The sequence below is a fragment of the Manis javanica genome, chromosome 17 (assembly GCF_040802235.1).
Source record: "Manis javanica isolate MJ-LG chromosome 17, MJ_LKY, whole genome shotgun sequence".
Taxonomy (NCBI): domain Eukaryota; kingdom Metazoa; phylum Chordata; class Mammalia; order Pholidota; family Manidae; genus Manis; species Manis javanica.
The window spans coordinates 15517135-15760530 of NC_133172.1; the positions used below are offsets into that span (position 1 = coordinate 15517135).

Sequence of the window (243396 nt, forward strand, 5' to 3'; positions counted from 1 at the left end):
ATGTCTCTCACCAAAGATAGACATCATGAGACCACAAGTCAATTCTACCTCCCCTGCCCTTTGCACCATCCTTGAAATCCTTAAAAGACAGAATCCTAAACTTTTTTTTTTGTAGATAATTATTTTTTATTGAGGGGTAGTTGACACACAGTATTACATTAGTTTCAGGTGATTCAACATTTATATACATGATAATTCTAGCTACCAGCTGTCACCATACAAAATTGTTACAATATTTTGACTATATTCCTTATGCTATACATTACATCCCGGTTATTATTTATTTTACAATTGGAAGTCTGTACCTTTTTTTTTTTTGAGAGGGCATCTCTCATTTATTGATCAAATGGTTGTTAACAACAATAAAATTCTGTATAGGGGAGTCAATGCTCAATGAACAATCATTAATCCACCCCAAGCCTAATTTTCGTCAGTCTCCAATCTTCTGAAGCATAACGAACAAGTTCTTACATGGAGAACAAATTCTTACATAGTGAATAAGTTACATGGTGAACAGTACAAGGGCAGTCATCACAGAAACTTTCGGTTTTGATCACACATTATGAACTATAAACAATCAGTTCAAATATGAATATTCGTTTGATTTTTATACTTGATTTATATGTGGATACCACATTTCTCTCTTTATTATTTTTAATAAAATGCTGCAGTGGTAGGTAGATGCAAGATACAGGTAGAAAACATAGTTTAGTGTTGTAAGAGAGCAAATGTAGATGATCAGGTGTGTGCCTGTAGACTATGTGTTAATCCAAGCTAGACACGGGCAATAAAACATCCACGGATGCAGAAGATTTCTCTCAGAACACGGGGGGTGAGGTTCTAAGCCTCACCTCTGTTGATCCCCAGTTTCTCACCTGATGGCCCCCCTGCGACTATGCCTGTCTTAGGTTGTTCCTCCCTTGAGGTATCTTACCCGTCTCTGGCTAACCAGTCATCTTCCGGGGCCATACAGAAAAATGTAAAGTTGGTAAGTAAGAGAGAAGCCATATTTTTTTAAAAGGTTAGCTTTTTACTTCTTTGCATATTTATGCCCTGTGGCTTCTATGCCCAGCATTTGTCTTGAGGTATCTTTACCACTTGGAGGAATTATGATACTCGGTAAATTCGGTATGAGGCACGAATTCTATTTTAAGTGTTGTAATTAGGAAGGAAAGAATCCTAAACTCCTGAGTGTGCCCACTAAACTCCTGAGACTGCCCACACTCCCTTTTCTTCAAGTGTGTACTTTATGCCTTAAAGCCTTCTCACTGCTCAATGGTGTTTTGTGTCTGCACTCTCCCAGTGGTGTCTTTGTTACTTTTGCTATTTCATTCACTTTTCTAGACTTAAGCACAAGTCTTCATTCTGTCTCAGTTCTACTACAGACAAGTAAGGAGGGGCTACTGAGATCTTTCAATTGGGCTTGGAAGTTCCCATCACCTGGATGAACCAGACAGGACTGCAGCTGTTAGTAGCCTGCCTGAAAATTTCCTTTCTTTGCTTTGGGAAGTTGTCAGAACATGATCTCACTCCATCCAGTGCTCTGTGGCTCCCCCATATCCTCGGGTAGTGGGGGCTCAGTTCCCACACTGTGCAGATTCAAGTGGACACTAGATACCAGATGACCCTGGCTTAAGGAGTTGCCAAGGATATGCCCTATGCCCAGCAGTTCAATGAAGTTTCTTTTCCTCCCTCTGTTCTTCCTTGCTCTCTGCCACCTGCAGCCTGCTGACATTCCCGGCTACTCTCACTTGAATGAATTATTTTCTTACCTACACTAGTCCAACCTGTTCATGAATTCTTTCTTCATGAAAAGCCAAGAACCCTCTCCTGGGTTGAGGTCTCACCAAGCATGCAGGGACATCTCCCTGGATTGGACTGCCTGTCAACATATTGATGTTTGTACTTTGATAAGTATGACAAGAAATTCTTGGAGTAATGACTAAAAGAACCTACAAATTAGTAAAGGGAATAGCTGGAATAATAAAAACAAGCCAATCCAATAAAAAGGAAAGAGAGAAAAAGGAAAAATGCAACACGGAGTAAGAAATAAAATGGCATATCTAAATCGATGAGAAGCTACACAAATACAAAGAGAGTAAATGTTACAGTTAAGAGAGACAAACGTTCTGGAGCATTTAAGTCTCGGACACAGGATCCTTCCACTGCTTGTTCTGTCACTTCCACCTGGTGCAGACCTCGGGTCTGGACGTCTGCACTGAGGTCCTACACAGGACCTTAACCCTGTCTTGAGGAGCTTCACTAAAGGAGGCTCCTCTGGCCAGAAGGCGGCTGATTCCGGAACAGCACTCCAGCCGCGAAGGCCACTGGGAAACGTAGTCCAGCGCTGGAAGTCGGCCGGAGCTGGGCCGCCGAGTCACTCTTTGTGCGAAGACTGATGCTGCTTCTTCCGCTGAAAAGAAGACTCACAAGAGCCCTTTCTGGGAATTGTGATCATCAGGAAAGGACATCTAGTGATGATGAACTATCGTCAGCTGACACGATTGACTTCCAAAAAAGTCAAGGTGACATTTTACAGGACCTTAAGAAAATTTTTGAAGATGTGCAGGATAATTTTTGTAATATCCAGAATATTTTGTTGAAATTTCAACAATGGTGAGAAAAGTTTCCTGAGTTTTATTATGAAGCTTTTATTAGTTTATGCATACCGAAGCTTTTAAATCCTGTAATAAGAGTTCAGCTGATTGATTGGCATCAACTCTTAAGTTTGACTCCATATAAAACAGATGCCGTGGTTCACATCTGTAGAAGAATTTATGGACAGCAGTATGGAAGACTCAGACATAGTTCTGATAAGAAAATCTTGTCTGCTATCATCAACAAAACAATTATTCCTCGACTTACAGACTTCGTAGAATGCATTTGGGATCCCTTGTCAACCTCACAGACAAGAAGTTTAATGCTGGAACATTCCACTTGTGAAAATGAAATTAGTAAAGGCAAATAGGATTTACTTTCATCCATTGTTTTAAGAATGAAGAAGGCAATAGGAGATGGTATTTTTATTCCTCTATATCCAAAGAGCGCTGTGGACAACAAAACATCACCACATTCAAAGTTCCAAGAAAGACAGTTCTGGTCAGATCTAAAGCTCTTTGGCAACATTCTTCTTTGGAATGAACTCCTCCCAGATGACACCTTGCAAGAGCTAGGACTAGTGAAGCTGCTAAATCGTTACCTTATTATAGCTCTTAATGCCGCACCAGGACCAGATGTTGTCAAAAGTGCAGCCAGGTGAAGTAAAGACTTAAGTGTAAAAAGTGAAACTGAAATACTGTACTGAGAAGATAAATGACTATCTGATGGTGAGGGAGTCCTTTCTGAACTTAAAAGCAAAAGAAGAAATGATGAGAAAAGATAACAGCCTATTTACCAGAAAAGTGATTCAAAAATTCCGCCGTGAGAACATCTATGCCCCAGCTAGAAAACTTCATCCATTTTTTATTGCAATATGCACACAGGTTATCTAGAAGTGAATTCAGGAATGAAGTCAAAGAAATTATTATATGGTGAAAATAAAAGCTTTGAAACAAGCAGAATCCTTCATAGAAGAACACCACCTAGACCATCTTAAGTCAGTAGTTAAAGAAGTTTGAGTAAACTTTATAGGAAAATACTAAAATGAGAATTTAATACAGTCACACTCAGCTCCTTTGCTTGGGGATGGGGAGAAGCAGGTACCTCTCCTTTATTCCCAGTAATGGAGAGAAGGATTTGCCAAAAAATAAACTCTGTCCTTCCATTCCCTCTGTGAGGTTTTACCATCTCATGTCATGAGAGGCTGCCCCTCCTGATTCTGTGGTGGTTGTAGGAATTAAGCACACAGGGGCAGTAAGAGTTTAACATATTTCCCTTTGATTCTTTTGACCTTTTCCATTTGTGTGAACTTGAAGAAACAGCCTATAGCTGTTTTCACTTTGGTGAGTCTTCTGTCCAGAACCATAAAGGTCTCTTTTAGTTAAAAAAAAAAAGAATAGACAGTTAACTCTGAAAAAATAGATTAATGAGGTAGTACTGGCCCTAATTAAAAAATATACTGATGCATAAACTGACCAATGGAACAGAGTGAACTGGGTATGTAATCTGGAAATAGATGCAAAAACATAAGATTTGGTATTCCTTCAATGTGACATCTCAAGTAGACTAGTAATTGCATTGATTATATGGTAACTGAGTGTCCATTCTTGAAATAAAGAAAGAGAGGTAGGGGCAGGGGAGAAAAGAATGAAGGTAGTTGTATCCATATTCATCTTAGGATAAATTTCAAATAGTGCAATGATATGGATGGAAGGGAATATTTTTACTGTGAATATCTGGTTGTTCCGATACCATTTGTTGACCTGACTATACTTTCTCCAATGGACTTCCTTGTACCTTTGTAAAACTTCAATTGATCATGTGTGTATGGGCCTATTTCTGGACTCTGTATTTTGTTCCATTAATCTGTTTGATTATCTGTCGTGAGGGCAATTCCACAATCTATATTGCCATCACATACACTTCAAAGTCAGGAAATATGTCCTCCAACTTTGTTCATTTTCAAAGTTGTTTTGAGTATTCTAAGTCTTTTGCATTTCCATATAAATTTTAGAGTCAACTCAGCAATTTCTATAAGAAGGCTGCTGGGATTTTGATTGGGGTTGTGTTGATTATAGACCAGTTGGGGCAGAAATGACATCTTAGGAACATTGTGTCTTCTAACCCATGAATATGATGTCTATTGATGTACATATATTTATTTAGATGTTCTTTAATTTCAACAGTGTTCAGTAGCTTTCAGTGTACAGGTCTTACATATTTTGGGTCAGATTTGTTCACTTAATTATCTCATATTTGGTGCTATTTTTAAAAACTTATCTTTTTTAGTTTTAATATCCAATTGTTGCTAGTTTAAGGAGTACAGCTGATTTGGTAAGAAATAAAATTGACTTTGCTAAACTCTCATTAACTTTTTTGTGTAACTGATAGGATTTCCTCATTTGTGAAGAGTCTAATTATTTTTAATTCTGGTTACTTTTTTCTTTTAATCTTGCCTTACTGTATTGCTTAGTACCTACAATACAATACTGAATAGAAGTAGTGAGAGTAGACATCCTTGCCTTGTTCTCCTGTTAGTGAAAAAGCATACAATCATCATTTGAAATGATGTTAGCTGTAGGTTTTTTGTAGATGTCCTTGATCTGATTGAGAAAGTTTCATTGTATTCTTCATCTCATTGTTTAGAGTTTATATGAGAAATATGTTAGATTATTTTCAAGTGCTTTTTATGCATCTCTTGACATAGTCATTTGGTTTTAACTAATATATTGATTTGATTTTTCTATGAACAGGAACAATTTTAAAGATGAATTTTGAAGTATAAACCAACATTGAATTTCTGGGATAAAACACCACTTCATCGTGGTTTATTAAATATTTACACATAGTTGGATTTGATTTGCTAAAATTTTGTTTAGAATTTTAAAAACTATGGTCATAAGGGAAATTAGTCTTTTCTTGTAATGTCTTTGTCTGATTTTGAAATCATGATAATGGTGACTCAGAACGACTTGTGAAGTAGTCCCATTCTGGAGGAGTTTGTTTTAGAATTAGTATTATTTCTTCTTTAAATGTTTAGTAAGGGTTTGGAGATAAGACTATACGCATGAAACACCAACATGTAAGAGAATTAAACTGGATTACTGTCCAACTACATATACAAAAGTAAACTCGAAATGGATGAAAGACCTGTATGTAAGTTATGAAACCATAAAACTCTTAGAAGACAACATAGGCTAAAATCTCCTTAATATAAACATGAGCAACTTCTTCCTGAACATGTCTCCTCGGACAAAGGAAACAACAGCAGAAATGAATACGTGGGACTACATCAAACTAAAAAGCTTCTGTACGGCAAAGGACACCATCAACAGAACAAAAAGGCATCCTACAGTATGGGAGAATATATTTGTAAACGACATATCTAACAAGGGGTTAACATCCAAAATATATTAAGAACTCAAATGCCTCAACACCCAAAAAGCAAATAACCTGATTGAAAAATGGGCAGAGGATATAAAGAGACAATTCTCCAAAGAAGAAATTCAGATGGCTAACAGACACATGAAAAGATGCTCCACATCACTAATCATCAGGGAAATGCTAATTAAAACCACAATAAGATATAACCTCACACCAGTAAGGATGGCCAGCATTGAAAAGACTAAGAACAACAAGTGCTGGCAAGGATGCAGAGAAAGGGGAACCCTCCTATACTGCTGGTGGGAATGTAAACTAGTCCAACCATTGTGGAAAGCAATATGGAGGTTCCTCAAAGACTAAAAATAAAATACCATTTGACCTGGGAATCCCACTCCTTGGAATTTACCCAAAGAATACAACTTCTCAGATTCAAAAAGATATAGGCACCCCTATGTTTATCACAGCACTATTTACAATAGGCAAGATATGGAAGCAACCTAAGTGTCCATCAGTAGCTGAATGGATCAAAAAGATGTGGTATATATACACACTGGAATACTATTCAGCCATAAGAAAGAAACAAGTCCTACCATTTGCAATAACAAGGATGGAGTTGGAGGATATTATGCTCAGTGAAATAAGCCAGGTGGAGAAAGACAAATGCCAAATGATTTCCCTCATTTGTGGAATATAACAATGAAGCAAAACTGAAGGAACAAAATAGCAGCAGACTCAGAGACTCCAAGAAGGAACTAGTGGTTACCAAAGGGGAGGGGTGTGGGAGGATGGGTGGGAGTGGAGGGAGAAGGGGACTGAGGGGTATTGTGTTTAGTACACATGGTGTGGGGGATCGCAGGGAAAACAGTGTAGCACAGAGAAGGCAAATAGTGAATCTGTGCCATCTTACTACAGTAATGGACAGTGCCTACATTGGGGTATGGGAGGGGACTTGATAATATGGGTAAATGGAGTAACCACATTGTTTCTTCATGTGAAACCTTCATAAGAGTACATCAATAATACCTTAATAAAAAACTAAAAAAACCCAAAAAACCCCAAAACTGTTAAATGTAAAAAAAAAAAAAAATCTGACATAACAGAAACATATAGATTAGCTAAAAACTACAAAATGGCATTTCATATAAGAAATTGTTTCCCATATCTTGAGCCATAAATCAAGCCTGAATAAGTTTCAAATGATTGAAATTATACAAAAATATGTTCTCTTACATATGACTACAAGTCCATGGCTAACGTCTCCATATGTTTGGAAACACACTTTTAAATAACACTTTTGAATGCATATTGGTTTAAAAAAATCACAATGGAAATAGACTTTTTAAAATAGTAGGAAATGTTCGGTTCTGATAACTTGTGGAAGGCAGTTGAATTGTCTAGTAGGAAATGTTTTAAGGATGCTGAGATCAATAAGGAAAGCATCCATCTTAGGATGATAGAAAAAGAACTTAAAACATGGAAGAGGATATCATCCATAAAACTTGAATAGGAAGCAGAGTTTTATGTAATAATGATTGACAGATATTGGGGTAACTGACTATTCAGAAGTAATTAAATTTTACAAATTCTTGAAAAATGTGATTCCCATGAAGGGGTCTCAGTATAGAAAGTGATCATGGCATATTGATTGAAAGACTAATACTATATTTAATATATTTCTATAGAATAGGTAATATGCAGTGTTGCTTATTTTCAGATTTTGTAAACATGTAGAGGAGTAAGTGTCAAAAGTGAGTCTCTATCATATATTTGTCCTTAAACCCCAGTTCCTCTTCCTGGCAGCTACTAGTTTTAGCAGCATCTATTTTGCTCATTCTGTGTCAGTACACAGATTCCTCACTCATGTTCTGGCTGCAAAGTATCATCTTGGAGGCATAAACCACAGTTAATAATCCCTTATTGTAGCATTTACATGTTTTATCTTTTTAAAAAATGACTATCCTTGTATGTATTACATAGTGTTTATATACAAATATATGTTAAAAGATGTATTTCTGAAGTGGAATTGCTGAGTCAGTGTGTTGCCAAGCAGCTGTGTCTGGGGAAGTCCCCCCTGCACACTAGGTGAAACCTCAACCTGGATGGGGGATCAAGATGACTTGATCAAGATAACTCTGATCAAAAAAGAATTGAAAAACAGGTAGGACAAGGGTAAGGAAGGAATTCATTAAAGTGAGAGTAGTAGTGAATGGCAGCAGCTGTGCAGGCAGTAGAGCGCAAGGAAGAACAGAGGGAGGAAAGGAAAGTTCATTGAACTGCTCGGCATAGGGCAAATCCTTGCCAACTCCTGAAGCCAGGGTCACCTTGAGTTCAGTGTCCACTTGAATCTGCATGGTGTAGGAACTAAGCCCCTCCCACCACAGAGCACTGGATGGAGTGAGATTATGTTCTGACAACTTCCCAAGCAAAGAAAAAAGATTTTCAGGTAGGCTACTAAAAATCATTATCATACAGCTACAGCCTTGTCCGACTCACCCAGGCAATGGGAATTTGCAAGCCCAATTCAGAGATCTCATAGCCCCTCCCTGTCTGGAGTAGAGCGGAGAGAGACTAGTGTTTAAATCTAGAAAACTGAATGAAATAGCGGAGTAACAAAGACACCACTGGAAGAACGCAGAGACAAAATGCAGTAAGTTGAGCAGCAAGATTTTATTTAAGGCAAAATACACAGTCAAAGAAAGGTGTGTGAGGGCAGCCTCCGAGAGGAGGCACATTTAAAGACTAGAGTTCTGCATTCTCTGCCTCTCTAGGGTGCCAATAGTTGTGACTTTCCTTTGTGAAGCAGGAAAATGGCATTTCACCCTCTTTTGCACCTGTGTGAGGTAACAATGATCTCTCTGAGTTTGTGTACAAGGCAGGCAGAAGAGTCCTTGATCATTAGCCTTAGTTGATGGTGCTGGGGATCAGAGGTGCCAGCAGAAAGTAGTCACTCAATTGAAGGAAACAATGTATATGGTCTGGAAGGTGAGACAATACTCCCTGGTCGCAGCCAGGTGCTCTAACTTAAAGCTGTCTCTCCTGGCTTTGGAATGATACTGCAGAAGAATAAAAGCGATTCTGTGCAGTCTCCAGCCTGGCCAAGAAGATAATTTATTCTGCAATTGGAACAAGGATTTCTTCCAATGAAACTGAAAGATCCAAATTGGAAATACAAGAGGCTTCCTGAAGCAAGGGCAACTCCAGCCTTTCTGATGCAGAAGCCATATGGCCAGAGACACTGCCCACCCGCTTGGTGGTTGTAGTTAAAACCACAGATTTCAAAGACTGTCTTTTGGAGGGTGCTATGGACTGAACTGTATCCCCCCCCCAATTCATATATTGAATTTCTAACCTCAGTATGACAATATTTGGACATTAGGGCTTGAGGAGGTAATTCCGGTTAAATACGATCATAAGCATGGGGTCCTAATCCAATAAAATCTGTAGCCTTATAGAAGAGGAAGAGAGCAAAATTGCTCGTTCTCTCCATGCACATGCACCAAGTAAAGGGCAGTCAGGCAGGGAGCGAGCCCTCATAAGAGCCTACCCATGCTGGCACCTTGATCTTGGACTTTCCAGGCTCTAAAACTATGAAAAAATTAATTTCTGTTGTTTAAGCCGCCCAGTCTGTGGTGTTTTGTTATGGCAGCCCAGGCTAAGACAGGGGACTTTGACTTGAGAGGACTACGGGGAGCTACTCTTTTCATTGGCTCTATGGGCCACTTAAGTGCTGATCTGAATCACTCGAATTCTTCATCTGGGAATAATGGGAATAATAATTGAGCCTATCTTAAGCATTATTGTGTGGATTAAACAAGCTTATAGTTAAAGTGCCTAGAACAGAAATAGTACACTCAAACACTTAATAAAATTTGCCTGCCATCATCATCATCATCATATCAGCACTGTGTACTGGCTTCCATGTCATTTACTTCACAGAGACCCTGGAATTTGTGGACTATTTCCCTCTGGCTTATAAAATTGTTATCATTCTTAATAGCCTTATCAATTACAGTGATAATATTAACGTAAATGCAAATAATCACAATGTCAGTGTAGTAGCCACATTCCAAGATTTCTCTTAATGAATCTCTCGCCTCATGGTATTCAGCCTTCTGTGTAGTCCTCTACCACAGTGAATAGGGCTGACCAATGTAACCAGTCCAGCCACCATATTGTGAATACTCAAGAAGCTTTAAGGTGGGTTGCATATGGTGAAGAATTAAGGCCTTCTGCCAATAGAAATGTGATCTAGCTTAGATCCCAGATCCACAAGCCCCATCGGCCTTCAGATAACTGCAAGTCTGGGTAACATCTTGACTGCCACCTCATGAGAGTTCCTGAGCCAGAACCACATAGCCAAGGTGTTCCTAGATTGCTGGACCTCAGAAACTTGAGAATAAATTATGTTTATGGTTGTTTTAAACTATTAAGTTTTGGGTAATTTGTTACACCACAATAAATAACTAGTGTAGTCAGCAATGCATTAGAAATGTGTCATTTTGCAGAGTGTAAGGCACCATGGATTCTCAGAATTGACATTAATTATACTCATGACTTTAATATAATTCAAATGATTCCATTAATACAGTGCTTATGTTGTCCTGTTTCACAGATGGGTACAGCGAACAGCAGGTTTTGTTTTAATAGCAATGTCTGTTATTATAATAAAATTTAAAGTAGTACTATAATAATATGACTAAAGGAGTAATCCAATTACACTGATTTCATGGGGGGAAAAAAATCATCCCTAGAGGTAGGGTAATGCAAACAGCAACCTGAAGACAGCAGAAAGCAGAAGGGATGCAAGATTTAGCATCAAAGTTGGTATGTTATTCATGGCATCATAATAATTAGAGGCATACAGTAAATGTTTTCATATTAGTTATATTATTTATACTTCAAATCAATAAGAGATTCAACAAAATTGTGGAATGAAGTAAAATGTTTTATAAGTATGGTATGGTGTATGGCATAAGTGGGGTGACGTGAGGTGGGATATGATATAATATCGTTCGTAGTCACAGCAGACCAGTAGCCCAGTTGAGGGTGGAGGGCTCAGCTCATCCTGTCATTAGGGCAAGTGACCATAAAAGGCATGGCCTTAACCTGACTTTAGTCAGTGACAACACCTGCCACACTGTGTCACATCCATTGTCCAGCAGGATATCTGGGGATGGGAATCCTTAGCCCTGTCACCTTCCTCTTGTTCCCTGGATTTCATCCACCAGGGGCTCCTCTGGTGGAGGGGGTAGGGCAGAAAGCATATTGTGGGATAGAGGATTCAAAGTGCTGCGGTTGATGTTGCCAGGATGGCCCCCTGACTGCAGGTCCCTTACTAGTGTCCCTCCCCGATCTACATGACCTGTCTGCTATGATTGGGGGAGGCTGAGTAAAGAGACAGCACTGACCCTGTGGATGTTCAGGGAGGATGGGGGTCAAATGCACTGGGGAGGGGAAGGATGGAGTGGCTGGGTGAGGAAGGGTTAGAGTTTGGGCATACTGGGCTCTGGGAAGGGGCATTAAATCGCAAATTAGAGTAACTGTAACCAACCCACATTCCATCCCCAAGTTCCTCCCCACACATATAGCTAACTGTATGGGGCATTTGGTCAACCTCCATGCTACTGCATGCATTCATTCACCCATTTAATAATAAGCTTGTTCTGTCTACTTTGTGCTGGTGCCATGCTAGGGACCTTGGACACAGCAAGAACAAGACAAGTCCAAGCATTATAAGGCTGATGGTGCAGTGGGGAGGAACAAATGATAAACCAAAACCAGAAATACTTAATATTAGGTCAGATGCTGGTACTTGCAACAGAAAGCTGGTACAAAGTGGGAAGTGACCCCAAGAAGTATATTACTTCAGATACAGTGGTGTGTAGGGGAGGGTTCTCCAAAGAGGGAGAGGACAGCAAGCTGCATGGGAACTGGGAATGCAGAGTACACAGCTGAGAAAAGGCCCGAGTGGAGCAAGCTTCCTTGATGTTAATTTAAGAACAGCCAGAATTGGGCTGTTGACAAATAATAAAAATGTTGACCTGCTACAACTGCAGGCTCTCCAGACTCTGCCCCCTTTTATTTTACTTATGATGTTGCACAAAAAAATTACATGCAAACATGTAAAAAATACAGATAACTGAAATGTTATGTGAATGTCTGATATATAAAATACAAAAATTTCATAACCTAATAATCATACAATATATAAAATAGACATTTATTACAATAAGGAATATATAATAAATGGTATTACATTACAGTGTATCATTGTCATAAATATACATTATATATAATGATATGGACATAAAATTATTACTAATATACAGGTCTAATTTATACTTATAGATCTAATAAATAATCTTTTATCAAATATAAATTATCACATGGCATAAAACTTTTGAGTCATCCATGTTGTAGCCGTCAATAAATTATTCCTTTTTATGGTGTCAAAATTAGCCTTTTAATGGCTAAGTAGTATCCTATATACTATAATCTATTTATTCACCCAATAATGGACATTTGTTTTCTTTACAACATTTTGGCAATTATGAATGCAATTTCTGCGAACATTCAAGTCCATGCATAATTTTTCATTTCTGTAAGGTAAATACCTAGCAATGAGATTGCTCAGTTGTCGGGCACTTACATGGGCAACTTTATAAGAACTTGCCAAACTTTTTCCAGAGTAGATATACCATTTTACCTTCCATTAGCAATGCATGCATGAGTTTCCATTGCTCTGCATCCTTGATAACTTTTGGTACTATGTCTAATTTTTTTAGTCACTCTAACAGATGTGTGATGGTATCTCATCATAGTTTAAATTGGCATTTTCCTGATTACTAATAATGTTGAGCATCTTTTCACTAGCTTATTTTCCATTGGTATCTTATGCAACCATATGGGTGAATCTCAAATTCATCACATCAAATGAAGAGTCAGATTCCAAAGCAGATAAATAACATACTTATCTATAGATAAGCACCCATTTATATGATATTGTGGAAAAGGCAAAACAAGAGAGACAAGAAACAGATCAGATTAGTGACTGCAAGGGGCTGGGAGTGAAACTGCCTAGAAAGGGACAGGAGGGAATTTGGGGGAGCAAAGAACTGTTCTCTGTCAAATACATAATTGTATGCATTTGTCAAAACTCTCAGAACTGTGTACACTAAAAAGAATGAATATTACCTGAAGTAAACATTACCTCAACAAATCTAAAAATATACCAGTACTATAATAATAATCACAAAGTCAACGTAATTTTCAATAAAACGTTTCCATCTGTGAGTTTTGGGCACAGCCACACAGAGGTTGGTCAGATGCTTGTGTCAACTTAAGACTAGTAATATTATTAACAGGACGCCCAAATTGGTCCTCACGAGCCCTGCTCCCTTGTTAAACCCTGACCCATATTACATCACTTCATCCTCCATAATTCCATTTTACAGGTGAGGTGACTGAGACCCACAGGGGAGGTTGCTGGGCTGACCCAGAGTCCCCCAGCAGGTCAGTGCTGGCAGCAGGATTTGAATGCATTGTTTTCAGGATTCTAGTTGCTTCATGGGAAGCTCAGCTTATGATCTCTGGGCACCCAGATACTCCCCAGCCCACTCCAGGCCAGTAATTCACAGAGGGGTCTATTAAGCTAGGACCTCATCTTCATCCCTTTCCATCCTCTAGGGCTCCTGTCCATGAAAACAGTGTAGATATGGCAAAACAACACTGGGGAACTTGTAGTAGCCACACTGAGGGATCTCATGAAGCAATGTGGGCAATGGGGAATCAGCAATGTGTTAATAGGGACTAATAGGGCAACAGCCGATACTACCAGGACTTAATGGAGGGGTCACTGATACTGCTACTAATAGGTATCAACAGACTGTTCTGGTTATTCATGGGGATTCTACAGAAAGGATAGTGGATTCTCCAAAATACAGGTGGGGTAGAGTTTATGGTCCGACATCAGTCACTGCCTTTATCTGGGGAAGGAATGCAAGTTAATGGCGCTCAGCAGTATTCAGAGAAGATGTTAAGGAGATCACCACATGCTGGTTAAAGACATTGCTAGGTGGGATAATGGGGATAATCAGTCACCATCAGTGTGATGGGAAAGCAATGGAGGGTGTTCACAAGCCATCCTGCTAGAAGTGTAATGAAAGTATCAGGACATAATATTACCCTGGATTAGGTGGGGTATACAATTCCCTTGTCTGAGGACTATAATAAGTGGTCATGAGTCACTACTTAGGTGAAGGTAGAAATAAATGGGGAGTATAGAGCTCACCAGACTCTCACAAATCAGGTGAAAATAACAGACATTATGCTGGAGGTAATTGTGGAAGAGATAATGAGATCTACAGACACTATTTCCTGGAATTAATGAGGTGACGAACATAGTAATTTAGTAGGTCTCAGGGGAATACTGGAGGGTTGTGCTGGGATAGGTTAAGAAGGGAGTAATGAGGAAATGTCCACTCTCCTGAGGTCAGCAAACATTGTCCTAAGATGGGGGAATAATGGTAGGTCACAAGATATTGAGTGAAGCGCCAGATACAGTGCTGTATGAGGTAAAGAGGGCTAACAAGTGGGCCACCAGACACTCTTCTAAGATAGGGAAGGTTGTCTGATGGATCATCACTGTGAAGGGATGAGATGAAAGGAAGCTAATAATGGGTCAGATACTGATTTAAGGTATGGCAATGGGGACTTGGGTGAGGTTAAAAAGGAATCCCTAGCCCTGCACCCCCAGCCAGGTTCTGCCCCCACCCTCCACCACCAAGCTGCTGTTCATAAAGGTGAGAGCATCTCTGCACAACCATCTACTTCCTCTCCCAGTGTTGCCAATGACTGCCTCATTGGCTGTCCAGCAGCTGAGTGTTCAATCAGACCCTGTGCCCGAACTTATGAGGCCACTGCTGCACAGTGTTGGGTTGGACACCTAGCTTCCGAGGAAAGTCTGCCCCTTTCTGCTCTTGCCCCTTTATACTATTAGCTTTGAGCACATCTTTAGGGATGAGTGGGTCTGTAGGTCAGGTATGGGGGTGAGCAAGGATCTGTTGTGTAACTGGTGTGGGGCAAGGCTGTGCATGCCGGGGCAGAGTGAGCAAGCTCTTCTACAATCACTCTGGAACTGACTGGGGTATTTCAGAATCATGGTAGGAAATTCTGGAACACAAGCATCTATGTGGGATTTCCTGTGTCTCAGTTTTCCCTTCTTTAAGGGGGCTGGCATCAGTCTAAAAGGTTTACATTTCAGTTTTAGGGCCAGGAAAGAGGCACAACCCAGGTAAAAACTAGACATGAAAAAACCTATCGTATTTTAGCCAAGTTAGTTCTCCCCTATGGAGCATCTTATGCTGCAATATAAAGAATCAAAGGGAAGTTATGGGATGAGTAAAGTCAACACTGCACAGTGTGCATTTATGAAATGCCTACTGTATGTCAGGCACAGTTCTAGGCTCACAGTGGTGAACAAAACAGGAGAAGACAACTTTTTAGTGTGGAAGCCATAAACAAGTAAAATATACAAGACATCATGGCAATAAGTGCTAGGGAGAGGGAGAAAGGAGGAAGAGTGAGGGGGCTGCAATTTTAAACCGGGCAGCGTAGCACAGGGAAGGACTTTGTGAAGGAGCCATTGTAAGACATGAAGAAGCTAACCACACAGATATAATGAGGAACTGTGCTCACTGAAGAGGGCACTGCAAATGCAAAGGACCTGAGGCAGGACCTGAACTCAGGTTTTAGGCACTTGGGGAAAAAGATGCTTGTAGAGTATATGACATGAAGGTGGACACAGATCTAACATGAATGTGTGCTGAGATTTATTATAATATGTTACTGATTTGTTATTATTTTAAAAGTAAAGTCATTAAGTAAGGCAAGTGAGCTGGAAGAACTGGGATAGCAAAAGGAAGACTGGAGTGAAGTGCTGACCAAGGTGACCTGAAAATTCTTACCACGAAGCTTTTCTGAGGGGAAGTGGGAATTCACAAAACACTATGCTGGGGCCTCTTTGAAGGTCAGTAAATACTACGCAGGACAAAATGGCAGTCAGCAGACATGCTGTTGAGCTCCAACAGGCAGTCATAATGCAATTATGGGTCTCATACATAAAGAATTTTTCTTACTGTGGGTCTCTCTCTTGACAGAAATACTTAATGGGGGTCTGGATAGGCACAACCATGTTAATTCAACAGAAGAACAAAAAAAGGCCCAAAACTCTGTTAGTATGTTCTGCAACAAGCATCTCACAGAACTTAGACTTTGTTACTATCACATATACCTATTATGTTGTCCTACCATTTAACTTTGTTGGCACTTTACCTATTCCACAGTAAACAGGATTACCATTAGCACGACTGAACATAGTATTTTCTACGCAGGATTTGGTGTTACACTTTCCATTTTATTTTTCATGAGGCATTCTAATGTATCAAATTGGCAAAGTTCCTTCTCAGTAAGGATGACCCAAGGCTTAATGAGACTGGTGACAATATGGGAAGGGCCCCCCTTGTTCAGGGCCCTCTCAGAGGTCCTCTTCTGTAATGAGTGACATTTTGATGGAGCATTTCTACTCATGAATATTTTTCTGCCACGTGAATTCACTAATGTACAATCAGACTAGATCTCACTAAAATTTTCTTATACTATTTCTCTCAAGTGTGTATACTCTGATGAACATTGAGCACTGATTTCTGCACAAAGCCTTTCCCACAGACTACACACTTATAGGGTTTGTCTCCAGTGTGCGTTGTCTGGTGTTTATTCAGATTTGATCTGTCAGTAAAGGCCTTCCCACACTCAGCACACACATAAGGCTTCTCTCCTGTATGAATTCGCTGATGTACTTGCAGCTGTGATTTCTTAGTGAAAGATTTTCCACAGTGACTGCATTCATAAGGTTTCTCTCCAGTATGAATTCTATGATGTATAGTCAACTTTGACTTCTGTCTGAAGGTCTTCCCACATTCAGAACAGATATAGGGCTTTTCTCCAGTATGAGTTTTCTTGTGTTTACTGAGATTTGACGTGCCACTAAATGCTTTCCCACATACAGCACACACATACGGCTTTTCTCCTGTGTGGACTGGTTGATGCACCATGAGCTGAGATTTAGAAGTGAAGGATTTCCCACAGTCACAGCATTCATAAGGTTTCTCTCCAGTATGAATTCTCTGATGAGTAATGAAGGTTGACTTCCGAATGAAGGCTCTTCCACACTCAGTGCATACATAGGGTTTTTCTCCTGTATGAATTTTCTGATGCACAATTAGTATTGATTTCTGGTTGAAAGCTTTTCCACATTCATGGCATTCATACTGTCTCTCTCCAGTGTGAATTTTCTGGTGTGTATTGAGGTGTGACTTCTGGGTGAAGGCTTTTCCACAGGTACTGCATTCATAAGGCTTCTCTCCAGTATGAATTCTCTGATGTGTAATCAAGTCTGACCTTTGTGTGAAGGCCTTCCCACATTTAGGACACACATAAGATTTCTCTCCTGTATGAGTTTTCTGATGTGTAATGAGATTTGACCTGTTGGTGAATGCCTTCCCACATTTAGCACACATATAGGGTTTCTCTCCTGTGTGAATTCGCTTATGCACATGGAGTTGTGACTTGGAAGTAAAGGATTTCCCACAGTGACCACATTTGTAAGGTTTCTCTCTTGTATGAATTATTTGATGTGCAATGAAATGTGCCTTCTGGATGAAGGCTAGCCCACATTTCATGCATATATATGATTTTTCTCCTGTATGAATTCTCTGATGCACTGTGAGTGCTGACTTCTGAGAGAAGGCTTTTCCACAATCACTGCATTCATAAGGTTTTTCTCCAGTGTGAATTCTCTGATGTATAATCAACTCTGACCTGTAGGTAAAGGCCTTACCACATTCAGTGCATATGGAAGATTTCTCTCTAATTTGAACCTTCTTATGGGTAGTGAGATTGGAATTATTGTTGAAGGCCTTCCCATATTCAGTATATATAAAAGGTTTCATTCTTGTGTGAATCCTTTGATGTACCTGGAGTTGTGACTTGTAAATGAAGGACTTCCCACAGTTACTGCATTCATATGGTTTTTCTCTAGTATGAATTCTTCGGTGTGTAATCAAGTGTGTCTTCTGAATGAATGCCTGTCCACATTCAATACATATATAGGATCTCTCACCTGTATGAATTTTCTGATGCATCTTCAGGGTGGACTTTTGGGTGAATGCTTTGCCACAATCACTGCATTCATGGTGTCTCTCTCCAGTATGAATTTTCTGATGTTTACTAAGATCTGAGTTATAAGAGAAGCCTTTCCCACATTCATTGCATTCATAGGGTTTTTCTCCAGTATGAATTATCTGATGCCTTAAGAGAGAAGATACTTGGAAAAAGGCTTTTCCACATTCACTGCAGTTGTAGGGCTTCTCTCTAGTATGGGTTCTCTGATGTGTAATGAATTCTGGCTTCTTTACAAATGCCTTCCCACAGTCAACACACACATACAGTTCTTCTCCTGTATGAACTCCAAGATGGACCTTGAGTTGTGACTGCTGGGTGAAGATCTTTACAAACTCAGCACATTCATAAGATTTCTCCCCAGTATGAATTTTCTGATGTTGAGAAGGTATTTGTTTATAGCTCAGGATTTTTACATGATTATGGTCCCATAATTTCTCTGGAGTATACTCTTGTTCAGTATAGGAAGAAATTTTATCATATTCAGTAATATTATTAATGTTCTTTGATGCATTGTTTTTATTATGACTATGTAAATCTAAATTATGCTTCAATGCATTTCCAAAAGAGTCACATTGATGGGGTCTTTTTCGGGAAGGAATGTTTTGGCTCACATGAATTATTTTTCTAATGTCTTTGTATTCATAATCCCTCTTTGTAGTCAGTATTTTCTTAATGAAAGCAACATCTCTTAAAGATTTGTTTTCTCTCTGCTGATAGCTGTCTATTTGGTCATCAGTCTGCCACAATTCTTCTAGAATAAAATACAACAAAATGTCAGTTGTAGCGTCACCTCTCAACATAGAAAGCAGTGTTTTCAGAAATTCTCTGCCGTGAGCTTTGAAACCCAAACTCTCCTCAAAGAATGAGCTAGAGAGGAGAGTCATATGGCTCATTTAGTAAGCACACATAGAAAAGGGAGAGGGTGGCTCATGTGATGAGGAGTCTAGTGATAGTGGTAATGGGAAACAATTCAGCAGTTAGAAGAAATAAACTTTATGTACACATTGCAACAATGGATAGAAGTGGAAAAAGTAAGGCAAAGACCAACATACATAGCAGAGTAACATTTATATAGACTAATTATACATACCCAAGGTCACTTTAAATTTTAAAGGAATATGCATAAAGAAATATGTTTCCATTATATAAAAAAATTGCCTATGGGAAGTAAGATGGGTCTGGGAAAATGAAAGGGAAGAGAATAAATTGAAAAATAAAATATACAAGTCCCTTTATGCACAGGGAATCCATTCTAAGACCCCCAGTGAGTGCTTTAATCCACAGGTAGTACTGAATCTGGTATTGCTTTTTCTTTTCTTAACAAGTCAAAAACTTTCACCTTTCCACTTAAAGAAAGCACTTTATAGCTTCTCCTTGGCATATCTGAATTGTCAGACATCACTACTCTTGTATTTTGGGGGCATTACTAAGTAAAATAAGGGTTATTTGAACTATAATCCATGACAGTTGATTTGATAACTGAGATGGCTACTAAGTGACTAAACAGGCAGATAGTGTATACAGCATGGATACATGGGACAAAGGGATGATTCACATCCTGAAAGGGATGGTGTGGGATGGCGCAAAATTTAAACCTTAAAAATTGTTTATTTTTGGAATTTTCTATTTAGTACTTTTTGGACTTCAGCTGAACATGGGTAACTGAAACTGCAGAAAGTGAAACTGTGAACAAGGGAAGACTAATTCCCTTAATAGAGAATCCTTACCCAGATGGATGATGATAGTGTATCCTGAAAGAAGACAATGATTAAACTCAAACATCATCATGCAAAATACAGAAATAAAGCAATTACAAAAATCAGCCAATCAGGCAGAGGGACCCCAATCAGTGTGAAGTCACTCAAGCAATATTGGAGGAAAATGTTAGAAAGGTACTCCTAAAAGTTAGGTGACAGTGACCCCTTAGGTCATCAGTTGGATGAAAGGCATAGGGAATGGGGAAGTGACAAATCTTGTATCAGTGCCTATAGGGAATACAGGAAGATAGGTTGGCTGGAGATAAAGTTCTGTAGTATCTCACAGTGAGAAAGAAAAAAATGAAAAGACTAGCATTAGTGGGAATGTATGACATATAGTAACTGTGGAAAAAAAGCAGATCCATGAACGCCTAAATGCATAAAGAATGAATCTCAGACAATGGGGAAGGTAGAAAGAAAAAGAAATGTTAGAAAAGAGCATAACCAAGAAAGAAAGAAAATCTTTAATGAAGCAGACTGGCACAAGATCCAGACTCTACGAATCTAAGGGAGAAGAGAGTGAAGAAATGACAGAAATAAGCAGAAGGTATTTAGTGGAGACACCAATGTCAAGATCTTCATCAAGCAATAAAAAAACCCTGAAAGCCTGCCTGAAGAATCATCTTAATAGCATTTCAAAGATGTTACTCTTTCTCAAGACAGCTGGGATTTACTCCCCTGTCTCCTTCGGGGTCACACTCACTCACCTGGACAGCTCTGATGTGGGCTCTCACCATGCGATGCCCATGGCTCCTTTCCCTGCTCCAACATGAAAACCTCTGGCTCAGGAACTTGATACCCTGTTCATGAGAAATGATAAAGGATGGGGTCCAGATAATTGTGTTTCAGAGCCCAATCAATAAAGTCTTGCTCAATGCAGCTTTATTCTTCAGGAAAGTAACCATACATTTCTGGGAGCAGAGTAATACAGAATGCCCAAAAGGGATAAAGAATCCTAGGCAATTCAAAGACAAAACCCATCACATATTTCAGATGTCTCAAAGCAACTGAGAATGAAAATACCGCCAGTGGGAACCCAGGTGACTGTGCTTACCTACTGAGAGCAGGTGGCTGTAAGTCTCCAGCATCACATCCCGGTACAGGTTTCTCTGAGCAAAGTCTAACTGCTGCCACTCCTCTTTGCTGAAATCAACAGCCACATCCCTGAAGGACACAGATCCCTGTAACGGCACATTCCTGTTCAATGTGAATAGTTAGCTTTGGGGGATGGAGACACTATACTTAAAAATATGCAATGTGGAGTTTTTTTGTTGTTAATTTACCTCTTTTTAAAAACTTGACTCCCTATTTCCCTAATATTTTTTGTGAAAATTTTCAAACATACAGAAAATTAAAAGAATTATATAGTGAAAAGATGTATATCCATGACTTAGGATTTACCATTAACATTTTACTCTACTTGTTTTTCACCCATTTACCCATCCTTTTACCAATCCAGCAATCCATCTTACTTTCTGGGCATTTTAAATTATAGATGCCAGTATACTTCCTCCTAAATATTTCAAAATACAAGTTAACTAGAGTATAATATTTGTTTACGTTAAGGTAAAATTTACACACAATGAAACGTACAAATCCTCAATGTATCACTTGAAGTTTTGACAAATGCATATACCTATATAATTCAGGAACTTTAAAAAAATGATTATTTCATATAAGGTACATATTAAATATCTAATTTTATGTAATATTTTGTGGAAGAAAAAAATCCAACAAATAATTTCTGCTATCTCTATAGAGCTGTAGTCAATTACTCATTTTTCAAAACTGGAGATTGAAATTGGCAATCTTTTAGCCTTCTAGCAACTAGATGAACCACCAGCAATTCAGTTTTTGAGCAATTTAGGACTAGCCATATGCTAGTCCTGGGAACACAGAAATGATTTATTTTTCTATTCTAGCAACTTAAAAGACTTAAAAAACTTCTAGCAACTTAAGACTTCCAGCAACTTACAATAAGCAAGACCTAACCTTTAAAAGAAGAGAAAAGTAAGATCCAAGTTCACTAAGGTGTCAAACATAAATCTCTGTGGAACACACTGAAGGTCCAAACAAGGAAACAATATACTTTTCATGGGAGAGTAAGCTTATATTGAGGAATGTAAGTTGGAAGATGAGTTAATATAGAATGAGGGGTGAGGGGGGTAATTTCCTAGAAAAGAGAAAAAATAAAGGTGTGGAGACAGAAAAATACATGATGAGTTTGAGAAGCAGCAAATAGCTCTATATAAATGGAGAAGAGTCTACACAACATGTCAGGAAGATGGTTATGACAACAACAGTTTGTATCACATAACAAGTATGGATTTTTTACTTTAAAGGTAATTAAGGTAATCAGATTTGTTAATTTTTTTTCCCTGAGAGATCTGTACTGCAGGATAACCAAATAAATGATGAGAAAAATCTCCTTATAGAATAATTCTGGCTAATAAGTGAAGAGGTTAGGGCAGAATTAAAATATCATTTTGTAACTTCTATTGAAATAATGGATTTAGAAAATGATCATTAATGGCTGTTCACTGTCTCAGGTTTAAAGCTGAAGATATGTTTAAAATGGATGGATCAGCTAAACATTTACATCCACCAATCAATTTTAATGTCACAAAAAGGGATAACCAGTGTGTGCTTCCTGACATAACAGAGTAAGTAATTTTATTATACCACCCATTAAGCGTTCTTAGCCACAAAAAGAAAAAGCTGACTGAATCTCATTAAGCCTCCAGGTCTAACAAACTCTTACATAATATGTTCCAGTACAGACATGTACTGAACAATATTAAGACTGAAACATTAGCTAAATCCAGAAGGCAGCAAATGACTTGTTTCTTCAAAGAATAAATTAAAATAGAAAAATGTTTTTTGTTTTTTTTTACAGACTCATTATTAAAAGAGACTTAAGAGCCATACTAACCAAATGCTAACTGTGAACCTTGTTTGGCTCTTGATTAAAACATACCAACATCAAAAAGATATTTATGGCATATTTGAAGAAATTCAAACAATAACTGGGTATTAGATGGTATCTAGGAATTACTATTATTATGTTTTAGATGTGACACTGGCTTACTGAGTATGTGAAACAAAAAGGAAAAATGAATTCTCATCTTTTAGAGATACATATCAAAGTATTTACAGATAAGATATAGGATTTACTTTAAAACAATCCAGGAGCTGGCAGGGAGGGCAGTTTTAGATGAAATAACAGTGGCAAAATGTTGATGACTACTAAAGCTGGTGACAGGTACAATAGATACAAGGACTCCTTAAACTATTCTAATCTTTACTTTGTATACATTTACATTTTTTTTCATAAAATGTTTTTTAAAAAACATAAACCTCTATATTAAAAAAAAATCTAATCTGGGAATGCATAATTGAAGGATTAGCTCTTTCTACCTGGAATCACAAACACTTAAAAAAAAAGGATTATAGGGACTTCATACCCCAGACTTACCAATTTATAGAAATAGTAGACAGAAAATTATCAGTTGATACAGAAGAAGAAACAAAAGTATCTAATTAATATTTATAGAACACTCCAACCAATAATAGCAGATACACATTCTTTTCAAGCACCCATTGAACGATGACCAAGACAAACCATATCCTAAGCTGTAAAACAAACCTCAACAAATTTAAAAGAATTGAAATAATATACAGTATGTTCTCTGACCATAATGGAACCAAACTAAAAATCAGTAACAGAAAGAAAACAGAAAATCTCTAAAGGAATTATACTAGAAAATAATAAAAAGAAGCTGTCTGGAAAGTCACAAAATATTTGGAAATTAAACAGTTCTAAATAACATGTAAGTCAGACAAATTCTCAAAAGAAATTTAGAAAATATGTGGAAACTTAAAGTGAAAATATATCAAAATCTGGGGGATACAGATAAAGCAATACTGAGAGGGAAATTTATAGCACTAAATGCTTACATTAGGAAAGGGAAAACAAATGATCCACGTAAAAAATGGGCAGAGGATATGAACATTTTACCAGAGATACAGAGATAGGCAACAGGCACATGAAAAGATGCTCCACATCACTAGTCATGAGGAAAATGCAAATCAAACCAGTGAGATATCACCTCACACCCATTAAAATGGCTAAAGCAAAAGACAAGAAATAACAAATGTTGGTGAAGATCTAGAGAAAAGGGAACACTTGTGCAATGTTGGTGAGAATGCAAATTGGTACAACAACTATGGAAGAGTATGGAGGCTCCTCAAAAAATTAAAAATATAACTACCACATGATCTAGCAATTCCACTTCTGGGTATCTAGCCAAAGGAAATGAAAGCACTAACTCTTAAAGATATTTACATCCCCATGTTCACTGAAGCATTAGCCAGGACATAAAAGCAACTTGTGTGCACTGATGGATGAATGATAAAAAAATGTGTATGTGTGTGTGTGTGTGTAAAATGGAATATTATTCAGAAAGAAATATTGCTACTTGTGACAGCATAGATGGACCTTGAGGGCCTTAAGCTAAGTGAAAGAAGTCATATAGAGAAGGACAAATACCATATGACCTCACTTATATGTGGAATCTAAAAAAAAACAAGTCATAGATACAGAGAACAGATAGGTGGTTGCCAAGGGCAGGGGCGGATGGTTGGCAAAAATGGGTGAAGGTAATCAGAATGTATAAACTTAAGTTACATTTTATAATTTATAATGTATTTTATAATTTACTTATAATTTATTTTAAATAAGTCATGGGGATATAATAACAACATAGTGACTACAGTTACTAATACTGTATAGGATATTTGAAAGTTGCTAAGAGAATGAATCCTGAAAGTTTTCATCACAAGAAAAAATAATTTGTAACTGTGTGGTGACGGATGTTAACTTAGACTTATAATGGTAATCTTTTCACAACATATGCAAGTATTGAATCATGTTGTACACCTGAAACTAATGTAATGTTATATGTCAATTATATCAATTGTTCTCTAGTCAATAATTTAAATTCTGATCTCAGGAAACTAGAAAGAAGAGTACAATAAACCCAAAGGAAGCAGAAGGAAGAAAATAATAAGGAGAAGATATCAATGAAACTGAAAACAAAATTAAAGAAAACTAGAGAAAAGTCAATAAAACAGAATCCAATTATTTGAAAAAAAATCAACAAAATTGATAAACTTTACTGACTGATTATTCAACCAGACTGACAAAGATAAAATGAAGATATAAATCACCAAGGTCAGGAATGAAATAGAAGATATCATTACATATCCAACTGCCATTAAAAGGAAAATGAAGGAATACAAAAACTCTATGCTAATAGATCAACAACTTGTAAGAAATGGAAGTGACCTCAAAAACCAGATAACTACCACAATGCAACTCTTATGAAGTAGATAAGCTGATAACCCAATTACTATTAAATTAAAAACTTAAAAGCTGCTGGAAAAGCTCCAGGCTCGGATAGTTTTAACTAAAGAATTTTACTAAATATTTTAAAAGATAGGCTCATTTTTACACAATCTCATCCACAAAACAGAAGAGCAGGGAACACTTCCCAACTACTTTTATGAGGCCAGTATCACTCTGATAACCAAATCTAGACAGACAGTACAAAACAGAAAACTACATACTAAGATGTCTCATGAACTTAGATACAAATACTCTCAACAAAATATTAGCGAAATGGATCTGGCAATGAATAAAAATCATGTACTACCACAAACTGAAACTTATAGAACTCTCTGTATTGTATTTTGTAATGCCCTTTGAATCTTTATTTATTTCAAAATAAATAAAAGTTCAAAGAAGTATACTGAATTAAGACAATTCTCAAAACAGATTTTGGAATGGGAAAGACTGGAAAATCAGTCATGAGACCCACTTCACAGTTCATGTGAGAAAACATGAATTTCTTACTTACCTCAAGTAAGGCTTTAGCAAGGCTATAAAAGGGATTGATGTTAATTATTAAGAAGGTGAAACTGATATCAAGTGTGAAGATGAGAAAAGGAGACTCAAATAATTGTTACTGGTTTTGCATAACCGCGGATTCTGGTGCCACAGAGGGATTTAAAGACTAGAGGTAGGAAGCTGGAGAGAAAGATAAGAAATAAAGATTTAAATCTTGTACATACTGAGATTTAGATGAGACATATATAAGGATGTACCCTAGGCAGCTGGATAGAGAGCTAGTATAAAGATGAAAATTCAGGAGTTGTAGGTCACTGAATTCTGGACGGAATGAGCACGCAGCAAGGACAAGGATTAAGTATTAAAAATATTTGTAGTTTTTACTGTCTAAAATATGATGCTTGAAAGCTGTTATTTATTTGTGTAAAAACAGATAAAGCTTTACTTCGTGATGTGCCGATTATTTATATCATATAAGTAGCTTGGATGCCTTACCAAATGAGCTTTTTATAATTAGTTTTTCCAGGAAAAGATCTCCTCACAGAGATAATGATAAAAATCTCCTGATGTACAAAGATATTATAAGCAAAAAGGATGAAAGAAAATGATGAAAAGGAACATGCTAAAAATAAACTATCACACAATAAAGAAAACACATTCACCCTACGGTGATGGACAGTGACTGTAATGGGGTATGTGGTGGGGACTTGATAATGGGGGGAGTCTAGTAACCACAGTGTTGCTCATGTGACTGCATATTAATGATACCAAAAAACAAGCCATGAACCCTAAAAATAAAGAAAACACATTCACCATGAACTCAAGGAATTCACTATGGTAATTAAATAGGGGTTTAAGAATCCATGGAAGAAATAATGGAAAACATAGGCTAAGGAAATGCTTATTTAAATTTTTGAAAAATAGAACTCAGTAAACAAGTATAAAGGAAAGAAAAAGCACACAGAAATGAAGGTCTCTCTGAAAGCAATGAAAATACTCTGTGAAAACAAAAAAAGTGGTAAAGAGCAGATTTGAACAAGCGAGTAACATAAAATGGAAATAAGGACTTTTAAAGGAAAACAGAAATAAAATAAAAATGGAGTTCAATAGAAACATCCAACAAATAAAAGAATCATTATTATGGCTTGCATAAAACTCATCATTATTCACAGTACAAATTTAATAGATGTTGTCTAAGAGATTAAAGATATAGTTCAAGAATTTAATGAAGGTGACACTAAAACAATCACACATACAAAAAATAATCTAAACCTTCCACATTACCAGAAGGGACACAGAAAAAACATCATGTATAGTCAAAGATATATAAAACGTATAATATCAGAACAATAACATAAAATGCATCTTTCCACTGCTCTACAGAAGAAGTGCACAAGGACTTCAAAGGATGACAGTAAGAGAATGAGCAAAGGCTCCTCTGGAAATGCCAACAGAATGGAAACAATAGTCTCCATTTTAATATGAGACAGCTGAATTCTACGGGAAAATATTAAACTTGACAAACACACAATCCAGAATGAATTTCAGACGTCATTATCATCACTGCAGCAAATTACATACTATCAAAATTTATAAACACTAACTACAGGTAAATATAGATAGAAATAAATATATTCATGGAGGGAGACTTTAAACAGTACCTCTCAGCTCCAAGAGATAAAGTGTTAAAAATACACCACACTGTAAAAATCTCAAAACTATGTAAGATATCTTATTGGTAAGATGGTTAAGTTTTATATCCTAGAAACATTCTTTTCAAGTGCCTATGTAACATTCAGAAATATTAAACATAAAATTTGCACATACATACAATATTCCAAAAGGCAGAATTAAATCAATGCAAATAAATCTTTCCAAAGTGCAATCCTAATTTTTTAAAAGTAGAATTTTAAAAATAAAAATCTTAACAGCAAGTGAAAATGTGGTACAGGATTTGGTGGGAAATGAAATATGTTCATAGAAATTAATCCATTTAATCTAGATTTTTAACTTTATGTGCATAAATTATTTTTCTGTATTATTTTTAAGTACTGTTTTGCTGTATATTAGATTGTAGTATTTTTATTATTTCTGTTAAAGATATTTTACTATTTTAATTTCTTTGACTTTGGCATGGACTGATGAATGAGAAAATAGTATCTGCTTCACATGTGTTCCCATGATAAAGTCTATTTGGCTATTGTTTTCACCTATTCTTGAATTCATTTAGTTAATATATTTGACTTCTGAACCTGTGTTCACAATTTCTAGTTCTTTTACTGTTCATAACTGGTTTGGGCATCAAGGTTAACATAGAAAACAAAACAAAACACCAAAGAGAAGATTGGGAATAATTTTAGATATCACCTTTATGTAAATCTATGGTGTAAAGATCAACTGTAAAACCACATGAATTTTCCACTATTTTTTTTTTTTTTTTTTTTTTTTAGGAGAGCAAGGGTGAGGCTTTTATTTAGAGATAAAGTTAGAGACAGAGCTCCTGATGCTTGCCAGGAGGGGACAAGAGAGTCTGGTCATACACTGTCAAGGGTTTTTTTAGGCAGCTGAGGATTTTTGGGAATGTGATAAGGGCTAGGAGTGTGAACCTGGTAAGTGTTCTTATAATGTTCATCCTTGATGAGACATTAAGTCTCTTTTCTAATCAGTCTTCCAGATAATTCTGCAAAATTAACTTAAGAAATTTACTGCAGATTCTTCTCAGAATATTAGCTTCTTGGTCTGGGAACATATCAAGACTGCCTGCCCTGCCATCAAGATGGGCTGAGTTATTGTCTGTTTGCTAAGGAGTATATTAAGAGCCATACTTCTTAACTTCCTGGGTTTTTTTTTTTTTTTTTTTTTTTTTTTTTTTTTGAGAGGGCATCTCTCATATTTATTGATCAAATGGTTGTTAACAACAATAAAATTCAGTATAGGGGGGTCAATGCTCAATGTACAATCATTAATCCATCTCAAGCCTAATTCTCGTCAGTCTCCAATCTTCTGAAGCATAACGAACAAGTTCTTACATGGTGAACGAATTCTTACAGAGTGAATAAATTCTTACATGGTGAACAGTACAAGGGCATTCATCACAGAAACTTTCGGTTTTGATCATGCAATATGACCTATAAACCATCAGGTCAAATATGAATATTCATTTGATTTTTGTACTTGATTTATATGTTGATCCCACATTTCTCCTATTATTATTATTATTTTTATTTTTAATAAAATGCTGAAGTGGTAGGTAGATGCAAGATAAAGGTAGAAAACATAGTTTAGTGCTGTAAGAAGGCAAATGTAGATGATCAGATGATCAGGTGTGTGCCTATGGACTAAGTATTAATCCAGGCTAGACAAGGGCAGCAAGACATCCACGGATGCAGAAGATTTCTCTCAAAGCAGGGGGGGTGAGGTTCTGAGCCTCACCTCTGTTGATCCCCAAATTCTCACCTGATGGCCCCCCTGCGACTGTGCCTGTCTTAGGTTGTTCCTCCCTTGAGGAATCTTACCCGTCTCTGGCTAACCAGTCATCTTCCGGGGCCATACAGGGAAATGTAAAGTTGGTAAGTGAGAGAGAAGCCATATTGTTTGCAAAGGTTAGCTTTTTACTTCTTTGCAGATTTATGCCCTGTGGCTTCTATGCCCAGCACTTGTCTCGAGGTATCTTTACCACCTGGAGGAATTATGATACTCGGTAAATTCGATATGAGGCACGAATTCTATTTAAGGTTTGTAATTAGGAAGGAAGAAGAAAAGCTATAGATGTAGCATATGAAGGAAACTTGGGAGGATTGATTATTTCTTTGACATATCTTCTTGTATAGTACCTTAAGTATGTATAGGTTTTAAACTACTAACTAATTTGCACACACATATTAACATAATAGGAATACGGTGACATAAACAAAGCAAATCTATAATTACCAGCCATCTCCAGTGAAGCCAAGAAAACCATTTAGGCACCCTAGGCATTTGTGAAAATTTATCTATGATATGATGGATATTTTCCAACTGTACTTGAACCATCAGACAAATTAAAGCAGACCATTTCTGGGATCTGTTCACATCCCATATGTTCTTTTAACCATAGATAGTCTATAGTCATGAGATTTTGGGGTGCTACAACTTGCATCCCTCCCAACTCCTGGTTGAGTTCCAACAGTACAGATCCAGTCAAATTCGTTGTCTCACTGTATGCACATGCCAGCCTAGACATCTCCCTCCTCCTTCTTATGGCAAGTCCAGGAGACGGTGGGCTGGATGCAGCCACAACCGCAGCATCGTCCGGATCCCTGTGGAGGCTTTTTGATGATCATCCCCCGGCACGAGTCCTCCAGAGAGTGCTGATGCCGGAAGCTCCTCCTCATATCGTATCTTAGTTCATTTTCTGGGTATCCAAGCTAGGCCTTGATCTTCTGCGTAGAAACAAACAGACCCTTTGCCCACACTTTGACATGCCCTCTATACCACTGTGCAGAACTCATTGGAGGTCAGCACACAGTAACTGCTTTTTTTTTTTTTTTTTTAATTAAGAGAAAGGAATATTATCAGAAAAGAGTACCTCCATAGCTGATCATCTGACACCCTTTAAGTGATCAACATTAAGGATATTTAAAGCATGCGTTGATCATTGATTTACCAATAGTTTTATCCTGTTAAGGAGTAATCCCCCTTTTCTTTCTTTCTTTCTTTTTTTTTTTAAATTTTTAATCTACACTTACCTGAAGAATACTATGTTTACTATGCTCTCCCCTATATCAGGTCCCCCCTAACAACCACATTACGGTTACTGTCCATCAGCTTAGCAAAATGTGGTAGAGTCACTACTTGTCCTCTCTGTGTTGTGCAGCCCACCCTCCCCTTTCTCCCTCCCCCCCATGCATGCTAATCTTAATACCCCCCTTCTTCTTCCCCCCCCTTATCCCTCCCTGCCCACCCATCCTCCCCAGTTCCTTTCCCTTTGGTACCTGTTAGTCCATTTTTGGGTTCTGTAATTCTGCTGCTGTTTTGTTCCTTCAGTTTTTCCTTTGTTCCTATACTCCTCAGATGAGTGAAATCATTTGGTATTTCTCTTTCTCCGCTTGGCTTATTTCACTGAGCATAATACTCTCCAGCTCCATCCATGTTGCTGCAAATGGTTGGATTTTTCCACTTCTTATGGCTGAGTAGTATTCCATTGTGTATATGTACCACATCTTCTTTATCCATTCATCTACAGATGGACATTTAGGTTGCTTCCAATTCTTGGCTATTGTAAATAGTGCTGCGATAAACATAGGAGTGCATCTGTCTTTCTCAAACTTGATTGCAGCGTTCTTAGGGTAAATTCCTAGGAGTGGAATTCCTGGGTCAAATGGTAGGTCTGTTTTGAGCATTTTGATGCACCTCCATACTGCTTTCCACAATGGTTGAACTAATTTACATTCCCACCAGCAGTGTAGGAGGGTTCCCCTTTCTCCACAGCCTCGCCAACATTTGTTGTTGTTTGTCTTTTGGATGGCAGCTATCCTTACTGGTGTGAGGTGATACCTCATTGTAGTTTTAATTTGCATTTCTCTGATAATTAGCGATGTGGAGCATCTTTTCATGTGTCTCTTGGCCATCTGTATTTCTTTTTTGGAGAACTGTCTGTTCAGTTCCTCTGCCCATTTTTTAATTGGGTTATTTGTTTTTTGTTTGTTGAGGCGTGTGAGCTCTTTATATATTCTGGACGTCAAGCCTTTATCAGATCTGTCATTTTCAAATATATTCTCCCATACTGTAGGGTTCCTTTTTGTTCTATTGATGGTGTCTTTCGCTGTACAGAAGCTTTTCAGCTTAATGTAGTCCCACTTGCTCATTTTTGCTGTTGTTTTCCTTGCCCGGGGAGATATGTTCAAGAAGAGATCACTCATGTTTATGTCTAAGAGGTTTTTGCCTATGTTTTTTTCCAAGAGTTTAATGGTTTCGTGACTTACATTCAGGTCTTTGATACATTTTGAGTTTACCTTTGTATATGGGGTTAGACAATGGTCCAGTTTCATTCTCCTACATGTAGCTGTCCAGTTTTGCCAGCACCATCTGTTGAAGAGACTGTCATTTTGCCATTGTATGTCCATGGCTCCTTTATCAAATATTAATTGACCATATATGTTTGGGTTAATTTCTGGGGTCTCTAATCTGTTCCACTGGTCTGTGGCTCTGTTCTTGTGCCAGTACCAAATTGTCTTGATTACTATGGCTTTGTAGTAGAGCTTGAAGTTGGGGAGTGAGATCCCCCCTACTTTATTCTTCTTTTTCAGGATTGCTTTGGCTATTCGGGGTCTTTGGTGTTTCCATATGAATTTTTGAATTATTTGTTCCAATTCATTGAAGAATGTTGCTGGTAATTTGAGAGGGATTGCATCAAATTTGTATATTGCTTTCGGCAGGATGGCCATTTTGACGATATTAATTCTTCCTAGCCATGAGCATGGGATGAGTTTCCATTTATTAGTGTCCCCTTTAATTTCTCTTAAGAGTGACTTGTAGTTTTCAGAGTATAAGTCTTTCACTTCCTTGGTTAGGTTTATTCCTAGGTATTTTATTCTTTTTGATGCAATGGTGAATGGAATTGTTTTCCTGATTTCTCTTTCTATTGATTCGTTGTTAGTGTATAGGAAAGCTACAGATTTCTGTGTGTTGATTTTGTATCCTGCAACTTTGCTGTATTCCGATATCAGTTCTAGTAGTTTTGGAGTGGAGTCTTTAGGGTTTTTTATGTACAGTATCATATCATCTGCAAATAGTGACAGTTTAACTTCTTCTTTACCAATCTGGATTCCTTGTATTTCTTTGTTTTGTCTGATTGCCGTGGCTAGGACCTCCAGTACTATGTTAAATAACAGTGGGGAGAGTGGGCATCCCTGTCTGGTTCCCGATCTCAGTGGAAATGCTTTCAGCTTCTCGCTGTTCAGTATAATGCTGGCTGTGGGTTTATCATATATGGCCTTTATTATGTTGAGGTACTTGCCCTCTATTCCCATTTTGCTGAGAGTTTTTATCATGAATGGATGTTGAATTTTGTCAAATGCTTTTTCAGCATCTATGGAGATGATCATGTGGTTTTTGTCTTTCTTTTTGTTGATGTGGTGGATGATGTTGATGGATTTTCGAATGTTGTACCATCCTTGCATCCCTGGGATGAACCCCACTTGGTCATGGTGTATGATCCTTTTGATATACTGTTGAATTCTGTTTGCTAATATTTTATTGAGTATTTTTGCATCTACATTCATCAGGGATATTGGTCTGTAATTTTCTTTTTTGGTGGGGTCTTTTCCTGGTTTTGGTATTAGGGTGATGTTGGCTTCATAGAATGAGTTTGGGAGTATTCCCTCTTCTTCTATTTTGTGGAACACTTTAAGGAGAATGGGTATTATGTCTTCTCTGTGTGTCTGATAAAATTCCGAGGTAAATCCGTCCGGCCCCGGGGTTTTGTTCTTGGGTAGTTTTTTGATTACTGTTTCAATTTCTTTGCTTGTAATTGGTTTGTTTAACTTTTGTGTTTCTTCCTTGGTCAGTCTTGGGAGGTTGTATTTTTCTAGGAAGTTGTCCATTTCTTCTAGGTTTTCCAGCTTGTTGGCATATAGGTTTTCATAGTAGTCTTTAATAATTCTTTGTATTTCTGTGGAGTCTGTCGTGATTTTTCCATTCTCATTTCTGATTATGTTGATTTGTGTTGACTCTCTTTTTCTCTTAATAAGTTGGGCTAGAGGCTTATCTATTTTGTTTATTTTCTCAAAGAACCAGCTCTTGGTTTCATTGATTTTTGCTATTGTTTTATTCTTCTCAATTTTGTTTATTTCTTCTCTGATCTTTATTATGTCCCTCCTTCTGCTGACTTTAGGCCTCATTTGTTCTTCTTTTTCCAGTTTTAATAATTGTGATGTTAGACTATTCATTTGGGATTGTTCTTCCTTCTTCAAGTGTGCCTGGATTGCTATATACTTTCCTCTTAAGACTGCTTTCGCTGCATCCCACAGAAGTTGGGGCTTAGTGTTGTTGTTGTCATTTGTTTCTATATATTCCTTGATCTCTATTTTGATTTGTTCATTGATCCATTGATTATTTAGTAGCATGTTGTTAAGCCTCCATGTGTTTGTGAGCCTTTTTGTTTTCTTTGTAGAATTTATTTCTACTTTCATACCTTTGTGGTCTGAAAAATTGGTTGGTAGAATTTCAATATTGTGGAATTTACTGAGGCTCTTTTTGTGAGCTAGTATGTGGTCTATTCTGGAGAATGTTCCATGTGCACTTGAGAAGAATGTATATCCTGTTGCTTTTGGATGTAAAGTTCTATAGATGTCTATTAGGTCCATCTGTTCTAGTGTGTTGTTCAGTGCCTGTGTGTCTTTACTTATTTTCTGCCCGGTGGATCTATCCTTTGGGGTGAGTGGTGTGTTGAAGTCTCCTACAATGAATGCATTGCAGTCTATTTCCCTCTTTAGTTCTGTTAGTATTTGCTTCACATATGCTGGTGCTCCTGTATTGGGTGCATATATATTTAGAATGGTTATATCCTCTTGTTGGACTAAGCCCTTTATCATTATGTAGTGGCCTTCTTTATCTCTTGTTACTTTCTTTGTTTTGAAGTCTATTTTGTCTGATATTAGTACTGCAACCCCTGCTTTCTTCTCACTGTTGTTTGCCTGAAATATGTTTTTCCATCCCTTGACTTTTAGTCTATGCTTATCTTTGGATTTAAGGTGAGTTTCTTGTAAGCAGCATATAGATGGGTCTTGCTTTTTTATCCATTCTATTACTCTATGTCTTTTGATTGGTGCATTAAGTCCATTTACATTTAGGGTGACTATTGAAAGATATGTACTTATTGCCATTGCAGGCTTTAGATTCGTGGTTACCAAAGGTTCAAGGTTAGCTTCTTTAGTATCTTACTGCCTAACTTAGCTCGCTTATTGAGCTGTTATATACACTGTCTGGAGAGTCTTTTCTTCTCTCCCTTCTTATTCCTCCTCCTCCATTCTTCATATGTTGTGTGTTTTGTTCTGTGCTCTTTTTAGGGGTGCTCCCATCTAGAGCAGTCCCTGTAGGATGCCCTGTAGAGGTGGTTTGTGGGAAGCAAATTCCCTCAGCTTTTGCTTGTCTGGGAATTGTTTGATCCCACCATCATATTTAAATGATAGTCGTGCTGGATACAGTATCCTTGGTTCAAGGCCCTTCTGTTTCATTGCATTAAGTATATCATGCCATTCTCTTCTGGCCTGTAGGGTTTCTGTTGAGAAGTCTGATGTTAGCCTGATTGGTTTTCCTTTATAGGTGACCTTTTTCTCTCTAGCTGCCTTTAAAACTCTTTCCTTGTCCTTGATCCTTGCCATTTTAATTATTATGTGTCTTGGTGTTGTCCTCCTTGGATCCTTTCTGTTGGGGGTTCTGTATAATTCCATGGTCTGTTCGATTATTTCCTCCCCCAGTTTGGGGAAGTTTTCAGCAATTATTTCTTCAAAGACACTTTCTATCCCTTTTCCTCTTTCTTCCTCCTCTGGTATCCCTATAATACGAATGTTTTTCCTTTTGTATTGGTCACATATTTCTCTTAGTGTTGTTTCATTCCTGGAGATCCTTTTATCTCTTTCTATGTCAGCTTCTATACGTTCCTGTTCTCTGGCTTCTATTCCTTCAATGGCCTCTTGCATCTTATCCATTCTGCTTATAAATCCTTCCAGGGATTGTTTCACTTCTGTGATCTCTTTCCTGACATCTGTGATCTCCTTCCGGACTTCATCCCACTGCTCTTGCATTTTTCTCTGCATCTCATCCCACTGCTCTTGCATTTTTCTCTGCATCTCATCCCATTGCTCTTGCATTTTTCTCTGCATCTCTGTCAACATGTTCATGATTTTTATTTTGAATTCTTTTTCAGGAAGACTAGTTAGGTCTGTCTCCTTCTCAGGTGTTGTCTCTGTGATCTTTGTCTGCCTGTAGTTTTGCCTTTTCATGGTGATAGAGATAGTTTGCAGAGCTGGTACAAGTGACCGCTGGAAGAGCTTCCCTTCTTGTTGGTTTGTAGCCTTTTCCTGGGAGAATAGCGACCTCTAGTGGCTTGTGCTGGGCAGCTGCGCGCAGACAGGGCTTCTGCTTCCTGCCCAGTTGCTTTGGGGTTTATCTCCGCTGTTGCTGTGGGCTTGGCCTGGCTGGGGCTGTTCCTCCAAAATGGTGGAGCCCCGTTGGAGGGGGAGCAGCCAGGAGACTATTTATCTCCGTAAGGGGCCTCTGTGCTCCCTGCTGCCCAGGGGGTTAGAGTGCCCAGAGATCCCCAGATTCCCTGCTTCTGGTCTAAGTGACCTGTCCTGCCCCTTTAAGATTTCCAAAAAGCACTCTCCAAACCAAAACAACAGCAGCAACAATGAGAGAGGGAACAGAAAGAAAGAGAAAAAAAAAAGGAAAAAAAGGGAAAAAACAAGCGATTTTTTTTTTTTTTTTTTTTTTTTTTGTCCTCAGGTGCCGGTCCCAGGCACCCGCTCACTGGTCCTGCTGCCCTGTCTCCCTAGCACCAGGGTCCCTGTCCTTTCAAGGCTTCCAAAAAGCACCCACCCACCGGTCCCGCAGGGAAGGAACGCTCAATATTCTTTGTCCTCAGGCACTGGTCCCACGCACCCGCTCACCAGTCCCGCCGCCCTGCCTCCCTAGCACCGGGGTCCCTGTCCCTTCAAGGCTTCCAAAAAGCACTCGGCAAAAAGAGAGAAAAAAAAGGGGAAAAACGCGCGATTTCTTCCGTCCTCAGGTGCTGGTCTCAGGCACCCACCCACCGGTCCCACAGGGAAAAATGCGGGATATTCTTTGTCCTCAGGTGCCTGTCCCAGGCACCCGCTCACCAGTCCCGCCGCCCTGCCTCCCTAGCACCGGGGTCCCTGTCCCTTTTAGGCTTCCAAAAAGCACTCGCAGAAAAGAGAAAAAAAAAAAGGGGAAAAACGCGCGATTTCCTCTGTTCTCAAGTGCCGGTCTCAGGCACCCGCCCACCGGTCCCGCAGGGAAAAACGGGGGATATTCTTTGTCCTCAGGCACCGGTCCCAGCCACCTGCTCACCAGTCCCGCCACCGTGCCTCCCTAGCACTGGGGTCCCCGTCCCTTCAAGGCTTTCAAAAAGCGCTCGCCAAAAAGAGAAAAAAAAAAAAAGGGGAAAAACGCGCGACCTCCTCCGTCCTCAGGCACCGGTCTCAGGCACCCGCCCCCAGGTCTCGCAGGGAGAAACGCGGGATATTCTTTGTCCTCCGGCGCTGTTCCCAGGCACCTCCTCACCGGTCCCGCCACCCTGCCTCCCCAGCAACGGGGGCCCGTCCCTCTAAGGCTTCCAAAAAGCGCTCGCCAAAAAAAAAAAAAAAAAAAAAACACCGCTCCGGTTTCTCTCCACCCGCCGGGAGCCGGGGGGAGGGGCGCTCGGGTCCCGCCGGGCTGGGGCTTGTATCTTACCCCCTTCACAAGGCGCTGGGTTCTTGCAGGTGTGGATGTGGTCTGGATGTTGTCCTGTGTCCTGTGGTCTCTATTTTAGGAAGATTTTTCTTTGTTATATTTTCATAGCTCTATGTGTTTTTGGGAGGAGATTTAAACTGCTCTACTCACGCCGCCATCTTGGCTCCGCCCCCGAATTTTCCACTATTTTTGACTGCTGAAAGTGTTTTGATCATTGATGCTTTAATTTCTTCAAGGACTTTTGAATCACTTGTATTTACCAATTTTGACATTTGTGTTTTGTAAAATTTTATCCCTTTTGTTTAGGTTTTCATGTTTTTGGATGGGTTTTTATATATTTATTATTTCATAACTGTTTTCAGTTTTACTTCTTTGATACAGCAGGTAACTGTTTCATTATATACTTTACATGTATCTTTACTCCTTTTTTTGGATCATTACCACACAGAAGCCACTCCAGCTTCTGTCAAACATCTTTATCATTTATTTTTGTTCTCTATATGACTGATTTCTTATCTTCTTTTAACCCTTACTGTTATTTTATATTCACTGAATTCTTTTTCTAAGTTCTTCAGCTGAAAGTGTAACTCATACCTTAGGTTTCATTTTTTTTTCCACCCAAACTTCCAGGACTCCTTGGCAAAGGCATTTAAATTTCTATTCCTGCCCCCTGCCCATCTATAGTTTAGCTTCACCACACAAACTTTAAAATGTATGTTTGAAATTCAACTCAAAGAATGTTACAAGACGCTTTGTGACTTTCCCTTTAAAGAATATTTATATAGAAAATTTTTTAAGGTTTTCAGATATGGAGGTTTCTTTTTGCTAGCCTTTCACTCTTAAAAAATTTTAGAATTACTGTTTTAAAAATATTATTTTTAAAAAATCACGGTAAATCATTTGCAACAACATAGATGGAGATAGAGGGTATTATGCTCAGTGAAATAAGCCAAGCAGAGAAAAATACCAAATTATTTCACTCATATGTGGAGTATAATAACAAAGAAAAACTGAAGGAACAAAACAGCAGCAGAATCACAGAACCCAAGAATGGACTAACAGTTACCAAAGGGAAAGGGACTGGGGAGAATGGGAGGGAAGGAAGGGATAAGGGCAGGGAAAAAGAAAGGGGGCATTACGATTAGCATGTATAATGTGGGTGGGGCATGGGGAGGGTTGTGTAACACAGAGAAGACAAGTAGTGATTCTACATCTTACTATGCTGATGGACAGTGACTGTAATGGGGTTTGCGGGGGGGACTTGGTGAAGGGGGTCCCCTAGTAAACATAATGTTCTTCATGTAATTGTAGATTAATGATCACAAAAAAAAAGACTTAAAAATTATCTAGATGGTGCAGTTAAAAGAGAAGAACTGCAAAATAATTATGATTAATATGTTAGGGAAAATGGAAAAGATGGACAAAATGGGTAAAAATATGGAATCTTTCAGTATAGATTTACAATATATAAAAATGGATCAAGTGGACATTCCAGAAATGCAAAATATAATACCTGAAATTAAGAACTTACTGCATGAGCTTTAAGAGCAGACTAGACAAAACAGAAGACAGAATTAGTGGACTTGAAGACAGGTCAATAGAGAATATTCAAATTAAAGCATATAAAGAGGAAAAATAAAATGAAATGCAGAATAAAGAGCATAAGAGAGATATAAAGCATAGTAAAAAGATTCAATGTATATATAATTAAAGTCCCAGAAAAAAGAGAGATTGAGATAGAGGCAATATTGAAGAAATAACATCTAAGAATGTTATATGTCATATTTGATGAATGACATCAATCTATATTTTCAAGAAGCTCAAAAAACACCAAGATGGATAAATACAAAGAAAATAATACTGAGACACATGATATTCAAACTACTGAAATGGAAAGTAGAGAGAAACAGAGTTATGTGAAAAGACAGTTTAGGGATGGAGTTCTTTTGCAAAGGCAGCACGTTTAGGGCCAGTGGTGACTGCACCAGTTTCCCAATTTTGCCAGAGACCAATTTTATTGGACTGGCTCTGTGATATGTGGTTCTGGATATTTTTCCTGGAAGCTTAGTCTAGAGCTTGCTTCTCTAACCCTTCCAAAGACTTTGTGAACTTTCTGAAATCCTATAATTAATACTTTCTTTCTTAAACTAACTAGAGTGGATTTTTTTATATGCTACTAATAACTCTGACACAGATGATATTTGGGTCCTGCCATACTACAAATACTAACTTGCCTCGCTAACTGCTGGTTAAAATGAGCAGCAGTCAGAACCAGTAATGAGTCGTCAATTACTTGGTCAAAGCTAGATTTAATCCTGTAGGTACACAGAATCCTGTTAGGATCATCTTAAAGTGAGAGGCGATCACAAAAGCTTACCCATAAGTTACATGGCTGATCGGGGAAAGAACGCTTTCACTACATGAAAACCATCTCTTAATGTCCATAGTTGTTATGTACTTCTTTTGATCATGCTGGTATCATCTCAGAGGTTCTGGTAATGGGAGATACAGCAAGTTTGTTCTTACATTAACTATCCTACATTACATTCTTCCTTGATCAGCAAAGATAGCATAATTGGAAAAGCTTAGATGTCTAGTTTGCCACAGGCACTGGCAAGGGTTCAGTAGTTCCCATCAATTTTGGGCATTTGTTCATGATGTCTTATCGTGGTCAGCTGTGCCATAGACTATCAGCATAATGAGTGTTATTGTGAATCCCTTGCCTTGCTGGCCTACCTATAGTCTCTGTAGTTGGGGACATTCACAGAGAAGTTCTCTGTGGTTAACCATAGCTATGATATTGGCAGAATCAAGGGAGCTTTGAGGAAGCATAGGCATCAATACTAGAGTGATTTTTGGTCACAGAGGCAGATGGTATTTCCTCTGTACAGCTATATTATACTATCTATGGCTCTTGGCAAGTAGCTAATTGAAATTCCACAGGGCTTGGAGATTTGATGAATCTGTGTATTAGTTCCAAGTCAAATATTCTAAGTGGCCGTACTCTTAAAATGTCTTTGCTTTACAAAGCATATTTCTCTGCATTGGGTCTATTTTATAAAGTCTAAACTAGGCTCTTTTTTTAAAAATGTTCTTTTTAATGAGAGCCTTTTCTTTCAGTGGCAAGTCATAATTGCATCTCACAGATGTTTTGCAAATGAGGATACCTGGTGTGACATGTATATTTGTATTTTACAGTGACTTTATGCAGTACAACTTCAGGCAACCATAATCTCAGGGACTGAATAATTTAAGAGAGAAAGCCACTACTTGGAGTTGGAAAGCCAATCTTTTTTTAAATTCTTATTAAAAGTAAATATATATCTACTAAAAAAAAATCATGGTAAAACATACATAAAATTTACAATTTAAATGTACACTCCAGTGGCATTAACTCCACTCACAATGTACAAAAGCCTTTTACATTTTATTTCCAATTTTATGCTCTTGGTCAGAAAACAGAATCAATATTATAGCAAACATTTATATTTTTTGCCTGCTTGGACCAGTAAGTTTTTGAGAATAGTTGATAAAATGGTCAATTGTATAATGATTTCTGATTATTTTATTAATATAGTTCAAAGATATAGTGTTAGTTAAATAAATGTTGACAGTTTTTATAATTCTTGGTATATTATTACTTTTGTTTGAACCACTCTCTCCCATTCCTTTGGGTATTTTTCATCTTAAATTCCTCCTGATCTGTTCCCAAAATTGCAACCCAAGCTTTCTTTTGGTTTTTGCTTCTGAGTCAATTTTTACATTACGTTTACAATAAGGAGAAAAGCAGCCCTTGATTTTGGAGTTAGCCTGCCCCTATCAGGTCTCAGAACCAGGAGCTATCCAGGCAGGATCAGCTAGGTCACGGTATTCTCCTATTACACAAAAACAAAACACCAACTTCAAACAAGATTATTCTCTTGACAAAACCAAAACCTCTCCATAATCATGTCTGAACACTAACAAAAATTAAAATTTTAGTTCAAATCACAAACGTAACCAAAGCCCCTTTATTTAGCTAACACGAATGATGGCTGCTTTACCAATTAAAGATTTGCCTCACCCCATTCTTCCTTTCTCTTACAAACTATTAAGATACCCAATCAAAGTATTGCCCAACAGTAGCAGAAGCAGAAGTTCACTGAGATTCAGCTGAGACTGCCTTTGATTAAAAGCCTGAACTGAAAATTTCACCTCTTATATACACCAAAGAAACGACAGACACGACAAGGACGTTCACCACTTCACTGTTCATAGCATGTATTGTTTTACATAGCATTAAAAAAATAATATGCAAAAGTGTGCTCAGTATGCCACTTTTTGTAAAATGGGAAAAGAAAAAATATATATAATTGTTTTTCCTTGCATAAAGGAACTGAGCAAAGAAAACCAATAAAACTGATCACCTATATAGGGTGACCTGAGCAAGTAGTGGAGAGAGGTGGGTGATCTAGTCTTATCCTTCCCCTGAATTTCTCTCACTATATTATTTTTCCCTGTATTGCTTTTTGTATTTTTTCAATTTATGAGCTAAGTGTACATATTACCTATTCAAAAAATTAAACTATTCCTAGTACAGCATGGAGAATATAGCCAATGATTCTGTAACACCTTCCTAAGCTGACAGTAACTGCACTAGTGGGGGTGAGAATTTAATATGGGTAACCACTGAACCACTGTGTTGTATATTTAAAACCAGTGTAAGAATGTGTATCAACGATATTTCAATAAAAAAAACTGAACCATTCCTAATAAACCATTCCATGTATCTTCAGAAAGATAAGTTATATCCATGAAATAAGAGGATGCTAATAAAAAGGAATATTTAGAAAATAAAGTTTTTGAAAACTAAAACTTTGACTTAAAACTGAATTAAACTGTTCATCGTAGTAACCAGAAACTCAACAGAAGGGGTGAAAGACAAAGTTGACAAGTTTACCAGAAAGGGAAGTCGCAAAAAAATAGAAAACAGTAGAGGGAAAAAAATGGAGAACCAACATCTAAAAAACAGAAACTTCAGAAAGAATATAGAGAATGTGCAAGGAAACAGTTTGAGAATAAAAATACCTTCAAAATCCTGCACAAAAGTGATTTCTAACTAGGAATTTTATCCTCAGCCAAAAGATCAATATAGCACAAGGACAAAACAAAGGACAGTTTTCCTTGACATTCCAACCCTCGGCTGCCGTACAGTTGGCTGCTAGATGTGGCAACATTACCCATGTGTTGCTCTTTCTTGGCAGAAAGGTCAAGATTGTTTCTGGGCAGTAAGAAAGTCTGGTTGCTTCCTGTGGCCCATATGCCTCTGCCCAGAGGCTCTGCTGACGGCAGATCAGAGATTCCCACCTCCTGGGATTTCTCGTCCTCACCTCAAACGAGCTGCTGTGCTCCTCTGGAGCCGGGGCCAGAGATTTCTGGGGAAGGGTCCAGGTAGCAGGCATCGTCATGGTAGGTCTCACACTTTATTCTCTTCAGGGTATAAAGCTTGGTGGACATCTGTGAACTCAACCACAGTTGAGTTGAGGGGGAAAAAGGCAGTCTGGAGAAAGATCCTGCCCTACAGCTCCCAGAGACACCTAGAAACCTGGAAAGAAAATGTTTCCACGTGGTCATATATTCAACACTCATTACATAAACATTTCCTGGGAACACCAAGGTGTAGTACTTGTATTTGTAAAAAACACAATTTTGTATTTGTAAAAAAAATAGTATTTGTATTTTTAAAATCCCAAAGAATATTGAAATAAATTTTAGGATTATGTGCTTATAACCTCGTGATGGGGTAGGAGAGATCTTAAGACAACCCAGATGATATAAAAGTAAAAAGTATTTCTGACTAGATGGCATTCCTAATTATATGTTAAAACATGACTTAAAAATAACTACATATACATTTTCAGTATGTGACAATAGGTTATCTCTACTGTTAAACAAAAACATCTAGCAGTTAATAAGACAAAAAGCCCACAAAAAAACTAAATAAAGAATATAAAAATTCACAGAAAAGGCAATTTTAAGTGACAATTAACCAAAAAGATGCCAACTTCGCTAATAGGAAAATGGCATTACACCAATTAGATATCATTTCTCCTCAGGATCATAAAAACATATAAAAAAACAAAACCCAATGCTGGAAATCATTTGGGAAAATGAGCTCTTTTATAAATCTGTGGAAGCTTTACTTGTAATATCTTTTGAGTTATTTAGCCATATCTATTATTAAAAACATATGAGTGTGTTCCTAATAATAATTCAAATATGTAAAGCAGAAACTGACAGGGGGAAAAACAAGTTGACAAATCACCTCTACAGTGTGTTTATCTTTCTCTGTAATTAAGCAGAGAAAATAATTTGAGATATATAGATATGAACATTACAATAAATAATTAGAGAACATATTGTTTTTATGTAACTGATGTGACATTTATGAAAACTGACTGTGAACTAGCCCACAAAGCAATTTTTAATCTCAAGCATTATCCAGAGAAATTATTTGAAACACAGAATGACTGCTCGGTCAAAGAAAATAACTTAAAAAGTTTTTAAACCACTTAGATTTGAACAATAAGATGCTACACACCAAAGCTTGTGAACGTTTAGAAAGCAAGCTCCTTATAGACCCCCACCGACCCTGAAAGGTGACCCACAGGCCCGCAGTCACTGACCAGACTCCCATCACTGAGACCACAAATCCCTCGCTCACCTTAAAGATCCCGATCACTAACCCGAGACTTCACTACTGACCTCCGAAACAGCCGGCAAGGAACGCCACAGACCCGCCATCACTGAATGCAGAAACCGCCATCACTAACTTTATACACAACACCCCCATCACCGGCCCACAGAATCCTTAATCATGGCCAACCAAAATCACTCTGATACCTCTCGGGAATAAAATGTGGAGATGCTCCAGATATCAACGGCCCAAGAGCCTTCGAGGACCCTTCTACTTCCGGTCTGGCCTCTAGCAACGCCCCTACGGACGGCTGGTATTGCGCATGCTCTGAGTTACCTTGGAAGCTGCGTTCCGCCAACAGTCAACAGGGCGCTGATACGTTGTTCTGGACTTTGTGCAGTGACCGTAAGGGGCACTGTGGGCAGAGAACATGGCTTCCCCCAACAGTGCATCTGCTCGAGAGCCGCCATCTTGAAAGTGTGTTCATGCCGTACAGCAAAGAAATAAACCGTTCGTTGGGTAGGCTTGTGAGATGAGGAAGGTCTTGGCAGTGGGGTATGGCGCTCCGTGTTGTATTTAGAAAAGGTACATTGCCCGTAGAGATACAACGCTATGCAGAGAGCAATTCTCTGCTGGGAGAAACCGCTGGGGAAGAAGGGAGCAAAAACCACTAAGGCAGGACAGACAGACGTCTTGTATGCTCCTGTTGGATCCTGGGAGAAATCACTTGGGGATAAGGGTAGAAGTCAGGACGATACAATCCGCTTTTTTTAATAAATTACTCAGGGAGGGTATGGAAAGGTCAGGACGAGAGTCGGTTCCGGGGCGAAAGCGACAGTTAGAATGGACTGTCGGTTGCAAGAAGGGTGGTTCAACCGTCAGGGGTTAACCACCAAGGGAAATTGTGTGGAGGTCGGGGTGGTCCAGTACTCTCCTGGGAGATAGCACCAGGGGAAGGTGTCACCTTATGAAGGGCTGGAGTGGGGAACAGAAACTTGAACCCCCGTTAATTTCCATTAGTCTCCACCACAGCAAGTAGAACTATAGTAGGTAGCAAGAATAAAAATACAATGTTTTTCATATGGCCAACGTGTGATAAAAAGCAGCTAAGGAAAACTGTTATTTCTATTTACAAATTAAACTTTAAGTAATAACAATGTCCTTACTGTATAAATGAAACCTTAAGTCCAGTCTTTACCTCTTCCCTTAGCTTCTCCTAAACTCGGGAGCTGCCAGCACTCCTCCAACTCCTTTAGGAAGGCTGTGTCAATGGGGAGGTATAAAGACACAGTTCCTTTCACCTGGTGAACTCCTAAACATTCTTAAAAATCCAGCTTAAAAGTTGCCTCTGCAACGAAATTCTACCTGAGAGTCATAGGAGTTTCTATGACCTACGGAAAGTCTGGCTTCAGTCCCAGCAAGTGGGGAAGTTTTGAGGTGAGGAAACTAGACCTAGGCTCCGATGTGAGCATGCTGGGTATCTTCAGGCCAGTTATGTCCCCCTGTGGACCAGTTAGAGGGGTGGACTTGCTAGGAAATCTGCTTAGGTTTCTTCTCCCAAAGCTTGGTCTGAGGGAAAAATCTGTGGAAGCCCATTAATGAACACACATTTTTACCAGAGGCATAAGAATTACTGTTAATTTTGTTCATAATGTAATTGTTATAAAGAAAACTTCTTTTTCAGAGATTCATATGGAACCATTTATAGGCATATATTAGCTTTAAAAACTTCACTGAGGAGGGATAGATGGATAAAATAAGACTAACAGAATGTTGATAAATGTTGAAACAGGTGATGGGTACCTAGAGTTCACTATAATGTTCTCTCTTCTTTAGTATTTGTGTGAAAATTTCATGGTAAACATTTAACTAAAAAGGAAAGGAATTTTTAAAATCATTTACAAGAAAATATTACCACAATAAAGCAGGTGTGTTAATGGTATTAGATAATACATATTTCAAAGCAAACAATATTAACAGGTATTCTATATTTTAATAAGATGCAAACTATTTAGAATGAAGAGGAAAACAATAGTACTATAGATAAACTCTAAGGAATTATCCAAAGTGATACCCAGAACAAAATCTAAAACCTCAAATGCATGTATTAAGATACTAGGCAGAGTGAGAAAAAAATAACTAAACTTTATGTGGTACATATACACAATGGAATATTATTCAGCCATAAGAAGAAAACAAATTGTACAATTTGCAACAACATGGATGGAGGTAGAGGGTATTATGCTCAGTGAAATAAGCCAGGTGGAGAAAGACAAATACCAAATGATTTCACTCATATGTGGAGTATAAGAACAAAGAAAACTGAAGGAACAAAACAGCAGCAGAATCACAGAACCCAAGAATGGACTAACGGTTACCAAAGGGAAAGGGACTGGGGAGAATGGGAGGGAAGAGAGGGGTAAGGGCAGGGAAGAAGAAAGGGGGTATTATGATTAGCATGTAAAATGTCGGGGGGGGGAGGGCTGTGCAACACAGAGAAGACAAGTAGTGATTCTACATCTTACTATGCTGATGGACAGTGACTGTAATGGGGTTTGTTGGGGGGACTTGGTGAAGGGGGGACCCTAGTAAACATAATGTTCTTCATGTAATTGTAGATTAATGATAACAACAACAACAAAATAACTAAACTTTAATTCAATCACATTATAGTAAAGTTCTCTTAAATACTTCCAAAGAAACTGGAAAGGAGGAACTAATATGAACAGTTATTAATAAAATAAGTAGGAAAAGAACAGGTAGAGATAATAAAACCATGAGTTGGTCCTCTGTAGAGAGTGAAAAACTCAAAGAGTTTTTAAGAAGGGTAAAGAAAATAGGGAAGATACATAAAAATCATTAAAAGGAGAAGAGGACATTACAGAGATAAAAAATTAAAACTCAAAAGAGAATCTTATTATTATTTTGAGTAATCAGTTTGAAAGCTTTAATGAAATAGGAAGTTTTCTAGATGAAGAAACCTAGATGAAGAAATTGCCACAAAAGGAAAGAAAGCTAGATAGACCAAAAATCATAAAAGAAATTGAATCGGCACCAAATGTAAAAAGCAACCCTAAATGGGTTAATGATTCAAAGTCAAAAACATAACTGAAACTGTAGTAAAAAAATCAGCAAATAGCAGTAATAGAAAGACTTGTTAAATAGAACACACAAGAAATATAAAAGATTGATAAATTTGAGTACATTAAAATAAGAACTTTGTTTCATCAGATGACAAGAGAATGAAAAGACAAGTTATCAACTGGGACAGATAAATAGGACACAAGCTGCCCAGAGACTGGTAGCAGGAACAACTCCTAATCATTACATAAAGCATAACGAACCCAATTCATATATGGCAAGAGACATGAACAAGCATTTCATAGAAAAAACTCATGTAACCCAGTAACATGAATATTATATGAATCATATGAAAAGGTTTTTCAACTTCATTAGTTATTAGGGAAACATAAATCAAGATGATAAAAATTTTTATTGGGCAAAATTAAAAGCCTAACAATTCCAAGTGTTGATGAGAATGTGGAGCAAATTATACTTTGCTGGTGAGATGTTGACTGGTTGCAGTCACTTTCGAAAATAGTTTAGTAGTATATCATAATGTTGGACATTTCCATTCTCTGTGATTCAGTGAGTCCAGTCCTAAGTATACACTCTAAAGAAACTTGCATGTGTGTTCAGGGAAACAAGTACAAGGATATTTATGTCAGCGCATGGTTCAAAGGAAGAACCTGAAAACAACCCACGTGCCCATCAACAGGTTCAAATGAATGAGCACTAGTGTCATGCAACAATAAGAATATGGTTCTTGGATAAATTGTGTCCCCTCAAAATTCATACCCACCCCAAACCTCAGAATATGACCTTAATTTAGGAATAGGGCCTTTGCAAATATATTAGTTAATTTAAGATGATATCATACTGGATTAGGGTGTGCTTCAAATCCAATGTCTTTATAAAAGAAAGGACACAAAGGGACAGATTTCAAAGGATATCTTGGTGTTTCCTTATTTTTCCTGTTACTAATGATTCTCCTACTTACTGTCTTACTTATGTCTGTTTTCACATGTACAATCTTTAAGATATATATCAAGAAGTGGAATTCTATGTGACACAACCTCAGGTTTTTCTACATAAAGCCAAAATATCTTTAAAGCAGTATACACACATTTCCTCCACGAAGGAAGGAAGAATTCTAACATTCTAATGGTTGATCATCTATTTTAAATTTCTGTCCATCTACTGGTACAAAATGATACCTTATTGTGGTTTTAATCTGCATTTTATTTGTTAATAATGTGGTCAGACATCTTTCTACATGTTTACTAGCGTTCAAATTCCTTCTTCTGTAAAATCTCCATTCATAACTTTTGCCAATTTTTCTACTGAGTTATTACTGATCAGGAATTCTTATTGATTAGGAAGTTTCAAGTGGACAAGTGTGGTAGGAAGAAATCTAAGTGGTCCTAAAGAGTCCCAACTCCTGATGTACATTCCCTGTATAATCCCCTCCCCTTGACTGTGGTCAGGACTTGTGAATATTATGATATTTTTCCTCCCATAACTGGGGTCATGGTATATAACAAAGATGAAGAGATTTTGTGAACATAATTAAAGTTCCTAATCAGTTCATCTATGTTGATCAAAATAAAGATTATCCTGGATGGGGCTGACCTAATCAAGCAATCTTTTAAAAAGGATTTAAAAGGATTTGGGCAGGAAACAGTGGGTGGTATCAAGGACTAAGGGCATTGGTCCTACAACTATGAAGAACTAAATTCTGCCAACAAATAGCTTGGAAGAGGATGAATCGACACCTTAGTTCAGCTTCATAGGATCGTAAGCATAGAATACAACTTGAATGCCCAAAATTTTGACTACAGAAACTGTGAGATAATAAATGATGGTTGATTTGAGCCACTAAGTTTGAGGTAATTTGTTACATAACAATAGAAAACTACTACAAATTGGAGCTCTTGTAAAAACCTACTAAGCTAGTATAAGTAGAAATAGAACTTAATAAATGTAGCTTTGATAATTTCTGGGTAGGAAAATAATCAAGTTTGAAGGCTACACAGCTGTGGAAAAATATCCAAATTCCTCCTCTTGGTTGCTCTAATAGTGATATATTCATTCATTTATTCATTCAACAACTATTTACTGAAAATATCTTTGTGCCTGGCACTAAGGATGTAGCTAAGAGCAAAAGATAAAAATGTCTTCATAGAGTTTATAGTCTAGTAAGAAAAATAGATACATATTATACTTAAATGGTAATGCTTTGGAGAAACATAAAGCACGGGAGAGAGGTAGGAGTAAAGAGGGTGGTCTTGCAATGTCAAATAGAGTGGTCAAGAATATCCTCACAGGGGTGACATTTAGCAAATGCTTTAAGGAAGTGAGGGAATAAGCGAAGAATATCTGGGAAGTGCCTAGACAGAAAGAACAATATATACAGTCTTCTAGGAATAGCAAGGAATCCAGTGTAGTAGGAATAGAGTGAACCAGGAGAAAAATGATAGAAGATACCGTCAGGGAGGTGATGAGGGGACCAGGTTGTGGAAGGCCTTGTAGATCATTCTAAAGACAACAGCTTTTTTAAAATTAAGGTATTATTGATATACGCTCTTATGAATGTTTCACAGGAAAAACAATGTGGTTACTACATTCACCCATATTATCAAGTCCCCACCAATACCCCATTGCAGTCACTGTCCATCAGTGTAGTAAGAGGCCAGAGATTCACTATTTCCCTTCTCTGTGCTACACTGTTTTCCCCATGATCCCCCACACCATGCATACTAAACATAATACCCCTCAATCCCCTTCTCCCTCCCTCCCCACCCGCCCTCCCACACCCCTCCCCTTTGGTAACCACTAGTCCCTTCTTGGACTCTGTAAGTCTGCTGCTGTTTTGTTCCTTCAGTTTTGCTTCATTGTTATACTCCACAAATGAGTGGCACTTGTCTTTCTCCACCTGGCTTATTTCACTGAGCATAATATCCTCCGGCTCCATCCATGTTGTTGCAAATCGTAGGATTTGTTTCTTTCTTATGGCTGAAAAGTATTCCATTGCATATATGCACCACCTCTTCTTTATCCATTCATCTACTGATGGACACTTAGGTTGCTTCCATATCTTGCCTATTGTAAATAGTGCTGCGATAAACATAGGGGTGCATATGTCTTTTTGAATCTGAGAAGTTGTATTCTTAGGGTAAATTCCTAGGAGTGGGATTCCCGGGTCAAATGGTATTTCTATTTTTAGTTTTTGGAGGAACCTCCATATTGCTTTCCACAATGGTTGGCCTAGTTTACATTCCCACCAGCTGTGTAGGAGGGTTCCCATTTCTCTGCATCCTCACCAGCATTTGTTGTTCCTAGTCTTTTCTATGTTGGCCATCTTAATGGTGTGAGGTGATATCTCACTGTGGTTTTAAGTTGCATTTCCCTGATGATTAGCGATATGGAGCATCTTTTCATGTGCCTGTTGGCCATCTGAATTTCTTCTTTGGAGAAATGTCTCTTCATATCCTCTGCCCATTTTTTAATCAGGGTATTTGCTCTTTGGGTGTTGAGGCATGTGAGTTCTTTATATAATTTGGATGTTAACCCCTTGTCAGATATGTCGTTTACAAATATATTCTCCCATACTGTAGGATGCGTTTTTGTTCTGCTGATGGTGTGAGGACACCAGATTTTAATGTGAGGGAGAGGCTGGGGAGGATTTTGAGAAGAGGAGTGACATCATCTCACTCACTTTTTAAAAACAGGATCCCTTTTGCTGAATTTTGACAATTGATAATAGGAGGGCAAAAGAAAAAGCAAGAAGATCCATTGGGAAGATTCTGCAATAGCCCAGATTGCCTACCACCCCTTCTACCTCCATTGTACACAAGTACCACAGTTCGCATTGCTAACAAAGATATGGGATATAACAGGTAGGACCATGGCCTCTGATGTGTCTGACAGCTGAATAACCTCTTTGGCACTCATCAGAATCTATTTCACGTGTCTTTATTGTGCACACCCATCTTCTCTGAATCAAGGGTATGTGACCTTGAGGGGAGTTTCTGGTTACCACCTTTGGGATGTGGGTCTCACAGTGTAGTAAATCCCTTGAATATAAGGTGTGCAAAATGTGCTAGGAGGCCCGGAAGCATAACAAATCCCCACTACAGTCTTTCCCTTGGTCACTCAGCATCAGCATGTACTTTCCTTACAAACATAAAAAAATGTACAAGGAAATAAACAAAATGTTCCCTCAGCTAATGCAAATGTGACTTGTACAGGTCAAAAATGCAGTCTCCAAAAGAGTGGATCCAAGATAACATTAGTATATCTAGCTCCTCATTTAGAATTTCTAGGTGATAGTTATTCATTTTCTGGTTCTGTCACAACCCCACCTTCATGTTCTATATCTTGTGGAGTAATTGGTGAAGATATCTTTGAACAATATGCCCCTTATAAAACAATAGGAGAATAGGTGACAGGGAATAAATAATTAGCTAAGATATTATGAATTTATAACACAAAATAAAAATCTGTAATATTTTCATTAGATATATAATATTTATAATACTTATTACAAATATTTATGTAACATTTTAAATCTTATGAATCTATATAAGAAAGAAAATAGAGGTAGAGTCAATAACTTTTTAAAACTCCACCTGGAAAGTCTGTTACCTGCCCTTTGGGTAGCAGGAAACATTTCTTTGTGCAAATCAGAATTAATCATTAAACACTGAACCCCCTTTGTATCACATTCACCCAGTGATTTGAGGACACCAAAATGGCTAGGTGGCATTTTCACTTTCTAATTCAGTGGAATTACTGTTCTGTTCTTTGATGGAATAGGTCCTCCCTGAACATTGACTTCCAAACCATCAAAGCCCAGGGTGGTAATTATTTAAATAAAAGGGAACCAATATTTGGGTAGTAGATCATTATATATAATACTAGTAAGTGCTATCCCTATTTCTGTTGGGTACCAAGGCCCTAAAACCCACAATATACTGGTCCTGAAGAAACCAGGTACTGGATGTGAGGACAATACCCAGCTTCGCAATATATGGTCTTCCAGATGGTACTCTCATTCAGTTTTTAATAGGCCACCATAGAGTTCTAAAAATGATGAAGCTTGTGGGTGATCAGATACAGAACAAGACCAGCAAATCTCAGGCACATCAATCCACTGCTTTACTTTTTTCTTAAGAATGTCAGGCAATTTTAATCTGCAAGGCATAACTACCCCAATAAGGAAAACAAATCATTGTCTCTTCCATAATGGAGGATTCTAGCTATCTAGATTAGCTATGCAGATTATTTGTTGTATAAGAAAAGCTACCCTGGCTTAGTTTGTAGCAGATAAAAGTATTCATTACTTGTGATTGACCAAGAGAGAGCCATTCTGATGGGATAAGAAGAAAGCAGAAACATGACCGACGTGAAGGACCATATTACTGTGGGTGAGGAATATACCAGGTAGAAGGGGCAAGTGTAACTGAAGAAGCTTCAAGTGCAAGAACAGCAAAACAGGAGAAACCAGTAAGAACACATGCATGAAACAATAAGCACAGAAATATACAGAATACTTTAAGTTCAACCACTGACAAGAAAATAATGTCTATTGGCATGTCTTCTTTAAAAGGTAGAACATTCTAGATCTATGCTGTCCAATAGAGTAGCCCCTAGCAATTATGTGACTACTGTAACTGCGCACCTACAATGTGGTTAGTCCAAAATGAGATGTCCTGCATGTATAAAAAGCATATTAGCATTTGAAGACTTTATAGAGTATCTCATTAGTTTTATATTAATTCCATGTTGAAATAATATTTTGGATATGTTATATTAAATACACAATTAAAATTAATTGCACTTTAACTTCTTAAATAGCACTACTAAAAAAATGTAAATCACCTGTGGCTCACATTGTATTTCCACTGGAGCACTGTTTAGACACTAACAATTTGAAGAGGGTTTTCAAAAGGCAGTTAAAGTATACTCACATGCTTGTCTTCTTCCTTTAGGAGGAAGATAAACGTACTGAGTGTCTTTAAGTGTTGTTAGAAAGTTTTGATTTAATTTTGCAGGTCAGAAAAATAGGGGCAAGCACTAAAATTTATTGGGGGCAATACTGCTTCCTAGGGGTTTCTGAAAATTCATGGGATGTTTCTGTTGTAACATTGGGAATACCACTAACATTTAGTGGATAGACATGTTAAGTGCTAGGAGTCTGCTAAAACTTGGAAGAATTGTCCTATGTCCTAGATATCTTTTGAATGCCTCAGTGAATATTCATTAAAGTCAGGGATTCTCAATGGGGGTGAAACCACTCCATGGGCAGGAGTTGAATATTTTTGGACCACTGCTCTCATTAAATGGGTAGGAGCCACAGATGCTGATATCCTGCAATGCAAAATGTCCCATTTAATGAAGAATTGTGCCACACCATAATTTTTGAATATCCTGCTGGATAAATAGGTGAAAACCTACTAATAATTATCCAAGTCTCTAGGCTATTTTATATATAAACACAAAGCATTTTTTATGTGGTTTTCATACATCTCAAATTTTCCAGGTTCATAAATACCATGGAAGTGGCAACAAAGTTGCACTCCATATTCACAACTTTCTCACGAGTTTTGTCTTTTTGGAAAACTCACATCACCAGTGGCAACACTGTTGGTGGTATTTGCATCTCCCATGTATGTGTGGAAGTCTGCATTTGCAGCTGCTATGTTTATGGTAATTATATGTAAGAAGATGTTAGTTCCTTCAGGCAATAAAGTGAGCCAAATGAATTCTTTGGCTTCCCAGTGTACGTAAGAGTTATGTTTATAATATACTGTAGTCTATTAAGTGCAACAACATTATGTCTAAAAAAAACAATGTACAAACCTTAATTTAAAAATACTTTATCGCTAAAAAGTGCTAACACCTGAACTTTCAGTGTCATAATCACTGATCACAGATCACCATAAGAAACATAATAATAATGAAAAAGCTTGTAGTGAGAATTATCAAAATGCACCAGAGGGACATGAAGTGAGCAAATGCTGTTGAAAAAAATGGCACTGCCAGACTTACGTGACACTGAGTTGTCACAAACCTTCCATTTGTAAAAAGACACAATATCTGCGAAGTTCAATAAAGCAAAGCACAATAAAATGAGGTATGCTGATAGCAATTTTTTTCTTTTCTCCAGGTGTATGCTGATAGCAATTTTTAATGAAAGTAATATGACTAGAAAGGCTAGTCCCTAATATGACCAAAGCTTAGGCAATGTACTGCTCAGTGAAAGGCTGAAGCCATTTTCACTGACATCAGGAAAGAGATGAGGACATCAACATCTATCAGATGTTAAACACAGTGTTAGAATGGAAACCAATAGAATAAAGTAACTGACATAAACACTGGCAAGGAAGAGTCAAAAATTATTTCTATTTCAATCATGTATTTGCATATCTGGATAATCCACACTCTTGGAAAATATTATTTGGTATGATAAGTAAATATAAAATACAGATATAAAAATTAACACCATTTTCTTTATTAGCCATTATCAGTTAAAAATAAAATTTAAAAATATATCTAATTCCCAAAGTCATAAATCACAGGAATAAATCTGATCAAGAAAGCAACAGAATTCATATGAAATACTACAAACTTTATGAAAGGGAATATTTGAAGATCTGAAAAATGAGTGTGAAAGACTATGTTCCTGGATGGGAAGAATATAATAAATATGTCAGTTAAGGTAAACATCTGATATAATTCCAAGCAGGACATTCATATAGAAGAAATACCTGAAATTAGGTACAAAAAGAAAAAATTGTGCTGGTGTGCTTGCTTACCACATATGAAAATATTGCATATTTTGGTTACTGAAATACTTCAAATATTGAATTTAAATTGTGCAAATAAGCATTATACATTGCAGCTCTTTAGAGTTGTGTACAAAAACACAATAGACAAATCTAGAAGTTGGGGCTGGATCTTATCTTTTGAAAATTATTGTGTTTTCTTATATTTTGGATATATAGACCCTGGATATATCACCGAAGCCAGTTAGGTCCTGGGCAATCTGGGTAAATTATCTTCTATGGTAGTAATATTCTAATACAGTCCTAGGTTTGATTTCTTCATTACTATTTAGGATTTTTATACCTCTCTTTGTAAATGTAAAAATCCCTTACATTGGCCTTCAGTGTTAATTTATATACTCTGTATTAGTTTGTTAGGGCTGCCATAGCAAATACTATAGAGTGGACGGCTTAAACAATAGAATTTATTTCCTCATAGCTCTGGGTACTAGAAGTTCCAGATCAAGGTTTGGTTTCTTCTGAGGTTTCTCTCCTTGGCTTGCTGATGACCACCGTATTGCTGTGTCTTCACATAGTCTCTCTCCTTTGTGCAGGTGAATCCCTGGAGTCTCTATGTGTGGCCAAATTTCTTTTTCTTATAAGGATACCAATCAGATTGGGTTAGGACCTATACCAAGGGACTCATTTTAATTAATTACCTCTTCTACAGCCCTATCTCCAAACACAGTCACATTCTGAGGTATTGGGGATTAGGGTTTGAACATACAAATTTTTGGGGGGGGACGTAACTCAGATCCTAGCATACTCTTTGTCCCACTTAAGTATCAGAGTTTTATTGAACTTCTATACTAATTTGTAAGCATTCTATTTTTTTTCAGGCCCTGGAAGAATTTATATAGCATACGAATTACTTGAAGGACTGGCATGCTGTGTTCTTAAAAACACCTGCACTTTGGGGGAACTTTAAGGGGTTAGATCTTTAAGTATTTAAACATTTTCTCCTGTTGGTTAGGTTTTATTCAAGTCTTCTACCTGAATAAACTTAGGTTATTTCCCTAAAAAATGATTGATTTCCTGTATATCAGAGATTCTCCACTGGGGGCGATTTTGCCTCTTCCACCCACCCCAGGGGACATTTGACAATATCGAGATAATCTTGTCAGTTGTAAAGAAGGGGATGATACTGGCATATAGTGGGCAGAGGTCAGGGATGCTGCTAAACATCCTATGCTACGCAGGGCAGCCCCTCACAAAACTATCTAGCCCAAGGGTCAAATACAGTGACAACCAAGTGGGAAAACGCCACTCTAGATGTTCAGATTAATTGGTATGTAGTAGTAAGTAAGTGTATTTAAGAACTCTCCACTTATGTGTTTATATTAAAATTCCTTATTAATAATGCTTTTATGTCTTAAGTTTTTCTTTTCTTTTATTTTCTTGAACACATTCATAGTTTGACTTTCAGAAAGAATACTTCTGCATTCTGTACTGAGTCTAAACTTATTTTGACTCTATTTAATTTCTACTTTTATTCTTGTCTTCTCGTTTTAGAAATTGTTTTGCTTTCCACCTTCCTGTTTTACATAGTTTATTTTTTTATTAAATTATATGCATGTACCAAAGGACATACATTTTTTTATATGTATAAGTTTGGTTACATTACACAGCATTTGCTATATAGTACTCTTAGTATCCTTCATTACTAAAAATTTTGTACTTTTTTGCTTTTAATTTCCTCCTTAAATTAACAAGTTGATAATGGTATTTTGTTTTAGCACAGCATTTTTACTTGATTTATAATTTTATGGCCTTTCTGTCAAAAAGGTGTTCGGTTTTTTTTGATGTTCAATAAGAAGTGAGGAAAAAAAAAAAGGAACAAGTGGTTATCAATGACCTTCCCATATTTTTCATACTTACAGAATGTTTTTTAAATGCCCTAATTAAGTAAAGCCTTGATAATGGTCTCCTGCCTCTGTGAAATTCATTATAAAGTCTGTCCTTATACATTCACTAATGTAGAACAACTATAAACTTAAACTAAGTTTTCCACATTATTTACATCAATATAGTTTCATGCTAATATAAATGATGACAAATAAGAGAGTAAGTAGAAATAAACATTTATTATATATTACATTCATGTGGTCTTTCTCCTGAATGCATTCTTTGATGCAATTAAAAATTAAAGCAAAAAGCCTTCCTATATTTGCTACATTCACAAAGTTCTCATCTAGTAATTCTCTGATGGTCCATAAGAGATGACCTGGAATTGTCTACATTAATTACAGTACCAAGGATTTTCTTTCCCTTGTATGAATTTTCTCATGTCGAATAAGACATGAACCATGGATAAAGGCCTTCCCACAGTCCTTACATTCATAGGGTTTCTTACCAGTGTGAATTATCTGATGATGAATAAGTTGTGACCTCTGAATAAAAGATCTGCCACATTGTGTACACTCACAAAGTTTCTCACCAGTATTAATTTGCTGATGGTGTGTGAGTTCCCTGCTATGACTAAAGGACTGTCCACATTTCTTACATTCAACGAGAAGGGCTCTGGAATGAATTTTATGATGTCCAATAAGACGTGAGTGATAACAGAAGGCTTTATTACAATTGTAACATTGATAGGGTCTTTCTCCAGGGTGAATTCTCTGATGTTGAATAAGGATTGAGTGGTGATGGGGGGCTTTCCCCATTCATTACATTCGTAGGGCCTGTTCCTACGATGAACACTCTGATGTCCCTTAATAATTGAGCTGTTGCTAAAAGCCTTCCCACATTTCCTACATGCATAGTGTTTTTTTTTAGTATGTGTTTTCTCATGTCGAGTGACAGATGAGTGGTAACTAAAAGTTTTCCTACATTCTTTGCATTCATAGGGTTTCTCTCCAGTATGAATTCTCTGATGTCAAATAAGGTTTGAAGGCTGGTGGAAAGCTTTCCTACACTCATTACATTCATAGAGTCTTTCCCCATTATGAATCTCTGATGTCCAGTAAGTTTTGAGCAACTGCTAAAAGCCTTTCCATAATCCTTATGTTTTAATTTAGTGTAACTTCTCCCATTGTGAGTAAGTGATGAGTGGTAATTGTAGACTTTCCCACATTCACAAGGCTTTTTCTCATTATGATTTTTCTCATGTAGACTATGGGATGGGTGCATATTTTCATGGGTGACTGTCACAGGTTTAAGATATTCTTCTTGATTTCCCTGTTCCATCTGAAATGGTGATTATATTTCCAGTCGTCTTGAGTAATGGAACACTCAAAGCCATGGCTTTTAAGTCTTTCATTATCTTGCACTGCCGTGACTTTATTTTGTAATTGTCATCCTTTGGTGATAACTCCTTTGTCTCACACTGGGACTTCACAACTGAAAAATAATGAGAAAGCAAGCACATGTCACTTTTCCTAATTTCTGAAATAGGAATACGTACACAATGCCTATAAGAAATGAGTGACTTAGAATGCTCTCAGATATAACCAAGGAAGATGAGAGTGGACACAGAGGTGATTAGAGAGGCAGGTTAACTCAGTGTTTCTAAGATGTTGCTGCAGATCAGAATTACCGGGAAGCTTGTTAAAAATATAGATGGTAAAAACTCTCAACAAAATAGGTATACAGGGCAAGTACCTCAACATAATAAAGGCCATATATGACAAACTCACAGCCAACCTCTTACTTAAGAGCAAGAAGCAGAGAGCTTTTCCTCTAAGATTGGGAACAAGACAGTGATGCCCACTCTCCCCACTGTTATTCAACATAGTACTGGAGGTCCCAGCAATGGCATTAGACAAAACAAAGAAATACAAGAAATCCAGATTGGTAAAGAAGAAGTCAAACTGTCACTACTTGCAGATGACATGATGTTGTACATAGAAAACCCTAAAGACTCTACTCCAAAACTACTAGAACTGATATCACAATACAGCAAAGTTGCAGGATACAAAATTAATGAACAGAAATCTGAGGCTTTCTTATACACTAACAATGAACTAACAGAAAGAGAAACCATAAAAACAATTCCATTCACAATTGCATAGAAAAAGAATAAGTAGGAATAAACCTAACCAAGGAAGTGAAAGACCTATATCCCGAAACGTACAAGACGTTCTTAAGAGAAATCAAAGAGGACACTAACACATGGAAACACATCCCATGCTCTTGGCTAGGAAGAATTAATATCATCAAAATGGTCATCCTGCCCAAAGCAATCTACAGATTTAATGTAATCCCTATGAAATTACCAACAGCATTCTTCAACGAACTGGAACAAATAGTTCTAAAATTCATATGGAACCACCAAAGACCCTGAATAGCCAAAGCAATCCTGAGAAGGAAGAATAAAGTGGGAGGGATCTCATTCAACAACTTCAAGTTCTACTACAAAGCCACAGTAATCAAGACAGTTTGGTACTGGCACAAGAACAGACCCACAGACTAGTGGAACAGAATAGAGTCTCCAGACATTAACCCAAACATATATGGTCAATTAATATACAATAAAGGAGCCATGGACATACAATGGGGAAATGACAGTCTCTTCAACAGCTGGTGTTGGCAAAACTCGATAGCTACATGTAAGAGAATGAAACTGGATCATTGTCTAACCCCATACAGAAAAGTAAATTCGAAATGGAACGAAGACCTGAATATAAGCCAGGAAACCATAAAACTCTTAGAAAAAAACATAGGCAAAAATATCCTGGACAAAAACAGGAGCAAATTCTTCATGAACGTATCTCCCCGGGCAAGGGAAACAAAGGCAAAAATGAACAAGTGGGACTATATCAAACTGAAAAGCTTCTGTACAGCAAAGGACACCACCAATAGAACAAAAAGGCATCCTACAGTATGGGAGAATATATTCATAAATGACAGATCCGATAAAGGGTTGACATCCAAAATATATAAAGAGCTCATGCACCTCAACAAACAAAAAGCAAATAATCCAATTAAAAAATGGTCAGAGCATCTGAACAGACAGTTCTCTGAAGAAGAAATTCAGATGGCCAACAGACACATAAAAAGATGCTCCACATCGCTAGTCATCAGAGAAATGCAAATTAAAACCACAATGAGATATCACCTCACACCAGTAAGGATCGCCACCATCCAAAAGACAAACAACAACAAATGCTGGTGAGGTTGTGGAGAAAGGGGAACCCTCCTATACTGCTGGTGGGAATGTAAATTAGTTCAACCATTGTTGAAAGCAGTTTGGAGATTCCTCAAAAAACTCAAAATAGAAATACCATTTGACCCAGAAATTCCACTCTTAGGAATTTACCCTAAGAATGCAGCAGCCCAGTTTGAAAAAGACAGATGCACCCCTATGTTTTTTGCAGCACTATTCACAATAGCCAAGAAATGGGAGCAACCTAAGTGTCCATCAGTAGATGAATGGATAAAGAAGAGTGGTACATATACACAATGGAATATTATTTAGGCATAAGAAGTAAACAAATCCTACCATTTGCAACAACATGGATGGAGCTAGAGGGTATTATGCTCAGTGAAATAAGCCAGGTGGAGAAAGACAAGTATTAAATGATTTCACTCATATGTGGAGTATATGAACAAAGAAAAAACTGAAGGAGCGAAACAGCAGAAGACTCACAGAACCTGGAATGGACTAACAGTTACCAAAGGGAAAGGGACTGGGGAGGATGGGTGGGAAGGGAGGGCTAAGGTGGGGGGGGAAGAAAGAGTGCATTATGATTAGCATCTATAATGTGTGAGGGGGCACAGGGGGAGCTGTTCAACACAGAGAAGGGAAGTAGTGATTCTACAACATCTTACTATGCTGATGGACAGTAACTGTAATGGGGTATGTGGAGGGAACTTGGTGATGGGGGGAGCAACCTTCAGATAGCATGATGAAATAAAATGCAAGGTTGGTACAATGGGAAGATCAGAGAAACTGTATCGCAGAGACTAGATTTCAAGTCTCAGCCCTGCTAATTGCAAGGTTTATGTCCTTGGAAGAAGTACTTACAATCTCTAGGTCTCATTTCCATATCAGTAAAATGATGGTAATACCTAACATAGTTTAACTGCCAAAAATAAGAATAAGTTAAGATATCCAGTGAAAAAGATGGCAGTGGAGGAAGACAAGGAGAAACCTCATCTGACATGCATACCAAGGAAGCAACTAAAGCAAAACCAACTCTGAAAACGACCTGAAGACCACAGAACAGACTGTCTACAACTGGTGAAGAAGAGAAGAACACACAGAGAAGGGTAAAGTGGCAGAGCTGGGATTGAGGGGAACCCAAGTGCTTCTCCCATCCTAGCCCAAGTGGGAGGGAGAGCAACAGACTGGGGATGGCACAAGTGCTCAGGAACTCTACACACCTGGCTTTGGAGATCTGCTCTGGGAACATAAGCCCACACTGCATTGGGCTTTGGTGATTAACGGGGCTGGACACCAGAGACAGCTGGAGTATTCTGGGAGGCTGGGACTCTTGCTGTTTTTGGAAAACAAGCACACTCTGTTGGTCCCACTGAGAGCTAACACAGAGGCAGCCATTTGAAAGGTTTACCAGCAGCAGGAAAGGGGCCAGAAGGGTGAGGGTTGAACAGAGCTCTCTCCACAGGAGAAAGGGCAGATGGGTGACTGCCTCAGCCCTCCCTCAGCCCAACTGGTTGGGTGCCCACGGGAGCCAGCCCCAAATGCTCCATCCCATTTTTGGTGGTTCAGCCCAAAGGCACATTCCTGTGCACCCACCCACCTGGCAAGCTCAGCCCAGCAGTGCTCAGTCTCTGCTGCCTGGTAGGTGGAAGAAGGCTTTGCCAGCTTTACTAACTCTCTCTCAGCTCAATTAGGGAGATGCCTGCAGGAGCAAGTTTCAAAAGCTCCTTCCACCTAGCTGGTGACCCGGCACCATGCTATGCTCTCCTGCACACCCACAGCACCTACCCCATTAGTCCAGCAGGCCAGCCATCACTGCTGGGCAGGCCGAGGATGGCTTTGCCCACAACGGTTCCAGCAGAAGCACCCCTGTATGACTCCTGAGGGCCAGCTGAGGCAAGCTGCCAGCCACAGTGCCACTGCTGGCAGATGGGCAAAGGGGCAGCCCTGCCTACAATGATCTCACAAAGGGTCTCTGCTGACAGAAAGCATCCACTGCTGGCAGAGAGGCAGAAGGGCAGCCCCACCCACAGCACAGCAACCACAACTTCATCTCCACAGCAAAAAAGAACCAGGCACAGGTGACCATAGTCTTGAGCTTTTGGGTAGCACAGGACACTTTCTTCATAAAGCCATTAATCTCTAGACCAGGAGGCACAGCAGATCTATCTAAAACAAAGGAGGAAACCCAGAAACCCAGAAAAAATGAGAAGGCAGAAGAATATGTTCCAAACAAAAGAACAGGGTAAGACACAAGAAAAAGAGTTAAATGAAAAGGAGATCACCAATCTTGTTGATAAAGATTTCAATGTAACAGTCATTAATATGTTCACTGATCTGTGGAAAGTATAGATGATCTCAGGAAGGACTGCAACAAAGAGAAGATTTGAAAAAGAGCCACTCAGAGCTGAAGAATACAGTAACTGAAATGAAAAATACAATGGAGGAAATGATTGCTGCAAGTAGAGGAGACAATCAATGAGATGGAAATTAGAGAACAGGAACACAGCGAAGCTGAGAAACAGAAAAAAGAATCTCTAGAAACAAGGATGCTAAGAGAGCTGTGTGACAATTCCAAATGAAACAATATTAGCATAATAGGGGTACCAGAAGGAGAGGTGAATCAAAGGAGTAGAAAGCCTCTTTGGAGAAATAATTGCTGAAAATGTCCCCAGTCTGGGAAAGGAAACAGACACCCAGGTCCTGGAAGCATAGAGATCCCCTAAAAAAAAGGAAACCCAGGAATAACAAGACATAATAATTAAAATGACAAAGATTAAGGATAGAGGTTATGGAGAGCAGCGAGAGAGAGGCAAAAAAATTATAAGGGCCACCCCATAGGCCATCAGCATATTTCTTAGCAGGAATATTACAGGCCTAACGGGAGAGGCATGGACTATTTAATGTATTGAAACAGAACGACCTTCAACCAAGACTCCTCTACCCAGCAAGGTTATCATTCAGAATTGAAGGAGATATTAAAAGTTTCCCAGAAAAATGAAAGTTAAAAGAATTCCCCACCACCGAACCAGTGTTACAAAATATGTTAAAGGGACTTCTGTAGATGGCAATGTTAAGCCTCAATATTTTTCATCAGTGAACATAAACCCACAGTAAAACTAGCAGACCAATTTCTTACACAATTTTCCCAAGTGTACATGGAATGTTCTCCAGAGTAGATCACATATTAGGGCCACAAAATAGCTTCAATAAATTTTAAAAAATTGAAATTGTATTAAGTAACTTCTCAGATCTCAATGGTATGAAACTAGAAATAAATTACACAAAGAAAGTAGGAAGGTAAAAAAAAAAGTAGTAAAATCAACTAGACACAAAATCAGTCAAAGAATACACAAAGAATGCAGATTATGACATCTAATACATAAAGTGTGAAGGGGGACAAATAAAAAAGTACTTTTAGACTGTGTTCAAAATAGAGTGACCAAATATAGACTTTTATGTATTTAGGAAACTGTCTATGAACCTTATGGTAACCACAAGTCTATAAATCCTATACATACCCATACATAATTACCTTCAATGTAAATGGACTGAATGTACCAATTAAAAGACATAGGGTCGTAGAATAAACAAGACCCATCTATATGCTGCCTACGAGAAACTCCTTTCAGACCTAAAGACATATACAGACTGAAAGTGAAGGGATCGAAAAAGATATTTCTTGCAAATAATTGGGAGAAAAAAGCAGGAGTGGTAGTACTTATATCAGACAAAAAAGATTTCCAAACAAAGAAAGTAACTAGAGACAAGGACATTACATAATGCTAAAGGGATCAGCCTGACAAGAGGATATAACCGTTAAAAATATCTATGCACCCAACATAAGAGTACCTAAATATGTAAAACAAATACTAACAGAATTAAAGGGAGGAACAAACTGGAACTTGTTCACTTTAGGAGACTTTAACACACGATTCACATCAACAGACAGGTCAAACAGAAAATAAAAAGAAAACAGAGACAGTGAACAACACTTTAGATCATTTGGACTTAACATGTATCTAACAGTAACCGTAATGTGGTTGTTAGGGGGGACCTGATATAGGGGAGAGCATAGTAAACATAGTATTCTTCATGTAAGTGTAGATTAAAGAGTAAAAAAAAAAGAAAGAAAGAAAGAAAGAAAAGGGGGATTACTCCTTGATAGGATAAAACTATTGGTAAATCAAAGATCAACGCATGCTTTAAATATCCTTAATGTTGATCACTTAAAGGGTGTCAGATGATCAGCTATGGAGGTACTCTTTTCTGATAATACTCCTTTCTCTTAAAAAAAAAAAAAAAGCAGTTCCTGTGTGCTGACCTCCAATGAGTTCTGCACGGTGGTATAGAGGGCATGTCAAAGTGTGGGCAAAGGGTCTGTTTGCTCCTATGCAGAAGATCAAGGCCTAGCTTGGATACCCAGAAAATGAACTAAGATACGATATGAGGAGGAGCTTCCGGCATCAGCACTCTCTGGAGGACTCGTGCCGGGGGATGATCATCAAAAAGCCTCCACAGGGATCCGGGCGATGCTGCGGTCGTGGCTGCGTCCACCCCACCATTTCCTGGACTTGCCATTGGAATGAGGAGGGAGATGTCTAGGCTGGCATGTGCATACAGTGAGACAACGAATTTGACAGGATCTGTACTGTTGGAACTCAACCAGGAGTTGGGAGGGGTGCAAGGTGTAGCACTCCAAAATCTTACGACTATAGACTATCTACGGTTAAAAGAACATATGGGATGTGAACAGATCCCAGAAATGGGTTGCTTTAATTTGTCTGATTTCTCTCAGACTGTTCAAATACAGTTGGACAATATCCATCATATCATAGACAAATTTTCACAAATGCCTAGGGTGCCTAAATGGTTTTCTTGGCTTCACTGGAGATGGATGGTAATTATAGATTTGCTTTGTTTATGTCACCGTATTCCTATTATGTTAATCTGTGTGTGCAAATTAGTTAGTAGTTTAAAACCTATACATACTTAAGGTACTCTACAAGAAGATATGTCAAAGAAATAATCAATCCTCCCATGTTTTCTTCCATATGCTACCTCTATAGCTTTTCTTCTTCCTTCCTAATTACAACCCTTAAATAGAATTCGTTCCTCATATCGAATTTACCGAGTATCATAATTCCCCCAGGTGGTAAAGATACCTCGAGACAAGTGCTGGGCATAGAAGCCACAGGGCATAAATCTGCAAAGAAGTAAAAAGCTAACCTTTTCAAACAATATGGCTTCTCTCTCACTTACCAACTTTACATTTCCCTGTATGGCCCCGGAAGATCACTGGTTAGCCAGAGACGGGTAAGATTCCTCAAGGGAGGAACAACCTAAGACAGGCACAGTCGCAGGGGGGCCATCAGGTGAGAATTTGGGGATCAACAGAGGTGAGGCTCAGAACCTCACCCCCCTGCTTTGAGAGAAATCTTCTGCATCCGTGGATGTTTTGCTGCCCTTGTCTAGCCTGGATTAATACTTAGTCCATAGGCACACACCTGATCATCTGATCATCTACATTTGCCCTCTTACAGCACTAAACTATGTTTTCTACCTTTATCTTGCATCTACCTACCACTTCAGCATTTTATTAAAAATAAAAATAATAATAATAATAAAGGGAGAAATGTGGGATCAACATATAAATCAAGTATAAAAATCAAATGAATATTCATATTTGACCTGATTGTTTATAGGTCATAATGCGTGATCAAAACCGAAAGTTTCTGTGATAAATGCCCTTGTACTGTTCACCATGTAAGAATTTATTCACTATGTAAGAATTCGTTCACCATGTAAGAATTTATTCGTTATGCTTCAGAAGATTGGAGACTGACGAGAATTAGGCTTGAGATGGATTAATGATTGTACATTGAGCATTGACCCCCCTATACTGAATTTTATTGTTGTTAACAACCATTTGATCAATAAATATGAGAGATGCCCTCTCAAAAAAAAATATGAACTGTGTCATAATGCCTGAGCAAAACCAAAAGCCTCTGTGATGACTGCCCTTGTACTGTTCACCATGTAACTTATTCACTATGTAAGAATTCGTTCACCATGTAAGAACTTGTTCGTTATGCTTCAGAAGATTGGAGACTGATGAGAATTAGGCTTGGGGTGGATTAATGATTGTGCATTGAGCATTGACTCCCCTATACAGAATTTTATTGTTGTTAACAACCATTTGATCAATAAATATGAGAGATGCCCTCTCAAAAAAAAAAAAAGTACACACTTCCAATTGTAAAATAAATAAGTAACCAGGATGTAATGTATAGCATAAGAAATATAGTCAAAATATTGTAACAACTTTGTATGGTGATAGCTGGTAGCTAGAATTATCATGTATATAAATGTTGAATCACTGTGTTGTACACTTGAAACTAATGTAATACTGTGTGTCAACTACCCTCCAATAAAAATTAATTTAAAAAAACAAAAAAACAAAAAAACAAAATAAAAACATGTATCTACAGACCATTCCAACCAAAAGCAGGAGGATACACAATTTTCTCAAGTATACATGGAATGTTCTCGAGAGTAGATCACATATTAGGCCACAAAAAGAGATTCAATAAATTAAAAAAGACTGAAATTGTAAGTAACTTCTCAGATCACAATGGTATGAAACTAGAAGTAAATTACACAAAGAAAACAAAAAGCCCACAAACAACATGGAGGCTAAACAACATGCTGCTAACCAATCAATGGATCAATGAACATATCAAAACAGAAATCAAGCAATACATGGAGGCAAATGAAAACAAAAATACAACAGTCCAAAATTTGTGCAATGTCACAAAAGTGGTTCTAAGAGGAAAGTACATAGCAATACAGGCCTACCTCAAGACTGGAGAAGATGGTAACTATTGAAGCAGGGTGATAGGCACATTTATTTATTTTTTATGTTATTCTTTATGGGTTTTTTTGGAAAGAATTTTTTTTATTGAAATGTCATTGATATACAATCTTATATTGGTTTCAAGTATGCATCACAGCAGTTCACCAGTTACCCATATTATTAAATCCTCAACCCCATTAGTGCAGTTATTATCTGTCAACAGAGGAAGATGTTACAGAATCACTGACCATATTCACCACCCCCTGTACTACTATCCACATGACCAAGTTATAGTATGATTGAGAATTTTTGTGCCCCTTTATTCTCCTCACCATCTGTAACTACTCACCCCAGCCTCTCCGCAGTGGTATCCACCAGTCCCTTCTCAGGGTCTATGAGTCTACTGCTATTTTCATTTTGTTTTGTTTTGTTTTTGTATTTCACAAATAAGTGAAATCATGAGGTATCTGTCTTTCTCTGCCTGGCTTATTTCACTTAGTTGCATCCATACTGTTGCAAATGGCAGGATTTCTTTTTTTTATGGTAGAATAATATTCCATTTTATAAATGCACCACATCGTCTTTAAACATTCAGCTATTGATGGACACTTAGGTTGCTTCCATATCTTGGCTACTGTAAGTAGTGTGATAAACGTAAGTGTGCATGTTTTTAAATCAGGGATTTTGTTTTTTCAGGTAAATTCCTAGAAGTAGAATCACTGGATCATATGGTATTGCTATTTTTAGTTTTTTCAGGAAGCTCCCTCTTTCCACAGTAGCTGCACCAGCTGACATTCCCACCAACAGTGTAGGAGGGTTCCCATTTCTCCACATCCTTGCTAACACTTGTTATTTCTTGTCTTTTGGATAGTGGCCATTCTAACTGCTTTGGGGTGATATCTCACTGTGGTTTTGATTGGCATTTCCCTGATGCTCAGCAATGTGGAGCATCTTTTCATGTGCCCACTGGCCATCTGTATTTCTTCTTTGGAAAAAATGTCTGTTCAGGTCCTCTGCCCATTTTTTAATCGGATTATTTGTCTTTGGTGTTGAGGAGTATGAGTTCTTTATATATTTTGGATGTTAACCCCTTATCGGATAAATCATTTATGAGTGTATTCTCCCATACTTAGGTTGCCTTTTTGTTCTCCTGATGGTGTCCTTTGCAGAGCTTTGACTTTTAAAGCTGAGAAACTCCTGGGAAATTTGGGGTAAATTTATCACACTAGTTGGATCACACCTCTCTACTTCATCACTAAGTGTCAACTGCACAAGCATTCACTATCCAAGGCTGCGTAAATTAATGCTGTGAAACTGATGAGCTTGTATCTATTGAATCTCTTTCCATTCAAACTCAGAGATAAAAACAACACAATATTTTGACTTCTATATCAATATGCAAAAGACTTAAATATTTCGAAGAGCTGGATCTGCTCTCACCACATAGAATTAAAGAAGGAATCTCTAAGATACCAGCCGTACCTTTAAACTGGAACAATGTGGGAAAAAGCTGCAGAGGTAAACCTGAAATGTTTGAGGTATGACACAGTTCAAACTTCAGGACATATTTCTCTTTCACTCTTGTAGGAAATTTCAGGGGTCCCAGTCTTGCTTTAGCAACTCTTATCCTTGGATTGTTGCCCACAGAAACAATTAAATTGCTACTAGGAAACAAAGCTTTTTTATTTTTTTTAAATTTCTTATTAAGGTATGATTGATATACATTCTTTTTCAAAAAAATATTACTTATTTATTTATTATTATTATTTTATTTTGCTATCATTAATCTACAATTACATGAGGAACATTATGTTTACTAGACACCCCCCATCACAAAGTCCCCCTCATAAACCCCATTCCATTCTCTGTCCATCAGCATAGTGAGATGCTAAAGAGTCACTACTTGTCTTCTGTGTTGTACAGCCCTCTCCGTGGCCCCCCTCATTATACATGCTAATCATAAGACCCCTTTCTTTTTTTCACCCCCTTATCCATCCCTTCCCACCCATTCTTCCCAGTCCCTTTCCCTTTGGTAACTGTTAGTCCATTCTTGGGTTCTGTGAGTCTTCTGCTGTTTTGCTCCTTCAGTTTTTTCTTTGTTCTTATACTCCACATATGAGTGAAATCATTTGATACTTGTCTTTCTCAGCGTGGCTTATTTCACTGAGCACAATACCCTCTAGCTCCATCCATGTTGTTGCAAATGGTAGGATTTGTTTTCTTCTTATGGCTGAATAATATTCCATTGTGTATATGTACCACATCTTCTTTAACCATTCATCTAGTGATGGACACTTAGGTTGCTTCCATTTCTTGGCTATGGTAAATAGTGCTGCGATAAACATAGGGGTGCATCTGTCCTTTTCAAACTGGGCTGCTGCATTCTTAGGGTAAACTCCTAGGAGTAGAATTTCTGGGTCAAATGGTATTTCTATTTTGAGTTTTTTGAGGAACTTTCATACTGCTTTCCACAATGGTTGAACTAATTTACATTCCCACCAGCACTGCAGGAGGGTTCCCCTTTCTCCACATCCTAGCCAACATTTGTTGTTGTTTGTCTTTTGGTTGGTGGTGATCCTTACTGGCATGAGGAGGTATCTCATTGTGGTTTTAATTTGCATTTCTCTGATGACTAGCAATGTGGAGCATCTTTTCATGTGTCTGCCAGCCATCTGCACTTCTTCTTTGGAGAACTGTCTGATCAGCTCCTCTGACCATTTTTTAATTGGATTATTTGTTGAGGTGCATGAGCTCTTTATATATTTTGGATGTCAACCCTTTATCAGATCTGTCATTTATGAATATATTCTCCTATACTGTAGGATGCCTTTTTGTTCTATTGGTGGTATCCTTTGCTGTACAGAAGCTTTTAAGGTTGATATAGTCCCACTTTTTCATTTTTGCTTTTGTTCCCCTTGCCCGGGGAGATATGTTCATGAAGAAATTGCTCATGTTTTTGTCCAAGATATTTTTGCCTATGTTTTTTTCTAACAGTTTTATGGTTTCATGACTTACATTCAGGTCTTAGATCCATTTCGAATTTACTTTTCTGTATGGGGTTAGACAGTGATCCAGTTTCATTCTCTTACATGTAGCTGTCCAGTTTTGCCAACACCAGCTGTTGAAGAGGCTGTCATTTCCCCATTGTATGTCTATGGCTCCTTTATTGTATATTAATTGACCATATATGTTTGGGTTAATGTTTGGATTCTCTATTCTGTTCCACTGGTCTGTGGCTCTGTTCTTGTGCCAGTACCAAATTGTCTTGACTACTGTGGCTTTGTAGTAGAGCTTGAAGTTAGGGAGTGAGATCCCCCAGCTTTATTCTTCCTTCTTAGTATTGCTTTGGCTATTTGAAGTCTTTGGTGGTTCCATATGAATTTAAGCAACTATTTGTTTCAACACATTTCATTTTCTACCTCTTTCACCTTGATGTCATCTGAGTTGCAAGGCTTTCTGAAAATTTTGGCCTACTAAACAGTTAAGTGTTGACATCTCTCCAAAGCTTTTCTGAGGTAGGCACACTGAAGGTAAATGGCTGGGGATACTCAAACTGGTCCATACCCAATGACCAAGAGAAAGAGAAGGCTAAAAATGGAAACTGGTGTTTCAAGATCAAACCTTGCCCTTTCAAAAACTGTAATACAATTTTATTGAATTGATGAATCTGAGGAGAAGGCAAGATGGTGGTGTGAGTAGCGCAGTGGAAATCTCCTTCCAAAACCACATATATTTTTGAAAATACAACAAATACAACTATTCCTAAAAGAGAGAACAGAAGATACAGTACAACAGTCAGGCTACATTGACATCTGCGAGAACTCAGCACCTCACGAAGGGGGTAAGATACAAGCTGCGACCTGGTGGGAACTGAGCACTCCCCCCACCACAGCCCACCAGCGGGAGGAAAGGAGCCAGAGAAGGGAGGGAGTGGGAGGCCAGGACTTCTAAATACCCAGCCCTAGTCATCTGCCCCAGGAGCGCAGACACACAGTGCATGGTGTGCTGGATATTAGGGAAACGGAACAGTAAAACCTGCAAGTGCATCCGCGCAGCTGGCACCCCTGGGACAAAACAAAAGCAAGTGCTTTTTGAAAGTCTTAAAGGGACAGTGGCTTCACAGCTGGACAGAACTGTCCCGGCACACTCAGCCTAGCAGCCTGGGAATCCTGAAGAACTTCAGGCACCCTAACCCCCTGGGCAGCAGTGCAGCTCTGAAGCCCATCAGGGCAATAAACAGCCTCCAGTCCATTCCCCCACCTGTGTGGCCCCGCCACAGGAGGGGAGCAGCCTGAGAGTGGCTGCACCCACAGCAGCTGCACAGAGCCTCCTCCACAGCTCCCCGGGCCAGACTCAGAGGCCCCACCAGTGCACGGCAGCCTGGCACAGACAGAGGAAGCCGGGACAGGGTGTGAAGGGTCACTGTTATATCAGGAGAGCACACCCGGCACACCTGCCTCTCCCCGCAGGGCTCTGGGCTGCCCTGCCCACGGTGGCTCAGGAAATAAAACCAGAAACTGCTCCCCATGTGTGGGTAACCAGCACAGGCAGTGGAGAAGTGCAAGGCGACCAGCAAGCAGGAAGGGACGTTGTTCTCCCAGCTGACACATATGCCAAATGCCTACCACTACCTCTATTGCCATGAAAAGGCAGTAGAATTTGATCCAGTCCAGAATTACCCAGACAACCCCCAAGAATGAGCCTGGGCAGATATGGAACAATATTCTCATTATAGGGGTACCAGATGAAAAAGAGAGGAAAAAAAGGGATAGACAGCGTCTTTGAAGAAATAACTGCTGAAAACTTCCCCAAAGTTGGGGAGGAAATAGTCTCTCAGACCACGGAAGCCCACAGATCTCCCGACATAAGGGACCTGAAGAGGACAACACCAAGACATATAGTAAGTAAAATGGCAGAGGTCAAGGACAACGACAGAGTATTAAAGGCAGCCAGAGAGAGAAAAAAGGTCACCTACAAAGGAAAACCCATCAGGCTATCATCAGACTTCTCAACAGAAACCTTACAGGCCAGAAGAGAATGGCATGATGTATTTGATGCAATGAAACAGAAGGGCCTAGAACCAAGAATACTGTATCCAGCATGACTATCATTTAAATATGAAGGAATGATTAAACAATTCCCAGAAAAGCAAAAATTGAGGGAATTTGCCTCCCACAACCACCTCTACAGGATATTTTAAAGGGACTGCTCTAGATGAAGCACTCCTAAGGCTAAATAGATGTCACCAGAGAAAATAAAATCACAGCAAAGAAAGCAAACCAACCAAATACTAACTAAAGGCAAAAAATAAAATCAACTATGCACAAAAGCAGTCAAACGAAACACAAAAGAGTATGCTGGAGTCCAGCTCCAGCCAAGGTGTGGGTCACAAAGGAAAGGACAGCATCGGCGAGTGAGATGAATGAGAAGACGAAACACCCGATCTAGGTTGAAACATCTCCCGACATCAAGCAGCAGGGTCTTTTTATTTTTATATCTTTTTAAGGTTTACATAATGTTACACATTTTCTTTAATCATGGATGGTACAATGTTTTTTCCTTTCAGTTTTTGTATAATTCCGGATTATACAAAATTACAGATGTTATCATTTCTTTGAACAGCTTTCTCGTAACATTTAATGTTTTACTTTCTCTAACCTTTTTGGCCAGAGATTCAGGTTACAAGCTAGTTGCTAGACAGGAAAATGGCATGTGGCAGCATGTGGTTATTATGTCTGCTTTTAAGCATAATGTCTGCTTTTAAGCATAGAGTTTAAGATATGTGTCTAAGGCTACAGAAAGTTTAAACGGGTTATATAAAATTCAAGCTATATGTCTTTTGATTGTTAAATGCAATATTATATTAATTAAATCTTATCCTACATGTGGCTTTAGGCTTACATCTAAAGTCTAGGGATGGTACTCCTATTACCCATAAGTTTTGACATTCTTCATCATTCTTATGAATACAATAGGAACACCTTATTCTTTCTTAACATTCATTCCACAATTTTACATGTTTACACCTTTCCTCCTGCATCCACAGGCACCAGGCCTTGCAGTCCTCTTGAATCTTTCATACAATAATGCTAAATCTGCTCTTACTATCTTATCATTAATATAGTAATATTTTATCAATCAACTTTTATATATGGGATATTTATAAATGTATAAATGTAAATCTTCCTATTTTGCTCATAAATTCTTTCCTCAAGGGGGATACCAGAGGCATCCTCTAATATTATAAGCAACATAAGGGGGGCCCTGGGCAGTGGGGACTATTAATCTCTTTTTATTATTTTGCTGTTTCATATAAGTTTCTTGGGAGAATGGGTTTTTCCATGACCCAGGTTCCCATAACTCCTTCTCTGCCAATATTCTAAAGAAATCCTGGTTAGTCATGTTTGAATTGTTACAAAAGGGAGGACAAACTGCATCTAGTTTTAAGAGAGGCTTGGGTTGTTCTGCCTCACTTATTTATGGCAATATGCCTGGAACAGTTGGTCCCATAACACTGCTTTGTTTCCGGAATTGCTGTTTTGATCAATATTTTGGGTCATGTTATTTACTAAAAATGAATCAATCTTAGATACATAAGATTTCCCATATATGAGCCCAATCACTAACATCATAACTCCAAAAATAAGTGCGGGAATTGGCAGGGGCCAGCTATTTGGTTCCCTGGCTTTCGGGATTCCTCCTCGTGCCTGGACCTTGTCACACAGCATGAGCAGCATGGCCCGTGCCAAGAGTACAGAATAAAACACCTAACATATATAAAGAATGGAGGAGGAGGAAAAAGAAGGGAGAGAAATAAAGAATCATCACACTGTGTCTATAATAGCTTAATAAGTGAGTTAAGTTAGACGGTTAATAGTAAAGAAGCTACCCTTCAACCTTTGGTAGCCACGAATCTAAAGCCTGAAGTGGCAATAAGTACATATCTTTCAATAATTACCCTAAATGTAAATGGACTGAATGCACCAATCAAAAGACACACAGTAGTAGAACGGATAAAAAAGTAACACCCATCTATATGCTGCTTACAAGAGACTCACCTCAAACCCAAAGACACACACACACTAAAAGTCAAGGGATGGAAAAAGATATTTCATGCAAACAATAGGGTGAATTGATGATTCTCGTCATTGCCTAGCTTTGACCTTATTAATGATCATGTGCCCCTTGATGTGATGCCCTGAGAAGGACACAGCATCCCTAATGTAAATATTCCTATCCTAAATTCCATAATCTAAAGACAATCATGAGAATAATTTAGACAACCTTAATTAAGAATTACCTATCAATTTTTAAAAACCTACATTAAAGAATATTCTATGAAATAAGTGGCTTGTAATCTTCAAAAATGTCAAGGCCATGAAAGCAAAGAAAGGCTAAGAGGAACTGAACTATTTTAGAGGAAAGGAACTAAAGAGATGTGATAACAAAATTTGATCCCAGACTGGATCTTGTACAAGAAAAAAAAATAGCTAAAAAAGTATATTATTGGAGAAAATAACAAACTTTTAATATGGACTGCAGCAGACAAGATGATACTATACCAAAGCTAAATTTTCTGGTTTTGATAATTGTACTACAGTTACATAGTATAATGTCTTTGTTTTTAGGGAATACACAGTGAGATATTTAAGGGTAAATGGGGCACAATGTCTGCTACTTACTCTCAAATGACCAAAAAATTATATATATTATATATATGAATTACACACACAAACACACACAAAACACATCCATACATGGAAAGAGAGAAAGAGACTGAAGACAAAATGACAGATCAAATGTGGCAACTAGGAAACCTGGGTAAAGAGGATAGTGGAGTTATTTCTACTGTTGTAAGTTTTCTGTTATAAAATAAAAGCTTCAGGAAAATAAATGAGAAAGAAATGTTGCAAAAAGCCTGCAACTGTATAAAGAGGAAGGCAGAGGAGTGACAGGTGTTATGAGGTCTGGCAGGATGGGTTCTGGTAAATGGACAGTGTTTATGGCAACATGGAAGAATCACAAGTGTTTGGAGACAGAGGGGGTTGAGGAAAAATAATCCTATAGGGTGATCCTGATTCATGTCTCAGAGCGCACTGTTCATTTAAAAGTTTCCTGAATGATTATCTGGATACAGAGAAGCTACTGTAAGCCCAAAAGGATAAAAACAAAACAAAAATATTGGAGATATATTTTTGCTACCTTATTGATTCTACTTATGCACATTCTTTTCATTTTGACATCTCTGAAACTGGGATGCATCTCACAACCAATAGCACTTCATACTTTTAATAAGCAGTATTTTTTTCCTTTTTAGCAGTACATAAATAATTGTTATTTTATAGTCAGTGGTATCTTAGGTGCAATGAAATAAAGCAATTTATATTTTACCTACGGCTCATATTGCGGCCGTAACAAAATTATCACTCGCTTAGTGGCATAAAAAACAAAGTGTATTACCTTATAGTTCTGTAGGTCAGAAGTTCAACAAAAGTTTACTGAACACATACCAGTGTGTAGGTAGGGCTGTGTTTCTTTCCTGAAGCTCTAGGAGAACATGTTTCCTTACCTTACTAGTTTCTAAAAACCTCTTGGCTTGTGGACCCCTTTCTCCCTTTCAAAGCCCCAAAGATGTGTCTCTCTGACCCTTCTTCCATAGTCACATCTCCCTCTGACCACAGCCAGGCAAGTCCTCTGCTTTTAAGGTCTCATGATCTTAGACTGGACCTACTCCACTGAAATGGGGATTATCTCCCTGTCAGCTGATTGGCAATTTCAGTTCCCTTTTGCCATGTTATGTAACATATTCACAGGGACTAGGACATGGAAATCCTTGTGGGGGTGGGGGGAGGGCATTCTACAAATGATTTGCTTTACTGTTACTATGTAAAATATGTAATAGTGGTACTGAAGTAATAAATAGTCCCCACGTAATAGCAATGGTAATAAATGCTGCAAATGTTTTTGCCTTAAAGGAAGCATCACAGATATTCTCACCTGGATGTCATATTGATCATCCTGCAAAGGAAAATCTGGACAAGTGGTAAGGCTCAAATCTAAAGCAAGTGATGTCTTAAGCAGTAGCAAAACTGCATGTCCCCTATTCCACTTGTTAGGAAATCTTCTGCTTTATTCCTCCTGTACTTTTGGAGTTTTTCCTCCTTTTATCCACGTTCACCAATGGAATTCAAGTTCTTAGCCCTGAAACTGTACAGGCTTTTCAAAGTGTTCATAAAAGGAGTCTCAGCAAGATAAGGGGCAAGTACTCCCCCCTTCCTTACAGCTGCATACAAAAGCAGCTGGAATTTGGCATCATAAAACCAACTTGCAAATGATTTTTGCAATTGTTCACTTCTAACCAGGGAGTCTTACAAAGACATCCAACTGCAGATCCTGGATATATCCTAAGAAAGTTATTCTTTATGTATCTATAATATATAATTCTTGTTGATTATTTTATTTAGGCTTTGTTCTGGCAAGGTTTATGCTGACATCTTTGTTTTCTGAGATGTGTAAGTGCTTATAAGTTTTCTTTAAGCAAGAAGAATGCCACTAGTATTCCTTTCTTATGCTACATGCATGAGGTTTTAAAATGGCTTCCAATTTCATATTTAAGTATGCCTCATAATAAATGTATTATAAACTTCATAATACATTATGACTAAAATAGTTTGAAAGATGCACCTAAGACATCAAAAATACATTTTTTTAATAGTGTAAAACACTGTCTTCTCTATCCTTCACATTTTAAATAAAGAATAATTATTTGGTGGCTTTCCTTTGTAATCTCACTTCTGTCCTATGGAACTTCAAGATCCTTTAAGACTATGTGTCAAATGCCACAGCTCTTTATCCTCCTTTGTTTCTCATAGGCAATGTGCCACTGTGGACCTTTTTGATGATCAGGCTTTGGTTTTCTGGCCCTGTACTTTCCCAACCCTTGGCCTTCATATCTAAGTTCTACTTCACCTCCCCTTCCTCTGCATACACTGAGCCTTTACATGCAGTCCCAGACAGTCTCGTCACTCCCATATTCCACCTACCAGCTCCACACAGATAAATCCCGTGGTCAACATTGTTAAGCCCAACTTCCGTTTGATCTCTCTATTTGTACAGATTCTGCTTTTTGGAAGTTATTTGTGGTTCCCTATTAGATGGTAAATTACTTAGCAACTTATATTTTAAAACATATCTAGTATACAAAGTAGCAGAGCAGTAAATATTGATGAAGAGGAAGCTTGTGCAGGGAATATGTTTAGGACCTAGATGAGTGGGACACTCTCCAACTTTTCTAATTCTTTGGAATGCTTCCTCTGCATTTGACAAATTTTTGGCACTTTAACTTCAAAAATAAGTAGGCTGGCAAAAATGAATAAATGGTTCACATGTCTTCAAATAATCTTGAACAAGGGAGCCAAGTCTACACAGCAGGAAAGAATAATAATCTCTTCAACAACTGGTACCAGGAAAAGTAGATATCTACATGCAAAATAATGAAGTTCAATCCTTACCTTACAGCATACACAAAAATGAACTAAAAATAGATTAAAGTCCTGAACACAAGACCTGAAACTTATAGAACTCCTAGAAGAAAATATAAGGGGAAAGCTTCACAACACTGGATTTGGCAAGGATTTCTTGGATATGACACCGAAAGCACAGCCAACAGAAGAAAAATTGAAGAATGGAACAGCACCAAACTTAAAAACATCTGCACAGCAGAGGAAACAGTCAGGAGCGTGAAAATGCAATCTATGAAACGGGAGTAATATTTGCTAACCATATATTTGATAACAGGTTACTATCCAGAATATAGAAAGAACTCTTACAACTCAACAACAACAAAAACTGATTTAAACACAAACAAAGACTTGAACTGACATTTCTCCAGTAGAGAAATACAAATGGCTGACAAGCGCATGAAAAGATGCTGAACATCACTAATCATAAGGAAAATACAAAATAAGACCATAATGAGATATCAACTCACGCCCATATCATATTTTCTTAATGCATGCTACCATGAGGACATTGGGTTGATTTTTTTCTCTTGGCTATTGTGAATAATGCTGCAATGAACATGCGTGTGCAAATATCTCTTTGAAATCCTGTTTCCAATTTTGGTATATGATACCCAGAGATGGAATTACTTGATTTGATGGTAATTCTTTGATATATACCCAGAAGCAGTATTGATGGATCTTATGGTAATTCTATATTTAATATTTTTAAGAACTTCTGTATTCTTTTCCATAGTGGCTGTATCATTTTACATTCCCACCAACAGTACACAAGGGTTTCAATTTCAATTTTTAATCTTCTTCAGATAATCTGAAGAAAATTCTGAACAGTCTCACCTACGGACTCCCAGCTCAGTGAGCACGTGGTCTATTCATGCAACAGCTTCCCCCTCTCTGAATACCCCTCACTTACCTGGGCATATGCCTTTCCTTGTTTCTCTCTCAACCATCTGGGGCTCATCATCTTGTTCCAAAAAGGAGATCAAAGTTGGTTTAGGAAGTGAGTCCTGTTGACAATAACCAAAAAGAAATAGTACTTTGTTATGCCAAGAATGTCTGAAATTCAGACCCAATTATCTGGTGACGAAGGGAAAAGCTCAGAGAAATGTGTCAAGATTGACTAAAGTATGGGTAATATGAAGCTCTAGTCACAGTACAAAAGAAATGCCCATTTCCAATTCTACAAAGTTGAAAGTGCTCTGTTCATAATCAAAAGTAGAAACTCAGAAAGATATCCAGAAAACTGGTAACAGAGGACAGAGACATTTTTTTTTCTTTTCGTATCATTCATATACAACCACATGAGCAACATTGTGGTTAATGACAGAGACATTCTTAGTAACAGATTCTTTTTTTTCTTAATATCAGCTACTTTTACATATAGCTATTTAAGTTCCAAAAACGTTCCCACATGTATAAACAAAAGTTATTTATACACAGGTCTATTTTTTATACACATAAAGCAGAATCTTAGTTACTGGGAGCAAGTGTCCTTACCCAATGAGACCAATTTGTTATAGTTCTTCAACATCATATCTCTGTACAAGTCCCTCTGTTTCCAGTCCAGAAATTCCCACTCCGCCTGAGAGAAGGTTCAGCCACATCACTGAACATCACTACCTGCTGAAAGGACAAGGCCATGTAAATCTTAAGAAATTCATTATATATCTCTGCTTCACTAAACCCAAATCTGATGAGGGATGACCTCATAGTTCAAGGGAAGTGCTCCTATTAAAAGACTGAGCACACGATGATTTTCGAATGAGGATGTGTACACTGGATTAAGAAGAGAATGGTATGGAGGGAGCCCCTCAATCACTGCTGGAAGGGAGGAGCTTGGACCCAGGTTCCTGTATGGGGCTCAATTAGGAATAAAGTTTCATAATAAGGAAACCTAATATTCATGGCCTGGAAAAAAATAACTATAACCCTGTAAAAAGAGAGAAAACACCAATAACCTCAGTCATGACTTAGAATTACAAGCACTATTTGGTTCTGCTCTTTTCTTTCTTCTCTCTTCAGCTGTAGTCTCCCTTCCCTTGGAGACAGGCTGAGTTCAGAGAAGACAAAACTAGGGAAGGGAAAAAAAGGTAAGTGAGAAATCAAAGTTCCTAACAGCTCTCAGAGTTACCAGGTTAAACATGACTACCGGTACTATAAGGGAATTGGACTTAAAAGAATTCATTAAGTTACAGTATTTATATTCTGCAGTTTTCTGAATCTGTTATATTTGGTGATGAAAGTTAAAAGAAAAAAGAATTATCTTCCGTCACCTTCCTAATCCTGACCTCGTTGCCCATATCAACCACTCACATACATAAACACCAAGAAAACAGGAGGGAATGTAGAACATGACAGTCTCCTACACTAAGGACAGGTTACACCTGTTACAAGACAGACAAAGGCTTTAGGGTCCCTATCCCCTCCCACTTATGCTAAAAAACCCGAGGCTCCCACATGCACAATAGGGATTCAAGTCAGGATCTGAACAAATTGCAAACAATGCCTTTGACTGATGTATCCTTTAGCCTCTTTTTAGCTAAAACAGTTTGCTCTCCCTCTTCATTTATTCACTGAACAAACCTGGTTTGTTTTTCAGAGTTTCCTATATTCCGGATTTTTCTGACTGCATTCCCACGGTAGTGTTTAACATGTTCCTGTGTTCCCTGTAGAGGCTTTGAGGGGAGATATGAATGTAGCCTTTATAGGCCCAAAGTTAAACCTCTTCCTCCTCTGGCTAACTGCCTCTAGACGTTGCTTTATGCCTTCTAAGAGAAGATGCTGTTTGTTTGTTTGGTTTGGGTTTTGCCACGTTTTTATTATGAATTCAAAAATGAGAGAAAGGAAGTAGAAAAAGAAATCAACTTTGTAAACCAAAATACATGCAGCAGAGATACCATCATGGATAAAAGAAGCAAGAGGAGGATATTAAACCATTAGGGAAATGCAGACGAAAGCTCTCACGGGAGTCACACTGCCTCACAAGCATTAGCATGTCTACTGCCACCGAAACAAAGAACAACAAATGTTGTTGAGGATATGGAGAGACTGGATTGATGGCAGGCATAAATCCAACTATACCAATGATGACATTGAATGTGAATAGATTAAATGATGCAACTGAAAGGCTGAGATTGTCAGTGTTGAACAAAATCCCACTTTATGCTGTCTACATGATGTTGCAGGAACCGTGGGAACTACGAACAAGGAGTCGGGCCACTGAGATGTTTGGTTGGAAGCATTTATTAGTGCGAGCACTGGCTCGGCAGATTCACATCCAAAGGCTGAGCCCTGAGCACAGAAAGGCCATGCCTTTTACACATTCACTACAAGGGTAAAGGGGAGTCAGCCCGCAGGAATGCTGCAGTGGGAGCTGTTACTGTACTATAGGTTCAGCCAGAATGCTAGTTATGTTTAACCCATCTCAATAAAGGTTACTAGGAAATCATATTATAAACTAATGGGCCTACATGACTATGATCAACAAGATGTTCCATATCACTGGGTCCCAATGGGGGGTACATTGCTACATTGCTTCAAACTCAAGCATGCTGGTATTCCTCTATGTTCTCAAAGCCTTAATGAAGCATTGTCCCTTTTCTTGGCTTGTCTTCCTACTACAAAGAGACAATTTAGATTCAAAGCTACAAATAGACTGGAAGTGTTAAGAATATTAGAAGATATACATTCAAAGAAACTTTAAAAAAACTAGTCTTCTTATACTAATATCAAACAAAATAGACTTTAAAACTGAAAAAAAAGTTAACAAAGAGAAATTTTGTAATTGCAAAAGAGTCAATCTCTCAGGAGAATATAAAAATTATAAACATTTATGAACCTAGCAAAGACCTTAAAATTCATGAAGAAAACAATGACTTGGAAGGAGAAATGGAGAATTCAATAACAATGGAGGCTTCAGTACTCCACATTTAATAATAGGTAGAACAACAATGCAGAATATCAATAGGAAATAGAAGACTTGAACAACATATAAACAAATTAGACCTAATGGACACCTATACATCCATGTTCATACAACATCAGCAGAACATGCATTCTCTGCAAGTACATATGAGACATTCTCTAGCATATGATAGGCCATAAAAAGGTATCTAAATAATAAATTAGTTCAACCTTTGTGGAAAGCAGTATGGAGGTTCCTCAAAAAACTCAAAATAGAAATACCATTTGACCCAGGAATTCCACTCCTAGGAATTTACCCTAAGAATGCAGCAGCCCAGTTTGAAAAAGACATATGCACTCCTATGTTTATTGCAGCACTATTTACAATAACCAAGAAATGGAAGTAACTTTAGTATCCATCAGTAGATGAATGGATTAAGAAGATGTGGTACATATACACAATGGAATATTAGTCAGCCATAAGAAGAAAACAAATCATACCATTTGCAACAACATGGATGGAGTTAGAGGGTATTATGCTCAGTGAAATAAGCCAGGAGGAGAAAGACAAGTACCAAATGATTTCACTCATCTGTGGAGTATAAGAACAAAGCAAAAACTGAAGGAACAAAACAGCAGCAGACTCACAGAACCCAAGAATAGACTAACAGTTTCCAAAGGGAAAGGGACTGGGGAGGATGGGTGGGAAGGAAAGGATAAGGGGAATAAGGGGCATTATGATTAGCACACAAAATGTAGGGGGGAGCATGGAGAAGGCAGCATAGCAACCACAAATGTTGTTCATGTAAATGTATATTAATGATATCAAAAATAAATAAAAAGAAAAAAATACTGCAAAAAAAAGATATCTCAATAAGTTTAAAATTGATGAAATCATATAAAATGTGTTCTCCAGTCATAAAGAAATGAACCTAGAAATCAATAACATTAGTAAAACTGAAAATTCACAGATATGTAGAAATTAAACAACCTATTCTTAATCAATGGTCCAAAGAAGAAATTACAAGTGAAATTAGAAAGTATTTTGAGGTGAATGAAAATAAAAACAACATGACAAAACATATGGGTTAAAGCAAAGCAGTGCTCAGAAGGAAAGGTACAGCTGTAAATGCCTGTATTAAATAAAAACAAAGATCCCCAAACACTAAGTTAAAACCTTGTCCCACCCCCCTAGTACTAGAATAGGGTTTCCATATTGCAAAATTTCAAATTCTAGGTAACAATCCTAAGGAAATAATTATGAATGGCCACAAAACTGTATTTACAAGAATGTTTGGCAGGGAAAAGTTTAAAAAGCTCGAAACAACACAGGCTTCAATTTGGCCGTTAGTCAAACAAATTATGGTACATTAAGATAACAGAATTCAATGTAATAATTAATAATAATGATGGTGCTTATTCATAAAGAGGAAAAGGTTTCTACATTATTGAGATGGGCAGGCAAGTAACAGAAAATAAGTGTATCGTAATCTTATTCTATTAAACCATAGAGCCATGCAAATAAATATTTGGAAATATATCCTTGAAAATAACGAACACGTCTGAATGATGGAATTACAGGTAATTTAAATCTGATTCTTTATAATCTAAACTTTCTGTGTTTTTTTTGTTAAGTCTGCAACACTTCATTAGGAAAAAAAAAATCCATAACAGCTATTTTCATAGTGTGGGAAAAAAAAGTAACCAGAGATAGGGGAGGAGCACCCTAAATTTTAAGAAAATTGTGAATGGCTGTCAACACTCCTGTGACAGGAATAGGGACCATTAAGAAACTTAATGTGACTCAAACAAATAACAGTAAAAAAAGGCAATTATTTTAAAAACATTTTCATTAAAAACAAAAGAAACGCCCTAGCTCCTTGAAACAATTGCACTATCAAGATTTTTCTGGTAAATTCAGATAAAATTCAAAATTACATAAAATAGCATAAGAAAGGCATAAATGATGGTGTCTGAAACACATCGTTGCTTAATAAATACAGGTTTATCCCTCTCCTTCTTTGCTTTTTTCACCAATGTAAAAAATCTTTCTTTATAGACTCTGCAAAATATCTCACAAATAGTTCTATTAGTAAAATGGTTTTGATTATGATTTAACTATTTCTTGAGTATTTTTCATTTACCACAGCTTAACACAGATCATAAGCATTTTCTGAAAACAACATGTATCAGTTCTAAAAACTTATATTACATATATGTGTATGGCATGATTTACTTAATCACATCCCAAATGTTTTTGGATATCAGCATCTTAAAGTCAGCATTCTCTGTCTTTGATTCTAGGCCTGGTTTTTTATTTCAAAAAAATTTTTAATTATTAATATTTTAATTTTGGCAGGGGGCCATGTACTCCCTTTGGGGGTAAAAAAAAGCACATAATCAAGTAGCAGCAAAATTTCTCTTTACAATTTGAAAGGGATTGTCATCCCTTGGAAATGAAGTTTAATCACTTGAATATTCTGATCATTTTACGTGAAGCACCACCACAACCTACTTCATATGTTCACTTCTGACCTACAAACAAAAGAATAACGTAATTGTGGCCCGACACGAACACAGACTAGGCTGCTCAACCTCAAGCCAGAATTGGCTGCCGATGTAAGTGTCTGTAAGAATTTCCTGGCAAAAACTGTGCCCGAGCCCGGTCTCATTTCTACTCCTACCGTCAAGAGTCTGTCCAAGGTTTTTTTCCCCAAGGACGGAAGACTACAATCTGTCCTCATTTACAGGGGTCTCCTGGGACATAGTGTTGGAGTCACTAGGGCAGTCAAAGGCACTCCATAACCATGCACACAATGCCACGGTCACACGGTCATTCCGCAGACACACACAACACCTGCACAGTCATATGCACCACGCACTCGCACACACTGCTTCTGGGACCCACGGTCACAAAGCACAATACAAGAGGACACTCACAATCACACCCGCAGTCACGGGCTCTGCACACCTACGTACGCTGCTGCACCGTCATAATCATACATAAACCACGGGGACATCGTGACCAGATTCGCTGTCGCTGCAGGCCCTCGCAGGCACCCACTCGCAAGGACACGCTCATAACCTCTACCCCTCAGCCCGCTCCACCCCCAGACACTGGACGCTGTGGACCCCAACAGGCTCAAGCCGCCTCACCTCACGCCGCTCCTGCGTTGCTTCCACACAAGCCAGGCACAACTAAGCCTAGCAGCTTCTGGCGGCTCTTTGTGAGGAGTTGAAGCCCAGCCACCGTGGGAAAATACCGCGAGACGTCACGGAAAGGGGAGTCAGGCCGCGGGAACTTCTGGGAGACGTAGTCTGGAGCCAGCGTGCCCGGAAAGTTAGGTATTAAGTCTTGTTGGACTTTTAGCACAGGTAACTAACTCCATTTGGGGCCTGCCGTTTCTTCTTTTTAGCCACCCACTTTTGGAGGTCGGTTTTGGGGAGCATTAGCAACACACGACCAAACAAATCTGAAAAAAGACAAACATATAAACTGAGAAATAACAAGGTTAATAATTGGAAGAGAGAAATGTTTTAGATCCTAAGAGACTACTTTGTACAGTTTTTTTGCAAATAAATGTGAAAATTGATTTGAAATAGATAATTTTGAAGGAAAATGTAATTTGCCAAAGTTGATCCCATTCGAGACAGAATGTCCAAATAGACCACTATACATAGAATAGTGAAAATAGGTTTATCACACACACACACACACACACACACAAAGTTTCACAGAGATTCTATTAAACTTTAAAAGATCAAATGTCCCACTATTAAAAAGTAAGAGAAAAAATAGAACTCCCATATGTGTTTTATGTTTTAAAGTAATATCAAACCTTATTATTGCATAAAAATTTGTATAGGCATATCATACTAATAAATATTGGTGAAAAAAATTTCTAAATCAAATAGTTGCAAGATTTAAATGAGATAGTATTCTAACTTCAATGAATAGCCAAGTGTTTTTAGAAATGAAAGAATGACAAGATGTTAACAAACTTTCATATAATTTATCATATTAATAGGCCTAAAGAGGAAAGCATCTCTTTAAAACTTCAAAACCCATTTCTAAAAAATGTAAGCGTTTATGATTTATTGATACTTATTGTGTGTATATATGTATATGTACATATAAATATCTTTATAGATCTATCTGTATATATCTTTATTTATATCTACCTCAGCCCAAAACTCAGTATCTTACCTTACTTAATAATGAAACTCAGGAAACATTTGTGCTAGATTCAGAACAAAGGCAAGGATGCCTATTATCATCACACATTTTTAACATTATTTTAGAGGCATTAGCCAATGCAGTTGAAAAAGAGAAAACAATTAGAGTTATAAAACTGTCTGGTAAAAGTTGAAACAATCTCTACTGGCAGATGATATGCTAGTATACATTTAACAATCTAAGAAAACTAATGGAAAATTCTAAAAACAATAATAAAATGTAGTAGTATGGCAAGAGATAACATACAGAATTCAAGTCTTCATACATTAAAAAACAGGAAGTATGATAGATAAGAAACAATCACAACAGCACAAAAATATAAAATATCTAGAAATAAACTTAAGAAATGCACTTTTTATAGAAGATAGACTTTAAAACACTCCCACAAGAAACAAAACTTGACCTGAACAAATGAAAGGCTTAAAGTTCTTTTTAGGAAAATTCTCCCTAATATTTTTTTTAGCTTGACTTCCTATTTTGAAATAATTGAGGATTTATATACAGTTGAAAGAATAAGAGAGATCTGGTGTATTCTTTATGCAGTTTCTCTCAATGGTAACATTTGCAACACTATACGATAATATCACAAGATCTACATTGACCTTGATACAATCAAGATACAGAACATGTCCATTTCCCCAAGGATGCCTCATATTTCCCTAGTCACACTGATTTTCCTCCCAACTTCACACCCTCCTTAATCACTGGTAACTACTACTTTGTCCTTCATTTTTATATTTTGTCATTTGAAGAATGTTATAGAAAATGAAATCACACAGTGTACAATCTTTTGTGATTGGGTTTTTTCACTTGTCATAATTCTCTAGATATTTGTACAGGTTGTGTGTATCAATAGATCATTTTTTTTAAAAATGCTGAGTAGTATTCCATGGTATAGATGACAACAGTTTAACTGTTCACCATTGGAGGACATCTGGATTGTTTCCAGGTTTTGGTTATTATAAATAAAACTACTATAGAATACTATATTTGTGTACAGAGTTTTAAAAGAATTGTTATAAAATGTACATAAAATTTACCACTGCAAACATCTTTAAGTGTAGAGTTCAGTAGTATAATATACATTCACATTGCTGTGCAACAGATCTCCAGAAATTTTTTTATCTTGCAAAACTAAAACTCTATGTGGAAAACAGTTTGGCTTTTCTTTGAAAAGTTAAAACAGAATTACCATAGGACCCAGCAATGCCACTCCTAGGTACATACCTAAGAGAACCTAAAACATTTTCACATAAAAAATGTGCCTATGAACAGTGACTGTGAAGGGGTATGTGGGGGGGGGACTTGGTGAAGGGGGTAACCTAGTAAACATAGTGTTCTTTCTGTAATTGTATATTAATGATACCAAAATTTTTAAAAATGTGCCTATGAATATACTGCACCATTATTTATAATTTCCATAAATTAGAAACAACCCAGAAGTCCATCAATTGAGGAATGGCTAAAAAAAGGTGGTATATCTGTACAATGAAATATGATTTAGTAATATAAAGGAATGAAGTACTGATACAACTTGGATGAACCTTGGCAACAATATGCTAAGTAAGTAAGACAGACACAAGTGGCCTCATTTAATTCTATTTTTGTGAAATGTCTAGACTAGACAAATCCATACAAACAGGAAATCTACTTTTGGAAGCCAGTTGATGGGGGAAAGGTGGCAATGGAGAGTGAACACTGCAAGTACAGGGTTTCTCTTGAGATGATAAAAATATTCAGGAATAAGATAGCAGCAATGGTTGCACAAACCACGTGAATGTAGCAAAATCCATCAAATTGTACAGTTTAAAATGGTGCATTTCATTCTATGTGAATTATTTCTCAATAAAGAGTATTCACACTAGGCTAGTATTTGCTAAGGACAGACATATACATGATTCCAGAATTAGACTCACAGATACATGGATAATTGATTAATAAAGTTGCTTTATTAGTTTCCTATTGTTGCTGTGACAAATTACCATCCACCTAGTGGCACTAACAACATAGTTATTATCTTATAATTCTTTGGGTCAAAAGTCTGAAATGAATTTCACAGTTGTAGAATCGAGTTGACATGGTTGCATTCCTTTCTAGAGGCTGGAGAGGATGTTTCCTTCCCTATCTAGCTTGGACACACTTCCTGCATTCCTCACCTGGTGGACCCCTTTCATCTGCAAATCCAATAATGATTGGTTGAATCTCACATTATACCACTCTGACATTGACTCTTATGCTTGGCTTTCCTCTTCCGCTTTTAAGGACCCTGCTGTTACATTGGGCCCAACCATATAATCCAGGAAAATCTCCCTATTTTAAGGCCAGTTTCTTAGCAACTTTAATTCCATCTGCTAACTTGATGCCCTATGCCATATAACGTAACATATTCACAGGCTCCAGGAATTAGAATGTGGTCATATTGGGGTGCCTGTTATCTTGCTACCACAGATTTGAGAAAGGTAATAGCACTGTCAACAAATGTTGTTAGAATAATTAGATTTCGAGTAACTTTTTTTTGCATGTCTCTATCCAGTTGTTCCCGTATCATATGTTGAAAAGACTATTCTTTCTTGCATTAAGTTGCTTTGGTACCTTTGTTGAAAATCAATAGACTGTAAATATAAGGGCTTATTTATGCACTCAATGCTAGAAATCTATTTTTATGCCAATAATACTGATTACTGTAACTGCGTAAGTTTTGTAATTAGAAAACGTGAGTCCTTTAACTTTGTTTTTCATTTTCACGATTATTTGGCTTTTCTGGGTCCCTTCCAGGCCATCTGAATTTTCGCGTCAGCTTGTCAATTCCTACCAAAATCATGCTGAGACGTAGTTTTTTGGGATCAATCTTCCCTTAAACATAAACATGTATATCCTGATCTTGGCACATAGGTTCCACCTGATGTCATTATGCTTGACTTCTCGTCTCTTCATGGAAGCTCCTTCTCTAAAGGTTATCCTTCAAGATAAACTCCTGGTCTCCCTGAAAGGACTGCGGGCAAGTTCGGCGCAGGACTTCTAAGACAATCTTCCTGGCGGGTACCTCACGCTTTCCGGTCTAGACTACATTTCCCAGAAGAACTTGCGAATCCAGCGACCTTTTCTATTTCTCAGGGAACATGGCTCCCTGGAATTGGCACGGTTGGTGGAGGAAGCTTGTCTCCAGGACGTGGGGCCTCCACTCATGTGGGAGCCTCACCCAGAGACTGCATATTGATCTCGAAGATTCCTGGCAGCGATTCTGAGAGGGAAGCAAGGATGTCGGCTTGGATCAGCCTGTGCATCAGCCGGAAAACCGGAGGTCGGGGCGCCGTCTTGCCCCAGCGGATCCGGCTCCAAACTACATTTCCCAGCAGCCCCCCGGGGACCCGGGCTGCCTTTTCACTTGCCTGCGGGACGCTCGGCCTCCGGAGAAGAAGTGCAAAGTGAGGGGCCTAGGTACTGGGCTTCCGACTAGGTTGTTCCGGCTCGTCCCTGGGAGTCTGCAGGAACTGTCTGGCCGGGTCTGGAGTCTCCGCCCTGTGTGAGTTGGTCGCGCTGAGGGGTGGAGGGGACAAGAGGTGTAGGATTCCATGTGTGCGATTGTGGCATAATGTGACTGTGGCGCTGTGTGCGGGTGTCATTGTGACCGTGACCGTGTGCGGAGTTCTGAGCTCTGCTGGCAGGTGACTGTGGATATCCCCGTGTTGCTGTGACACCGCCTGACTGTGTGTGTGCAGGTGAGACTGTCCCCGTGATGGGGCTGTGAGTTTGGGTCCGTGTAATTTTGTGTGACATTGTGTCAGAATCTGTGATCATGCGGTTCTGTCTGCCGGTTGTGTGTGACGGCGGTGGCATGAATGTTACCACTAAGTGCGCTGCCTGTGACTGTGAGGATGTGTGTGTGATCGTGCAACTTCGCGTGTGCACTTGCAGGGTAGTTGTAATCGTGCCGGGGTAATAGCGTGTGTGTACCAGTGGTTACTCGTGTGAGGTCAGGTCAGATTGAGGTCTTGGGTAGCAGAAACTTCTCCCCTTCTGACACTAGGAATGCTCAGGACAGCCTTGACGCTTTTGACCACTCTCCTTGTCTCCATGGGTGGTTGATGCGGGTCCAGAACTGCTTCCAGTCTGGGCAGTTTGGGCCACAAGAAAGGCCTGCCATCTCATATTTCCTTTCTTCTTCTCAGCTCTGCTCTTCTCAGAAGGGTCCCCAGAGGAAGGAGGAGGAATGGCTGTTGGCCAAACCAAATACAAGGTGCAGCGGGGTTTCCTTTTTGCTTTGTTTCTCCTGGGATGGTCTTGTTTAATACAGTTATCAAGTGACTTGGTTCTTACAAATTTCTATTCAGGAAATGATGGGAAGACCTCCGGGTGGACACACATATCTCAGTATTCTCCCTCATTTACCTCTATGTAATATTCATATATTAATGTAGAAAAGAGCTCAGGTTCTCTATGTACTGTTTTAGTTTCCTTTTAAACACACATACATTTTTTTAAAAGTATCGTTGATATAAATCTGATGTTTGTTTCAAATGCACAACACAGTGGTTCAACAGTTACCCATATTATTAAATCTTCACCACCTCTAGTGCAGTCACTACATCTGTCAACATAGTAAGATGTTACAGAATCTTGAACTATTTTGTGGGCTGTACTACTACTGCCCAGGTGACTAGCTTATATTGTGATTGCAAATTATTGTGCCCCTTTATCCCTTTCCTCCTTCTCCTAACTGACCCCAACCCCTTCCCCTTGGTAACCACTAGTCCCTTTTCAGTCTCTGAGGCTACTGCTACTTTGTTCCTTCTGGTTTGCCTCCAAGAGGCTCACTTTATTTTTGTTTATGTATTTTTATTAAGGTGTCATTGATATACAATCTTCTGAAGGTGTCACATGAACATTGTGGTTACAACATTCACCCATATTATCCTCCCCCCCCCCCCGCCACCATTGCAGTCACTGTCCATCAGCACAGTAAGATGCTACAGTCACTACTTGTCTTCTCTGTACTATACTGCTTTGCCCTGGGCCACCTACATTATGTGTGCTAATCATAATGCTACTTAATCCCCTTCTCCCTCTCTCCCCGCTCACCTTCCCCAACCCCTTCCCTTTGGTAACCTCTAGTCCCTTCTTGGAGTCTGTGAGTTGGCTAATGTTTTGTTCCTTCAGTTTTGCTTTGTTGTTGTACTCCACATATGGGTGAAATCATTTGGTACTTGTCTTTCTCCGCCTGGCTTATTTCACTGAGCATAATACCCTCTAGCTCCATCCATGTTGTTGCGAATGGTAGGATCTGTTTTTTTCTTATGTCTGCCTGGCTTATTTCACTGAGCATAATATCCTCTAGTTCCATCCATGTTGTTGCAAATGGTACGATTTGTTTTCTTTTTATGGCTGAATAATATTCCATTGTGTATTATGTACCACATCTTCTTTATCCATTCATCTACTGATGGACACTTGAGTTGCTTCCCTAATTTGGCTCTTGTAAGTAGTGCTGTGATAAGTGCATGGGTGTATATGTCTTTTTGAATCTGGGATCTTGTTTTCTTTGGGTAAATTCCTAGGACTGGAATTCCTGGGTCAGATGGTACTTCTATTTTGAGTTTTTTGAGGAACCTCCGTATTGTTTTCCACAATGGTTGAACTATTTTACATTCCCACCAGCAGTGTAGGAGCGTTCCCTTTTCTCCACATCCTCGCCAGCATTTGTTGTTGTCTGTCTTTTGGATGTTGGCATCCTAACTGGTGGAGATGATATCTCATTGTGGTTTTAATTTGCATTTCCCTGATAATAAGCGATGTGGAGCATCTTTTCATGTGCCTGTTGGCCATCTGAATTTTTCTTTGGAGAAGTGTCTGTTCATATCTTCTGCCCACTTTTTAATCAAGTTATTTTCTTTCTGGGTGTTGAGGTGTGTGATCTCTTTTTTTTGTTTTTAAACTCCACAGATCATATGGTATTTGTCTTTCTCTGCCTGGCTTATTTCACTGAGCATAATACCCTGTAGCTCCATCCATGTTGTTGCAAATGGAATGATTTTTCTTTTTCTTTTTTTTTTTTATTATTTTGGTGTAATTAATCTACAATTACATGAAGTCGATTTCTTTTCTTTTTATGGCTGAATAATAATACATTGTGTATGTATACCACATCTTTTTTATTCATTCTTCTGTTGATGGATACTTAGATTGCTTCCATATCTTGGGTACGGCAAACAGTACAGCAATAAACATAGGGGTACATATGTCTTTTCTAATCAGGAATTTTACAACATGATTATTTTAAAGAATTTGTAAACTAGGAAGTTATAAAGAAAGAGCAAAACTAAACTCCAACCACCCCAACATAACCACTGTCAATATTTTAATTGATTTCCTTCTAAGTCTGTTATGCACAAATGGTATACATTACTTTCAAGACTGTATTCTTAAGAGCAGTTACTATTTAATTTTATGTTTTCAGTAAAAATTATTTGTAGCTATTAAAGAGTTTTTATTTCTTTTTAAAAAGAAATTTCTGAATATTACAGATATACAAAAAAGTGCTTGAAATAGTGACATACAATTTAAGAAGTAATTATAAGGGAACTTCTGTATAACAAACATTTGTGTCAACACTCCTGAAGCCCATTAGCTCTGCCCCCAGAATATACCTAATCTTTTCACCTCTTTAGGTAACCCTTATCCTGACTTTGATGACAGTTTTTGTTTTTGTTAATGTTTATCACATATCCATACATCCCTAAACAAACTGTTTTGAGTGTTGCTTTTCTTATACAATATTTTATTTCTGAGGCGTACTCATGTAAGTTGGTACATGTAGCTGTAATTTGGACATTGTTTTTTTCCAGTTTTTGGCTCTTTAGAAAGGGCTGCTCTAAACATACTTTTGTAAGTACCCTGCTACACATATGCATCCTTCCCTAGGGTATAGACATACAAATGGAATTGCTGGACCACAGGATATGTGTGTATCTTAAAAATTCCTAGATAATGCCAAGCTGATTTTCAATATGGTTATCCAAGTTAAATTCCTGCTAGCTATTTAGAACCATACAGGTCCCTTATTTTGTCTAATACTTGGTCACTTAGTATTTTTTCATGGATCTGCTGATATAAAGGTATATCATATGGTTTTAAATTGCACAAAGTACAAAAATCAAAGTACATGACTTAATGAATTTTACAAAATGAGCATACTCAACTAGAGCTCAAAACAGAAAAATTGGACATAAACAACATTCCAGAACCCCAAGTTTTTTCCCATCCATTCACTATCCACCTCTTCCAAAGTTAGCCATTATTGTGTTTTCTATTATCATAGATTAGTTTTACCTGTTCTTGAATCTTACATAAAATCACTTAATATCTGACATTTAGCTCAACATTACATTTCATGTATAATAAGAATGTACTATCTAATAATATTATGTAGTTTGAATTTGCAAGATTCATCCATGTTGCTTCACGTAGCTGTAGGTCACTATTACTCTTGCTGTTTAAAACTCCATTGTCTTATTAATGTTACAAATTTATTTTCTATCCATTATTGATTTTAGCACTTTTCTCAATACTGATAGATCAATTAATGTAAATCCAGTAAAGCTGTATTATATTTGAACAATGTGATTGACAAACTTGACTTAATAGCTACATGTAGAAGAGTGTTCCATACAACTACACTGTGTTATTTTAAGATGCATATGAGATATTTACCCAAATTTATTATATGCAGCACTATAAAAGGAATGTGTCATTGTGACAATCTCAATAAATTTCAAAGGATTGAGATAATATGGTATGTTTTCTGATCACAGTGTAATCTAGCCAGAAATAAATAGCAAAAAGATATTTACAAATATCCCAATGTTTGGGATTTAAGCAATGTATAAATTGTGAATCAAAGAAGATATTGCAATAAAAATTAAAAATATTTTAAATTTAATGATAATGAAAATATATCAAAATTGGGGTATTGCTAAAGTTGACCTGGGGAAAGCATATAGCCACAAATGTACATGCTAGTAAAAAAGAATGTAGAATGTTGAAAAATTAGTGATGTATGTATTCATTTCAAGTTAAGAAAAACATACTAAATTAAGCCCAAAGAGCAAAAATAGGAAGTAATAAGAGCTCAAATGTAAATATATGTTTGAAATATAAAGTCCGTACAATAGAAAAAATTAACAAAGCCATAATTTAAGTTTTTAGAATTAATAAAATGGATGAACCTCTAGCAAAACTCAAAAGAAAATAAAGGAGATAAGATATAAATTACCAAATCAGATATGAGGGAGGAAAAAAACAACCAAGGACTAGCTTTAAGGCTGAATTGTCAACTATTCGTGGTTGGTACCGTGGACTCAGCTCCACAATATAAGATCATTTGAACCCGAGCGTGTGATCATTATGCTGAGTCCCTTTTCACACTTCATTGGACATGTAAATTTCTGTGTTTATATAGAATTTTATTTTTGTGACTCTGTTTCTTTATTGGACTTGATGTGTGCTCTTAAGTTTTGCATGCTCTGCAGTGTTACTACAACTAGAGGTCCTGTCCTGAAGATATATTGACCTGGGCTTAGTGGTGTTTTTTTAAAAAGCGTAAATTGTCCTAATTAATACCACTATATAATTATTAGGGGTTTAATTTTGTTAGTAAAATGTTCATTTTCTAGATGCTAATGGTTTGTGTATGCAATGAGCTCTCATTTGGGACGTTCAGCTTATTTGTTTATTGTACCTTATTGGATTTTTGTGTGTCCAGTGGTGCAGACCAACTGTGGAATACCCTTTCTATCTTAGTGTGTGAGGCTACAGGTGTGGTGGGTCCTTCTTGGTTTTGGTAGTTTTTCCTTTTTCAGAGTTCCCTGAGTTTATACTTCTCAGATTGTACAAAAGGAAAGAAGTAGTTTATACCAGAAATATAAAGCATAGGAAAAGAAGAAAACATACATAAACTTACTGTCTGCATTAAAAAAAAAAAAAGGGACTTTTATTTACCCTCTTCTTTCGTGCACTTCCTGTTTTTCTCTCCCATGGTACTGTGTACTTACAGCCTTTTCCAGTATTTTAATTAACTGATTGTCATAGACTCCATCATAGTACAAGGAGAAGTGGCAGGAGGTATATTCACAGTATGTTGCATAAATTTCATTACTTGGCCAGTGAGGGCTTCTCTTAGGAGACTCTTAAAAGGAATCATTTCAGCACAGCACCTGATATTTTTGACAATAACATCACCTTTTGGCAACAGTAGAAGGTTCTAGATCTAGTCAATTTTTCTTTTCTATTCTAAGACTTGGAGTCAGCTGTTATCCAGGAGCCCTCTTTTATCTTCTCTTCTTTCTTGAGATTGAATAAAGGACTAAATATGTATGTGGTGCCTGAGAGTTTGTGTTGGGTGAAAGTGCAGCTATTGTTGGGCTAACTTTAAGTGCCGCCAGAGCTCAAAAGTCTACTTTTTAAGGTTTTGTGTTCACACTGATTTCCTTGTTTCCTGTGGTAAGGGATTTTTCAACCTTCAAAATTTTATCATACTTTGATAAGTTAGCATTTAATTGAGGAAGTAAGTAAATTTGAGACATTTCTATAATAAATGCAATTTATGGAATAATAAGTAAAATTAGCTTTTTTAAAATGAGAAAACTTAAAAGAAATTTCACACTCAGGTGGGCACCTTCTTCCTCAGGAAATGGACTGTGAGCATGACAGGTACCTACAGCTATTAAATATTAGCTTGATTACACAGTGAGTGAACACTCCAGTGGTGACTCCATAAGGCTGTTACCTTTCCTTCTGATTCTGTTTAATGTAAAAATTAGGCACAAAAGTAGGAGAGTTAGAATACAGATAGATAGATTTTTTTAAAATAAGCCATGGCAATTTGAGCAGGCTTCCTCTGAATTAAAGTAATTTGGGTGGTGCAAGTGAAAAGTTTAACTGAAAGCCTAGAGTTTTACTCAAGAGAATTAGGGTGAGCATCAGTCTCTCCAGTGTTTGGGGCCTAAGCTCTTTCTATCCTAATTTCCTCAATTCCTTCTCCAGGCCAAAAGCATGCAAAGATGCACTGGTTCCCCACTCCCATTAGCCGTTCAAAATGTTCATCACACTCTCAATTTCTTTTCCTTAATAGGAAACAGAGTTATAGCCTATTCCAGCGTGAATGGGAATGCCTTTGGAAAGTAAGGGAGTATAATGGAAATTGCAGTAGAAAAACATTCCAGAGAACTGGATTCTTAAAAGCTAACTTCACTGAGCATCATTAATCATGAGGAAAATGTAAACCAAAGCCACAGTGAGATACTACTTCATACCTACCAGGACAGCTATGATAACACAGACAGACAATAAAAAGTGTTGGTGAAGATCTGGAGAAATTGCTGGTGGGATATAAAATGGTGCAGCCACTTCAAAAAACAGTTTGGCAGTTCTTCAACTGTTAAGAGTTACCATATGATCCAACAGTTCCACTCCTAGGTATATACCAAGAGATATACATGCAAACATATATTCACACATAAACATGTATATAACCATTCAAGCAATATTATTTACAATAGCCAACACGTGGAAATAATCCACATTTTCATCAACTGATGGATAGAAAAACAGAAGACGACATATCCACACAATGGAATATTACTTGGCAATAAAAAGGAATGAGTTCTGATACATGCTACAGTATAAATGTACCTAGAAAACATGCTGAGTAAAAGAATCTAGTCACAAAAGGCGACTGTATTATTCCATTTATAAGAAATGTCTAGAATACACAAGTCCATAGAAGGCAGAGTGTAGGTTAGTGTTTGTTTAGGGAAAATGACAACTGACTGTTCATGGGGTTTCTTTTAAGGGAGATGTTCCAAAATTAGATTGTGATTTTTAGATAGAGTAGAAAACATGGAATTGTATACTTTAAGTGATTTATATGCTATGTGAGGCATATCTTAATAAAAGCTGTTCAAAAAAATGAAAGCTAACCTAAAATTAGTGGGTGAGAGACCAGGTAGAGGAGCACTGGCCGTGACTTGACAGTGAGTGAGGCTAGTGAGTGGATACATGACGGGTTTGAGACTTTAGATTCCACTTGTGTTTGTTTGGAAATTTCTGTATTAAAGATTTTTTGAATGAACTAACCTAATACCCTATTAGTGAAATATTGGAAACATTCACAGGACGAAAATCAGAAAGAAGGTACTATCACCAGTATTAATATTTTTTTGTAACCTATTAGAAAAACAGTATTCCATAGGAAACAACTAGGAAACAATTGCTTTTTTCTTCCCTATAACTTCTATCAAGCTTCTCTGTGGCCAGTTGACTTCCTCCCCAAGGATAAGTTTTTCAGTCAATGTTGGGTAACAAACAGTCCTCTGGTTTCTTTCAGTCACAAAATCAGTCTTGTTTTAGTAATTATAGTGTCCATTTCACTGTACTAATGAATACACCATAAATCTTTTTGGTATTGGCCCTTGAGCTAGAAGTTTGCAGTGAGAAAGCCTTGATGACTGTTTCTGTCTTTCCTCCTCTTGAACTTCTTCTCTATTTCACTAGATATTCTCAATTTCTCGAGGTTGGAGGCAGGGAAAAGAGAGGACTAGACAAGAGAAATCTTAATTGTATTGACGCTGGTCCTTTCTTGCCTTGGGGCATGTTCACATCGATTCTTTCTGAGGAGAGGGCAAAGGCTCTACTCTAGCTGGCTGCTTACAGACCCTACCTACACCCAGCCTTTGGGCATTAGTCCTCTGTGGGGCCCTTTTCTAGAGGGAAGTACCCCGACTGGAAATGCTCCTGGTAGGCTTGGAATAAACCCAGACCCTGGCCAGCTCCCTGTGGGGTCATATCTACTCCCAGGAGGGAATTAGGCCCCAGACTCTGTGTCTTCTAAACTCTGGGAACACCAGGAAAGTTTTCCTTAGAATTCTCATCACACTGCACGTGGAACCCCGTTGACACTGGGGTCCCCTCTTTTCCTTATGAAGTAGGAAAGCACACCAGTACTTTACAAATATAGATCTTTCTCTCAAGGACAGTCTTCTCATACACTCCAGTATCTAAAATACCTTTAGAGTAGATCTTGAGTTGAACCAAGGGCACAAAATCAGTTTCCAGCCGCTCCTTTTGCATCGCATGATTCATTAAACAGCGAAAGTTCTCACTGTGGAATGCAGGGTTTCATGGTCCCTATTGTTTTGCTCTCTTTCCCCAGGTTTGTTCTAAACTGAGAATGAGAGAGGCGTATATTAATAGCCTGTTATAGACTGAAAACTAATGCAAATAATGAGACTTCAAAAAGGTCCACAGTCAACATACCATAATCAATAGTATATATAATATATATAGCAGATATAAGCACGGGTGGATCCTGCTTCTCTGTGAGCTTTTACGCTTGGGGAGCCAGAATGCTCCCATGGGCCACTGAGCCAGGCCCCAAGTTCCACACGTTGGGCAAAGTATAATAATAATTACAAAAATAAACGAATAAATACAGGCATACCTTGGAGATATTCTGTGTTCAGTTCCAGACCACTGCAATAAAACAAATATTGCAATAAAGTGACTCAAGTGATTTTTTTTAGTTTCCCAGTGCATATACAAGTCATGTTTATACTCTACTGTAGTCTATTCAGTGTATGATAGCATTGTACCTACTAAAAAAGGTACATTCTTAATTTTAAAATAACTTTATTGTTAAAAAATGCTATCATCTGAGCTTTCAGTAAGTCTGTAAAAAATGCAATACTGCGAAGTACAAAAAAGTGAGGTGCAATAAGACACAGTATGCCTGTAATTTATATTATAACATAATTATGTATAACAGTAATATGTAATAATTACAAATTAATTGTATAAAATAATTATAGCCATAAATAACATTATAATACCTGGGAATGATCTCAAAAAGAAAAGAAAATGACACATATGAAGAAAACTTTTAAATGTTTCTAAGGACACAAACATTGGCTTGAATAAACAGAAAGGTTTTCTGTGTTCTGGGAAAGCAAGTCCCAACATCACAAAGATACCAGAATTCCTTAAGTCAATGCATTCATTTTATTCAGTCCCAAGAAAAATACCAATACAACTTTTGTAACCAATCTGTGTTAAAAAAAAATGTAAGTCAGAATATCAAGAAACGTTTTAAAAAGATGAGTTATGAGGGATTATTTAGTTCTTTATTTTTAATCTACATGGTCTAGCTTCAGAGGCAAACTCTTAAAGACTTTATTCTAAAGCAGTTTTAGGTCTACAATAAAAGCAAAGTACAGAGATTTCCCATATACACCCTGCCCCCATACATGCATAGCTCTCCCCATAATCAACATCCCCAGCCACAGTGGTACATTTGGTACAATTGAGGAACCTACATTGACACCTCAACTTTATAGTTTATAGTATTGTTCACTCTTGTGTTGTACATTGTATGAGTGTGGACAAATGTATAATGACATGTATTCATCACAGGATAATACAGAGTAGTTTCACTGCCCCATAAAATCCTTTGTGTTCCATCTAGTCATGGCTCCCCCAACCCCTGGCCACCACTGATGTTTTTACTGTCTCCATAGTTTTGCCTTCGTCAGGATATCATATATTTGATTAAGACAGTATGTAGCCTTTTCATACTGGTTTCTATTATTTAGTAATATGCATCTAAGAGTCTACCATGACTTTTCATGGCTCCATAGTTCGTTTATTTTTATCACTGAATAATATTCCGGTGTCTGGATATAGCATAGTTCTTTTTACAGTTAACGTAGTGAAGGACATCTTGGTTGCTTCCAGGTTTTGGCAATTATAAATAAAGCTGTATAAACATCTGCATACAAGTCTTTGTTTGAATGTGATTTTTCAGCTCCTTTGAGTAAATACCAAGGAGCACGATTACTGGATCATATGGTAAGAGTATGTTTAGTTTTGTTAGAAACTACCTGTCTTCCAAAGTGGCTGTACCATTTTGCATTACCACCAGCAATGAATGAGAGTTCCTGTAGTTCCTTGCCAGCATTTGGTGTTCAGATTTTGGTCATTCTAGTAGGTATGTGGTAGAGGGGACATTTATTAAGACACTGAAATGTACTTTAAATTACAGTAATTACAGAGTGTGATACTGGCCAAATAATAAACAGATAGATCACTGAATCAAACTAGAACCACAAATAGATCCAAATATGTATCACTAATGATAAAAGGTAGCATTTAAATGATAGGGAAAATATTCTCCATAGTTATCTAGTCTAAGGCTCACTGTTTTTTTTTCTCTCAACATATATAAAGTCAGGTTATAGCTTATATAGTGGCTGTGATATAATGAGTCATAAGAAATACATATTTGTTCATTCATGTAACCAAATATTTCCTGGGTATTTTTGATCTTCAGTCACAGTTTCTGAAAACATTGCAGAGTCTTAAAGGTGAAATGGGTGTCTTGTCATATTAATGAGAGACTTTTGGACCCCACCCGAGGGCAAGGGCTAGAGGTTGAATCAGCCAGTGGCCAATAATTTAGTCAATCATGGCTATGCAGTGAAGCCCTCTCATGAACCCCAGAAAAGCTCACTGCTCTCTGCCCAGGTGGATCCTGCTTCTCTGTGAGCTTCTACGCTTGGGGACCAGAATGCTCCCGTGTGCCACCGAGCCGGGCCCCAAGCTCCACAAGGATAGAAGCTCCTCTACTTGGGACCTTGCCCTACTGTAGCTCTTCAGCTGGCTGTTTACTTGTATCCTTTACAGTACCTTTGTTAAACTGGTAAAACTGTTTTCCTGAGTTCTGTGAGCCACTCCAGCAAATTAATTGAACCTAAATAGGGAGGTCGTGGGAACCTCCAGTCTGTAGCTGGTAGTGCAGAAGCACAGGGAACTGCCTGGGGCTTGCAACTGGCGTCTGGAGTGGCAGGTGGAAGGCAGTCTTGTAGGACGGCGCCCTGAACCTGGGGAATCTGGTGCTGTCTCCAGGCAGATGGCATCAGAACTGAGTTGAGTTCTCAAGACACCCCTACTGGTGTTCGAGAATTGCTTGGTGTTATCTGTGGGAAGAACCCCCTTCCCACACACGTACACAAATTGGAATCTGGTCTGGGAACCTGAGTGAAGTTATATTGCTATTACTGCTGTGTATAATATTGTTATGGGTATATATATATATATATATGTAGGAAAACACAACATAGAAATGGCATATAAAATAATGGTGCATGTTATGTCCCATGAAATATTATTCATGTATTCATGTATGCCTGGTACAGCTAGGTAGCCAGCCTTAGAGGGAAAAGTTAAATGGATTCCTAACTCATAAATTATATTAAAATAAAATCATAATCGATAATATTATATCAGAGTCTTTTACCAAATAATCTTATACCAAAATAAAATAATTGATTAAAGACTTAAGCGTAGCAAGTTAAAGCATTGAAAAAGAGAAATTTATATAAATATGCATAGGTAAAAAAGATCTTATTAAAAAGTTATAAAAATTGACAGGCTGATTGTTTTGCATGGCATAAATATATAAGCAGAGTTTTTTTTTTCCTTTATGTTACAAAACAGCTAGAGGGTAAGAATGAGGTGCACCTCTCTGTGTGGCTGGGGTTGGGTAGGGGTGAGGTTGGGGGTAGAAGATGATTGACTGTTTTGGACTTGGGAAGCGAAAAAGACTTGATTAAGGAAGTCTTTAGACCTTCTTGATCAGGATGTACTGTGTTCCTAGCCGAAGGACAGCATCTGGGTGAATGTGGCTTGGGCGTGAGGTTGCAGAGGAGGGATCCACTCAGGGCAGGTCATATCAGCGCTGTCTTGAGTTCCGAGCAACATCACTGAAGTGGGGCAAAGTCTGGCCTGAATCACTTGCTGAGGCAGGACCCTGGATTGCTTGGGTGAAGGAGAGTCAATCTGAGTCTGTTTTTCTTTGGATGTAGTAGCCAGGATACAACTCGCTGCAGCTAAAACCTGCAGTTTCTGGGGTTGAAGGAGTAGGATTTATTCCCTTCTCCCACTAGCCAGAGTTACCAGGCCCAGGGAGGTAAAGGTAGTGCACCTGGTCAGTCAGAGTTGTAAAGCCAGTGTGACTTCCAGAGCATTCCCATGCTTCCTCCTTCCTGTCTTCTCAGAACACTATCCTTTTTCAGGAAAACAGCCCCAAAGAGGACTGATCCTCTCCTGCAATACTGACAGCCATGGCCCAGGTGAGTTGATGCTTTTTCTGACCTTCCTGTCATTCAATTCTTAAAAAACAAATAAACAAAAATGTAAAAGGACGTAAGCATTTGCTCTCCTTCTCCTGATATTCCTGGTTTATCAGGGTTCCCCTTAAGGATCCTGGTCCCCATTTCCTCATTCTAATCAGATAATCCCATCCCATTCCCAAGTACCCCTCTTTTGGCCCAGCATTAATATTTTCCTTCAGTAAAGAACTGAGCCGCTCTTTGCTCAGCCCTCTCCCAGAGACTATAATGAAGAGGACATGTGCTCTCGGGCAGATCTGTAGAATGAACTTGTGTTGTCTAGATAGTGATTTGGTGAAGTGGAGGTATGAGTTGCTTAGCTGGGAACACACATGGAAAAGCCAGGATTATCTCCACAGATCAGTAATCACCAGTAAGAGAGGATGGGAGGTGGTGTTGGTAGCTCCAAATGTTAGACTGTTGCAAGGTCAGCTGGTTTATGAGGCTCGGAGGATTGTGGAATTGGCAGCTGATCGAGCCAGATCGCTGCGACTCTGTTAGGGCATCTGCACGTGAAGTTCTGTCTGAGGTGGAGCAGGATCTGTGGGGCATGAGGTATTTCTGTGTGAATCACCAGTTTTCTTTATCTCAGAAATAAGGATAAGGATGATGGATGCTTACAGTGAGTTCAGCCAACTCATGAATTGTTGAGATCATGCTATCTGCTCTTGGAAGAACCTTCTAAATATTGTCTCATAATATCTACAATGTAAAAAATTCTGACATTAGCAAAAGTTATATTGAAGAATTTGTATTAATAGGAAATCATTCTTGTAACAGAGTGAACTAGAGTTTATGAAAAACCTCAGTTATATGCTGTTTCAGAGATATTGCTGTTTTAAAATGTATTTGTCAAATTATATATTGTCAAAGTTCAGGTAGTATTACTAGGAGTGCCACCTCATGATACTCCCTAAAAGAAGGTACCCTCATCTCTTTTAGGTAAGACAATGGAATTTATTATACTTTAAGTTAATATTCCTATTTCACAATTTCTGATTAATCCATTTTTAGACATTTTCTAGTTATTTCTTTACAAGATATGTATGAATTAGATTTGCTACATCACAGTTTCATTTAAATCGGGGCTATACTCGTGATTGGGACCTTGTAAATATTGTTGCAATTATTCACTACCACCTCTCCTTAAAAAAACTTTATCAATAAATTTCAGATACAGGAAAGAAGAGTAATATTAAGAACTACCATATACTTACCATTCAGCTTCAGTACTTTTCAGTCAGTCTTATTTTATGTACTAATACCTCTTTCTTCTGTGCATAACCCCCTGTCTTGACTCCCCAAAACAGCATTGTTTTGAAGCAAATGCAAATTGGTATGCATCTCTCAAAGATAAGGATTATGTTTTTAAAACAACCATTATGTCATTAGTGCATTTAAAACAGTTAAAAATAGTTTGTTAATGTCATCAGCACCCAGTGTTTAAAGGTCCGTAATTGTCTCATTAAAAAAAATCATTTATTTGAATTAGAATCCAAGTAACAACTATGCACTGCAATTGATTGACATATCGCTTGAGTCTCTTACTTTGCAGGTGTGCCTTCCATCTATTTTTCTTTCTGTGCAGTTTGTTAGATAAGGAAAAAACTTGTTTATTGTCCATTGTTTGAAATTTGCTGGTTGCATCTTTGTGTATCATTTAAGTGTTGCCTGAAAATAGTTAAGTCCATAGGCTTGATGAAATTCAGTTGGGATTTTTTCATATAAAATGAACTGATTATGATTACTTTTGCATCTGTTTTGAGATCCAGACATAGTGGTTCTCATTAACACCAATATGATAGCTCATTTGTTTTACCTTGCAATACAAGCACAATAGTCTCTGAAGTATTTCTTTTCTACACCTGTAACACACGTTTACTGTTTCAGGGATCAGTGGTGTTCAGTGATGTGTCCGTAGACTTCTCTCAGGAGGAGTGGGAGGGCCTGGACCCTGCTCACAGGGACTTGTACAGGGATGTGATGCTGGAGAACTACAGCAACCTGGTGTCCGTGGGTAAGGGCATCTGTGCCAATAATTTAGAGTTCTGTGGAATATCTGTTTCTTTCACTGTGAATTTCTCAGGTGAATTTCTGTTCCCTATTCTCAAATAAATGGTTTGAGCTGAAATGAAGACAGGGAAATGGGCAGCTCCAGTTGGCTGTGGTGGAAGCTTCGTCTTCTCTCTTTGGCTGTTCCTGTAGTGGTGTCTCTTTTGTGGTCATCAAGGACTGGGTCTTATTTCTGATCTGATTTACCCAACAGCATAACCATGTTCCATATTCTCTCCTTGTGAGCAGGACTTAACATTCCTAAGCCTCAAGTTATCTCCTTATTGGAACAAGGGAAAGAGCCCTGGATGGTTGGCAGAGAGCTGACTAGAGGACTGTGTTCAGGTGAGTGAGAAATAATTGGACAGAAGCAAGCAAAGCATTACAGATAACAACTCCACTGGTCAGTGGAGAAACAGCATCTTTGAGATGTTATCATGGAAGCTCCCAATAAAACCCAAGGCTTTTGGGAAAAGCTAAGTCCTTTACATGAGTTTATAAATGACCACTTTCATTCCTTCTCTCACTATTTTTTTCTTAATTTCAAATAGAAAGTGCCCTCTAAAGAAAAAAAACTCTTTTGCTCATATTTTGGATTCAATTCCTTTTTGGCTTTTCTCCCACTTAGACTCACTGAAATGTTTCTATTATCACCCCCAAAATAATATATTTGGTGTGTGAGTGTGTGCACAGGCACACATCTGTGTATCTGCACTGCCTCCCTCCTCTTTAAGTAGTGCTCTTCATTATAGGTACCTACCACTGATTTTTTTGGTCAGTTTGTCATGCTTTGTACGTTTATCCAACATTTTTTATTCCCTGATTTGTGCAAAGAGACCTAGTCAGCCAGGTGCCAGTTTAATGATTATGTCAGCTACCAAGAACTCTTTATTTAATTAGTCTTGTAGTTTTCAGGGTATAGGTCTTTCACTTGATTGGTTAGGTTTATTCCTAGGTATTTTCTTCTTTTTGATTCAGTTGTGAATGGAATTGTTTTCCTAATTTCTTTATCTATTAGTTCATTGTTAGTATATAGGAATGCAACAGATTTCTGTGTATTAATTTTGTATCCTGCAACTTTGCTGAACTCAGATATTAGATATAGTAGCTTTGGAGTGGATTCTTTAGGGTTTTTTATGTACGATATTATGTCATCTGCAAAAAGAGACAGTTTAACTTCTTCCTTGCCCATAGTGGATGCCTTTTATTTCTTTGTGTTGTCTGATTGCTGTGGCTACGACCTCTGGAACTATGCTGAATAAAAGTGGGGAGAGTGGGCACCCCTTTCTTGTTCCCAATCTTAAAGGAAAAGCTTTCACGTTCTCGCTGTTGAGTATAATGTTGGCTGTGGGTTTGTCATATGTAGCCTTTATTATGTTGAGGTACCTGCCCACTATACCCATTTTGTTGAGGGTTTTTATCATGAATGGATGTTCAATTTTGTCAAATGCTTTTTCAGCATCTATGGAGATGATCCAGTAGTTTTTGTCCTTTTTGTTGATGTGGTGGATGATGTTGAAGGATTTTCGAATGTTGTACCGTCCTTGCATCCCTGGAATAAATTCTACTTGATGATAATGGATGATCTATTTGATGTATTTTTGAATCTGGTTTGCTAATATTTTGTTGAGTATTTTTGCATCTATGTTCATCAGGGATACTGGTGTGTAATTTTATTTCTTTGTGGTGTGTCTGCCTGGTTCTGGTATTAGAGTAATGCTGGCCTTGTACAATGAGTTTGGGAGTATTCCCTCCTCTTCTACTTTTTGGAAAACTTTAAGGAGGATGGGTATTAGGTCTTCACTAAATGTTTGATGAAATTCAGCAGTGAAACCATCGTACAGGAGTTTTCTTCTTAGGTAGTTTTTCGATTATCAATTCAATTTCCTTGCTGATAATCGGTCAATTCAGATGTTCTGTTTCTTCCTGGGGTAGTTTTGGAAGGTTGTATTTTTCTGGAAAGTTGTCCATTTCTTCTAGGTTTCCAGTTTGTTAGTATAAGTCTGGCTGGGGGTTTATCTATTTTATTTTCTTGAATAACCAGCTCTTGCTTTCATTCATTCTACTGTTTTTTTTTTTTCTTTTCTTTTTTTTTTTTTTTTGAGAGGGCATCTCTCATATTTATTGATCAAATGGTTGTTAACAACAATAAAATTCAGTATAGAGGGGTCAACGCTCAATGTACAATCATTAATCCATCTCAATCCTAATTCTCGTCAGTCTCCAATCTTCTGAAGCATAACGAACAAGTTCTTACATGGTGAACCAATTCTTACATAGTGAATAAATTCTTACATGGTGAACAGTACAAGGGCAGTCATCACAGAAACTTTCGGTTTTGATCATGCAATATGACCTATAAACAATCAGGTCAAATATGAATATTCGTTTGATTTTTGTACTTGATTTATATGTTGATCCCACATTTCTCCTATTATTATTATTATTTTTATTTTTAATAAAATGCTGAAGTGGTAGGTAGATGCAAGTTAAAGGTAGAAAACATAGTTTAGTGCTGTAAGAAGGCAAATGTAGATGATCAGATGATCCAGTGTGTGCCTATGGACTAAGTATTAATCCAGGCTAGACAAGGGCAGCAAGACATCCACGGATGCAGAAGATTTCTCTCAAAGCAGGGGGGGTGAGGTTCTGAGCCTCACCTCTGTTGATCCCCAAATTCTCACCTGATGGCCCCCCTGCGACTGTGCCTGTTTTAGGTTGTTCCTCCCTTGAGGAATCTTACCCGTCTCTGGCTAACCAGTCATCTTCCGGGGCCATACAGGGAAATGTAAAGTTGGTAAGTGAGAGAGAAGCCATATTGTTTGCAAAGGTTAGCTTTTTACTTCTTTGCAGATTTATGCCCTGTGGCTTCTATGCCCAGCACTTGTCTCGAGGTATCTTTACCACCTGGAGGAATTATGATACTCGGTAAATTCGATATGAGGCACGAATTCTATTTAAGGGTTGTAATTAGGAAGGAAGAAGAAAAGCTATAGATGTAGCATATGAAGGAAACTTGGGAGGATTGATTATTTCTTTGACATATCTTCTTGTAGAGTACCTTAAGTATGTATAGGTTTTAAACTACTAACTAATTTGCACACACATATTAACATAATAGGAATACGGTGACATAAACAAAGCAAATCTATAATTACCATCCATCTCCAGTGAAGCCAAGAAAACCATTTAGGCACCCTAGGCATTTGTGAAAATTTATCTATGATATGATGGATATTGTTCAACTGTACTTGAACCATCAGACAAATTAAAGCAGCCCATTTCTGGGATCTGTTCACATCCCATATGTTCTTTTAACCATAGATAGTCTATAGTCATGAGATTTTGGAGTGCTACAACTTGCACCCCTCCCAACTCCTGGTTGAGTTCCAACAGTACAGATCCTGTCAAATTCGTTGTCTCACTGTATGCACATGCCAGCCTAGACATCTCCCTCCTCATTCTTATGGCAAGTCCAGGAGACGGTGGGCTGGATGCAGCCACAACCGCAGCATCGCCCGGATCCCTGTGGAGGCTTTTGGATGATCATCCCCCGGCAAAAGTACTCCAGAGAGTGCTGATGCCGGAAGCTCCTCCTCATATCGTATCTTAGTTCATTTTCTGGGTATCCAAGCTAGGCCTTGATCTTCTGCATAGAAACAAACAGACCCTTTGCCCACATTTTGACATGCCCTCTATACCACTGTGCAGAACTCATTGGAGGTCAGCACACAGTAACTGCTTTTTTTTTTTTTTTAATTAAGAGAAAGGAATATTATCAGAAAAGAGTACCTCCATAGCTGATCATCTGACACCCTTTAAGTGATCAACATTAAGGATATTTAAAGCATGCGTTGATCTTTGATTTACCAATAGTTTTATCCTGTTAAGGAGTAATCCCCCTTTTCTTTCTTTCTTTTTTTTTTTTTTTTTAAATTTTTAATCTACACTTACATGAAGAATACTATGTTTACTATGCTCTCCCCTATATCAGGTCCCCCCTAACAACCACATTACGGTTACTGTCCATCAGCTTAGCAAAATGTTGTAGAGTCACTACTTGTCCTCTCTGTGTTGTGCAGCCCACCCTCCCGTTTCTCCCTCCCCCCCATGCATGCTAATCTTAATACCCCCCTCCTTCCCCCCCCCTATCCCTCCCTGCCCACCCATCCTCCCCAGTTCCTTTCCCTTTGATACCTGTTAGTCCATTTTTGGGTTCTGTAATTCTGCTGCTGTTTTGTTCCTTCAGTTTTTCCTTTGTTCCTATACTCCTCAGATGAGTGAAATCATTTGGTATTTCTCTTTCTCCGCTTGGCTTATTTCACTGAGCATAATACTCTCCAGCTCCATCCATGTTGCTGCAAATGGTTGGATTTTTCCACTTCTTATGGCTGAGTAGTATTCCATTGTGTATATGTACCACATCTTCTTTATCCATTCATCTACCGATGGACATTTAGGTTGCTTCCAATTCTTGGCTATTGTAAATAGTGCTGCGATAAACATAGGAGTGCATCTGTCTTTCTCAAACTTGATTGCTGCGTTCTTAGGGTAAATTCCTAGGAGTGGAATTCCTGGGTCAAATGGTAGGTCTGTTTTGAGCATTTTGATGCACCTCCATACTGCTTTCCACAATGGTTGAACTAATTTACATTCCCACCAGCAGTGTAGGAGGGTTCCCCTTTCTCCACAGCCTCGCCAACATTTGTTGTTGTTTGTCTTTTGGATGGCAGCCATCCTTACTGGTGTGAGGTGATACCTCATTGTAGTTTTAATTTGCATTTCTCTGATAATTAGCGATGTGGAACATCTTTTCATGTGTCTCTTGGCCATCTGTATTTCTTTTTTGGAGAACTGTCTGTTCAGTTCCTCTGCCCATTTTTTAATTGGGTTATTTGTTTTTTGTTTGTTGAGGCGTGTGAGCTCTTTATATATTCTGGACGTCAAGCCTTTATCGGATCTGTCATTTTCAAATATATTCTCCCATACTGTAGGGTTCCTTTTTGTTCTATTGATGGTGTCTTTCGCTGTACAGAAGCTTTTCAGCTTAATGTAGTCCCACTTGCTCATTTTTGCTGTTGTTTTCCTTGCCCGGGGAGATATGTTCAAGAAGAGATCACTCATGTTTATGTCTAAGAGGTTTTTGCCTATGTTTTTTTCCAAGAGTTTAATGGTTTCATGACTTACATTCAGGTCTTTGATCCATTTTGAGTTTACCTTTGTATATGGGGTTAGACAGTGGTCCAGTTTCATTCTCCTACATGTAGCTGTCCAGTTTTGCCATCACCAACTGTTGAACAGACTGTCATTTTGCCATTGTATGTCTATGGCTCCTTTATCAAATATTAATTGACCATATATGTTTGGGTTAATATCTGGGGTCTCTAATCTGTTCCACTGGTCTGTGGCTCTGTTCTTGTACCAGTACCAAATTGTCTTGATTACTATGGCTTTGTAGTAGAGCTTGAAGTTGGGGAGTGAGATCCCCCCTACTTTATTCTTCTTTTTCAGGATTGCTTTGGCTATTCGGGGTCTTTGGTGTTTCCGTATGAATTTTTGAATTATTTGTTCCAATTCATTGAAGAATGTTGCTGGTAATTTGAGAGGGATTGCATCAAATCTGTATATTGCTTTGGGCAGGATGGCCATTTTGACGATATTAATTCTTCTTAGCCATGAGCATGGGATGAGTTTCCATTTATTAGTGTCCCGTTTAATTTCTCTTAAGAGTGACTTGTAGTTTTCAGAGTATAAGTCTTTCACTTCTTTGGTTAGGTTTATTCCTAGGTATTTTATTCTTTTTGATGCAATGGTGAATGGAATTGTTTTCCTGATTTCTCTTTCTATTGATTCGTTGTTAGTGTATAGGAAAGCTACAGATTTCTGTGTGTTAATTTGGCATCCTGCAACTTTGCTGTATTCCGATATCAGTTCTAGTAGTTTTGGAGTGGAGGCTTTAGGGTTTTTTATGTACAGTATCATATCATCTGCAAATAGTGACAGTTTACCTTCTTCTTTACCAATCTGGATTCCTTGTATTTCTTTGTTTTGTCTGATTGCCGTGGCTAGGACCTCCAGTACTATGTTAAATAACAGTGGGGAGAGTGGGCATCCCTGTCTGGTTCCCGATCTCAGTGGAAATGCTTTCAGCTTCTCGCTGTTCAGTATAATGCTGGCTGTGGGTTTATCATATATGGCCTTTATTATGTTGAGGTACTTGCCCTCTATTCCCATTTTGCTGAGAGTTTTTATCATGAATGGATGTTGAATTTTGTCAAATGCTTTTTCAGCATCTATGGAGATGATCATGTGGTTTTTGTCTTTCTTTTTGTTGATGTGGTGGATGATGTTGATGGATTTTCGAATGTTGTACCATCCTTCCATCCCTGGGATGAACCCCACTTGGTCATGGTGTATGATCCTTTTGATATACTGTTGAATTCTGTTTGCTAATATTTTATTGAGTATTTTTGCATCTACATTCATCAGGGATATTGGTCTGTAATTTTCTTTTTTGGTGGGGTCTTTGCCTGGTTTTGGTATTAGGGTGATGTTGGCTTCATAGAATGAGTTTGGGAGTATTCCCTCTTCTTCTATTTTTTGGAACACTTTAAGGAGAATGGGTATTATATATTCTCTGTGTGTCTGATAAAATTCTGAGGTAAATCCGTCCGGCCCCGGGGTTTTGTTCTTGGGTAGTTTTTTGATTACTGTTTCAATTTCTTTGCTCGTAATTGCTTTGTTTAACTTTTGTGTTTCTTCCTTGGTCAGTCTTGGGAGGTTGTATTTTTCTAGGAAGTTGTCCATTTCTTCTAGGTTTTCCAGTTTGTTGGCATATAGGTTTTCATAGTAGTCTTTAATAATTCTTTGTATTTCTGTGGAGTCTGTCGTGATTTTTCCATTCTCATTTCTGATTATGTTGATTTGTGTTGACTCTCTTTTTCTCTTAATAAGTTGGGCTAGAGGCTTATCTATTTTGTTTATTTTCTCAAAGAACTAGCTCTTGGTTTCGTTGATTTTTGCTATTGTTTTATTCTTCTCAATTTTGTTTATTTCTTCTCTGATCTTTATTATGTCCCTCCTTCTGCTGACTTTAGGCCTCATTTGTTCTTCTTTTTCCAGTTTTAATAATTGTGATGTTAGACTATTCATTTGGGATTGTTCTTCCTTCTTCAAGTGTGCCTGGATTGCTATATACTTTCCTCTTAAGACTGCTTTCGCTGCATCCCACAGAAGTTGGGGCTTAGTGTTGTTGTTGTCATTTGTTTCTATATATTCCTTGATCTCTATTTTGATTTGTTCATTGATCCATTGATTATTTAGTAGCATGTTGTTAAGCCTCCATGTGTTTGTGAGCCTTTTTGTTTTCTTTGTAGAATTTATTTCTACTTTCATACCTTTGTGGTCTGAAAAATTGGTTGGTAGAATTTCAATATTTTGGAATTTACTGAGGCTCTTTTTGTGAGCTAGTATGTGGTCTATTCTGGAGAATGTTCCATGTGCACTTGAGAAGAATGTATATCCTGTTGCTTTTGGATGTAGAGTTCTATAGATGTCTATTAGGTTCATCTCTTCTAGTGTGTTGTTCAGTGCCTGTGTGTCTTTACTTATTGTCTGCCCGGTGGATCTATCCTTTGGGATGAGTGGTGTGTTGAAGTCTCCTACAATGAATGCATTGCAGTCTATTTCCCTCTTTAGTTCTGTTAGTATTTGCTTCACATATGCTGGTGCTCCTGTATTGGGTGCATATATATTTAGAATGGTTATATCCTCTTGTTGGACTGAGCCCTTTATCATTATGTAGTGGCCTTCTTTATCTCTTGTTACTTTCTTTGTTTTGAAGTCTATTTTGTCTGATATTAGTACTGCAACCCCTGCTTTCTTCTCACTGTTGTTTGCCTGAAATATGTTTTTCCATCCCTTGACTTTTAGTCTATGCTTATCTTTGGGTTTAAGGTGAGTTTCTTATAAGCAGCATATCGATGGGTCTTGCTTTTTTATCCATTCTATTACTCTATGTCTTTTGATTGGTGCATTAAGTCCATTTACATTTAGGGTGACTATTGAGAGATATGTACTTATTGCCATTTCAGGCTTTAGATTCGTGGTTACCAAAGGTTCAAGGTTAGCTTCTTTAGTATCTTACTGCCTAACTTAGCTCGCTTATTGAGCTGTTATATACACTGTCTGGAGATTCTTTTCTTCTCTCCCTTCTTATTCCTCCTCCTCCCATTCTTCATATGTTGTGTGTTTTGTTCTGTGCTCTTTTTAGGGGTGCTCCCATCTAGAACAGTCCCTGTAGGATGCCCTGTAGAGGTGGTTTGTGGGAAGCAAATTCCCTCAGCTTTTGCTTGTCTGAGAATTGTTTGATCCCACCATCATATTTAAATGATAGTCGTGCTGGATACAGTATCCTTGGTTCAAGGCCCTTCTGTTTCATTGCATTAAGTATATCATGCCATTCTCTTCTGGCCTGTACGGTTTCTGTTGAGAAGTCTGATGTTAGCCTGATTGGTTTTCCTTTATAGGTGACCTTTTTCTCTCTAGCTGCCTTTAAAACTCTTTCCTTGTCCTTGATCCTTGCCATTTTAATTACTATGTGTCTTGGTGTTGTCCTCCTTGGATCCTTTCTGTTGGGGGTTCTGTGTAATTCCATGGTCTGTTCGATTATTTCCTCCCCCAGTTTGGGGAAGATTTCAGAAATTATTTCTTCAAAGACACTTTCTATCCCTTTTCCTCTTTCTTCCTCTTCTGGTATCCCTATAATACGACGGTTATTCCTTTTGTATTGGTCACATATTTCTCTTAGTGTTGTTTCATTCCTGGAGATCCTTTTATCTCTCTCTATGTCAGCTTCTATACGTTCCTGTTCTCTGGCTTCTATTCCTTCAGTGGCCTCTTGCATCTTATCCATTCTGCTCATAAATCCTTCCAGGGATTGTTTCACTTCTGTGATCTCTTTCCTGACATCTGTGATCTCCTTCCGGACTTCATCCCACTGCTCTTGCATTTTTCTCTGCATCTCATCCCACTGCTCTTGCATTTTTCTCTGCATCTCATCCCATTGCTCTTGCATTTTTCTCTGCATCTCTGTCAGCATGTTCATGATTTTTATTTTGAATTCTTTTTCAGGAGGACTAGTTAGGTCTGTCTCCTTCTCAGGTGTTGTCTCTGTGATCTTTGTCTGCCTGTAGTTTTGCCTTTTCATGATGATACAGATAGTTTGCAGAGCTGGTACAAGTGACCGCTGGAAGAGCTTCCCTTCTTGTTGGTTTGTAGCCTTTTCCTGGGAGAATAGCGACCTCTAGTTGCTTGTGCTGGGCAGCTGTGCGCAGACAGGGCTTCTGCTTCCTGCCCAGTTGCTTTGGGGTTTATCTCCGCTGTTGCTGTGGGCTTGGCCTGGCTGGGGCTGTTCCTCCAAAATGGTGGAGCCCCGTTGGAGGGGGAGCGGCCAGGAGGCTATTTATCTCCGTAAGGGGCCTCTGTGCTCCCTGCTGCCCAGGGGGTTAGAGTGCCCAGAGATCCCCAGATTCCCTGCCTCTGGTCTAAGTGACCTGTCCTGCCCCTTTAAGACTTCCAAAAAGCACTCTCCAAACCAAAACAACAACAGCAACAATGAGAGAGGGAACAGAAAGAAAGAAAGAAAAAAAAAAAAAAAGGAAAAAAGCGATTTTTTTTTTTGTCCTCAGGTGCCGGTCCCAGGCACCCGCTCACTGGTCCTGCTGCCATGTCTCCCTAGCACCAGGGTCCCTGTCCTTTCAAGGCTTCCAAAAAGCACCCACCCACCGGTCCCGCAGGGAAGGAACGCTCGATATTCTTTGTCCTCAGGCGCTGGTCCCAGGCACCCGCTCACCAGTCCCGCCGCCCTGCCTCCCTAGCACCGGGGTCCCTGTCCCTTCAAGGCTTCCAAAAAGCACTCGCCATAAAGTGAGAAAAAAAGCGGAAAAACGCGCGATTTCTTCTGTCCTCAGGTGCCGGTCTCAGGCACCCACCCACCGGTCCCACACGGAAAAACGCGGGATATTCTTTGTCCTCAGGTGTCGGTCCCAGGCACCCGCTCAGCAGTCCCGCCGCCCTGCCTCCCTAGCACCGGGGTCCCTGTCCCTTTTAGGCTTCCAAAAAGCACTCGCAGAAAAGAGAAAAAAAAAGGGGGAAAAACGCGCGATTTCCTCTGTCCTCAAGTGCTGGTCTCAGGCATTCGCCCACGGGTCCCGCAGGAAAAACGTGGGATATTCTTTGTCCTCAGGCGCCGGTCCCAGGCACCCGCTCACCAGTCCCGCCACCCTGCCTCCCTAGCACTGGGGTCCCCGTCCCTTCAAGGCTTCCAAAAAGCGCTTGCCAAAAAGAGAAAAAAAAAAAAAGCGGAAAAACGCGCGACCTCCTCCGTCCTCAGGCACCGGTCTCAGGCACCCGCCCGCCGGTCCCGCAGGGAGAAACACGGGATATTCTTTGTCCTCCGGCGCCGTTCCCAGGCACCTGCTCACCGGTCCCGCCACCCTGCCTCCCCAGCAACGGGGGCCCGTCCCTCTAAGGCTTCCAAAAAGCGCTCGCCAAAAAAAAAAAAAAAAACCGCTCCGGTTTCTCTCCACCCGCCGGGAGCTGGGGGGAGGGGCGCTCGGGTCCCGCCGGGCCGGGGCTTGTATCTTACCCCCTTCGCAAGGCGCTGGGTTCTTGCAGGTGTGGATGTGGTCTGGATGTTGTCCTGTGTCCTGTGGTCTCTATTTTAGGAAGATTTTTCTTTGTTATATTTTCATAGCTCTATGTGTTTTTGGGAGGAGATTTCCACTGCTCTACTCATGCCGCCATCCTGGCTCCCGACCTCATTCTACTGTTTTATTCTTCTGGATTTTATTTATTTCTGCTCTAATCTTTACTATAATGTCCCTCCTTCTACTGTCTTTGGGTCTCATTTGTTCTTCTTTTTTAGTTTCGTTGTGAGTTTAGACTATTCATATGGGATTGTTTTTCTTTCCGGAAGTAGGACTGTATAGCAATATACTTCCCTCTTAGCTTTGCCTTCGCTGCATCGCACAGATTTTGCGGTGTTGAATTATTGTTGTCATTTGTCTCCATATATTGCTTGATTTGTTTTTATTTGGTTATTTAGGAGCATGTTGTTAAGCTTCCATGTGTTTGTAGGCTTTTTCGTTTTCTTTGCGTAATTTATTTCTAGTTTCATAGCCTTGTGGTCTGAGAAGCTGGTGGGTACAATTTCTATCTTTTTGAATTTACCAAGACTCTTTTTGTGGCCTAGCATATGATCTATTCTTGAAAATGTTCCATGTGCACTTGAGAAGAATGTGTATCATGGTGCTTTTGGGTGGAGAGTTTTGTAGATATCTATTAGGTCCATCTGTCCTAATGTGTTGTTCAGTGCCTCTGTGTCCTTACTTATTTTCTGTCTAGTTGATCTGTCCTGTGGAGTGAGTGAAGTGTTCAGGTCTCCTAGAATGAATGCATTGCATTCTATTTCCCCTTTTACTTCTCTTAGTATTTGTTTCACATATGTAGATGCTCCTGTGTTGGCTGCATATATATTTATAACGGTTATATCCTCTTGCTGGATTAACCCCTTTATCATTATGTAATGTCCGTCTTTGTCTCTTGTCACTTTCTTTGTTTTAAAGTAGATTTTGTCTGATACAAGTACTGCAACACCTACTTTTTTCTTCCTATTAGTTGCATGAAATATCTTTTTCCATCCCTTCACTTTTAGTCTGTGTATGTCTTTGGGTTTGAAGTGAGGCTCTTGTAGGCAGCATATAGATGGGTCTTGTTTTTTATCCATTCAGTGACTCTATGCATTTTGATTGGTGCATTCAGAACATTTACATTTAGCATGATTATTGATAGTTATGTACTTATTACCATTGCAGGCTTTAGATTCGTGGTTACCAAAGGTTCAAGGGTAACTTCCTTACTATCTAAGAGTCTAACTTAACTCACTTAGTATGCTATTACAAACACAATCTAATGGTTCTTCTTTTATTTCCCCTTTTTTCCTCCACCGTTGTTTATATATTAGGTATCATATTCTGTACTCTTTGTCTATCCCTTTTTATTACCTCTAGTGACAGCTATTTAACTTTAGGAACACTTCTATCTACCTCCAAAATACACTGTAGAGATGGTTTGTGGGAGGTAAATTCCCTCAACTTTTGCTTATCTGGGAATTGTTTATAATTCCTCCTTAAAATTTGAATGATAATCTTGCCAGATAAAATATTCTTGGTTCAAGGCCCTTCTGCATCATTGCATTAAATATATCATGACACTCCCTTTTGGCCTGTAAGGTTTCTGCTGAGAAGTCTGATGATAGCCTAATGGGTTTTCCTTTCTTTGTGATCATATTTCTCTCTCTGGCTGATTTTAATAGTCTCCTTATCCTTGATCTTTGCCATTTTAATTATTATATGTGTTGGTGTTGTCCTTCTTGGGTCCCTTGTGCTGGGAGATCTGTGCACCTCCATGGCCTGAGAGACTATCTCCTTTCCTAGATTGGGGAAGTTTTCAACAATTACTTTAGAAGAGGACAGTTTTAGAAGTTGCTTAGGAGCTCAACTAGATGAAAATTGCTGAAAGTTCATATAGGGATAGGAGAAAACTGATTATGCTGGACAGAATTCCCTGTTTCTGGCTTGAGATGTTCCAATAGCCTCCATTTTGATACCTTCAAACTATTTAATGCGCTTAAGACCCCCATTTTTGGTAAGAAATGCTTTCATAATGGTAGGCATCAGATACTGAATATTTAACTCAAAGATATTTACATATGTTGTTCTTTACCCTCCAGTAATCATGAGTTAAGGACTATCTCCCTTTTACAGATGAAGAAATGGGGACTTAGAAAAGTCAAGTAATTGCCTGGGAACATATAGTGAATAACTGTCAGACTTGTGACTCACTGCTCATCAGTGTGCTTCTGGTTCCTGTCATCTTTCCGTGGCAGTATTTTGCATTGTTTCTTGCTGTCTGCCTTAAATTTTAGCTGCCTGCTCTTTCAGTCACTACACTAGTACATGAGCAAGTCTCTCTTCTCCCAAGATCATCATCACAGAGCTCCAAGACAAATGGTATTTTCACTGAATACTCAGCATATAACATGTTCTGAGTGTTCCCTCTGTGCCACTCACATCAAATTTGTTAATACTTTAGATTTACCTCAGGCTCTTTCCTGAAGTGGCTGATCCTCTGTAATCTCTTTAATCCAATATATCCTTTATTATGGAGTTAATTCTGTTTCTACCCCAACTGGTAAGCTGAAATTCTGACACTAACTACCCAAACTTCACATAGACCTCACAGGGTAACAGCAAGTCCTGCATAAGGCTGCCCTCACCTCAGCTGTCAGCTGCAAGTCTCAGGGGATCCTCAGACCACTCCTACTTCTGATCTATAAATCCAGGGATTTCTATGGTCCCTGTGGTTTCAATAATTCGCTGTCATTATTCATAGAATGCAGGAAAGTTATATAGTTTCACTATAGAGGATACATATTAGGGCAAAGTCTGATAGGCTTTCTGATGCAGGGGTTCCACACCCTTTCCTTTTGGGGTCAGAGTGTGTCCCCTCACAGCATGTCAATATCTTCACCAACCAGAAAGCACTGAGCTTTGGTGTCCAGCGTTTAATTGCATTGACATGATTGATTAAGTTACTGACCAATCTCTGGCCCTTCCTTATTCTGTAGGGGTCATGTAGCTGCAAGTCTCATCCCTGTAATCCCATGCTTGGGCTTTCTGCTGACCATTCCCCTAGTAGAAGCCATTTGGGAGCCAGCATGAATCACCTCATTAGCATAACAAAACACTCCATTATCACTGAGAAAATTCACAGGGTTTCTGAAGCTCTGTGCTAGGAACTGGGGAGAAATACCAAATTTATCCTTTATTATATACCACAGGTCCCAAGAATACTTATTTTATTTTCCATTTCATTTTCTTTCAGATCTGGAATCAATGTGTGAAACCAAGTTATTATCTCTAAAAAAGGAAGTTTATGAAATAGAATCATGCCAGAGGGAGTTAATGGGACTTACAAATCATGGTCTTGAGTACTCCAATTTTAGAGATGTTTTGGAATGTAGAAGCCACTTTGAAAGACAACTAGGGTATCAAAATGGGCATATCAGCCAAGAAGTACTAACTCATGAAGCACCCACATTTATTCAACAGACATTCCTTACACCTCATCAGATAACTAAAAATGAAGAAAAATCCTATGAATGTAAGAAATGTAGAAAAGTCTTTAGTCATAATTCACAATTTATTCAACATCAGAGAATTCATATTGGTGAGAAATCTTATGAATGTAAAGAGTGTGGGAAATTTTTTAGTTGTGGCTCACACGTTACTCGACATCTTAAAATTCATACTGGTGAAAAGCCCTTTGAATGTAAGGAATGTGGAAAAGCCTTCAGTTACAGCTCATACCTTTCTCAACATCAGAGAATTCATACTGGTAAGAAACCCTATGAATGTAAGGAATGCGGAAAGGCCTTTAGTTATTACTCAAATCTTATGGACCATCAGAGAATTCACTCTGGTGAAAAGCCCTATGAATGTAAAGTATGTGGGAAAGCCTTTACTAAGAGCTCACAACGTTTTCAACATGTGCGAGTTCATACAGGTGAAAAACCATATGAATGTAAGGAATGTGGCAGAGCTTTTACTCAGAGCTCAAAGCTTGTTCAGCATCAGAGAATTCATACTGGTGAGAAACCTTATGAGTGCAAGGAATGCGGCAAAGCCTTTAGTTATGCCTCAGCACTTACGAATCATCAGAGGATTCACACTGGGGAGAAACCCTATGATTGTAAGGAATGTGGGAAGGCTTTTACTCAGAGTTCACAACTACTTCATCATCAGAGAATTCATGCTGGTGAGAAACCCTTTGAATGTCTTCAATGTGAGAAGGCCTTCACTCAGAACTCCCAACTTCTTCAACATCAGAGAATTCATACAGACGAAAAGCCATATGAATGTGGTGAATGTGGAAAGGCCTTTAATAAATGCTCAAACCTTACTCGACATCTGCGAATTCATACTGGTGAAAAGCTCTATAACTGTAAAGAATGTGGAAAGGCATTTAGTAGTGGTTCGAATCTCATTCGTCATCAGGGAATTCATATTGATGAATAATAAAGGTTAAAGCTCTTGTCATCTTCCTTATACTTCTTTCACTATTTTTTTCTTATTTTACATTTCTTTTTAATTCAGATGTAAATTGAAGTTAGCCTGTTCCCCGCACTCCCAAACCTTATACTAATGGCAGTTGTGGAAATAATTATCGTCTCCTTTGTTTTGGTCTATCTTCTTTGTGATGTTATATTCTTGTTTATATATTTGCTTGCGTTTCAGGGCTGTCTTTTCTTTGATCTGTATATTTTGCTTACACCAACTTCACCCTGTTAAATTGTGTGACTGTATTTTTTAATTCTTTGTTGAAATTATAACTTTGTTTTTGAAATTAGTGTTACTCTTTTGTTTCATTTCACAAACATATCATAAAACCAAAAACTAAAAATCCAAGGTCAGTAGTGATCATATCAGTTATAGATGACTGCTGTGTAGTCAGTAGAGCAAATCCTGCCAGATTTTTTATTTTTAAAGGATGTATAATCATGGCATGTTGTACCTTCTGCTTTTATCACACCAGAAAATATGATTGCCATATCAGTAAATGGTTTTTATTATTTTCTAATGACTATAATGACTTTTTAAAAAGAATATGTTTGTAGATATAAAATGTGCCCTGAGTAGTATTTCCCAAAATTTATTTTTGGATGCTTGCTTTTTTCTTTTAAAACATCTATTATAATTACTGAAATTATCCACATATTCTATTTATAAACTGCTCCTTTTCATTAATACTAAACTCATCTCATACAGTGGTAATTAACTACTATTCATCAAATTACTGTTTATCCTTTGAGATTTTTTTCTTTTTTTTTTAGTTTTTACGTTGGGCTGTAGTGGCATTTGATTTCTTAAGTATTAGTAAATATAATCATGCTCTATGTATGGATTTGTTGTGAGGATTCAGTTAATAAATGTAAAGTGCTTAGAACTATTCCTATCACATAGTGAACGTTTAGGAAAAGCTATCCGTATGACTATCATTGATACCAATGAAATATTATCTTCATTATTTATGGGAAGGATTTTAAACATGTTGTTTACCTCTGAATCAAAGAATTTATAACGTAAAAAGAAGTGAATATAGTGAGTATATGAAAGCTTTTCCCATCACTCATTATTCAGCATAGAATTTTAAAAAGAAAAAAATGTGTGAGTAGTCTTCATTCAGACTTCATCTTTTTATGTTGCACAAAGATTCATAGCAGTCTCAACAACCCTGTGGATATCATAATGGGTAGTTGAAATAGCAGCTGTCAAAAAAGCAGGAAAAGATGAGAATATTTCCTAATAATTAAGTTCTCAAAAAAGACAAAAGATACAGGCTACATTATTTGGCCAGAATGAGAAACAGTAACAACAGAACCATCAAATATCTGAATATTTAGTAATTCAGTGTCTCCTGATTAACATGAGTTAAGGAACAAAATCTTTAACTTTTTTAATGTGAATGAAAATATATGGACTACTAGAAAGATCATAAAATCAACACAGAATACAAGGAGCTAAAAAGGCTAAAATAACTCTAAAACATGGGGGGAAAGGCATGATTAATTATAAATTTCAGAAATGAAAAAAAAAATTGATTATTTGACTAAAAAAATGTTGACATAGTTAAGTGAGTTGGGTGGAGAAGTAAGGAAGACAAATGAGCGGCATTGTAAATGAGAACTTGAATACATATTTAAATTTATGAGGACTATGTTTTTGGGATGAAAATGTTCTGGGATTAGCGGTGTAGGTTGCACAACTTTGTGAGTATACTAAAAACTGAACAGTTTTCCTTAAAAGGGTGAATATAATGGTATATGTATTATACCTCAAGAAACAAAAACCAGTACTAGACATTTTTATAGTATATCTGAAAATACATACAGTGTGGAATTTTTATAAAGAAAAATTGGTGACATCAGACTTAATAGGTGAAATCTTAATAGATTCCCCTTAAAAAGGAACACTCTAAAATCAGGCCCAAAAATACTTAAAATGTCACAGACACACTAAATAAGACACGAAACTAGATATATTTAATTAATAGGTGAAACCTATGAAATGTTTTAGGAACTCTTCCAGGACATAGACTGAGAAAGGAAGTTACTTATAAGTTTATAACCCTTACATTAAAACTTCCTAAGAGAACACAAAAAGATAATGCACCCAGAATCAGTTATGAGAACATGCAATTTTATAAATTAGCAAATTAAATCCAGTAGTCTATTGGAAGGAAATATTTGTCACAATCTGAATTTAGGAATAAAACCTTTCTGATAAATCCTTATCCAAACTTGCTGCTCACTTTCTGAAACTTGGCTATCAAACTGATTAAGATAATAGCATTGCTTATTATCTGAACTCAAGAACTAAACAGATTTAGATAGCAAGGGATTCTTGGAATACAAAACAAGAAAACTGACATGGAGTTTCTGGAGTTCAAATAACTGAAATGCTATAAACAAAATATCTTCTACGTGCACCCTTATTTTTTCTTAGCTGTTTTTGATAGAATGGGATAGATTTTATAAACAAACTTAGGAGTTCTCCTACCTGATGCAGAGTCACTGCATTCATCCATTTATACTCTACTTCTCATTTGAAGAGTCTTTAAAATACAGCCAATGAATGAATCCAGTCACTGCCATGCATTTCATAGTGAAGCTGTAGTGGGACATGGAAAAGAGGTTATTAAAACAAGAACAAAACTCGAACTTTGACTGCAGTTAGAATGTAGAATACGGAAGGATTTCACACCCACAACAGCAAGAAAAACCATCAGAAGATAAAAATTGCACTTCCATATGGTCCTATCTAAGAGTGGTGGAGGCAAGGAAGACATGAGCTGAATTCCTGGTAGAAAAGTAAGTCCTTTATAGGTGAACAGATTGCTCCTTGACTTTCCATAGCTGGGTTCAGTGCATGGTGTGGATATGGGTATGGGCATGGGTGGATGAAATAGTCCTGACAGGTGAAGAAGGTTTGCAGAGACAAAGAGAAATTAGTACAGCCCAAAATGATACTTAGGAACTTCTGGATAGATGAGATCTGGAAGATCCCTGAATGCAAAAGAATTAAATATTATCAACCAGTTTTCCTATATGGCATTTATTTAATGGTACTCTCAACCATAGCATATACTTGCTTTTCAATTATGCAGGAAACAGACCACATGTTGGGCCATAAAATAAGACTGAGTAACTGTCAAAGGACTAACCATGCAGATTATATTCTTTAATATGAATAGAACCTCAATAATTAAACATACATAGAAAATCCTGTTTTCTCCCAGATGCTTGAGAGTCTTAGCTTTTAATTTCAGTTATATGATTCACCTAAATGCTTGTCTGTGGTATGAAGTATAGATTGCGGTTCATTTTTTCTCCTTATATACATATTCAGTTGTTCTAGCACTTATTGTTAAAAAAGACTTTCATCTCCTCCACAGAGTTGCTTTAGAAATTCTATCAAAAATCAATTGTTGTGGGGGAGACATGGTGAAGGGGGGAGCCTAGTAAACATAATGTTCTTCAGGTAATTGTAGATTAATGATAATAAACAAACAAAAAATCAATTGACCCTGAATTTATACCTGTAGACTAGCAATGTAAAATTGTAAAATAAAAATACAATTTATACCCAAAGTCAGCAGAAGTAGGGACATAATAAAGATCAGAGAAGAAATAAATAAAATTGAAAAGAATAAAACAATAGAAAAAAACAATGAAACCAAGAGTGGGTTCTTTGAAAAAATAAGCAAGACAGATAAACCCTTAGCCACACTTACTAAGAGAAAAGAGAATCTACACACACAGAATCAGAAATGACAAAGAAAAAATCACAATGGACCCCAGAGAAATACAAAGAATTATTAGACAATACTACGAAAATCTATGTGCTAACAAGCTGGAAGAACTGTACAACTTCCCAGAAAAATACAACCTTCCAAGACTGACCAAGGAAGAAACAGAAAATCTAAACAGACCAATCAGCAGCAACGAAATTGAATAGGTAATGAAAAAACTACCCAAGAACAAAACCCCTGAGCCACATCAGCTCACTGCTGAATTTTATCAGACATATAGAGAAGACATAATACTCATTCTCCTTAACATTTTCCAAAAATAGAAGAAGAGGAAATACTTCCAAACTAATTCTATGAAGCCAGCATCACTCTAATACCAAAATCAGGCACCCCACAAAAAAAGAAAATTACAGCCCATTATCCCTGATGAACATAGATGCAAAAACACTCAACAAAATATTAGCAAACTGAATTAGAAAATACATCAAGACGATCATACACCATGACCAAGTGGGATTCATTTCAGGAATGCAAGGATGGTACAACATTCAAAAATCCATCAACATCATCCACATGAAAAAAAGATGGACAAAAACCACATGATCATCTCCACAGATGCTGAAAAAGCATTTGAGAAAACTCAACATCCATTCATGATAAAAACTCTCAACAAAATGGGTATAGAGGGCAAATACCTGAACATAAAAAGGCCATATATGACAAACCCACAGCCAACATCATACTTAACAGTGAGAAGCTGAAAACTTTTCCTCTAAGATTGGGAAGAAGAAAAGGATGCCCACTCTCCGCACTGTTATTCAGCATAGTTCTGGAGGACCTAGCCACAGCAATCAGACAAAGAAATACAAGGTATCCAGATTGGTAAAGAAGTCAAACTGTCCCTATTTGCAGATGACATGATATTGTACATAAAAATCCCTAAAGACTCCACTCCAAAACTACTACAATATCTGAATTCAGCAGTTGCAGGACACAAAATTAATACACAGAAAACTGTTGCTTTCCTATACACTAACAATGAACTAGCAGAAAGAGAAATCAGGAAAACAATTCCATTCACAATTGCATCAAAAAGAATAAAATACTTAGGAATAAACCTAACCAAGGAAGGGAAAGGCCTGAAAACAAAAAGACAATCTTAAGAGAAATTAAAGAGGCCACTAATAAATGGAAACTCATCCCACACTCCTGGCTAGGAAGAATTAATATTGTCAAAATGGCCATCCTGCCTAAAGCAGTCTACAGATTCAATGCAATCCCTATCAAAACACCAACAGCATTCTTCAACAAACTGGAACAAACATTTCTAAAATTCATATGGAACCATGAAAGACCCAGAATAGCCAAAGCAATCCTGGGAAGGAAGAAAAAACTGGGAGGGCAGGAATTATGCTCCCTAACTTCAGGCTCTACTACAAAGCCACAGTAATCAAGACAATTTGGTACAGACACAAGAACAGACCCACAGACCACTGAAACAGAATAGAGTCCAGATATTAAGCCAAACATATATGGTCAATTAATATATGATAAAGGAGCCATGGACATACAGAGGGGAAATAACAGCCTCTCCACCAGCTGGTGTTGGCAAAACTGGACAGCTACATGTAAGAGAATGAAACTGAATCATTGTCTAACCCAATACACAAAAGTAAATTCGAAGTGGATCAAAGACCTGAATGTAAGTCATGAAACCATAAAACTCTTAGAAAAAAACATAGGCAAAAATCTCTTGGACACAAACATGAGTGACTTATTCATGAACATATCTCCCCGGGCAAGGAAAACAAAAGCAAAAATGAACAAGTGGGACCATATCAACCTGAAAAGCTTCTGTACAGCAAAGGACACCATCAATAGAACAAAAAGGTACCCTAAAGTATAGGAGAATATATTCGTAAATGACAAATCCGATAAAGGCTTGACATCCAAAATATATAAAGAGTTCACACACCTCAACAAACAAAAAGCAAATAATCCAATTAAAAAATGGGCACAGGAGCTGAACAGACAGTTCTCCAAAAAAGAAATTCAGATGGCCAACAGACACATGAAAAGATGCTCCACATCACTAGTTAGCAGAGAAATGCAAATTAAAACCACAATGAGATATCACCTCACACCAGTAAGGATGGCTACCATCCAAAAGACAAACAACAACAAATGTTGGCGAGGTTGTGGAGAAAGGGGAACCCTCCTACAGTGCTGGTGGGAATGTAAATTAGTTCAGCCATTGTGGAAAGCAATATGGAGGTTCCTCAAAATGCTCAAAATAGAAATACCATTTGACCCAGTAATTCCACTTCTAGGAATTTACCCTAAGGATGTGGCACTCCAGTTTGAAAAAGACAGAAGCACCCCTATGTTTATCGCAGCACTATTTACAATAGCCAAGAAATGGAAGCAACCTAAGTGTCCATCAGTAGATGAATGGATAAAGAAGATGTGGTACATATACACAATGGAATATTATTCAGCCATAAGAAGAAAACATATCCTACCATTTGCAACAACATGGATGGAGCTAGAGGGCATTATGCTCAGTGAAATAAGCCAAGCGAAGAAAGACAAATACCAAATGATGTCACTCATCTGTGGAGTATAAGAACAAAAGAAAAACTGAAGGAACAAAACAGCAGCAGACTCACAGAACCCAAGAATGGACTAACAGTTACCAAAGGAAAAGAGACTGGGGAGAATGGGAGGGTAGGGAGGCATAAGGGCGGGGAAGAAAGGGGGTATTATGATTTGCATGTATAATGTGGGGGGTGGGGGAAAGTGGAGGGCCTTGCAATACAGAGAAGACAAGTAGTGATTCTACAACATTTTACTATGCTGATGGACAGTGACTGTAATAGGGTTTGTGGGGGGGACTTGGGGTAGGGGAGAGCCTAGTAAACATAATGTTCTTCATGTAATTGTAGATTAATGATAACAAAATAAAATTTTTAAAAAATGGGCAGAGGATCTGAACAGACACTTCTCCAAAGAAGAAATTCAGATGGCCAACAGGCACATGAAAAGATCCTCCACATCACTTGTCATCAGAGAAATGCAAATTAAAACCACAATGAGATATCACCTCACACCAGTTAGGATGGCCAACATCCAAAAGACAAACAACAAATGTTGGCTAGGATGTGCAGAAAGGGGAACCCTCCTACACTGCTGGTGGGAATGTAAATTGGTTCAACCATTGTGGAAAGCAGTATAGAGGTTCCTCAAAAAACTCAAAATAGAAATACCACCTAACCCAAGAAATCTACTTCTAGGAATATACCCTAAGAATGCAGCAGCCCAGTTTGAAAAAGACTTATGCACCCCTATGTTTATCGCAGCACTATTTACAGTAGCCAAGAAATGGAAGCAACCTAAGTGTCTGTCAGTAGCTGAATGGATAAAGAAGATGTGGTACATATACACAATGCTATATTATTCCGCCATAAGAAGAAAACAAATCCTACCATTTGCAACAACATGGATGGAGCTTGAGGGTATTCCACTCAGTGAAATAAGCCAGGTGGAGAAAGACATGTATCAAATGATTTAACTCATATGTGGAGTATAAGAACAAAGAAAAAAACTGAAGGAGCAAAACACCTGAAGACTAATCATGCTGGTGCCCCAGTCTCAAATTTCCAGCCTCGGGAAATGTGCACAATAAATTTCTCCTTATAAACAGTAATTTATAGTACTTATAATATACATTTATATTTATTGTCTATTATATTTGTAATAAATTTATATTTATTATAAAATATAATGTATAACTTATAATACATCTATAATTTATAACAAATCCTGTGTTATTTTGTTATAGCAGCCCAAACCAAGACAGGCTTTCAGAGTAACAATCTTTTAATGATACTGTGAGAGGTTTACCTTTTACCCTGACAAATCTTTTATCTTTTAAAAAACTTTTCACATTTTTTCCAGTTTCATTGAGATATAATTAACTATCTTTTTTATTCAGACCCTGTGATTGAATTAAGCATTTTCAGCGTTCCTTACTTTTTTGTGCCCTCCCATATTCTAACTGTAAGTTAGACGCCTTCTCAAGCTTTGCTTCAAACATTTGAGATGCTGTCCTTGTCTCCACTCTTGCCAGTTTTCTCCTGAATTCTTCAGTGCTCGGTTTAACAACAAAAGCTCATGTTAAGCATCACACAGAGCATGGGAGAACTGCTGAAGAATTTTCTCAGAAGCACAATTCCTGGGCTCATATGCTTCAGTCTCTTGCTGTTCCTTCTTTTCTCTCCTTTTCCCATTTGTAGTTGATATGCTTCCCAAAGTATTTCCAGTGTTCCAATCTTTGCCTTTTCCAGGCTCAAGATTAGAACCACAGTCATTCTCCATTTGTAACAGGACAAAACAGGAATAGGTGGTGGGAACAGTACTAAGTGCCTCAGAGGCCATTGTAAAGATTTTTCTTTTGAAATACTTCTGTCAAGAAGAAGTCATTCATGAATAAAAGCCATATTTCACCCAGAGGCTATGTTAGATGCTCCAGAATGTATTCTTCCAACATACACAGACAACAATATAGGGGTGGGTGAGACCTAACTCTGAGAAGAGTAGCAGCCCCTAAAACCTGTCACTCAAGGGCCCTGTGGCTAGGTTTGCCCTGGCGGGTCTCTCTGCTGCAGCCATGGCCCAGGTGCCAGGGCGTGCGGTCTGATTCAGGTCCCCCAGGCTGAATCCCCAAAAGCCAGCTGGCAGAGCAGATACACTGCTTTAGGGGCTCTGGAGTCAGCACCTGCCTACATTGTCCTTTATGACCCATCCTCGGATGTCATATGCTTTCATTTCCAACTACAGGCTCAACAAGATTCAAGAGGAGGAACTGGCTTTCTCTCCTCCTCAAAGTCATACTGAAAGAACATGTGTGAGATGGGAAGATCTTGTGATTATTTGGAAAAAATAAGCAGCCACAACACTCTTGCCAGAAGCAAGTGTGTGGGAGATACAATTTTTCTGCCCTTGATTTTGGATTTGGCCATGTGACTTGCCTTGGCCAAGGAGCCAGCTTCCATCTGGGAATTTCTTACGATTCTTGCCTTAGAACCTCGAGCTGCAAAGTAAGATGTCTGAGGCTACCATGCTGGTTAAGGCGACCAGACTAGACCCATGGAAAGACCACATGGAGAAACTCTGGTTTACATGGAATAAGAGAGATGTCCAGCCAGCTCCCAGTTGCTTCTGGAACTCCACACTGTTCCAGGTTCAACTGTCATGAAAAACCTGAACTGTCCAGCCAGTCTGTTTCTGAACTGACCCAGAGGAACAATGGAAGATAATAAATGATAGCTGGTGTTTAAAACCATTAAAGTAGAGAGACTGAATGTAAAGATAATTCCAGCTCATACATGACACATGACAAAGAATTCTGACCCATAAACTCTGCAGCAGCCAACTGGTTTTCAGGAAGAAAACCGAGCTACAACCTTGGCAGCCATCAGCACGCAACACTCAGGACTGGTCGGTGACGGCCAGCTTCCCTATTTTTTTGCCTCTGCTTCCAGTTCAGGACCAACCAGGGAAAGCCATACCAATCCCCAAATCAGTCACATACGATGCACTGCTCCTAGTTAAGCCCCCTTTCGGCTTCTCTATGCCAGTGACCTCCGATCAGAGTAACCCCAGAGACGGCCCTTTTGCACTCCTGCTCTCCTGAATGCCTTTGAGTCTCGTCAAACACAAGTGATGGTGGCTGTAACGCCAGTAATTTTAAACAACCCAACAATAACAAGACAAGACATTCATTACATAAATAACATGTAAAAGTAAGAAATATTGCGGGAAGAACATTTAATGTTCAACAACGATTTCGTTTTAAAAGCAGCTTAGGAAGACACAAGTATTTATATGAAATGATATAAGCTTAAGTATAGCTCTGTCTGAATGGAGAAATTATGGTTTTGTTCTTTCCTGACAGTGGACGGCGCATGGAGGACCTAGTGTTTTGGGGCTTAGGCGCCTGGCTTCTGCAAACGGGATGCTCCCAGGTGAAACTCTGAGCTCACCTGTGGTGGCCTTGTCACACCCCCGCCGCACGTTGGGGCAGGGCTTCGGGCGGGACCTAGGCCTGTGCACGGGTTTCTGGAAAATGAGGTCTCCCCGCCAGGCACCGGCACCTCTCTGCTCGCGGGCGGCGCAGGAGGGCGGAGCAGGTCTTCCGCTGGGCTGCGATCCGGGAAGGCACCATGGCGGCCTGGGGCCTGAGACATACACGCGCACATCTGGAGAGGTGAGTCCCCCAATCTTACGGCCTGAGAGTGGCGGGAATAGCCAGCAGTCTTCGGTGGGAGGGAGGCGAGAAGCTCAGGTCTAGGGTAAAGGAGTTCCACAATCCCCTATTCCAGCGTGTGGGTTTTTTCCCAACACATCGAAGCAGTTCTTGGATACCAGCTGAGTGTCCTACATTTCAACTCAATCTGACGCTGTCTACGTATAGACATCATCCGATTCCACAGGTTAAGGGCTCAAGACTCCTCCAATCCCCCATTCAAGATGCCAATCACAAGTTTGGTTGCCGCCTGGGCTCCGAACAACCAGCTATAGGTTGGAGGTTCTAATAACCCCCTCCTCAGATTTGTTTAATTTGCTCAGGTTTGTTAATTTGTCACAGAATTCAGAGGAACATTTTACTTACTATATTACTAGTTTATTATAAAAGGATGTAACTCAGAAAGAGCCAGGTGGAAGAGATGCATAGGGTAAGGTATGGGGAAGGGGTGCAAAGCTCTCTAAGTGTGCCATTCTCTCTGAATCTTCACCAGCCCTGAAGCTCTCTGAACCCTTTCTTGGTTTTTATGGAGGCTTCACTACATAGGCATGATTGATAAAATCATTGCCATTGGTTACTGATTCAGCCTCCAGCTCCCTCCACCCCCCTGAGGGGACAAAGTTGCCAGAGTCCCGTTATCACCTGCTGTTATATTATGTTTATTATAGATAATCTATCAGCGTGGGTCTCTCTCATCAATATACACACACCTACATACAGGGATCCTGATGATATCAGGATCCCACCTCTGGTTCCCTCCTCCTCCCCAATTCCCTCAAGTTTTTCAGTCTCTGCATTTCATTTGTGCTCCTCACAACCCCATGCCTGACTTTGGTTCCCTCTGAGTTCTGTTACAAGCATTTCACAATTTACAGTGATTCTACTTTTCCACGTGAAGGGATATTGGAAGAGATTCTAGAAGCATGTGTAACTAAGAGAAATCTGTTAATATCTGCACCATGATAGGTCCTGGAGGTGCCTTGCAGTGGGGCTTTGGGAGAGGTGGTTAGCAGGAAGCTGTGGATATTAAAGAATGAAAGAAAAGGTAAGATCCCTCACAATTCAACAATCCAAGATAAAGTCCTGAATGCCTCCATGGCTATTTAATATCCAGAAGCCAGGCCATCACCTCTATCACGGCTACAGGCCTATGGGTACCAGTGAGGTTAATATAGTAAAAATTGGTAAAGGGAAACCTCACAGACATGGTGTCTGAAGGCCTGCAGGGGGCGCTCCCATGCCCATCACGCCTGGTCAATTGCAGACCCCTCAAGGAGGAGGACCCTTGTAACTACTATTTTGGCTACTTCACCACCCAGGAGGAGGCCGCAAAAGTTCCTGCCTCCAGCAATAGCCCAGCTAATGAGCAACTGTTACAACTCTGCTAATTAACAGCTACAACACATGGGACTCCCAGTATCCTCCAATGGACTTCTTACTTGGAACACTCCCCATTCTCTTCTATAAAAGCCTCCCTCTTTCCTTTGTTCTCTAGACTGCCTATGGCTTTGCCATAGTTTGCTTTTTTTGATTTGCAATTCTCTTTTCCTGAACAGACCCATTTTACTGGTAAAATAACTGATGGCTTTATTTTTATTTTGTTATTAAAGTATTGGCAATAAAGAATCTTATATTGGTTTCAAATGTACAACAGAGTGGTTCAGCAGTTACCCATACTAAATCCCCACCCCCTCTAGTGTGGTTACTATCTATCAACATAGAAAAATGTTATAGAATCACTGACTATATTCTCTATGCTGTACTACCATCCCCATGACCACCTTATATTGTGATTGTGAATTATTGTGCCCCTTTATCTCCCTCCCATTCCCCTACCACCCGTGCCAACCCTTCCCACTGGTAACCACTAGTGACTTTTTAGTGTCTGAGTCTAATGCTGTTTTGTTCTGTTTATATATTCCACAAATAAGTGAAATCATATGGTATTTGTCTTTGCCTGGCTTATTTCACTGAAGAGAATACCTTCTAGCTCCATCCCTGTTGTGGCAAATGGCAGGATTTCTTTTCTTTTTATGGCTGTGTATATGAACCACATCTTCTTTATCTATTACTCATCTACTGATGGACACTTAAGTTGCTTCTGTATTTTGACTATTGCCAATTGTACAGTGATTAACATAGGGGTGTATGTATCTTTTCAAATCAGGGATTTTGTTTTCTTTGGGTAAATTCCTGGATTACTGGGTCAAATGGTACTTCTATTTTTAATTTTTGAGGAACCTCCATATTGCTTTCCACAGCGATTGCACCAATTTACATTCCTGCCCACAGTGTAGGAGGGTTCCCCTTTCTCCATATCCTGCCAGCATTTGTTATTTCTCATTCATTCGGACTGCTCTAAGGTCATATGTCATTGCGGTTTTGACTTGTATTTCCCTGATGATTAGAGCTGTGCAACATCTTTTCATGTGCCTGTTGGCCCTTTGTATTTCCTCTTTGGAGAAATGTCTGTTCAGGACCTCCACCCATTTTTTAATCAGGTTGTTTTTTGTTTCTTGAGGCATATAAGTCTTTATATATTTTAGATGTTAACCCTTCATCACATGAGTCTGTTACAAGTATGTTCTCCCATACTGTAGGGTTGCCTTTTTGTTCTGCTGGTGGTGTCCTTTGGTGTATTCCCACTTGTTCGTTTTTTATTTTGTTTCCCATGCCCAAGGAGATGTGTCCAGGAAAAAATTGCTCATACTCATGTTCAAAAGATTTTTGCCTAAGTTTTCTTCTAAGTTTTATGGTTTCTTGACTTAGATTCATGTCTTTGATCCATATGGAGTTTACTTTTGTGCATAGAGTTAGACAATAGTCCAGTTTCATTCTCTTGCATGTAGCTTTCCAGTTTTCCCAACACAAGCTGTTTTAGAGGCTGTTTTTTCCCCCATTGTATATTCATGGCTCCTTTATCCCATATAATTAACCAAGTATAGGTAGGTTTATATCTGGGCTCTCTATTCTGTTCCATTGATCTATAGGTCTTTTGTTGTGCCAGTACCAAACTGTTTTGATTACTGTAGCTTTGTAGTAGAGTTTGAAGTTGGGGAGTGTCATAACCCCAGATATTCCTGTTTCTAAGGATTGCTTTGGCTCTTTATGGTCTTTTGTGGTTACATATGAGTTTTAGAACTATTCTAGTTCATTCAAAAGTGCTGTTGATATTTTGATAGGTATTGCATTGAATCTGTAATTTGCTAAGGAAAGGATGGTCATTTTGACAATATTAATTCTTCCTATCAATGAGCACAGGTTACTTTTCCATTTACTGATGTCTTCTTTAATTTGTCTCATGAGTGTCTTATGGTTTCACACTATAGGTCTTTGACCTCCTTGGTTAGGTTCCTAGTTATTTTATTCTTTTTGATGCACTTGTAAATGGAGTTGTTTTCCTATTTCTTTTTCTGCTAGTTCATTGTTAGTATGTAGGAAAGCAACAGATTTCTGTGTATTAATTTTATGTCCTGCAAACTCTGCTGAATTCAGTTATTCTAGCAGTCTTTTGGTGGAGTTTTTAGGGTTTTCTATGTATAATATGACATTGTTACCAGCCGGAATGCTGTTTTTCCCAGGATCGTATCTAAGAGGCAACGAAGAATGAAGCCAGCAGACAAAGAGTATGGAGTAACCAGCACAGCTCTTTTAATGAGTGAAAAGAGGAAGTTCCTGCTAATCAGGAGGGGCTGGGAGAGAGGATTCCCTCAGGGCTGTGGTGTCTGGGGTTTATATTGCCTCCAGCCAGGATGAAGTCCTACTCCCCATCTCCAATCCCCAGTAGAGAACTGAACTAATGACATCACAGCTCATTCCTGTTTGGGTGAAAGCACAATGCTTAATTTGCACAGGAAATACAGTCAGAACAGCTGAGGTCTATCTAAGTATACTTTTGGAAGGCTGAATTGGATTGTGGCATGTTTTTTTGTTTTTTGAAACTTACAAGGGTTTTTAAACTTCCTGAAATTTACAAGGGCCCTGAACTTTCCCTGTGTCCTACTATCACCTGCCTCAATGTTATCTACAAAGAGTGACAGTTTACTTCTTCCTTACAGATTTCGGTGCCTTTTAAAATGATGTTTTGTCTGATTGCTGTGGCTAGGCCCTCCAGTACTATGTTGAATAAAAGTGGTGACAGTGGACATTCTTGTCTTATTCCTAATCTTAGAGGAAAAGCTTTTAGTTTTTTGCTATTAATAGTATCTGACAGCTTTATTTTTAAGCTTAGCAATATAGTATCAGATCTGTTTATGCCTTTTCTTAGAGACAACTTTGGAAAATTTAAGGAGGCACCTAAAAAGCCTCATTAGTCAAGATAAATATTTTAATGTATTATTTTAAAAAATCAAAATTAACTGCAAAAAAAATCCATGAACAAAACTAAAATTATACATCCTTTTTACACCTCCCCCCATCAACACTACCAGGTAAATTACCTCCAAAGAGCAACTGTCCCGCAGTCTCGAATAAAAACCCCAGGGTTTCTGGATCAGGCCGTGGGTCCTCACCATGCTATTACTACCACCAGGTACCTTTTGCTATTTGCCCCAAGTTCAGCCTCTCTCCCCACTAAATCCTGGGACACTAGACTAGAACCACTCTCACCACTAAGCAGGAAATTCGTCCAAGCCAATCCCACTCTCCCCAAAAACAGCCTTTGTGGTCCCTGTCAGTACTGGCGCATCCTCCTACCCTCCAGGATGCAAGCCGGGTGTGGCTTCCAGCCGGGAGTACCAGCCCAACATCTCCCTGCTGCCCCTTTCCTCACGTGCTTTGCCCAGGGCCACACCCACTTCAACCGGATCAGGCTCCCTGGCACATCCAGACTCTGGTTTCTGTTGTGGGAAGGGCACACAGGGTCTAGACTTGACCTGGGTGAGCCTAGCTTACCTGTGCCGCCTGAGGTCAGTGTGCATGGTCTGGCTGCCCACTTCCAGGGTGCCAGAACCACATTTCCTAGGCTCCTTGGGCATTTTTTTTTTTAACATTTCATACAATGCTGTTCGCCCAGATCAATGGCCCCTGGAGGAGACACGTGAACCGGGAAGAAAACGTGAACCTAGAAGGATGAAAGGATGACTCAACTCTAGAAAAATGTATTACTATAATAATTTACATTAATACACCAATTTAAAAAATAAACAAAAAAGAAGACAGTATAGGACCAAGTTGGCCAATGGTTAAAAACGATTAAAGAAAACCCTGATAAAATAAAAGTAATTTTTTTATCAAAATACTCCATATTACACAAAAGTAAATTCGAAATGAATCAAAAACCTAAATGTAAGTCATGAAACCATAAAACTCTTAGAAAAAAAACATAGGCAAAAATCTCTTGGACATAAACATGAGCGACTTCTTCATGAACATATCTCCCTGGGCAAGGGAAACAAAAGCAAAAATGAACAAGTGGGACCATATCAACCTGAAAAGCTTCTGTACAGCAAAGGACACCATCAATAGAACAAAAAGGTACCCTACAGTATGGGAGAATATATTCATAAATGACAGATCTGATAAAGGGTTGACGTCCAAAATATATAAAGAGCTCACACACCTCAACAAACAAAGAGCAAATAATCCAATTAAAAAATGGGCAGAGCAGCTGACCAGACAGTTCTCCAAAGAAGAAATTTGGATGGCCAACAGACACATGAAAAGATGCTCCACATTGCTTGTCATCAGAGAAATGCAAATTAAACCACAATGAGGTATCACCTCACACCAGTAAGGATCGCCACCATCCAAAAGACAAACAACAACAAATGTTGGCGATGTTGTGGAGAAAGGGGAACCCTCCTACGCTGCTAGTGGGAATGTAAATTAGTTCAACCATTGTGGAAAGCAATATGGAGGTTCCTCAAAAAGCTCAAAATAGAAATACCATTTGACCCAGGAATTCTACTCCTAGGAATTTACCCTAAGAATGCAGCAGCCCAGTTTGAAAAAGACAGATGTACCCTTATGTTTATTGCAGCACTATTTACAGTAGCCATGAAATGGAAGCAACCTAAGTGTCCATCAGTAGATGAATGGATAAAGAAGATGTGGTGCATATACACAATGGAATATTACTCAGCCCTTGGCCACTCCCTCGAACACAGCACATGCCTTCCTGCTGTCAGTCTTTGCTGTTCCTTCCACCCAGGATTCTCGCCCCAATGTCCCTATCTGCTTAATACCTACTCATCTGTCAGGTATCAGCTCTATCTGTATGGAAACCTCTAATCTCTGTGATGAGGCCAAATCTTCCTTATTACCATGCTCTCACAGTACCATGTCTGGTCTGTCCTGGCACTTGTTAGTGTTGTAATTGTATAGGCAATTATGTGATTCCTGAGTATCTAGTCCCTCCCTAGACTGGTAGGATTCATAGAAGGCTGGTCAAGCCCCTGCTCACAAAGTCTCACAAGTCTTTTTGCTAGCACCCAGCACAGTGCTTACACAGGGAAGATGCCTAAAAATATTTTCTGAATGAACATAAACTAGCGCAGTGTAGCAACATCCACAAAAATACAAGGGTATAAATGCTCTGATTCAGAAATTCCATTCTGAGTGAAACTGTCTCTGAGAAGATGATATATTCAAAGATGTTCATACAGAAATATTCATTACCTCAATATTTTATAATATCAACAACTTGTGACTTTCTTATGTTCATCAGCAAGTGAAGGAGCAAGGTAACCTTAAAAAAGAATGAGGTCTCCAAACACTTTTATAAGAAGATATCTACCATACACTAAATTATAAAAGAGGATGTCTAAATATTATACCATTAACCTGGAACTAGTATGTCAACTATACTTCAATGGAAATTTTTAAATAAAAATAAAAAATAAAGTCCCTTCTCAAAATAAATAGGTAAATAAATATTACACCATTAAAGTGCATGTATATGCTTATGTTTGCATTTAAGTCTCATCGCTCTTGATATCTCTGGGTGCGGGAAAGACTGCTTTCTCCTTCATAAACTTCTACACTTATTTTCTGCAACTAGCTTACATTACTGTTGTAAACCAAACAACTGGAACCAGGTCTGCCTCTCACGGTTGGCAATTCACCTGCAGATGTGGTAGCCAGTCCTGTTTACACCATGGGCACAGTGGATGCCAATAAGCTTGTCTGTAAAGCAGGGAATAGAGATAAAAAAATGTCAAGTTGACACACTACCAAGTGATGCACTTTTCTGAAGAATAACATTTCTTAGTCACACAACACTACCACTACCCTGAAAAGGAGTAACTCTGAAGAGTTTATATAAAGAACTATCTAACAAAAGTCAAAATTCACTGTCTCCAGGATATTGTGCAGAGCCCCCAGTTAGACGCAAGAGTATAGACGGGAGAAGGCCTGGTTAGGTCCAAACAGCTAAACCATACTGAGACAAACCCATCTGTTTTTAACAGAGAATGCCTGTCAGTAATTGACTGAAGTATAGGAGAAGGAACAGAGAAAAAAAAACAGGCTAGAAGAAGAATGAAATTTGGTTTGAGAGACACAAATGGGATGCCCTCACTTTTGATGCTGAGCATTAAAAAGAACAGCTCCTGCAGTGCTCCCTTCAGGCCCCAAGGTGCTCCAGCTCCTCCTCTCACTGGCTGCTCCCTGCGCCACAGGCCCCTGTGCCCCGTGAAGTATCCAGGTGAACAGCTCTGTTCCTATTTATGATGAAAAAGCAAGACTTGGAAATATGTAAGTCCAAGCTACACAGCAGGCAAACAGAACAAAGACCAGAATTAAGTCTATAATTTCTCCAAGTGTGCCCCAGTATTTCTTAGTCCATCATTTTTAAAAATTATATAGAAATTAAAATTGAAAACTGTAGCTTTTTATTTATGTCTCCAAAATTTATGTCTGTCACTAGCTGGTATCTGGTAGGAAAGGACTTGTCTTTTCCTGTCTGGATTACTACCTCCCAATTTTTTTTTCTACCTATTTCTACCTATTATTTCTACCTATTTGAATTGCTTCTCCATATGGAAGATACCTTTCCTAAATGTAAACTTGGTTGGGTTACTCCATTGCTTAAAAATCTTCATTTAGCATACAATAATGCCCAAACTCTCAGCATAGAATTTAGAACTCTTTAGAAACAGATTATCTGTGTCTCCAAGTGACCTGTAATTAATTCCACAATGATCCAAACTGACTTACAAGGACGTGCGTAACCCACCTCCCTCCTGCCCACCGTCAACCTCTCTGATTCCATTTTCTACTGGCCTCAACTCAATGCTCTCTCCCTTCTCCAGCCACACTGACTTCCTTACTAGTCCTCAAACATGCTGAGCATAGTCATGCCTCAGAGGCTTTGTATCACTATTCCCTCTGCTTTAGCACACTTCTCCACCACCCCTCCAATACCCACTGGCTTGGTTCTTCACTTCCTTTTAGGCTCTGCTCAAACAACATCTTCATAGGCCTTCCTTGATCACCCACCACACTCCCTCACCTCTTTATCCTGTTGGGTATTCTCCAAAGTCCTTACCGTTATAACATTCCATATGTTTACTGCATTACCCCTCCCCCGCGAGAATGTAAAGTATGTAAGAGCAAGAGTTTTCCTCTGTTCCTACTTCCTAAAGCAGTGCCTTCAACTTAGAAGGCATCACGTAAATATTTGTTGGAAGTGAACATATGAATTCCACGCCCTTTCACAGTATGCCCTCACACAGGAGAGGCTGCCTCTCCATGGCACATGTTCAAGCTCTGTGCCTTTTGTACGGTTCCTGATACCTGGGCTGTGCTTTCCTCATTTAGGTGAAATCCTCTCACCACCTAGCCCAGATGCTGTCTCCTCAGTTAGGCCTTCCTCAGTCTCTCCTCTATATTCCCGTTGCACTTAATTCCTTTATTATAATTAACCCAGTCTCTTACAGTTGCTACATGCTTAATGTCCTAGACAACTATACACTTCTACTGAACAGAATCTTATTCACACTGTATTCGCATGTCCTAACAATAAAACTAAGAGGCTCTCAGCATCTACTGAATTGTTTATTTTTGAGTCCCTACCAGTTCGAGGAGGTGGAAAACATAGTGTCCTCTTCATCTGGGAGCTGGTGTCTGTGGAGGGGCCTAGCACAGAGGTGGCCAAAATGGACGATAAGCAAGGTCCTGAGACTGCTATGGCAGAGCCCAGTGGAGCTAGCACCATACGCGGAGATGACCAACACGGGGCCAGTTTGTGCAACAGGCTACACCCGTGAGCAACCAAGATGTACAAGTGTGTTCTCCGGCACTCTTAAGGACCTTTAGCCCTCATGGAACACACGCAGTGCCGTATGGTAGTTCCAGATAAAGGGGCCTGGAAGGAGCGAGCGAGCCGGCAGCTGCTCCCTAACATCATAGGAGGTGATGCTTCTGTGACTACAATTCACACAAATTAGAAAATTTACCTCCTCTGTAGATGCCCAGCTCAAGGCTCAGCCTCTCAAGTTTTAAAGGAAAGTGCACGGAACATATGTGAATGGGGCTTATGATATTTAAGAGCTAGTGCCACATTAAACGACCAGGTTGTAGTTTAAAAGTTAATCTTAAAATTCCTGTCTCTTTCATCCCCTATCTTCCCACTGCCATTTCTATTCTTTTTCCCTTACTCCCTGTTGATATATACATACATATACACACACACATGGAATATTACTCTCTGTCCAGCTCAATACAGTGTATATTCCTCAAGCTAAATTTAGAAAGAGGGCAAAACGAACACTTCATGCTGTGCCCAGTAACTTTCCAAAGACAAGAGACCTCAGTTTTAAAACATGACAAATACAATATTCTTGCTGATAGTTACATGCCAGAAAAAAGCACATGGATCCTTAAAATTCAGAAGCCTTAAGATCTGTTTTCAACAGAGTAATGTAGTCTTTAAAGCAGGAACAAGAAAATACCGGACTTTTCGAGTTCTTCCTGTCTGCAGAATGACAGTAAAAGTGGCAGTGTCCTTCCCCACTTGAACCCGAGTGGAAAAACAGGAATATCTTAAATACAGATGATGAGGATGCCACTCCATTTTCTTTCACTTCTAGGGGTCTGTCTCAGTCCAAACCTTTGCCTTTTGTTGTCTCTTTTATATACTCTCAGACACTGAGATTCTTCATCTTTTCCTTTATGTCTAATCTCTTAACCAATAAACAACATTTTTATATTTCCCATTCAAATTTTTAAGAAAGAGATTAAGCTGGTTCAGTTCATATTTTTCACTAAAATCACTTTCCAAACTAACTTATAAAATTGTTTGTGGCCATTAAATGGGGTAATACCCCACTCTATTAGCATCTGACATCTGACATTACCACTTTAATAATATCAAATACAACAGGCCCAATGTCAAAACTATTAAAAATATAAAAAACTTCCAACCCCATTCAAAATACATACCAAAGTTCAGGTAAGAAAAAAAAAAACATTATCTTTATTTTCTTTCAAAAACCCATTAACAGCATATTTGAATTTAAAAATACTGTCATCAGTAGTGACTCTGTGGCATCTTACTACACTGATAGACAGTGACTGTAGTCGGGTGTGGGGGGGACTTGGTAATATGGGTGAATGTAGTAACCACATTGTTTTTCATCTGAAACATTCATAAGAGTGTGTATCAATGATACCTTAATAAAAAATAAAAATAAAAATAAAAATAGTGTCATCATCAGGTACCTGATGCCAATTCATATAAATTTTTAAGTAAAGAATAGTTTCTGGTAAGTCCTATGATGCAAAACAATTAAAATGTCTATTATTTCATTTGTAGGGGAAGACTTAAAAATGAATTAGAGGAGCCACAATAAAACCAAGAGATTATAATAAACTTGGTATGTCAGTAATTCTGTTAAAAGAGCCATCTTTTTCCCCAAAGCTGCTTCAACCTGGAAGTATCACTTGATTTTCATCTAAACTACAGGGTGGATAGTCAATAGGCATATAAAACTACAAAGTCCATGTGAACGAATATATATGTAACCAAACATTACATAAATAGTTCTACCTAATAATTTACATTTCAAGGGCCACAAAGCAGCTGTGATTTAAGTAGAATATAGAGTCAGAGAAGAACTCGAGTTTGAATTGTGAGGTACAGCAAATTTCAGACGTTGAGAAGTGCTTTGCTTGGGGTGAGAGAAAGTAGATACTGATAAAAGACAGAAGAGGTTAAGTGAAAATCACATTGTTTTGAACTTAAATGAAAACTATCAGTGTGAACTTATGATGTATTTTATTTTAAAAGCAAACATATAAATGCATGTCCTAGCTCTGACCTAGCTGTGATAAAAAGGACTCAGGAGCAAACTGAGAAGCTCTAACTGGCCAGAAATAGGGCCTCAATAAGCATAATAACTGCAATGGAGTCCACAGTGACACAAATAAATAAACAAAATAAAATCTCATTGGTCATCACTGGAGGATACTAGTGAATCACCCCATTATTTTGAAAACTGGTAAATGAAAGGAAAGAACCATGACACTACAACTAGGGAACCAAATAGATGATGAGGGGCAACTTCTCTTGATAGAAATATACCCAGCTAATAAATGAAAAAAATGAATAGAATTCACCATTTTTCAAAGCTCCAAACAAATTAATGGACATAGCTATCAATCATCACTGACTGCTAATAACACAGAAAGACAATCACTAGGAAATAGTACTGCTACCTCATCAGCAAAGGATTGTTGTGAGGATCACCTAAGTTAATGTATGTGCAGCTAAGTTAACATGGCAAACGGCTATGCAAATACTAACACACATTAGGTGTCACTGTTTTTCAAGGCCGTACAACTATCAGAAGGAAGCTTCTTTCCCACTGATATGCCACATGGGCCAACAGATTGTATGGGTTTCTGTATTAATAGCAAAAGGTATTAGAAAAAGAAAAGCATGCAACTGAGAGAACTGTGTTTTCCAGTGGTGCTTACACATGCACAGGCAACTGCTTAAAATAAGTGCTATGGACATACAAGGTATTCCTTTCTATTAGACTACTACTATTCTTGCTGAAACTTTACTTCATTTTCAAAATATAGAACATGAAAGCTTGCAGAATTTCTTAAGCACATATAAAGTTTACTGCCAAATATTATAGTTCAGTTCATGTCTGTAATCTCATTTTGAGTCAGCAATTAGAAACGTATAATTAAGGAAACCATTTGGTTCCCTTTTTGAACTACCACCCATGAAAGAAGGCCTGGATTCACCTTAGTGTAAGATGATAACTACGGAAATACTATGAACTAATACAGTATCTGAAAGGTTCTTTTCAGGTAAATAGGGGTTCTATTTACCTCTGGCTTATAATAGTGGCAAGCATAAGTTAAATCAATAATCAGTCCAAGTTCTTCTTCACTCTCTTCTTCGGACTTTGTTTAAAATATCCAAGGGGGAAAAACGTTCTTCTGGAGCAAGATTCTCTTCAAAACTCTGTCAGACAGAATGAGACAAAAAAGAGCAAATACGTGCTTAAAATCCTTTATTACCCATTTATTCAGGGCCCAGGATGCTAACAATTAGATAGATGAAAAGGAAAATGTCCACTCTTCTGGAATTTACAAACTATTGTATAATGCTTTCTTCCAGAAAGATTACAAGGAAGAAAATAAGTTCACTTCTATATATTTATTTCTGTGTTTATTTGTTTTATGTTGGGTCTCCAGGCCAGACAGTAAACTCCCAGAGGGACCACATCAATTTTGTTCCACACTGCATTTCCAACTCCAAGTGGAGTGCCTATAAATAGGCACTTATAAATACTTCTACAATATTTATATATATGAAGGGTGGTTTTTATTGCTAAACATTTCTTTATGTATTTGGCTTACTTATGTACTCTTTCCCATACTGATATGTTTGATTATTCAAGTGCTAGCAATATACTTTTTTTTTTCAATCAAGAGACTAGTTTTTAGAGCAGTTTCAGGTTCACAGCAAAACTGAGTGGAAAGCACAGAAAGCTCCCAAATATACCCTCTCCTTCACCCAACAAAGGCTTACCATCAACATTCCCTAACAGTGTGTGTACATTTGCTAGAATCAATGAACCAACACTGATGTATCATTATCAAATGAAGTCCCTAGTTTATGAGTCACTCAACATATTGTATATTCTATAGGTTTTGACCAATGTATAATGACATGTATTTACCCTTATAGTGACAGACAGAATAGTTTCACTGCCCTAAAAAGCACCTATGCTCCAGTAACACTTTAATACAGATTAATATCTGGTAGGGTTAGATGACCCCCTTCCACCATTATTCTTCTTTTTCAGAATTTTGCTGGCTACTTAAGTCTTTCTTCTATATGAATTTTAGAATCAGAATATTTGAGATGATAATAAATTTATAGTTAATGTAAGATTTGACAGATTTATGGTGTTGAGTCTTCTGCATAATATTGTACCAGTTTGGAAGAGTAAATTAATTACATAAAGGCATATAATCTCTCCACTTTCTTGCAAAATTGGAGCTGATGGCTCAAATACCACCTTCACCTATCTGAACAATAAATAATTTCAGATAACCAATTTATGTTGACCCTTTAGGACGCCTTCCTTGATTAACCCTACTATGGTTTTCCCCTCCTTTGAATTCCTAGGTATTTCTCACCATGGTAATTATTTGACATTTAACACATTCTACTCTGTTTTGCAGTGTGCTTGAGGAGAGACTGGCAAGTGGTGAGGCTGCTTTTACTTGGGTGACTTCCATAAAACACACAGGAGACTAATGTTACATTTCACTGCCACACAGAGGTATTTCATCTTCCTAACTCCACTGCATGAATAGGGATTGCACTGGGAGTGGCTCTACAACCCTGTTATCCTTTTATGGTAACTTAATACCAGCACTGAATATACCTACTTGAGTATACAAAGCCAGAAGAGTCTTTTTATAATGACAGCGTATAAGAAAGATCTGGGGCTATGTGAAGGAAAGGAAACTGAAGTCTTCCTGTGCTTTCTCTTGCTGATGGACTTTCAGACAGACACTGAGAAGGGACCCTCGTGTAACCGCAGGAATCCACTTTTAGAGGCCATGGAATAGGGACTTGAGGAGTTAAGGCAATCATACAGTAAGGAGGAATACAGGAGCAACTTCTCAGGAACTGCAAATGTGGGTGGAGAGTCCATTCATTCAACAAAAACTGTTAACTATTTATTATACGTCAAACACTATGCTTGGGGTCGGTGGATGTAAATAAGAACCACATTTATCTTTAGGAAGTGACTAAGTTTTTAAGTACAGAGATGCAAAAGAACTGACATACCAAGTGTGAGACCCCTGGAAAGTTAGCTTGACAAAACTTACTCCATTTTGCAAAGCTTAGCCTGACTAAGCTTTTAACCATCTTGTGTTGAAACCCTAGTCGTAAGCAAAATCAGTAAAATTACAGTCCTAAGCAAAATAAGAGAAAGGAAGTACCCTATGCCTGGGAAAGCCACAAGCTAGAAAACCACAATGAGTAAATGTCCATTTTGCTGAAACTGTAATTATCCATTTTTGCTAGATCTGTCCCTTGGAAAGCCCCTAACCATTTTAGCTATATTTGCTAACTGTTTTTGCTGTATTTGCCACTTACCAAGGTATAAAAGCAAAAAGGGAACTTTGTTCAGGGTCTCAGATTGTGTCCGGTGTTCTGACAGGCTGCTGACAACCTGGTTCAAACCAGCAATAAAGACCTGTTCTGTTTTTGCATCTCGCGACTGAGCTTGGTGACTGTGACTCCGCATGGGGACTCAAAGAAATGGGGCACAACACAAGTAAAAAAGGAACTCTAACCCATGAGTCACAAATTACATAGATTCTCAATACATTAAAAGTTGAGCTCTTCCAGAGAAAAATCCACGCTACGCTGGGCAGTTTAATTAGACACATAAACCTCTTCTCACCTTTCTTATGTCAGTCAAATCCTTTCCCTACCTTTTCCTTTCTCAGTTCAATTGTCAGAGTTTCCATGCTGAAATCATGACCATGCTGATTCAGGTTATTTCTGGGGTTGTGACAACGGCAGCAAAGGAGTCTCAAGGGCATTTAGTGGGTAGGGTCACAGATGCTAGACATCTGGCCAAATTCAGAACAGTCTGACAAATATGTCTTACACCCTAATGACATGGGAATGTTCTAGTCAACATTAATGTATGTGAAAAAACTGTTCGAAAGTTAAGCCTTAGAATCCAACTTCATTTCAAGAATAAATATAAAGGCTTTTTTTTGCAGTTTTAATGTATAATCCATTTTCCAGGACAGTAATCACCTTATCAACCAAGTGAACACTTTGTATTATTTGGAAATCTACTAAAAGCTGTTCATTATCATGGAAACTCCAGCCACTTAGGCAAAATGACTCACCTAGATCAGTCCGCATTTAGTTTTTTGATTTCATGGAACAAGTAACTATTTCCTTATTTCTAGCATACTTATGGCCAAACATTTACTTATTGAGGTGTAAATACATATTACATTATCATTCCATTATCGCATTCTTTATGCTATACTTAGAGCATTACATCGTTTTCCTTTCCTTAAAATTATGTAAGGGAGTAGGTTGTACTTACATGAACTTCATTTCATGATACTAAAGGGGCATTACAAACTATTTGCTATAAAAAAGGAAAATGGGGTGTGACAGGTTTGAGAACCAGTGTTCTACACGGTGCATGTGGATTTCTGAAAGAATACTGCTTACATTTTTCAAAGGAACTTTGACAGCGAAGAAACGAGTCCCTGGCAGGTGCTGTCCAACTGGGATAGTCTTTCCACCTGTTAATACATTTTCTTGTTAGACAAATTTTAGATCAACGAGTCTCTCTGCATAGAATGAAGTCTCCTTGAAAATGAAAAGCAGAACCCAAAAGTAGGTCCTCTCTTCTCCCTACTCTGCACTCTGCTGCTCCACTTATTCAACCCCACCTGGTAGCGATCTATACTCCCCCTCTGCCTGCTTCCCCATCTTGAAAACAGACAAGGCAGCAGAACAGTGCAAAGGGCTCCACAAATAGGACATATCTAAGACCACAGGTGGCCAGAACTCCCGTGTCCCCAATAAAATCTAGCCCAATCGTGAGCACTAAGGTGTCATTAATACACACATGTTGATTGAAACCCTTTAACTCCAATTCTTTCATCTTTATACTTTATTTCTGGTCCTAACACAACAGATGCCATCAAATGCAACCATGAGTGAACCTCAAGTCCATATTTTAAAAGAAAAACCGGATAAAAAAGGGGCCATGAACTTCATTTAACAAGCCTAGGAGTGGTAGTAAAATGGTAGTATCTGAGCTGCCTTCGGTAGGATTTATATAGAATCAAGTAAGGTTACTTCAGCATTCCTGAAGTATAGAAAGTGAGGGCAAAAGTGACACAAGATGGGGCTGGGCAAAGAGAGGGGATTCTAGACCATGCAGAGTCTTAAAGGTGATGGAAAAGAGTTTGTTTTTATTCTTAAAGCAATGTTTTTGTGTGATATTTATGAGAAATTTCCAAGTTGCCTATTAAAAAAAATGTCTTGTGTGAAGAATGGACCAGAAGGAAACAAGAATCGATAAATATATACACTCATCGGGACCTAAAAGCAGTAAACAGATCAGGCAAGTTCTATATTAGGATGCTGGTGGAGGAGAGAGGATAGATTAAAAAGATATTCAGGACAACGGGATTAAAGATGGCAGTGTGAGAGGAGAGACAGAGGCTTCCTCCTAAAACTGGATACAATTAGAAAATTTAATTGGGGCAACTAATCCTGAGACAGCAACTGGAAAGAGGACGGCACCAGACTGCGCACGCCTGGTGAAAAGAGTAGACCTCAGTGAACGGGGTAACGCAGCAGAGCTGTGGCTCCGAGGAACCCGAGCCCCTCCCCCACCCCAGCTCACCGGCGGGAGGAAGACAAACGGAGCAGGGTGGGAGTGGAAGGCGTGGGACTGCTGAATACCTAGCTCCGGAGATCTGCTCTGGGAGCAGAAACCTATATTTCTTGGTGCTTTCATGAGACTCGCATGACTACTGGGTTGGAAAGTTAAAACAGACAGAGTTCCTGGGGAGATTGGGATTCCGGCCGCTTGTGGAAAGAAGGGATCCATATCTGGCTGCTCTGGGACAAAAACTTATACCTGTGTGACCCGCCCACTGGCTCAGGCAGTGGACACAGGCACAGCAGCCGGGAGGCGGGAACAGCTCATTCCTACACCCAGGCACCAGTACCGCTCCCCTGTAAACCCCGACATTGCTTCAGGGGCTCAGAAGCTCCAGAATAGAGCTTCTGGACACTAGAGGGAGACATATAAAAACATGAAATGCCAAAGGAACCTTGTCCAGAGTAAAATTTATAATACAACTCCCGAGAAAGATTTAAATGATATGGAACTCGTGACTCTTCCTGAAAGGGAGTTCAAAATAAAAACCATCAACATCCTAATGGAGGTACGGAAAGACATCCAAGAACTCAGGAATAAATTCAGGTCAGAGATCCAATCGTTAAAGAACATGATGGAGGGTATTAAAAGCAGGTTGGATATACGGTGGAGGAGACAATAAATGAAATAGAAACTAGAGAAGAGGAATACAAAGAAGCTGAGGCACAAAGAGAAAAAAGGATCTCTAAACCTGAAAGAATATTGAGAGAACTGTGTGACCAATACAAGCAGAACAATATTCACATTATAGGGATACCAGAAGAAGAAGAGAGAGAGAAAGAGACAGAAAGTGTCTTTGAGGAGGTATTTGCTGAAAACTTCCCCAATCTGGGGAAGGACTTAGTCTGTCAGGCCATGGAGATCCACAGATCCCTCAACACAAGGGTCCCAAGGAAGACAACAGCAAGACACATAGTAATTAAAATGGGAAAGATCAAGGATAAGCACAGACTGTTAAAAGCAGCCAGAGGCAGAAATAAGATCACATACAAAGGAAAGCCCATAAGACTAACATCAGACTTCTCAGCAGAAACTTTACAGGCCAGAAGTGAGAGGCATGATGTATTAAATTCCATGGAGCAGAAGGTCCTAGAACCAAGATTACTTCATACAGCAAGATTATCATTTAAATTTGAAGGAGGGATTAAACAATTTCCAGATAAGCAAAAGCTGAGAGAGTTTACCTCCCACAAACAATCTCTGCCATCTATTTTGGAGGGACTGCTATAGATGGAAGTGGTTCCTAGGGTTGGATAGATGTCACCAGAGGTAGTGAAATCACGATAGGGAGGGTGGAGGAGCTGATTGCGAGGCAAATGAAAAATTAAATTAACTATCCCAAAAGTCAATCAAGGGATAGACAAAAAGTACAGAATTTGATACCTAATATATAAAGAATGAAGGAGGAAAAAAAGGAGGAGAAATAGAAAAGAATCTTTAGATTGTGTTTGTAATAGAATACTAAGTGAGTTAAGTTAGACTCTTAGATAGTAAGGAAAGTAATCTGGAACCTTTGGTAACCATGAATCTAAAGCCTGAAATGGCAATAAGTACATATCTTTCAATAATCACCCTAAATGTAAATGGACTGAATTCACCAATCAAAAGACATAGAGTCAATGAATGGATAAAAAAACAAGACCCATCTATATGCTGCTTACAAAAGACTCACCTCAAACCCAAAGACATGCACAGATTAAAAGTCAAGGGATGGAAAAAGATATTTCATGCAAACAATAGGGAGAAAACAGCAGGTGTTGCAGTACTAGTATCAGACAAAATAGACTTCAAAACAAAGAAAGTAAGAAGAGATAAAGAAGGACATTACATAATGATAAAGGGCTCAGTCCATCAAGAGGATATAACCATTATAAATATATATGCACCCAACACAGGAGCACCAACATATGTGAAACAAATACTAACAATTAAAGGAGGAAATAGAAGGCAATGCATTCAATTTGGAAGACTTCAACACACCACTCAACTCCAAAGGACAGATCCACCAGAAAGAAAATAAGTAAGGACACAGAGGCACTGAACAACACACTAGAACAGATGGACCTAATAGACATCTATAGAACTCTACATCCAAAAGCAAAAGGATGCACATTCTTCTCAAGTGCGCATGGAACATTCTCCAGAATAGACCACATACTAGGCCACAAAAAGACCTCAGTAAATTAAAAAAACCTGAAATCATACCAAACAACTTTTCAGACCAGAAAGGTATAAAACTAGAAGTAAATTGTACCAAGGAGGCCAAAAGGCTCACAAACACATGGAGGCTTAACAACTCGCTTCTAAATAGTCAATGGATCAACGACCAAATTAAAATGGAGATCCAGCAATATATGGAAATAAATGACAACAACAACACAAAGCCCCAACTTCTGTGGGACGCAGCGAAAGCAGTCTTAATAGGAAAGTATATAGCAATCCAGGCATATTTAAAGAAGGAAGAACGTTTGTTGAATAGTCTAATGTCACAATTATCAAAATTGGAAAAAGAAGAACAAATGAGCCCTAACGTCAGCAGAAGGAGGGACATAATAAAGATCAGAGAAGAAATAAACAAAATTGAGAAGAATAAAACAACAGAAAAAAATCAATGAAACCAAAAGCTGGTTCTTTGAGAAAATGAAGAAAATAGATAAGCCTCTAGCCAGACTTATTAAGAGAAAAAGAGAGTCAACACACATCAACAGAATCAGAAATGAGAAAGGAAACATCACGACAGACCCAACAAAAATACAAAGAATTATTAGAGACTACTATGAAAACCTATATGCTAAGAAGCTGCAATACCTAGGAGAAATGGACAACTTCCTAGAAAAATACAACCTTCCAAAACTAACCAAGCAAGAAACATAAAATCTAAACAAACCAATTACCAGCAAAGAAATTGAAGCGGTAATCAAAAAACTACCTAAGAAAAAAACACACGGGCCAGAAGGATTTACCTTGGAATTATATCAGACATACAGAGAAGATATAATACTCATTCTCCTTAAAGTTTTCCAAAAAAATAGAAGAGGAAGGAATACTCCCAAACTCATTCTATTAAGCCAACATCACCATAATACCAAAACTAGGCAAAGACCCCACCAAAAAAGAAAATTACAGACCAATATCCCTGAGGAACAGAGATGCAAAAATACTCAATAAAATATTAGCAAACCGACTTAAAAAATATATCAAAAGGATCATACACCACGACCATGTGGGATCCATCCCAAGGATGCAAGGATGGTATAACATTTGAAAATCCATCAACATCATCCACCACATCAACAAAAAGAAAGACAAAAACGACATGATCATCTCCATAGATGCTGAAAAAACATTTGACAAAATTCAACATCCATTCATGATAAAAACTCTCAGCAAAATGGGTACAGAGGGCAAGTACCTCAACAGAATAAAGGCCATATATGATAAACACACAGCCAACATCATACTGGACAGCGAGAAGCTGAAAGCTTTTCCTCTGAGATCAGGAACAAGACAGGGATGCCCACTCTCCCCACTGTCATTTAACATAGTACTGGAGGTCCTAGACATGGTAATTAGACAAAACAAAGAAATACAAGGAATCCAGATTGGTAAAGAAGAAGTTAAACTGTCACTATTTGCAGATGACATGATATTGTACATAAAAAAATCCCTAAAGACTCCACTCCAAAACTACTAGAACTGATATCGGAATACAGTAAAGTTGCAGGATACAAAATTAACACACAGAAATCTGTGCTTTCCTATACACTAACAATGAGCCAATAGAAAGAGAAATCAGGAAAACAATTCCATTCACAATTGCATTAAAAAGAATAAAATACCTAGGAATAAACCTAACCAAAGAAGTGAAAGACTTATACCCTGAAAACTATAAGACACTCTTAAGAGAAATTAAAGAGGTCACTAACAAATGGAAACTCATCCCATGCTCTTGGCTAGGAAGAATTAATACTGTCAAAACGGCCATCCTGCCAAAGCAGTATACTGATTTGATGTATTCCCTATCAAATTAGCAACAATATTCTTCAACGAACTGGAACAAATATTTCAAAAATTCATATGGAAACACCAAAGACCCCGAATAGCCAAAGCAATCCTGAGAAAGAAGAATAAAGTGGCGGAGATCTCACTCCCCAACTTCAAGCTCTACTACAAAGCCATAGTAATCAAGAAAATTTGGTACAGACACAAGAACAGAGCCACAGACCAGTGGAACAGATTAGAGACTCCAGACATTAACTCAAACATATATGGTCAATTAATATTTGATAAAGGAGCCATGGACCTACAATGGCGAACTGACAATCTCTTCAACAGATGGTGCTGGCAAAACTGGACAGCTACATGTAAGAGAATGAAACTGGATCACTGTCTAACCCCATACCCAAAGTAAAGTCAAAATGGATCACAGACCTGCATGTAAGTCATGAAACCATAAAACTCTTAGAAAAAAACATAGACAAAAATCTCTTGGACATAAACATGAATGACTTCTTCATGAATATATCTCCCCGGGCAAGGAAAACAAAAGCAAAAATGAACAAGTGGGACTATATAAAGCTAAAAAGCTTCTGTATAGCAAAGGACACCATCAATAGAACAAAAAGGTACCCTACAGTATGGGAGAATTTATTCATAAATGACAGATCCGATAAAGGCTGGACATCCAATATATATAAAGTGATCACGCACCTCAACAAACAAAAACCAAATAATCCAATTAAAAAATGGGCAGAGGAGCTGAACAGACAGTTCTCCAAAGAAAAACTTCAGATGGCCAACAGACACATGAAAAGATGCTCCACATCGCTAGTTATCAGAGAAATGCAAATTAAACCACAATGAGATATCACCTCACACCAGTAAGGATGGCTACCATCCAAAAGACAAACAAAAAATGTTGGCGAGGTTGTAGAGAAAGAGGAACCCTCCTACACTGTTGGTGGAAATATAAATTAGTTCAGCCATTGTGGAAAGCAATATGGAGGTTCCCCCAAAATGCTCAAAATAGACTTACCATTTGACCCAGGAATTCCACTACTACGAAGTTACCCTAAGGATGCAGCACTCCAGTTTGAAAAAGACAGAAGAACCCCTATGTTTATCGTAGCACTATTCACAATAGCCACGAAATGGAAGCAACCTAAGTGTCCATCAGTAGATGAATGGATAAAGAAGATGTGGTACATATACACAATGAAATATTATTCAGCCGTAAGAAGAAAATAAATCCTACCATTTGCAACAACATAGATGGAGCTAGAGGGTATTATGCTCAGTGAAATAAGCCAAGCAGAGAAAGACAAATACCAAATGATTTCACTCATCTGTGGAGTATAAGAACAAAAGAAAAACTGAAGGAACAAAACAGCAGCAGACTCACAGAACCCAAGAATGGACTAACAGTTACCAAAGAGAAAGAGAGTGGGGAGAATGGAAGGGTAGGGAGGGATAAGGGCAGGGAAGAAGAAAGCGGGTATTATGATTAGCATGCACAATGTGGGAGGTGCAGGAAAGGGGAGGGCTTTTCAACACAGAGAACACAAGTAGTGATTCTACAACATTTTACTATGCTGATGGACAGTGACTGTAATGGGGTTTGTGGGGGGACTTGGGGTAGGGGAGAGCCTAGTAAACATAATGTTCTTCATGTAATTGTAGATTAATGATGACAAAATTTTAAAAAATTAAAAAAAAGAACTTCCAACTGGTACTCAAATGACTGGCCAATATTTAAGAATTGAGAGATATTAAGATACAAATTAAAGGTTCTACCTTCTCTTAGAAATATCACACAATCTGGCCATACTGGTCCTGCCTCCTGGCCTGCTGACACTTGCATGAACTGCAGAGCAGTTGCCACATACTCACCTGTCCACAGCTGGCCAAGTTCCCCCATCCATTGCCTTCCCAGGCCTTGAAGGCACTGGAGTTTGTAGTCTTTATTCTAGTAGACTTGAGAATTCCCTCTGCAACATATCCCCCAGGAAGTAGTCACAGAGGCACGGTTTGAGGCCGCCAGGGGCAGGAACTTTGCTACCAGTCTGTTCCATGGCTGGTCCAGTAGATGGTGGTGGAGAAGGAGAGTTTGATTTGAACTATTGCTTCTCTGGATTCATGTATAACAGGTCATGCTATAATGTAATTCCAAAGCCAAATAAACTTTAATTTTCTCATAAAAAAATATATTAAGTTCATAACACGAAGGAAGGGGATTTAATGAGGTACGAGATGGGGGAAAGCAAGGTCTCAAGGAAGAAGAGCTCACTGGACATAAAAGGAAAGCCTCAAAATTAATCGTTGGAATATACGGAAGCCGATTTCTCAAATGAGACCTCTTAGAAAGCAACAGGATGCCCTTGGCGATTCCTGGGAACAACACACACATTTTTTCGGTGAAAAGTCTGGTTGTACTGGTGGGTTTTTCTTTCAACCTTTGCTCTTCTTACTCCTATTTTCTGTGCCAAGATAGCACAGCTTGAGGAATGCGGCGGACCCCATTTCGGTAAGTAAGGGCTGTCCCCAACACTGACAGGCCCATCTTAGAGAGCAGTCCGTCTCTCTATTTCACCCGGGGAACCATGGCCCGCACCTCGTGTTCAGAAGGACGGGAAGAAATTAAAAAACCAGGCTGTCCACGTCACAGCCTGCGAGTGGAGCAGCGAAAGCGTCACAGACTCCCAGGAAGAGGCGGGCGGGCCACGCGCGGCGGCGGCGGCAACGCTCAGGCAGCGACCGAGGCCCAGGAGCTGCGGGCGGGACGGGCCCACACCGGACCGAGGCTGCTCACCTTTCGGGGGCGTGGCCTGCACCCTTCCTCTTGCCGGAGGGCCGTCTGGAAAAGACGCGTCTCTGGCCCCAGCGGTGGCGGGCACGATGCCATTGGCTCCTCTGCGCCCCAAGATGCCGCCCACGCAACGCCAAGAGCGACAGAGCCGCCCTGGCAGCACCCTCGGCGACAACTGGATTTCCGACGGGAAGACTTCACGCCGCTGCGCCTCGGCTCCTGATGCTGCGCATGCGGCACCGCCCACGGTGCTGTCATCGCTGCGCCAGCCGACGGGATTCTGCGGGCTACAGCGCCCTCCTCAGCCGGCGGTGGGTAGCGCAGGTCGATGAGCCTGCAAACCCCTTGGAATCCAAAGAGCACACAGGTCACAGACAGAATCAAAGTGAAATCCCACCCCTCCATTTCTTTGTGCGGTTTTTCGAACATTTTTTAAGGGCATACGTTCATTTTTGCTGTATATATATATTTTTTAATCTTTTAAACTGATGTTTGTTTTGGCTTTTTTTTTGTACCATTAACTGTATATGTATTTAAATACATCAGTACCTACTTGTACATATATGGGTGTCCTCTATTTTATATAAAAGCACCACACTAGATATATATATTCTTCAACCTATCTTAGATGCTGATTTTCCTGGTCAATTTATGCAAACAGCCTTTCTGTTCTTTCTAATGGCTGCAAAGTACTCCACTGATCATAAGTTCCACCATTTACATAATCTTCCCAAATACTGATTAACTTCCAGTTGTTGTCAATTTTCTGTCCTCCTTAAAGACAGGCTGCAATGTGAACATCCCTATACATGTATACAACTATATCTAAATTCCGAGTTGAATTGCTGGAATGAAGCATATGGAAACTGAAAATTTTGCAAGATACTGACTACTCTCCAAAAATACTGTATCAACCTACCTTCCCACTCTTAGTGAAAGTTCTTTTGGGTTCCTGTCATGTGCCAGGTGTCACGCTAGAGGTGGACAAGTACGTATTTACATTTTAGAAAGTATAAAGACGAAACAGAGAGGTGAGAGTGAAGCTTGAGTCTGAAATTTGCACACAGTACCAGGCATAAGGAACTGTACTTGTTAGAAAAACTATAAATTCCACCACAGCGGAACAGCAAAGACAGCATGTCCTACAGTGTGTCTGAAGGCAGAGTACAGTACTAAATGACAGACTAAAATGTAGAAAATTATAATACTGAATTTTTTTTCTAATTTCTGGAAGTACCTTATATACACAGTTACTGTTTGTTGCAACCATCTACAGATGGGAAAACAGAGAAGTCAGGGTTATTGAATGAATGAATGAATTAATTAATTAATCAATCAATCAATCAATGGGTGAAAAGACCACTAGCTTAACATTGCTGGGACAGTCATATTCTGACCAAATTTAAATCCACAAGCATTTACAATTTGAATTATGATGATTAACAGGGGGGTCAATGTCAGTAAATTGCTATTTGGAAAATGAAAAGACATAAATTAGCCTGGCATGGATTCAAAGTTACAATTAGGTAATTCAACTTTAGTGATTGATACTCTTTTAGAATTCATGAAAAAATACGCTTTTAGAATAAAATCATAAAATATTAGAATTCATGAACAAGATAACCAATAGGCATGTAGAGCCCAAAAGAACAAATGGTACAAATATCTACAGACATGACTATATACAAACTGTGGCATGAATCTATCAGAAACTAGAAAAACTGTATTGATCCTGCACTTCCACTTTCCAAAAAGATGAAGCTTCAAGTGGAAACAAACTCAGTCATAACTGACACAAGAAAATCCAGACTGAGGCATAACAGAGTTTCCAGAAAGTATGTGAACTAACAAAGATTGGGTCTTTGGATGGGACTGCGTTCAGCATGAGGTAAAAGAAAGCCTTAATAGGTATGTAGTGGGATAGGAAATACAGGAATGGGGGATATTTGGAGCACTGAACAACATAATTGATACTAACAAAATCTACTGGTATCTGGGAGGGCCCCCAGGTACCAAACCGCAGGGGTTTAAGGGATTCCAGTCTTGAATCAAATCAAAAAGTGACAATGGGGAGAGTAAGAGCCTCAGGGGTGGATGGACTTGTTCTGTTATACCAAGACACTACCAGTTATCCTGAAGAAGAGTACGAAATACTGGAGGTGGGCCTCTGGGACAAGGCAATACCTAACCATAAATATAAGTCTTTAAGTCAGGGAAGGGCTTAATGTTAAGTTCCAGACTGTTAGATAGAGAGAGACTTGTGTGGCTTACAGACATTTACCATATGTCAGTAGCCTCACATTACATGCTAATATCATGGAAGAAGGCTATCTCAGATATGAAGCTTAGGGAGAAAATTTTAACAAACATTTCTAAGCAAAAGGTCTATCTCTACACTTCAGTACCCTTCACAATCTCTTCTCAGATAATCATCACCCTCCATCAATGAAAAATCTCATATCTCCTAATAGGAAAAGTAAGTCTACAAGTGAAATATGTGTCTACAAGTGAATATGTGACCTATAAAGGAAAAAGAAGTTCCATCTATGCTCTATCCTCAGGTGGATTCTTGGCACGTCATATCACATACCTCGTGCTCATCACACTGGAAACGTCCCCAGATCAATCTAGGCACCTCTAAAAGCATGCCACAAGGAATAGATGCATACATTTCCTCCACCAAACCAGCTTACACCACATATACAGATCGCTAGCAACTCAGCCCTACCTCACTTCGTCACAGTCACAGAGCCTTTAATGAGTTCCACTAAACAAGGGAGCAAAAACAGAAGCAATCCAGCCACTGGCTGCAGGCATCTGTCCTTATGTTTGCAGGCACATTGGGACTCACCAAAACGACCCTTTCACAGACTCCTTTTAAATCTCTCCACTAAATCCATCAAGTCAGGTTAGTTCACGATGCTTCAAAATAACAACCATCAGGAGGAAAACATGCACCATGTCGTACAATCTTGGGTTCCTCAAAAATGGGACAAGGACAAACCATGTAGACGAAACCACAGCATTTAAAAACCACCCATAGTGTACACACCTGCCAGTGAGTGAGTAAATGAGGTGCTCTGACATCAAACAAAGAGAGAAGATATATTTAAGATTATTCTCTTTAGGGTACAGAATTCATGGCAATTGCTACACTATCATGCTACATAAAATATATGTAATATATATTGAACTGTCTCTTCTGTTAATAAGAGGCCAAAAATGTGTCAACTTAATTCTTTCAGAAACTGGAAAATCCACACGAATCTCTCTTTTCCTCTATCTGTTCATCTTGCCTGTTCCCTGTTCTCCAGGAAGGGCCTCCTCTTTCTCTAACTATTCTCTTCTTCAGGTTGCCTGCCTTGCACCCAAGCATGGACCCAAGATTCTACAGTGGTGGGTTGCAAGGCGGGAGGAGGCTACTCTGCCACACTGGGTACACTGTGTGAGAAGGAAAAGGGAAGAGAAAGCAATGCCTCTCGTGTATAAAAAAGAGTGTGATGGCAGGGTGCCCAGGCAGCCCAAGGAGCCAGAGGCAACGAATCATGGGCAAAAGAACTGCAACCAAAGGCTGGAAGAGGAAAGGCCTGCAATCAGCGATGTCTTCTAGCTGTCTGGTGTTTGCATCTAATGGGCAGAGTTCATTTTGAGAAGCATCAGGAACTGAGAAAGAGCACCCCTGCTGCTGGAAGTTGACGGAAAGTAACATTCATGAGCGGAAGAACGCCAGTTCAAGGCTTGTCCCAGAAACAATGCCTATAATGAAGAAAATAAAGAAAGCAGAAGACAGAGAGAGATATGCAAGTGCAACCTGGCGTAGCCCACACCAGCCCAAAGAAGACAGGATTCAAGGGGAGGAAACCAAATGGAAAGATCCTTGGACCACATCTCTCCTCGCAAGGTGCACTCAACAAACTCATCCAATTCTTGGACCAAGTTACAAAAAGAGCTCCTCAATCCCTTCTTGTGCTCCTCAAAAAGGGCAAGTTCATTAAGCAGATCAACTGATACGATGTCGGAACAAATGTAACCAACTGTTCAACATAAATGTTGCTCCTTCCTAAGGATATTATATTAGCTAACAGTACATATAATGGGTAGTGTTATGTCACAAAATGTATTACAAATAATTATTAGCTTTTTATATTAATGAGTATCTGTAAGAAATGTTGGGATGATTTCCCTAACATAAGATCCTGGGGGTAATGGGGGCTATCACACCTGTCCTGTAGGATTCTCCCTTCACAGAGCGCAGCCATTTAGGTGTTGTTTTAGCTCGCCTACTACTGCCTCCACCCAATCCTGTCTTCTTGTTGGGAAGCTGACCTCCCTATTGGCTACCTCGTACCTTTAAACTGCCTGCTTGCGACATCATTCCCCCACCAACCTATCACCAATTGTAGAATCTTGGGGTTCCCACGGAGTTGTCTGTAAACAGACTTGGACCACAGCAAGTGACCAGTGACCGGTAATCTTCCTGCTGGACACACGTACTCTTTGGCTTCAGCCACTCAGACATCCTCTAGCATCTTCTCCTCATCTCTGGGATCCACAGTTGGTGTTTCCTGTTCTTCTCTGACCATGTCAGGTAAGGAAAGAAACTCTTAAAAGATTTTCATTAGATTTTTTTGCCCCTAAATTTAGTAGCAGGCTGAAAATAGCATGAAATAATGGGAGAAAGTGTTGACCTCGTTTCACTTTTGACTTTGACATTTTCTAGCTGTGTGACTTTGGACAAGTCACTGACTCTCCAAGAAAATCTGGCTTTTGCTCATCTGTTCCATTAGGATGGCAGATTGCTTCTCTCTGGTCCCTTTCTCTTCCAATATTGAGTCTTAACGGGCACCCATGTAGAAAATGAAATCAGAGGCATCTTGAAAGTCTTTCCACAAAAACAAGGGAAAACAAGGTGGTGTAGAAAACTGGCAGCATATACTGAGATGTATCATCTGTAGTGGCCGCCCTCCCTCCACTAGTGTTTCAAATTTTCTATGTTTTAATTTAATGATGTTTAAAAAGTAATATCCACACATTTTGAAGTGTTCTATCTAAACTAGGTGAAAAGAGAAGTACGGGGAGAGGACAGAGAAAAGGCAACTCCAAGCAAGCTGAGGAGGGTGAGCCGTCCAGGAGCAAAGTCCGGGCAGAGGAAAAGCCAACCATGCCCAGGATGAAGCGCAAGAAAAACCAACCTGAGCTCAGCCAAGAGAACCTTAAAAAACATCGAAGCACGCTAGGCGTGCACACGCTGGAGCCTGTGCAGGTTCTTCACGCACTGGGGAAGAAGGCTGATAAGGAAACTGGATTCTCTTCTTCGCAGGCTTTGGGAAATTCAAGGAACCCCAAAGACCCCAGGCACCCCCGGCCACCAAACCGTGCCTGAATACTCCACATGACGGTAGAGGCCTTCAGAAAACTCATGCCAGAGCCCAGAAACCACACGGCTGTGTCCAAAGAGAGTGTCCATCTCCATCCCAGGATGAACGGCCACCTCCTGGGAAGGTCAAGTTGGTGCCTCTTCCTTTTCTGACTGAGGACAGGCCTCAAGCTCGCCGAGTTCCTCGGAAGCCACAGTCTCTGGCCTCACGCCGGCCAGCTCTGGCTTCCTCTACCCGGCCTGGAACTACGGACGCAGCTCAACCTACTGCAGTCGGTTCGTCCCGGCAAGCAAGTGCATCTTTGACGGTCCTGCCTGCTCATCTCTGGGTCCAGTCCAGACCAACTCAACCCAACCACACCTGACCAACTCTACCCAGCCCAGGGTCACCCAGTCCGCTGCTTCTAGACCGGCAACCTACAGAACATCATCTCGCACTTCCATCCAGCAGGAGCCCATTCCCACTGCTGTGCCCCAGCACGAGCCTCCACCCAAGCCTCAAACCCAGCTTCCACCCCAAGAATTCTGCTTCCAACCCCGTCCATGGGGGACACCTGATATTTCTGGACCAGTAACATCAAAGCCCATCACAGAAGAGCAGAGGCCAGAGCAGGAGGCTATGAAGAGGCGGGCTCAACAAGAGCGGGAGAATGCTGCCAAATACACCTTTGCGGGGAAAATACAGTTTTTCATTGGGAGGGAAAAGGAAATGGGAGTTGCTGACTTATATGGCTACATAAAGTAAGAGCTGATAGGATTGTTGGTGCCACTTTGGTTACCAGCTGTAGACAGACAGATAACAAGTTTCCACACATAGACAGATAGATAGATAAAAGTTTCCACACATAGATAGACAGATAGGTTTCCACATGTAGATAGATAGATATAAGATCCTCTATTTATACTCATAGATTTTAAAACAATAAAACAATAAATGTTAATAGAATTAATAGAGGAATACTAAGAAGCCTTTGGAGTTTTGATATGCTTTCAACTGTAGTTTCTTTTTGGTGGGAGTGGGGATGAGAGCCTGTATGAGAAAGAAAGACCTGGAAGGTGGACGGCATGTCAGGTAAAAGGGGCAAGAACTGGGGACAGAGGAAGGAACTCGGCCCAGGGTCAGGAAGGCCAAAGGGGGGGGAGAGGTTACAGGTTTATAAAAAGGGAGCCGGCATGTGGGAAATGGAAGAAGTAAGAAGCACATCAGGGCTAAGGGTCAGGGTTAACCCCTTTGAATAGTTGAAGATGGCAGGAGATGCATCTAGGTTGACCAGGAGAAACTAGAAAGTCTCTCATGAGGGCTGACATCATATCTCATGACCACCAGGTAAATATTTTGGAAAACAAGGGATTCAGGACACAACTCCAAAACTTTGGGCTGCCTAATCCATGTATGATTATGGCCGGGAGCGGCGAGCACAAATCAGAGAAGAATCTGCCAGATGAATGGCAGGGGCTCAGAGGTATCCTGGGGGCAGCTGATAACAGGGGCTGAGCCCAGTGAACTGCTGTGGCAGGAGCCCCAGCCAGAGCAGGGCCTGGGATTTAAATCACCGTTTACTCAACACCTGCGCACCAGGCCCGAGAGCACACTACTGTCTCTATCACTGTGCCACTTCATTAGTGAGGTTCACCATGGACTGAGGTCACATTGCATGAGGAGGGGCAAGGCCTCAATCTGAGGCCTATATGCCTCCGAAGTCCTTGGTATTTCAGGTGCCCTTAGGTGGCCAACCTGGCTTTCAGAGCACGGCACCCGGAGCTTCACGGCGGACCAGATGAAACTTCGGACGGGCCTGAATGTTCACTTGACAGGAACAGTCCTCCTCCATCAACCCTGGCTCGTGCAGCCTCCTCTAAACATCACTAAACACCTAAGCCCACAAGAAATATCTCCCTGGAAGCACCCACTTCTTCCAGGTGTGAGCGATGGGAGTGTGTGCGTGGTGGGTTGCCCTGCCACCAACTGGAGGCCCAAGGCTCAGGATGGTCCAGATGCGCTCCTCAGGAGAAGGCCCCTTGGGGCAGCCACGGGGAGGGCACGGGACTAGACAGTAAAGGGAATGGAGTGGGGAGAAGGGGAGAGGAGAACCGCAGATAATCACCTTGGTAAAATTGGTGATATACATTATGAAAGTTATTGAGATATAATTCACAAACCATAAAATTCACCTCTAGAAACTTAAGTAAAATCAGTGGCACTCAGCACATTTACAAGCTTGTGCAACCATCATCATTATCTAACCCACAGCATTTTCATCATTTCCCAAAGAACCGCCCCTTACTCATTAGCAGGCACTCCTCATTCCCTCCTCTCTGCACACCCTGGCAGCCTCTACTCTGTTTTCTCTGTGTGTGGATTTGCTTGTATGGACGTTTCATACATATGAAATGATACAGTATGTGACTTTTGTGTCTGGCTGCTTTCACTTAGGCTAATGTTCTCAGAATACATCTATGTTATACCATATGTCAGTATATTTTCATTCCTTTTTATGACTCTATAATACTCCATGATGTGGCTCTAACATCAAAAGACCTGAATGTACGTCATAAAACCATAAAACTCTTAGAGAGACACATTGGCAAAAATCTCTTGGACATGAACATGACCAACGTCTTCCTGAATATATCTACCTGGGCAAGGGAAACAAAAGCAAAAATAAACAACTGGGATTATATCAAAGTAAAATGCTTCTGTACATCAAAGGACATCATCAGTAGAACAAAAAGGCGTCCTACACTACGGGAGAATATATTTATAAATGATATATCCAATCAGGGTTTGACATCCAAATTATATAAACAGCTTACACACCATCAACAATAAAGTAAATAAACCAATTAAAAAATGGGCAGAGGAGCTGAAAAGACACTTCTCCAAAGAAGAAATTCAGAGGGCCAACAGGCACATGAAAAGATGCTCCACGTTGCTAATCTTCGGAGAAACGCAAATTAAAACCAAAATGAGATATCACCTCACACCACGTAGGATGGCCAATATCCAAAAGACAAACAACAAATGTTGGCGAGGATGTGGAGAAAGGGGAACCCTCCTACACTGCTGGTGGGAAGGTAAATTAGTTCAACCATTGTGGATGGCAGAATGGAGGTTCCTCAAAAAGCTCAAAATAGAAATACCATTTCACCCAGGATTTCCACTCCTAGGAATTTACCCTATAAATGGAGGAGCCCAGTTTGAAAAAGATGGAGGCACCCCTATGTTTATCACAGCACTATTTACAGTAGCCATGAAATGGAAGCAACCTAAGTGTCCATCCATAGATGAATGGATAAAGAAGATGTGGTGCATATACACAATTGAACATTAGTCAGCCTTAAAAAGAAAACAAATCCTATTATTTGCAATAACATGGATGGAGCTGGAGGGTATTATGCTCAGTGAAATAAGCCAGGCAGAGAAAGAAAAGTATCATAGGATTTTATTCATCTCTGGATTATAAAAACAAAGCAAAAACTGAAGGAACAAAACAGGAGCACACTTGCAGAAACCAAGAATGGACTAACAGTTACCAAAGGAAAAGGCACTAGGCAGGACCCGTCGGAAGAGAGGGATAAGGGGAAAAAGACGCAGCACGATTAGCACACATAATGTACGCGGGGGTGGGGGGCGGCACAGGGAAGTCAGTATAGCACAGAGAAGGGAAGTAGTGATTCTGTACCATCTTACTACACTGATGGACAGTGACTGTAATGGGGTATGTGGGGGGACTTGATAATGGCGGGAATCTAGTAACCACAATGTTGTTCATGTAAGTGTATATATTAATGATACCAAAATTAAAAAAATTAATAAATCAAGAAAACCACAATGATATATCAGAACACACCAGTTAGGATGGCCACCATCCAAAACACAAACAACAACAAATCTTGGTGAGGATGTGGAGAAAGACGAACCCTCTTATGGTGCTGGTGAGAATGTAAATTATCAATTAGTTCAACCACTGCGGTAAGCAGTTTGGACGTTCCTCAAAAACTAAAACTGGAAATACCATTTGGCCCAGCAATTCCACTCCTAGGAATTCACCCTAAGAAAGCAGGAGCCCAATTTCAAAAAGACACATGCACACCTACGTTTATTGCAGCACTATTTACAATAGCCAAGAAACGGAACCAACCTAAGTGTTCATCAGTAGATGAATGGATAAAGAAGATGTGGTATGTATACACAATGGAATATTATTCAACCGTAAGAAGGAAACAAACGCTACCATTTACAACAACATGGATGGAGCTAGAGGGTATTATGCTCAGTGACATAAGACTCCCAGAGAAAGACAAGTACCAAATGATTTCACTCATCTGTGGCATATCCAACAAAGCAAGAAGTGAAGGAACAAAACAGCAGCAGAGTCACAGAACCCAAGAACGCACTAACAGTTACCAAAATGAAAGAGACTGGGGAGGGTGGGTGGGAAAGGAGGGATAAGGGGATTAACGGGTATTATGATTAGCATACATTACATAGGGGGGCCACAGGGAAGGAGGTATAGCACAGAGAAGACAAGTAGTGACTCTATACCATCTTACTATGCTGATGGGCAGTGACTGTAATGGGGTATGTGGTGTGGACTTGATAATGGGGGGAGTCTGGTACCACAATGTTGCTCATGTGATTGCGTATCGATGATACCTTAATAAAATAAATACATAAATAACAACATTCCCTCTGGAGAATGTAGACTCTTTCACTTTTTAATGACAGTCCTAATACACAACTCTAAAATTTTTTATTCAAAATATAATAATAAGAAAATAAAATAAAAATAAAAGACAACAGCAGTCCCTTTCTCCCGCCTCCTGTTCTTTAGGGCACTGATTCTCAACCAGGGCAGTTTTGCCCCTCAGAATCCATGCGGTCATGTATGGTGACATTTTTGGTTGTCACAGTGGGGGTGCTACTGATATCTAGTGGGTACAGACCATGGACACTGCTAAACAGCCTATAGCACACAGGAGAGTTCCCACAGCAAAGAAGTATTCCACCCCAAGTGCCAATACCACTGACAAACCCTTCCAGTAGTATGTGATCAAAAATCTAATGTGGGGGTGGAGCCAGGATCGCGGCGTGAGTAGAGCAGTGGAAATCTCCTCCCAAAAACACATAGAGCTATGAAGATATAACAAAGAAAACTCTTCCTAAAATACAGACCAGAGGACACAGGACAACATCCAGACCACATCCACAACTGCAAGAACCCAGCGCCTTGCGAAGGGGGAGAGGAAGGCCACAAACCAAGAAGAAGGGAAGCTCTTATAGCGGTCACTCGCAACAGCTCTGCAAACTATCTCTATCACCATGAAAAGGCAAAACTACAGGCAGACAAAGATCACAGAGACAACACCTGAGAAGGAGAGAGACCTAACCAGTCCTCCTGAAAAAGAATTCAAAATAAAAATCATTAACATGCTGACAGAGATGCAGAGAAAAATGCAAGAGCAATGGGATGAGATGCAGAGAAAAATGCAAGAGCAATGGGATGAAGTCTGGAGGGAGATCACAGATGTCAGGAAGGAGATCACAGAAGTGAAACAATCCCTGGAAGGATTTATAAGCAGAATGGATAAGATGCAAGAGGCCATTGAAGGAATAGAAGCCAGAGAACAGGAATGTATAGAAGCTGACATAGAGAGAGATAAAAGGATCTCCAGGAATGAAACAACACTAAGAGAACTATGTGACCAAGCCAAAAGGAATAATATTCGTATTATATGGGTACCAGAAGAAGAAGAAAGAGGAAAAGGGATAGAAAGTCTCTTTGAAGAAATAATTGTTGAAAACTTCCCAAACTGGGGGAGGAAATAATCGAACAGACCATGGAATTATACAGAACCCCCAACAGAAAGGATCCAAGGAGGACAACACCAAGACACATAGTAATTAAAATGGCAAGGATCAAAGACAAGGAAAGAGTTTTAAAGGCAGCTAGAGAGAAAAAGGTCACCTATAAAGGAAAACCCATCAGGCTAACATCAGACTTCTCGACAGAAACCCTACAGGCCAGAAGAGAATGGCATGATATACTTAATGCAATGAAACAGAAGGGCCTTGAACCAAGGATACTGTATCCAGCACGACTATCATTTAAATATGATGGCGGGATTAAACAATTCCCAAACAAGCAAAAGCTGAGGGAATTTGCTTCCCACAAACCACCTCTACAGGGCATCCTACAGGGACTGCTCTAGATGGGGACACTCCTAAAAAGAGCAGAACAAAACACACAACATATGAACAATGGAGGAGCAGGAATAAGAAGGGAGAGAAGAAAAGAATCTCCAGACAGTGTATATAACAGCTCAATAAGCGAGCTAAGTTAAGCAGTAAGATACTAAAGAAGCTAACCTTGAACCTTTGGTAACCACGAATCTAAAGCCTGCAATGGCAATAAGTACATATCTCTCAATAGTCACCCTAAATGTAAATGGACTTAATGCACCAATCAAAAGACACAGAGTAATAGAATGGATAAAAAAGCAAGACCCATCTATATGCTGCTTACAAGAAACTCACCTTAAACCCAAAGATAAGCATAGACTAAAAGTCAAGGGATGGAAAAACACATTTCAGGCAAACAACAGTGAGAAGAAAGCAGGGGTTGCAGTACTACTATCAGACAAAATAGACTTCAAAACAAAGAAAGTAACAAGAGATAAAGAAGGACACTACATAATGATAAAGGGCTCAGTCCAACAAGAGGATATAACCATTCTAAATATATATGTACCCAACACAGGAGCACCAGCATATGTGAAGCAAATACTAACAGAACTAAAGAGGGAAACAGACTGCAATGCATTCATTTTAGGAGACTTCAACACACCACTCACCCCGAAGGATAGATCCCCCGGGCAGAAAATAAGTAAGGACACAGAGGCACTGAACAACACCCTAGAACAGATGGACCTAATAGACATCTATAGAACTCTACATCCAAAAGCAACAGGATATACATTCTTCTCAAGTGCACATGGAACATTCTCCAGAATAGACCACATTCTAGCTCACAAAAAGAGCCTCAGTAAACTTCAAAATATTGAAATTCTACCAACCAATTTTTCAGACCACAAAGGTATAAAAGTAGAAATAAATTCTACAAAGAAAACAAGAAGGCTCACAAACACATAGAGGCTTAACAACATGCTCCTAAATAATCAATGGATCACTGAACAAATCAAAATAGAGATCAAGGAATATATAGAAACAAATGACAACAACAACACTAAGCCCCAACTTCTGTGGGATGCAGCGAAAGCAGTCTTAAGAGGAAAGTATATAGCAATCCAGGCACACTTGAAGAAGGAAGAACAATCCCAAATGAATAGTCTAACATCACAATTATCAAAACTGGAAAAAGAAGAACAAACGAGGCCTAAAGTCAGCAGAAGGAGGGACATAATAAAGATCAGAGAAGAATTAAACAAAATTGAGAAGAATAAAACAATAGCAAAAATCAACGAAACCAAGAGCTGGTTCTTTGAGAAAATAAACAAAATAGATAAGCCTCTAGCCCAACTTATTAAGAGAAAAAGAGAGTCAACACAAATCAACATAATCAGAAATGAGAATGGAAAAATCACGACAGACTCCACAGAAATACAAAGAATTATTAAAGACTACTATGAAAACCTATATGCCAACAAGCTGGAAAACCTAGAAGAAATGGACAACTTCCTAGAAAAATACAACCTCCCAAGACTGACCAAGGAAGAAACACAAAAGTTAAACAAAGCAATTATGTGCAAAGAAATTGAAACAGTAATCAAAAAACTACCCAAGAACAAAACCCCGGGGCCGGATGGATTTACCTCAGAATTTTATCAGACACACAGAGAAGACATAATACCCATTCTCCTTAAAGTGTTCCACAAAATAGAAGAAGAGGGAATACTCCCAAACTCATTCTATGAAGCCAACATCACCCTAATACCAAAACCAGGCAAAGACCCCACCAAAAAAGAAAATTACAGACCAATATCCCTGATGAATGTAGATGCAAAAATACTCAATAAAATATTAGCAAACAGAATTCAACAGTGGTTGTTAGGGGGGACCTGATATAGGGGAGGGCATAGTATACATAGTATTCTTCATGTAAGTGTAGATTAAAGATTAAAAAAAAAAGAAAAAAAAAAGAAAGAAAGAAAAGGGGGATTACTCCTTGATAGGATAAATCTATTGGTAAATCAAAGATCAATGCATGCTTTAAATATCCTTAATGTTGATCACTTAAAGGGTGTCAGATGATCAGCTATTGAGGTACTCTTTTCTGATAATATTCCTTTCTCTTAAAAAAAAAAAAAAGCAGTTCCTGTGTGCTGACCTCCAATGAGTTCTGCACAGTGGTAGAGAGGGCATGTCAAAGTGTGGGCAAATGGTCTGTTTGTTTCTATGCAGAAGATCAAGGCCTAGCTTGGATACCCAGAAAATGAACTAAGATACGATATGAGGAGGAGCTTCCGGCATCAGCACTCTCTGGAGGACTTGTGCCGGGGGATGATCAACAAACAGCCTCCACAGGGATCTGGGTGATGCTGCGGTCCTGGCTGCGTCCACCCCACCGTTTCCTGGACTTGCCATTGGAATGAGGAGGGAGATGTCTAGGCTGGCATGTGCATACAGTGAGACAACGAATTTGACCGGATCTGTACTGTTGGAACTCAACCAGGAGTTGGGAGGGGTGCAAGTTGTAGCACTCCAAAATCTTACGACTATAGACTATCTACGGTTTAAAGAACATATGGGATGTGAACAGATCCCAGAAATGGGCTGCTTTAATTTGATTTCTCTCAGACTGTTCAAGTACAGTTGGACAATATCCATCATATCATAGACAAATTTTCACAAATGCCTAGGGTGCCTAAATGGTTTTCTTGGCTTCACTGGAGATGGATGGTAATTATAGATTTCCTTTGTTTATGTCACCGTATTCCTATTATGTTAATATGTGTGTGCAAACAAGTTAGTAGTTTAAAACCTATACATACTTAAGGTACTCTACAAGAAGATATGTCAAAGAAATAATCAATCCTCCCATGTTTCCTTCCATATGCTACATCTGTAGCTTTTCTTCTTCCTTCCTAATTACAACCCTTAAATAGAATTCGTGCCTCATATCGAATTTACCGAGTATCATAATTCCTCCAGGTGGTAAAGATACCTCGAGACAAGTGCTGGGCATAGAAGCCACAGGGCATAAATCTGCAAAGAAGTAAAAAGCTAACCTTTTCAAACAATATGGTTTCTCTCTCACTTACCAACTTTACATTTCCCTGTATGGCCCCGGAAGATGACTGGTTAGCCAGAGACGGGTAAGATTCCTCAAGGGAGGAACAACCTAAGACAGGCACAGTCGCAGGGGGGCCATCAGGTGAGAAATTGGGGATCAACAGAGGTGAGGCTCAGAACCTCACCCCCCCTGCTTTGAGAGAAATCTTCTGCATCCGTGGATGTTTTGCTGCCCTTGTCTAGCTTGGATTAATACTTAGTCCATAGGCACACACCTGATCATCTACATTTGCCCTCTTACAGCACTAAACTATGTTTTCTACCTTTATCTTGCATCTACCTACCACTTCAGCATTTTATTAAAAATAAAAATAATAATAATAATAAAGGGAGAAATGTGGGATCAACATATAAATCAAGTATAAAAATCAAACGAATATTCATATTTGACCTGATTGTTTATAGTTCATAATGCGTGATCAAAACCGAAAGTTTCTGTGATGAATGCCCTTGTACTGTTCACCATGTAAGAATTTATTCACTATGTAAGAATTTGTTCACCATGTAAGAACTTGTTCGTTATGCTTCAGAAGATTGGAGACTGATGAGAATTAGGCTTGAGATGGATTAATGATTGTGCATTGAGCACTGACCCACCTATACAGAATTTTATTGTTGTTAACAACCATTTGATCAATAAATATGAGAGATGTCCTCTCAAAAAAAAAAATCTAATGTGATATAATTGCTACCCATATATCATCTCTAGGACATATAAGAAACTAGTAAGAGTGACTGTCTCAGGGCAGGGGAAGTGAGGGTTTGGGGTAAAAGAGGAGCGGTAGGGAGACTTTAGTTTTAAACACACACACACACACATACACACACACACACACACACACACACACACACACACACACACATACACACACACATCGGTTTGTGCTTTCTGAAGTTTGTATATGTACATGTCATCTATTCAAAAAATAATTTTAAAATAACCAAAAAGTGGTCCGTGTGGCTCTAGACTATAATTTCCATAGACTATCTTCAGCTCACAGAGAATTACCAAAAGTAAAACAAAAAGATTGTTGCGTATAATGCCGAGTGAATCCTGAAGGAGCTAGAAATCCAGGTTTTATTACTCCAAATTGTGGAACAAAGCATGTCACTAGACCCAGAGAATGGTTCCTTACTTACAGAGTGAGGATAATGCGCCCAACTCAGAGCACACTGAACTGTGAAGACCAAATGAAGTAAAGGAGGTGAAATACTCTATGAACTATTAAAAACTATACAAAACACTATTATTTTTTTAAAGAAGGACCTAGTATTATGAAAGATAAAGACTAAAAATGTAAATGAGAGACTTTAACATTATTCCCTTCCTAAATTACACATCATTTCATTATCACTGCAGCTTTAGGAATTGTTGCCTAACAACTGCACTGAAATCTTCTATTTATGCTGCCTACCTAAGATCTAAGTAACTCAGGGGAAGGTCTTACGATAAGCCACACAATCTGTAGGTGCTCCATACTTATTTGATGATTTGCATGATTACGATAAAGGTTAAGAAGAAAAAATTTTTCCTGAATCACTCAACTTGCTATAAAATAAGCAGAGATGAGGAATCTTGGCTCTGCTAATCTTAATAACAATCCTATGATGGGCTGCCTTAAAACAGAAAAACATTATTCAAAACAAAACCTGTATAATTTAATCACCAACTCTCTTGCCTAACAGCTGGGCCACAGGGAGCAGGTCAAAGAGCTAGGTCTCTTACTCATGAAATTACTGTCTTAAGAATAATACTTTTGGTACCCATGTGTTTGAATGTCAAGGATAGCCAGTACGTAGGGGTTGCCAGTAAAAATGATCAATACTAATGATAGTGTCAAGTTCTCCAGTTTCAGCAATTCTGAGCAGAATAAAGGAGCACAAGAGCAGAAAGAGTGAGGCATCAGTCACCAGAAATGAAGAAGGAAACCGGAGGTGTCTTATGTGATGTGCTTGTTGTAAGGGATGAAGGCATGTTCAGGTTGCCATCCTCACAGTAAATGGAGGCCATTCTGATCATATCAACTCCAGAGCAGATGTACCAACGGGGTAGAATATATTCATTTACTGCACCGTACTGCCTGTAAAAATATAGTAATTTATCCTCCATTTGCCCGAAGGTCCCAAGCACATAAACTGGTGAGAATTATGCCTGGGCTTGCCTGGGGCTTATTCCACCTTACCTCTAAACATCCCGACCCTCCCCCAAGGCAACAGGCCAAGTGGATCCACCACAATAAAAGGCACAATGCTCTGCACCACGCTGCTGCTCTCTCTCTGTCTCTGTCTCTCTGTCCCCCTGCTCTCCCTGCTCTCTCTCCCGCTCTCCCTGCTCTCTCTGTCTCTCTCTCTCTCTCCTCTCTGCTCCCTCTCTCTCTCCCCAACCCCCTCAGGGGCAGCCACTCTCTCCTTTAAATAATAAAGTCTCTTGCGTGGGCCCGTGTCTCCTAAGTCATTCTGGTTAAGGAGAGTCACGACGAGATATCCTTTCATTGGTGCCGTGACTTCGGATGAGGCTCTCCCATTGACTTTGCTCTTCCTCTGGGAACCTGAGCTGCTCTGGGAACCCTCACTGCCCGATCCTCCTCCACGGGCTCACTGTCCATTTCCCCGGTCGCTCATCTTCTCGCCCAACACCGGTCTTCGATTTGGTGAGTCTCTCCTTCACGGTCGACTTAAATGTCCCTTTGGAACCTGGGAAGTGACAGTTGAGTGTCTGGCACCCCCTAGGGTTCCTCTGGGACAGGGGCACCCCCAACCACGACTTTCAGAGTCATGGTTGATCCCCATAGTTGACCCTTCTCTGCATCCCCATGGTGAGAATCGTCATCCACTGAGGCCCGGTCTCCCTTTATCTACGTTTCTACTCATAAACTCCTGGTATCAGGTACCGAGCCTTCCCGGCGTTTTCGCCTCGACCCCGCAGTTAGAGGTGGTGATGACCCCTTAACTGTGCCTGGTCTTCTCTGCAACCTTCTCAACGTCCTGAGCGACTTCTGAATGGTCTCGTTCTCACCATGGGATCTGGCCCCTCCATTCCTGCAGATTCACCGCTAGGGTGCTTACTCAATAATCTAAAGCCCTTCCACCTCACTCCAGACCTCAAACCAGTTCGCTACTCTAATGAGATCTGGCCACAATCAGTCTAAATGGCCCCCAAATGGCTCTTTAAATCCTAAAATTCTCCACGACTTATACAACTTCCGTGAGCGCATGGGGAAATGGAAAGAGACCCCATATATCCAGGCTTTCTCCTACCTCCGAACCAAGCTCTCTCTCTGTCTCTCCTGCAATCCTAAACACCTACTACTTGCCTTAAAGTCCACACCCCTAAGCTTTTTTCACATTTCCAAATATCCTCAACTGCCTATAAAACTCCTAAACAATGCACCAGCATGGGTTCTCTTGTCCCCTCCTGGCTCATGCCAGGAGCTCTGTCTGTCCTCTCACTGTATCATTATGTCTCAATCTATATGTTTGTGTCTAAGTGTGTAAATGAAAAATATTTTTCTACCTCCGGATGGTATTAATAAAAATTGATTTAAAGACAAGCACTTGTAAAATTTGGGCATTCTAAAATTTCCAGAAAATTCTAATAGAAGATATTAAGCATTAATGCTAAGTTAAGTTGAACAGAATAGACATGTCCTTATGGTTATCAGCTGCCTAAGTTTACCTAAAGTCATTTAAGATGATGGTATCTGTTAAATCTTTCAAAGAAAAATGCTTAAAGTGAAGTGTAGCTTTGTGTAATGTGAGTTACTATTTAAGCAAGTGCCTTAAAACTTTTAACAGCTTCCCAAAATGAAATTCAAAAAGGTGCTTTTTACCTCTAGTTCACTCTGATATTTTCCAGAGGGCCCCTGGAACATGTCAGAGGAATTTTTTCTCATTGGAGAAAACATTTGGCTAATCTGGCTTATTTACCTGCTTAATTACCTAGAAGGCACTGTCACAGGGAATGATGCTAAACTTTGTTACTGAATGTTTTGTATTACAGAAAGATCTAAATTTCCTTATGACAACTGTCTTACAGTAAGCTCTCATCAGATCTTTAACCATTGTCATTTGTAAGTCTTTTGTCATCTATACTCACTGTTTTATTACTCCTAAACTAGTAAAAAACTAGATTTCAGCAGAACAGGTATTAGTCACATAGGATTAAGTAAATTAAGGAAGATACTTTTGTGGCTTTTGTTTCAAATGCTGTTGATAAAGTGTTTCAAGCTTTTTCTCTAAAGCTGACAACAGTTTAGTAAATGACTGCCTTTATAAACAGAATTGAAACTTTATCTTTCTCTCTACCTGATCCCTCCAGAATTTAAAAACTCTTAGTGACTATTTTTATATTTCATGGCAGTATGTTTATTTTCACAAGTTCAATAATGTGAGAAACACACTGGTCCAAATTCAATAAGTGGACACGGAGACAAAGAGAATAGCGGAGCGAGGCTTTAATAACGGTCTTGCAAGATCGGGTGTCTTGGTGAGCAGGCACACCTGGGGAGTCTGGTGCCAATAATTTATCTCCTAGTGCACGAGTCCCTCCCCTGGTCCCTCATTGGCTGAGTACTACAGGGTTCACACAGTCTTCCCCAGATGTCGCCTAAGTCCGTTATATCTTTCCTTTACATTTGTCTTATCCTTACTGGTAGGTTTAAAAAACTCAAACAGGTATAGCCAGGCCCTTATCAATTCTCCCACCCCCATTCTCAGCCCGAGAAGCTTCCACCACGTGGACCTTTGTTAATACCTTACTGTTAAAATGTTTAAACATCCTAGTGGGAATAAATCACATTTAAGTTTTATACTCTTTCCTAACAATAATAATCTGCTTTCCTTGTAAAAGGACCAAATAAAAACACTGGTTATATTACCAAGGCTTTAACTGGAACGTCATACCTGAGAGACACAGGTGTAAACTCAGATATGAACAGACAGCTTTAAGGAACTATGATTGACTTTAAAAAGCCAACAAAGCCCCTTAGAAGAACTGGCCTGGTACCTTGCTTACAGAGTTCCCAGCAGCCTTACCAGGTGAGTAAGGAAGGTCACTTCCTGGCAGACGCAGGAACCTGAGGAATGTCTTGGGAACCTCAAGAAGAGAGGAATTCACCCAAATCTACAGGTACTGCAGGCACCACCTGATGGAAAGTCTGGCTTGGCTTTCTGTCCTCAAGAAGCCCTTAAAAGTTCAATCTGAAATTCCTTATAAAAAGTTCCAGCAAAGCACATTTAAAAGATCCCATGTAATCAATTACTCTTCTTGCTGCACTTAGGCAAATAATCAAGTCAACTGTTAATTATTTTCTTAGTCTGGCTACTTCTAATAAAACTGAGGGTGATTTCAGAAAGAAACAGAAAATCTAAACAGACCAATTACTAGCAACGAAATTGAAGTGGTAATCAAAAAACTACCAAAGAACAAAACCCCTGGGCCAGATGGACTTACCTCGGATTTTTATCAGACATACAGAGAAGACATAATACCCATTCTCCTTAACGTTTTCCAAAAAATAGAAGAGGAGGGAATACTCCCAAACTCATTCTATGAAGCCAACATCACCCTAATACCAAAACCAGGCAAAGACCCCACCAAAAAAGAAAACTACAGACCAATATCCCTGGTGAATGTAGATGCAAAAATACTCAACAAAATATTAGCAAACCGAATTCAAAAATACATCAAAAAGATCATCATTCATGATTAAGTAGGATTTATTCCAGGGACGCAAGGATGGTACAAAATTCAAAAATCCATCAACATCACCCACCACATCAACAAAAAGGACAAAAACCACATGATCATCTCCATAGATGCTGAAAAAGCATTCGATAAAATTCAACAACCATTCATGATGAAAACTCTCAACAAAATGGGTATAGAGGGCAAGTACCTCAACATAATAAAGGCCACATGTGATAAACCCATAGCCAACATCATACTGAACAGCGAGAAGCTGAAAGCTTTTCCTCTGAGATTGGGAAAAAGACAGGGATGCCCACTATCCCCACTGTTATTCAACACAGTACTGGAGGTCCTAGCCATGGTAATTAGACAAAACGAAGAAATACAAGGAATCCAGATTGGTAAAGAAGAAGTGAAACTGTCACTATTTGCAGATGACATGATATTGTACATAAAAAACCCTAAAGACTCCACTCCGAAACTACTAGAGCTAATATCAGAATTCAGCAAAGTTGCAGGATACAAAATTAACACACACAAATCGGTGGCTTTCTTATACGCTAACAATAAACTAATAGAAAGAGAAATCAGGAAGACAATTCCATTCACAATAGCATCAAAAAGAATAAAATACCTAGGAATAAACCTAACCAAGGAAGTGAAAGACCTATACCCTGAAAACTATAAGACACTCTTAAGAGAAATTAAAGAGGTCACTAACAAATGGAAACTCATCCCATGCTCCTGGCTAGAAAGAATTAATATTGCCAAAATGGCCATCCTGCCCAAAGCAATATACAGATTCGATGCAATCCCTATCAAACTACCAACAGCATTCTTCAATGAACTAGAACAAAGAGTTCAAAAATTCATATGGAAACACCAAAGACCCCGAATAGCTAAAGCAATTCTGAGAAGGAAGAATAAAGTAGGGGGGATCTCACTCCCCAACTTCAAGTTCTACTACAAAGACACAGTAATCAAGGCAATTTGGTACTGGCACAACAACAGAGCCACAGACCAATGGAACAGAATAGAGACTCCAAACATTAACCCAAACATACATGGTCAACTAATATTTGATAAAGGGGCCATGGACATACAATGGGGAAATGACAGTCTCTTCAACAGATGGTGCTGGCAAAACTGGACAGCTACATGTAAGAGAATGAAACTGGATCACTGTCTAACCCCATAGACAAAAGTAAATTCGAAATGGATCAAAGACTTGAATGTAGGACATGAAACCATAAAACTCTTAGAAAAAAACACAGGCAAAAATCTCTTAGACATGAACATGAGTGACCTCTTCTTGAACCAATCTCCCCAGGCAAGGGAAACAAACGCAAAAATGAACAAATGGGACTATATCAAGCTGAAAAGCTTCTGTACAGCAAAGGACACCATCAATAAAACAAAAAGGTACCCTACAATATGGGAGAATATATTCGTAAATGACAGATCCGATAAAGGGTTGACATCCAAAATAAATAAAGAGCTCACACACCTCAACAAACAAAAACCAAATAATCCAATGAAAAATGGGCAGAGGAGCTGAATAGACAGTTCTCTAAAGAAGAAATTCAGATGGCCAACAGACATATGAAAAGATGCTCCATGTCACTTGTCATCAGAGAAATGCAAATTAAAACCACAATGAGATATCATCTCACACCAGTAAGGATGGCTACCATCCAAAAGACAACAACAAATGTTGGCGAGGTTGTGGAGAAAGGGGAGCCCTCCTACGCTGCTGGTGGGAATGTAAATCAGTTCAGTCATTGTGGAAAGCAATATGGAGGTTTCTCAAAATGCTCAAAATAGAAATACCATTTGACCCAGGAATTCCACTTCTAGTAATTTACCCCAAGAATGCAGCACTCCAGTTTGAAAAAGACAGATGCACCCCTATGTTTATTGCTGCACTATTTACAATAGCCAAGATATGGAAGCAACCTAAATGTCCATCAGTAGATGAATGGATAAAGAAGATGTGGTACATATACACAATGGAATATTACTCAACCGTAAGAAAAAAACAAATCCTACCATTCGCAACAACATGGATGGAGCTAGAGGGTATTATGCTCAGCGAAATAAGCCAGGTGGATAAAGACAAGTACCGAATGATTTCACTCATATGTGGAGTATAAGAACAAAAGAAAACTGAAGGAACAAAACAGCAGCAGAAGCACAAAACCCAATAATGGACTAATAGTTACCAAAGGGAAAGGGACTGGGGAGGACGGGTGGGAAGGGAGGTATAAGGGCGGGAAAAAAAGAAAGGGGACATTACAATTAGCATGTATAGTGTGGGGGGCGCATGGGGAGGGCTGTGCAACACAGAGCAGACAAGTAGTGATTTTACAGCATCTTACTATGTTGATGGACAGTGACTGTGAACAGGGATGTGAGGGGGACTTGGTGAAGGTGGGAACCCAGTAAACATAATGTCCTTCATGTAATTGTAGATTAGTGATACCAAAAGAAAATTTTTTTAAAAAATGAGGGTGATTTTAGAGAAAAGTATTGTTTCAATATTGCAGTCTTATCTATACTAAATCCTAATACTAGTCATTGAGATGTAAACTCGATCCAGAATTCTAGTTTCCCCATGATACCTGGCTGTGATTCTCAATAAGACTCTTCATATTTCTAGTTCTCATATTCAGCCATGTATTCTTAATCTCGTCAAGTTTGTCCTTCCAGAATGGAAAATCCAACTCCAGATGTTGCTACTTAACCTAATAACAATTTGTTCTATCTTGCCTAGAAGCCACAAAACTGCAAATAGTAATAGAAATGAAACCCAGAGTAGAAGCGCCAACCTTCCGAAGCCCTCTGAACTGACCAGTGATGGAGACCCAGCTGCACCCTTTACTGTGCCCCCTCTCAGCGTGAAGCAGCCAGAGCGGTCATCGCCCCCTTTCCCTAGCAGCAGCTAGAGTCTCTATCTGTAGCGGGGAGAATGAGACAGGGACCATAGGCTTAGAATAAGGTGAGAGCCTCTGGAGAAAGCAAGGCAGGATATTTGCAGTCAGAGCAATGTAACTACATGCTAGGAAACCCCCCCTACTAAAACTATGTTGAACATTAAGCTCTAGAATCTTTCTTCAGTGATATCAGTTAATGTTCCCCAGATAATGAAGAGTAGCACATGTTTTATTATGCTAATCATTTGTAATCGTGTATAAGATTCACTTTAGCATACTCAAAGGCCCAGGCCTACGTGCTGTCTTTCCTCCTTCAGATCTGACAAGGTAATTTTGCAAACTGAGCAGCTAACTTAGCATGCAGACCCAGCAGCAGATGGCATAGTAAAAGGCAGGATTCTTCAGCAAATAGACAATACCTCAGCCCACCTTGGGAGCTGAGCAGGCAGCCTTTTGATATGCTCCCAGACCAAGACGCCAGTATCCCAGGGAAAAATCAAGGCAGGAAATTCCTTATGTTAAGTTAATTTTTAATATTCAGAGAACACTTAACAAGTCCTTCCCCAAGGCTTTAGAGATAGTCCCCACCTTTTTGGACAGGCTCTAACACAAGACCTCAAATCCCTTACTCTCTCGAGCTCCACCCTCCTTCAATACGTAGATCATCTCCTCCCGTGCAGTCCCTCCCTACAAACCTCTCAACAGGATACTATTCTCCTTTTAAACTTTCTCTCAGAACATAGCTTTCGAGTTTCACCCTCCAAAATTCAGCTGTCTACCAGTCCGGTCACATACCTGGGAGTTCAGCTCTCCCCGCGCTATGAAGCCATTACCATAGACAGGAAAAAAATTCTCCAAAACATGCCCCTTCCAAACACCCAGCAACACCAACCCTAACTCCCAAATGGTAAAGACCATAGACAGTAATCCTTTCCATGCCAACTGCAGTTAAACTTCAGGGTCTTCCCCACTGGATACACAACTTCCACCTTAAGCCGTTTGTCTCCCCTTATTCCCCTCCCACCAAATCTCCCACAGGTTTCTACTCCTCCACCCTGAAGGGACCTCTTACTCTCCGCATTTCGCGCTGCTCATCTCCACTTCCATTCATCACTGAAGAAGTTTCTGCCAGCACAGAGTCCTAAGACCTCCCTTACAACCGCCATGCCTCATGCCTCAGGATTGTTAACCCTGGTCTCAACACTTATTCTCCCACCAGACCTATCTTCCCAACACCAGCCCTTTTTTCTCTTTCTGCCTACACATATGTCCCAAAGAATGCTATTAATTCAGCCACCCAAATGCAAAAAATTTCTAACCAAACCTTAACCAGCTTATGTTACAGGATTACCAACCCCTCTCCAAAGACAATGATTTTTATTGAACCTGGAAAATGCCATCACCACTGCACACCAAGGGCTCATCTGAGAATCCCCCCACCATCAATACAAAAATGAACTTCATCGCCCCTAATCAGCAGGAAGCAGTTACTGAAGACTAACCTTCACTCCTTCCCAAATCCTCTACCACTTATAAAACAGAAAAGGGAGGAATGTAAGAATATAGTAATTTATCCTCCATTTGCCCCATGGTCCCAAGCACATAAGCAGGTGAGAACTATGCCTGGGCTTGCCTGGGGCTTACTCCACCTTATCTCTAAACATCCCGACCCTCCCCCCAAGGCAACAGGCCAAGCGGATCCGCCACAATAAAAGGCACAACGCTCTGCACCCCGCTGCTGCTCTCTCTCTCTCTTTGTCTCTGTCTCTCTGTCCCCCGCTCTCCCTGCTCTCTCTCCCTGCTCTCCCTCTCTCTCTCCCTCTCTCTCTCCAACCCCCTCTGGGGCAGCCACTCTCTCCTTCAGATAATAAAGTCTCTTGTGTGGGCCTGTGTCTCCTGAGTCATTCTGGGTAAGGAGGGTCATGGCAAGATACCCTTTCACTATCCATCTGGGAGAGAGCCCTCACCTGGTCTTCGGGCAGAAGACTCACATCTGCATGATCAAACATCAGGACCAAGTTCTGAGCAGAAAAGAAAAAAAAAGGGCGGCATCAACCATGGCCCCATTGGCCAGCACAAGCTAGCACACAGAGTGTTCATCCCACAAACCTCTACATGACAAAGAAATTAAGAGAAAAATACCCTATCATATAGCTCGTATCAAATGAGGTCTCTTTCCCATGAAAAGGCTGAGACCCTCACAGACGCCCTGATCACAGTGGTGATCAGGCCGACTCAGAAACTCATAATCCCTGTGCCAGAAGTAGGGGGTACAAGGAATATAATCTACATCTACTTTGCATGCTTATCATTCCCTACCATTAGGTGGCCCAGCCATCAGCACCATAAAAGGAGGGATGGTATCTTAAATTTTTTGCATGATTTCTCTTCCTAGATACCCACTTCAATCCACTCATGGCAGAGTATACTCAATGAACTGTCATGGTAATGGCTAACTGACCTCAGGTTGATTATTTGTATTTAATGTGAGAGCAACTAAGATTTTTCTATGGTGTACTTTTTTCATATTTGAGCACAAGTTAAAGGAACTGGTCTGGGGAGGAATGTTAGGCTGGAGGAAGGAAAAACAAGGACATGCAAACAGAACAGAGAGATGCCACAGGGGGAAAACAGACCAGACTCCAAGGTCTGTGCCTTATATGGAAAGAGGACAGCTCTTCCTGAATTACATCCTTCTGATGTGCCAACTAAGACCCGGATGTCAGCCTCCTCCCTCTTGGAAGGAAAAAACTTTCTAGTTGTCTATTATGTCACCTTTAGCCAATCATACCTCTCCACACCCCCTAGGATAGCTTGCCCACTCCTCCCCCTCCTAATCCCTTATAAGCCCCCACCTCCCTGACCAGGTGTGACTTTCCCAGCCTGTAATACCCAGACCGTGGAACATCACCCGGGAGTTGCGCTCAAATAAACTACCTGGCCCTTTGTTGCCTCTCTTCGCCTGCTTATTTTGGCTAAAATTTATCTTACACTCATAATTCTAACTCTGCTCACTAAACCACTATTCCAGTCAATCTATAACATTATATTCATCATATCAGGGCAAGGAATTTAGATCTTGAAAACAATTTATTCAAATCTATCTTCAATGAGTGAGCACTCTTTGAATAACAAAAGGGCACAAAAGTAACTTGCATTGCCAAAGGCAAACCAACAAAAAACCTGGGAGTTTCCCTCCCTGGGTCTCAAGCTGCAGTAATTCTACAATCTTTCTAGATATTGTTGCTGTTAGAATCAGATTCCAATTTCTAATCAGATATAACTCTACACCATTTCCAAAAAGAATCTGGGTATCTGATACACATCAAAACACAGCACACCCTAGCATTTCGCATGCTCAAAAATATACAAGCTATTATTGAATTCACCTTGGAATTCAAGGCCCTAGGTCAACAGGTCTCATTTTATCTTTTCAGTCTTAAGCCTTCCTTCTTCCCAAAAGAGATCTTCTACTTCAGTCAGGATTCTGATCTGCCCAGAAATCCTCACCAATCACTAGCCTATCCCGTTTCTCTGTGTTCCACTCTAACCGTCCCTCAGAGATAGTCTTCCCTCGGCCAGTTCTATCCCTAGATCATGCTTCTTGCACCAAACTTGCTCTCTAAAACACCCACTAATAGTACAAAAAGCTGTAGAGACAACAAGAGACAGACACAGAGTCATCCCATCTCCCATCAAGCCTTTTTTAGGGGCTCAGAAAGCCGCTAGCAAATCTAAAACGTCCCCAAGTTGCCTAATTAGTAAACAGCCCAGAGCCCATCAAAGCAAACTAAAGCAGTGGGTGGTCATCACCTCTCGGGAGAGGATATTTTGGGAGGAGAATGGAATCCCCTAAGGAGGCCAGGCGGAGCCTGGTACCACAGGGCTGCGCAACATCCCTAAGAGGAGATGCAGTGTCCACAGACACAGGAGGAAAGTGGCCAAAAGGCCTGAAGGGGGCAGGGGACCAGCGGAGGGGGAGTATACTGTCGAGAGGGGCCGCCTGAAAACTGCTTGAGCCTCCCTTTTTGAAGGCAGTCAGGACCAAGTTGCCAACCGAAGGCAAAAACATTGAAGGTTTCCGGGTCCCTCGGGCGCGGCAGGCGGGGACGCGCTGGACCCGGCTGGGGACGGGAACCACGAAGGGCCTCGCGCGCGGCGGCCCGGGTAGAGGGCGCACGGCAGGAGAAGGCTGCAGGCCCACACTCCCAGCGGCCGCTCGCCTCCACAGCCCGCCAACGCTCGGTCCCCGGCCCCCGTCACACTCCCAGGACCTTTTCCCGCTTGTCCCGGCAGATGACACTCTGAGCTTCCGGGAACGTCACATCAGGCGCCCGCCCCGCCCCGCCCCGCCCCTGCCTACGGACTTTCACCTGCACTGGGGAGAATTTAGGACCTAGAGCGGTAGCACCGCCGCCTGAGGAAAAGTCCGCCGTTTGGTCCAGTTAGATTGACGCGGTAGCGTGGGAACCGAGCCATTAAACAGACTGATACTCAAGCTGCCTTTCGGTTTTAGAATAATTTTGATTGGGGTAGGGGTTCCTGCTAGATACCCTTTCTACCACACTCACACAAATTCAGCGTTCAAGAAGGGATTGCTGATCTGAGTCCAGCCTAAACTAACCAGGGTTTCTAAATCGGGCGAAGCAAAGAAAACTAATGAAAATTTCCACTTCTTTGTTTTGGTACTCTCTACGCAAACTTGATGGCCTGAGGTATTCAGCAATCCCTTTTACTGCCTAGGAGAGAATTTAAGACTAAATTTTTAATATAAGAACACCAATAAAACTTATGAAAATGAGTGTTTTTTCATTAAGGGGCACAATTCATACTTAGAGGCCAGTATTACCCTGATAACAAAGATAGACAAAGACACAAGGAAACTACAAACCAATACACCTTATAAATACAGATGGAAAAACCCTCAACATAATACTAGCAAACTGAAACCAGCAGCATAGAAAAAGTCTTATACATCAAAACCAAGTTGAATTTATCCTTTGGCAAGGTTGGTTCAACATATGAATATCAAAGTAATACACCATATTATAACGAAAGAATATGTGACCATCTCAATACTCGCAGAAAAAGTGTATGTGCAGGTTAAAATTGTAACATTTCTGGAATATCTCACCTGGCTTTAGTACATCTGCATATCAATAGGCGTACAATGGTGGAAAGAAGTATGGCTTTAAGGCATTTGCTCATTCCTCAGGGGTGGAGAGAAGTTCATCTCCATATCAATGGGTAATTACCTGGGCAAAGGAGGGCTTATCTGTATCTGTGAAGAGAGGGGCAGGGCCGGTTTTTGGCTTCTGCTTGGAGCAGGAAAGAAAAAAATGGCCCCAGACTGCACTTTGTGAGCAATAAACGGACTTTAAACTTCATTTCTCCCTTTGACTGATTTCGGTTTTTAGAGATATTTTGTCCCGGAATTTCTTCTCCCCAGACTTACAGTATGGCACAATCCAAAACCCTTCCATGATTAAACACACTAAGTAAAATAGGACCAGAAGGGAACTTCTTCAGCCTGACAAAGGGCATCTATTAAAAACTCACAGCTAACATCATGCATAATCACTGAAAAGCTTTCTCCTTAAAATCTGAAACAAGACAAGATATTCTTCCCAACACAGTACTGGAGGTTCTAACAGGTCTTGAACAGATCACAAAAACCAATATTTGAAAATAATTTAACTAATATAATTAATAAAAGTGAATGATTTGATATAACTGGAATGCCATTCTCTATTATGGAGACTGTATCTCCTTTATGACAACCATGGAATACTTACACATACATTAAGATGATGCTGGGTTCTTGTTTGCTGAGTCGAAGCAGTCAAGGTAGGAGAGCAAGGGCACAGGCTTTTATTTAGAAATAAAGTGAGAGGAAAGAGCTCCTAGCTCACACCAGGAGGGGACAAGAGAGCCCCAGGTGGTGGGTGGTGTGTTGTCTAGGGGATTTATAGGCAGTTGAGAATTTTTGGGAATTGGGGGCTTAGGGTGTGGACTTGAACCACCTGCCCAGCCCTCAAGGTGGGCTGGGCTACTGTCTGTTTGCTAGGGCTCTTTACAGTGAAGTCACCAGTTATGGCTAAGATACCCTTGTGGGACACTCAACTATTCCAGGCCAAGTTGCTCCTGGTCATTTGACCTTTAACTGATCTCACTGAAGATGTTTTTATTCTTAGTCTGGTATCTTTTCCCTAGAGAATTAGTGTGACCTTGCCTTTGCATAATGCTTAACACAGTTTCATGAGGGACTTCTCTGCCCATTGTTACATTGCTCTGACAGTATATATATTCTGCCCTGCTTTTCCTGGAGGCCCTCACCCTACTCTGACTACACCCAGGGTCCCTGTCTCAAAGCCACAAAGAAAATCTCTATATATCCTTAAAACAGAAGTAGAATCAAATACAATCTCTGATCAGGATACATCGAAATTATAAATACTTATTTCATAACAATGAACCCAACTTCATAGAAATACAACAAAAACTCCCCTAAACAAACTTTCTGCTTGAGTCAAATAGGAAATGCAAAACTACAATTATAGAACATCTAGAAAATACTACTAAAAAAATACCACAGGTCAAAATCCTAGTTTCCATATGGGGATCTAAAGTGTTGAATATGACAGCCCTGCCATCCTTCTAACACTGCCACTACCACTACTACCTGCCATCCTTGTAACACTGCCACTACCACTACTACCACCAACAACAAAAACAACAAAAATATTCCAACTTTAAGTTCATGACTTTTATTGAAGCCATCAAAAAGCTGACATCAGAGCTTAACCCTGGCCCCAAAGCTAAGGAGACTGCTGCCTGCAAGGAGACAGGAAATATGAGTACCAGATTACCTGGAAGAGACACAACTGGACACCACTCAGAAGGCTGGAGCCTGTATTGAGTGGGGGAAACCAAGTGTACATACATGAGAGTGTGAGGCCACTGGAGGCACAGAAACTGGGGGATTGTACACAGTCTTGCTGACTGTTACTGCAAAAACTACATAAGGAGAAAGACGGAAGAGTTTTACAAAAGAGTCTGTTATGGCGCAGACCTGGGAAAGACGTATAGTAGCTATTCGTGGAAGGGTACAAACTGCTTTGGAGGGATGGTAGAAAGAGGACCCGAGAGGCCTGTCCATTCCCTAGAAACACCAAAATACCTGGCAAAAACTGTCAAATCAACCTTAACAGAACTCTGTAAGATGATCAAAGGCTCATGGCAACTAAGTGAAAACTTAAGCAGGAGCAAGGCCACCTACACAAGAACACTGGTAAAGGCAATTACATAGGTAAATATAAAAATCAGTAACAGTGTATTTCCAGTTCATAACTTCCTTTTCTTTTCCCCTAAGATTTAAAAGACAAATGCATCAAATACTAATCATAAATCTATGTTAATGGGAATAGAAAGTATAAAGATATAACCTGTGGCTATAACAATATAAAGGGTGGAAGCAGGGATGAATAGAAGGAGAATTTTTACATGTTATTGAAGCTAAATTGATTATCATTTCATATTAGTTTGTTACATGTTTAAGATGTTAATTGTAATCCCCAAGGCACCTACAAAGAAAATAACTAAAAAGTATAAAGGAGAGGAAATGAGAAGGGGATCAAAATGGGACATTACAAAAAGTCAATTAAACACAAAAGAAGGTGGTAATGGGAATCTGAAAAAGGTAGAAAGACGTGACATAAACACTGGTAAAATTAACTCCTCTCCTATCAGTAATTACTTTAAATATAGACTATACTCTCCAATTAAAAGTAGAAATGGCAGAATGAATTTAAGAAACAACATAACCTACATAATTTTGACAAAAGACTCACTTTAGATCTAAAGAGAGTGAAAGTCAAAGGACCGAAGAAGATATTCAATGCAAGTAGGAATCAGGAGAAAGCTGAGTGGCTACACTCATATCAGACAACAGAATTTAGGTAAGGAATTGTTACAAGAGATATTGAAGGGGATTATTTACTGATAAAAAGTGCCAACCCATGAAGAAAATATAACATTAAGAACATACAGAGATCAGATAAAAGATGGCGGCATGAGAGGTAAGACAGAGGCTTCCTTGTAAAACTGCATATAATATGAAAATATAATTAATACAACTAATCCTGAAAGAGCAACAGGAAAGAGAACTGCACCAGACTGTATACACCTGGAGAAAAGAGCAGACCTCACAGAACATGCCAAAGCTGTGGCCCGGCAAGACCCAAGCCCTTCCCCACTCCAGCTCACCAGCAGGAAGAGAAATGGAGTGGTGAGCGAGTGGAGGCCTGTGACTGCTGAATACCTAACTCCGGAGTTCTGCTCTGGGAGCACAAACCTACATTTCATGGTGCTTCCATCGTACTCTCATGATTAGGGGGTTGGAAAGCTAAGACAGGTATAATTCCTAGAGAGACTGAGATTTCAGCCACTCGTGGAAAGCAGTGATCCATATCCAGCTGCTCTGGGACAAAAGAAAGGCAGGCAGTCTGAAAGACTCCCTAACAAGGAAGCCCTTAGCAAGAGGGTTGGCTAAAGGGGCAAAGACTGCACAGAGCTTACTGCTCAGGAGAAAGGACAGGTAGACAAAATGGTCTGGGTGCCCTCTGCCCAGCAGGTTCGGAGCTTTCATGATTTCTAGGTGTGCCAGTTCCCTGGATGGCTACACAGCTCCAAGGACCCCCTCCGTGATATGCAGCCTATTGCGCCTTTCTCCCAGCCAGCCCCACCGGGCTCACAAACCAGCAAACCCTACCATGGCGTTAGACCAGCCAGAGGGAAGATCTGTCTACACCAACTACAAACAGAAAGCATAGAGGCTTAAACCTGTGTGCTCAGCCAACTGGTTCAGGCAATGGAGACAGGCATAGCGGCCGGGAAGCAGGAAACAGCTCTATTCTCCCCACAGGTACAAATACCAATCCCTGCAACCCCCGATATTGCTTCAGGGGCTGAGGAGCTCCAGAGACTAGAGCTTCTGGGCACTAGAGGGCACCATATACAAATGTGAAACACCAAAGGAATCTGGTTCAAAGTAAAATTATTAATAGAACTCCTGAGAAAGATTTTAATGACATCGACCACATGAATCTTCCTGAAAAGGCATTCAAAATGAAAATCATTAACATGCTCACGGAAGTACGGAAAGATATTCAACAACTCAGGAATGAATTCCGGTCGGAGATCCAATCATTGAAGAGCACAGTGGAGGGTATTAAAAGCAGATTAGATATGGTGGAGGAGACAATAAATGAAATAGAAACTAGAGAAGAGGAATACAAAGAAGCTGAGGCACAGAGAGAAAAAAGGATATCTAAGAATGAAAGAATACTGAGAGAACTGTGAGACCAATCCAAATGGAACAATAATCACATTATAGGGGTACCAAAAGAAGAAGAGAGAGAAAAAGGGATAGAAAGTATCTTTGAGGAGGTAATTGCTGAAAACTTCCCCAATCTGGGGAAGGAGATAGTCTCTCAGGCCATGGAGATCCACAGATCTTCCAACACAATGGACCCAAGGAAGACAACAGGAAGACATATAGTAATTAAAACGGCAAAGATCAAGGATAAGGACAGACTATCAAAAGCAGTCAGAGAGAGAAAGAAGATCACATACAAAGGAAAGCCCAACAGGCTATCATCAGACTTCTCAGCAAAAACCTTACAGGCCAGAAGGGAGTGGCATGATGTATTTAATGCAATGAAGCAGAAGAGCCTCAAACCAAGATTACTTTATCCAGAAAGATTATCATTTATATTTGAGGGAGGAATTAAACAATTTCCAGATAAGCAAAAGCTGAGAGAATTTACCTCCCACAAACCTTCTCTACAGTGTACTTTGGAAAGACTGCTAGATGAAAGTGTTCCTAGGGTTGAATAGCTGTCACCAGACATAATAAAACCACAGTAAAGAAAGCAGAAGAGTGAATTACTAAGCAAATGCAAAATTAAATTAACTATCCCCAAAGTCAATCAAGGGATAGACAAAGAGTACAGAATATGACAACCAATATATAAAGAATGGAGGAGGAAGAAAAAGGAGGAGAAAAAAAAAGAACTTTTAGATTGTGTTTGCAACAGCATATTAAGTGAGTTAAGTTAGACTCTTAGATAGTAAGAAAGCTAACCTTGAACGTAAGGTAACCACAAATCCAAAACCTGCAATAGCAATAAATAGGTACCTATCAATAATCACCCTAAATGTAAATGGAATGAATGCACCAATCAAAAGACAGAGTCACTGAATGGATAAAAAAGCAAGACCCATCTATATGCTGCCTACAAGAGATTCGCTTTAAACCCAAAGACATACACAGACTAAAAGTGAAGGGATAGAAAAAGATATTTCATGCAACTAATAAGGAGAAAAAAGCAGGAGTTGAAGTAATTTTAACAGACAAAATAGACTTCAAGAAACTCACAAGAGACAAACAAGCACATTACATAATGATAAAAGGGTCAATCAAACAAGAAGATATGACCATTATAAATATCTATAGGCCCAACACAGGAACACCTACACATGTGAAACAAATACTAACAGAATTAAAAGGGGAAATAGAAGGCAATGCATTCATTCCAGGAGACTTCAACCCTCCACTCACTCTGAAGGACAGATCAACCAGACAGAAAATAAAAAAGGAGACAGAGGCACTGAAAAACACATTAGAACAGATGGACCTAACAGATATCTACAGAACACTACACCCAAAAGCAAGAGAATACACATTCTTCCCAAGTGCACATGGAACATTTTCAAGAATAGATTATATACTAGGGCACAAAAAGAGCCTCAGTAAATTCAAAAAGATTGAAATTGTCCCAACCAGTTTCTCAGACCACAAGGTATGAAACCAGAAATAAATTACGCAAAGAAAATGAAAAATCCCACAAACACATGGAGACTTCACTACATGCTCCTAAGTAAGCAATGGATCAATGACCAAATAAAACAGAGATCAAGCAACATATGCAGACAAATGACAACAATAATTCAACACCACAAAACCTGTGGGAAGCAGCAAAGGCAGTACTAAGAGGAAAGTATACTGCAATATAGGCCTACCTCAGGAAAGAAGAACAATCTCATATGAGCAGTCTAAACTCACAATTAATGAAACTAGAAAACCAAGAACAAATGAGGCCCAAAGTCAGTAGAAGGAGGGACATAATAAAGATTAGAGCAGAAATAAAATCAAGAATACAATAGAAAGAAACAATGAAAGCAAGAGCTGGTTCTTCGAGAAAATAAACAAAATAGATAAACTTATAGCCAGACTTACCAAGAAAAAAAGAGAGCCTACTAACATCAACAGAATCAGAAATGAGAAAGGAAAAATCACTACAGACACCACACAAATACAAAGAATTATTAGAGAATACTATGAAAAATTATATGCTAACAAACTGGATAACCTAGAAGAAATGGACAACTTTCTAGTAAAATACAACCTTCCAAGGCTGACCCAGAAAAAAACAGAAAATCTGAACAGACCAATTAACAGCAAAGAAATTGAACTGGTAATCAAAAACCTACCTAAGAACAAAATGTCTGGACCAGATGGCTTCACTGCTGAATTTTATCAAACATTTACCTCATACCCATCATCCTTAAAGTTTTCCAAACATTAGAAGAAGAGAGAATACTTCCAAACTCATTCTATGAGTCCAGCATCACTCTAATAACAAAACCAGGCAAAGACCCCACCAAAAAAGAAAACTACAGACCAATATTTCTGATGAACATACATGCAAAAATACTCAAGAAAATATTAGCAAACCGAATTCAAAAATACATCAAAAAGATTATCATTCATGATTAATTAGGATTTATTCCAGGGATGCAAGAATGGTACAAAATTCAAAAATCCATCAACATCATCCACCACATCAACAAAAAGGACAAAAACCACATGATCATCTCCATAGATGCTGAAAAAGCAGTTGACAAAATTCAACATCCATTCATGATAAAAACTCCCAACAAAATGGGTATAGAGGAGAAATACCATGTAACCCAGGAATTCCACTCCTAGGAATTTACCCTAAGAATGCAGCAGCCCAGTTTGAAAAAGACATATGCACCCCTACGTTTATCGCAGCACTTTTTACAATAGCCAAGAAATGGAAGCAACCTAAGTATCCATTAGTAGATGAATGGATAAAGAAGATGTGGTACATATACACAATGGAATATTATTCAGCCAGAAGAAGAAAACAAACCCTACCATCTGCAACAACATGGATTGAGCTAGAGGGTACTATGCTCAGTGAAATAAGTTAGGCACAGAAAGACAAATGCAAAATGATTTCCCTCATTTGTAGAGTATAACAATGAAGCAAAACTGAAGGAACAAAAACAGCACTGGACTCATAGACCACAAGAAGGGACTAGCAGTTACCAAAGGAGAGGTGTGGGGAAGGGTGGGTGGTAGGGAGGGAGGAGGGGATTGAGGGGTATTATGATTAGTACACATGGTGTGGGGGCGGGGGATCACGGGGAAAACAGTGCAGCACAGAGAAGACAGGTAGTGACTCTGTGGCATCTTACCACACTGATGGACAGTGCCTGCAATGGGGTATGGGTAGGGACTCAATAATATGGGTGAATGTAGTGACCACATGGTGTTTCATTTTTTCATTTTCTTATTAAAGTATCGTTGATACACACTCTTATGAAGGTGGTGAAGTCCCCCAAAGCAGAGCTCCTCTTGCCCTCTCCTGTTAGGACTCTGGGTCAGATGAGGCTTTCTGTGTCTCCTTTGTCTTACATGGCACCTCATGTCTGCATTTGCTCAGTCCATGTTGTGAAGAAGTCAAAACATAACAACATAACTAGCTCAAGAGTGGAGGGACATCTGGCCACCACAAGGGGTGGAATAAACCTGTGGGCACTTGGGAAGTCTGGAAAAAACTGTGTCTTTTCCTTCCCTCTTTTCTTTCTCCTTGTATCTACTTTCCTAAACATGTACAATATGGAATCTCCAATCTGTCCTCCTCCCCAGCAAAAAACCTGGTCCAGGTTCAGTTTTCTTCATGTCAGTTCATAGTAATCCTTTTTTTTAATTGCTCAGGCCACAAACATTTAAAGTCCTTTGAGTCCTCTCTCTCCCTCCCAACCACACATTCAGAACATCAGCAAATTCCATCTGCCTTACCTTGCCTTACCTTCCATTTGTTCCCAGAACTTTCCCATGTCCGATCACTTTTATCCCCTTCCACTCTAGTTCAAGCCCCATCATTTTCTGCCAGGATTACTGGGAGAGCCTCCTACCTCAGAGGTTCCCAAAGTTTTTAGATTCACTGAGCCTTTGGTGTCTTACCTCTAGGCTGAAAGAAATACTTTATAATTCCATTTATTAAGTAGTTAGCTGCCAACAAGCTAACAAGTATTTATGCTTGTAGTAGGCTGGGTAATGAATGACCACCCAAAGAGATCAGGTCCTAATCTCTGAAACCTGTAATATTACTCTACCTTATTTAGAAAAAGGGGTTTTGGTCTTGATTAAATTAAGGATCTTGAGATGAGGAAGCTATCCTGTATTATCAGGGTGATCCCTAAATGCAACCACATGTCCTTACAAAATGGGTGATCCCTAAATGCAACCACATGTCCTTACAAAATGGAGGCGGATGGAAATCTGATACAGACAGACGAGGAGAAGTCAATGTGATCATGTAGCAAAGACTGGAGTGTTGCAGTCACTGGGCAAGCAATGCCAGCAGCCACCAGAACCTGGAAGAGGCAAAGAATGAACTCTCCTTTGAGAGCCTGCGGAGGGAGTGCAGCCCTGATGACACTTTAAATTTGTTCCAGTAATACTGATTTCAGACTTGTGGCTTCCAGAACTGTATAAAGTAATTTCTACTTTTTTAAGCTGCCGACGTGTGGAGATTTGTTAGAGCAGCCACAGGAAACATGATCCAGTGATACAGTATATTATAGCAACAACTAGACACTTACAAATAATAATATAAAAGGAAAAATATTTTTATTTCAATCTTAACCCCAATTACCATGCTAATGGAAAGTGTGTGATTCTTGGGCACTGTACAATTTCCAAAACCTTAGAAGTAACTGAACTGCCAGCCTTATTTCCTGTTTCACATCGATTTTCAAACAGTACTTGCTTTCTGTGACAGCTACTGCCAAAAACTGGTTTCAAAGGAATATGAGGGGGGATCAAGGGAAGATGGCGGCATGAGTAGTTCAGAGGAAATCTCCTCCCCAAAACATATATATATTTATGAAAATAAAATAAATACAACTATTCCTAAAAGAGACACCAGTGGATGCAGTACAACAGCCAGGATACATCTACATCTGCGAAAACACAACATCACACGAAGCGGGTAAGATACAAGCTGAGGCCAGGCGGGAACCAAACGCTCCCCCACCCCAGAACCCGGCGGGAAGAAAGGCGTCGGAACAGGGAGGGAGTGAAAGCCCAGGACTGCTAAACAACCAGCTCTAGAAATCCGCACCTGGAGCACAGACACAAGATGCACGGAGTGCTGGATATTAGACAAACGGAAAAGCAAAACCTGTGGGCAGGTCCCCACAAATGGCACCCTGAGACAAAAGAAAACCGAGTGCTTTCTGCAAGTCTTAAAGAGACAAGGACCCCATAGCTGGACATAGTTGTCCCGGCACACTTAGCAGGCAGCTCCGATTCCCAGGGAACTTTAGGCCCCCTAAACCCCTGGGAAGCAGCGCAGTTCTGAAGCCCCTCACGACACTAAGCAGCCTGCCAGTCGTTTCTCCAAACAGCGCGGAACCCCGACATGCCAGCCCAGTAGTGGGAGAGTGTCAGCACGTGCCGGGGAAGGCGGCGCCGGAAGGGACCGGGAGCAGATATCATGCGCCAACGGTGCCAGAGAGGACCAGGAAAGGCTTGTGCGAGCCCGCAACAGCGGCTACCAAACAGCCCGGGTGCAGCTCGTGAGCACCGGCGGCAGTGGAGCCAGAGGAGTCCAGGAGAGGTCCACACGGGAGAGCCCCATGCGCACCTGCAGTGGTGCCAGTGGGAGCAGATGGGCTCCCAGCAGCCAACCGGAATCCCAGCCCAATGCACAAACGCCTGGGTCAAACCCAAAGGCCACTGTTGGCACACAGCTGCCTGGCAGGGGTGCCGCTATCATGGAGAAGCACACCTGGCGTGACTCCACTCCCCGCAGGGCTCCTCCCTGCCCTGACGGAGACCCTGTCCACAGCAGCTTAGGGGATTAACCCAGTGGCTGCTCCAGGAGTGCGAGTAACCGACACAGGCAGAGGAGAAGGGCAAGGAATCAAGCAAGCAGGAAAGGACTTTCTTCTCCCAGCTGACACACCTGCAAGCTGCCTACAGCCATGGCTATCACCATGAAAAGGCAAAAAAATTTAGTCCAGTCCAAGATAGTTCAGACAACACCTGAGAGAGGATTTGCAGAGACAGGCCTAACCACTCTCCCTGAAAAAGAATTCAAAATAAAAATCATAAACATGCTGACAGAGCTGCAGAGAAATATGCAAGAGCTAAGGGATGACGTCCGGAGGGAGATTACAGACATCCGGAAGGCGATTACAGAAGGGAAACAAACTCGGGAAGGATGTATAACCAGAATGGGCAAGATGCAAGAGGCCATTGATGGAATAGGAACCAGAGAACAGGAATGCATAGAAGCTGGTGCAAAGAGAGAAGGATCTCCAGGAATGAAACAATATTAAGAGAACTGTATGACCAATCCAAAAGGAACAATATCCGCATTATAGGGGTACCAGAAGAAGAAGAGAGAGAAAAAGGGATAGAAAGTGTTTGGCTTTGAGGAAATAATTGCTGAGAACTTCCCCAAACTGGGGAAGGATATAGTTGCTCAGACTACGGAGGCACACAGAACTCCCAAGAGATGGGACTCAAAGAGGACAACACTAAGACACATAATAATTAAAATGGCAAAGATCAAAGAGAAGAACAGAGTATTAAAGGCAGCCAGAGAGAGAAAAAAGGTCACCGACAAAGGAAAACCCATCAGGCTATCATCAGACTTCTCAATAGAAACCTTACAGGCCAGAAGAGAATGGCATGATATATTTAATGCAATGGAACAGAAGGGCCTTGAACCAAGGATACTGTATCAAGCACAATTATCATTTAAATATGAAGGAGGGATTAAACAATTCCCAGACAAGCAAAAGTTGAGGGAATTTGCCTCCCACAAACCACCTCTACAGGGTATTTTAGAGGGACTGCTCTAGATGGGAGCACTCCTAAAAAGAGCACAGAACAAAACCTCCAACATATGAAGAATGGAGGAGGATGAATAAGAAGGGATAGAAATAAAGAATCATCAGACTGTGTTTATAATAGCTCAACAAATGAGTTAAGTTAGATAGTAAGGTAGTAAAGAGGCTAACCTTGAACCTTTGGTAACCACAAATCTAAAGCCTGCAATGGCAATAAGTACATATCTTTCAATAATCACCCTAAATGTAAATGGACTGAATGCACCAATCAAAAGACACAGAGTAATAGAATGGATAAAAAAGCAAGACCCATCCATATGCTGCTTACAAGAGGCTCACCTCAAACCCAAAGACATGCACAGATTAAAAGTCAAGGGATGGAAAAAGATATTTCATGCAAACAACAGCAAGAAAAAAAGCAGGTGTTGCAATACTAGTATCAAACAAAATAGACTTCAAAATAAAGTAACAAGAGATAAAGAAGGACATTATATAATGATAAAGGGCTCAGTCCAACAAGGGGATATAACCATTATGAACATATATGCACGCAATACAGGAGCACCAATATATGAGAAACAAATACTAACAGAATTAAAGGAGGAAATAGAATGCAATGCATCCATTTTGGGAGACTTCAACACACCACTCACTCCAAAGGACAGATCCACCAGACAGAAAATAAGTAAGGACACAGAGGCACTGAACAACACACTAGAACAGATGGACCTAAGAGATATCTATAGAACTCTACATCCAAAAGCAACAGGATCCACATTCTTCTCAAGTGCACATGGAACATTCTCCAGAATAGACCACATACTAGGCCACAAAAAGAGCCTCAGTAAATTCAAAAAGATTGAAATCCTACCAACTTTTCAGACCACAAAGGTATAAAACTAGAACTAAATCATACAAAGAAAGCAAAAAGGTCCACAAACACATGGAGGCTTAACAACGTGCTCCTAAATAATAAATGGGTCAACGACCAAATTAAAATACAGATCAAGGAATATATAGAAACAAATGACAACAACACAAAGCCCCAACTTCTGTGGGATGCAGCAAAAGCAGTTTTAAGAGTAAAGTCCATAGGAATCCAGGCATATTTAAAGAAGAAAGAACAAACCCAAATGAATAGTCTAACACCACAATTATCGAAATTGGAAAAAGAAGAACAAATGAGGTCTAAAGTCAGCAGAAGGAGGAACATAATAAACATCAGCGAAGAAATAAATAAAATTAAGAAGAATAAAACAATAGAAAAAAATCAATGAAACCAAGAGCTGGTTCTTCGAGAAAATAAACAAAATAGATAAGTCTCCAGCCAGACTTATTAAGAGAGAGAGTCAACACACATCAACAGAATCAGACATGAGAAAGGAAAAATCACGACGGACCCCACAGAAATACAAAGAATTACTAGAGAATACTATGAAAACTTATATGCTAACAAGCTGGAAAACCTAGGAGAAATGGACAACTTCCTAGAAAAATACAACCTTCCAAGACTGACCCAGAAAGAAACAAAATCTAAACAGACCAATTACCAGCAATGAAATTGAATCAGTAATCAAAAAACTACCCAAGAACAAACCCCCCGGGCCAGATGGATTTACCTCGGAATTTTATTAGACATACGGAGAAGACATAATACCCATTCTCTTTAAACTTTTCCAAAAAATAGAAGAGGAGGGAATACTCCCAAACTCATTCTATGAAGCCAACGTCACCCTAATACCAAAACCAGGCAAAGACCCCACCAAAAAAGAAAACTACAGACCAATATCCCTGATAAACATAGATGCAAAAATATTCAACAGAATATTAGCAAATCAAATTCAGAAATACATCAAGAGGATCATACACCATGACCAAGTGGGATTCATCCCAGGGATGCAAGGATGGTACAATATTCAAAAATCCATCAACATCATCCACCACATCAACAAAAAGAAGGACAAAACCACATGATCATCTCCATAGATGCTGAAAAAGCATTTGACAAAATTCAACATCCATTCATGATAAAAACTCTCAGCAAAATGGGTATAGAGGGCAAGTACCTCAACATAATAAAGGCCATATACGATAAACTCACAGCCAACGTCTGGACAGCGAGAAGCTGAAAGCTTTTCCTCTGAGATCGGGAACAAGACAGGGATGCCCACTCTCCCCACTGTCATTTAACATAGTACTGGAGGTCCTAGACATGGTAATTAGACAAAACAAAGAAATACAAGGAATCCAGATTGGTAAAGAAGAAATTAAACTGTCACTATTTGCAGATGACATGATATTGTACATAAAAAATCCCTAAAGACTCCACTCCAAAACTACTAGAACTGATATCGGAATACAGTAAAGTTGCAGGATACAAAATTAACACACAGAAATCTGTAGCTTTCCTATACACTAACAATGAAATAATAGAAAGAGAAATCAGGAAAACAATACCATTCACAATAGCATCAAAAAGAATAAAATACCTAAGAATAAACCTAACCAAGGAAGTGAAAGACCTATACCCTGAAAACTGTAAGACACTCTTAAGAGAAATTAAAGAGGTCACTAACAAATGGAAACTCATCACATGCTCCTGGTTAGGAAGAATTAATATTGTCAAAATGGCCATCCTACCCAAAGCAATACACAGATTCGATGCAATCCCTATCAAATTACCAACAGCATTCTTCAATCAACTGGAACAAATAGTTCAAGAGTTCATATGCAACCGCCAAAGACCCCGAATAGCCACAGCAATCCTGAGAAGGAAGTAAAGTGGGGGGGATCTCACTCCCCAACTTCAAGTTCTACTACAAACCCACAGTAATCAAGACAATTTGGTACTGGCACAAGAACAGAGCCACAGACCAGTGGAACAGAATAGAGACTCCAGACATTAACCCAAACATATATGGTCAATTAATATACAATAAAGGAGCCATGGACATACAATGGGGAAATGACAGTCTCTTCAACAGACGGTGCTGGCAAAACTGGACAGCTACATGTAAGAGAATGAAACTGGATCACTGTCTAACCCCATACACAAAAGTAAATTCGAAATGGATCAAAGACCTGAATGTAAGTCATGAAACCATAAAACTCTTAGAAAAAAACATAGGCAAAAATCTCATGGACATAAACATGAGTGACTTCTTCATGAATATATCTCCCCGGGCAAGAGAAACATAAGCAAAAATGAACAAGTGGGACTACATCAAGCTGAAAAGCTTCTGTACAGCAAAGGACACCATCAATAGAACAAAAAGATATCCTACAGTATGGGAGAATATATTCATAAATGACAGATCCGATAAAGGATTGACATTCAAAATATATAAAGAGCTCACACACCTCAACAAACAAAAACCAAATAATCCAATTAGAAAATAGGCACAGGATCTGAACAGACACTTCTCCAAAGAAGAAATTCAGATGACCAACAGACATATGAAAAGATGCTCCACATCGCTTATCATTAGAGAAATGCAAATTAAAACCACAACAAGATATCACCTCACACCAGTAAGGATGGCCACCATCCAAAAGACAAACAACAACAAATATTGGCGAGGTTGTGGATAAAGGGGAACCCTCCTACACTGCTGGTGGGAATGTAAATTAGTTCAACCATTGTGGAAAGCAGTATGGAGGTTCCTCAGAATGCTCAAAATAGAAATAACATTTGACCCAGGAATTTCACTTCTGGGAATTTACCCTAAGAATGCAGCACTCCAGTTTGAAAAAGACAGATGACCCCTATGTTTATCGCTGTACTATTTACGATAGCCAAGATATGGAAGCAACCTAAATGTCCATCAGTACATGAATGGATAAAGAAGATGTGGTACATATACACAATGGAATATTACTCAGCTATAAGAAAAAAACAGATCCTACCATTCGCAAGAACATGGATGGAGGTTGAGAGTATTATGCTCAGTGAAATAAGCCAAGTGGAGAAAGACAAGTACCAAATGATTTCACTCATATGTGGAGTATAAGAACAAAGAAAAACTGAAGGAACAAAACAGCAGCAGAATCACAGAATCCAGGAATGGACTAACAGTTACCAAAGGGAAAGGGACTGGGGAGGATGGGTGGGAAGGGAGGGATAAGGGCGGAGAAAAAGAAAGAGGGCATTACGATTAGCATGTATAGTGCGTGGGGGGCACAGGGAGGGCTGTGCAACACAAAGAAGACAAGTAGTGATTTTACAGCATCTTACTACACAGTTGGACAGTGACTGTGAAGGGGTATGGGGTGGGGACTTGGTGAACGGTGGAGCCTAGTAAACATAAAGTTCTTCATGTAATTGTAGATTAATGATACCAAAAAGAAAAAAATTTAAAAAAAAAGAATCATAGGCTTAATGCCTGAATAGACGGTTGAATAGAGTTGGGTGTGGGTATAAGGATGGCAAATGGTTTTGAGCCTACAGTTATGTCCCAACAGACCTTCTTTCCTTCACTGGTAAGAGAACCCAGGAAGGAGCAATGGCTTCCAATAATAAAGGCTACATTTTTTCCAGCAATGTGAATAACCAATGGATATGAATGGAAATGACATGTGTTGCTTCTAAGAAACATCTTTATAGAGAAAAAGTACAGCTTATTTTGTCCCTTTTCCCTCCTGCTGGCTAGAAAATAAATGGGATGGTTGGAGCTCCAGCAACCTTCTTGAACTATGAGAAAGAAGCCATGTATACAAAGGCTGGCACGGCAACAAGGGAGAAGGAGTCTGATGCCATCAAGTACTATACCTGCTCTGGACTGACCCTTTCCCATCTTCTTTTGCACAACAAGGAAACTTCTATTTTTTTAAGCTTCCGTTATTTTGGGTTTCCTGCAGCCAAAAATTAATACTAACTGATAAAGTTCCTGAGAAAAAAGAAGACAAAAACAGAAGCAGAGAGAAATGAAGGGCATCCTGATGAGTTTGAATATAGACCTGATGCTGGAGACATTCAATGTATGAGAACATGCCTGTAAAATTCCTAGCCTTGCACATAGGATGTATTCAAGAACTCTCCACTACCACAACCACCCTTCTAAATCACTGTATTCTCTTGCCTGACCTGCTGCAAAAGCCTCCTAACTCATCCACCCAGTAGTTTTTTTTGCCCACTTCCAATTTATTGTCCACAAAGGTGTCAGAGTGATATTCTTAGAATGAACCAGATTCTCCCATTTAAAGCTCTTCAGAGGTAGGAATTTACTCAAAGAAAACAAGTTCTCAGATTCAAAAAGACGTATCTACCGCTATGTTCATTGCAGCATAATTTATAATAGCCAAGGTATAGAAGCAACCTAAGGGACCATCAGTAGATGAATGGATAAAGATGTGGTACATATACACAATGGAATACTATTTAGCCTTAAGAAAGAAACAAATCCTACCATTTGCAACAACATGGATGGAGCTAGAGGGTATTATGCTAAGTGAAATAAGTCAGGCAGAGAAAGACAAATACCAAATGATTTCCTTCATTTGTGGAGTATAACAAGGAAGCAAAACTGAAGGAACAAAACAGCAGCAGATTCAGAGACTCCAACAAGGGACTAGTGGTTATCAAAGGGGAGGGGTGGGGGAGGATGGGTGGGAAGGGAGGGATAAGGGGATTGAGGAGTATTATGATTAGCACACATGGTGTGGGGGAGTCACAGGGAAAACAGTGCAGCACAGAGAAGACAAATAGTGACTGGCATCTTACTACACTGATGGACAGTGACTTCAATGGGGTATGGGGGGGACTCGGTAATATGGGTGAATATAGTAACAACATTGTTTTTCTTGTGAAACCTTCATAAGAGTGCATATCAATGATACCTTAATAAAAAAATCTTAAAAAAAAAATGTGAGGGCACTGAAAGGACAACAGCATGATTTGATGTTCAGTCTGTAAACTACTGAACTAGCGAGAAGCTCATGTCGTATCTGACAGATGGCAGGTATTGCTGTGCATCCTTCAAAATTGTGAAGTATCTTGTGGCACCCTGGTTAATTTGCTGGGGTGTCCTGGGGGCCTCCCCTATTTATGCTGTGAACTACAGTCCTACCTGGCTTCCCAGCCTTGCCTCTCTAATTTGTCACATAGCCACCAGAGCGATCCTTTCAAAACATAAGGCAGATTCTATCCTGCTCAGACCCTTCCATGGTTCCTCATTTTTCTGAGTCAAAGCCAACGTCTCTATGATGGCCTAAAAGGTCAAGATTTTCTTCCTTTTGACAGCTATAAGCCCTTGTCCACGAGGGCTTTGAAACAACAAGAACTGAGTTTTTCTTGCTCACTATTATAGACCTATTGCCTGACACAGATCCATGAATGTGATAGGTACTCATTAAATATTTGCTCTTTAGTGAAGCTTTAACTGCCTAGTAAAGAAGATTTGGTCCCTAGAGCATAATGGCCAAGGTTTCTCATTGTTCATCTCAATTATCACCATAATTGTCTACCCATCCTTGTAATTCATTTTGGTGACAATGAGAAAACACTTATTTTAACATCAGTTGAGGATCTGACAATCTTTATGGAGTGTCATCTGGGGTCCCAGGATGTTGCAGGCATGGGGGCTAGAGCTGTATACAAGTTGGGAGAAGTTCCTGTCTTCCTGGAGATTTCATTCTCAGAGCAATGAGATACAGTGAACAGTCCAGATCATAGTGGACAGTGGTAATGACGTTGAAAAGAGCTAAAACACGACCAGTTGATAGAGGATGACTGGGTGGCTACTTAGAATGGGTGGTCAGAGAAGTTATCTTTGAGAAGAGACATGTAAGCAAGACATGAATGACATGATGGAGCCAGCCAGGCGAAGATCAGCATAAGAGCATTCCAGGAAGAGAAAAAAACTGTGGAAAGCTCTTGGGTGGAGCAGTAGATTCAGACAATGTGGCTAGAGAGGAGAAAGCAAGGAGGAGAGGGGGTTTGAGGTCAGAGAGACAAAAGGGACTGAGTCACACTGTAAGCCATGGTAATGAATTTGGAATTTTTAATTTCAAGTGCCATGGGAAGTAATTGGGGGTTGTAAATTCTTCCATTTTATACCGTCCAATCAATTCTATTAGAGGAACAGAACATATTTTTGTTTTCAAAAATATATTAGCTGTTGTAAGAATGCAGTAGGTAAGAATGGATGTTGTTCCTGTACTAAGATTACCCCTCCAGGTGTGGCACTCATCATACAAATAATAGTAGGCAAGTAGAGGGATTCTCAAGATGATGGTGTGAGTAGGCTGGCAGAAATCTCCTCCCCAAACCATATATATTTTGAAAATACAAAAAATACAACTATTCCCTAAAAGAGTTACCAGAAGATACAGTACACCAGCCAGGCTACATCTACATCTCCAAGAACTTAACATGTCATGAAAAGAGTAAGATACAAAGCCATGACCTGGCAGGACTCGAGCACTACCCCCACCCCAGCTCACTGGCGGGAGGAAAAGAAACAGAGTGGGGAGGGCATGGAAGCAGAGGTCTGCCAAATAACCAGCCCTAGTAATCTGCACCACGAGCACAGACACACATTGCATGGTGTACTGGATATTAGAGGAACAGAAAAGTAAAATCTAAGACTAAGACTGCGAACAGGTTCCCACAGCCGGCTGCCCTAGGACAAAAGAAACGTGAGCACTTGAAAAGTCTTAAAGGGACAAGGGCTTAACAAATCGTCATGGCACACTCAGCCCAGCAGGCTGGGAACTTTAAGGAACTTCAGGCACCCTAACCTCCTGGGTGGCAACGCAGCTCCAAAACCCCTCACAGCGATCAGCAGGCTGCCATTCATTCACCGCCGCCGGCACTTCAAGCAAACCAGCTGACTGGCCATTGCTGCAGAGCAGCCTGGGAGCAGTACTGCCCACAGCAACCACACAGAGGCTTCTCCCAGTGCACAGCTGACCGGGTCAGATCCAGAAGCTGCCCCCTGCCCACAGTTGACCGTCACAGACACCAGAGACAGTCACAGAGTCCAGAAGGTACAAAGGAGCTCTATTTTTGCAATGAACACACGCTGCAGCCAGTGCCCTAGACCATCCCGAGGGCCACCCAGCCCACGGTAGCTCAGGGGATTAACCCAGAAGCTGCTCCCTGTGTGCGGTTGACCAGCACAGGCATCGGAGACGGGCAAGGCGACCAGCAAACAGGAAAGAACTTTGTTCTCTGAGCTGACACATGCACCACTCACTGGCGATCACTTGCATCGCCATGAAAAGGCAAAAAAACCTTGTTCAGTCCGAAATCCCTCAAACACCAGACAGAGGGCCTGGTAACATCGAAATCACCAATCTTCATGAAAAAGAACTCACAAATCGTAAGCATGCTGATGGACCTACAGAGAAATATGCAAGAGTTAAGGGATGAATTCCAGAGGGAGTTACCCGAAATGAAACAAACAATGAAAGGATTGAAGACCAGACTGGATGAGGTGCAAGAGACTGTTCATGGAATAGAAATCAGAGAACAGGAATACAGAGAAGCTGAGGCAGGGAGAGATCAAAGGATCTCGAGGAATGAAAGAATATTGAGAACTGTGTGACCAATCCAAATGGAACAATATTTGCATTATAGGGGTACCAGACGAAGGAGAGAGAGGAAAAAGGATAGAAAGTCTTTGAAAAAATAATAGCTGAAAACTTCCCCAATCTGGGGAAGGAAATAGTCTCTCGGACCAAAAAAGGAGACAGAGGCACTGAACAACACATTTGAACAGATCTCCCAACACAAGGAACCCAAGGAAGACAACACAACACCAGGAAAAGACATACAATAATTAAAATGGCAAAGATCAAAACAAGGACAGGGTATTAGAAGCATCCACAGAGAGAAAAAAGATCACCTACAAAGGAAAACCCATCAGGCTATCATCAGACTTCTCAGCAGAAACTTTACAGGGCAGAAGGGAATGGCATGATAAATTCAATGCAATGAAACAGAAGGGCCTTGAACCAAGAATACTGTATCCAGCAAGATTATCATTTAAACTTGAAAGAAGTATTAAACAATTCCAAGATACACAAAAGTTGAGGGAATTCACCTCCCACAAACCATCTCTATAGGGAATTTTAAAGGGACTCCTCTAGATGGAAGTGCTCCTAAGGCTAAGTAGATGTCACCAGAGAAAATGAAACCACAGCAAAGAAAGCGGACCAACCAAATACTAATAAAATGCAAAATAAAATGGGCAATCCACAAAATCACTCAAGGGAAAGACAAAAGAGTACAGAATAAATACCTAACCTATAAAGAGAGGAGGAGAAACAAAAAGAAGGGAGAGAAATGAACAATCATCAGACTGTGTTTATAATAGCGTGATAAGTGAGTTAAGTTAGACAGTTAGATAGTAAAGAAGCTACCCTTGAACCTTTGGTAACCACGAATCAAAAGCGGGCAATGGCAGTAAGTACATGTCTATGACAATCACCCTAAATGTAAATGGACTGAACGTACCAATCAAAAGAAACAGAGTAACAGAATGGATAAAAAAGCAAGATGCTTCTATATTCTGTGCACAAGTGACTCACTTTAAACCCAAAGCCATACACAGACTAACAGTGAAGGGATGTAAAAAGATATTTCATGCATACAATAGGGAGAAAAAAGCAGGAGTTGCAGTACTTGTATCAGAAAAAATAGACCTCAAAACAAAGAAAGTCACAAGAGACATAGAAGGATGTTATATAATGATAAAAGGGTCATTCCAACAAGAGGATATATACCATTATAAATATTTACGTGCCCAACACAGGAGCACCTACATATGAGAAACAAATATGAACAGAATTAAAAGGGGAAATAGTAAGCAATGCATTCATTCTAGGAGAGTTCAACACTCCACTCACACTGAAGGACAGATAAATCAGACAGAAAATAAAAAAGGAGACAGTGAACAACACATTAGAACAGATGGCCCTAACAGACATCTACAGAACTCTACATCCAAAAGCAGCAGAATACACATTCTTCTCAAGTGCACATCAAACATTTCCAAGAATAGATCATATACTAGACCACAAAAAGGGCCTCAGTAATTCAAAAAGATTGAAATTGTATCAACCAGTTTCTCAGACCACAAAGGTATGAAACGAGAAATAAATTATGCAAAGAAAATAAAAAATCCCACAAACACATGGAGACTTCACAACATGCTCCTAAATAATGAATTGATCATTCACCAAATAAAAACAGAGATCAAGCAATATATGGAGACAAATGACAACAATAATTCAACTCCATAAAAATCTGTGGGACACAGCGAAGGCCATGCTAAGAGGAAAGTATATTGCAAAACAGGCCTACCTCAGGAAAGAACAACCCCATATGAGCAGTCTAAACTCACAATTAAGAAAACAAGAAAAAGAAGAACAAATGAGGACCAAAGTCAGTAGAAGGAGGGACATAATAAAGATTAGAGCAGAAATAAATAAAATCAAGAAGAATAAAACAATAGAAAGAATCAATGAAAGCAAGAGCTGGTTTCTTTGAGAAAATAAACAAAATAGATAAACACATAGCCAGACTTATCAAGAAAAAAAGAGAGCCTACTAACATAAACAGAATCAGAAATGAGAAAGGAAAAATCACTACAGACACCACACAAATACAAAGAATTATTAGATAATACTATGAAAAATTATATGCTAACAAACTGGATAACCTAGAAGAAATGGACAACTTTCTAGAAAAATACAAGGCTGACCCAGTAAAAAACAGAAAATCTGAACAGACCAATTACCAGCAATGAAATTGAACTGGTAATCAAAAAACTGCCTAAGAAAAAAACTCCTGGACCAGATGGCTTCACCACTGAATTTTATTAAACATTTAGTGAAAACCTCATACCCATCCTCCTAAAACTTTTCCAAAGAGTAGAAGAGGGAATACTTCCAAACTCATTCTATGAGGCTAGCATCACTCTAATACCAAAACCAGGCAAAGACACCACAAAAAAAGGAAATTACAGACCAATATCCCTGATGAACATAGATGCAAAAATACTCAACAAAATATTAGCAAACCTAATTCAAAAATACATCAAAAAGATCATCCATTGTAATCAAGTAGGATTTATTCTAGGGATGCAAGGATGGTACAACATTCGAAAATCCATCAACATCATCCACCACATCAACAAAAGAAGGACAAAAACCACATCATAATCTCCACAGCTGCTGAAAAACATTTGACAAAATTCAACATACATTCATGATAAAAACTCAACAAAATGGATGTAGAGGGCAAGTACCTCAACATAATAAAGGCCATATTTGACAAACCCACAGTCAACATTATACTTAACAGCAAGAAGCTGAAAGTTTTTCCTTTAAGACTGGGAACAAGACAAGGATGGCCACTCTCCCCACTTCTATTCAACACAGTACTGGATGTCCTAGCCACCACAATCAGACAACACAAAGAAATAAAAGGCATCCACATTGGAAAGGAAGAAGCTAAACTATCCCTATTTGCAGATGACATGATATTGTACATAAAAAACCCTAAAGAATCCACTCAAAAACTACCAGATTTAATATTTGAATTCAGCAAAGTTGCAGGACACAAAATTAATACACAGAAATCTGTGGCATTCCTATACACTGACAATGAACTAGCAGAGAGAGAAATCAGGAAAACAGTTCCATTCACAGTTGCATCAGAAAGAATAAAATACCTACGAACAAACTTAACCAAGGAAATGAAAGACCTATACTCTGAAAACTACAAGACACTCATGAGAGAAATTAAAGAAGATATCAATAAATGGAAACACATCCTGTGCTCATGGATAGGAAGAATTAATATTGTCAAAATGGCCATTCTGCCTAAAGCAATCTACAGATTCAATGCAATTCCTATCAAAATACCAAAAATATTCTTTAATGAACTAGAGAAAATCGTTCTAAAATTCATATGGAACCACAAAAGACTGCAAATAGCCAAAGCAATTTGAGAAGGATAAAGCTGGGGGGATTATGCTCCCCAACCTCAAGCTCTACTACAAAGCCACAGTAATCAAGACAATTTGGTACTGGCACAAGAACAGACTCATAGACCAATGGAACAGACTAGAGAGCCCTGATAGAAACCCAACCATATATGGTCAATTAATATATGATAAAGGAGCCAAGGCCATACAATGGGGAAATGACACCTCTTCAACAGATTGTGTTGGCAAAACTGGGCAGCTACATGTAAGAGAATAAAACTGGATTATTGTTTAACCCCATACACAAAAGTATACTCAAAATGGATTAAAGACTTGAATATAAGTCATGAAACCATACAACTCTTAGAAGACAATATGGGCAAAAATCTTCTGAATATAAGCATGGGCAACTTCTTCCTGAATGCATCTCCTTGAACAAGAGAAACAAAAGCAAAAATGAACTCATGTGACTACATCAAACTAAAAAGTTTCTGTACCACAAAGGACACCATCAACAGAACAAAAAGGCATCCTACAATATGGGATAATATATTTGTAAATGACATATCTGACAAAGGGTTAACATCCAAAATATATAAAGAACTCACACGACTCAACACCCAAAATGCAAATAATATGATTAACAAATGGGCAGAGGATATGAAGACACAGTTCTCCACAGAAGAAATTCAGATGGCCAATAGACACATGAAAAGATGCTCCACATCACTAATCATCAGGGAAATACAAATTAAAACCACAATGAGATATCACCTCACACCAGTAAGGATGGCCAGCATTGAAAAGACTAGGAACAACAAATGCTGGCGAAGATGTGGAGAAAGGGGAACTCTCCTACTACACTGTTGGTGGGAATGTAAGCTAGTTCAACCACTCTGGAAAGCAATGTTAAGGTTCCTCGAAAAACTAAAAATAGAAATACCATTTGACCCGGGAATCTCCCTCCTTGAATTTCCCCAAAGAATACAAGTTCTCAGACTAAAAAAGACATATGCACCCCTATGTTTGTCGCAGCACCATTTACAATAGCCAAGATATGGAAGCAACCTAAGTGTCCATCAGTAGATAAATGGACAAAGAAGATGTGGTACATATACACAATGGAATACTATTCAGCCAAAAGAAAGAAACAAATCCTACCATTTGCAACAACATGGATGGAGCTAGAGGAAATTATGCTCAGTGAAGTAAGCCAGGCGGAGAAAGACAAGTGCCAAATTATTTCCCTCATTTGTGGAGTATAACAATGAAGCAAAACTGAAGGAACAAAATAGCAGCAGACTGAGAGACTCCTAGAAGGGACTAGTGGTTACCAAAGGGGAGGGGTGTGTGAGGGCAGGTGGGGATGGAGGGAGAAGGGGATTGAGGGGTATTATGTTTAGTACACACGGTGTGCGGGATCAGGGGGAAAACAGTGTAGCAGAGAGAAGGCAAATAGTGATCTGTGGCGTCTTGCTGCACTTGATAGACAGTGACTGCATTGGGGTATGGATAGGGACTTGATATGGGTAACTGTAGTAAGCACATTGTTTTTTCATGTGAAACCTTCATGAGAGTGTATATAAATAATACCTTAATAAAAATATTTTTAAAAACCAACAAAAAAAAATCGTATGATTATTGCAAGAGATACAGAAAAAGCATTTCAGAAATGCTTCAACATCTATTCATGACAAAAACTCAACAAAGTATGTATAGCAGGCATATACCTCAACATAATAAAAGTCATATGTGGTAAGACAACACCTAACATCATCAGCACTGTGAAGAACTGAAAGCTTTTCCTCTGAGATCAGGAACAAGACAAGGTGCCACTCCTGCATTTTTATTCAACAAAGTACTGGAAGTCCTAGCCAGAACAATTAGGTAAGAAAAAGAAACAAAAGGCATCCAAATCAGAACAAAAAAAGCAAAACCGTCATTATCTGTATATGACATATTATATATATAAAATCCTGAAGACTCAAAAAGCTGTTACAACTAACTGAATGAAGTCAATAATATTGAGAATGTAAAGTCAATATTCAAAACTCACCTGTGTTTCCACACACTAATAGTTAACTATCAGAAAGAAATATTAAGAGAATACTTCCATTTATAATTAATTGCATTGAAAACAATAAAATACCCATGAATATATCTAACAAATGCGGTGAAAAATCTGTATGCTGAGAACTGTAAGACACTGATGAAAGAAGTTGAAGAATATGTAAAAAAATGGAAAGAGTCTGTGCTCATAGACTGAAACAATTATCATCACATACTACTCAAAGCAATCCACAGATTCAATGTAACCCCTTATCAAAACCCAAGTGGCATTTTTCATGGAACTAGAACAAACCTAAAATGCATATGGAACCACAAAAGTCTGAATAGCCAAAGCAATCTTGAGAAAGAACGACAAAGGTGGAGGCATCAAGCTCCCTGATTTCAAACTATATTAATAAATCTATAATAATCAAACCACTACAGGACAGACACCTTGATCCATGGAACAGAATAGAGAGCTCAGAGATAAACCCTATACCATACACAAAAATCAACTCAAAATGGATCAAAGACTGAAACATTAAGACCTGAAATCATAAACTTCCTAGAAGAAAATGTGGAAGGTAAGCTCACTTACACTGGTCTTGTTGATGGTTTTTTGAATTTGACACCAAGACTGAAAGAAGGCAACAAAAGTAAAAAGAAAAAGTAGGATTATATCAAACTAAAAGGCTTCTGTACAGCCAAGGAAGCAATCAACAAAATAAAAAGACAATCTATAGATTGAGAGAAAATATTTTCAAATCACATATCTGATAAGGGATTAATACCTAAAATATAGAAGGAGTTAACACAATTCAGTAGGGAAAAAAACCCCACCAAACAACCCAATTACAAAATGGGCAGGGACGTAAATAGACATTTTTCCAAAGAACACATACAAATAGCCAACAGGTACATGAAAAGGTGCTCAACATCATTAATCATCAAGGAAATGCAAATCAAAACCATAAAGTGATATCGCCTCATACCTGTTAGAATGTGTATTATCAGAAAGGCAAGTTATACCAAGTGTTGGTGAGGATGTGCAGAAAAGGGTTCCCTTTCAGTGCACTGTTAGAATGTAAATTGGTTCTGATATTACCTAAAACAGTATGGAGCTTCAATAAAAAATAAAAAATGGAACTACCACATGATCCAGCAATTCCATTTCTGAGTATTCATCCAAAGGAGGTGAAATCCCAATCTTAAAATATCTGCTCTGTTCACTGCAGCACTGTTTACAACAGCCAGGACATAGAAACAATCTAAGTGTCCACTGATGGATGAATGGACAAAGAAAATGTTGTGTATATATATTATATATATATATATGTATATATATACACACACAATGAGATATTATTCAGTAAAAAAATGGAAATTCTGCCATTTTGTAACAACATGGATGTACCCTAAGTGAAATAAGTCAAGCACTGTATGATAACACATTTGGAATCTAAAACAAAACAAAAAAGAGAGAATTCATACATATACAGAACAGACTGGTGAAAACCAGACAAGGCGGGGGTGAGGGGTAGGTAGGCCCAATGGGTGATGGTCAAAAGTTACAAACTTCCAGTTACCAAACGCAGTAGTCCTGGGATGTAAAATATAGTATGGTGAATATAGTTAACAATGTTGTATTTGTAGATTTAAATGTTGAGAGAGTAGATATTAAAAGTTCTCATCCCAAGAAAAAAAAGACTCCTAACTATACATAGTGATGGATGTTAACTAAACTTACTGCTGTAATCATTTCACAATGTGTAATACATACTCCAAATTATGTTGTACACCTAAAACTAACACAATGCGATATGTCAATATATCTCAATTATAAAACTATTAATTTTAGAATTATCTAGCAGCACTTAACTCACAATTAGAGGCGCGCCATGCGGGCGGTGGGCGCGGGCAGGGCTGAGGGCGCCCCGTAGCGGTGCCAGGCGGCGGCGAGGGGCGGGAGCGCCGGGCGCGGGGAGCCGGCGGCGGCCGCTCGCTGAAGGGGCGCCGCGGTGACTGTGCTCTCGCCGCCGGGCGCAGGCCTTCAGGGAACCTCGGCGGCGGCGGCGCAGGGGGCGAGGCGGGCCCCCGCTTCCAGGGGAAGGAGGCGCGGGAGTCTGAGCGAGGCCGGGCAGGGAGGCCTTCCCCCGCGCCCGCCTGGCTCGTCCCGGCGGCCCCAGCGTCCCGCTCCCGCTGCCTCCCCGGCCCCAGAGATACCCCGAGCTCGCCCCGGAGGCGGGCCCGGGCGGCGGAGCCTCGGCGGCCAGCGCAGCCTCGGGGTAGCGAGGGCAGGAGCGCACGCGCGTGAGCAGAGAAGGCCGGCGGGGCTGCCGCGCAGGCGCTGTGGGAGAATGACCCCGGGGTCAGCGCGGCGCGCTGCCTGAGAGGGGAGGCCGAGGAAGCCCGGCGGATCGAGGGCGAGAGAGCGCCACAGCTCTGCAGGGACCAGCGGGACGCCCGGCGGGAGCTCAAGCTGCTGCTGCTCGCAGCTTCAATCATACCAGATGAAGACAGACCGGAATTGCTGACTGCCCTGCAGATGGTCACACATCTATTCGACTATGGTGTTTGTCCTGTGTGTGAGCGTGGGTTGCAGTGGCTCTATAGTGTCTCCAGTGGCCCGTGGCCCTCTGTCCCATGCTGCTTCCTCCACCCTCCTGTCAGTCGCGTGTGACTGCCACAGACAAATGACCAAAGGGGGAGACCAGGTAGTGTGCTCATTATGAAGATTTTTGGTAAGAAGGTACAGACCTGTTGTTAGGGTGGGAGTTTTAGATCAAGAATTGCCCCGAGACAGGCTCCTAGGAACGTGTGGATAAGAGACTTCAAAATGGGGTTTCCGCCCTGGGACTGTCCTTTCAGGGAGTTCTGTGGGATTCATATGCATCATATTTGAGTTTGACAAAGTTCCTTGAGCCCTGATGGCAAGAACCTGCTGTGAATTCTCTCTTCTTACTTCATTGTGATTGTATGTATGAGGTCACAGCCGGTGTAGCCATGGAGAGAACAATAAATGCCCAGGAGTGTGGTAACTCTGGTTATTCCTCTTCAAGTTTCTATAGTTAAGAAGCAAAGTAAATGTGAGGTTAATTGTGATGTGCGTTTGCAAGTTAAGGGACTGAGCCAGAATTCAACTGTCTAGAACAGGAGTTCTTAAGCATGAGTTGTTTCCCTGTAGTTATGGGTGTAGAGGAGACCACAGCCGCCTGAAATTGTATAGATAATTTCTGTATAGGTTTATATATTTCCATTTTTGAAGGGTGTACATAATTCAAAATATTTAGACTTAGTTTTTATCTAAAATTAAAAATTGTTATACCCTGGGATGGTTTAGCACAAAATTAATGATCAAGATAATGGAATGGTTGAGAAAATCACAGGACATCCATGAGATACAATGTTATGCAGATAAAATTTCTGTTTGTCTACAAGTCACTCTTAAGAGAAATTAAAGGGGACACTAATAAATGGAAACTCATCCCATGCTCATGGCTAGGAAGAATTAATATTGTCAAAATGGCCATCCTGCCCAAAGCAATATACAGATTTGATGCAATCCCTCTCAAATTACCAGCAACATTCTTCAATGAATTGGAACAAATAATTCAAAAATTCATATGGAAACACCAAAGACCCCGAATAGCCAAAGCAATCCTGAAAAAGAAGAATAAAGTAGGGGGGATCTCACTCCCCAACTTCAAGCTCTACTACAAAGCCATAGTAATCAAGACAATCTGGTACTGGCACAAGAACAGAGCCACAGACCAGTGGAACAGATTAGAGACTCCAGACATTAACCCAAACAAATATGGTCAATTAATATTTGATAAAGGAGCCAAAGACATACAATGGCAAAAAGACAGTCTCTTCAACAGATGGTGTTGGCAAAACTGGACAGCTACATGTAGGAGAATGAAACTGGACCATTGTCTAACCCCATATACAAAGGTAAACTCAAAATGGATCAAAGACCTGAATGTAAGTCATGAAACCATTAAACTCTTGGAAAAAAACATAGGCAAAAACCTCTTAGACATAAACATGAGTGACCTCTTCTTGAACATATCTCCCCGGGCAAGGAAAACAACAGCAAAAATGAGCAAGTGGGACTACATTAAGCTGAAAAGCTTCTGTATAGCGAAAGACACCATCAATAGAACAAAAAGGAACCCTACAGTATGGGAGAATATATTTGAAAATGACAGATCCAAAAAAGGCTTGATGTCCAGAATGTATAAAGAGCTCACACGCCTCTACAAACAAAAAACAAATAACCCAATTAAAAAATGGGCAGAGGAACTGAACAGACAGTTCTCTAAAAAAGAAATACAGATGGCCAACAGACACATGAAAAGATGCTCCACATCGCTAATTATCAGAGAAATGCAAATTAAAACTACAATGAGGTATCACCTCACACCAGTAAGGATAGCTGCCATCCAAAAGACAAACAACAGCAAATGTTGGCGAGGCTGTGGAGAAAGGGGAACCCTCCTACACTGCTGGTGGGAATGTAAATTAGTTCAACCATTGTGGAAAGCAGTTTGGAGGCTCATCAAAATGCTCAAAACAGACCTACCATTTGACCCAGGAATCCCACTCCTAGGAATTCACCCTAAGAACGCAGCAATCAAGTTTGAGAAAGACAGATGCACCCCTATGTTTATCGCAGCACTATTTACAATAGCCAAGAATTGGAAGCAACCTAAATGTCCATTGGTAGATGAATGGATAAAGAAGATGTGGTACATATACACAATGGAATACTACTCAGCCATAAGAAGTGGAAAAATCCAACCATTTGCAGCAACATGGATGGAGCTGGAGAGTATTATGCTCAGTGAAATAAGCCAAGCGGAGAAAGAGAAATACCAAATGATTTCACTCATCTGAGGAGTATAGGAACAAAGGAAAAACTGAAGGAACAAAACAGCAGCGGAATTACAGAACCCAAAAATGGACTAACAGGTACCAAAGGGAAAGGAACTGGGGAGGATGGGTGGGCAGGGAGGGATAAGGGGGGGGAAGAAGAAGGGGTGTATTAAGATTAGCATGCATGGCGGGGAGGGAGAAAGGGGAGGGTGGGCTGCACAACACAGAGATGACAAGTAGGGAGTCTACAACATTTTCTAAGCTGATGGACAGTAACCATAATGTGGTTGTTAGGGGGGACCTGATATAGGGGAGAGCATAGTAAACATAGTACTCTTCATGTAAGTGTAGATTAAAGATTAAAAAAAAAGAGAGAGAAAGAAAGAAAGAAAATGGGGATTACTCCTTGATAGGATAAAACTATTGGTAAATAAAAGATCAACGCATGCTTTAAATATCCTTAATGTTGATCACTTAAAGGGTGTCAGATGATCAGCTATGGAGGTACTCTTTTCTGATAATATTCCTTTCTCTTAATAAAAAAAAAAAAAAAAAGCAGTCCCTGTGTGCTGACCTCCAATGAGTTCTGCACAGTGGTATAGAGGGCATGTCAAAGTGTGGGCAAAGGGTCTGTTTGTTTCTATGCAGAAGATCAAGGCCTAGCTTGGATACCCAGAAAATGAACTAAGATACGATATGAGGAGGAGCTTCCGGCATCAGCACTCTCTGGAGGACTCGTGCCAGGGGATGATCATCAAAAAGCCTCCACAGGGATCCGGGCAATGCTGCGGTCGTGGCTGCGTCCACCCCACCGATTCCTGGACTTGCCATTGGAATGAGGAGGGAGATGTCTAGGCTGGAATGTGCATACAGTGAGACAACGAATTTGACAGGATCTGTACTGTTGGAACTCAACCAGGAGTTGGGAGGGGTGCAAGGTGTAGCACTCCAAAATCTTTTGACTATAGACTATCTACGGTTAAAAGGACATATGGGAGGTGAACAGAACCCAGAAATAGGCTGCTTTAATTTGTCTGATTTCTCTGACTGTTCAAGTACAGTTGGACAATATCCATCATATCATAGACAAATTTTCACAAATGCCTAGGGTGCCTAAATGGTTTTCTTGGCTTCACTGGAGATGGATGGTAATTATAGATTTGCTTTGTTTATGTCACCGTATTCCTATTATGTTAATATGTGTGTGCAAATTAGTTAGTAATTTAAAACCTATACATACTTAAGGTACTCTACAAGAAGATATGTCAAAGAAATAATCAATCCTCCCATGTTTTCTTCCATATGCTACCTCTATAGCTTTTCTTCTTCCTTCCTAATTACAACCCTTAAATAGAATTCGTGCCTCATATCGAATTTACCGAGTATCATAATTCCTCCAGGTGGTAAAGATACCTCGAGACAAGTGCTGGGCATAGAAGCCACAGGGCATAAATCTGCAAAGAAGTAAAAAGCTAACCTTTTCCAACAATATGGCTTCTCTCTCACTTACCAACTTTACATTTCCCTGTATGGCCCCGGAAGATGACTCGTTAGCCAGAGACGGGTAAGATTCCTCAAGGGAGGAACAACCTAAGACAGGCATAGTCGCAGGGGGGCCATCAGGTGAGAAATTGGGGATCAACAGAGGTGTGGCTCAACCTAATCCCCCCTGCTTTGAGAGAAATCTTCTGCATCCGTGGATGGTTTATTGCCCTTGTCTAGCTTGGATTAACACATAGTCTACAGGCACACACCTGATCAACTACAATTGCTCTCCTACAACACTAAACTATGTTTTCTACCTTTATCTTGTATCTACCTACCACTTCAGCATTTTATTAAAAATAAAAATAATAATAATAAAGGGAGAAATGTGGGATCAACATATAAATCAAGTATAAAAATCAAATAAATATTCATATTTGACCTGATTGTTTATAATTCATAATGCGTGATCAAAACCGAAAGTTTCTGTGATGAATGCCCTTGTACTGTTCACCATGTAAGAATTTATTCACTATGTAAGAATTCGTTTACCATGTAAGAACTTGTTCGTTATGCTTCAGAAGATTGGAGACTGACGAGAGTTAGGCTTGAGATGGATTAATGATTGTACATTGAGCATTGACCCCCCTATACTGAATTTTATTGTTGTTAACAGCCATTTGATCAATAAATATGAGAGATGCCCTCTCAAAAAAAAAAAATAGCAAATATAGGTATATATTAGGATATAAGGTCTCACTGAGTATCACTTTATCTCATTGGTATTTTTGACAATTTTGTAACTTCTGTGTATTTTAGGGTTCCCATTCCACATACAGAATTCTGTATTCTTTTATAGAAAAAATAAAAATTTATTTTAAAAATTGCTACTTAAGTGGTAGTTATTTTTTACCTTGAAAAGTCCATAAAAATGGGCATTTCAACTTGGTGAAGGGGGGAGCCTAGTAAACATAATGTTCTTCATGTAATTGTAGATTAATGATAACAAACAAAAAAACGGGTATATCAATAATCTTTTCTGTGCTGTACTGGAGGATTATAAGGAAATAGGGTGTCAGATCAATATGAGGGAGGGTGGGAAGTAGGGGTTCTCTGAGTGTCAGGGTTACAGGTTTTTTGGAAGCTTTACCTGGGGACACTGGTCAGGCCTGTCACTCTACTTGATGGATCTCTCCCTTGGTGGTACCTTGTATTTTTTTGTGTGTGTGTCATTAATCTACAATTACATGAAGGACATTATGTTTACTAGGCCCCCTCCTTCACCAAGTCCCCCCCACATCCCCGTTCACAGTCACTGTCCATCAAAATAGTAAGATGCTGTAAAATCACTACTTGTCACCAAGTTCACAGTCACAGTCCTTCAACATAAGATGCTGTAAAATCACTACTTGTCTTCTCTGTGTTGCACAGCCCTCCCCGTGCCTCCCCAACACTATACATGCTAATCATAATGCCCCCTTTCTTTTCTTCCCACCCTTATCCCTCCCTTCCCACCCATTGTCCCCAGTCCCTTTCCCTTTGGTAACTGTAGTCCATTCTTGGGTTCTGTGCTTCTGCTGCTGTTTTGTTCCTTCAGTTTTCTTTTATTCTTATACTCCACAAATGAGTGAAATCATTTGGTACTTGTCTTTCTCCACCTGGCTTACTTCACTGAGCATAATACACTCTAGATCCATCCATGTTGTTGCAAATGGTAGGATTTGTTTTTTTTTCTCATGGCTGAGTAATATTCCATTGTGTGTATGTGCTACATCTTTATCCATTTATCTACTGATGGACATTTAGGTTGCTTCCATATCTTGGCTATTGTAAATAGTGCAGTGATAAACATAGGGGTTCATCTTTCTTTTTCAAACTGGAGTGCTGCATTCTTAGGGTAAATTCCTAGAAGTGGAATTCCTGGGTCAAATGGTATTTTTATTTTGAGCATTTTGAGGAAACTCCATACTGCTTTCCACAATGGTTGAACTAATTTACATTCTCACCAGCAGTGTAGGAGGGTTCCCCTTTCTCCACAACCTCGCCAACATTTGTTGTTGTTTGTCTTTTGGATGGTAGCCATCGTTACTGGTGTGAGATGACATCTCATTGTGGTTTTAATTTGCATTTCTCTGATTACAAGTGATGTGGAGCATCTTTTCATGTGTCTGTTGGCCATCTGAATTTCGTCTCTGGAGAACTGTCTGTTCAGCTCCTCTGCCCATTTTTTAATTGGATTATTTGCTTTTTGTTTGTTGAGGTGTATGAGCTCTTTATATATTTTGGATGTCAACCCTTTATTGGATCTGTCATTTATGAATATATTCTCCCATACTGTAGGATACCTTTTTGTTCTATTGAAGGCGTCCTTTGCTGTACAGAAGTTTTTCAGCTTGATATAGTCCCATTTTTTCATTTTTGCATTTGTTTCCCTTGCCTGGGGAGATATGTTCAAGAAGAGGTCACTCATGTTTATGTCTAAGAGATTTTTGCCTATGTGTTTTTCTAAGAGTTTTATGGTTTCATGTCTTACGTTCAAGTCTTTGATCCATTTCGAATTTACTTTTGTATATGGGGTTAGCAGTGATCCGGTTTCATTCTCTTACATGTAGCTGTCCAGTTTTGCCAGCACCATCTGTTGAAGAGACTGTCATTTCCCCATTCTATGTCCATGGCCCCTTTATCGAATATTAGTTGACCATATATGTTTGGGTTAATGTTTGGAGTCTCTATTCTGTTCCATTGGTCTATGACTCTGTTCTTGTGCCAGTACCAAATTGTCTTGATTACTGTGGCTTTGTAGTAGAGCTTGAACTTGGGGAGTGAGATCACCCCCACTTAATTCTTACTTCTCAGGATTGCTTTAGCTATTCGGGGTCTTTGGTGTTTCCATATGAATTTTTGAACTATTTGTTCCAGTTCATTGAAGAAAGCTGTTGGTAATTTGATAGGGATTGCATTGAATCTGTATATTGCTTTAGGCAGGATGGCCATTTTGACGATATTAATTCTTCCTAGCCAAGAGCATAGGATGAGTTTCCATTTGTTAGTGACCTCTTTAATTTCTCTTAAGAGTGTCTTATAGTTTTTAGGGTATAGGTCTTTCACTTCCTTGGTTAGGTTTATTCCTAGGTATTTTATTCTTTTTGATGCTATTGTGAATGAAATTGTCTTCCTGATTTCTCTTTCTATTAGTTTATTGTTAGTGTATAGGAAAGCCACAGATTTCTGTGTGTTAATTTTGTATCCTGCAACTGTGCTGAATTCCGATATTAGCTCTAGTAGTTTTGGAGTGGAGTCTTTAGGGTTTTTTATGTACAATATCATGTCATCTGCAAATAGTGACAGTTTCACTTATTCTTTACCAATCTGGATTCCTTGTATTTCTTTGTTTTGTCTAATTGCCATGGCTAGGACCTCCAGTACTATGTTGAATAACAGTGGGGAGAGTGGGCATCCCTGTCTTGTTTCCGATCTCAGAGGAAAAGTTTTCAGCTTTTTGCTGTTCAATATGATGTTGGCTGTGGGTTTTTCATATATGGCCTTTATTATGTTGAGGTACTTGCCCTCTATTCCCATTTTGCTGAGAGTTTTTATCATGAATGGATGTTGAATTTTACCGAATGCTTTTTCAGCATCTATGGAGATGATCATGTGGTTTTTGTCTTTCTTTTTGTTGATGTGGTGGATGATGTTGATGGATTTTCGCATGTTGTACCATCCTTGCATCTCTGGGATGAACCCACTTGGTCATGGTGTACAATCCTTTTGATGTATTTTTGAATTCGGTTTGCTAATATTTTGTTGAGTTTTTTTGTGTCTACGTTAACCAGGGATATGGTTCTGTAATTTTCTTTGTTGGTGGGGTCTTTGCCTGGTTTTGATATTAGGGTGATGTTGGCTTCATAGAATGAGTTTGGGAGTATTTCCTCCTCTTCTATTTTTTGGAAAACTTTAAGGAGAATGGGTATTATGTCTTCTCTGTATGTCTGATAAAATTCCGAGGTAAATCCTTCTGGCCCGGGGGTTTTGTTCTTTGGTAGTTTTTTGATTACCGCTTCGATTTCATTGCTGGTAATTGGTCTGTTTAGATTTTCTGTTTCTTTCTGGGTCAGTCTTGGATGGTTGTATTTTTCTAGGAAGTTGTCCATTTCTCCTAGGTTTCCCAGCTTGTTAGCATATAGTTTTTCATAGTACTCTCTAATAATTCTTTGTATTTCTGTGGGGTCCCTCATGATTTTTCCTTTCTCATTTCTGATTCTGTTGATTTGTGTTGACTCTCTTTTCTTCTTAATAAGTCTGCCTAGAGGCTTATCTATTTTGTTTATTTTCTTTAAGAACCAGCTCTTGGTTTCATTGATTTTTGCTATTGTTTTATTCTCGATTTTATTTATTTCTTCTCTGATCTTTATTATGTCCCTCCTTCTGCTGGCCTTAGGCCTTATTTGTTCTTCTTTTTCCAATTTTGATAATTGTGACAGACTATTCAACAAACGTTCTTCCTTCTTTAAATATGCCTGGATTGCTATATACTTTCCTCTTAAGACTGTTTTTGCTGTATCCCACAGTAGTTGGGGCTTTGTGTTGTTGTTGTCATTCATTTCTATATATTGCTGGATCTCCATTTTGATTTGGTCATTGATCCATTGATTATTTAGGAGTGTGTTTTTAAGCCTCCATGTGTTTGTGAAACTTTTTGCTTTCTTTGTACAGTTTAATTCTAGTTTTATGCCTTTGTGGTCTGAAAAGTTGTTTGGTAGGATTTCAATCTTTTGGAATTGACTGAGGCTCTTTTTGTGGCCTAGTATGTGGTCTATTCTGGACAATGTTCCATGTACACTTGAGAAGATTGTGTATCCTGTTGCTTTTGGATGTAGAGTTCTGTAGATGTCTATTAGGTCCATCTGTTCTAGTGTGTTGTTCAGTGCCTCTGTGTCCTTACTTATTTTCTATCTGGTGGATCTGTCCTTTGGAGTGAGTGGTGTGTTGAAGTCTCCCCTAATGAATGCATTGCATTCTATTTCCTCCTTTAATTCTGTTAGTATTTGTTTCACATATGTTGGTGCTCCTGTATTGGGTGCATATATATTTATAATGGTTATATCCTCTTGTTGGACTGAGCCCTTTATCATTATGTAATGTCCTTCTTTATCTTTTGTTACTTTCTTCATTTTGAAGTCTGTTTTCTCTGATACTAGTATTGCAACACCTGCTTTTTTCTGTTGTTTGCATGAAATATCTTTTTCCATCCCTTGACTTTAAGTCTGTGCATGTCTTTGGTTTGAGGTGAGTCTCTTGTAAGCAGCATATGGATTGGTCTTGCTTTTTTATCCATTCTATTACTCTGTGTCTTTTGATTGGTGCATTCAGTCCATTTACATTTGGGGTGATTATTGAAAGATATGTACTTATTGCCATTGCAGGCTTTAAGTTTATGGTTACCAAAGGTTCAAGGTTAGCTTCTTTACTATCTTACTGTCTAACTCAACTCGCTTGTTGAGGTATTATAAACACGGTCTGATGATTCTTTATTTCTCTCCCTTCTTTTTCCTCCTCCTCATTTCTTCATATGTTGGGTGTTTTTTTCTGTGCTCTTTTTAGGAGTGCTCCCATCTAGAGCAGTCCCTGTAAGATGCCCTGTAGAGGTGGTTTGTGGGAGGCAAATTCCCTCAACTTTTGCTTGCCTGCAAATTGTTTAATCCCTCCTTCATATTTAAATGATAATCATGCTGGATACAGTAATCTTGGTTTGAGGCCCTTCTGTTTCATTGCATTAAGTATATCATGTCATTTTCTTCTGGCCTGTAGGGTTTCTTTTGAGAAGTCTGATGATAGCCTGATGGGTTTTCCTTTGTATGTGACCTTTTTTTTCCCTCTCTGGCTGCCTTTAATACTTTGTCCTTTTCTTTGATCTTTGCCATTTTAATTATTATGTGTATTGGTGTTGCCCTCCTTGGATCCCTTGTCATGGGAGTTCTGTGTACCTCTGTGGTCTGAGAGGCCATTTCCTCCCCTAGTTTGGGGAAGTTTTCAGCAATTATTTCTTCAAAGACACTTCCTATCCTTTTTTCTCTCTTCTTCTTCTGGTTCCCCTATAATGTGGATATTGTTCTGTTTCGATTGGACACTCAGTTCTCTTAAAATTCTTTCATTCCTGGAGATCCTTTTATCTCTCTCTGCATCAGCTTCTCTGTGTTCCTGTTCTCTGTTTTCTAGTCCATTAATGGTCTCTTGCATCTCATCCATTCTGTTTTGAAGTCCTTCCATAGCTTGTTTTATTTCTATATTCTCCCTCCTTAGTTCTTGCATATTTCTCTGCAAGTCCATCAGCATGGCTATGACTTTTGTTTTGAATTTTTTTTCAGGAAGACTGGTTAAATCTATCTCCCCAGGTTCCTTCTTAGGGCAAAATGTAGGAGATGTTGAAGCTGTCTGGGTTAGTGTTGTCTGGATCAAATTTTTTTGCCTTTTCATGTTGATAGGTGCAATGGTCAGCTATTTACTTTCTGTCTGCTGGGAGGGCCAAGGCTTTCCACTAGCTCCTGACCTTTCTTTACTGGGACAACTGCGACCCTTAGTGGCTTGTGTTGGGCAATTGCGTGTAGACTGGGTCTCTGTATCTTGCCAGGCTGGTATGGAGGAAGCTCCCTTGCTGTGGGCATGGCCAGCCTCAGGCAGCTGCTCTGCTATGGCGGGGCCCCAGAGGGGTAATGGACGGGGGGCTGTTTGGCTGTTTACCTCCGTGAGGGGTCTCAGAGCTGTTGCTCAGGGGGTTAGTGTGCCCGGGGTTCCCTGGAATTTCCAGCTGCTGGACTGTGACCTGGGAAGCTTCCGTCCAGCTGTGGCATCCCTGTCCCTGTAAGACTTTCAAAAAGCACTCACTTTTCTTTGTCACAGGGGCACTGGCTTTGGGACCCACTCACAGTTCTTGCTGTCCTGTTTCCCTAGTTTCCAGCACTCCAAGCATGCACTGTGTGTGCGCTCTGGTGCGGATGGGTAGCGCTGGGTGCTTAGCAGTCCTGGGCTCCCTCTAGCTCCCGGCTCTGACTGCTCTCCTCCTGCCAGGAGCTGGGGTGAGGGGCGCTTGGGTCCCGCCGGCCCGACTTGTATCTCACCCCTTTCACCAGGCGCTGAGTTCTCGCAGGTGTGGATGTAATCTGGCTGTTGTCCTGTGTCTTCTGGTCTCTTTTTTAGGGATAGTTGTATTTGTTGTATTTTCAAAAATATATATGTTTTTGGGCGGAGATTCCCACTGTCCTACTCATGCTGCCATCTTGGCTCCACCCTCGGTACCTTGTATTTTTAAAAATGATGCTATAAATGCTCTTTCAGTGTCTTGAAGGTTTTAGTGTTTGAATGATTTACAAAGAAGTCGGAAGAGGCCTCAAGTCCCTTTTGCTGCTGCTTTGCTCAATAGCACCTGCCCCTGACCAGTGTTAGATTAGGTCATAATGCAGGCTCGAACCAGCAGCATCAGTGTCACCTGGAAATGTGTTAGAAATGCAAATTCTCAGGTCCCCACCCTGACCACTGAATCTGAAACTGCTGGGCAGGTGGGGTTGTGGGGACTCTGTTTAACAAGCCATCCAGGTGGAGGCATTGCACCAAAATTGTTTGACAAGCATTGTATTAGATGATGTTTGAGTTCGTGCTAACCTAATAACTGACACACATGTCACTCACTGCCTGGCCTTTGCACATCTAGGTCTTGGAATACCCATTCACCAGTCCCCCTCTTGGGAGTTTCTAGTCCTTCTTACTTGAAGTCTCTCTTCCACATCCTCTGCACATCCTGGCTTTTGTTTCTAGTGAGTTCTATGGTATGTATGTGCATGTTTGTGACTTTCTAGGAGGAATGGCCAAGGCTGTGACTTGTCATCTACTGCTGCAGACAGTGATGTTCAGAAGGGAGGGGAGAAGCTGTGTTCATGTGCTTCCCACTAAACAGAGACTGACCTGCTCTATAACTACTATTTTTACTTTATCTCCTTATCAGTATGTATAAACATTTCTGCTAGGTGATGGGTAAATGTATTTATGTGAGGATTGAAAGTCTGCATATGGGGATAAACTCCCCATGTATATCGTTTATCCATCCCTCATTACATATCTCTGGTGTCTGATTCGTGTAACTTACTCTGTCACGGTATCCATCTCTACTTGAACATATATTAACGTTTGTGTGTTTTTCTCTCACTGTGGCATGCCTTCCCCACTGTGGCTTCAGTGTGGGAACAGCAGGTCTCAGGGCCCCCTGGAATGCCCTGGCTTCTCCTGAATCCTACCTCACCTCTCCCGCTGTAACTGTTCTCTCTGGCCCACTCTGGTGGATCACAAGGTGTTGCCGCTACTCTTTGGTTGCAGGTGACACAGCAGAGGTGTAGGTGGTGTCTCTTGACTGATTCCTAGTCTTGCTCTTAAACCTGAGTTCCCACATTTCTGCATTTCAATGCTGTGTCTTTCTACAGACAAGATTTTGCTCATGTTCCTGTGGTTAAGGACTCCCTGTTTGATCACTTGTGATTACCAAGGGAAGGGGTTGGCATGGTTCATAGGGTATATATCCTGCAGGGGCATCTGCCTCAATATCTAAATCACAGGTTACTTTCATGCTAAAAGTTTCCCTTTATATTATTGTCATTTATTGGAAATTACATGAATTTTTAATGATTTCAGTCATTGGTGATTTAGATTACCTCTCCCTCCCTTCAGTTCTGGAGTTCTCCCCTTTTAGTGATCACTTTTAAACTTTTCAGTTTTTCCAAACTAGAAATTCATTCTATAAGGCTTGGTTTTTTGTACTTTTTTGGGGAGTGGGGGTGGGGGACACAGTTTTTAAGATGGTATCTCTGGATACTAAGGTAGCCTCATTCCACAGGCTTAGACCAAAAGTATTTTCATTGTTGTTTCTTCCAATGATTTTATAGCTTCAAGCCTTTTCTTTGACTTACCAGTGACACTGGTTTGTATGGCTTTAATTTTTTTCTGTTTTTTCTTAATTTTCACTGATTTTTATCTGATATTAGTTTTCACCAGACATGTTCCCTAGATGAGCATTACTGGACTTTTCTCCCACTGTATTTATAACTTACATGGATATTCACTCCTCTGAGACTCAGGCCAGATAGGAATGTGAGAAATGGGACTCCTCAAAGCACAGAGATTAAGTTGTAGAGCTCTGAGATTTATTAAGAAACTCAGGTCTAGGGTAAAGGAGTTCCACATGCCCCAATTCCAGTGTGTGTGTTTTTCCCCAACACATCCAAGTAGTTCTTGGATACCAGCTGAGTGTCCACAGTTCAATTCAAATCTCATGCTGTCTAAGTGGACACATCATCAGATTCCACACGTTAAGGGTTCAAAAGTCCTGCAGGACTCATCCCACCCCCGATTCAAGATGGCACTATCCAATCAGTCCCACACTGTAAGGAACTCCACTTTCCTTATGTATTCCTGGTTTTTGGAAGGCATTTCACTAATTGTGCTAGAACCAGTTTAACTTTCCCTCACGTCCTTAATTGACACCAGGATTTAAGAACCTGTGTTCTGGGATCTTGTCCAAAGGAAACAGGTTATGCATCTGTCCTTGCTTCTATATTTCATCAGAAAGAGCTCCATTCTCTCTTGTAGTCTATGGGGTGAGTTGTTCTTAACTTCTCAGGAAAGTGGAGAGGATTGAAGACTACATAGAAGACTGGTAGGCCTTATGGAACATTTCATATTTTAAAAATCATTTCTACATTTTATCTGACTTACAAAAATCCTACAAATTACAAAGGAAACCAAGCAACAGTGACATCAAGTGATCCCCAGTAAGAGCTAGAACAGATGCCTCCTCTATCTCACACAGGGTGCTGCCCATGATTCTTAAGAACTAGGCAAAAGTCTGGTCCGTGTTAACAGTGCAGGATTGCTTTGTTGTGTGTAGAAGCATCTCACTTACCAAAGACTGACCTCCTCCTTGTTCCTTTGTAGTGATGGAGACTTCGCTGGGGATGGAGACTTCCCTGGGTTTGCAGCCTCCAAGCTAGACATTTTATCTGCCACAAACTCTAGAAGTCCCCAAGACCTGCAGCAGCAGAAATACCCAGATACTTGAGAGTAACCCACCACCTGAGCTTGGGGGCATTTCAGTGATACCTTCAACTCAGACTTCTAGTAATCTCTTGGCACTTCCTACAGCTGAAAATGAGGAACAGATGGGGAACAACAATTTGGAGGATATTAAAACCAAGCCTTCAAAGCCTCTGGATGCCTCCCAGATCCCAACAGAAGACCAAGACGATGCACTCCTCCCTTTACAAATCCCTGATATTCACCAGCTCCTGGCCTGCATTCATCCCCTTGGCCAAGAGAGGCAGCCTGGTTCTGAAGACACTGACCTGGGAAACAACAGCCTGAGCCCTGAGGACCAAGGGACACTTGGAAATGAGGCTGAATCAAGTGGTGGTTTTACAAATGTTGCTGCCCTGGTGGGGGACAGTGACCTTCCTCAGCTGTTCAAGTGCCTTCAAAGACTTTGATCACTTTGAAGGTCCCGAGGTGATCAAAGCCAAAGGTAACAGATCCATCGAGTCAAACCAGGTGTGGGAAAGGTCATGTACCAAAACGGAGTCCTCTGGTCAAGCCAGGAAGAACAAACATAAAGCCTCTGAGCCTCTCAGTGGTGCACCCAAAACCAAAATCCAGCCAGGGGATCTGGAGGATCTGTTAGGGGGAGACGTGAGTATTCACAGTGTTGCGGATGGTAACAAGGCCCCTGTGACCACGACCAAGCATTCTAACTTCAAATCTCTGAAAGCTGCATCGAGCAGGACCAGCAAAACCAGAAGCCATGAACAGGAAAGGACTGAACGAATCAGAAAAAGCAACTCCAAGAAGCTGCAGGGGCTAAGCAGTCTGGGAGTAAAGTCATGGCAGAAGAAAAGCCAACCGTTCCCAAGATGAAGTGGAAGAAAAAGCAACCTCAGCTCAGCCAGGAGAATTTCAAAAAACCTCAAAGCAGCCTAGCCATGCACATGCTGGAGTCTGTGCAGGGTTTTCATACACCAGGGAAGAAGACTGATAGGAAACCTAGATTCTCTTCTTCCTGTGTCTTGGGAAATTATAGGATCCCCAAACACCCCCAGATGTCCCTGGCCACCAAACCATGGCTGAATACACCACATGAGGTTCAAGGTCCTGAGAAGAGTCACGTCAAAGCCAAGAAACCAGAGGGCAGTGTCGAAAACCACTGTCCATCTCCTTCCCAGGATGAACAGCCACTTCCTAGCAAGTTCACGTTGGTGCCTTTGCCTTTGCCTGTTCTGATTGAGGAGAGGACTCCAATTTGTTGAGCTCCTCAAAGGCCACAGTCTCTGACCTCACAGTGGCCAGCTTTGGCTTCCTCTACATGGCCTGGTACCACTGATGCAGCACAAACTACTGCAGTTGGTGTGCCTCTGCAAGCTCCTGCATCTTTGTCAGGTCCTGCCCGCTCAGGTCATCCTGTGTTGGCCAACTCAACCCAACCAGGCTGAGCAACTCTACCCAGCCTAGGGTCCCCCCATCTGCTGCTTCTAGACCTGCACCGTACAGAACATCATCTCGCACTTCCCTCCAGCAGGAGCCCATTCCCACTGCTGTGCCCCAGCACGAGCCTCCACCCAAGCCTCAAACCCAGCTTCCACCCTAAGAATTCTGCTTCCAACCCCGTTCATGGAGGAAACCCAATATTTCTGCACCTGTAATGTCAAAGCCCATCACAGAAGAGCAGAGGCCAGAGCGGGAGGCTATGAATAGGCAGGTTCAACGAGAATGAGAAAATGCTGCCAAATACACCCCTTTGGGAAATGTACAGCTTTTTATTGAGAGGGAAAAGGAAATGGAAATTGCTGACTGCTGTGGCTATGCAATGTAAGAGGCGATAGAATTTTTGGTGCCATTTTGGTTACCAAGTGTAGATATGTTTCCACACGTAGATAGATGTAAATTCCCAGATGTAGGTAGATAGATATAAGGTTCTCTATTTATTCTGATACATTTTTAAACAGTAAAGCAATAAACGTAATAGCATTAGTAGATGAGTAATATGCTTTTTGAGTTTTGAAGTGCTTTAAACTGTGGTTTCTCTTTGGTGGGAGTGGGGAAGAGAGCCTGTATGAGAAAGAAAGCCCTGGAAGGTGAACGGCACATCAGGGAAAAGGGGTAAGAACTGAGGAGGGAGGAAGAAACTCGGCCCAGGGTCAGGAAGGCCAAAGGGTGGGGGGAGAGGTTACAGGTTTATAAAAAGGAGCTGGCATGCGGGAAATGGCAGACGTAAGAAGAATGTCAGGACTAAAGGTCAGGGTTGATTTTTGAATAGTTGAAGATGGCAGGAGATGTGTCTACGTTGACCAGGAGAAATGCCAAGAGTCTCTCATGAGGGCTGACATCATGTCTCATGATCACCAGGTAAGTATTTTAGAAACAAGGGATTCAGGACACAACTCCAAAACTTTGGGCTGCCTGATCCATGTATGATTATGGCTGGGGGAGGTGAGTACAAATCGGAGGGGAATCTGCCAGATGAATGGCAGTGGCCAAGAGCTATCCTGGGGGCAGCTGATAACAGGGGCTGAGCCCCACAAACTGCTGTGGCAGGAGCCCCAGTCAGAGCAGGGCCTGGGATTTAAATCACCGTTTACTCAACACCTGCGCACCAGGCCCGAGAGCACACTACTGTCTGTATCACTGTGCCACTTCACTAGTGAGGTTCAGCCATGGACTGAGGTCACATTGCATGGGGAGGGGCAAGGCCTCAATTTGAGGCCTATATGCCTCTGAACTCTTCCGTGTTTAGGTTCTCTTAGGTGACCAACCTACCTTTCAGAGCACAGCACCCAGAGCTTCATGGTGGACCAGATCAAACTTTGGGACGGGCCTAAATGTTAACTTGACAGGACCGGTCATCCTCCATCAACCCTGGTGCATGCAGCCTGCTCTGAACATCACTAACAACCTAAGCTCACAAGAAAAATCTCCCTGGAAGTATCTATTTCTTCTGGGTGCAAGCGATGGCAGTGTGTGCGGGCTGAGTTGCCCTGCCAACAACTGGAGGCTGAAGGCTCAGAATGATCCGAGGCGCTCCTTGGAAGGCCCTTGGGGGCAGCCACAGGGAGGGGACAGGACTAGACATGAAAGGAATGGAGTGGGGAGAGGTCGAAGGGTGAACAGTAGGTCAGCACCATGGGAAAATTGGTAATTTACATTTTAAAACATTTCTATTCAGACATAATTCATGTACCATAAAATTCACCTTTAGAAACTGTAAAATCAGTGGCACGTAGTACATTTACAATCTTGTGCAACCATCATCATCATCTAACCCATAGCATTTTCATCATTCCCCGTAGAACCCCCCTTACACATTAGCAGGCAGTCCTCATTCCCTCCTCTCTGCACACCCAGGCAGCCTCTACTCTGTTTTCTCTGTCTGTGGATTTGCATGTCCAGGCATTTCACTCATATATATGAAATGATACAGTATGTGACTTCTGAATCTGGCTTCTGTCATTTAGCTGAATGTTTTCAAAATACATCCATGTTGTACCACGTCAACATTTAATTCCTTTTTATGACTGTATAATATACCCTATTGTGTGGCTCTACAATTTTTGTTTATCCATTCATCTACTGATGGACATTTGGGTTGTTTCCACTGGTAAAATACATTTATTGAGAGTTTATTCTGTGCCAGGCAACACCAGGCTAAGTTATTCACCCCATTTCACAGATAAGGAGATAAGCCTAGAGACTGCAGAGAATTTGCCCAAGTTTGAGCTGGTAACGGAAGGAGCTGGGGTTTGCACTCAGAGATCAGACTTGAGAGGTAATAGATTCATGTGCTAGAGCACTAGAAAGTTACAAAAGGAAAGCAATGGAAATATGCCCTTTCCCCGAGTCCCACAGCCGCCCATTTCCCTCCCTCTTTAGACATAGCAACTTTTGCCACACTCTGGGTCCTTCCTGAGAAACGATTTATACCCCAACGTTTGTGTATCACAACTTATTGACTAACTTACTGTCCCACTGATTTGAAATGTCACTTTATGGGATATGAAATGCTTGGGTGTATTTGCATCACTCTTCAGAACTGTCCTTTTTCCCAATCCTTTTAGATTGCCATGTCACTAAAATTCTTTTATCTTCTTTTTCATTTTTAAACATTTTCTCCCTTATTTGTTTCTCTCAGGTATTATCCCTTATGTTCATACTCTGGCATTATTTTTAATTATGGCTTCATTTCTGAAAATTGAAAAAAATGTTTAAATTAAGTCCTGAGGTCTATCATCTTATCTCATTCTGATTTATGTTGTTCTTTCATTTTTTTTATCATGGCAAAATCGACACAACACAAAATTGACCATTTTAACCACTTTTAAGTGTACAATACTGGCATTAAGTACCTTCACAGGACTGTGCAGCCATCACCACTTTCCACATTTAAAATAATTATGTCAAAAGATTGAACAGGTCTTCAGAAAGATGGAGGCAGCAGCAGTTTTTGGATGCCTCCAAACCCTCTCATGGAAATAGGTCAAGCAAAAGCAAACATTCCTAGGTAGCATTTATGGTTTCCAGAAGTTTTTCATCATCCCAAACAGAAACTCTGTGCCCACTAAATTAGAAAAAATAGATAAATAAATAAGAAAACATGATGGCTTGCTTTCTGAGGTTTCCTGGCTCTGCTTTCCTCCCCAGCTTTTATCAAGACATTTCCCTTTGTGTCAGGTGTTCCTCCGAGAAGCTTCTGCTCTGTGTGGGCCACAGCCTGGAAAGGAGGTCTGGCCACTCAGTTTTGAGATGTAGAGGGGCTGGATTACTCCAGCCCTGTGGACTCTGTCCTGGGTCCCTTGCACTTAACTCACTCTGAGGTTGGGGAAACCTCTCCTAGTCTCTGCTGCTCTCAAATTGGCCCACAGGGCTTCCCAGTGGCTACCTGCTGGCACTTTGAAGGCCTCCTGCCCTCATGCCCATCCTTCTGTCTGCCACTTCTTCTGGAGCAGACACTGAGATTCCAGGAAGGTCTGTGCCTGGCGGTGGTGGTCAGCCCCACACTCGTGTTTGGGTTTCCTGGTTTCATGCTAAGTGCTGCCCGTGGGTGTTGGGTATTGGTTGATGTATTTCCATGTTAGGGTTTGGGGAGATTCAAAACCTATGCTCCTGACCCCATCTTTCTGGAATTCCACTTCTTCATGTGACGTACTTAGTTTCCATGGTGGGGGTCCTGTGATTTTCAGTCCCCCAAAGCAGAGCTCCTTGTGCCCTCTCCTGTTAGGACTCTGGGTCAGATGAGGCTTTCTGTGTCTCCTCTGTCTTACGTGGCACTTCACATCTGCATTTGCTCAGTCCAGGTTTTGAAGGAGTCAAAACACAACAACATAATGAGTTCAAGAGTGGAGGGACATCTACCCACCACAAAGGGTGGAATAAGCCTGTGGGCACATGGGGAGTCTGGGAAAAAATGTGTCTTTTCCTTCCCTCTTTTCTCTCTCTTTGTATCTCCTTTCCTAAACACGTACAACACGGAATCTCCAATCTGTCCTCCTCCCCAGCAAAAAACCTGGTCCATGTTCAGTTTTCCTCATGTCAGTTCATAGTAATCCTTTTTTTTAATCGCTCATTCCACAAACATTTAAAGTCCTTTGACTCCTCTCTCCCCCTCCCAACCACACATCCAGGAAATAATCGATTTCCATAGGCCTTACTTTGCAGTTGTTTCCAGAACTTTCCCATGTCCAATCACTTTTCTCCCCATCCACTCTAGTTCACGCCCCCTCATTTTCTGCCAGGATTACTGGGAGAGCCTCCTACCTCAGAGGTTCCCCAACTTTATATTCACAGAGCCTTTGGTGTCTCACCTCTAGGCTAAAAGAAATACTTTATAGTTCCATTTATTAAGTTGTTAGGTGCCAACAAGCTAACAAGTATTCATCCTTGTAGTAGGATGGGTCATGGCCACCCAAAGAGATCCAGTCCTGATCTTTGAAACCTGTAATATTACTCCTATTTAGAAAAAGGGTCTTTGCATATTGATTAAATTAAGGATCTTGGGATGGGGAAGCTCTCCTTGATTTTCAGGGTGACCCCTAAATGTAACCACGTGTCCTTATGAAATTGAGGTGGAAGGAAATCTGATACAGACAGAAGAGGAGAAGGCAATGTGGTCATGTAGGCAAAGACTGGAGTGTTGCAGTCACCAGACAAACAATGCCAGCAGCCACCAGAAATTGGAAGAAGCGAAGAATGAACTCTCCCCTGAGAGCCTGCAGAGGGAGTGCAGACCTGACGACACCTTAATTTTGTCCCAGTGAAACCGATTCCAGACTTCTGGCCTTCAGAACAATAAGAAGTAATTTGTTTTTTTAAGCCACCAAGGTGTGGAGATTTGTTAGAGCAGCCATAGGAAATAATGCTCCAGTAATACAGTACATTATAACTCTTCTCAGGACCTTGAACCTCATGTGGTGTATTCAGCCATGGTTTGGTGGCCAGGGACATCTGGGGGTGTTTGGGGATCCTATAATTTCCCAAGACACAGGAAGAAGAGAATCTAGGTTTCCTATCAGTCTTCTTCCCTGGTGTATGAAAACCCTGCACAGACTCCAGCATGTGCATGGCTAGGCTGCTTTGAGGTTTTTTGAAATTCTCCTGGCTGAGCTGAGGTTGCTTTTTCTTCCACTTCATCTTGGGAACGGTTGGCTTTTCTTCTGCCATGACTTTACTCCCAGACTGCTTAGCCCCTGCAGCTTCTTGGAGTTGCTTTTTCTGATTCGTTCAGTCCTTTCCTGTTCATGGCTTCTGGTTTTGCTGGTCCTGCTCGATGCAGCTTTCAGAGATTTGAAGTTAGAATGCTTGGTCGTGGTCACAGGGGCCTTGTTACCATCCGCAACACTGTGAATACTCACGTCTCCCCCTAACAGATCCTCCAGATCCCCTGGCTGGATTTTGGTTTTGGGTGCACCACTGAGAGGCTCAGAGGCTTTATGTTTGTTCTTCCTGGCTTGACCAGAGGACTCCGTTTTGGTACATGACCTTTCCCACACCTGGTTTGACTCGATGGATCTGTTACCTTTGGCTTTGATCACCTCGGGACCTTCAAAGTGATCAAAGTCTTTGAAGGCACTTGAACAGCTGAGGAAGGTCACTGTCCCCCACCAGGGCAGCAACATTTGTAAAACCACCACTTGATTCAGCCTCATTTCCAAGTGTCCCTTGGTCCTCAGGGCTCAGGCTGTTGTTTCCCAGGTCAGTGTCTTCAGAACCAGGCTGCCTCTCTTGGCCAAGGGGATGAATGCAGGCCAGGAGCTGGTGAATATCAGGGATTTGTAAAGGGAGGAGTGCATCGTCTTGGTCTTCTGTTGGGATCTGGGAGGCATCCAGAGGCTTTGAAGGCTTGGTTTTAATATCCTCCAAATTGTTGTTCCCCATCTGTTCCTCATTTTCAGCTGTAGGAAGTGCCAAGAGATTACTAGAAGTCTGAGTTGAAGGTATCACTGAAATGCCCCCAAGCTCAGGTGGTGGGTTACTCTCAAGTATCTGGGTATTTCTGCTGCTGCAGGTCTTGGGGACTTCTAGAGTTTGTGGCAGATAAAATGTCTAGCTTGGAGGCTGCAAACCCAGGGAAGTCTCCATCCCCAGCGAAGTCTCCATCACTACAAAGGAACAAGGAGGAGGTCAGTCTTTGGTAAGTGAGATGCTTCTACACACAACAAAGCAATCCTGCACTGTTAACACGGACCAGACTTTTGCCTAGTTCTTAAGAATCATGGGCAGCACCCTGTGTGAGATAGAGGAGGCATCTGTTCTAGCTCTTACTGGGGATCACTTGATGTCACTGTTGCTTGGTTTCCTTTGTAATTTGTAGGATTTTTGTAAGTCAGATAAAATGTAGAAATGATTTTTAAAATATGAAATGTTCCATAAGGCCTACCAGTCTTCTATGTAGTCTTCAATCCTCTCCACTTTCCTGAGAAGTTAAGAACAACTCACCCCATAGACTACAAGAGAGAATGGAGCTCTTTCTGATGAAATATAGAAGCAAGGACAGATGCATAACCTGTTTCCTTTGGACAAGATCCCAGAACACAGGTTCTTAAATCCTGGTGTCAATTAAGGACGTGAGGGAAAGTTAAACTGGTTCTAGCACAATTAGTGAAATGCCTTCCAAAAACCAGGAATACATAAGGAAAGTGGAGTTCCTTACAGTGTGGGACTGATTGGATAGTGCCATCTTGAATCGGGGGTGGGATGAGTCCTGCAGGACTTTTGAACCCTTAACGTGTGGAATCTGATGATGTGTCCACTTAGACAGCATGAGATTTGAATTGAACTGTGGACACTCAGCTGGTATCCAAGAACTACTTGGATGTGTTGGGGAAAAACACACACACTGGAATTGGGGCATGTGGAACTCCTTTACCCTAGACCTGAGTTTCTTAATAAATCTCAGAGCTCTACAACTTAATCTCTGTGCTTTGAGGAGTCCCATTTCTCACATTCCTATCTGGCCTGAGTCTCAGAGGAGTGAATATCCATGTAAGTTATAAATACAGTGGGAGAAAAGTCCAGTAATGCTCATCTAGGGAACATGTCTGGTGAAAACTAATATCAGATAAAAATCAGTGAAAATTAAGAAAAAACAGAAAAAAATTAAAGCCATACAAACCAGTGTCACTGGTAAGTCAAAGAAAAGGCTTGAATCTATAAAATCATTGGAAGAAACAACAATGAAAATACTTTTGGTCTAAGCCTGTGGAATGAGGCTACCTTAGTATCCAGAGATACCATCTTAAAAACTGTGTCCCCCACCCCCACTCCCCAAAAAAGTACAAAAAACCAAGCCTTATAGAATGAATTTCTAGTTTGGAAAAACTGAAAAGTTTAAAAGTGATCACTAAAAGGGGAGAACTCCAGAACTGAAGGGAGGGAGAGGTAATCTAAATCACCAATGACTGAAATCATTAAAAATTCATGTAATTTCCAATAAATGACAATAATATAAAGGGAAACTTTTAGCATGAAAGTAACCTGTGATTTAGATATTGAGGCAGATGCCCCTGCAGGATATATACCCTATGAACCATGCCAACCCCTTCCCTTGGTAATCACAAGTGATCAAACAGGGAGTCCTTAACCACAGGAACATGAGCAAAATCTTGTCTGTAGAAAGACACAGCATTGAAATGCAGAAATGTGGGAACTCAGGTTTAAGAGCAAGACTAGGAATCAGTCAAGAGACACCACCTACACCTCTGCTGTGTCACCTGCAACCAAAGAGTAGCGGCAACACCTTGTGATCCACCAGAGTGGGCCAGAGAGAACAGTTACAGCGGGAGAGGTGAGGTAGGATTCAGGAGAAGCCAGGGCATTCCAGGGGGCCCTGAGACCTGCTGTTCCCACACTGAAGCCACAGTGGGGAAGGCATGCCACAGTGAGAGAAAAACACACAAACGTTAATATATGTTCAAGTAGAGATGGATACCGTGACAGAGTAAGTTACACGAATCAGACACCAGAGATATGTAATGAGGGATGGATAAACGATATACATGGGGAGTTTATCCCCATATGCAGACTTTCTATCCTCACATAAATACATTTACCCATCACCTAGCAGAAATGTTTATACATACTGATAAGGAGATAAAGTAAAAATAGTAGTTATAGAGCAGGTCAGTCTCTGTTTAGTGGGAAGCACATGAACACAGCTTCTCCCCTCCCTTCTGAACATCACTGTCTGCAGCAGTAGATGACAAGTCACAGCCTTGGCCATTCCTCCTAGAAAGTCACAAACATGCACATACATACCATAGAACTCACTAGAAACAAAAGCCAGGATGTGCAGAGGATGTGGAAGAGAGACTTCAAGTAAGAAGGACTAGAAACTCCCAAGAGGGGGACTGGTGAATGGGTATTCCAAGACCTAGATGTGCAAAGGCCAGGCAGTGAGTGACATGTGTGTCAGTTATTAGGTTAGCACGAACTCAAACATCATCTAATACAATGCTTGTCAAACAATTTTGGTGCAATGCCTCCACCTGGATGGCTTGTTAAACAGAGTCCCCACAACCCCACCTGCCCAGCAGTTTCAGATTCAGTGGTCAGGGTGGGGACCTGAGAATTTGCATTTCTAACACATTTCCAGGTGACACTGATGCTGCTGGTTCGAGCCTGCATTATGACCTAATCTAACACTGGTCAGGGGCAGGTGCTATTGAGCAAAGCAGCAGCAAAAGGGACTTGAGGCCTCTTCCGACTTCTTTGTAAATCATTCAAACACTAAAACCTTCAAGACACTGAAAGAGCATTTATAGCATCATTTTTAAAAATACAAGGTACCGAGGGTGGAGCCAAGATGGCAGCATGAGTAGGACAGTGGGAATCTCCGCCCAAAAACATATATATTTTTGAAAATACAACAAATACAACTATCCCTAAAAAAGAGACCAGAAGACACAGGACAACAGCCAGATTACATCCACACCTGCGAGAACTCAGCGCCTGGTGAAAGGGGTGAGATACAAGTCGGGCCGGCGGGACCCAAGCGCCCCTCACCCCAGCTCCTGGCAGGAGGAGAGCAGTCAGAGCCGGGAGCTAGAGGGAGCCCAGGACTGCTAAGCACCCAGCGCTACCCATCCGCACCAGAGCGCACACACAGTGCATGCTTGGAGTGCTGGAAACTAGGGAAACAGGACAGCAAGAACTGTGAGTGGGTCCCAAAGCCAGTGCCCCTGTGACAAAGAAAAGTGAGTGCTTTTTGAAAGTCTTACAGGGACAGGGATGCCACAGCTGGACGGAAGCTTCCCAGGTCACAGTCCAGCAGCTGGAAATTCCAGGGAACCCCGGGCACACTAACCCCCTGAGCAACAGCTCTGAGACCCCTCACGGAGGTAAACAGCCAAACAGCCCCCCGTCCATTACCCCTCTGGGGCCCCGCCATAGCAGAGCAGCTGCCTGAGGCTGGCCATGCCCACAGCAAGGGAGCTTCCTCCATACCAGCCTGGCAAGATACAGAGACCCAGTCTACACGCAATTGCCCAACACAAGCCACTAAGGGTCGCAGTTGTCCCAGTAAAGAAAGGTCAGGAGCTAGTGGAAAGCCTTGGCCCTCCCAGCAGACAGAAAGTAAATAGCTGACCATTGCACCTATCAACATGAAAAGGCAAAAAAATTTGATCCAGACAACACTAACCCAGACAGCTTCAACATCTCCTACATTTTGCCCTAAGAAGGAACCTGGGGAGATAGATTTAACCAGTCTTCCTGAAAAAAAATTCAAAACAAAAGTCATAGCCATGCTGATGGACTTGCAGAGAAATATGCAAGAACTAAGGAGGGAGAATATAGAAATAAAACAAGCTATGGAAGGACTTCAAAACAGAATGGATGAGATGCAAGAGACCATTAATGGACTAGAAAACAGAGAACAGGAACACAGAGAAGCTGATGCAGAGAGAGATAAAAGGATCTCCAGGAATGAAAGAATTTTAAGAGAACTGAGTGTCCAATCGAAACAGAACAATATCCACATTATAGGGGAACCAGAAGAAGAAGAGAGAAAAAAGGATAGGAAGTGTCTTTGAAGAAATAATTGCTGAAAACTTCCCCAAACTAGGGGAGGAAATGGCCTCTCAGACCACAGAGGTACACAGAACTCCCATGACAAGGGATCCAAGGAGGGCAACACCAATACACATAATAATTAAAATGGCAAAGATCAAAGAAAAGGACAAAGTATTAAAGGCAGCCAGAGAGGGAAAAAAAAGGTCACATACAAAGGAAAACCCATCAGGCTATCATCAGACTTCTCAAAAGAAACCCTACAGGCCAGAAGAGAATGACATGATATACTTAATGCAATGAAACAGAAGGGCCTCAAACCAAGATTACTGTATCCAGCATGATTATCATTTAAATATGAAGGAGGGATTAAACAATTTGCAGGCAAGCAAAAGTTGAGGGAATTTGCCTCCCACAAACCACCTCTACAGGGCATCTTACAGGGACTGCTCTAGATGGGAGCACTCCTAAAAAGAGCACAGAAAAAAACACCCAACATATGAAGAAATGAGGAGGAGGAAAAAGAAGGGAGAGAAATAAAGAATCATCAGACCGTGTTTATAATACCTCAACAAGCGAGTTGAGTTAGACAGTAAGATAGTAAAGAAGCTAACCTTGAACCTTTGGTAACCATAAACTTAAAGCCTGCAATGGCAATAAGTACATATCTTTCAATAATCACCCCAAATGTAAATGGACTGAATGCACCAATCAAAAGACACAGAGTAATAGAATGGATAAAAAAGCAAGACCAATCCATATGCTGCTTACAAGAGACTCACCTCAAACCAAAGACATGCACAGACTTAAAGTCAAGGGATGGAAAAAGATATTTCATGCAAACAACAGAAAAAAGCAGGTGTTGCAATACTAGTATCAGAGAAAACAGACTTCAAAATGAAGAAAGTAACAAAAGATAAAGAAGGACATTACATAATGATAAAGGGCTCAGTCCAACAAGAGGATATAACCATTATAAATATATATGCACCCAATACAGGAGCACCAACATATGTGAAACAAATACTAACAGAATTAAAGGAGGAAATAGAATGCAATGCATTCATTAGGGGAGACTTCAACACACCACTCACTCCAAAGGACAGATCCACCAGATAGAAAATAAGTAAGGACACAGAGGCACTGAACAACACACTAGAACAGATGGACCTAATAGACATCTACAGAACTCTACATCCAAAAGCAACAGGATACACAATCTTCTCAAGTGTACATGGAACATTGTCCAGAATAGACCACATACTAGGCCACAAAAAGAGCCTCAGTCAATTCCAAAAGATTGAAATCCTACCAAACAACTTTTCAGACCACAAAGGCATAAAACTAGAATTAAACTGTACAAAGAAAGCAAAAAGTTTCACAAACACATGGAGGCTTAAAAACACACTCCTAAATAATCAATGGATCAATGACCAAATCAAAATGGAGATCCAGCAATATATAGAAATGAATGACAACAACAACACAAAGCCCCAACTACTGTGGGATACAGCAAAAACAGTCTTAAGAGGAAAGTATATAGCAATCCAGGCATATTTAAAGAAGGAAGAACGTTTGTTGAATAGTCTGTCACAATTATCAAAATTGGAAAAAGAAGAACAAATAAGGCCTAAGGCCAGCAGAAGGAGGGACATAATAAAGATCAGAGAAGAAATAAATAAAATCGAGAATAAAACAATAGCAAAAATCAATGAAACCAAGAGCTGGTTCTTAAAGAAAATAAACAAAATAGATAAGCCTCTAGGCAGACTTATTAAGAAGAAAAGAGAGTCAACACAAATCAACAGAATCAGAAATGAGAAAGGAAAAATCATGAGGGACCCCACAGAAATACAAAGAATTATTAGAGAGTACTATGAAAAACTATATGCTAACAAGCTGGGAAACCTAGGAGAAATGGACAACTTCCTAGAAAAATACAACCATCCAAGACTGACCCAGAAAGAAACAGAAAATCTAAACAGACCAATTACCAGCAATGAAATCGAAGCGGTAATCAAAAAACTACCAAAGAACAAAACCCCCGGGCCAGAAGGATTTACCTCGGAATTTTATCAGACATACAGAGAAGACATAATACCCATTCTCCTTAAAGTTTTCCAAAAAATAGAAGAGGAGGAAATACTCCCAAACTCATTCTATGAAGCCAACATCACCCTAATATCAAAACCAGGCAAAGACCCCACCAACAAAGAAAATTACAGAACCATATCCCTGGTTAACGTAGACACAAAAAAACTCAACAAAATATTAGCAAACCGAATTCAAAAATACATCAAAAGGATTGTACACCATGACCAAGTGGGTTCATCCCAGAGATGCAAGGATGGTACAACATGCGAAAATCCATCAACATCATCCACCACATCAACAAAAAGAAAGACAAAAACCACATGATCATCTCCATAGATGCTGAAAAAGCATTCGGTAAAATTCAACATCCATTCATGATAAAAACTCTCAGCAAAATGGGAATAGAGGGCAAGTACCTCAACATAATAAAGGCCATATATGAAAAACCCACAGCCAACATCATATTGAACAGCAAAAAGCTGAAAACTTTTCCTCTGAGATCGGAAACAAGACAGGGATGCCCACTCTCCCCACTGTTATTCAACATAGTACTGGAGGTCCTAGCCATGGCAATTAGACAAAACAAAGAAATACAAGGAATCCAGATTGGTAAAGAATAAGTGAAACTGTCACTATTTGCAGATGACATGATATTGTACATAAAAAACCCTAAAGACTCCACTCCAAAACTACTAGAGCTAATATCGGAATTCAGCACAGTTGCAGGATACAAAATTAACACACAGAAATCTGTGGCTTTCCTATACACTAACAATAAACTAATAGAAAGAGAAATCAGGAAGACAATTTCATTCACAATAGCATCAAAAAGAATAAAATACCTAGGAATAAACCTAACCAAGGAAGTGAAAGACCTATACCCTAAAAACTATAAGACACTCTTAAGAGAAATTAAAGAGGTCACTAACAAATGGAAACTCATCCTATGCTCTTGGCTAGGAAGAATTAATATCGTCAAAATGGCCATCCTGCCTAAAGCAATATACAGATTCAATGCAATCCCTATCAAATTACCAACAGCTTTCTTCAATGAACTGGAACAAATAGTTCAAAAATTCATATGGAAACACCAAAGACCCCGAATAGCTAAAGCAATCCTGAGAAGTAAGAATTAAGTGGGGGTGATCTCACTCCCCAAGTTCAAGCTCTACTACAAAGCCACAGTAATCAAGACAATTTGGTACTGGCACAAGAACAGAGTCATAGACCAATGGAACAGAATAGAGACTCCAAACATTAACCCAAACATATATGGTCAACTAATATTCGATAAAGGGGCCATGGACATAGAATGGGGAAATGACAGTCTCTTCAACAGATGGTGCTGGCAAAACTGGACAGCTACATGTAAGAGAATGAAACCGGATCACTGCTAACCCCATATACAAAAGTAAATTCGAAATGGATCAAAGACTTGAACGTAAGACATGAAACCATAAAACTCTTAGAAAAACACATAGGCAAAAATCTCTTAGACATAAACATGAGTGACCTCTTCTTGAACATATCTCCCCAGGCAAGGGAAACAAATGCAAAAATGAAAAAATGGGACTATATCAAGCTGAAAAACTTCTGTACAGCAAAGGACGCCTTCAATAGAACAAAAAGGTATCCTACAGTATGGGAGAATATATTCATAAATGACAGATCCAATAAAGGGTTGACATCCAAAATATATAAAGAGCTCATACACCTCAACAAACAAAAAGCAAATAATCCAATTAAAAAATGGGCAGAGGAGCTGAACAGACAGTTCTCCAGAGACGAAATTCAGATGGCCAACAGACACATGAAAAGATGCTCCACATCACTTGTAATCAGAGAAATGCAAATTAAAACCACAATGAGATGTCATCTCACACCAGTAACGATGGCTACCATCCAAAAGACAAACAACAACAAATGTTGGCGAGGTTGTGGAGAAAGGGGAACCCTCCTACACTGCTGGTGAGAATGTAAATTAGTTCAACCATTGTGGAAAGCAGTATGGAGTTTCCTCAAAATGCTCAAAATAAAAATACCATTTGACCCAGGAATTCCACTTCTAGGAATTTACCCTAAGAATGCAGCACTCCAGTTTGAAAAAGAAAGATGAACCCCTATGTTTATCACTGCACTATTTACAATAGCCAAGATATGGAAGCAACCTAAATGTCCATCAGTAGATAAATGGATAAAGATGTAGCACATACACACAATGGAATATTACTCAGCCATGAGAAAAAAAACAAATCCTACCATTTGCAACAACATGGATGGATCTAGAGTGTATTATGCTCAGTGAAGTAAGCCAGGTGGAGAAAGACAAGTACCAAATGATTTCACTCATTTGTGGAGTATAAGAATAAAAGAAAACTGAAGGAACAAAACAGCAGCAGAAGCACAGAACCCAAGAATGGACTACAGTTACCAAAGGGAAAGGGACTGGGGACAATGGGTGGGAAGGGAGGGATAAGGGTGGGAAGAAAAGAAAGGGGGCATTATGATTAGCATGTATAGTGTTGGGGAGGCACGGGGAGGGCTGTGCAACACAGAGAAGACAAGTAGTGATTTTACAGCATCTTATGTTGAAGGACTGTGACTGTGAACTTGGTGACAAGTAGTGATTTTACAGCATCTTACTATTTTGATGGACAGTGACTGTGAACGGGGATGTGGGGGGGACTTGGTGAAGGAGGGGGCCTAGTAAACATAATGTCCTTCATGTAATTGTAGATTAATGACACACACACAAAAAAATACAAGGTACCACCAAGGGAGAGATCCATCAAGTAGAGTGACAGGCCTGACCAGTGTCCCCAGGTAAAGCTTCCAAAAAACCTGTAACCCTGACACTCAGAGAACCCCTACTTCCCACCCTCCCTCATATTGATCTGACACCCTATTTCCTTATAATCCTCCAGTACAGCACAGAAAAGATTATTGATATACCCGTTTTTTTGTTTGTTATCATTAATCTACAATTACATGAAGAACATTATGTTTACTAGGCTCCCCCCTTCACCAAGTTGAAATGCCCATTTTTATGGACTTTTCAAGGTAAAAAATAACTACCACTTAAGTAGCAATTTTTAAAATAAATTTTTATTTTTTCTATAAAAGAATACAGAATTCTGTATGTGGAATGGGAACCCTAAAATACACAGAAGTTACAAAATTGTCAAAAATACCAATGAGATAAAGTGATACTCAGTGAGACCTTATATCCTAATATATACCTATATTTGCTATTTTTTTTTTTGAGAGGGCATCTCTCATATTTATTGATCAAATGGCTGTTAACAACAATAAAATTCAGTATAGGGGGGTCAATGCTCAATGTACAATCATTAATCCATCTCAAGCCTAACTCTCGTCAGTCTCCAATCTTCTGAAGCATAACGAACAAGTTCTTACATGGTAAACGAATTCTTACATAGTGAATAAATTCTTACATGGTGAACAGTACAAGGGCATTCATCACAGAAACTTTCGGTTTTGATCACGCATTATGAATTCTAAACAATCAGGTCAAATATGAATATTTATTTGATTTTTATACTTGATTTATATGTTGATCCCACATTTCTCCCTTTATTATTATTATTTTTATTTTTAATAAAATGCTGAAGTGGTAGGTAGATACAAGATAAAGGTAGAAAACATAGTTTAGTGTTGTAGGAGAGCAATTGTAGATGATCAGGTGTGTGCCTGTAGACTATGTGTTAATCCAAGCTAGACAAGGGCAATAAACCATCCACGGATGCAGAAGATTTCTCTCAAAGCAGGGGGGATTAGGTTGAGCCACACCTCTGTTGATCCCCAATTTCTCACCTGATGGCCCCCCTGCGACTATGCCTGTCTTAGGTTGTTCCTCCCTTGAGGAATCTTACCCGTCTCTGGCTAACGAGTCATCTTCCGGGGCCATACAGGGAAATGTAAAGTTGGTAAGTGAGAGAGAAGCCATATTGTTGGAAAAGGTTAGCTTTTTACTTCTTTGCAGATTTATGCCCTGTGGCTTCTATGCCCAGCACTTGTCTCGAGGTATCTTTACCACCTGGAGGAATTATGATACTCGGTAAATTCGATATGAGGCACGAATTCTATTTAAGGGTTGTAATTAGGAAGGAAGAAGAAAAGCTATAGAGGTAGCATATGGAAGAAAACATGGGAGGATTGATTATTTCTTTGACATATCTTCTTGTAGAGTACCTTAAGTATGTATAGGTTTTAAATTACTAACTAATTTGCACACACATATTAACATAATAGGAATACGGTGACATAAACAGAGCAAATCTATAATTACCATCCATCTCCAGTGAAGCCAAGAAAACCATTTAGGCACCCTAGGCATTTGTGAAAATTTGTCTATGATATGATGGATATTGTCCAACTGTACTTGAACAGTCAGAGAAATCAGACAAATTAAAGCAGCCTATTTCTGGGTTCTGTTCACCTCCCATATGTCCTTTTAACCGTAGATAGTCTATAGTCAAAAGATTTAGGAGTGCTACACCTTGCACCCCTCCCAACTCCTGGTTGAGTTCCAACAGTACAGATCCTGTCAAATTCGTTGTCTCACTGTATGCACATGCCAGCCTAGACATCTCCCTCCTCATTCCAATGGCAAGTCCAGGAATCGGTGGGGTGGACGCAGCCACGACCGCAGCATTGCCCGGATCCCTGTGGAGGCTTTTTGATGATCATCCCCTGGCACGAGTCCTCCAGAGAGTGCTGATGCCGGAAGCTCCTCCTCATATCGTATCTTAGTTCATTTTCTGGGTATCCAAGCTAGGCCTTGATCTTCTGCATAGAAACAAACAGACCCTTTGCCCACACTTTGACATGCCCTCTATACCACTGTGCAGAACTCATTGGAGGTCAGCACACAGGGACTGCTTTTTTTTTTTTTTTTTATTAAGAGAAAGGAATATTATCAGAAAAGAGTACCTCCATAGCTGATCATCTGACACCCTTTAAGTGATCAACATTAAGGATATTTAAAGCATGCGTTGATCTTTTATTTACCAATAGTTTTATCCTATCAAGGAGTAATCCCCATTTTCTTTCTTTCTTTCTCTCTCTTTTTTTTTTAATCTTTAATCTACACTTACATGAAGAGTACTATGTTTACTATGCTCTCCCCTATATCAGGTCCCCCCTAACAACCACATTATGGTTACTGTCCATCAGCTTAGAAAATGTTGTAGACTCCCTACTTGTCATCTCTGTGTTGTGCAGCCCACCCTCCCCTTTCTCCCTCCCCGCCATGCATGCTAATCTTAATACACCCCTTCTTCTTCCCCCCCCTTATCCCTCCCTGACCACCCATCCTCCCCAGTTCCATTCCCTTTGGTACCTGTTAGTCCATTTTTGGGTTCTGTAATTCCGCTGCTGTTTTGTTCCTTCAGTTTTTCCTTTGTTCCTATACTCCTCAGATGAGTGAAATCATTTGGTATTTCTCTTTCTCCGCTTGGCTTATTTCACTGAGCATAATACTCTCCAGCTCCATCCATGTTGCTGCAAATGGTTGGATTTTTCCACTTCTTATGGCTGAGTAGTATTCCATTGTGTATATGTACCACATCTTCTTTATCCATTCATCTACCAATGGACATTTAGGTTGCTTCCAATTCTTGGCTATTGTAAATAGTGCTGCGATAAACATAGGGGTGCATCTGTCTTTCTCAAACTTGATTGCTGCGTTCTTAGGGTGAATTCCTAGGAGTGGGATTCCTGGGTCAAATGGTAGGTCTGTTTTGAGCATTTTGATGAGCCTCCAAACTGCTTTCCACAATGGTTGAACTAATTTACATTCCCACCAGCAGTGTAGGAGGGTTCCCCTTTCTCCACAGCCTCGCCAACATTTGCTGTTGTTTGTCTTTTGGATGGCAGCTATCCTTACTGGTGTGAGGTGATACCTCATTGTAGTTTTAATTTGCATTTCTCTGATAATTAGCGATGTGGAGCATCTTTTCATGTGTCTCTTGGCCATCTGTATTTCTTTTTTAGAGAACTGTCTGTTCAGTTCCTCTGCCCATTTTTTAATTGGGTTATTTGTTTTTTGTTTGTAGAGGCGTGTGAGCTCTTTATACATTCTGGACATCAAGCCTTTTTTGGATCTGTCATTTTCAAATATATTCTCCCATACTGTAGGGTTCCTTTTTGTTCTATTGATGGTGTCTTTCGCTATACAGAAGCTTTTCAGCTTAATGTAGTCCCACTTGCTCATTTTTGCTGTTGTTTTCCTTGCCCGGGGAGATATGTTCAAGAAGAGGTCACTCATGTTTATGTCTAAGAGGTTTTTGCCTATGTTTTTTTCCAAGAGTTTAATGGTTTCATGACTTACATTCAGGTCTTTGATCCATTTTGAGTTTACCTTTGTATATGGGGTTAGACAATGGTCCAGTTTCATTCTCCTACATGTAGCTGTCCAGTTTTGCCAACACCATCTGTTGAAGAGACTGTCTTTTTGCCATTGTATGTCTTTGGCTCCTTTATCAAATATTAATTGACCATATTTGTTTGGGTTAATGTCTGGAGTCTCTAATCTGTTCCACTGGTCTGTGGCTCTGTTCTTGTGCCAGTACCAGATTGTCTTGATTACTATGGCTTTGTAGTAGAGCTTGAAGTTGGGGAGTGAGATCCCCCCTACTTTATTCTTCTTTTTCAGGATTGCTTTGGCTATTCGGGGTCTTTGGTGTTTCCATATGAATTTTTGAATTATTTGTTCCAATTCATTGAAGAATGTTGCTGGTAATTTGAGAGGGATTGCATCAAATCTGTATATTGCTTTGGGCAGGATGGCCATTTTGACAATATTAATTCTTCCTAGCCATGAGCATGGGATGAGTTTCCATTTATTAGTGTCCCCTTTAATTTCTCTTAAGAGTGACTTGTAGACAAACAGAAATTTTATCTGCATAACATTGTATCTCATGGATGTCCTGTGATTTTCTCAACCATTCCATTATCTTGATCATTAATTTTGTGCTAAACCATCCCAGGGTATAACAATTTTTAATTTTAGATAAAAACTAAGTCTAAATATTTTGAATTATGTACACCCTT

General features: G+C 39.7%; 3 protein-coding genes, 1 long non-coding RNA gene and 1 pseudogene across 19 annotated transcripts; 2 read left to right on the forward strand and 3 right to left on the reverse strand.

Annotated features, from left to right (window-relative positions):
- The first annotated feature begins 2398 nt into the window (after positions 1-2398).
- LOC140846972 (intron Large complex component GCFC2 pseudogene) lies at positions 2399-3684 on the forward strand (annotated as a pseudogene).
- An 8499-nt stretch (positions 3685-12183) lies between these two features.
- LOC108389573 (uncharacterized) lies at positions 12184-44313 on the reverse strand. Its single transcript, XM_037021398.2, has 5 exons — positions 44045-44313; positions 42711-42925; positions 21034-21160; positions 20687-20779; positions 12184-18973 (listed from the first exon to the last, which is right to left on the reverse strand). Exons 2-5 carry the CDS (start codon positions 42786-42788, stop codon positions 16647-16649), a joined length of 2625 nt encoding a protein of 874 aa, XP_036877293.2. The 5' UTR covers positions 42789-42925; positions 44045-44313; the 3' UTR covers positions 12184-16646.
- A 12662-nt stretch (positions 44314-56975) lies between these two features.
- LOC140847105 (uncharacterized) lies at positions 56976-84578 on the reverse strand. 2 transcript variants are annotated; one of them, XR_012126798.1, is made up of 4 exons: positions 84443-84578; positions 78881-79006; positions 78297-78390; positions 56976-58245 (listed from the first exon to the last, which is right to left on the reverse strand). It is a non-coding gene; the product is annotated as an uncharacterized lncRNA (long non-coding RNA). The 2 variants fall into 2 exon arrangements; XR_012126799.1 differs by having other exon boundaries at positions 78881-79003; positions 84443-84555.
- A 4448-nt stretch (positions 84579-89026) lies between these two features.
- ZNF383 (zinc finger protein 383) lies at positions 89027-119260 on the forward strand. The gene is made up of 6 exons (XM_037004421.2): positions 89027-89046; positions 89693-89760; positions 101645-101701; positions 103631-103757; positions 104042-104137; positions 117740-119260. Exons 3-6 carry the CDS (start codon positions 101693-101695, stop codon positions 118930-118932), a joined length of 1425 nt encoding a protein of 474 aa, XP_036860316.2. The 5' UTR covers positions 89027-89046; positions 89693-89760; positions 101645-101692; the 3' UTR covers positions 118933-119260.
- LOC140847101 (uncharacterized) lies at positions 96803-208991 on the reverse strand. Of its 15 annotated transcripts, XR_012126782.1 has the most exons (6): positions 208167-208991; positions 152754-153094; positions 141318-141453; positions 133926-134094; positions 121474-121584; positions 97948-98048 (listed from the first exon to the last, which is right to left on the reverse strand). XR_012126782.1 is itself a non-coding variant. In XM_073226281.1 (4 exons), exons 1-4 carry the CDS (start codon positions 208786-208788, stop codon positions 97704-97706), a joined length of 1032 nt encoding a protein of 343 aa, XP_073082382.1. In that variant the 5' UTR covers positions 208789-208991; the 3' UTR covers positions 96803-97703. The 15 variants fall into 15 exon arrangements, 3 of the variants coding, with proteins under 3 accessions (XP_073082382.1, XP_073082381.1, XP_073082380.1); XR_012126789.1 differs by lacking the exons at positions 133926-134094; positions 141318-141453 and adding an exon at positions 96803-97740 and having other exon boundaries at positions 98017-98048; XR_012126783.1 differs by lacking the exon at positions 133926-134094 and having other exon boundaries at positions 97950-98048.
- Positions 208992-243396: the final 34405 nt, after the last annotated feature.

What these genes read in the sequence shown, in the direction of transcription:
- LOC108389573 (XM_037021398.2), bottom strand. Translation starts at nt 42,788, where the DNA reads ATGACGATGCCTGCTACCTGGACCCTTCCCCAGAAATCTCTGGCCCCG. An exon ending in AGCACAGCAGCTCGTTTGAG is followed by an intron (nt 21,161 to 42,710) that starts GTGAGGACGAGA and finishes GTGCCGTTACAG; the next exon opens with GGATCTGTGTCCTTCAGGGA. An exon ending in CCCACATCAGAGCTGTCCAG is followed by an intron (nt 18,974 to 20,686) that starts GTGAGTGAGTGT and finishes ATTTTATTCTAG; the next exon opens with AAGAATTGTGGCAGACTGAT.
- ZNF383 (XM_037004421.2), top strand. An exon ending in CAGCAACCTGGTGTCCGTGG is followed by an intron (nt 103,758 to 104,041) that starts GTAAGGGCATCT and finishes CCTTGTGAGCAG; the next exon opens with GACTTAACATTCCTAAGCCT. An exon ending in GACTAGAGGACTGTGTTCAG is followed by an intron (nt 104,138 to 117,739) that starts GTGAGTGAGAAA and finishes ATTTTCTTTCAG; the next exon opens with ATCTGGAATCAATGTGTGAA.
- LOC140847101 (XM_073226279.1), bottom strand. Translation starts at nt 208,788, where the DNA reads ATGATTGAAGCTGCGAGCAGCAGCAGCTTGAGCTCCCGCCGGGCGTCC. An exon ending in CGCATGGCGCGCCTCTAATT is followed by an intron (nt 153,095 to 208,166) that starts GTGAGTTAAGTG and finishes TTGGATTCCAAG; the next exon opens with GGGTTTGCAGGCTCATCGAC. An exon ending in GCAGGCCACGCCCCCGAAAG is followed by an intron (nt 141,454 to 152,753) that starts GTGAGCAGCCTC and finishes TCTGTCTGACAG; the next exon opens with AGTTTTGAAGAGAATCTTGC.